We start from the raw sequence: 288,358 nt of genomic DNA on the forward strand, positions 1-288,358 counted from the left end.
TTGCAGCGTCAATGCCGCATACAAAATTAAACCTCCCTTGACTCGACCCATAGGCGATTTGCGAGCTGGGGTAAAAAACAGTTTATAACCCTCCAGGAACAGGCCACTGCAATCCGTTTCCCAAGTTTCCTGTAGGGAAATATTTTTATATTCTTTAATAAAACTTTGCCATTCCTGGTTTGCGACTTTAGATGCAAGACCCGCAATATTCCAGGACAACAGCCTAAACTCAAAGGTTGTACGAGCCCTGCCACCAATACCATCTCTGGGCATCCTACATTAATACTTTTCACCAATGGCTGCTGAAATGGATAAATGAGGGCATGCTGACACAAGAGGAATACCTTTTTCTTTTCTGTGAACATCCGGTCCTCCCCACCTTTTACCACCTCCCTAAAGTACACAAAGACATGCTAAATCCTCCAGGAAGACTGATTGTGGCCTCCACCAAAAGTCTTCTGGAGAACACCTCTACATACATTGACTCATTTTTATCACCACTTGTCAGAGATGTAGCCTCCTATATGCGTGACACGCTGGACTTTCTGAGGTTGATTGAGGGTATAGCATGGGAGGAGGATATGATACCAATCACTCTCGACATCACACGCCTATATACTTGTATGAATCATACACAGGGTTTAAATGCAGTGAAATGGTTTCTAGACAAAAGGCCATTTAAATATCAGACACACAACCAAATACTTTTGGATATGCCTAAGGAGAGCAGCTATAGGCCCTTCCACTTGATCACTTCAGGGGCTTTGCAACTGGCTCTCTGTTCCCATCCTATTCCCCTTAGTGGGAGTTTGGAAGAGGATGTACTGGCGTTGGAGAATTGGCTCCAACTTCATGCCCTAGAACTAGCCCCTGTTACTAGGTGGAAGTCAAAAATAAATAGAGCCTCAGCCCCCTGGTTCACGGAGGCACTTAGGATAAGTAAGAGTGCCTGTAAACGCCTAGAAAGGGTATGGCGTACTAACTACAAGCTGTCAGACAAAACTGTCTACAAACATGCCCTTAAGGAGCACTACAAGAATGTGCTTGAGGAGAAAAAACATTTTCTAGCTGCTAAAATTGAGCATGCAGGTAATAGATGCAAAGAACTTTTCAATACTGTTAAAGATTTCCCCTCCCCTAAAGCTATTAGCAGCCCGTTTGTCCCCAGTGAGGGCTGGGCTAATCAGATGACCCATTTCTTCCATGACAAGATTAAGATCATCCAAGACTCTTTTGCGGCTCAACTACCAGTGGTTGGAGGTGTCAGAGCTTTGCCCTGTCCCAGCCGTTGTGATACAGGCCCCGCACTTACTCAGTTCCCCCCCATATCACTGGAGAAGTCCCTGGCACTGATGAAAACCCGCAAATCCGGGTCACGCTCCGATCCATGTCCGGCCAAAATTTTGGCAGCCATTAAGGAGGTACTTAATCCTGCAGTCAATGCAGTTTTGAGCACCGCCCTCCAGGCGGGAGAAATGCCTGAGATCTGGAAAAATGCCAAAATCCTTCCCCTTTTAAAAAACCTACGGCTGATCCCTTGGTGGCCAGTAATTATAGGCCGATATCTTTACTACCTTATTTCTCTAAAGTCCTGGAGAGCTATGTCAATTCGGTGACCACGGACTATGTTGAGGCCAACCTCCTCCTCCACCCAAGCCAATCGGGCTTCAGAGCCAACTTTAGCATGGAGACTGTCCTCCTGGAATTTGTGGATACTATTAAAATCACTCTAGACAAGGGGGCAGGGCTGCTCTGGTGCTGCTGGATCTCTCCGCGGCCTTCGATACCGTGCCCCATCGAGGACTTTTATGAAGACTCCAAGAGGGCGGGATCGGAGGCACAGTGTTGAGATGGTTAGAACCATTCTGAATAATCACCAGCAATCCATCTGGTGCCCGCCTTTTTTATCACCCATTCCCCCTGGGAAGCCACAGTTTCTTCAGGGTTACTTATATGGCCTGATATGTCTGAAAAATAACTGTAATCCTCGATGTAGAGTCTATATTCAGATTTTGTCCAAATATTATCAGTTGCGTACTTGGTCCCAAGATACCCGATGATCACGATTTCAGAGATAGAAATTACTGATAAGGATGTCTGATAATCTCTACATGTTCGGCTCCCCGATGTCTGTGCAGCAAGGATTCATGAAACCATAGACACACCAATACTAGTTACTACATACCCACTCACTGATTCCTAGGTCTACATACACATCCACTCACTCAGATATACAGTCACTCATAAATGCAGTCACTAATCAATACAGTCACTTTCATATGTAGTCATATACCCATACTGACACTCACACACCACCACTCAACCATAGAGTTATTCACACAGCTAGTCAGTAATGCAAATAATCAATCACACTCCCATTTACTCACCTACACAGTGATACACACACCACCTCACTTATTTATACAGATACTAACACATACTTACTCTCATATACAATCACTGACACAAGCACACACCTATCCATACAGCTACTCTCACAATCACTCACTCTCACATATAATCATTTATATACTCCAACACTCACATATTCTGCTTTTCACATATGTAGTTACTCGCACATGTCCAACTGTGACATCCATTCACTTAACAACACAGCTATACACACACTCACCCACCCATATAGTCCCTTCCAGTCATACTCTTGAACGCATTCACCCAGTGAATCACCCACTCACACATCTATGCACAGAGTCACCCCCCACCCACCCACACAGACACTCAGGTACCCATACAGATACTCAGACAACCAATCAATAACCCATATAGACACTCATGTACATACTCACCAACCCATGCAGCCGCTTAAACACCAACTAACAAACTGACATTCACACAGTTTAGTCACTAACCCATGCATTCAGTAAGACACGTTTAATCACTGACTTATACAGTCACGCACCTACTAAATCATCCATTCAGACACTCATACACCCACTCATTCTTCAATACACCTTGCCATTTATATATATAAAACATATTTAAACTTTACAGAAACACACAGTCACTGGATGATGTCATCAGTGATGTCATCAGTGATGTCAATTGAGATGCCATCAGTGATGTCATCAGTGATGTCACTGACCATGTCATGAATGATGTAATATGTGATGTCATCAGCAGTGCATTGCGGGGGCACGAGTTATAGTTAGCTCAACTAACTATAACGGGGGAATTTCTATGGTTTTGTACGAGTGAAATGTCTACCTAACTATAACGTCCCTGAAGCCTGTGGTTTTTTCAGGGAATTTCTAAGGTTTTAAATGCTAATTTCTAACTATAACATCCCTGAAACCTACTTTTTTTCAGTGAATATATATATATTCACTGAAAAAAACATAGGTTTTACAGACGTTATAGTTAGGAATTAGCATTTAAAAAACCTTAGAAATTCACTGAAAAAACCATAGGTTTCAGGGACGTTATAGTTAGTTGGACATTTGACTCATATAAAACCAGAGAAATTCGCCTGTTATAGTTAGCTGAGCTAAGTATAACTCACACGCCTGTAATTCACTGCTGATGATGTCACATATTACATCACTCATGACATGGTCAGCCAACGATAATGCGTACTGTAGACAGGCAGTACTAGGAGCAATATCTGTTACCATCAACACTGCATCATCTGCAATTCCGACTCAATCTGAATTATGAACACTGCTGGCTGCAGTGTAGGCCATAGAGAGCGGTCACAAAGGACCCACAGATACATAAAGTGACTTCACCTACCCAGTTTGTCATTAGCAAAGCAACAAAAAAGAGCGTGCAAAGCCTGCAATGATACATATGCATGGTGCAGACAGTACACACTGGAGCAATGTCTTTTCCTACAGGACTACTTCATCTACAATAGCGACTCAATCTCAATTGTGAACACTGCTGTCTGCAGTGTAGGCCAGAGTGAGGGGTCACAAGGGCCCACAGCCACATGGCATTCACTTGAGCTCTACAGTTTGCAATAAACAAACTAAAAAAAAATGTGTGCAGAGCCTCCAATGATGCATATGAGTAGTGCAGACAGAGCACACTGGAGCAATGTCTTTCCCTACAGAACTACCTAATCTATAATAGCGACTCAATTTCAAATGTGAACACTGCAGTATAGGCCAGAGAGAGCATTCGGCAAGGGCCCATAGCCCCGTGGCATTGACTTGACCTCTGCAGTTTGCAATACACGAAGAAAAAAACCAAAGTGCAGATCCTGCAATGATGCGTATGAGTGGTGCAGAAAGAGTACACTACAGCAATCTCTTCTCTTACATCACTGCATCATCTACAATAGCAACTCGATCTGAATTGTGAACACTACTGTCTGCATTGTTAAATAAACGCAGTACTCACACACACAACCATCAATAATTTTTCTCACTCCCTCTTTACAAAATAAAACAACATAAATTACAGAGAACTCTACAATGAATAAATCAAAACAATTCAAATTGGGATTTCATCTCTCCACAGTCTACACTATTCACTGTTCCTTTGGACTTCCAAGATAAATTTGGTCATTTCACTAAACCTATAACTGATATAAAAAAGTTCTTGAAGCAAGTATACTAAAACAATATTGTGTATGTTTCAATAGACATTCTAATTACTTAACTACTGGATTCTGTTATTAAACAATCACCACGCAATCTAAATTGTGAACCCTGCGAACTGCAGTCTACACCAAATCCAGTGGTCATTCACAACTCACAGCCACATACGGTTGGATTCGGAAGCACGGAGTTGGTTGCACCTGATCAGAGGGGGTACACAAAAATCATCACAGACTTTAACTTATGACATCCTCAATCACAGAATCAAGACCCCATTTCACTGTTAGCACCTACTGTACCACAGTATACTCCACCGACTACTGTCAACCAAGCCCAATAATCATGTGCAGCAGTTAGCTATGGAATCCCAGACTGTGATGCACCTCAACAAACAAACTTCTGAAAAAAGCAAGCAGCAGGTAATATCGGACATCATCGATTGTGGGATCAAGACACCGTTCCACAGTTGGGACCTAAAGTTGGATGAACCTGATCGAAGAGAGTACCTTCATCTCCACTCTTAAATGCAGTTCTAATATCGTCCATTGTGGAGTCAACACACCGTTCTACTTTTGGAACCTAGAGTTGGTTGCAGCTGGTAGAAGGGAATACCTACATCTCCACTCTCTGATACAGTTCTAACATAATCCATTGTGGGATCAACACACCATTCCACTGTTGGGACCTAGAGTTGCTTGCACCTCATCGGAGGGGGTACACAGAAATTATCACAAACTGTAACTTCTAACATCCTCAATCATATAATTAAGACCCCATTTCACTGTTTGGACCTGCTCTACTGCGGTGTATTCCAGCAATACCAGTCAACTAAGCCCAATAACCATGTGCAACATTTAACTACAGAAGCACAGAATCTAGTGCACCTCATCAGATGGAGTTCTGTGAAAAACCAGCAACAGGTAATATCGGACATCGTCGATTGTGTAATCAAGACACCATTCCACTGTTGGTACCTAGGGATAGTTGTGCCTCATCAGAAGCTATACACAAAAATCATCACACACTTTAACTTCTGACATCCTCAATCATAGAATTAAGACCTTGTTTCACTGTTCGAACATGCTGTACCGCTGTGTACTCCAGCAACTGCAATCAACCATGCCTAATAATCATGTGGAGCAGTTAACTACAGAACCACAGAGTCTAATCCACCTCAACGGAAGGAGTTCTGTAAAAATTAAGCAGAATGAAATATCGGACATCTTCCATTGTGGAATCAAGACAACGTTCCACTGTTGCAACTTAGAGTTGGTTCCACCTGGTCAAAGGGAGTACCTTCATCTCCACTCTCAGATGCAGTTCAAACATCATCCATTATGGCATCAAGACACCGTTCCACTGTTGGGACCCAGAGTTGGTTTCAGCTGGTCAAAGGGTGTACCTCCATCTCCACGCGCAGATGCAGTTCTAACATCGTCCATTGTGGGATCAAGACACAGTTCCACTGTTCGGACCTAGAGTTGGTTGTACCTGATCAGAGGGGGTACACCAAAATCATCACAGACTTTAACTTCTGACATCCTCAATCATAGAATCAAGACCCCGTTTCATTGTTCGGACCTGCTGTACTGCGCTATAGTCCAGCAACTACAGTCAAAAAGCCCAATAATCCTCTTCAGCAGTTAGCTACGGAAGCACAGAGTGTGATGCACCTCAACGAAGGGAGTTCTGTGAAAATCAAGCAGCAGGTCTCATCGGACATCATCCATTATGGGATCAAGACACCGTTCCACTGTTGGGACCCAGAGTTGGTTGCAGCTGGTCGAAGGGAGTACCATCATCTCCACTCCCAGATACAGTTCTAACATCGTCCACTATGGTATCAAAACACCGTTCCATTGTCGGTACTTGTCGCGTGCCTTGTGGCGGTGTAAGCTGCTCAGACCTGGCAGACACGTTCGCCAATCCAGAAGAGAACCACTCCCAAAGAAACGTGCCTTTTATTCATACCCCTATGCTAGCCTTGCGTACGGCGAGCCAGCCCACTTCCCTAAACATTTGGGAGGGAGGCACGTATGCGCTACCATTCCGTAATCTTCCCTACTGACTGTACTATCATGGTTGCATCCACTGTCCACTTCACTCAATAGACCATCAGTGTATGTTGACATGTACATGTCTGTGCTCTGCATACTCAAGTCTGTCCGGCACATCCCCTCAAGACTTTGCATTGTATACTTTTATAATCGAGAATTACTTGCCACCTTCGCACATACTTTGCTCTCATCTCTCCCTGCATTCTGCATAGTGAGGCAGAGGTGCCATGCCATGCTTAGTTTGTATACATGGCTAGCCACGGTTCCCACAGTATGTAGTGTCATTGAGTCTGCTACATGCACATGTTGTTTGTCATGTTGAATGTCATTATATAAGGTCGCGCGTTTATTTACAAGCAGTGGCTTATTCCATTTACACATTGCTGTCTCAAAGAGCATGCAAAAGTTTTTCTCATAGGTGAATAGTGCGACCACAATGGCAGTCATTCATTATTATCCAAGAATGTCCAACTACACAGCGCTTCTAAGCTTACAGCCACCAATCTTGCGTCCTTTCTTAAAAGGACGCCAACTCCCACAATCACACCAACATTCACACGGCTTTCTAACGACAGATATCTGCTTCTCAATAACATACACTCCTATGGAATATGAGCTGGCATACCGCATGTCCTTACTGTTAAAACACAGTAACTTCCTGTGGCAATATCAATTTCAAAAAACTTTATTCGACAATTAAGTCATAAAAGTGTCAAACATCAGCCATTTACATCAGCATGAATTAAAATGAAACACGAATATCAACATGATTTTTAAACTTAAGCATCATAAACTACACTATTCACCAGTTTTTGATAAACAATGTTAATGCCTATACATCCAAATAGATAAAAACATTTCATGTTTGAGCAGCGATTTTCAGTCCTCCACTATAATAGTCAATCAAGGCAACAAAATAACCTAGGCTAAAAAGTTTGTGTGTATGAATAAATGCATAAAAAGGGAAACAAATATGTAAATACAAACATACTGGCGCCTACTCGTTGGGCAGTTTTGTATTGAACTGTCTAGACCGTATTATCCAAGCCCACTTAATATATTTAGCCATTGCTGTTGCAATTGTCGGGCTCGGATCTGTAGACAGAATTCTTAAGGCCTCCTCATGCCTTCGAGTGCCTATTAGCCGACAGACGGGTAGTACCCATTTTTTACGTGGGAGCACATATAAGGGACAAAAAAACACAAAGTGACTCATGGATTCAATCGTATCCCAACATTTAGGACATTTGTCCTGAGACCCTATCACCCATTTAGATGTAAAGGTGCAGATCGGGAGAGTACCTATCCTAAACTGGAAATAGAGTTTACGATCAGTTGGTGCTTCGATCAAGCCCCAGAATAATTCCTGTCTAGGATAGGTCTTAATTTCTAAGAATCTGGCTGTTAAATGGGATGTGCTCCCCCTGTGAGCTGATTCCATACCGATCAATTCCCAATACTTAGCTTTCACAGCTTCTTTTGAAGGGAAGATCGCGTTCTGGGGATCGTCCCATAGTTTACTCCATCCCAATCTATAGAGTAGTGTCTTGATAGACCTCAGCCAGTCTATCTTATGAAAGAGGTCTTTCTCCACGATTTCTTTTATACCCAGGGCGTAGTGTTTAAGCTCCTCAGTTGACCAGACCCTGCGCCAATACAACAAGGGCCGCAAATTAGCAGTGTCTTGTAGGGTTTTCAAGCCAAGGTTCCAAAAAAGAGGTAACAAGGGGGTACTTTGCGGCACGCCTACAACTTTCCGGATGAACTCGCTCTCCATGGCGTTCAGGCGTTTATGATTATTGCCATACCCCCATAGCTCGGATCCATATAGGCATGAGCTACGGATCTTCATCGAATAAATCTCGAGAAGTGGACCAATTGGTTGGGTCTGCGAAGTTTTAAATCTTTTTAGAAGGAAGCCTGTCTGTTGTTGGAACTTCAGTATAGACAGATCCAACTGACTTTTCCAACGCATATTCTTCTGCAACGTGACTCCCAAATAAGTGAATGCATCGACCTGCTCCAAGGGAGATCCGTTCATGAGAATTACCCCATTAAAGGGTTTGTGAGATCTACACGGGTTAGGACCGTTAAGGACCATGAACTTGGTCTTGGAGATATTTATTTCCAGACCACGTAGCGAGCAAAACTCTTCAAAGCGCCGGAGGGTAAGCTGCAGGCCACTCGGAGTTTTTTAAATCAGCAGCATGTCGTCCGCGAACATGAGGACTGGAATATGAGTACCTACCATAGCCAGTGCATCCGAGGGGACCCGGGAGAGGAATTCGGCCACCCCATTCACGAAGAGAGAGAACAGGGTCGGTGCCAAGACACAACCCTGCCGAACTCCTCGTTCCACGGGGAAGGACTCCGTAACCTCGCCCTGCCGTCCCCACCGGACCCGGGCAAAGTTATCCTCATGCAAGCGCACGACCAATGCCAACAGCTCCGGTTCCATTCCCATACCCTCCAGTACTTGCCACAGCTTGCCACGCGGAACTAGATCAAACGCAGCCCGCAAGTCGACAAACACAGCATACAAAACCCCTTTTTCTAAGACCACTGTCCTCCAGTAGAAGACAATAAACCTAAAGACCTGATCTATAGTGCTGGTTTTTGGGCGGAACCCTGCCTGGAGAGGACTTAAGACGTTATTAGCCTCCATCCAGGTCTGGATTTTGCCCAAAACCAGCCGGCCCAAAATTTTTTGCATGGCATCTATCAGGCTAATGGGCCTGTAATTACTAGCCAGCGATTTGTCCCCTTTTTTATATATCGGGACAATTTCGGCACCTTTCCAGGATTGAGGAATAGCCATTCCCTGAGCTATAGCGTTAGCTAGATGGGTAATATATAGGCGCCATTTTTGTCTATCGTGCAGAAATACATCGGCCGGGATACAATCCATGCCGGGAGCACGTCCTTGAATTACCGTATCGAGCGCCATGTTCACCTCCTTGATACTAAACACAGGGTTATTGTAAAACATCCTCACTTGATGGAACGTACTAACTTCCTCAGCACATTTTGAATATTGTGGCTTAAAAAATTCAACCCAAGAGCTCTGGGGAACATGGTTATGAGGGCTATCGGTGATTACGCCCCTCTTCCACTTAAAAATATCCCAAATTTGTTTCTGTTTTTTGTCGATGCATGCTGTCTTTAGGTCTTGCCACTCACTCTCATCCCATTCCTTTTTTGCTTTCCATTGGACCTTTCTATAGATCTTACGAGCTATTTTGATCTCGCTTAGGTCTTTTGATTTAAGAGCAAGTCCCAGATTTCTACGAGCATTTTTACAAGGGGCATTATACCAGTCCTCCTGTTTACATCTAGGGACTTGTTTTGCTGAGAAGGGTCTGCAGAAGCAGGATTTGAGTTTAGCGAATAATTTTCCATGTATTTTCTCTGTTACAGCTAGAGGATTACATTTGGAATCAGCTGCCATCATTGATGTCAACGCCTCTTCGACGTAAGACTCAATTTTATCAATAAGGTCAGGGTGCTCTACTACTTTGTGCCACTTAAGGTGGTGTTCGTCATTTGATATGGCGGTAGCTGGGCCTGACATTTCGGGAGTTTGGTTCATTCTGTCTCCCAGTCCCAAATTAACAATAGCAACTAGTGGGTTGTGATCGCTTTCAATCCGTGGCTTGACTGCCATGTCTACTAGGGTATGCCACATCCTCAGGTGGACCAAGAGGTAATCTATGTTGCTTGCCCTAGTACCATTATCGTACGTTTTGCTACATTTCCTATCTGATGTAGTTCTTCCATTGGCCGCCCTAAGTTAGTTGCCCAGGCAAAACCCTTTCAGATACAGGGCCGCCTCTGTCCATTTGCTAACTGACTTTATCTCGAGCTGCGGGACGCCCCACCTAAGGTCCTCCTCGTCTGTTAAGAACATGTCTTGAGGCCCAAGTGGCTCGAAGGTTGTGTTAAAATCTCCCACAATCAGTGGGAGCACATCATTGGGCCTGGATTCGACAAGGGCGTTCAGTGCTGATACCACCTCAGATTTTTTCCCGCCTGGAATGCCCCTTGCATACAGGTTAAAAATATCAATTTTGAGATTAGGCGAACAAATCAGCCTAACTCCCAAGATATCATCATTCTGGGTTGGGATAGGCTGAATATTACACTCCAAGCTTTGTTTAATCCAGATAACCAGGCCTCCTACTGGCCGGCCCTTGGGCCTTTTACCCGCTGGGATAAAGAAATTCTAATAACCCAACATAAGCACAGGCTCTAGTGACCATGTCTCCTGAAAAAGGCAGATGTCATGCTTACTAATAAAGTCTGCCCATAGGGGAGAAGATAGTTTAGACACCATGCCCGCCACGTTCCAAGATAAGAACGATATGTGACCTACAGCATTAATTCGCCCTTCTGCACTCCCAATGTTTGATATAGGAGGAATGGATACACCTAATGGGAGAAGTGAGGTACCCTCATTGCTTAGCGTTTCCTTATGTACACAACTTGAAGACCTCCTTCCCTAGTCGCAACAATATTAATAGGGGCAGGAAACGCATTATCATCACTTTTACTATCTGTTCTAAGCTGCTTTCCTTGTTTTATGCCCTCCACTATCCCTAGGGCTGCATATGACTTTTTGTGATTGGGATATCCTCTTCCACCAATCAGTCAGTCACAATCCGCTAGCCCAGATAGCACATCAAATCCGTTGATGGATCTAATGTCCTCAAAGGTGCATCCGTTAGTCAGAGGGCGCCCTCGTGTAGTCCCACCTAGGGGCAAGGATATGGGTACGTAGAAGTAGGACAGTGGCATTGTACATATTAAGGATGAAGGGTCATTCTGAGGCCAAGAACAAATGTAATCCACGCAGCGTCTATCCCTAAAATTGATGATAATACAGTCCCCCTTTACCGACTTGGGTCCATTACCCACCCAGTTTACTCTTCTAGCGTACAAAATTTCAGCACACATGTGGGCCGGCAATGGACGCTTGACATTGAGCCAAAATGTGCATTTGTTCTTTAAGTCCCTATAAGATTCCCTTGCTCCATCTGCCAAGGGTGGAACCCCTGTTAGAATCACCACATAAGGAGCAGCTTCAGGGGGTAGATGTATGTCAATTAGACCTGATGAGCCCGGAGCTAAAGGCTGTAGGGGTGTAGACTGCTCATCAGATCTATCTCTACCTGCCCCTAGATTATTTAATACTGCACGTGGTGGAAGATGTTCAGCTCTTATCCGGTTATCAACAACAGGGATAGGTTGGGGCTCCTGGGGAATAGGAGGGATATCTTTCACAGTACCATTTGTTAAATTATTGGGGGTAGAGTTAGACTCAGTGCATTGACCTGTCCCACTAGGGCATACCTTGTTTAAGCCCGATCCCTGTCTACCACCCCGAAGCTGGGCCGAGGCAAGTGAGAGTTCCATACATACAAGCCTACTTTCAATAGAGCCCAGCCTTTCATAAATCGGGTCACATAAGTTCTTTACAATACTTTCCATTTTTTTCCAAAACAATTTATCGTTATCTTCCGGAAATTTAGACCCCTGTAGGAGTGGTGGGTTTGCCCTCGCTTCAGTAATTTTAGGGCGCGGAGCTATATCCTTCCCTAGAACAGGAACAGGGGCAAGGTCTGGCTTAACATTTTTCCCAACAGCGGGTTTTTGGTTTCCCTTACGTTTTTTTTTCAAAGTAGGGGCTAGTTGTTGAAGGACAGGAACCGCTTTTGGAATACTGGCTGAGCGGGTTTTTATACTTGACAAAGGCTTGGTAGTTGGGGCCACATTATCAGTATTCGTGATATCGACAGTTCCACCCTGTGTTTCAATCAAAGATGGGAAACATATCATTATTTCATCATTTTGCTCCTCCACCAGAGAAGATATTGAGCCCATGGAGTCCGACATGACAGGCTGTCGGCACGGTGGTGAACTTATATTGGCCATATTTCCCAAAGAGGACCTCTTATCACAAAGGATATCTAGAGATAATCTTTTTTCAGTTAGTTCTATGTCCTTGGCGAGCACTGATTGTACTCGCACCAGAAAATTATCTAATGTTCCCATTAGTGCGCCCCCGGTCGATTGCATGATGGGTCCATCCCTTTTAGCAGATTTATCCATTGCTTAGTATATACTAGCAGCCTTTAAATTCTAGTGTCCCTCTGGCTTGCTTGCTGGAGGCAGATGCTTACCCACAGTAGTCAGACGATTGCCCTTGATCAGTGATTGTTAGAGGGGGGTCCTGTTCTGTTCTCTGACGATCTCGGACGGGCTCAGACGGGCCCTCCCTTGGCCCGGGCTTCGCCCGGCGCGCGCCCGCGCGCGTCCCGCGAAGCGGGGGCCGTGAGGAGTCTTGTAGCGTCTGGGCGGGACTACGGGAAGAGGACACAGCTGGTTCGAATTATGGGGCTGCTGGTCCTCGCAGTCCCGTGTTTGCTTCTTTTCCTCACGAAGCAGTCACCAGTTGCAGGTTTGACCAACACCTCCGTTAGCAGCACTCACAGGATCCTTTTTAAAAAGATGGGCAGGTTAAAAGGCACACATCCAGCTCCAGCTCCAGCCACGAACAGCACCCGCGAAGCGGGGACCGTGAGGAGTCTTGTAGCGTCTGGGCGGGACTACGGGAAGAGGACATAGCTGGTTCGAATTACGGGGCTGTTGGACCTCGCAGTCCCGTGTTTGCTTCTTTTCCTCACGAAGCAGTCACCAGTTGCAGGTTTGACCAACACCTCCGTTAGCAGCACTCACAGGATCCTTTTTAAAAAGATGGGCAGGTTAAAAGGCACACTGACAGCTCCAGCTCCAGCCACGAACGGCTCCCGCGAAGCGGGGGCCGTGAGGAGTCTTGTAGCATCTGGGCGGGACTACGGGAAGAGGACACAGCTGGTTCGAATTACGGGGCTGCTGGTCCTCGCAGTCCCGTGTTTGCTTCTTTTCTTCACGAAGCAGTCACCAGTTGCAGGTTTGACCAACACCTCCGTTAGCAGCACTCACAGGATCCTTTTTAAAAAGATGGGCAGGTTAAAAGACACACTGACAGCTCCAGCTCCAGCCACGAACGGCTCCTGCGAAGCGGGGGCCGTGAGGAGTCTTGTAGCGTCTGGGCGGGACTACGGGAAGAGGACACAGCTGGTTCGAATTACGTGGCTGTTGGTCCTCGCAGTCCCGTGTTTGCTTCTTTTCCTCACGAAGCAGTCACCAGTTGCAGGTTTGACCAACACCTCCGTTAGCAGCACTCACAGGATCCTTTTTAAAAAGATGGGCAGGTTAAAAGGCACACTGACAGCTCCAGCTCCAGCCACAAACGGATCCCGCGAAGCGGGGGCCGTGAGGAGTCTTGAAGTGTCTGGGCGGGACTACGGGAAGAGGACACAGCTGGTTCGAATTACGGGGCTGCTGGTCCTCGCAGTCCCGTGTTTGCTTCTTTTCCTCACGAAGCAGTCACCAGTTGCAGGTTTGACCAACACCTCTGTTAGCAGCACTCACAGGATCCTTTTTAAAAAGATGGGCAGGTTAAAAGGCACACTGACAGCTCCAGCTCCAGCCACGAACGGCAATATCTATTCCCAACCACACAAACTAACTCCCAAACTTCAACTTGGCCTTCAATTCCTAGTTTGAAAACACATTTCAAGAAACAAACCAATCTAAAAGCACCTTTGTTCAGAACTCTCCCTCACTTCTGCAAAAGAAATGTATCGACTGCAGATACCACGAACTTCAAATAAAATACACTACCTTTTAAATACAAACCGCCAATTACACTTTGTGAATTGTTTCACAATTTTCAACACATGTCACAATCAAGGTCTGGCACACTTTTTTAACACGGTCTCCTACAGCCTTCTAACACGCTTTCAAACTGTTCTTCTTTTAATACCAGACTACATTCAGACATTCTTTCGATCATCTCTGGAATAACAGTAACAGTGCCCATAATTCTCACCCTCTTTGCGGCCATCCTACTACTAATTCTACTTCTAGAAATGGCTACGCTCTCTATGGTAACAACTATGTCCGACAGAATATGCCTCTACGTCAAGCTACATCAATGCTGCAAAAAAAACTGAAAAACTTTTCGGCTGCCTGCCTCTATCTATTATCGGAGCTAGCTACAACATAGCATTTATCTACACTTATGCAATATGTGTACAACCATCGTTTGATTGCAAAATGTGCCCACTCGACTGGCGAATGGGTGTATGCCTTGCCAACATCTCAACAATCGCTCCAGATATCCAGCAGGTAATGGAGTATCTTGAAAACCATGAACGTGATTGTTCTGGCAGTGGAGCAATAGCGAATGCAATGCAAAAACGAATCGTAGCGCAATGGGATTTCTGCACAGCCGCGAAAGATCTCCTGCAACGTGCGACCTTTCACAACATCGCAGATTGCCTGACCATTCAAATTACCGCTCCAACATTCGAGGAACATTACTGTCCCTTCGAGGATATGAATTGGATCGCTTCGCTTTTCTCACACAATGGCAACAATAGCCTCTTGGAACATTACGCATCTCGAGCAGCTGAAGAACTTCTGGACTGGAATCTCCAAGACTTGTAAGAAACTCACATTATTCTTGAATTGATTTTTTTCCATCTTTTTTTACTTTTTCCTTTACATTTTTTATAATACACTTCAATCCTACTACTTTGATATAATACCTTTCTAAGTATACTCAGACATTTGAACTCTATCCTCATTATTCCCCGTTACGTCTCCAGTCTAACCAGGAATCGGTGATGTATGGCCTATGCAAATACGCTATTTACTTCCAAAATTAACCTAAACCCAACACCCATTTAGAAACCACGTCTATTCTTTGTGCACACATCTCTCTGCCTGCCTGTTATTCACAAAGCCCTTTCACACAATTTTACTCAAAGTCAGCCTCTGCTCAGAACCTCATGATAAAAATACGACTTTGTTTAGGAACTGGTTGGCACAGTGTGGTAATCGCAAACTACCTTTATTTTCATTATACAATGTATTTATTCATGTCTAATAGCTATTCTGTAGGTCACATAGAACTGTAACATACAATGTGCAATTCACTGATGCAGGAGCTTCCATTTGACTACAGCAGAAGCAATTGGAGTTTGTCTAAGCTCGATGCCTTAGCTCTCTTCACAAGAATGTTTTTTTGAAACAGCTGAAGACAATAATGTACGGTTTGACTACAAAGGTACCGAATGTGCTTCTCAGAAGCTAAATGTTTGTATTCATCCTCAAAGTTCCAATGTGGGTAGAACCAGTACCAATTCTGACAAGCACCACATTGAATCTACTGTACAACAGATTGCTAACTATTCTAGTGTTGTTAATTTTCTGTTACAAAAAAGCACTGCCAAGGTACATAAAAAGTTTGATGACTACATTTTGCAATTTCTTTTTTATTTCTTTCTTTTCTTAAACGATACATGTGGTAATCGTATGCTACCTTTATTTTCTTTATAGAATGTAGAGTGATTCAAGTGTAATAGCTATTGTTTATTTCACATGCAACTGTAACAAGTAATATACAATTCACCGATGCCGGAGCTTACGTTTGAATACAGCAGAAGTGGTTCAACTTTGCATCAGCTGAATACCCTAGCTCTTGCACCAGTGGGTCCAATTATGGCACTTAAATAAAGACACTTTCTATATAAATGTCAAACTCTATCCCTTTATTACACACAACCACTTTCTTAGACACAACTCATTTTACCATTTTCCTTTTCTGGCATTGCAACATTCTACATTATATTCTTCACGATTATTCCTTTATTCCTGCTTCCTAAAACAATCCATTCGACTCTTCAGACCAATAGGTATGAGTAGTTTGTTTCACACTCCCTGTATAGAATAAACGCACACTAACACTACTTACACAGGTATGCTACAGCGGCCAGTATCCTACAGCGCCCACAGCACATCACTTCACAGCAATAAACTCACGACTTACACTCACAGTTTCATCCCCGAGTCTTCATACCGATACCAGTAAGTACTTTGCTTCCCACTCCCGCTATACTCTAAACGCATACTAACACCACCTGCACAGTAATGCTACAGCGCTCACTATGCTACAGCGCCCAGAGCATATCACTTTACAGCACTCAGCTCACAGTTTAGATGCACGGTTTCATACCAGAGTGTACCAGCACCTCACCTCAGCACCATCTCAAAGTGGGCAAAACAGCACTTTCACACCTGTTGGGATTAATAATTCACTTCACACTCCCTCTATAGCACACCCTACCCACCATACAAACCTCACAGTGCTCCTACCCTCCTCTTTCTCACTTTTTTCTCCCTTTTTACCCCTTACTTGCTTCACCGGAATCACAAAATGGCGGCCAACACTTCCTAGTTGCAACTGCTCGCACCGCTCACAGCCAATCACCAGCAAGCTCGTGCTTCTAACGCCTCAGCCAATCAGATGGCAGAATTCCCAAATATCGATATCCGTAAATTTCGATATTTCTCAAAAACTACTGAACGGATTTACACCAAATAAACAAAAGTGTGCTTTCTAGACCAAGACACTTGTCCCTTCCAAATCTGGGGTAATTCCTTTCACCCATTCGACCTGTAGCCTTGTCTAAAGTTTCCTAGGAAATTAACATTGAAAAAATACGTTTTGGGACTCCCATTCTTTCTCGGCCCCCCCTTCACGAATCACCCCCAAACTTTCAGCTTATCTCAACAAAGAATTTGTTTTGAAAGTTTCGCGAAGATTCGTCAATCGGCGCCAAAGTTATTTGCCATTTTCCTATGGTAACTAGGTCCTAACTATAACTACCTACAGTAGGTAATATATATATATATATATATATATATATATATATATATATATATATATATATATATATATATATATATATATATACACATTCCTGGTTCCAGAGCTCGCCCTGCAGGACCGGAGGCCCTGGCAAAATGGAGGTGCTTTGTTGGATATATATATATATATATATATATATATATATATATATATATATATTCACTTAAAAAACCATAGGTTTCACACATGTTATAGTTAGCTGGACATTTCCCTCGTAAAAAACCAATGAAATTCCCCCGTTATAGTTAGTAAAGGGAACTATAACTCACGCGACCGCAATCCACTGCTGATGACGTCAGATATTACATCACTGATGACATATGTGTCTTTCTGTAAAATAAATATTTATTAAATATGTATAGCTAAAGGTTAAAGGAAAAAAAAATGGGTAAACAAGTGAATAAATACAGTGATGTAATATCTGACGTCATCAGCAGTGGATTGCGGTCGCGTGAGTTATAGTTCCCTTTACTAACTATAACGGGGGAATTTCATTGGTTTTTTACGAGGGAAATGTCCAGCTAACTATAACATGTGTGAAACCTATGGTTTTTTTAAGTGAATTTGCAAGGTTTTTTAAATGCTAATTCCTAACTATAACATGTGTGAAACCTATGGTTTTTTCAGTGAATATATATATACACTTAAAAAACCATAGGTTTCACACATGTTATAGTTAGCTGTACATTTCACTCGTAAAAAACCAATGAAATTCCACGTTATAGTTAGATCAGGTAACTATAACTTGCGCGCCCACAATAAACTGCTGAAGACGTCACATAGTACATCACTCATGACATGGTCAGTGACATCACTCATGACATCAATGATGACATCTGAAATTACACATTGTGGATTGCGGTCGCGCAAGTTATAGTTACCTGATCTTACTATAACGTGGAATTTCATTGGTTTTTTACGAGTGAAATGTACAGCTAACTATAACATGTGTGAAACCTATGGTTTTTTAAGTGAATTTGCAAGGTTTTGTAAATGATAATTCCTAACTATAACGTGTGTGAAACCTATGGTTTTTTCAGTGAATTTGTACGGTTTTTTAAATGCTAAGTTATGTATTTATTTTTTATTTTTTTTTCTGGTTTTTCCCTATGCGCACATGGGCGCACGGCGCGCACCGAGTACCCACATTGTGCAGTCCATGCCGAGCGCGCCTCGCCTTTTTTTACGCAGTAACATTTGTTTTTTTCTCCCTTGTGGGTCCTTTAATTTATTTAATAAATGTGATTGTAACTTCTTTATTTTATTTTTTTATTTTTTTTGCCGTGCGCGTACGGTAAGCTTACCGTACGCGTACCCCGTGATTTTTTAAAAAAATATTAAAAAATGTTTTCGTACTTTTGGGTCCTTCTTGGACCCCCTGACAAACACTAGGGGGTCTGCAACTCTCTTCGTTGCCCCCGTTTCACGTTCCCCACCTTTGTTTCTCAGTGCGAGAGACAGAAAATGGCGGCCGACACTTCCTGATTTCGACCGATTCGAATGTTTACAGTCATGTAACCACCAATCAGAATTGAGCTCGCGCACGGCACCGTACGCGTACGGTAAGCTTACGGTAAGCGCACGGAGCGCGCTTACAGATATATATATTGATTTAAATGCTATTTTCTCAGGACCTACTGAACAGATTTACACCAGACCTACAAAAGGCACATCCTTGACCTGAGGACTACCTCTCTGCCAAATTTCAAGTAATTCTGTTCAGCCGTTCGGGCTGTAGCTGTGTCTAAAGGTCCTATGGAAAAATGCATGGGGAAAACGCGTTTTGAGACCCCCCTTTTTTCTCAGCCCCCGCTTGACGAATCCCCCCGAGACTTTCAGGGTAGGAGCGGAGCGTAGCGCCCCATTAGTTTTGAAAATTTCGCGAGGATTCGTCGACCAGCGCCAAAGTTATTCCAAATAGAATGTTGCGGATTTCCTATGGAAACACGGTCCTAACTATAACTATCTACTGGCAACCGCCAGTAGATAATATATATATATATATGCATATATATATAAACATATACATATATTCACTGAAAAAACCATAGGTTTCACACATGTTATAGTTAGCTGGACATTTCACTCGTACAAAACCATTGAAATTCCCCCGTTATAGTTAGTTCAGCTAACTATAACTCGCGCGACCGCAATCCACTGCTGAAACGTTATGGCGACCAGCACGCAAAAAAGCTAAATAAACTTTTGCACTGGAATTACGGTCCGTGTCTGTACTGTTTGGGGCAGGTGCCACGAGGAGGCAGCCTTGACGGGGAAACAGAAGCTGAGGATACATATATATATATTCACTGAAAAAAACCATAGGTTTCACACATGTTATAGTTAGTTGGACATTTCACTCGCACAAAACCATTGAAATGGCCCCGTTATAGTTAGTTCAGCTAACTATAACTCGCGCGACCGCAATCCACTGCTGATGACATCACATAAATCATCCATTCAGACACTCATACACCCACTCATTCTTCAATACACCTTGCCATTTATATATATAAAACATATTTAAACTTTACAGAAACACAGAGTCACTGGATGATGTCATCAGTGATGTCAATTGAGATGCCATCAGTGATGTCACTGACCATGTCATGAATGAAGTAATATGTGATGTCATCAGCAGTGCATTGCAGGGGCACGAGTTATAGTTAGCTCAACTAACTATAACGGCCTAATTTATCTGGTTTTGTACGAGTGAAATGTCTACCTAACTATAACGTCCCTGAAACCTGTGTTTTTTTCAGGGAATTTCTAAGGTTTATTAAATGCTAATTTCTAACTATAACATCCCTGAAACCTACTTTTTCAGTGAATATATATATATTCACCGAAAAAAACATAGGTTTTACAGATGTTATAGTTAGGAATTAGCGTTTAAAAAACCTTAGAAATTCACTGAAAAAACCATAGGTTTCAGGGACGTTATAGTTAGTTGGACATTTGACTCATATAAAACCAGAGAAATTCACCTGTTATAGTTAGCTGAGCTAACTATAACTCGCACGCCTGCAATTCACTGCTGATGACATCACATATTACATCACTCATGACATGGTCAGTGACATCAATCATGACATCACTGATGACATCTCAAATGACATCACTGATGACATCACTGATGACATCATCCAGTGAATATGTGTCTTTCTGAAAAATAAATATTTTTTATATATGTAAATCTAAAGGTTAATGGAAAAATAAATGGGTAAATAAGTGTCTAAATGGATGTTTTTTTGTAAAATTAATTGCATAACTGACTTATTAACAGTATCTTAGTGAATACAGTGATGTAATATGTGACGTCATCAGCAGTGGATTGTGGTCGCGCGAGTTATAGTTAGCTGAACTAACTATAACGGGGACTTTGAATGGTTTTGTACGAGTGAAATGTCCAGCTAACTATAACATGTGTGAAACCTATGGTTTTTTCAGTGAATTTGCAAGGTTTTTTAAATGCTAATTCCTAACTATAACGTGTGTGAAACCTATGGTTTTTTTAGTGAATTTGTAAGGTTTTTTAAATGCTAATTTATGTATGTATTATTATATTTTTTATATATTTATTTTACAATAAACTACCTATGTATATAGTTATAGATTGACTGTATCCTGTAATATGGAATGGCTCAGCTTTTTTTTTTTTAATTTGGATAAAGTTGAACAGCATAGTTAATATCTTCTATAAACTTCTAAACAGTTTAAAATGTGTTTTTTTTTTTAAGGGCTTTTCACGGTGCGCGCACCGTGCGCGCACCCCGCGATTTTTTGAAAAAAAATTAAATGTTTTTTTCACCCTTCGGGGTACTTCAGGGACCCCCTGACAAAGGCTAGAGGGTCAGGAACTCTCTACCCTGCCCCCTTTTCACGTTCTCCACCTTTCTTTTTCACTGTCACACACAAAATGGCGTCCAACACTTCCTGATTTCGACCGATTGGAATGTTGACTGATATCTAACCACCAATCAGAATTACGCTCGCGGACATTTGGTGCACGCGCCGTGCGCGCACCATGCGCGCACGGTGCACGCATATAGATATTTATGTACGTTAAACTGCAATTTTCTCAGGAACCACTGAACAGATTGACACCATATATGTAAAAGGCACATGCCTGACCTGAGGACTACCTCTTTGCCAAATTTCAAGTAATTCTGTTCAGCCGTTCGGGCTGTACCTTCGACTAAAGGTCCTATGGGAAAATGCATGGGGAAAACGCGTTTTGGGACCCCCCCTTTTTCTCAGCCCCCGCTTGACGAATCACCCGAGACTTTCAGGGTAGGAGCTGAGCAGAGCGCCCCATTAGTTTTGAAAATTTCACGAAGATAAGTCAACCGGCGCCAAAGTTATTCAAAATAGAATTTTCAGATTTCCTATGAGAACTCCGTCCTAACTATAACTATCTACTGGCGACCGCCAGTAGATAATATATATATATATATATATATATTCCAAATGAAAAGAGGCTCACGCTTGAGGTGCCACACACAGCGCGTTTATTCACCTTCTCCGTCAGGAAGAATGCAGGACATAGAGTGCATCATAGACAGCAATAGCATTCGCCAAACGCGTTTCGGGCTTCCATCGCCCTTGCTCACTGGCATCTCTTGGAGGACACAGCTACTGAAATTTTCACCGCACTCGCAGTGATGTTTTTAAGTCCTGCCTTAGGTGGGCGTGGCTCTGGGCATTCTGGTCTCAGTAGTCTTTCACTGCTGTTGTCCCCCAACTTGTTTCCCACTGGGTCGCTGAACACACTAGCACAGAAGTCCCGCATTAGTTTCACCTCCACAACACTGGTGCACGCTGTTCCTTTGTTTTCACCGTCATTGGCGAAAGGAGCTGCAAAGTTCACAGCGGGGCGCCTCGCGACCAAGCCGGCCGCTAATATTCCAAATGAAAAGAGGCTCACGCTTGAGGTGCCACACACAGCGCGTTTATTCACCTTCTCCGTCAGGAAGAATGCAGGACATAGAGTGCATCATAGACAGCAATAGCATTCGCCAAACGCGTTTCGGGCTTCCATCGCCCTTGCTCACTGGCATCTCTCGGAGGACACAGCTACTGAAATTTTCACCGCGCTCGCAGTGATGTTTTTAAGTCCTGCCTTAGGTGGGCGTGGCTCTGGGCATTCTGGTCTCAGTAGTCTTTCACTGCTGTTGTCCCCCAACTTGTTTCCCACTGGGTCGCTGAACACACTAGCACAGAAGTCCCGCATTAGTTTCACCTCCACAACACTGGTGCACGCTGTTCCTTTGTTTTCACCGTCATTGGCGAAAGGAGCTGCAAAGTTCACAGCGGGGCGCCTCGCGACCAAGCCGGCCGCTAATATTCCAAATGAAAAGAGGCTCACGCTTGAGGTGCCACACACAGCGCGTTTATTCACCTTCTCCGTCAGGAAGAATGCAGGACATAGAGTGCATCATAGACAGCAATAGCATTCGCCAAACGCGTTTCGGGCTTCCATCGCCCTTGCTCACTGGCATCTCTCGGAGGACACAGCTACTGAAATTTTCACCGCACTCGCAGTGATGTTTTTAAGTCCTGCCTTAGGTGGGCGTGGCTCTGGGCATTCTGGTCTCAGTAGTCTTTCACTGCTGTTGTCCCCCAACTTGTTTCCCACTGGGTCGCTGAACACACTAGCACAGAAGTCCCGCATTAGTTTCACCTCCACAACACTGGTGCACGCTGTTCCTTTGTTTTCACCGTCATTGGCGAAAGGAGCTGCATATGTATATATATATATATATATATATATATATTACCTACTGGCGGTCGCCAGTAGGTAGTTATAGTTAGGACCACGTTTCCATAGGAAATCCGCAACATTCTATTTTGAATAACTTTGGCGCCGGTCGACGAATCCTCGCGAATTTTTCAAAATAGGTGGGGCGCTACGCTCCGCTCCTACCCTGAAAGTCTCGGGGGGATTCGTCAAGCGGGGGCTGAGATAAAAGGGGGGTCCCAAAACGCGTTTTTCCCATGCATTTTTCCATAGGACCTTTAGACAGGGCTACAGCCCGAACGGCTGAACAGAATTTAATGAAATTTGGCAGAGAGGTAGTCCCCAGGTCAAGGAAGTGCCTTTTGTAGGTTTGGTGTAAATCTGTTCAGTAGATTCTGAGAAAATAGCCTTTAAATCAATATATATATCTGAGCCAGCTTACGGTGCGCTTACGGTACGCTTACCGTACGCGTACGGTGGCGTGCGCGAGCGCGATTCTGATTGGCTCTTAGATCTTAGTAAACATTCGAATCGGCCGAAACCAGGAAGCGGCGGCCGCCATTTTCTCTCTCGCACTGAGAGTGTGGATTAAAACACAAAGCACAAAAACATGTAAAGGGGCTGTTTGGACAGCTCCAAAACACCTAGCCATGTTGAGGGAGTCCCCAAAGAACCCCCAAGGCCAAAAACGGAATTTTTATTTTTTCGCTAATTTCGCCGATTACGCTTACCGTACGCGTACGGTAAATAATTATTTTTTAAAAAAATGTATCCACACTCTCCCCACCCCGTGTGCAAATTGCGCCCGTAGTGCGCCATTTGAGCATGGCTTATAACACATTCGTGAAAAAGTTAAATATTACCTTTCAAAACGAAGTGCATCATATGTCCTCCATGTGCGCACGGTGCGCGAAGCGCATCGTGCGTACATGGCCCATCTAGCGTAACGTGGGCACGGCACTAACTGCGTAAAGTGGGCGCGCGATGCGCGAAGCGCACCGCGTGCTCACTGTGCGCGCATGGTGCGCGAAGCGCACCGTGCGCGCACGGAACGAACTGCGTTAAGTGGGCGCGCACGCCACGAATGGCGTAAAGTAACTTAGCATTTAAAAAACCGTACAAATTCACTGAAAAAACCATAGGTTTCACACACGTTATAGTTAGGAATTAGCATTTAAAAAACCTTGCAAATTCACTGAAAAAACCATAGGTTTCACACATGTTATAGTTAGCGGAAATTTTACTGATAAAAAACCAATGAAATTCCCCCGTTATAGTTAGTGCAGGCAACTATAACTCACGCGACCGCAATCTTCTGCTGATGACATATGTGTCTTTATGAAAAAAAAAATATTTGTAATATATGTATAGCTAAAAATTTATGGAAGAAGACATGGGCAAATAAGTGTCTAAATACAGTGATGTAATATCTGATGTCATTAGCAGAGGATTGCGGTCGCGTGAGTTATAGTTGCCTGCACTAACTATAACGGGGGAATTTCATTGGTTTTTTATCAGTAAAATTTCCGCTAACTATAACATGTGTGAAACCTATGGTTTTTTCAGTGAATATATATATATATATATATATGTATGTATATGTATATAAATATATATATATATATGTATCAAAATCAAATTGGGTGTTTGTTAAGCGCGACTACTCACCCGTAAGGGTCTCAAGGCGCTGGGGGTGTGGGAGTGGTTCGCAGGTTCCAGTCCATCATGGAGGGGGTCTGTCCAAGAGTCAGGTTTTGAGGTTTCTTGAGAAGATGGGGAGCGATGTTGACTATCTGAGGTAGAGCAGAAGGTCGTTCCAGGCTCTGGCCGCACGGAAGGAGAAGGAGAGGCCTCCCGATCTGGTCTTTCTGGTGCGAGGGACCACGGTGTAGGAGAGCTGGGCTGATTGTAGGGTCCTTTGGGGTGCGTGGAATTTGAGTCGGCTATTCAGGTATGCTGGTCCGGTGTCGTGGAGGGCCTTGTGAGCATGGGTTAGCATCTTGAAGGTGACTCTAGCATCGATGGGGAGCCAGTGGAGTGTGCGCATATACATATATATATGTATGCATGTATGTATGTATGTATATATATATGTATGGATATAAATAAATATATATATATATGTATGTATATAGATTACCTACTGGCGGTCGCCAGTAGGTAGTTATAGTTAGGACCACGTTTCCATAGGAAATCTGCAACATTCTATTTTGAATAACTTTGGCGCCGGTCGATGAATCCTCGCGAATTTTTCAAAATAGGTGGGGCGCTACGCTCCGCTCCTACCCTGAAAGTCTCGGGGGAATTCGTCAAGCGGGGGCTGAGATAAAAGGAGGGTCCCAAAACGCGTTTTTCCCATGCATTTTTCCATAGGACCTTTAGACAGGGCTACAGCCCGAACGGCTGAACAGAATTACTAGAAATTTGGCAGAGAGGTAGTCCTCAGGTCAAGGAAGTGCCTTTTGTAGGTTTGGTGTAAATCTGTTCAGTAGATTCTGAGAAAATAGCCTTTAAATCAATATATATATCTGAGCCAGCTTACGGTGCGCTTACGGTACGCTTACCGTACGCGTACGGTGGCGTGCGCGAGCGCGATTCTGATTGGCTCTTAGATCTTAGTAAACATTCGAATCGGCCAAAACCAGGAAGCGGCGGCCGCCATTTTCTCTCTCGCACTGAGAGTGATGTTTAAAATATAAAGCACAAAAACATGTAAAGGGGCTGTTTAGACAGCTCCCACACACATAGCCATGTTGAGGGAGTCCCCAAAGATCCCCCAAGGCCAAAAACGGAATTTTTATTTTTTCGGTAATTTCGCCGATTACGCTTACCGTACGCGTACGGTAAAAAATTATTAAAAAAAAAAATTATCCACACTCTCCCCACCCCGTGAGCAATTGGCGCCCGGAGGGCACCAAATGTCTATGGCTTACGATTCTTGACATAAACTAAAATAAAAAAAAAAAAAATAATAAAAAAAAAAATTATCCACACTCTCTCCACCCCGTGTGCAAATGGTGGCCGAAGGGCACCATTTGGGCATGGCTTATAACATATACTAAAAAATAAAATATTACCTTTCAAAACAAAGTGCATCATATGTCCTCCATGTGCGCACGGTGCGCGAAGCGCATCGTGCGTACATGGCCCATCTAGGGTAACGTGGGCACGCGGTGCGCGTAGCGCACCGCGTGCCCACCGTGCGTGCACGGCACTAACTGCGTAAAGTGGGCGCGCGGTGCGCGAAGCGCACCGTGCGCGCATGGAACGAACTGCGTTAAGTGGGCGCGCACGCCACGAATGGCGTAAAGTAACTTAGCATTTAAAAAAACGTACAAATTCACTGAAAAAACCATAGGTTTCACACATGTTATAGTTAGGAATTAGCATTTAAAAAACCTTGCAAATTCACTGAAAAAACCATAGGTTTCACACATGTTATTGTTAGCGGAAATTTTACTGATAAAAAACCAATGAAATTCCCCCGTTATAGTTAGTGCAGGCAACTATAACTCACGCGACCGCAATCTTCTGCTGATGACATATGTGTCTTTATGAAAAAAAAATATTTGTAATATATGTATAGCTAAAAATGTATGGAAGAAGACATGGGCAAATAAGTGTCTAAATACAGTATTAGCATCAGCAGAGGATTGCGGTCGCGTGAGTTATAGTTGCCTGCACTAACTATAAAGGGGGAATTTCATTGGTTTTTTATCAGTAAAATTTCCGCTAACTATAACATGTGTGAAACCTATGGTTTTTTCAGTGAATATATATATATATGTTTGTCTTCACTAAAAAACAAAGGTTAAAGTAATGTTATAGTTAGGTGAATTTGTCAATGACAACATTGAAATTCATCAGTTATAGTTAGAAGGACTAACTATAAATTCACCCCTGCAATGCAATGCTTATGACTTCTCATATGACATCACTTATGACATGTTTTATGACATCATTTATGACATCACGGATGACATCTCAAATGGCCCATACCCCAGGCCTGCCAACATTTTGCAGGGGGAGGGGCCACACTTGACAGATCTCCCCAGAACTTTCCAGAAGCAGCTGTGTAGGATGAACGTGGCCAAAGTTATTTGCCAACCATAAAAAGCTGTTTTTATGGAAAAGCTAAACTAACATTAACTACCCAGAGACAACCCTCACAGACTACATTTTCCTAATTCATTTTTCAATAGGAGAATTGAACAGCAATACCGCAAACGGATTTATACCAAATTGGAAGAAATCTAGATCTTGCTCTAAAAAGCATTGTTTTTGTGCTTTGGTGTATATCTGTTTCAACAGTTTTTGAATAATTAATGCTCAAAACTTTGTATATTTAATGCCGCATAGGATCTGTGGACCCAACAGACCTTTTGTTGAGATCTGATTGTCTGCCACCATATCAACAACTCTGGTGCAGCAACCCTCTCAGTTCTCAGGACTCAGTTATTCCACTGGGGTGTATAATCCTCAGGTGCTTCAACATCCCACTAGTTCCCATACATTATTGTCCAGGCTTTCTTCTATGCATCACATACCTGCTCAAAGTGCACATAATTAGGGATGCACGAAACTTGAAACATGAATTACCTCTAAATTATGCATAATTAGGCAAAATGCAATTCACATTCAAAAAAATAACCAAAAGATCCTTTCAGGCAAAACAATTATTTGTAATTAGCAATTTTGAGTTGATTTATGGTCACTTAAATTCTGATTTGTAGCTTTGTGCTAACAGATTATCTCAACTCTTCACGTGAGTAAAACAATCTACCAGAAAATATTTGTTAACCACCCATGTGAAAGGAACTGCCACTAAGATTCAAAAGACTGAATCTCATATTTAGATTTGTAGTTTTGAGCTAAGAAATTACCCGAAACGTCACCTCAGGTAAAAAGTCTACCTGAAATGCCACTCCTATTTAAAAATTACCTGAACGGTACATCTCGCATTAAAATTTCTCTCCTAAATTATGCGATTTGTCATAATGGTGTAATTTCCTAAATTTCTCTGGAATTTTATTGCACAGTTTTTACAAAAATTCTGAGAATTATGCCAGCATAATAAAAATTTCAAGCAGGCCTACACATAAGCTCCTGCACACATAGTGCCTGATTCACAAAGTTTAACCTACACTTTTGTGTAAGTTTACAATAGTTATCTATTCACAAAGGTATTTTACTAGTAGTATCTATACATCTGGGGTAGTCTCCACACATAGAAAAGTTAGGACTGTCCTATCTCTGCAGTGACAAAAAAAAGTATATGTTCACCTTTGTGAATCAGGCCCTTAATTGTTTTACCAGGTGGAAGTGTGAAAAATTGCCACACCAGGGCTTGTTTGTTGTAGTGCTGCCGTAATGTTGTTACCTTCAGATGATGCATTTAAATTTGGATGGATGATGCATTTAATGTTTTGCACTGTCCACATTTGTCTGAGGCCTTTTGTCTGATGCCAGGATGACTTTGGATTGCATTTACAGCAAACTGTCTTTCTTAAAGAGAAATCCTGTACTTCTGTCATTTGAGAGTCTTTCTAAAGCATGTGGGCTTGATTTTTCATCAGTGTGTCCAAAATGGCCAATCAAATGGCTGTTTCATTTCTTTTTTTGACCTCCCAAAAGGTACAATGGTACTTCGATGGGAACCACAGAACAAATGATGAGGGCCTGAGGAATCTTGTGTGGGTGTTACATTCAGAACTTATAAAAACCAGTTTAATTTACTAAGACAAGTCAATGTTTTTAACTTCGAGCCTAGGGGTTACCACACAGGCACAAATATGCAAGATGTCTAGCAGTTTTTTGCAACATTTATGCTGCTCTAAGTGTCGCAGTATTGCGGTACCTGGAAATTATATTGTAGTACCTGCAAATACAGTAAACATTTTCTGTTTTATTGGTATCACTGCCTTTATTTGTCTGGAATTAGTTCCTGCCTCATGACCCTCATTACAGATTTGGATTTGACAGAGTTGCAATCTAGTGAACTCTGCTCTGTGTTTCACATTTTTGGTGTGATCAACTATAGTGGAAAATAATCAAGCCATCAGAAGGAGGCCAAGGTGAACATCAGAAAGAAGAAGAAGAAGAAAGAAAGAAACAATCCTCAGTCTATAGTGTAGGAATTCTCCTCTATCTTGTTTGGTTGTGCAAAAGTTTGTTGAGCTGGCCTTTTACAGCAGTTAGTTGAAGAAGGTCACCGTAGAGTATGACATGTTTTCCTCTAAACAGTATGTCTTGTTTGTTCTAAGAACTTTCTGCATTCTCAGGTGATGAAAGGCTTGCATTAAATTAGCAAACATGCTAACCTCATGAGGACCTTCAAATTCTTAAGAACCTGATGAACTTCATGACAAACATCACCAAATAACATGAGGTAGTCCAGTTTGTTGTCATGTTCCACCGGCAACATTAAAAGACAATGTAAAGTTATACCTATTGATGTTGTGTACGGCCAGACCAGTAGGTTCTTTTATAACACATGAAAGGTTGTGATCTGTCTCTTTTTGAAAATATACTGTGAACACTTGTATAAGGAAGTATTTACAGTGCCTCTCAGACCACTAACATAGAGAACTGTCAGCCTGCATTTGTTGCAGGTACATTCAGATTTCTCATGCAGACCTCCATAGTCAACTCTTGCTGTTATGTCTGTGAAAATATTTAACTTCTCTTCATAAAGTTTAGCTACAAGACTAGCTATATCAATACACTCACTTCTCACCTGATCCATTTATTTTTCAACTACATTCATAGCTGTATCTGCCTCACTTTCTACAGTAGGTTGACCGAGCAGATCTTGACTACCTGTCCATTAACTCTTGCTCCTTTGAAAACTGTCTTCCTTAGCTGCCACCTTGTTGAAGGTCATCTTTTGAGAGTTTAAGGTAATTCAGAAACAATGGACACGGAATCTATTCTTTCACTGCATTGGAAGCATATTCATAACAATCAAAGTGCCCTAAAAGTCCTTCCTCACTATGCCAAGGTTTAAACAATTGCAAAAGGTCCATGTAAAGGAATTGTTCATTTCTGCACTCTTACAACTTAGCTTATAATGATGAATGGATCTCGCTTTGTTGTGTCTCACTAAGCAACCGTTGCAGCCTGAAACTGCAAAGCGACCTGCTTCTATATTTTCCTCAACACTGTTTCTGTACTTGTAGTCCTGCACTATTTCATATAGACATTACTTATCTAAATGAATACTTCAATTGGCATAATAAGTGTCAAATATGTTGGTTTTCACTATCTCAATCCTATCTGGTTCTGAATAAGCGAGTGACTGTATCTCAGCAAAGGACTTTGACCCTCTTTTTCATGTTGATGTAGCACATAAAGTGACCCATAGGATGCTTTCTCTATAAGCTAGAAGAACTCATTCAATCGCACGTTTCATATGAGCCTATCTCAATGCGTGAAAGCATCTATAGACAGAAGCTATGTAACTTCTTGCATAAAGATTTCTCTGCTCTTCCCATATGCTTTTCTTTTTGGCTTTTCGGGTTTGTTATATAGTAAGTGGCATATTATGCAAAAGCAATGAAACTGTCTGCAACAATTGATTGTCAATCATATATGCCACATAGAGAACATTACAGGGTTTTAATCATTAATAAGTTTAAAAGCCTCACTTCTCTCAGGGCCTGTTTCACAAAGGTAAATTCCAGTTCACGCAATTGTACTCTTTTTCAGTTATCACAAAACTTCATGTTAACAGACAGTTTACAAGTATGGAGTCTACGCAGTCGGTACAGAGAACTATGCTCATAAAAAGATTGGACAGGCCTACGTGTTTTTTAGAGATTTGCTAGTGAGAGTCTAACTGCAGACATGAATGTTTACTCTTTTGTTAGAAATAACAGGCCTAGAGAAACCAAAAACTGATTTCTCACTGTCCTCTCTGAATTTCAGACCATCTTTTGCCCACATTAATATGTGAATATGGTGGATGCCTCTCACTTATTACTCCTTTCTCCCGAAAGAATTCCCCTCACCAATTGGAGGATGTTTTTGCTTCAGATGAAGCAAAATATGAATTGAACCTTTGACTGAAGTAGCTACAGACATTTCATGGATCTATGGAATGCAACTCTCCAAGTTTCGCAAAATTGATACTATCAATAATTGAGTTAGCTTGCTTGAAAAAACTCCTGGAGCTCAACCAAAGTATACTGTGCACAGCTGAGAGTTGCAAAACAGGTAGATGCACTGAAATTATGCAACATACACTTTAACTCAGAAGGCCGCCGGAACATGTATTCATTCGTACCATGTTGACACACCATGAGATTTTTGATTGCAGTCAAGAATTCCATCTTTGCTGAAAGCTTTCTGAAGAAATTCTCTGTCGCTCATTTTAATTAATCATGCTCCTGTTTTGAAAATACAACAGGTAGTTTACTTTTAAATAGAAGATGAAAAAGATGCTCAACGTTCTCTCTGGGCTGTAGTTCTTCAGAATATACTCTATTTTACCTGTACACAGAAGCAGGGATCTGTACTCGAGGATCATCGCAACTACATCCTACACCAGTAGGAAAGAGAAGTCAAAAACAACAGGCTTTTACATTCCTTTGCCACACACTAATTAGCTCACTTTTTCCTCTATCATTTGATACAACTCTAAAGCATTACCCATGACTTCTCTAAAGTGTAGAGCATGAGTACTGAAGTGCTTATACATGTCTTGTGCTTCATCAGAATCTACCTTCTTGAACTAGCCACTCTCTTTAGACTTTTAATGCTGTGTGCCAAGTAAAGACAGATGTTTATTTATATCTACATCTTTGTAATACTTGTTTTCTGCTTTCAAGTATTGTAGATCTTTCCTCACCTTATCTAATCTAATAGGCTCCTTCCAAATGTTTCCATCTTTTACTGGCATACTATTCAGTAAAACCACTAGTGATTCTTCAACTTCTCTAAACCAAGTGTTTCAATTTTCTCCTTTAAGTCTAGTGAAAGGTAGACCTTCTTTCACTTTCAGGCCAATATAATAATTATGTTTGAGTTAACTTTGCATTTCTTGGCTGCAGATGAACAATAGCTTGAAAAGGGTGTACAGTTTGGATGACAATAATCTTGTAAACTTTCACCTGCTAAAGCTAAGCAGGAATTGGAAAGAATTCTAAGTTATTATGAATGCTTCTCACACACATCTTATTATCATCTAGTTTACTAATGCAGTATTTGCAGACAACTTGGTTGATACATAGATCAAACCACTCCTTAGCTATTAAGTGCAAAGCAAGAATAAATCAATGCACCAGATATCGGTCTTCAGTTTTTGCATTAATGTCTACCATTTTTGTTTGTGTCTTGTATTTTGCATGACAGCTAACGCACACTTTATTTGGATATTTCAATATCCTCACTCTCTCTTTATCTCATTTGAAATTCCTGTGAAATTCTTTATACATCAGAGTGAGTCCTTGTAACAGTGGACTATTTATTGCGTCTAGATGAAAGGCTGGGTTTTTGACAAAGTACAACTTTTTTACTAGATGGCACCTCTTCATATGTTGTACTAACAGCATCTGGATATAACATGAAGTACTGTTATATTCTCTTTGATAAGTCAGCCAAATAATGCATGGATCAAGACTAGAGGAGGTTGTAACTTGCATAATTCCACGTAGAGTAATCATGGGGAATTACCTAAGGATTCTGCAAGATTACAATTGAATTACGCAAGAAGAGTAATTCTGTGTTTATGTGGTCTTGGGGTAAGATTTTTGCCCAATTTACTAAAGGAATTTACTACTATTTTTTTAGTGTAGAATGCACTCTTGTGTCTCAAAAGGAAAACATCTCTGAATTCAGGAGAGCATGTATAGTGAGAATGAGCAGCTGCTTATTAAATGTGCTCTTGCTGTAGGGTCTTTTTTTCAGCAATTGACAAAGATCTAGGTTTTCCAAAAGTAGACATTACTTGGATAGGCCACAGAGGGATGAAATGGCATTACCTACTGTGTATGGTGGAAAGCATTTTGAATTGTGAGCACCTTGATGTTATGATTGTGTAAAGGATACAATTTAGGCACAATATCTGGTACAGGAGAGTTGATGAATCTCTTCCCCCGCACTGACCTTGTCTATTCCAAAATATGTTAAAGGCAAAAGTGGAAGTAGTCTAACCAATTTTGACAAAAGATATAGAATTCCTGAAAGCATGAAAATAAAGTAATTTTGGCATTTCTCCAAGACTATGGCATGGTCTCCATAATGATGACAATATGATCTGCTTTGATATGCCTGTTACCTTCAGAAGGGATAGAGTGCATTTTACAGCCGAAAAGAAACGGGATCTTCCTAAAAAAACATAAATGATTGTATCCAGTTCTACCTGTAAGTGTGAACAACACACTATTCACACAATGGCTCTTATCAGAGACACCCTTTCTCACTAATATATAAGTTATTTCCATTTAAATCTCTTTTTATAAAATCTTTGAGTAGCGCAGCACTTCCACAGGAACCAAGTAAACACACATTTCATTCCTTTTTGTAGGGTAGCTCTCTTTTTGGTACTGCAGGGGTACCACAGTGCAAATATTAAACCAAAAACATAACCTACTCCAAAGAGTTGGAGGGAGGGGCAAAGGCAAGTGCAGCAGCTGACCAGAGAGTGGAGACTGCTAGGATAGTGACATCACAAGTAACCATGGAGGGCAGGAGGGAGTGGGCAGGGGCACACACATAGAGAATTGTTCAGTGGAGTTTGGAGTCAAAGACAGGAGCAGCAAGACGGCTGAGGATGTTTGGCTGTTGGGGCAGAGGCAGCACAACAGATCTTGAAATGCAGGAGGGAGGGGGCAGGGGCTCACACCTGGAAAAAAGAGACACAGGGAAAAGGGAGAGTGCAGGAAAGCTGACCTAGAAGGGCATGCCAGCATGGGTATGGGCACAACGTGACCAGGTAGGGCAGTTGGCAGTGGCCATACATGGAAAAAAGAGTGTGGGGGAAGAGCAGAGTGGCAGAATGTTTCCACCACATAAAGCAGCACAGAAAGGGAAGAGGCAGCTGTGCACATCACTGTAATGGCCGGAATTACTGGCCTCTGGTCAGTCTCTCTACCCATTCCCCTACAGTTAGGCAACATACTCCTTTGCACAGCTTTGCCTATGTGTAATGGCAGATTGGTCACAAGACCAAGCTGGGTCTGATAGAAGCACTGCCCGTTGGAGCTGTCATGAATTAAATAAACATTTTTTGTTCCATGGGGTTCTCTTAGGATCCCTATCCCCTCACTATTGCTAGGTTGTCAGGATATCCCTACCATGCCTCCTAATACCTTATTTTTTGCTTTGTACACAAGGACCATGTCGTCAAGCCCTGCATTGGTGGGCACAACATTTCTCCAATGCAGCCAGCAAATAAGATCTTTCATGTAGTTCCTATAAACCTATATAGGATCTGTGCATTTAGGAAACATAGACTGTGGGATTGGTGTCCAGACTGATTCCAGACACCTCCACCGGGTATGTTCGCCTGTATACCAGCTAGCTCACAGTGCCACTGTAAACTCCTCTTACGAAGGAGAGAATAGTTCTTGGCAACTATCGAACATGACAACTCTGTCCCATCAGGGATTGTACAAACAGTACAGTACTTTTTGCTCAGTCACTCATGCTCGCTTTGTCTCAGAGAGATACACAGAATAAATGGTGGGGACATTTTCAATAAGCATTTATTGAACCAGTGTCATTCTAGTGTAAAATAGGCGTGCTGAAACAACCATCAAACAAAAACAGATATAAATGATTATAAGCACCAGCAGAGTAAAAGAATGGTAGATTCCTATCATAGTACTAAAACAATGAATACAGGCAGGTATCGACTCCTTTCCTCTGGCCGACTACACAAGGGTCAGTGAGGGTGATGCTTTTACCGCCAGAGAAGCGGAGGTCGTAATCAAGTCCCTGGTACCCCTAAAAGCTGCTGGGCCTGATGGGATACCCGGTGATTTGCTACGTGCCAAGCCTAAGGAATGGGGGAAGCTGGTTTCCACCCTACTTAACGCTATTTTGGGGGGGGCCCTGTACCTGAATCATGGAAGGGGGCGGAGGTTGTCCCCATATTTAAGAAGGGATGTTGAGACAACCCCGCCAACTATCGGCCCATAAGCCTTATTGACTCATCCCAAAAGGTGGTAGGGAAGTTGATTCTGGGGAGGGTGCTCCAATGGCTGGATGACAACAACATTCTGTCAGATCTCCAGGCTAGATTCCGCTCTGGAACTGGGACCACTGAGCAGGCCTTCAGATTGGCCCTCCTGGTGGTCGTGCTGGGCAAGGGCAGTCTTTATTTGGCCTTTATTGACCTTAAGACTGCCTTTGACCTGGTACCTAGGGAGGAACTGTGGAGGGTCTTGCAGGGCCTGGAGTTGCCCCCTTATATCCTATCGCTCCTGATGAAATTACACGCAGGCAACTATGCGCAGGTGCGATGGGGTATGAATGGGGAGAAAACTGACAGGATTCCAGTGAGGATAGGTGTCCCCCAGGGATGTGTGCTAGCTCCCACCCTATTCTCCCTTTATGTGAATGGGGTGGTCGAGTATCTGCTAAAAGCACCCGCAGACGCACCTTCCCTGGCAGGCAAACGCATTCCAACACTGCTCTTTGCAGATGATACTATCCTCATTTCAAAGACCCCCCAGGGCCTTCAAAAACTTTTAAACCGCTTCCAGGAGTTTTGTTCCCTTAGGGGGTTGGTGATCAATGTCGACAAGACCAAATTCTTGATCATGAATCCTCCTAAGAAACTTGGGCGTCCCCCGGCCTTGAACTCTGTTCCTTTAGAAAGGGTGTCAGAGTTTGACTACCTGGGAATCCGCCTTAGCGATTCACTGAACTGGACCCCGCACATCCATAAGATGCTCCTTACCCACAAAAGGGTGGGTGGTGTTTTGCTTAGGAAACAACGTTCTTCCACAATTAAACCTATCGCCCCAGTTGTGGAGATTTATAAAGTCAGAGGGGCTAGCGCTGCTTTATACGGGGCGGAGTTGTGGGGTACATGTAACCTGGAAGTACTAGAAAAATCTGAGAGCAAATTTCTGAAAGACCTGATGGCTCTCCCTTTGAGCACGCCCACAGTTCCTGTGCTGCTGGATCTAGGCTGCAGATCGATTGCAGACCAAGCACGACTTCGTCCCTTGCTCCTGTGGGCCCGGTTGTGGAGGGTGCCCGAATTATCCTCTTACTCTGAGGCACTGTCCGAGGTTATGGCAATGGGGGGCTGGCATAGGATCAAATGGTTAAGGGATGTTAAATGCCTCTTAGGGGAGCTGGGTCTTGGTGAAGCTTGGGCCACTAGATCTGCCCCACCTAAAGCCACGATAAAGAAATTGTATTGGGAATGGGTCTCCTATAAGCTCACTGTCGATCCACGTCATTGCAATTCCACCGCAGCCTTTTTGAGGATTAAAGACGTGGTGGCCTATGAACCATATCTCGACATGATTCACATTCCCTTTGACCGGGCCTTGTACTTCAAGTTTAGAGTGGGGACTTTACCTGTAGGCGACCTAACAGCCCGGTGGAAATCATCCCTCCAGTCCTCCCCCTTCTGTGCCCTTTGTCCCACGCGGGTCGAGACGGTGGCACATATTCTTTTTGAATGCCCAGATTATTGTACACCTAGGAGGCGCTGGCTCAAACCACTGTGTAGACTTTTAGGTACTCGCCAGCATATTGTGGCCCTACGCATCTTATTGTCCGACACATCCACCTTGGTGGTTTGTGGGGTGTCAAAATTTCTAAAGTGGTCTTGGTTGATTCGTGTAAAAAGGCTGTTAGTCTCAATTTAATTCTATTTTTAACTGTATTTTATTGGATCATGTCACTGTTTTTATTTTCTCTTTTGTATATATTGTAATAACTGTGACTATTTTTACTTGTTGTAAAGCTTTTATGATATTCATATATTGAAATAAAGCCTATCAATCAATCAATCAATCAATCAATAAATACATAACAGTAATAATGTGTACTCTGACGATGCAACCCTAACTAGACGTACCTAAGTGTACCTAGCATGTATGTAGGTATAGAGCAAAGAATCCCCTTAGGATAAAGCCAACCCCATTACCTAAAGTGAGATACTGTGGGACCCTGTCTTGGTCTCGAGATGGACACCCCGCGAGGGATGTCAGACCACTGCGAGCTGGAGTGTCTGCTTGCAGTAACCTCAGCTTCTGGCGTCAGTGTTCCAGCATGAAAATCTTTCTTCTTCTCTCCTCCCACAGCAGTACATGGGCCGTTAACAGATCCAGTAAAACATCCACGTCCGGTGGCGCAACCGATGGAAGTGTTAGACAGAGATCCAACATGAATTCTTGTCCGCAGAACAGGCATTGGAGGACAGGCAGAACACAGTCAATCCAAACTGTTCGAAACAATAGGAACCAAGACTTGCTTAGTCCCCGAAGTGAGGTGTGCCCAGATGGAGTACCATTCGATCACGGAATTAACACTTCAAAAGGCGTTTTTCCATCTCCTTGGTGACTGGGATGTCCATTGCATAGCAGAAAAATTACAATCAGGATGCCTGTTATTAGTAACAGGATTAGGCCTGGGCGGCAAATTCCGTTCCGTTCGCGGAATTTGCGGAATTTGGGTAATTTCGCGTTCCGCGGAGAACGCGAAATTGCCCAAAAATCTACGTTCCGCGACTTCGCGAAATTTTTTGCTTGTTCGCGTTCTCAATATGCGTGTTCGCGAGATATTTCACCCCGAGCACGCAAACAGCGATCGCGAACAGGAAAAAAGTATCGCGAACAAGCAATTCCGCGTGTTCGCGGAATTTCTGCGTGTTCGCGGAGATTTTTTACCGTTTCGCGGAGATTTGCGTAACGCGATTACGCAAATTCCGCCCACCCCTAAACAGGATTAGCGGAAGTCCTCCAAAATTGCTTCAGAATACGGAGTGTATAAAGGCTGAAATCACTTCGAAGATTGTCTGAAAGGTGCTTAACAGTCCGGAACCAATGGTCTTAAATAGGTCTACTACACCCTTCATATCAGACATATTAAAGATACGTTGTACCATTTCTGTGAAATGGAAAAGGCAGTTCGTTCATAAAAGTTCCTGTATCTCAGCTGAGGACCTTGCATTCTGAAGATCAAAAGTCAAGAGGTTAAGGGCACAGTTGTCTGTAAAAGCATGGCTTTCATTCGGCTCAGAGTATCAAACCGTATAAAGGAAACATTCAACGAAGGCCTTAACGGCACCTCCCTGACTTTGTGGGTCAGTGGAAACAATACTTGCATACAACAAGTAACACTGGAGCCTACAGTGACAAGATATGCGATGCCCGGAAGCATCCCACAACAACCTTGATCATTTAGCATCAAGTAACTCCCATTCGAGAGCAATCTGAACATTGGATTATTCACGGCAGCCGGGGACCCTTTCAAATGGCAGGATAAGTTTGCAACTGAACCGTTGCAGGCCCCATGAAGCATGATATCCAGGCAGATGAGAGATCCACCTAAAGAGTTCCTGCAGTCTGTACCACTGATAAACACTTCCATGTCCCCACTCCTGGATCAAAATCTGTACGGCAATTCCCAAGATTCCTTAAAGAATTCTTTACCCATTTCCTCATATCTGCCTGCCTGTTGTTCTAGGCAATACTGAAGCTGGAAATTCGTGACCGGCATCGTTATATGACCATGAATTAACCATTCGGTGGATGGTGATTCTGCCACAGTAAAAGGTAATTGGTCCAGTTTTTCAATAGTCAGCATTGTATATTTTTTTCCTCTCTGTGTCATCATTATCTGCTTCTTAGTTAGATTGTATGCAGAGAACAGGGACGTACTGTTGATAAAACGCCAAGGCACATAACAAGAACGCAATGATTGTAGCGTCCAGATCAACAACATTATAGAACGTAACTGAGACTGACCATGCTGTAAAATGAACAAATTCTGTCCTAGTGTATCTATAGCAGAAGAGACAATGTTTCCCATTGACTACATCCTGAATGTTAATGTGGTCATACCATTATCAACCACCACTAAGGCCTTTTCTATGTTGATTCTGTCAATTTCACTAAGTCTTTCCACAGCTTCCTGTTGAGTGATTTTGAATATTTCATTATAAACAGCATAAAAGAAAAGTTTCTAACGTGGCTTTTGGGGACCCAAAAAAAAGTCCCTTAAACCCATGTCTTCTGATAGTAAGAATAACTGTTGTTTCAAATGGGACAGTGTTGAAGGTTTTCAGCCAATCGAGACATAACTTCCCAACATTGTATGATGTTCTCTTTGTGCATAGCGTTGGTCCGGCCTATGGATACTAAACCCTTCTGTGGTACTTCTGAATCTTGTTTGACATCTTTTTGTGTCTGTAAGCCAAACTAACCATCTCTTCCAATCAGGGTCTGATGAATTTTATGAAACTGCATGTATGATGTCATCTACTGTATCCCCACCAGATGTTGAAAAGTTTTGCCACCCCTCAAAGTGTAAAGGTGAGGGAATCCGAGGTGTGTTCAAATCTTTGTTCTTGGCTAGTCCAAGACAGGAGGTCAGTTGCACAGTGTCGTTCAGAAATATTATCTGCTGTGGAATGAGGCACGCTCGAAATAGTGCTCCTGTTCCCTGAACTTGCCATTCCTTTGAACCCTAGACTGATTTTATGTCTATGGTGTCCAATAGGGTCAAAACCCTGTTCAGACAGTTAGGAAATAAAGGATGCAGAGTAAATCTGTTTGGTGTTTGTTAGCATACTTTTCTGTGCAGTTGTAGGTGCAACTTTATAGTAATATGATGTCGGGTCTGAAGTGTTCTACCCTGAAAATTAAAGGAATTTCTGTGAAAACCTTTGTGAACTATCTTTCGGTGGTGTTGGGCAATTTCACATTGGTGGTATGTAAAAACATTACGTGGGATACTGAATTTATGTAAAAAGAGATGACCATAATGTTGGTAACAGTACATTGTGTTGTAATCAGTTGTCTCCTCTATTTACAGTTTCAAAATCCCAATCGTCAGAAAATGTGCTAGAGGTAATGATATCATTTAAAAAGATTTTAAAGGCATGAGGTATTTTTAAAAGTTCAGTGGAACCAAATACATCATATGCAACTCTGTCCCATACTGTACCATCAGGAATTGGAACAGCCGTAATGTTCACGAAGGACAGGAGTCTTTGTTAATGATGAGATGTTGTATGAGGTTTCAGTCCCTAGTTCACATTTGATACAGCAGATCGTTCTGGGAGATAGTTTCCATTCATTAGTAAGCAAAAGACAGTCACTAGGGCAATGCAGAACAGAAAAAACAGTATTCCAGTTATTATCCAGAGCTGTAGCCATGGTGAGACTAGGTAAGTCTTTTTCAGAAAAATCTTGAAATCATGAAGTTGTTGTTTACGGGAAACTGTACCTGGCGGTGATTCAGGTTCACTGGGTTCAAAAGAAAAGGCCTCAAAATCGATGAAGTAGCCAGATGCAGTTTGATCTATCTTTGGTAACCCAGCAGGTCTTGTTGAACTGGCAGACGTCTCTTGTAGAGGCATATTGATTTATATATCTGTGGTAGGCCAAATTGATATTTGTCCTTCATTTGTGTTTAGATGTTCCATTTTGTTGTTGGTAAGTCCATTATTTTGTTTTGGTGACTCTTCAAATGTTATGAGTCTTTCTGTATGAAATTCTTCTATGGAAGTGAGAGGTGTGCAGTGGTTACCCAGGAGCCCATGAGGCCTACTATTCAGTTTCGGCCACATAGTGTGGTTTGATCTGATCACTGGAGGCAAATCTCTTTTCTTTTTTGCTGTCAAGAGGCAGAAAATGTACTGTTCTTGTTCCTTCAACAGCCAGGACAGGTACAGGCTTTCTGTATGATGGCCCAAAATTATTTTTTGTCCACAATCTTTTTTCTGACCAATTCCCGACTTTTGGGATCCAGGCATGTCTTCCCGAGACTGATTTGTCTTCCTCAGTGGCGGTGTGTTTTACTTGCACATTGCTTTGTAGTGCCCGGAATTCATTGAGATCCTGTAAAACAGCCAAACGTTTTTTGATGTCTAAAGGTTTTTCATCCGCCACTTTGCTTTCATAACCAAGATCAGGTACCCACATTCTTGTCCCAAATAGCACTTTGTAAGGTGTGACACCTCCTAGGGAACTTCTTGGCAAACTGTTGAGCGCCCTATGACCCCCCAAATAAGTGATTGACCAAACTACCACCCAAACCTAATATCTTTGCTGTTAAAGATTGCTTTAAGTCCCGGTTTCTCCTCTCCACGACCAAACTTCCCTCGGGATTGTACAGAGAGGAGTACCGAAGTGCAACATCAAAACTTCCCATGGCTTCCTTGTAAGCCCTAGAGCTAAACGCGGGGCCGCAGTCAGAATGTAATGTGACAACTGCGTATGTCCCTATAAAGACTCGCAAATGTTTTATAACAGGTTGAGCATCAGCCGAGCGCTGAGGCCAAACCCACAGGAATCTAGAGCATGAACTCACTGCTACCAAGATATACTTATAAGCTCCATTTGCCTGTAGGGGGCCGCAGTGGTCCAAATAGACACAAGCGAGTGGTCTGTCTGATATTAGTAATGGTGTCTGCACTGGACATGCCACGGAGGAACCCTTCATCGCACCTTAAGACAACATTCTTTATCTGTTTAGTTAAACCTGGCCACCGATAGTGTTGCTTCAGTAATTAAACCGTTGCTGTAATCCCTGCTTGTGCAGAACCTAGACCCTTGTGTGCAGCTAGAATTAAACCTAATCTGCGATCCATGTTTGGTATTACTCTATCCCCCACTCCTGGAATTTGAGCATACGGAATGTTATTTGAATCTAATTTGTAGGAGTACTTGATTGGAAATTTCTTTGGTACGACTGAGCTATTTTTGCGTGAAGCAATGACAGCTACCATTATGTCTCAGTCTATTTTCGTGCTAGAATGAGTGATTGCAGCTATTGCAGCAGTTCGCACTGCCCATTTTGCGGCTTCATCAGCCAATGAATTCCCTTCAACGTGAACGCCATCACGTTGATGACTCAGCGTGTGTATCACAAGAGCTCTTGGTAGTTCATTTTTCAACTCAGCTACCTGTTCCCAAAGTAATTTATGCTTAATTGTGCAAACTTTCAAGTCTTTAAACCCGTTTTGACCCCAGTAGTTATGTTATGTTAATTTTGATTTGTAGAGCTCTTAATACCGGCAGGTCTCTAAGCGCTGCGAGAAGGTTAGCTATAGTCCCATAAGTGAATGTTAGCCTCAGGGTGGACTTATGTTATGCCCAGTCTTCAGTGAAGAGTAGAGTCATCAGTTTCTTCCTAAATGGAAGGAGGGCTTATTCGGACCGGAGGTGGCCTTGCAGCCTATCCCATGGTTGCGGGATGAGGACAGAAAAGGCTCGTCCACCTTTAGTTGTGTAATTAAACCATGGACAGGTTAGTAGGCCATCTATGGAAGACCTTAGGGTGCGGCCGGAGACATGATTCCCCAGGCGTTCTTTGATGTATCCTGGTGCCTGACCATACAGGGCCTAGTGGGCGATGCAAAGGCCCTTGAATCTAGCCCTCTGTTTGATGGGGAGCCGGTGCAGTATTTGCAGCAGGGTGGAGGCCCGATTGCATCTGGGGACCTTAAAGATAAGCCTAGCATCACCACCTGGAGTTTGCCAAGCAACTTGTCCGGTAATCCAATAGAAAGCGAGTTACCGTAATCAAGTCATGACATAATCAAGGCGGCCACCACTGTCCGCATGGTAGAGAAAGAGAGGATGGGTGATAATTTCCTCAACTGCCTAAGCAGGCCCACATATGTCCCAAACATAGTGGATACTTGGTTGGACAGTGAGAGTTTGTCATCTATTTTGATACCCAAGCTTTTTACCACCGGGGCTTGAGAAGGAGTGTCTCCCAGCTCCTGTGGCCAAAATAGGGAGGTCCATGGGTTAATGTCCGTAGTAATGGCCAATACCTCCCTTTTGTCGGGGTTAACTGTTATATCCTGAGTTTTACTTAATTGTAATTAGCCTAGGTCTTCCTAGCTGCTCAGCCCATCTCCAACTGTCATCACTCACCCACACAGGCACCCAGGCATTCCATTCATCACAGTCACACCAACATTCCGTTACCATCTCTCACTCTGGCTGAGCAGCTAGGAAGACCTAGGCTAATTACAATTAAGTAAAACTCAGGATATAACATTATCCCTTTCTTTTTAAAATGAAAACAAAGTTTACATTACTACAGCAAAGAACTATACACAAAATAAACCATAATGTCCATAACTCAAGGATGCAACCAAAAGTAAAACATCACTAAAGCAAGAACAAAGCAAATTAAAGAGAAGATAGGAAAAAAACGACATATCATAATATAACATGCATCAACATTACCCATCCTCCCTCATGAAGAGTATTATACCAATTTACAACGCACTAACATTGCGTACTTTGGGGAAGACCTAACACTGTCTAACTAGCAGTGACCCCCTCCTTCTTTCCCCTGAACATACTAAATACACGTAGTGAAAGATGAACACACACTAAATACACGTAGTGAAAGATGAACACACCACGACAAACACCCGAGGCCATAAACAAACATCAAGGGTGAACCGACACTACAAATACACGTGTACCACAATATGGACCACATAGAGGGTACACACAGTGAGGCGCTGGGCGACTTACACACGACCACAACTGAAGCGCAAGGCGACTTACACAGGACAACACGTGATGCACAAGGCGACTTACACACACAACAACATCTGAAGCGCAGGGCGACTTACACAGGACAACATGTGACGCGCAGGGCGACTTACACACATACAACATCTGAAGCGCAGGGCGACTTACACAGAACAACACGTGAAGCGCAGGACGACTTACACACAACACAAAGAAGTGGGAAACCACCCACCAAGACCATAACCACCCTCACATAAGAGAAACTGTGGCATACAAATACAATGTACCCTTGTACATACATTAGGAATTACACCCACTGGTATAAGAAAGATAATCCAAAAACCTACCCCCATGCAAGGATCACTAACTAGGGTTAAAACCCAACCTCACCCCTTCTTCTAAGGGAGAAACTGTGATGACCACCCACCATGAGACTTAGACGTCCCATCTAACAACAGCATAAAACCTCTGTGGCACCACGACAGAAAATGAACACTGTAACACATCAAAATACTATGCCCAACGCCGGTGAGCGACCTCTCACCCGAGTGCTAAACAAGACATAATGTTCTTGTTACACAGCTATAAAATTTTCACAAAACTGACTGCACTAAAACTAAATATGCACAACTCATCATTGATCCCTAGACAAACCAGCCAGTGAAACACCTTAGCTGCTGGGCTCCTTCTGATGTCACATTTCCACTCCATCAGAGTTATATGGTTTCGAAAAGTATCTTCTACTTGAACTTGACCATCCTTCCACCAACATCGATGAATAAGCTTGCAATGCGAGATCATAACTTCGTGGAAGACACTACAACATGTGCTCCCGAACCTCAAACACAACCTTCCACACTTGTGACGCATCACCGTACCGCACATTGTCCTCCCGTACTCCACGATGAGCAAAAAAAACTTTATTAGTTAGGACGGAAACAACGTAGCTGGTATCACGTCAGAAGAGCTCATCCGAATGTGCCAGCCACAAGATGGCGGCACGCTCTTTACGTTGTGCGGAGTGGCTCACGGTGCGTACATGCACCACAGGATCCTTTAAGTCAAGAAGCAGCGCCTGATCCAAAGCAGCTCTGCACGTCAGAATGCAGATGACGCAGGACACATCGCAGCAGGAGAGACCACACGCAACCCAAGGTAGGCACGCGAGTTGCTTGGCTCGTGCCGGGTTTTCAAAGATACAAGTCAGTTAAACAGCTAACGATGTGAGGAGGCCTCAAAGGAGGAAAAAACAAAAGCGGGAAATGCCTCACCGTCAATGTCTTGCTCTTGACACTGCAGACTACACTTGGCAAAAAAAAAATCTCCAGTGCAAACTGTAAAACTGTTCTTGAACACGCCAGGACCATATATAAGTGTCCATGTATCCCACCACAGAGGAAACCAGATCCGTTACGCTCCTACACAGAGATGTAACATAACACCTCACTTCTTGTGCGTAATATAACTCCTCTCTTCTTGTGCCCACGTGTAGAAGTTGGGAAACACTGCGTAGACTGCTAGATGATCACATCTGTCCCAACGCTGAGATTTCACAGGGCCGTTTGTGTAACAGACCTGTAGTGAAGTTCATAACTTCCCAGGCAGACGACTTTCAAAGCACAAATAACATAGGCCCACTCTGTCACTGCGCTTTCTGATTTCATAAGTGCAAGTAGTATTACTCAGATGTCAGATGTAGAGCTTTCCATGCGTAATGAAGACACCAAACTTGGCATAACCACATCGCTCCTGTGTGGTACATGTGAATTTACTTCACTGAGTTGGACCACAACTCACACCTTGAACAGCCACTATTCCTTTACTTCACTGAGTTGGACCACAACTCATATCTTGAACAGCCACCGGATACATCCATACGGCAGATTTAAAAGGAAGTGGTAGGGTGACAAGCAGTCATTTCACACCCTAACATACAGACCATACCTTTGGTCAAGTCCATGGAGTAAGATCAGGCAGGACACAGGTTGGGGCCGTCCGATGACTGGACACTGGTGGGGCCGGCTTGCCTTTTACTCCATACTGTTACATGTACATTTCTTTTTTTTTCCTTTGTAGTTGCGCTGGTTCTCACAGTTTCTTTGTAGTTGCGCTGGTTCTCACAGTTTCTTTGTGGTTCCTTGGTTTCTGTTCAGTCCTTAAGTACGCTTGGGTCCATCCCATCCTCGTCGCCAAAATTAATATGTTGTAATCTGTCTTACATGAAGTATACACTGGTAACCATGATGTAGGTTTCAAAGCCTTCTTTATTAGTTCCAGTTCTAGATAACTTCAGACTAGGTTCAGCCATGTACCAGCTCCTGCATTGTCCCTACTTAGGCCCTTGTAACAGCCTTATTTAAGCTCCATGTACAGCCCATATCACGGCCCCACCAGGAGCAGCCTGCCTAGCTGCTCAGCCCATCTCCAACTGTCATCACTCACCCACACAGGCACCCAGGCATTCCATTCATCACAGTCACACCAACATTCCGTTACCATCTCTCACTCTGGCTGAGCAGCTAGGAAGACCTAGGCTAATTACAATTAAGTAAAACTCAGGATATAACATTAACCTTAAGTGAATTGGCTGTCATCCAGTTTACCACATATCTCAGTATGTCTTGCACTTGTGTGTGGGCTTGTGGGGTGTTGTCAATTTGTAGGATAATTTGTGTATCATGCGTATAGTTAAACACCTGGCAGTCCATCTGGGCAAGATCCCTCACTAGTGGTCTGAGATATATGTTGAACAGAAGTGGGGACAGTGCAGACCCTTGCGGGACTCCACAAGTTATAAACCCCCTATCAGACACACAATCACCCATCTGAAATTTTAGGGTGTGATCTGTCGGGAAGGATGTGATCCACTGGAGTATTGTCCCCCCAATGCCAATGTCCTGGATTTTTTCCAAGAGTCGGCAGTGGTTGACCATGTTGAACGCCGCCGACAGGTCAAGGAGGACCAGCGTACACAACTTTTTGCTGTCAGCTGTGATCCTGATTTCGTCCAGTACATACAGCATCACCAGCTCGGTACTGTGGTAGGCTCTAAAGCCTGCCTGTCTGTCCTTGAGTAGTTGATGTTCTTCCATAAACATCGAAAAAGTTATGAGGACTTGTTGTTCCATGATTTTGGCCAGAAAAGGAAGTTGGGAGATGGGGCTGTATTTTTTCATGTTGGTGGTGTCTGCTCCTATCTTTTTGAGAAGGGGGATTACTCTAGCTTCTTTGAATTTCCTAGGGACCTTCCCTGTTTCTAGCGAGAGGTTAATCAGCAAAAGGACTTCTTTCTCAATCACTGGGAGGGCTAATTTGAAAATCCTTAGAGGGCATGGATCTACGGGTGAGCCTGATTTAATTCTGGTCGCGGTGTGGAGCAGAGTCTCCTGGTCTAGCTTTGGGAAGGAGGTGATCAATTCTACCCTGTCTTTCTGTGGTTCTGCCCTTTCCAATACATGCTGGTTAATGGGGGAATTGTCTATGTCTGCCAGGATGTCTTATACTTTGTCTAAGAAGAAGGACAAGAACTTGTTTCAGTGTTCCTGGCAGGTGGGAGCCTCTTGCATCTGCTTTTGGCTAAGCTCCTTCAGGATTTTAAACATTTCTTTTGGTTTATTGTCTGTCTCCAAAATCCTATGTTCATAGAATTCAGCCTTTCTGCTAAGGACAGCTTTTTTGTAGATGGTAAGTCTGGCCCTTTACTCTGTGAGCACATGCGGCTCATAAGCTTTGATCCACTGTCTTTCGTAGTGACGGAGGGTCCATTTCATTCCCCTTAGCTCTTCCGTGAACCAGGAGGCACCCTTCCCCTTGTTTTCCACTCTTATTGTTCTGGCTGGCGCCAGCCTGTTGATGGCTGTTATCAGCTGGTTGGCGATGGATTCACTCCTCTCTCCAAGATCCTCTGTCCAAGTCCTACTTGGAGTGTTCTCTTACAGAGTGTCCCCTAAGCTCTTTCCCTCAATTTTGTTCCAGCTACGCACCATTTTCCATTTGGGAGACAGGCGCATATAGCGGCTAGCTTGGGGGATCTGGAGGCTGATTAAGTAGTGGTCTGACCACCCACAGGGAGTCGCATCCACCAAATCAATCTGTGGCTGAGCCGACCAGATGAGGTCTTAGGTGTGACCTCTCTCATGGGTGGGGGTCACCACAAGCTGCTGCAGCCCCAGTGTGGTCATAGTTTCTCTAATTTGTAGTGAAGATATTCATTGTATGACTGGACACAGTAAAAAGAATCGCACACAAACAGTGTGGGGAATTCTCGATCCGTATTTATTAGTGCCAGTACCAGGGCTTTTAATTCTGCCAACTGCGCTCTGCCGTCTCCTAGAGACTGTGTCTTCGTACTGCTAGGATGGAACTTTCAATCCTGCAAACAACCCTTCACAAGCGCACACGCAGCACTGTATTTTTGTTACTTCCTATGGCTGGCTGAGCAGGTCTGTCAGTGTAAATTATATATTCTTACTGATCTAGAGGCATTATTTCATTCAGGAGAGGATATTCTTGTTCGTATTGCAGGAATACTTGCGTTTTAAGTGTAAAGTCAAATTTGTAATCTACATCTGTTGCAGTGATAGAATTAACCCATTGTATCTATCTTGCATGTAAAGTTTTAGCATTCAGAATGCTTGCCTTTGTGACAGCCTCTAAGGCCGATACTGGAGATACGGCAATTATTTGTTTCCCCTGAGCCAGTGCTCTTTCTCTCGCAACAGCAGTCTGTACTGCTGTCAGAATTTTTTCTGTGGCAGCAAAATGTGTTTCTGTGTTTGTGTACAAGTGTGATTTATATGCTATAAGTACCATTTTTCCTTCATTGAAGGTTAGTAAGTGGACCCAGATTGACCCGCTATAACACGGATCACCAAATATGTGGTGTTTACACTAGGGGTGGGCGGAATTTGCGTAATCGCGTTACGCAAATCTCCGCGAAACGGTAAAAAATCTCCGCGAACATGCAGAAATTCCGCGAACACGCGGAATTGCTTGTTCGCGATGCTTTTTTCCTGTTCACAGTTGCTGTTTGCGTGCTCGGGGAGAAATATCTCGCGAACACGCATTTTGAGAACGCGAACAAGAAAAAATTTCGCGAAGTCGCGGAAAGCAGAATTTTGGGCAATTTCGCGCTCTCCGCGGAACGCGAAATTACCGAAATTCCGCAAATTCCGTGAGCGGAACGGAATTTGCCGCCCAGGCCTAGTTTACACATGTGTGTAGGTGTTTGGAAGCAATCATGTCAACTTGTAAGGAACAAAGGATATCTGTGTGTTCCTGTGCCCAATGCCTAACTGAAAAATCAGGTCTTATTAGGTTGTAGAAAGGTTTCACTTTTTCTGCGTAATCTAAAATGTAAGTTCTGCCAGAATTCAAAAATCCCAATATGGATTATACATTTTTCAATGATTAAGGAGGTTGGAGCATTGCACACTTTTCTAAAAGGTCAGCTGCCAGACTTTTCCCTTTACTTGAAAGCTCATATCCCAAAAATAAGACATTGAGGTGGGCTATTTTTGATTTTTTAAAGTTGAATTTGTAGCCTTCAGAGGGGAACCCAAAAATGATGTTGCTTACCCTGGTGAAATGATCCATTAAATCATCATCCATCAGATGAATATCATTTACATATGACAATGCCTCTTCATCCAAATTCTGAAGTAACTCAGTTACCCTAGCTGAGAACAACCCATGGCTGTTCTTATACCTTTGGGGAAGTCAACAGAATTAACGCAGGGAACCGAGTGCTGAGAATGCTGTCACATACCCGCTTTTAGGTGCTATATTTTGGCAGAAAAATCCATTTGAGATATCTAATGTTGTTTTGTATTTTTCCCGCACTATGTTATTTATGAATGCAGCACTGTGTGCATTCTGTACTGCAAATGTCTTAGTGCATGTGTTCAGATGTCTGTAGTATAAAACTAGACGGTATGAATTATCAGGTTTCAATACAGGAAACAAAGGATTATTCATTGAAGATGTGCAAGTTTCTATTATACCCTGGTATTTAAGTTGATATAAGATCTCCCTGACCTGTTTTTTTGCTTCTTGTTTTATTGGGTACTGTCTCTGTGGATTTGGAGTAGTTTTTACTGGGATTACATGGTGAGGAGACTCAGCGTCCCACCCAACATGATTGCGATATAATGCTGGAGCAAGTGCTACCGCCCACTCCTGCGTGTGTGAATGTTTTAAATATACTGGAATGAGGTTAGAAAAATTACCGTTTCTCCCCTTGGGCACTCCTTAACAATTACAGGTGGCCAATATTTTTCAGCCAAAAAGATGTCATATCCATAAGTCTTAAAAGAGACCTTTAATTGTACTTGGTTTGTCCCCCTTCATTTGGAGTGTCATTTATTGTAACCTATGTGGGACACTTACCCTCGTGTCAGGTGTCACCAACAAGATATGTTCATTCAAGTCCATTCCCCGATCAGAAGTTGAGTCCTAAGAATTCTGGGCATGTCTAACTTTAAGACCTGCTACCTTCTTCTTTTTAAATTGAGGTTTTTATTTTAGTTTCTCTTCTTTTTTGGAAGTATAGTCTGAAGTGCGTTGTGTTTCTCTGGACTTTGTACACTCTTCTTGTCTGTGTTCTAACCGTCCTTTCCTCTCTGAAAGTTTTGATGAACTCTGAAATGAACAAGAGGAACGTGTATCAGTATCCTGATACCTATCAGGTTTTTTAATGTTATCTCTATTCATAAGGTTGTACCTCCTTTCGGAGGGCTCCGGTTTAAGAGACCCACCCCTGGATTGTGACCTATTTTCTCTATTCTTTTGTTTTTTATTATTATTATCCTTTTTCTTCTTGGAAGAATCAGGTGCTTGCTTCATGTTATCTTTATCAGGACCACTTATAAGTTGAGGTTTTGTTGCTCTAGCTCCCAAACTGAAATCCTTCAGGCGTTGGCATATTGCTGCTAGTGCTGCCTCCCCCTTTATGTTTGCTAATATATAGTTGATGACACACAATTGATGGACAGAATGCAGAACAAATCAAAACATTCACAACCAGTCAAGAGATCTGGGTTAAATCCATCATTCTTTTGCTCACCATGCCACCCCAGTTTAGACCTAGCCATATGCAAATCAGTCTTGACCCTGTGCCTCATGGGAACAGTCCAGCCCGAACTGCCAAGCCAGGTTCTCCCTGGACCGGAAACAAGCGTCCTAGGACCGGTTTCGGGGTTTCACCCCTTTTCAGCCAGGATAGCTTGATTCCAGTGGCACAGTGAGCCCGGGACCCACATCTGGGCATACCCGGCGCACTTAGAGCGAGAAAGCAAAAGACACACAATTGATTGACAGAATGCAGAACAAATCAAAACATTCATCCCCAGTCAAGAGATCTGGGTTAAACCCATCATTCTTTTGCTCACCATGCCACCCCAGTTTAGACCTGGCCATATGCAAATCAGTCTTGACCCTGTGCCTCATAGGAACAGTCCAGCCTGAACTGCCAAGCCAGGTCCTCCCTGGACTGGAAACAAGCATCCAAGGACCGGTTTAGGAGTTTCACCCCTCTTCAGCCAGGATAGATTGATTCCAGTGACACAGTGAGCCCGGGACCCACGTCTGAGCATACCCGGCGCACTTAGGGCAAGAAAGCAAAAGACACACAATTGATGGACGGAATGCAGAACAAATCAAAACATTCAGCCCCAGTCAAGAGATTTGGGTTAAATCCATCATTCTTTTGCTCACCTTACCACCCCAGTTTAGACCTGGCCATATGCAAATCAGTCTTCACCCTGTGCCTCATGGGAACAGTCCAGCCCAAACTGCCAAGCCAGGTCCTCCCTGGACCGGAAACAAGCATCCTAGGACCGGTTTCAGGGTTTTACCCCTCTTCAGCCAGGATAGCTTGATTCCAGTGGCACAGTGAGCCCGGGACCCACATCTGGGCATACCCAGCGCACCTAGGGTGAGAAAGCAAAAGACACACAATTGATGGACAGAATGCAGAACAAATCAAAACATTCACCCCAGTCAAGGGATCTCGGTTAAATCCATCATTCTTTTGCATACCATGCCACCCCAGTTTAGACCTGGCCATATGCAAATCAGTCTTGACCCTGTACCTCATGGGAACAGTCCAGCCCGAACTGCCAAGCCAGGTCCTCCCTGGACCGGAAACAAGCATCCTAGGACCGGTTTCGGGGTTTCACCCCTCTTCAGCCAGGATAGCTTGATTCTGATGGTGAGCAAAAAAGCGATGGATTTAGGCCCAGATCTCTGTACTGGGGTGAATGTATGACATTGTTCTGCATTCTGTCCATCAACTGTTGTTTTTGCATTTGCCACCCCGAGTGGGATGGGTATGCCCAGACGTGGGTCCCGTGCTCTCCATGCCACTGGAATCAAGCTATCCTGGCTGAAGAGGGGTGAAACCCCGAAACCGGTCCTAGGATGCTTGTTTCCAGTCCAGGGAGGACCTGGCTTGGCAGTTTGGGCTGGACTGTTCCCATGAGGCAAGGGTCAAGACTGATTTGCATATTGCTGGGTTCAAACTGGAATGGCATGGTGAGCCAAAAAATGATGGATTTAGGCCTAGATCTCTGTAATGGGGTGAATGTATGACATTGTTCTGCATTCTGTCCATCAACTGTTGTTTTTGCATTTGTCACCCCAAGTGGGACAGGTATGCCCAGTTGTGGGTCCCGTGCTCTCCATGCCACTGGAATCAAGCTATTCTGGCTGAAGAGGGGTGAAACCCCGAAACCAGTAATAGGATGCTTGTTTCCAGTCCGGGGAGGACCTGGCTTGGCAGTTTGGGTGGACTGTTCCCATGAGGCACAGGGTCAAGACTGATTTCCATATGGCTTGGTTCAAACTGGAATGGCATGGTCAGCAAAAAAACGATGGATTTAGACCCAGATCTCTGTACTGCGGTGAATGTATGACATTGTTCTGCATTCTGTCCATCAACTGTTGTTTTTGCATTTGCCACCCCGAGTGGGACGGGTATGCCCAGAAGTGGGTCCCGTGCTCTCCATGCCACTGGAATCAAGCTAACCTGGCTGAAGAGGGGTGAAACCCCGAAACCGGTCCTAGGATGCTTGTTTCCAGTCCAGGGAGGACCTGGCTTTGCAGTTCTGCCTGGACTGTTCCCATGAGGCACAGGGTCAAGACTGATTTGCATATGGCTGGGTTCAAACTGGAATGGCATGGTGAGCAAAAAAACGATGGATTTAGGCCCAGATCTCTGTACTGGGGTGAATGTATGACATTGTTCTGCATTCTGTCCATCAACTGTTATTTTTGCGATATAATAGTTGAAACCTGGCCAAAATTTCCAAACTGTTTCATCCATACGTTCAGAGCACGTTCTGCTCCATACGCATTCTGTATTTGTATTAATACATCTGGTATTACTGCTATTGAAGGGATACCATGAGTTCTGGTATATTTGGCAGCAAAATCTGTAACGCACAAAGTACATTCCTCTATCTGGGGAGCTATCCCCATTGGCAATCAGATTGTTAGCATCCTGTGTTTTTCTTGACGGCTTGTGTGTGGAAACACTGCCTCTAGCTGAGTTTTATTTTTGAGCTATCCAGAATGGCATTTGCTCACATCTAGTGGGCATTTTACCCATAACTGAAGGTAGAGTTTGTGGAGGTATTTTAGTTGTAGATCCCTGAATTTGTCCTGTAGGTGTAGCCCTTGTTGGCTGAAGTATGAGTGTTCTCATCACGAAAAGCAGGGTTCTGTGTGGTGTGTAAGCCGCTAGGACCGGCCAAGTTGCTCCTTCTCTTCCGAACAGACCAAGTCTCACTTTCTCTTTTGTGTGTGGGAGGGAACCTGTAAACCAGTTTATGTGCTTCTGTTAGGTGAGTTGAGCTTCAATGTCTTCGTACAAACAGTATTCATTTGGTGATTCATCTTCAGTATAAGAATGAAATGTATTTGTGCGTGCATCTGCTGGTGGGATTTAACCCATGAATAGAATACCTCTGTTCTATTTGATTCATGTGCCTCAATCGCGAATGATACTGTCCCATCTCTAGCTGTGACTAAGGGTGGATGTAATTGGCGGAGTACTTCTACACGGAATTCTACAAAGTTGAACAAAATCCGCAACTTCTTCCTATTGGACTCCCGCTGAAACAGAAACCTCATGTACTTTTGGTAAAATAACAAGTATCTCTGTCTTTACATGCTAAAATGCATATAGTCATTTCACAAAAGTGAAAATAAAAATTTAGCAAGCAGTGAGAGAGGTGATGATTTTGGGATCCTCCCTAACCTAGGGGAGAATCAAGCAGATGCCTTGAAAACAAAGAGCACATCTTGCTGAACGATTCGGTGGTGGTCCTATCCTCTTAGGACCACCCCAAGCACAGTTATGGGCAAAAATACATTCCCAACCAAATGCTCTGAAAAGCATTATGGGTTGAGATTAGCAGTGGGCAGTAAATATTATAGTATCCAATATCAAAATAATTCTACAAAGAGCTGCAGTTCAACTAGTCGTTAATAGGTGTCCCTCACGAGTCAAATGCAAAAGCATTGAAACCCTTTCATGAAGCTGCAGTTCCACTAGTCGTTACTAGGTGTTCCTCATGAATCAAATGGGACACCTAGCAACGACTAGTTGAACTGCGGCTTGATGTAATAATTTCAATGCTTTTGCATTTGACTTGTGAGGGACATCTAGTAACGACTAGTTAAACTGCAGCTATTTGTAGAATTATTTTGATATTGGATACTATAATATTCACTGCCCACTGCTAATCTCGTCCCATAATGCTTTGCAGGGCCTTTGGTTGGGATTGTATTTTTGCCCATAACTGTCCTTGGGGTGGTCCTAAGAGGATGGGACCACCACTGAATCGTTCAGCATGATATGCTCTTTGTGTTCAAGGCATCTGCTTGGTCCTCCCCCTAGGTTATGGGGGACCTCAAAATCATCACCTCTCTCATTGCCTGATATTTTTCATTTTCAAAGTTCACTTTTGTGAATTGGTTATATGCTGTTTAGCATGTAAAGTTACTGTATCAAAGCATTTGTGTGTGCAGTTTAGTAGCTGACTCCCCTACGTGGAGAAACGGAATTCTGTGTTTTTCATGGAATGCGTGGTTAACAAATCTACGGCGTTCTGCAGCGGTGTCTTCAGCTATTATTGACTGTTTGTCCTTAAGCTTGATAAACCTTCAGCCAATAGGCAGATTGTTCCCTTCCCACTCCAGACGTCTCTGGAAAAATGTGAGTAGGGGTCTCTGAGAACAGCATGACTGGACTACTCAGATTTGACCCTTAAATAAGTACCAAACCAACGTTAGTGGTGCCATGTCATGTAGTTCCTAAAAACCTATAAAGGATCTGAGCGTTTAGACAACACAGATTGTGGGATTGGTGTCCAGACTGATTCCAGACAACGCCACCGGGTATGTTAGCCTGTATACCAACTAGCTCACAGTGCCACTGTAAACTCCTCTTACGAAGGAGAGAATAGTTCTTGGCAACTATCGAACATGACAACTCTGGAAGGTAAAATGTAGGTGAAAGGTTTAGTTACTACCTGAGCCTATATCGGTTGTACCTCTATGAAACATAACAGATCTTTCAGTATAATGAGAGCTATACCGGTTACACTGCACCTAAACGAACAATGGGAAAAATTGATCCCTCGAATAATCCCAGGCCCTTTTTTTCATTAATTTACGATACCGCAGGACTCTTGTGGGACCTTCCATCCAGATATACTTCTCTTTTTAACTTCTTCATGACCACAGTGGGCACCTCATTAAACACAAATTTCTCAAAAACAATGCACCAAATTTAGACCTAAGAAAAAAAATTACACTTTCTGCGTATAGTTCATACTTTTTTGACAGATTTGGTGTTATTCCATACAACAGTTTTTTTTCTGTAGCTACTGTAAAACTTTCCTATGGGAATTAAGATGGGAAATCAACATTTGTGACCACCTCCCCATTTTCTTGGTAACTGCTTGACAGATCTGAGGTAGATGATTCTTTTTTGAGGGGGGAATGGGGCATTTTTGTTAAAATTTGTCAAATGTATCCAAGTTAAAACAAATAATGCTTTTCATAGTGAAAATCTGACCTATCCTTACCTACACAGTGGCGACTGCCATCATTTCATTTATAATATATACCTATAGAAAGGCCGGGATGGGGCAGAGGGCAAGGAAACGCAGAAATAGACGGAAAAGAATCCAGCAACGATATCAGAAGAGGCAGAGGATGGAGCGGCATGGGAAACAACAAGACGCGCTCCAGAAAGGTCTTTTTAATGGATCTTACAATGGTTAATAAAACTGTGATTAATCTTTCTAAAAGACCAATGAGTGACACATAAAAAAAACACTCTACCTTGGACTGTCTTTCTGCCCTTCCTATCCTTTTAATTACACCAATGTTAGGACAGATTTGTTCAAGTATGTCAGAAAACTTAAATTGAAGAAGTGGCATAAACTCAAATGATTAGGAGACAACAGAAAAAAACAGTAATAACACCACTACCAGACAGGACAATCTCAACATAGGAGACATAGACAATCTCATCACCATGATTGAATTAGAACAGGACAGTGATGCTACTTGCAATGAGATTAGCACAAAACAAGCCCTTGGGGAGTTAGATATAAACACTGATGTGTCAGCTTCCACTGATTTTAGGCCCAGGTCAACGTTTTTATCTATTTTACCTCATGACAAACTTGACACGTTTCATGACAGTGTCAGCAAGGCTTTTTGCAATTTTTGACAAAAAAACAACAGGCCCAAGAGAGGTTTAAACAATCTCACCCACGACCAAAGACAGGCACTTAAATCCCTTACTGAAGATGCCAACATTGTTATCCATCCTGCAGACAAAGGTGGCAATGCCGTCATCTTAGACAGAGCACAATATATCGCTGAAGCATTGAGGCAGCTAGATGACACCAGGTTCTATCTGCCCGTCTCAATGGATGTATAAAACAACAGCATTGTGACCATTTGGGACAAGCTCACCATGTGGAGGGACAGAGGGATTTTAGACTGGGAAGAGTTCTGCTACTTTAAGAAAGATCACCCTATACCTCCAGTATTATATTTACTGCCGAAGTTACATAAAGACCACATAAGACCTCCTGGGCGTCCAATTGTTTCATCGAGGGGCAGCGTAGCAGAACATATTTCCAAGTATGTAGACCACTTTTTGAGACATTTTGCCATCAAAGTACCCAGTTGCATCGGCGACACCAAAGATTTTCTAAGCAGAATACAGGACATGCAGTGGGACGATGACTCTTTGCTTATCACCCTTGATGTACACTCTCTATACACCATTAAAGATCACCAACAAGGCTCGGATGCGTGTTCCTACTATGTCAACACCAGACCAGTCAGATTCCGTGATCAGAGACAGATGCTACTGGACATGACAGAGTATTGCCTGACCAATAACATATTCAATTTTAAAAAAAATATCTTTATTACATTTTTCACTTTTCCTGATACAGCCAAGCTAAATATTGATACACATTCCACTCTTTTCCCTGGTTTTTTTTTCCCCCTCTTTTCTTTTTTGTATCAGAATCATTGTCGCTATGCCATTATGAATACTGTTCCAGGCATTACCATCTATTAACCATGGCACAGCGGCATCTGTGTCGCAAGAGTTAATGTAAATGTACCGATTGGTATGAGTGTCTGCAGCTCACTCGTATTGTCACCTCCTAACAAGGGGGCAGGATTCATCTACCTCTTATGTGTCCCCATAACAATAATGAACCATGTACAGCTACGTTAGTTATGTTAGGGGTGCGTGACTCATACTTAATTCAGCTTTAAAATCACAATAAACATTGGTGCATGGGCGATAAACAGTTACAATCTCAATGTACTACAAGATATCTTCGTTTATAACATTTTAACCACAACTAACAATAACAAAATAAAAGCATTAAAAAAAAAGGGTTAGAGACTTCAATTATTTAATGGAGCGTGTATATGGCGGGTTTTGCACCTTCCGAGTGGAGTTGTGCCAAGGGCCGTGTGTGTATAGCGGATACGAGGTACTCTTCCTGTTTTGTGTGTGGGCATACAGGCAGTGAGGTGCCGTGTATCTGGAGTTATGTTTATGGAATGCCATGATGGAATGTGGGGTCATTGCTTAACTCGAGAGCTGTGGCTGAGGTGTCTTGCATGCACAGCCCACCTATTCTACCCAGGCTACAAGCTAGGCATCAACCTCCGTCTGCTGCATTGGAGGAGTATGTGGCGCAGTATTAGTTTGTGTAAGGGGTTTCAATATATCATCCCAGGCCTGCACGATGGGGAACTTACGCAGTCCGGCCATTTCCTCCCTATGCAAAATAGTGCTCTCCGCCTGAGCCCAGATCCCTAGGGATTTCAACCAGTGGGGGGCCTCCTGAGGGTCTTTATGTTTCCATCTCTTGGTTATCAATCGTTTAGCGGTTATTAGGCATAAGTCTCGAAATCTAGAACTTACTTTGTTTGCTTTTGATCGTTTGTAAAGTCCTAATATACAGACCTCCCACGTGTTCGGTACCTCGGTGCCAGTGCTGCTCATGAGTTTTTCCGTTACCTTGTGCCAGTAGGACAGGAGTAAGGGGCAGGACCACAGCATATGTAGCAGGTCAGCGCCTATGCGATGGCATCTCGGGCAATCAGAGGTGGTAACTTTAAAATAGTTATTTATCTTGTCTGGCGAAAGATACGCTCTATGCAGTATGAATGTTTGTATAAGTTTAAATCGTGAATTGCGTGGTATGTGTGTGGCACTAGCTAAGATACATTCCCATTCTTTGTCGGCCCAGGGCCTACCCCTGCCCTCAGTCCAACGCGTACAAAGTCGTTGTGGTGGTTTTAATACGTGAGTAAGTAGGGCCTGCACCAGCCAGTGGACCACATGCGACCCCTCCCCCATCACATACAGATATTGTATGAACTGATGCGTCGGCGGCTCAGAAGTCAAATTTCCCCACGTTAGTGTCAGCGTTCCTATGATTGCTGCATGCAGGAGGAACTGGCCCAACGGCAATCCAGTATCCGCCGACAAGGTTGCAAAAGGTAGCAGGGCACCATCTGCGAGTAGGTCTCCTAGTGTCTCCACTCCTGCTGTGGTCCAGGGCGCTAGTACTATGTCTGTTATAATATCCCTGCCTCTGGGCGTCCCGTTAAGTGGTAGTATTGGGGCGTAAGGAATGACGTCACACAGAGGAAGGCAGAGCCTGCTGAACCGGATACAGCGGGAACGATGGAGATGCAATTTTGCCCCTTCCCCTAAGGAGAGATGTCCGGGAGTAATTTAGAAGTACACTACAGGGACATATCTCTAATCGGGGAAAGGGAAAAGAAAGGGATAAAGAAACTGGAGTGCAGCTGTGAAGCCTCCGGACTAGGGGATCTTCGGAGGGAATGGTTCTCTCACGTCTTATCTGTCACCCTGAGTGCCCTGGAAGAGAGACCACACATTCGTTAACACTTATAAATCATATGCCTTATACTTCTGCTCCCTCCCACCTTATGTGTATGTACTTACTCAGACATCGGCTGCACATCTACCCATAGGATAACAGTAGCAATATTGCTTGAAGAGGAAGACCATATAACAACGTTGTCGCTCACCCACATAGAGGCCCTTGATCTGAAAGAACGCCTCCCTTAGACTTCAGGGAGAACGTGGCAGTACCAGCCTCTGCGCAAAAACTGGAAGGAGTACTCCAATTTCTTCCTAGCGAAACACTCCTTCTCGCCCCGACATTTCAGTCAGATTTGGGTGAAGGGTAAACGGGCCAAATTAAGCAGTCGGGTAGCTCGGTGTCTTCCCCATCCCTTCTCTTCAGGGAGGCGAGGAGCAAAAGCGCTGGTTTGTTCGTGCAAAAATTCCAGGTGTAGGGAAATCCTTTCCACAGCGGAATTCCGTGCAAACGAGGCGTTTGCACTCTCAAGGAACTTCTTTGGAAGCTCCGGGGATCTCTTCTTCGTAGGAGTGTAGGCATGCTCTTCCGTGTTGGGCGCGGGCTTAGGAAAGCCGAATCCTGCCGCGTCGCGCAGCCTGCAGGCAGCGATGTGGCCACCTAAGTCAGCGGAGTCTTCTCCGCGTAAGACGAAGCTCCTGCAATCCCTAGCCGGGACTGGAGACAGGCACTAAATCAATATTTCGGCTTCTCAGGTTAAGCTCCAAGAGCGGAGCTCGGGAAAGTATCTAGCGTATTTCTTCAGGGTACTTCAGGGCGAAGTGGCGGCAGAAAGAGTACTCCGATTACCAAGGTAGGCTACACGTACTCAGGTGACAAGCCTCGTTGGGAGCGTGGGCGGAGCTTATGTACCAGAGGAGAATGTCCTGTTTCCACCTCTAGGGCGCCTGGGATTCGTAGTTTTCTCCTACTCACACATACCGGCTGGGGTCTACCTCCACCGAGTAGTGACAGAACCCCCTCGCAATGCCCGCCGTCTCGGCGGTCCTCCAGGCTGAGTGGGGAATTGGGAGTGAAACCTCTGTAAGAGATCGGGGCAGTGCAAATTGGCCTTGGGTTCCCAGGATCTCTCTTCGGGCCATATCCCTTCCATTCAATCAGATAATGTACCCTCCCCCTAACGTATTTGGAATCTAGTATTCCTTGAACCTCATATTCCTCTTCTCCGGTGATATCTAGAGCTAGGGGTCTAACCGGTAGACGTGTCCCTGGGAGACATGGTTTAAGGAGAGAGACGTGGAATACGGGATGGATTTTCCAAGAAGAAGGAAGGGTGAGTTTTATGGCTACGGGATTTATGCCCTTGTCTACAGTATAGGGACCAATGAACTTGGGTTGTAACCTGGTATTTCCTTTAAGTTTCAGATATCGGGTGCTGAGCCATACTTTATCACCTATGGTATATACTGGCTCAGATGTTCTTTTTGTGTCTGCTTGTTTCTTGTTCCTGTCTTGTGCCTCTAATAATTGGGCCTTGGCGGTGTCTAGAACGGTTTTGAGATGTGTATGGTGTTCTTGTATGGACGGGAGAGTGGACGGTGCAGGATGGTCGAAGGGCAATATATTGGGATGCCACCCTAGAAGACAGAAGAAGGGAGAACATCCCAAGGAGGCATGAGTCGCATTATTATAGGCGAATTCAGCAGTCCATAACAGTTGACTCCATTCTCCCGCCTGGGCCAATGTAAAACATCTCAAGTACTGTTCGAGGGTCTGGTTGAGTCTTTCTGTTTTACCATCCGTTTGTGGATGATAACTAGAAGATAACCGGGCGTCGATTTTCATACTCTCACAGAGCGCTGTCCAAAACTTGGAGGTGAACTGGGTTCCTCGGTCTGTGATGATCACAGAGGGTATTCAATGTAACTTAACAATATGTTGCAAAAAGATGGAGGCCAATTCTGCTGACGTAGGGAGTTTGGGGAGGGCGATGAAATGACCCATTTTGGTCAAATGATCCACAACCACCAGAATGGTATTGGAACCTAGACTAGGAGGCATCTCCACAATAAAATCCATTGAGACTGTGTGCCAAGGTGCTGGGGGTATAGGTATGGGTCTGAGCAGGCTACTGGGTCGCTGATGTTTTGCCTTTGATTGAATACATACAGAGCACTCAGAAACGTATTGGCCTACATCTTTGCTGAGCGTCTCCCACCAGAAATAGCTTTGTAGAGCCTGAACAGTTTTCTGGATTCCCATATGCCCCCCCAAAGGGGAATCATGAATCCAACAGATCGCTTGGCGTTGCAACGGGCCATCGGGAATTTATAGCTTGTTATCCTTAAACAACAAGCCGTCCGTAGAGGACCTTCGCCCAACTTCTTCTCTCATCCATGCTTGCGTGTCAAAGGGGGTAGTTTGATTCCGTACTTCCTGTAGGAATTCATGGGAGGCACTCGCTATCAAAGTATCCACTGGAAAGGCGGCGGTAGGTAAGATGAGGGGAGGTTCTTCCGTTCTACCACTTTCTTCCACCGGGAATGTCAGGGGTCTGGAGAGAGCATCCGCCTTTCCATTTCTTGGACCAGGTCTGTAGCGGATTACGAAGTCAAAGTCAGCAAAGAACAAAGACCATCGTAGTTGTCTCGGTGTTAAGGCTCTGGCACTTTTTAGGAATATGAGGTTCCTATGACCCGTATAGACTTCTACGGTATGTCGGGCCCCCAGTAGATGATGCCTCCACTTCTCGCAAGCTCGCTTTATAGCCAAGAGTTCTTTATCCATTATACTATAGTTTACTTCAGAACTGGACATTTTCTTTGATAAATAAGCGACCGGGTGTACTTGGCCTGTTTCCGGGTGTCTTTGAGAAAGAATGCCTCCAAGCGCGTAGTAGGATGCGTCGGTCTCCAAAATATAAGGTTGAGTTGCGTCTGGATGTCTCAAAACTGGAGCTTGGGTAAATAAGCGTTTTAAGGCCTGAAAGGCTTCTTCCGTCATAGCCGTCCATTTAAAAGGCGTTCCTTTCCGAAGCAGCAGAGTTAACGGATGAATGATCCACGAGAAATCCTTTATAAATCTTCGATAGAAGTTTGCAAATCCAAGGAACTTCTGAAGTGACTTTACACAAGTAGGTGATTCCCATTCCCTGATGGCATGCGTCTTCTTCTGGTCCATACATAAGCCGCTAGGTCCTATCACGTATCCCAGAAACTCTACCTCTGGAATATGAAAAAAGCATTTTAACAATTTTGCGTACAACGCGTACTGCTGCAGCCTGTCTAGTACGGCGGTGACATGTGGGATGTGTTCTTCCATCGTTCTGGAATATACTAAAATGTCATCGATGTAAACGATGCATGACACATCTAGTAATCCTCGCAAAACTTCATTCATGAAGTATTGGAATGCGGCGGGGTCATTGCAGAGTCCAAACGGCATTACCTGATATTCATATAATCCGAATTTGGTCCGGAATGCCGTTTTCCACTCGTCCCCTCGCCGCACTCGTACCAGATGGTACGCTCCCCTGAGGTCTAGTTTAGTGAACACGTTGCTCCTTTTAGTTGATCCAATAGAACAGGTATTAACGGTAGGGGATACCTGTTCTTCTTAGTTATACGATTAAGGGCTCTGTAGTCTATACATGCCCTGAGACCTCCCTCACATTTTGGTATGAAGAAAAGGGGAGAGGATGCTGGTGACGATGAAGGACGAATGAAGCCGTTGGTTGTCATTTTCTCTAGGTATTCCTGAAGGTAAGTAGTTTCGGCTTCCGTTAGGGCATAAATGCGGCTGCAAGGGATGCTGGCTCCAGGTTCGAGGTCGATCACACAATCATAAGGCCTATGTGGCGGTTGTTTGTTCGCCTCTCTTTCGTTAAACACAGCATGGTATGCTTGATATTCCCTTGGCAGCTTGTTGACACAACACACGCTTGGTTCTGGGCAAGCCATTGCCAGGAACTCCATCGGCCTTGTTCTTTGGGGTGCCTTTTGTACACTGCCGGGAATACAATGTTCCTTACAGTAGGAGGAGTTTAGAGTGACCGACCGGGCGGACCACTGCACGTAGGGGTCGTGCAACGTGAGCCACAGCATGCCCAGTATTAGGGTAAAATGTGGAGCATCTATTAGGTCGAAGTGGATGAACTCACTATGGTTCAAGCCCACCCACATCTGTAACTGCTGTGTATGGTATCGTACCGGTCCTGATGTCAGTTCCGTTCCATCCACGGCCTTTACCATTTCTGGAGTGGTCTTCTTTTCACAAGGCATGCCTATTTCGTGAGCATACTTCTGATCAATAAAGTTGCCTGTAGCTCCTGAGTCCAACAGGGCGTGGACTACCACTTGCCCAGCTCCAGGTATGTCTAGTGTCACACACACATTCATGTGAGCTACGGTGTTTTGGACGGTATTGGCCACTGCTGGACAGACCTCTGGCGGTTGCGGCCTCAAACAATGGGTCTGGGACTTGTTTGGGTGAATTAGTTTTCCGACTCTTCTTGCCGACTTTCCCCCATTGATGCTCTCTGTGGTTCCTTTTAGGGAGTCTTGGTTTTTGCCTTGCATTCTTTAATGAAATGTCCTGACTTTCCGCAGTACATGCACAGGCGCTGTTTTCGTCTGTGCTCTCTCTCCTCTTGGTTAAGGGGTCCTCTGATGCCACTGACCTGCATGGGTTCGGTTCCGTTTGTCATAGGAGGGGGTACATCTGTCACTGTTCTTGGACAGGGTGCAAAAGAACGAGTCTCGATACGTTGTTTGTCCCCTTTTCGTTCTTGAAGCCTGTGATCTAACTGAACTGTAAGATCTATCAGTTCATCACAAGAGGTGGGCATATGCACCACCTGAGCTAAAACATCCTTCAACTCGCTTCTCAGTCCTTGATAATAGAGTGAGGTCCTTTTATCCATAGGCCAATCAGTTTCGGATATAAGTTGATTGAAAGTGGTAATGTAGGACAATAGATCTTGATTGCCCAGTTTTAGAGTGAGTAGCTCTCTATCAAGGGAGAGTAGGTGGGCCTTCCTGTCAAATAACTTGAGCATCTCATCACAAAATGTGTCGAAATCACGCAAGGCGGGGTCATTTCGTTCTATAAGAGGGAAGGTCCAGCTAGCTGCATTCCAACCCAAGGAGGACATAACGAAGGCTGTCTTTGCCTGATCTGTGGAAAAGACTGTTGGCTTACACATAAAGTGTAGTTTACATTGCCCTAAAAAGATGCCGAACTTCTTGGGATCCCCAAAGAATCTCTCAGGAGGAGCTAAGGGTAGATGCGCGGGTTGAATGACCTGAATAGTGGAGGGAGCAACGCCCCCACCCCCTGAGTGGGAAGCCTGTCCCTCCGCGGGAGTTTGGGACGCCGGTGGAGGTAAGGTCCAATTCCTAATGTACTGTCCCCCCCTTAAACCCTGAGGACTTGGACGGGACAACCCTGCTACTTCCCTACGCATGGTATTCATTTTGTTGCGTAGTTCTAAATTCTCCCCCCTAAAGGCATCTACCTCCATTCTAAGAGCGGTTAACGTTTCCAGCACGGACGTGAGGACAGTGGTAGTATCCAACGTTCAGGCCGTATGTTTTCCGTGGGCTTGTCACTCTATCACACAGAGGAAGGCAGAGCCTGCCGACAACAGCCGGATACAGCGGGAACGATGGAGACGCAATTTTGCCCCTTCCCCTAAGGAGAGATGTCCGGGAGTAATTTAGAAGTACACTACAGGGACATATATCTAATCGGGGAAAGGGAAAAGAAAGGGATAAAGAAACTGGAGTGCAGCTGTGAAGCCTCCTGACTAGGGGATCTTCGGAGGGAATGGTTCTCTCACGTCTTATCTGTCACCTGAGTGCCCTGGAAGAGAGACCACACATTCGTTAACACTTATAAATCATATGCCTTACACTTCTTCTCCCTCCCAACTTATGTGTATGTACTTACCCAGACATCGGCTGCACATCTACCCATAGGATAACAGCGGCAATATTGCCTGAAGAGGAAGACCATATAACAACGTTGTCGCTCACCTACGTAGAGGCACTTGATCTGAAAGAACGCCTCCCTTAGACTTCAGGGAGAACGTGGCAGTACCAGCCTCTGCGCAAAAACTGGAACGTGTACTCCAATTTCTTCCAAGCGAAACACTCCTTCTCGCCCCGACCTTTCAGTCAGATGGAGGCGAGTAAACGGGCCAAATTAAGCAGTCGGGTAGCGCGGTGTCTCCCCCATCCCTTCTCTTCAGGGAGGCGAGGAGCAAAAGCGCTGGTTTGTTCGTGCAAAAATTCCAGGTGTAGGGAAATCCTTTCCACAGCCGAATCCTGTGCACATGAGGCGTTTGCACTCTCAAGGAACTTCTTTGGAAGTTCCGGGGATCTCTCCTTTGTAGGAGTGTAGGCGCGCTCTTCCGTGTTGGGCGCGGGCTTAGGAAAGCCGAATCCTGCCGCGTCGCGCAGCCTGCAGGCAGCGATGTGGCCACCTAAGTCAGCGGGGTCTTTTCCGAGTAAGACGAAGCTCCAGCAATCCCTAGACGGGACTGGAGACAGGCACTAAATCCATATTTCGGCTTCTCTGGTTAAGCTCCAAGAGTGGAGCTCGGGGAAAGTATCCAGCATATTTCTTCAGGGTACTTCAGGGCGAAGTGGCGGCAGAAAGAGTACTCCGATTACCAAGGTAGGCTACACGTACTCAGGTGACAAGCCTCGTTTGGAGCGTGGGCGGAGCTTATGTACCAGAGGGGAATGGCCGGTTTCCGCCTCTAGGGCGCCTGGGATTCGTAGTTTTCTCCTACTCACACATACCGGCTGGGGTCTACCTCCGCCGAGTTGTGACACCTTCGATAGCATCTGTGGGCTAATTCTATATGTATCTGTGTCGGGCGGGGAAGTTTCGCCAATGTGTGAAATAAACTATAGATCTGAGTCTGTGTCCATGACGATGATGCGGTCGCAGTGTCCATTAGGTTCTTGTCACTCAGCCACTTAGCTACCCATTGTAGCTGTGCAGCTAAGTAATATAATTCTAAATGGGGAACTGCTAAGCCCCCATTCTCCGGTGGTGCATATAGCTTCTGTAATGCTATCCTGGGCCGTCTCGTAATCCAGATCAGACCCCTGATTAATCCCTCTAGCTCCCGAAACAGTCGCACCGGAACATACACGGGAGGTTTGCAAAGTAATACAACAGCCTTGGCAGTACTATCATCTTGGTTAGAGTGATGCGGCCCATGACATTTAGCGGCAGAGTCTTCCAGAATTGTATCTGCGCCCTTATGGAGGAAACACCACATACCAGGTTACCTTCCAGTGTATCCACCGGTGACCTGTAAATATATATGCCTAGGTATCTGAAAGTGGTCGGGTACCAAGCAAGCATAGTTCCGTTAATAACTATGTCCGTCGCGGCTACATTCTCGTGAAAAGAATAGGCTCCCGATTTAGCTCAATTTACCCTAAGGCCTAACACTGCCTCGAAGATACGGAATATCTCAGATATGACCGGCGGTATAGCATGCAAGTCTCGTGTATATATCAGCAAGTCTTCAGCATATAGAGACACCATATGCAGACCATCATCCAGGGGGACACCCCAGTCTGCGTCGCTCTCCCGGAGCAAGGCTGCCAACGGTTCCATGGCAAGAGAGAAAAGTAGCGATGATAAAGGGCATCCCTGCCTAGTGCCACGTCTGACCCTGATCGCGTCAGATATAAGTTTACCTGTGTGGACCCGCACTATGGGTCGCTGGTATAGCAATTGCACCAGCTGGAGGTACCCGTCCCCTAGTTCATATTTACGCAGCACTGCTGCAAGATAGGGCCATTCTAATGAATCGAAGGCTTTTTCTAAATCCAGCACTAAGCATCCAGACCGTGGCCAGTCCGTCGCTGCATATTTCTGAACTCTGAATAATCTGCTAATTAAGAGAGGTACTTCTGGTTGGGGCAAAACCGTTTTGATCATTATGGACTATAGCTGGTATGAACGGGGTTATTCGTTTGGCTAGGGCAGAGGCAAGTATTTTATAGTCTGTGTTCAATAGGGCCAGTGGACGATAAGAACCAAAGATTTCGGGGTCCCTGCCGGGCTTCAAGATGGAGATCAGCATCGCCTCATTTTGCGTGAGTGTGAGGGACGAGTCATCTAGGGCCGCTGAATATACTCGTAACAGTTCCGGTATTAATATGTCCGAGTAGGCTTTATAAAATTCAGCCGGCAGTCCATCCGGACTCGGAGATTTGCCATTTGAGAGGGAGAAAATACTATCACGCAGTTCGTCCGATAGCAAAGGAGCACCCAAATCCTCCTGCTGATGGTCTGTCAGTTGCGGCAGCGTCAGGGCAGAAAGAAACTCCCTTATGTCCCCGTCTGTAGCTAGTAGGCAAGACCTGTATACCGCGGAGTAATGTTCTACAAAGGCGTTATGAATATCCCTTTGGGAATGTACTATGTCACCGTGTATGGTTCGTATAGATGTCACGGGTGAGGCAATTGCCTCCTATCTTATCAGCCACAACATCAGCTTGCCCGGTTTGTCTCCCGTTTGTGGGAGTGCGCCAAGTGCGCTGCATAGTTCAGATTGCGAAGCCGGCCCAGCTATCTGGAATGTTCCCCTCTAATTTGCGCCAAGGACCCATCGTCGCCTCCCAGTGCCTCCCCTTCTCTTTGGAGCAGGTCATTTTCAAGGTGTGTGAGTTCCATCTCTAATTGTCTCCGCTACCCGCTTGCATGCCAATGCATTCGTCCCTGACCACTACGTTAAATGCATCCCATTCACTTGAGGCGTTGTAGCTGTGCCTGTGTTCTCTTCAAAATATTGTGCAATATTCGCGGCTAGGAGGCTCCGGAAAGGTGTGTCCAATAATACATCCGGCTGCAATCGCCAGGTAGGAACTGGCTGCCGGGTGCGCTCCCAGGATATTTCCAATACATGCGGGTTGTGATCTGAATGCGTCCTGCCTAAATAGTATCCTGTAGATATATGTGGGAGCAACCCTTCAGAGAGCATGTAGTGGTCTAACCGGACATGCAATGCATGAGCACCGGAATAATAGGAATACACCCTGTCATGGGGGTTCCGGTGTCTCCAGACATCCGTAAGATGCCATTGCCTTGCCCAGTTTATTAATGCCTTCATGGCTATATGTGTACTTGTGCCTGGAAGGGGTGGAAAGGAGCGGTCCAATGAGACGTCCAGTACACAATTGTAGTCCCCCCCCCCAAGAGCATAGGAATATCATGCCATGGCGCTAGGACGCAAGACATATCATCAAAGAAAACAGCCTGGTCCATGTTGGGAGCATATATTGATGCAATTACCACCTGTCGGCCATCTAATGAGCCCCTGATCACCACATATCTGCCTTCAGTGTCTACCAATGTTTGTGTGACCTTAAGTGGGACCCCTAGTCATACCCAGATTAGCGCACCTCGCGCATAGGTTGAATATCCCGTGGCATACAGTTGACCACACCAGCGGCAGTGCAAGCGTTGGATTTCTGATTTGGCCATATGCGTCTCTTGCAAAAGAGCTATTTGTATGTGATGCCGTTTGAGGTATGAGTATATCTGGTATCTACGTGACGGTGTGTGCATGCCCGCACATTCCATGGACCGATTTTAAGTGCAGCCATAATTCTTACAGTGTGTTAAGTAGCCCCTCATTCGTGGCAGGGCGACGAACATATGCAGTGTGAAGGGCCCAGCAACGTGCCACTCCCCAAGCTCAATAACCCAGGGCATTATGCGGTGTGTGTGAATAGCATACAATAAAGGATATCTCATAATAAAACCAAAACTGAATTGTAAACCTAAGAGAATACCAAAAGGGCGATGATGTAACCAGCAATCGCCCAAACTCCTAGTAGAGGTAACAGTAACAACCAATCTAGAGGGGATGCGCTACGTCTCTCATACCCCTAACTTACAGAATATGTGTCCAGTATTTCAGAGGCTCTCCGCCTGCAGGCATAATACAGTCTAATAAAAGCAAACTCTGTATACCAGCTCAGAATCACCCACCAGGCTAACGATGTGTGTTGGTGTCCGCCCAACCGCAATCAAACCTAGATCAGTTCCCATTCTCCTCCCCCCAGCATGATACCACTAACCATTGCATGCAGTATTCGAAGTCACATCAGAACTATTACACATGACTATACCGTGAGCGACTGCATACCCCATGTATAGATTACAATACCTCAGTTCGCAGTCCAAATTATAATTAAATCGTGCAATGTTTATATGATTGTGTCAGCTGTCTGCGGAGTGACGTCCGGCTGCTCGGTCGATTCCTGTGAGTCCTGTAGGCCATATATTCTCTCATCATCACTGGACAGGTCACGCTGGCCGGAGCTGGATGCGTCCTCGGCCACCAAAGAGCCGCTGATCTCCGCCACCGCCTACAGGGCATCTCGCTGTGGGGCCTGTGTACCTCTCGTTCCGGCCCACGCCCGGGTGCACCCCGACATGGGTCGCCGCGGTCACACTCCTGTACCGCTCCGCTTAGAACAGGATCTCAAGGTGATGGCGTCAGGGCCTAAAGGTCATGGCGGGGCTCACAGACAGGTCACGCTGGCCGGAGCTGGATGCGTCCTCGGCCACCAAAGAGCCGCTGATCTCCGCCACCGCCTACAGGGCATCTCGCTGTCCACTAAGAATCAAATCTGTATGTGGTCCCACTGGAGGCGAGGGCGGCATCTGGATCCTCATTGGCCTACGCTCTCTCCGGCGGCGGCGGAAGTGGCCCCTCAATCTCAATGGGGCCGTCGTCGCAGGGGCATCACGAGGCCCCGCAGCAGTGAAGGTGTCCAGCCAGTCCTCCGCTTTTTCTGATGTGGCAAAGAAATGTGTCTTGTCACTTGCCATGACCTGCAAGCGTGCCGGGAAAAGCAGGGAGTATTTCAGGTTGGGTTGCCGAAGATGCTTTTTCACTGCCATGAATGAGAACCTTTGAGCACCTGGATGGTATAGTCCGGGAAAAACATTATTTTATGATTATCTATTTGAATTTCTTGTAGCTTTCTGGTTTTTTGTAGGACTGAGTCGCGGTCTCGATAGTTGAGAAGTCGGAGATGCATAGGCCGAGGATTCGATCCGGTGGGGGGAGGTCTTGCCGGAACTCTATGTGCACGTTCTATGACAAAGTGAGGTGAGAGGGTTCCCTCCGGCACTTTTCCATGTGTATGGTGGGCTCCTTTCCTTCCCAGCATTCCGGCACACCCACTATGTGCATGTTGTTGCGACGCGCCCGTCCTTCCACGTCCTCGGCTCTATCCTCCAGAAACTCCACTTGGGTGAGCAAATCCTGTACATGTTTATCTGCCTGGGCCACTTGCAGCTTAATGTCTGCAAACGCCGACTCCAGGGCAGTCGTGCGGTCCGTTAGTTTCCGATGGTCAGCATGCAGATGAGTGAGATCAATGGCTACCTTGTCAATCTTAGATTCCAAGGATGTACGGGTCTGATTGAGGGATTTCTTCCATACGCTCCATTGCAGCCAGCACCGCATCCAATTTGTTTGCAGTTTGATCAGCGTGTCCATGCTTTGCCATTTTGTTTGATGAGGACTTAGTCGGCAGCTGTGGGGCCTGTGTACCTCTCGTTCCGGCCCACGCCCGGGTGCACCCCGACATGGGTCGCCGCGGTCACACTCCTGTACCGCTCCGCTTAGAACAGGATCTCAAGGTGATGGCGTCAGGGCCTGAAGGTCATGGCGGGGCTCGCGGTGATATTCGTAAGTTGCCATCAGCAACTGCGTCTGCTCCGCTGCCCGGGACTTTGGCAATAGGGCACTCCCACCGCGCACTGGTGTCTCCTCTGCAATACAATCACCATCCACTTCCTGCAGGCATCTGGTTCGTTCCAGGTCGCGGTATTAACTGCTGCCTCCGAAAGGAGCGGGTACCACCTGTGTCTGCAACGCAACAGTTTGTGGGCATCAGCAAGTCACCCAAACGCCCCGCATAGAGTCCTCCAGGCGCGGCCCAGCAATGCAGGAACCTCCCCGTGCTAATGGTTCAATAACCTGCAGGTTAGCAATATGTGCCCCTCCGTCAACACAAAGGCTAGGGTGTAACATTCCAGTATACCAGCCAAATTGCGGGGGTTCAGGAGATCTCAAGCGCCGACACTTCCGGGCATCAGGCGGGGCAGGCCCCGCTCCCCACCATGTATCACCATATCTCTTTCACAGGGGCATCAGCAGTGTACTCCTCTTCATACCTCAGTTAGTGTATGACATCCACGCCATAGACGCCAGTACCAGAGTTAGCAGCGTGGGAGGTAGTGATGAGGCAGATATTGGTCCATAGGTCTCAGAAAGCAGCCCAGAAGCAGTGGCTCACTCCGATTGAGCTTGCCAGGAGGGCAGTCCTAATGACAGCAGGGCTGGCAGTCTTTTCTGCTGACACTTTTCTCTTGCCCCAGCACAAGCCAGTCACTCTTCCCTGAAGTCCACGCAGCACGTAGCAGTTTCCCACAAGCAGGTCTGCAAAAGCTCCTCAGCCCCACAGTAGGCAGCAAAGTGGGGAACCCCAACTCTCATGGGGCTACGGTTTGCCATGATGCAATGCAGAGGCAACCAGACGATCCATACATCTGCCTCGCCCACAGCCAGTGCAGAGCAAGCCCTACGGCATAGGTGGTGGGCGGCCCAGCAGGGGCTGCGGTGCGCCGCCCACCGCCCGCCCGATCCCTCTAGGTTGCGGTGCAAATGGCATCCAGTGTCTTCCCCCGGCGGGGGATCACTCATCGCAACCGCACCTCGGAGGCAGCAGCGCCGCGAGCCTTCCATGCGGCGCTACTGCTCACCGTCCACACCTCCGCAATCCAGCAGGTAGCGGCCGCATTTAGGGAGCCTAGGAGGCTAGAGCAGGCAGGAAATGCGGCGGGGGGGGCTACGATCTTACCTCACCCCCGTCAGCAAGCGTGGAATCAGGCGGCGGCAGTGCGAGTGTTTTTTGTGTTGATGCCACTACGCCATCTTTTCGTGGCCTAGTGGGCGGAGCCAGTACCCGGGCTCACCTAGTGCACACCGGCCATGTTAATCAAGTGCCTGGCAGTCCGTCGCAGCCGAGGCAGGTCTCGATGCTGACAAGATCAGCAGCAGGGGTCCAGGCCGGGTTCCTGTCAGGCTTACACTTAGGTTTGTGTACCCGGGGTCTCCATCGTCGGGGTTTAGAGCCTGTTTGGGGGAGCCTCTGTTGGAGCTTCACCCGAACACATTGTCTTCCATCGCAGCCTTAGCCACGCCCCCCACCAATAACATATTAATGTTCAATGGTGCCCTGTACAGACAAATCGCTGGCACAGCAATGGGCTCATGTTTTGCTCCCAGCTTTGCCAATTTGTTAATGGGACTCTGGGAGGAAGACATATTTGCAAATCCCGAGTGTACCGGGTACCTTGAACATGTGTCGTTGTGGCCGAGGTACATCGACAACTTGTTTATTGTCTAGAGAGGTTTGGAACATGATGCCAAGGAGTTTATAGAAAGACTCAATGACAATGAGTGTAACATCATCCTTTCTGGCAACATTAGCAGGACCAAAGCAGAGTATCTTGATGTTAGTCTGGAAATCAAACATAATCAAGTACATTCTGCCCTGTTTAGAAAGTCTACCATGGGCAACAGTATTCTTTATGCCCTCAGAAGCCATCCAGAGGCTCTCAAATGGAGCATCCCGTATGGTGAGCTGCTGAGGGCAAAAAGAAACTGCAATACAGAGGAAGCGTATCAACAGGAAGGCAAGGCCATGATTGACTGCTACAGGATAAGAGGTTATTCCAACTGGGTGCTGAGGAGAGCCAAAGAGAGGGCAGATGGCGTGGACAGAGTCCAGAATATTTCTGAAACCATTACAGTGCCTAGAGATACAACAGAGAACAGTACGAGAATGATCATGACATACAATTCAGACTCCAGAGACATTAAATGCATTTTTGTCCAAAAACTTGGATATTTTAAAATGTGATAACATCCTTGGTGACATTATCCCTGAGAGACCCAGTATAACTTACAGGAGAGGTAGACACGTCAGGAATTTGTTGGTACATAGTGATATCACCATCTATCCCAACAGATTTGAACATGGTCTGAGTGTTCCTTTCCTTGCGGCCACTGTAAGGCTTGCAGGAACAGTAAATTCCGTAACTAGGTAACATTTAACGGTGTTAGCAAAGATATACTTCAGTTTCTTACTTGCAGCTCTACGTTCATCATATATGACATTGAATGCCCGTGCAAACTTTGGTTTATTGGCAGTACTACGCTGATGGCGAAGAAACACATATTAGAGCACAGCAGAGCCATTACGAACAATGATGAAAAATATCCAGTAGCACGCCACTTTCATGAAAAGCACTTCTCCAATTCATCCCTTTTGTTTTTTTTTATTTTGGAACAAATTGATAAGAACCCGAGAGGGGAGAATTGAGTCTTGAAATTAAGACAGAGGGAGCCCAAATACATCGTGGACTTCCAAACTAAGACTCCGGAGCGGCTAAATAAAGACGAGGAGCTTGCTATACATTTGAAAGAGGAATAGTTGTTCAGAGTAGATCTCATAACCATCTTTTCCCTATCTCATTATGCACTGTATCTGTTTCCTTATGCACGCTGCATGTTTGTATTCTTTTCAACATACTCTTTCTTCCTTCTTGTGCATGAGAAGAAAAATTTGGTAGTTAGTTTTAAGTATTGTTTTAATATGGTAATCTCACTGTGTTATTTTGGTAGCGTTCATTTCTTTTGCTTTTTTTACAGGAGGAAAGGAAGGGACCCAGTCACCTGTACTCACTCTCACGGTCCACCTACCCTTTTTCCCTTTGTTTCACCGTTACAATTCACCGATGGGTAACCTTTTGCACAATTTGTGGCAAGTGATTATGGTAGTGCAGGGCTCTGCATTACCAGTTGAACTGTTATTCACATCACTTAAATTGACTACTTTTTAGTCTTAGATTCCATTTCTGTATCAGGACACCAGTTGAGATTACGAAGGCACTTGCCAAGTATGGTAGGCTCATAGCACGGCAATTAGCATGAAGCTGATCACTACAGCCAGTAGTTACATCATGTCAAGACCACACAGTGCATGTGTTTCACTTTATTATTACTGCCTGGAAATACATCTGCCCATAAGTTGTAGATTCCATTAAAAAACAATTACATTTGTAAAGGCAGATTCTCTTTACTGTTAATATAGAGTGAAGAGAATTATACAGTGTCTGTGAGTGCGACACCAGCTATAATTATTAAGGCACTTGCCAATCATTAGAGCGTGCAAATGTACGTATAAGCTAGCGCGCACTAGTTAGAGAATGTGGTCATTTGGCATATTAGAACAGGGTAGGCCGTTCTTATGACACTGTTTTTTTTAGATCACTGGTGTTCTTCTATTTATGAGACCGATAAAGTTTGACACACTGTGAATTTAGTCTCACGGAACTAGGCTGGCAGACACTCGACTGCATGCATGTGTTCGATACCGCACCATGGCGTTTATTTGTAGTAGAATTTTCATATTTTTAACATATATTGAAGTTGTTGACTATCTGTATAACAATGCTTTTACTATTATGCTTTTGCCAATATAGTATATAACATTGATTTAACCAACAGTATAATGAACAATATGAGTAAGACCATTACAACATGTCCGCCATTTCCAATATGTTGCTCTGATGTGTGGGATTGTCCCTTGTTGATGTTGATGCCACCTATTATGCTTTATTAGTTACCTGCTTCAATGTGCACATTACACGTGAACAAGGCTTCTGAGGAAGTTGAAACGCATCATGTTAATAAACAATTTTGCGGTAAATTCCACTGGTGTGGAGTTTGTTTATTCTGAGAACGCACGGCATTGATGAGTTTTTGATATTTGAGAGCCGGTGCGCCCCACCGGCGTGTGCACCACTTCTCTTGGGTCCCTGGCGGTTCGGGAGGAGCAAGAAACAGTGAATATATATATATATATATATATCCAAGACTCCGACTCATTGCTGCAGCACCGAAACCGCCATTCCCCTGCCTCTCACGATGACGATCCGTGGCGAGGAGGCGAGCCTCTAACCATGCACAAAAGCTGATTTTATCAATTCCATAAACAGCAGCCACGGACTCTTCAAGCTTTCAACGCAGTGATTTATTTCGCAGACAATTCAACCAACTCGACGCGGTTCGGGACTAACTCCCTTGTTCATGAGTGCCGTGGTAACGCCTGATTTGCAATTAAATAAACATGTGATCATTTTCTTAACAAACAGTGAAAACAGACTTAAAAAGCCAGAGTTACTTCACTCTATCTATGTGTGACTCGTAATGGCATATACAACCAGTTTTAGATTCGATTCTCGGTCTCATACATCTTCGGTTGTACAATTAATTAAACAACTCGCCATAAATGTATTCGGTGATGCGACAAACCTTCCGTTCATAAATGCAGTATGTAATTTGTATGTCGATGGATTTAGCATTACTCAGCTCAAAGAGTACACAAATGAATTAATCGTCATGATTACACAATTGTTCTTTTTTATAAATAAAGCTTTCAATCAATATTCTGGAATATTTAAATTACCGCTGTACTCTCTCAGACTGTATAACGATGTTTCCCCAGTGGGCAAATAGCTTGTCATGACCAAGAGATTCCTCGAGAGAGGATACTCACGTTCAGTTATAAACAAAAGCGAAAATAGAAGTTAATGAAAGAACTAGAGCTTTATTACTGGTGCAAAAAATGAATACTGATGGAGAGTCAGATGGAAAAATCAGGTTCATTACAACGTTCAGCAGACAGGCTCATTATGTACGTAAAAGTTTAAACAAATGTTGGCCTGTGCTACACACTGATAGAGATCTAGCCAACAGTTTTGGAACTCTCCCTCAGATCACGTTTAGAAAGGCAAAATCTCTTAAAGATACGCTGTGTAGAGCAGTAGAACCAGTGGAGATAAGGAGTTTGGGAATACAGGGATTCTACCCATGTCGGAATTGCAAAGCATGCAAGAATAGTACACACAGAAAAGAATGTAAATTGTCACCTGACTGTAAACCATTCCAAATCACAAAACACACATCCTGTGTATCTTTATGATACGCAATGTTGTGAAACACTGATTCAAGGCATTTTCATTATTTTAAGTGACATTTCAGATGATGAAACTTTATTTATAATGTAAATAATATCCTGTTGCTGTTGAAGAACAGCTTGTGGTTTTTAAACCTTATGCACTGTGGTACGGTGGTAGAAGGAGTGCATATGTGATACTAATAATGTTTTTATAATTTTGTTTTTGTTTCAGAAAATGTATTGGCTGCTACACAGAAGAATGCCAAAGAGCGAAAGTATCTTTCGATTTGGTTTGCCCACTAGAGCATGATTGTATATAGTAATGAGATTGGTGAGGTCGATCTTTGAATGAATTGTATGCCCACTTCGGCACAATGTTTTTGACAAGATATTTGCCCACTGGGGCAACATTGTTATACATCTGAGAGAGTACAGCGGTAATTTAAATATGAAGATTAATTCATTTGTGTACTCTTTGAGCTGAGTAATGCTAAATCCATCGGCATACAAATTACATACTGCATTTATGAACGGAAGGTTTGTCGCATCAACGAATACAATTATGGCGAGGTGTTTAATAAATTGTACAACCGAAGACGTATGAGACCGAGAATCAAATCTAAAACTGGTTGTATATGCCAATACGAGTCACACATAGATAGAGTGAAGTAACTCTGGCTTTTTAAGTTTGTTTTCACTGTTTGTTAAGAAAATGATCACATGTTTATTTAAATGCAAATCAGGTTTTACCACGGCACTCGTGAACAAGGGAGTTGGTCCCAAAACGCGTCGAGTTGGTTGAATTGTCTGCGAAATAAATCACTGCGTTGAATGCTTGAAGAGTCCGTGGCTGCTGTTTATGGAATTTATAAAATCAGCTTTTGTGCATATATATATAAATATATATATATATATATATATATATATATATATATATATATATATATATATTTGCAACGATCACTCCCCGCACCTCCACGCTAACAATCAGATGAGCAGAGAGAGACGGACCCAGATTAAGTAGCACGTTAGGTATTTATTCCTCTCACTCCTGTGACGCGTTTCAAGCACAAAGTGCCCTTGTTCACACACAAAGAAACTCGTCCGCCCCACTATTTTTAAATGCTGAGTGCACGCCCTCCTCCGTATCACATGACCAAAGAACATGGATGAAATATTTCATTTGCATATGCACTTCGCAAACTACATGATAGTTGTTTCTTTCGTCACATAGAAAAATCACATCCCTCTGAGAATTTGATTCCATGCACTGGGCAATGCGCCATTAATAGAATTGTCGACACTCAATGTACCCCACATTGTTTAACTTAAAATATAATTTAACAATGAACATTTTTAGAACTGTTTAAATCCTGTTACATTTCATAATCTTTTGGGAAGATTTGTCAAACGACGCCAAAGTCATTGGCAAATGAAAAAACACTCTTGTGGAAACTAGGTCTTTACTATAACTACCTCCTGTAGGTTATATATATAGTCATGTCCACACCTATAATTGTACCCAGAAAAGAGAATATAATACTGGATGATCAAGGCAGTGAATGTGATTCGGTGATATCATTAATGTATTTACCGATAAGAGGACAGATAAATGAAACCCCAAGAGGAGTTACACCTAGTTGTTCAAAGGAAGTACAAATAGAGACATCTGCAGGAGTTAAGAGTGCCACAATAGTATCACCAGAAGAAATAGAAAGATGGGCAAAGGGAATAGACAAGCCAAAACAGCCACTGAAAATTTTAGATATTTACAAATTGAAAGTGGAATTGGAAGAGATGATAGCTGGAAATGTGGGAATAGACAGGCTAAATACTTACAGTGAAGAAGAGTTACTGTTCATTTGTAGAAGTATCACCAGAAATACAAAGATATTCCATGAGAAATTGACAGACTTAGCTTCTGAAATGGGAGTTGAAATAGGGAAATCCAAGGTATTACAGAAACCATAAAGAGCAGAATTCAGTGATAAGGACTTGGAAAATATGAATGTGTCCGGAAGAAAATTACAGGTTAAAGAATTAATGAACATTTTATAAAAATGTGGCGATCTAGACAAATGGAAAGCTAGATGGATGAGAAAAAGGAAGAAGCACATGCCAATCGAACAACTTCAGAAATTTTGTTGAAAGAAACAGGAAAGGTAGAAAGATTATGTCCAATGAGAGAGGTACTGGGAGGAGGATATGTGCATGTTCCATGGAACAGACAGAATATTTTATCATTTACAAATGATTCTCCGAAATTAAGAGAAAAGCAAGTTGAATGGTATCGGCAAGTTGAAAGATTTGTGAAGGTTTCTAAAGTATTGTTAAAAGATTTGGATGGCTTATTTGACATAGTGGTACCTGCTGATTTATGGACAGAATGTAAAATTACTGTTGACTGGCCTAGTGATGATTACCCGAGAGATGCGAAAACAGGAGCCCCTTCAGAAGAGGTAATAAAGAAATATCACCAGGTGATCACTTTCTTGAAAGGGAAAATTCCTTCAAAAGAAACAGATTGGGTGAAGATAGAACGACCCAGGATAGAAATGAGTTTGTACATACTTATTTTGAACACCTACTGCAGGTATTTAAACTAGGCCTGGGCGGTAAATTCCGTTCCGCTTGCGGAATTTGCAGAATTTGGGTAATTTCGCATTCCGCGGGGAAAGCGGAATTTCCCAAAATTCCGTGTTCCGCGGCTTCGTGGAATATTTTGCTTGCTCGCGTTCTCAAAATGCGTGTCACTAGATATTTCCCCCGAGCATGCAAACAGCAATCGCGAACAGGAAAAAGGTATCGCGAGCAAGCAATTCTGCGTGTTCGAGGAATTTCTGCGTGTTCGCGGAGATTTTTTACCATTTCGCAGAGCTTTGCGTAGCGCGACTATGCAAATTCCACCCACCCCTAAACAGTATAGTGGTTTTGAGAACATTGGAGATAAAGATATGGGACATTTTGTGTATCGATTTGTGACAGGATACCAGAAATTGATGACATGTTGTGTTGGCAAGCGAGACCAATAGATGACATTCCTAAATACGCAAAGTATTGCAGAGCTGAAATTGACAATAGATGAAAGAAGTTAGAAGAAAAGGTGACGTGGGCTCAAGTAAAATTAGCAGAACAGCAGGAACTCTAACTAAACAGTCAGACCGGAAATCAAGGAAAGGGGCAAGGCCAAATTGAAAAAATTGGGGGAAAACAATAAGGACGAATGAGTAGAGAGGAGGCAAAGAAAAAGTTTCCCTGTCATGGGTGCGGAAAATTGGGGCACTGGAAAAACGAGTGTAAAAATATTCAAAATAATAATGGCCCAAATCAAAATTTAAATCCACAGATGCAGAATGAGGTGATAATGAGTCAACCGCAGCAGGTTGTAAATCTACAGAGTCAGTTGCCACCTGCCCCTATGCCAAATTTTGTGAACCAGGCCAGGTACAGTGCGGACACCAGATTTCAAGGAGGAAGTGGTATGAAAAATTATGTAATATCACAATTTCTTTTACAGGATACTTATTTCGATGACAGTGACCAATGACGGTGCCTGAGGGGGAGGAAAGGAGTGCATACTTGGCGCATCCTTACCGGCAGATCAGTCAGGTCCATATATTGAATGGTAAAGTAGAAGGAAAAGATATTACCTTTTTGTTGGACACTGGTGCTACCTGTTCTACTGTGAGAACAGCATTCATCCCAAACCTACCCCTCTCGGGAGAAGCAATCCAAGTAGTGGGCATTTCAAATAAACAGATTAGAACCCCTATTACAGAACCAATGGAGGTGCGCATTGGCAACTTCAGGGAAATGCACAAATGTATGGTATGTGACTCCAGTCCCATAAATTCATTAGGAAGAGATCTACTGTGCAAAATGAGCTGCGTAATATTTTGCACGCCAGACAGTGTTGCAATTCAAACCCCTGACGAAGACGGAGTCTGCAAAATAATGTTAGCTACACAAGGCAAAGAGGTAGACGAGATGTATTCCATGATGACAAAAGACGATTTACCAGATGAGGTCAAAATGACAGTAAATCCAGATGTGTGGGATTTACAGGAAAAGAAGTAGGCTTAATGGCAAATGTAGACCGAGTAAAAGTACTTGTGAAGGAAGGTGCAGTTTACCCAAACACTCGACAATACAAAATGATCCTCGAAGATAAAGCTGGTGTGGCAGCAGACATTGATCGAATGATTGAACAAGGCATTCTAAAGGCAATAATGAGCAGTCCCTGTAATTCACCTATAATTGGCATTAAGAAACCCAGCGGGAAATATAGAATAGTTCAAGATTTAAGAAAGATTAACAAGATTGTTGTACCTTGTAGCCCTGTAGTGCCCAACCCAGCAGTGATTCTGTACCAGATACCATGGAAGGCAGGATGGTTTACTGTAATCGATCTATGCCATGCCTTTTTCTCCATTCCAACACCCAGATAGTCAGTATCTTTTCTCATTTAAGTTTGAGGACCGTATTTTAGTCTGGAATTGCATTCCTCAAGGGTATACTGAAAGTCCTTTGATTTTTAATCAAATATTGAAAAAGTGCTTTGAAACCTTAGTGCTACCCAGGAGATCAGTACTGGTGCAGTATATTGACGACTTGTTAGTCGCGTCCAAGACAAGAGATGACTGTGTTACTGATTCAATTGCCTTGTTAAATCTTTTGGCTGATGGTAGACATAAAGTGTCCCCAGAAAAATTGCAGTTTTGCAGACCCTGAGTCAAATATCTAGGAAACCAAATAGAACGTGGTGAAAGGAAAGTGACCACTGAAAGAATAGAAATAATAAGACAAATAAAATTGCCGCAAACCCAGAGAGAAATAGGAACGTTCCTTGGAGTTGTGGGATACTGTAGGCAGTGGATTGCAGGGTTTTCTCTGCTAGCCAAACCCCTAATACAATTGACCAAGATACAAGCAAAAGATCCAATAGAATGGGATAATAAAAGTATGGAAGCATTTGTAAAATTACGAAAGTGTCTGTGTGAAACCCCTGCTTTAGGTATGCCAGATTACTCGAAAGAATTTGCACTGTTTTGTTGTGAAAGAAATAGTTGTGCACTCTCAGTCTTGACCCAGAAACATGGTTTGATGCGACGTCTAGTGGCATACTTCTCTGCTACTTTGGACCCTGTAGCCGCAGCTTTACATGGTTGTTTAAAAGCAGTAGCTGTAACCTGCATGAGTCTGGAACAAAGCGAATCAATTGTGATGGGACATCCGGTAAAGGTGCATGTTCCACATTCAGTTGAGATTCTTTTAACAAGAAATTGAACTCAGTATCTTACTAGGGGTGGGCGGAATTTGCGTTATCGCGTTACGCAAATCTCCGCGAAACGGTAAAAAATCTCCGCGAACACGCAGAAATTCCGCGAACTAGCGGATTTGCTTGTTCGCGATGCTTTTTTCCTGTTCACAGTTGCTGTTTGCGTGCTCGGGAAGAAATATCTCGCGAACACGCATTTTGAGAACGCGAACAAGAAAAAATTTCGCGAAGTTGCGGAAAGCAGAATTTTGGGTAATTTTGCGTTCTCCGCGGAAAGCGAAATTACCGAAATTCCGCAAATTCCGCGAGCGGAACGGAATTTACCGCCCAGGCCTATATCTTACCCCTAGCCGGATGACTAAGTATGAAAGAATCATATTGGGTGCTGAAAACGTGACAATAGTCAGGTGTACTGAGCTTAACACTGCCACCTTATTACTAACCCTGGGTTGACAACTACGCTTCGCCCACGTAGTGTATGTAGCGCTGCCTGCTTTGTAGTTTTCGAAGTAGGCGAAGCAGGCAGCGCCTACGCACACGAGGGCGAAGCGTAGCTGCCTGCCGCCCACCACCCGCCTCCCGCCCGCCCTCCTTTTAAAAGATAACATTAATTTATAATAAAGAAAATTAAACACCACTTACCTGAAGCTCGGCGTCTCCGGGGCTCCCTCTTCCTGGTTTCCAACTTTTCTGACAAATGCGCATGCGCGGACGCCCGCGCATGCGCATATCTCGCAAGAAATGCGCATGCGTGGGCGTCCGCGCATGCGCATTTGTCAGAAAAGTTGGAAACCAGAAAGAGGGAGCCCCGGAGACGCCGCGCTTCAGGTAAGTGGTGTTTAATTTTCTTTATTATAAATTAATGTTATCTTTTATAAAGGAGGGCGGGAGGGAGGCGGGTGGCGCGTAGTGGGGCTACACGAAGCGCGTAGTGTGCGTAGATTTGGGCACACTACGTGCTGCTTCACGTAGCCCCACTACGCCCACTACGCCCACCCTTACTTATTACCAGATGTATATGGAGAGGGGTGAGAGATGAAGTCAAGCATGACTGTTTGGATGTGACTGAACTTTGCACCAAACCCCGTCCAGACATACAGGGAGAACCTTTGAAGAATGCTGAACATGAGCTATTTGTGGATGGCTCATTTATGCGCCATGAGGAGGGAGGACTAAGTGCTGCTTAAGCTGTATGTACATTGGCTGGAATAGTCGAAGCATCCTATTTACCAGGAGTCAAATCTTCACAAGTAGCCAAATTGATAGCTGTGAGTAAAGCTTGCAAAATTGGGAAAAATTGGAAAGTAACCATTTTTACTGATAGCCAGTATGGTTAAGGGGTTGTGCATGATTTTGGCCAGCTTTGGATGCAGAGGGATTTTTTGACTTCTTCAGGATCCCCAATTAAAAATGGAAATTTCGTAAAGGAACTGCTTTGAGCAATACAATTGCCAAAAGAAGTGGCAGTGGTCAAGTGTGCCGCACATCAGTTAGGAGATGACTATGTGACAGCTCGTAATAGGTGTGCTGACCAGGTTGCCCAATACTGTGCCAGAAATAAACTGGCGGTAAACAAGAAAATTGAAACAAGTGGAATTAGCTGCCAACTTATGCTACTCTCAGGATTGGAAACATGGGAGGAAGTAAGACAACTACAAGATGAGGCAGATATGAGAGAAAGATAAGAATGGGTGAAAGTAGGGTGCCAAAAGAGGTCAGAAGATGATGTGTGGATTTACCTAGATGGCAGGCCAGTAATGCCAGACTGTATGCTTTCACTGTTGGCTAGGATGCATCATGGAGACACCCATATAGGCAGGGATGCCATGATCAGACTCTTTAGGCAGGATTGGTTTAATCCAAGGTTCAGGAATGTAGCAGAGAGTCTATGCCAGAGAAGCTTAACCTGTCAACAAATGAATCCAGGCAGGAAAACAGTGGTCAGTATGGGAAGAATTGGAAAAGCAGGAGGTCCGTTCATAAGGCTACAAATAGATTTCATACAATTTCCACCTTGCAGAGGGTTGAAGTACATACTAAACCTGGGCGGTGAACTACGCTCCGCTCGCGGAGCTTGCGAAGTTTAGGTAACTTCGCGATTTGCATAGTGTACGAAGTTGCAGATTGCTACGCAATCTACCGCGTAGCGTAGTTGTTTTGCTTACTCGCACGCTCAATATTCATTCTCGCACGTGCGGCAACGTCTTACCGTGATTCTGCGTTCGCCAACTCGCTTTTCTGCCCGTATGCGTGCGCCATGAGATTTGTAATATGGTCGCCTGATCCCGCGAGAGTGTGCGAATGCGAACATGTCATTCGGACGCGCGAGCTGACTTCCGGCGGCTGTCTTGGTAAGATCACGATCCCGAACATGCAAAACCTACAATCTGGTGGAGAATATCTCTCTAGCATCATAAAACCTTCTCGAAAATGATCATTTTGCTCAGAAAAACTCCTCAGATTGTGATTTGGCTGTAGTCTTTTGTGCAAGGAGTCCTTTTTTTTAAAACTGTTTTTCAAGAGGAAGGAAGTGCCCCTGAGTCTCCAACTTCCTGCTCCTGTCCAGCAGGCTCCTCACAGTGCTTTGTCCATGTGCTGTTCACTTTCATTTGGATTTGGAGCTGGAAGGATCACTTTTTGTGTCTGTCTGCTGCATCATATCATTGGATTGGATTTATTTGAGGACTTTTTGATTTGAGATTTAATTTTACAAGTAAGTTGGAGAATTGGTGTACATGTTTGTTTCATTGGGGCTTGTTTGTACCTACATTCTTCTGGGATTTTCATTGTTTTAAAAAATTATTGTTGTGGGTGGCCTGTACTTTCAATAGGGGCCTAGTGGTTTTTCTTTGCAATTTCAGCCAGTAGGGTACCCATGGGTCCATGTTTCTGTGGTGTCTGTTGAATTTAAACATCATGTAGGGCATGGATGGCATAGGATTGAAATGCTAAATGTGGCTTTGATGTATTTCACTGTTTGTGTGTGTGTGTGTGTTAAATACCTTTGTTGGATGTGTGTGTCTGCTTGATGTGTAACTTCTTTCCAATCCTTTCGTAGCCCTGTTGATTTTCATTTTTGTATTAAAGCTGTGTTGTTTAGCAGGCCTCCTTTGTCCGGTCATATATAGGCCTGCTTCAGTTCATTGTTTTCCATGGCCTGTTGTGACTGTGAGTGCCCATGTGGCTTGTGGCAATTTTGTGGTGGTAGTTTAGTAGTGTGTGCTTCTTTTTCCATAAAGGCCTGCATGTCTTTTCTTTGTTCCCCTTGGCTTATGCTTCTTGTTGTTGTGTCCTGGCCATGTGTGTGGTGGCCATTTTGTGAAGACAGGCAGTGTGCTTTTGGCATAGGCTTACATTGTCTGTCTTCCATTTCTTGTTGTTGTGGGTGGGTAGCTGCCATTTTGTGGAGCCATCCAAGCAGTGTGCTTGCTTTTGCCATTCTGTTCCAAGCTTGTGGCCTAGTCTGCCAGTAGGCCCAGAGGTAGTCATCATCAAATCATGGGTGCATAAAAACAGTTTGTGTTGTCTGTTGAATTTTAAAACCATGGATGGCTTTGGATTGAATTGCAAAAGGTGGTTTTTGTGGTGAAATTGCAGTTTTTGGTTGTGTTTTAAATAAATAGGGTTTTTCAGCCAGTAGGTAACCCTAGGAATTCAGCTCGCGTACTTTTGGCAACTCTGCACAGCGCGACAACGCGGACTTACAGTTTTTGTCATTTTTGGGCACTCAATATGCGTGTTCGCGCACACGATAAAGACTCTTTGTACAGTTTGCGATGCCGAACACGCAGAATTTGCAATCTGGCAAATAATATCTCGCGAGCAATATAAAACCTTCTCGAAAACGCTGATTTTTTGAATTTTGCTAAAAAAACTCCTCAGGTTGTCATTTTGCTGTAGTTTTGGAGCATGGAGTCACTTTTATTTTTTCCCCAAAAAATTTAGAAGAGGAAGTAAGTTCCACAGAGACTCCAACTTCCTGTTCCTGTCCTTTGTATTCACTTTTTTGTTATTATTGTGGTGGGTGGCCTGAGCATGTGGGTGGCAGCTGTTTTGTGAAGGCAGGCATTGTGCGTTTGCCATAGGCCTGCATTGTCTGTCTTGTATTCCTGACCTTTTCTTGTTTTTGTGAGTGGCCTGGCCATGTGGTGGTGGCCATTTTGTGGGACCAGCCACTGTGCTTTTTCCATAGGCATCCAAGCTTGTGGCCTAGTCTGCCAGTAGGCCCAGGGGTACTACTCATCAATCATCACGGATGCATGGAAGTTAAACAACTGTTTTTGTGTTGTGCGTTGAATTTCAACATCATGTATGGCTTTGGATTGAATTGCAAAATGTGGGCTTTACTTTTTTTCTGGGGTATATTTCACTTTTTGGGTGTTGTAAATAAATGCCTTTTTATGTGTATATGTTCGTTGTTGTTGCTCCCTGATGCTGCATCCATCCCATGTGATGCACACATTTTTATTTAGGTCAAACAGGCTACACTACATTTATGTTTTTGTTCTTTGCTATTCTTATTCTTCCTGAGTGTACACAGTACAGCAGTACACCAGGAGCCCTGACCTTGTTGTCAGTCTCATAAATGTCTACACTCTTGTTGTTCACTGACTTAATAAAATTTAATAATTGTGACCACCCACCACACACTAAGAAGGTATATATTATATTAGTTTGATTGTACTATCTTTTGACTGATGTTCTTCCGGCTTCTTTGCTTTTAGGTGTACAAAACATGGAGGAGGTGTGTCATCATCGCCCGTTGTGGTGCCAGACCGACGTCCTGCTGCTGTACACAACGTGACATGTGAGTGACCTGACCAGCCATCTCTGCAACTTGTGCAACTGAGTGCTGTTGACATCTGAAGAAGATGCCCCCAAAGAAGGCGGGTAGCAGTTCCTCCGGTACCAAGAAAGTTGCCATGGAGAAGAAGGAACAGAAGAAGAAGGAAGTGTCACTTAAGTCTGGTGTGCCACCCAAAACCTTTTTTGGGACACCCAAAATTACGCCTGCAGCAGTGGTGTCTGGGGCCAAGCTGGGGACAGCACCTCCGCATCAGTGGGCCCAACCCACCAACCCAGGCCAAAGCAGGTGAGTGTGGAAGAGGTAGCCAGCCTAATGGTGGAAAGCAGTGATGGTGAGCCTGAACTAAACTTATCGCTATCTCAAAGTAGTACACAATCAACGCAGGAGGGAACACAGCAGATAAGTGGTCAGCAACAACAGCCACAACCACCACCCGCAATAGTAGCTGTTGTTCCTCCCGAAGTAGGGGCAGTTCAGGAAATTGAGCCTCATGCAGAGGAAGAAGAGGAAGCCACTCCTTCAGAAGTTCCATTGTCTTCCAAATCCCCAGCAAGGAAAAGGAGGGTTAGTACATCAAGTTCTTCGCCAAGCCTCCCTTCTGATGATCTAGATGCCACTTGGAAGCCACAAACTGAGTCTGAGAGGGAGACACGTTACAAGAGCAGGCATGGGAAAAGGAAGGTTCCAGAAAGCCTTACACTTATGGAGGTTGATGTAGAAGAGCTGGATGATGATGATGATGATGAGCCAGTCATCACGAATATCACTCCCGGCCCAGAGGAGATGGAGACCAACATTTTTACCATATCCAAAATGGCTGCGAGGGATGTAGCCCGCATACCTCCAACACAGGTAACACCAACACGACCTCCAGCTTCCAAATTTACATTAGCAAAGGGCCAGCAGCGTCCTACATCCAGCACAAGCACCACCTCAGCAGAAGTAGGTAGTGGTACTGCACAGAGTCAAATTCAACGCACACCCTCCAGTTCATCCGGCATTGGAAGTGGCACCTCCAGCAGGAGACAAAAGTTAAGCTCCCCAGTGTGGCACTTCTTTATGGTTAACGAAAAGGAGGAGAATATTGCTATATGCTCCATTTGTCATACCTCTGTTAGTCGTGGTAAGCTTGGTACAAACTATGGTACCGGAGGCCAAATGACCCATCTGAAAAAACACCATGCAATCCAGTGGGAGGAGCACCTTTGTCGCATAAAAACTGGATCCATTGCTGTTGGTGGGGATAAACGAGTAGAAGGTCCACTCACGGTGGAACAGGAAGAAGAAGAAGAGGGAGACATTCTCTGTGGTAGTGGTACACAAAGTAGCCCTGTCCCCAGCACTGCAGTGGTAACGCCCACATCCTCAGAAACATCTCAGTGGCACAAGAGTAAGAGTCAGCCTGAGACACCAAGGAGTACTGCTTTTAAAAAAAGTGCGACGTTAAGCACAGGAAGGAATACCACGCAGCCTACCATTCTTAGCATTTTTACTAGGCCGGAGGGGCAGTACGAATGCAACCACCCAATAGCACGTTTGTACAATGCGAAGCTGGATAGAATGTTAGCACTGGACCTTCTCCCTTTTTCTTTTGTTGAAGGGGTGGGTTTTCTGGAATTTGTGACAACCATCTGCCCAAAATGGAAGGTTCCCAGCTGCTACTATTTCGCCAGAGTTCCTGTTCCAGCACTACATCACGACGTGCTGGAATTGCTTGGAAAAGCCTTAAAACAGAGTGCTGTTCAGAGTATCCACCTGACAACAGACATATGGACCAGTTGCCAAGCCACTGATTACATGTGCATCACTGCACACTGGGTCTCTTTTTTGGGTGTTAAAGATAAGATATCTGGAGGTGTTATTGACACTGCTGATATTTTTAAAGACACTCGCAAACATGCAACTGTAGCCATGTTTGCTATGGAGAAATTTTATACTGCTGCAAACATTTTGGATGAGTTTAATAGCAAGGTGATGGAGTGGCTGTGACCAAGAGGGCTTAACATTGGTTTTGTTGACACGGACAATGGCAGTAATGTAGTTAGGGCCATGAAAGATGGTGGCTATTTCAGGGTCCCGTGTTTGGCACACTGCATTAACATTGTTGTTCAAGACTTTCTGAAAAATGAAAGCAAAGTCAGCAACTTACTGACCACCTGCAGAAGAATATGCACACATTTCAAACATTCTTTTAAAGCCCGGAAGCAGCTGAGGGTCATTCAACGTGAGCATAAAATGCCAGTCAAAGCACTCATCCAGGAGGTGCCAACACGCTGGAACTCAACTTATTACATGCTTGAGCGTCTGTTTGAGCAGTACATACCACTCAATGCTTATGTCATGAAAAGTTCAGGAGATCCTACCGTGAAAGGCATGACCGTTCAGATGGCCCAATGGGACATCGTTAAATGCCTGACAGAGATGCTACTTCCTTTTGATGTCTTCACACGTGAAGTCAGCAGGGAGGACTGTACTATGGGCCAAGCTATCCCATTGTTGTACATGCTAGAGCAAGAGCTGAAGGAGGTTTCAGAAATGTACGCAGGTGTGGATGACAAAGTAGACGCATATTATTTGGCGGACACCTTAGCCGTTCGCTTTTCTGACAATACAAGGATTCAAAATAACATTGTGTCACATCGACATTACATTACTGCCTCAATTTTGGATCCACGTTACAAATTATTGCTGAGCAGTAATGAAGTAATTCCTTTTTCAGAAGTGGATGTTGCCAAGTACAAAACTTGGATAGCTGAGGAAGCCACTGACTTTGAAAACGAATGGATCTTAATTAGAGGTCCGCCACCCCAGGCCAGAAAAAGTACTACAGGGCACCCAGAGTCAAGTTCTACTTCAAAGGAGCCCGAGAGTAGTGCGTTTGCCTCCCAGCAGTCACCAACACTACCAGCAATAACATCAACAATAGTGCCAACAGGATCATCAGCCACATTTAAAAAAAACGCAGGTGATTGGTTTCTACGGAAAGGGTTTTGTACGTCCATTACTGATACAAAGGCAAAAGAGGCCAAGCAAATCGGAGCACCCCTGAACATTGAGCGGATGGTTCAGGCCTATCTGGATGACACAACAGAGGTCTTCATGGAGCAAACCCCATTGGTGTATTGGTATGGGAAAATAAGCCAACGGCCAGTGCTCAGCAGGCTGGCGATAAAGTATGTGGCTTGCCCTGTTGCAAGTGTCTCTTCAGAGTGTGTTTTCAGTGCTGCTGGTGACATTGTTACTGTGAAAAGGACCAGTCTCTCGCCCAAAAACGTGGAGAGGTAAACCATGATCAAAATGAATCAGCACTTTATACCACCGGAGTACAAAATACGTGAATCACAGCAGGAAGAGGAGAGCGACTTCGATGACATAAGTAGTGGGTTACATGACGTACTTCTGTCCGAACCACCAGAGTTTGAGGACAAGCTCCTCTTCCCTGACAACTAGGCTTTCAAATTGTTCTTCCTTCCTTTATTTGTGTGTATCTGTTTTTCTGGTTCAAATCTAATCACAACAAATCCATCAACACCGTCTCCTCTTTTTATTTCCCTATTGGAGTTGCACGTCTGTGCATGACTGTCCACTCCACTCCTCAGAGTCCTGCTCCATCTTCCTTACTCTCCCTAAATACATTTCAAGCAAGCCAGACATTGGATGGAGATGGAGAATAGTACAATACATGTTGCCCCTAACAGTCCCTCCATAAGAAGTGAAACGTGACTACAGCTATCTTCCGTTTTGTTTCCAAGCCGAAACTCATCACTGTCAGAAGGCTAGGCATCTGATCTGACAGCCAAAGAGAAGAGCAAGACAGGTAATGATTATTATGAATGATGGCATGCATTGCATTGGATGTTTGCTGACTACGAGTGAATGTGCATGAAGTCTAACTATACTAGTTTATCTACAAAGTAAAAGTGACTCAGGTGACAGTCAATGTTTCCTTGTTGGTTAATAACCACATTGAACTCCTACTACTGCAGGTGCCGGCCAATATCCGTTGCAATTTTGTAATATGGAATATATTATAAACTTAATCAATCACTACAGACTGAGTTGGTGTTGGAGAACACGTACCACACGGTCATGATGCTGACCATACTATCTGTGCACAGAGTCAGTCAGTTGGATCGGAGATAATTCATGGAATAACTGCGTTTCATGGACTGCCTTAAAAGGTAAACAGTTTCAACAAGAACCACAGCAGACCTAGGCTACATGTCCGTGTAGTGGTGTGGACTGGAGTAAAGTGTAGTGGTATGAGGGACAGTGGCGTATTGATTTAGTCACTTCATTTGGAAAATGCTAGGTTGCTGCAGTGCATATGCCTTTTGTCTGGCTCTGTCAAAATTTAAGGTAAATGGGGGTAGGGTGCCTGGCCTGTGCCGTGGTTGGCCTGTTCTGTACTGGCTCTTGTCCCGTTGTTGTTGTAGCTTAATGCTGTAGAGTACACACTATGTATCCAAGCCGCCTCAGTCTGAAAGTGTTCTCTCAAGAGTCTTTTCTTCTCTTCTTGCACTCCACTGTAATTGAGTTTTTCTTTTTTAATTCAGTTATTTTTCAATACCCCTTTTGTTTTTCCATCTACACTTACAGGCCGGCCTTAACCATGTGCTATAGTGGGAGAAACAACTCACACTTACCTTACCAATCCGCATCAGGCAGGCAGTGGTACCCAAGATTGATGTGCAGAGTGTCCATGGAAGGGAGGACCAAGATGAATGACGAGAATGATGCAACTCCACATTTGGAGCAGGATAATACAGTAACTTTAGTATAATTCATCATTCGTCTTTAAATTTATTTGGTTCCTTTTTTCTCTTCAATCATTACGACTGTGTGTTGTGGTTTGTTTGTTAATTGATCCCTACAACTATTTTTTCATTTCCTTTGCTAGCTTGAAAAATAAAAGTAAGCCCGGTTCAGCATGTAATTTGGTTCGCTCTGAGGGCAGACAGGCAAGGCAAATTTCATATTAATAATTTCTGCCCTGTACAGTCTAATTGTGTAGTAGTAGTTAGTAAGTACAACTCATTAACCATCAAGTTCTCTTCATCATCATGCATTCATTTCCTTTTTCTCTCATTTGATAGATTTCTTTGATAATGGATCATGGTCGTCTTCCAAGATTGTGTTTTAGTTTTGTTGTGTCCATGCATGCTGTCTGTTTTTCTTTGTCAAACCTTTCCCCAAACCCCTCTTCCCATCCATTCATCAATCCCTAACCCTCTTCCCCCGGGCTGTGTGATTTATATTGAGGTGTGATGTGACTATATTAACTGTACACCAACAATTGATCACACGCCTGCTGGGGCAGATGTGGTGAAAGCAACACTAATTGAATTTCAACTAAGGCAGGGCAAGGATCTTCTTCTGCTTGCCCACCCATACTGTACTTTACTTTGTTCTACTACTCCTCCCACAGTCTCTCTCAGTCAAGTCACTTTCTCTTTCTTTTTTCAAATGCTATTGCCAGTGTCTACTACTACCACCACAATAATGGCATCTTCTCCATTAATTTGGGAAACCAACCATGCAGCCATCACTGTGCCGAACTTCATCATCATCAATCACAGGTAAGATACGTTTGGTGGGAGGTATAATGGACTAGGAGGAGAGACTGACAGTACTAGTATGACAAATAAAATAACTCAGTGAGGGGTACCGCATCTATCTGTTTGTGTGTTACAAAATCGGCAGATGTTTTAAATTAAACACTGGTTGCGGGCATGCAGCAGCAAGGAAACAAAGTAACAAACCATGTGACGTAATTTGAATTCGTAAAACAGTAACCCACCACAAAACATTAACATCGTATGTTTAAGTAAATAATATATCATTTAATATACCCTAACAAAAATAAACTATCTCACTCTGACCTGACCTACCCCCCTCCGTTACTCCAACTAATGTCCAAAAGTCAAAGTCCAAAATGTCCGTAAAAAAGTTAAAACCCAACGCCCAAAACCCACCCACCAACAAAAGGAATTAAAAAAGAGGCAAATTGACAAGGACCTAAAGTCAGCGGGCTTTCAGGTGTTTGTCCACAAGGATTTTGACACGCTCCTCTAGGTGCTCCTCCAAGCGGGCCATCCGGCGGAGCATCTGGCGCGAAATGCCCTGCAGTTACATACAGGGTCGGGGGCAGCAGTGCTAGACATAGAGGCACGGCGGCGGGCGGCTGCCGGACCATGGCACCGTAAAACTGGGGGCAAGGCCTGACTGGTGTCCGGGGCATTGGAGGAGGCTGCAGCTGCAGCCGCCTCCTCCTCCGCCTGAGCCACCAGCCATGATATTCCTCACAAATGGCCTCCAGTTTACGGCGCCGGGCCCTGGCTGCCAACTCATTCCTTGAAGGTTTTGGTTGGGAAGCAGTATCTATATCAAGAAAGAAAAAGAACATGTTGTAACCAATACTCTTAGCAAAACAGAATCACAAAATTCATTCAACACATAGTGGCACAGTATCACTAGCAAGCACAGTACATAACATTTGTGATTTTGCGGTAAGTATCTATACTCCTACTTCCTCGGGCTCTAACATTTGTGGGAGTTTCCGACATTATACTAGCACTATGTACTCCAGTACACACCAGTCGTCTTGCTCTTATCTCTAGTTTAGCGAAATTACATAACCTTGTTGTAGCCGGCATGCCAGCTCAGTCAGCTCAGCTTGCACCCAAGAGAAACAGATATGAGTCACATGATGCAGACTCATGTTAGTTTTATTTACTACTACTGTCTGCAGGTGGGGAAGCTCATATTTTTGTATTACGGGTGGCACTGACCATACTCTGTCTGTTACATGAGGGCAATTGCTCAATTTCACTTTCACCCTGCCCTGGGTACTACAAAAAGGCTGATTATTTATCGGATCCAATGATCATTGCTTATATTATAGATGGTAATACGACATCAGGTCAGTAGCGGTCGGTGGTGGGAGTGCTGCCGGGTGGTGACGTGGGAAGGTGCAGAGTGGGGGTAGTAAACTATGGATTACGGACAATCACAGGTAATTAAACAATACATATAAATAAATAAAACAAATTTCATTGCACGCACTGCATCGCATTTGGCGGTGCAATGCACACAATGAAAATCATTTTATTTATTTTTATGTTTACTTACCTGTATTTGGCCTTAATACATAGTTTACTTCCCACCCACCCTGCCCCTCCCCATGTCACCGCCCGCCAGCACTCCCACCACCGACCGCTACTGCATAGGGTAATTTACTTTCATTGTTTGTGTAACCAACAGATAGGCCACCCTTTGCAGACTGGCTGACACAATCGAAAATACATTAACATAGGTAGGGAGTGGTCCTCGGAGTCGGAGGAAGGCGCTTCGGCTTGATAATATATATATATAAGATGTGCTTACAAACTACTGCGAGTCAACTGTATTCTGAAAATACTACTTATATTCCCCTCCACTTTGCTACTCTGGCGCAGTTTCTTTTACATTTTCTTCAAAGTAAGACTCTCCAGTGACAGTCTCCACCTATGCTATCTATTGATGATAGTACATCCAGGCATACATCCATTAAAGTCAAGGTCTATCCTTCTTTTTTATATATCTCTTAACAAACCTTAGTTGGTTTCACCAACAACCACCCATGCGTCCGCTCCTTCCTTGCTTGCCTTGGATTTGAGTTTGAACCAAACACCGCTGATTCTTGCTATCTAGTACTATCCACCCATACTGTGTCCCCCACCCAGGCAGGCATCCTCTTTCACCTTCCACCCATCCTTCAACAACCCATGCATCTGATCTGATTACTATCAGCCACCTATGCATGCTTCCAACATATCCTTCTCTGCCAGTCAGTCATATTATCTCGCCTGTCCTTCCACCTTTCTTTCCCTCTTTGTTCAACACATCCATCAAGGTCATCTGATCTGAGTTTGTCTTCTCCATAAAACCTACACAGCTGAGTTGGAGTCAGATAGAAGAGGCCATTGGTTACTCAACTCACGCTGCTAATGCTAAGTAAAGGGTATCTTCTTCAAACGTTGTATAATGTTCACTACAACTTAATAAGTCGTATAGTACAGTGAGTGAAGTAGTGAACACACTTCCATCTAGTAGTAATGTCAAGAAGTAATTAATATAACTTACCACCGCCTGCCACTGCTGCTGGCTCCCCCCCTGTAGCTCCTGCAGGTGCCGCCTGTTCTCCCACCACTTCTGGAATGGCCGCATCGCCATCGCCGCTGGCCCCGCCGACACTGTTGGTTGGTAGCATGCCAAAACAAACATTGCACATTTTTAGATGCCTGGAAACCTCCCTCTATTTTATTAGTGTTCACTTGGAAGATTGAAAAAAAAGTTAATACAACATACATCAGCACTAGAGTAGTACAGTCAGTAGACAGACACTAGTAGTTTTATATGGTTCCTAGGGTCATCTAGTCCTACTCTACTCTTTTGAAAGTTAGCCTGAGCCATGTGTAACCCTTTTAGATTCATCATGTCTACTACTCTTTTTGCGCATATTTAATTATACCTCGCAGCTTATTGACAAGTGCAGTAGACGCCTTTGAGGCCACATGACGGTTGCGTACAAGTGAAGAGGTCAAAAAACAAGCCACTTTGTTATGGAGTTTGGTTAGTCCGTATTGCTTAGCCATCACATGTACATGTTACACTTTTTGCCATGACTGCGAAATGCTTGCATTATTGCAGTATACTATCTAAAGCGCAGCATTTTTCTCATATAATAGGCGGAAGATTCCCTTCTACAAACCAGAGATTTGCAGAGCTTATGATACATGATGTAACCAGTATTTCTACGTTCTACGGTGAGGGGTCTTCCAGAATTCACACAGATCTTTTGTCTTTTTCTTGTTGTCCTGCACTTGTAAATGTTTACTGTTTTAATCTTATGCTTTTTGCTGTTGACGATGGCTGTAGTAAAATTTCATATAATGACGTACAGAGCTTGTTACTTATTTCAAATAAACCTTGTGAACTTACACATAGACTCTGTGGTATTTGGTGTGGTGGGGTGGACTCACACAAGTGAGAGAGCAAAAGGGTGTTATTATGTTCTGGGTTGTCTGTCTCAGTCATCATCATTGTGTATCTTCTTCGTGTGGGGGGTCGGGAGTGGGACCTAATGTGAGACACTATAGCTAGTCGGTCAGGGGATTGAGGGTTCTTCTGACTGAGGTGTGATGAGTAAGGTCCAACCTCCCATCACCAACATCCTATTTTCTTGTGCATAGTTCTGTATGTGGCTCTGCAGAATGACTACAACAGTAGTAGTACGTACTGTCCGATCCAAAATACTAGTCAAATATCTGGTTGGGCATTTTGTTTGTGGGAATTGTCAAAGCCTCAACATTAAGAAGACTAGAAGAGGACAACCCAAAAGACAGGACACAGTGGCTAGAGCTATTGGTCAATCTGAGTTTTATTATTCCAAAGAAAACCATCACTAAAGAATGGCCAACTGTGCAAGCTTAGCTACAGACAGAATAATAGTAGTAGTAGTACAGAGAGTCATAGCAGAGGCAGTTAGAAGGAACTTAGAAGCAGGGATAACCAGAATTTGGAAACAGATAGTCAAGGTCAAAGAAGCTTTTGTAAAAAATAGAATTAGAAAGTGGAACCATAATTTATAGTTCGGAAAAAAAAGATGCAGTAAAAGTTAGGGAAATATAATTCTTAATATTAACCACTGGAGGACTTACTGGGGCCAGCAGCAGGAGCCTCGGTAGAGGAGCGGTCCTCTCCTGGTTGATGTTGTCCCGCCGACTTGGACCCTGTCTTCTTGCCCCTGGGTGGTGCTGATGTTCATGTAAGATATAATAAAGAAAGAGACAAACATTAAGGCGTGCTGTGAAACAAATAAATCATTTGGAAAAATAAGTCAAAAAACATTTTAGGCAACAACAATTGCAATAAAATTGACCTATCTAATCAGATGGATCGACTACTGGGCTGCTTGCTGGATTCACGGATTGTCTACTTATTTATGAACACTCCAATGTTCCATAATCATTCTGATTACAAATACTAATGAAGCCTAGTAAGTACCCCCTGACCTAGACCACCTATTCCAGACTAATTGTTCACTAAGTCTGCATTTCCATTTTTTTTAGACATCAAATGCATAGATGAGATGGAGGACACATGCATAAATTTGTGCATACACCAAATTGTGGGTTGGTTGCATCTGATCTTGTTCTGCTACTGACTGACCCTACTAAGCCTACCACTCACTAAACAAACTACAAAAGGTTCTACGGAGGACTGGGGTAAGCAGCACTCAGTGACAGAGGAGGCGTCACGCAGACCGTAAAACAATGATTAACTAATACTAACTAAACCTAGTATCCAATATCCATCCACCACTATTTCACAGGAGGACAATGGAAGGACTAGAGTCTCTCTAGCAATAGCATTACCTAACTTCAGTTCTCTAAAATAAACTCTTACATTAATCAGCCCAAGCTAGCGCAAAGTTGCAAACAAGTAAGAGTAGCACCGAGCACCTGGGTCCTACAATCACAGAAGATTTTGAAACGTAATTTACCAGCAACGCATTAGCAGCAGTAATCTTGTTATTCGTCAAAAATGTAATTTATACACAATAAGTTACTCACCAAGCCCAACGACCTCGACACTGAGTAGGTCCAACAGGTCCTGCTCCCGGTCCAGGATGTCATACCACCGGTGGGCCAGCTGATTATGGGTGCGCCGGACCCCTGAGCACTGGAACACTGCCCGGCGCACCTTCGCCCACTGACGGTGACGCTCCTGGGTAGCGTACCCAGAGCCGGGCCTGCCGCCTGGTGCCAAGGTCAAGGGGAGGTGGCGCTGGATGAAAAAAACAAGGGCTACCACCTCCGCCTCACCAAAAAGTTGCCGGGCCTGCACCCCTGCAGGACGCATTCTGCCGCAAGGCAGGCGGCACTTGGGTGCAGGCCCCTTGCCCTTTGATGCGCTAGAGCTAGACGTGCCCTTGGTCATGGTTCTGGGGTGGGTGGGAGGCGGAAAAGAAAAGTTAGAAGGGAAAAAAAAGTTAGGGGGAAGAAAGAAGTAATAAAAGTAAAAAAAACACAGTAAAAGTAGAAATAAAATGCAAAACATAAACTTAGGGAAAGAGAGCGATAGATGATAACTAAAAAAAGTCAGAAAAAATGTTTTAAATGTTAAGGATTACAAAGGTTGAGGGAGGATAGAAAAGTAGGCCCAGAACCATAGCATAGAGTGAAAAACAAGATGGCCGCACCCATTCGCAACCGCGTGGGTAAGTTTGCGTGATATTTCTCGCGAACATGCAATAATCGTCGCGAACAAGTAAAATGCGTTCCCGAACACGACATGCGCATCGCGAACACGCTATACGCGACCCGGAACAGGAAATAAGGCATCACGAGCGGGCGGGACAATTAAAAAACAAGATGGCCGCGCCCATTAGCGACCGCATGGGTAAGATCGCGAGATATTATCCCCCGAGCATGCAAACAGCTCCCCGAACACTCACAACGCGCTCCCGAAGAAGAAAAAGGCATCGCAAACGGGTGCCCCAAGCAACTACGAACGCTCGCGAAGCTACACATAGCTCGCGTAGTGCAAGAACATCTTGGCATAGCTTTGCGTAGTGCGACTACATGAACTACACCCAGGGTTAAAAAACAGGCATTCCAATGCCCCCACCCTAATTAAAATTTGCCCAAAAAGTCTCTGGCATCTACTGGGCTTTTTGCCCCCCGGGGGGCAGATTGGGGCTAATGCAGGAAGGATGTAATTTTTGCGGGGGTGGGGGCATGGGCATGCCTGTTTTGGGCAGCCCCCACCCTAATTCAAATTTGCCTAAACAAATCCCTGGCGACTAGTGGGCTTTTTGCCCCCCCCTGAGGTGTACATTGGGGGCTAATTCCCCCATCTGCCCCCCAGGGGGGCAGAAAGCCAACAAATTTTAATTAGGGTGGGGGTTGCCAAAAACGGGCATGCCAATGCCCCCACCCTCATAAAAATTTGCCCAAAAAAAATCCCTGGCGTCTAGTGGGCTTTTTGCCCCCCGGGGGGCAGATTGGGGGCTACTGCCCCATCTGCCCCCCAGGGGGGCAGGAAGGCAGTAATTTTTGCGGGGGAGGGGGTGGGGACCTGGGGAATGCCCATTTTGGGCAGCCCCCACCCTAATTCAGATATGCCCCAAAATATCCCTGGCGTCTAGTGGGCTTTTTGCCCCCCCGGGGGGCAGATTGGGGCCACTGCCCCATGTAATAGTGACGGGGTGGGTACATTGGAGCACCCATTTTGGACAACCCCACCCTATAAACAAATGCGCGAAAAAAAATCCCTGGCGTCAAGTGGGGTTTCTGCCCCCCAGTGGGGGCAGAATGGCTGTAATGGTGGTGGGGGGTGGGGGCATTGGCGTGCCCATTTCGGGCAGAGCCCACCCTAAAAAAATGGTGCAAAAAAAAATCCCTGGTGTTTAGTGGGCTTTCTTTGCACCCCAGGGGGGGCAGAAAGACTGGAATTTTGTGGCCAGGTGGTGGGGGCATCGGCATGCCCGTTTTGGGCAGCCCCCACCCCTAATAAATATCCCATAAAAAATCCCTGGTGTCTAGTGGGCTTTCTACCACTCCAGGGGCAGATTGGGGGCTACTGCCCCCATCTGCTTCAGGGGGGGCAAAAAGGCTGTAATGGTGGCAGGGGGTGGGGGCATTGGCGTGTCCATTTCGGGCAGCCCCCGCCCAAAAAAAAATGGTGCAAAAAAAATCCCTGGCGTTTAGTGGGCTTGCTGCCCACCGGGGGGGCAGATTGGGGGCTACTGCCTTTCCCAGCTCCCGAGGCTTCAAGGGAGAAAAGGGAATCCCTCTGGTGCCCGCCCCAGAGGGATTTCCGGTGCTGGGTGTCATGACGAGCTGGACTCGTCATGAGCACACGCCCACTGTGTGCCATGATGAGTCCAGCTCGTCATGAGCACCCAAGGGGTTAAAAAAATAAGATATCAATTGGAAAATAATCTCCTATCCATATGAAACTCATGTGGTCACAATGTTGTTGTCTCATAATGCCACATACACAAAATGGTATATTAGATAAAGTGACAAAATTAAAAAGTAAAAACGGATGAGGAAGGCATTTTGTTAAGTTGCCCTGAAATTGAAGACGGACTCTGTGAAGGTGGGATAACAATCCTTTTATTGCAACAACTCGGCATGTCACACCAGGTACAATCTGCCAACTCATTTCGGGACAGCATGTCCCTTCTTCATAGGCTGTGTTCTGTGCAGTCTCAGTTAGCTAATCCCCATGATATGCCTTTAATAATTAATTAATCCTCTCAGGTGAGTATTTTCAAACTTGAGGCATTATGGGACTAGTAGTGCAACTTTGCGTTCATATCCTCCAGTGGATGCTGAGGCCGTAGCAGTCTGTTTCACAATAATTTGATCCCTCCAGTGGGCCCCAGTGTGGCATCCGAGTTACAATCAGCTCCCTTCACGCCGTTATTACCACCCAGTATGCTTCCGGGCTCAGCGGAATCCCATTGATTTCAGGAGCGGTGCAGTCTTTCGCAGCCGGACCGCCGCGTGTTACATCTTTCGATCGTTGCCCTGAAATTGAAGACGCACTCCGTGAAGGTGGGATAACAATCCTTTTATTACAACAACTCGGCATGTCACACCAGGTACAATCTGCCAACGCGTTTCGGGACAGCATGTCCCTTCTTCATAGGCTGTGTTCTGCGCAGTCTCAGTTAGCTAATCCCCATGATATGCCTTTAATAATTAATTATTCCTCTCAGGTGAGTATTTTCAAACCTGAGGCATTATGGGACTAGTGTGCAACTTTGAGTTCATATCCTCCTGTGGATACTGAGGCCGTAGCAGTCTGTTTCACAATAATTTGATCCCTCCAGTGGGCCCCAGTGTAGCATCCGAGTTACAATCAGCTCCGGGATTGTTATCCCACCTTCACGGAGTGCGTCTTCATTTTCAGGGCAACGATCGAAAGATGTAACACACGGCGGTCCAGCTGCGGAAGACTGCACCGCTCCTAAAATGAATGGGATTCCGCTGAGCCCGGAAGCATACTGGGTGGTAATAACGGCGTGAAGGGAGCTGATTGTAACTCGGATGCCACACTGGGGCCCACTGGAGGGATCAAATTATTGTGAAACAGACTGCTACGGCCTCAGTATCCACTGGAGGATATGAACGCAAAGTTGCACTACTAGTCCCATAATGCCTCAAGTTTGTAAATACTCACCTGAGAGGAATAATTAATTATTAAAGGCATATCATGGGGATTAGCTAACTGAGACTGCGCAGAACACAGCCTATGAAGAAGGGACATGCTGTCCCGAAACGCGTTGGCAGATTGTACCTGGTGTGACATGCCGAGTTGTTGCAATAAAAGGATTGTTATCCCACCTTCACGGAGTGCGTCTTCAATTTCAGGGCAACGATCAAAAGATATATATATATATATATATATATATATATATATATATATATATATATATATATATATATATATATATATATATTCACTGAAAAAACCATAGGTTTCAGACATGTTATAGTTAGGAATTAGCATTCAAAAAACCTTAGAAATTCACTAAAAAATACATAGGTTTCAGATATGTTACAGTTAAGAATTAGCATTTAACCCCTTGAGTGCCCATGACGAGATGGTCTCGTCATGGGCCGCGGTTGCGCTGTGCCCATGACGAGACTATCTCGTCATGAGCCCCGCCCGCTAATGAAACGCCCGGCACAGGGCGTGGAAAGGGCGGGGCACTCAAGGGGTTAAAAAACCTTAGAAATTCACTGAAAAAAACATAGGTTTCAGGGGTGTTATAGTTAGCTGGACATTTCACTAGTACAAAACCACTGAATTTTCTCCGTTATCGTTAGTTCTACTAACTATAACTTGCGCACCCCCAATCCACTGATGATGAGGTCACATATTACATCTAATAGAGGATGTCATCAGTGATGTCATCAGTGATGTCATTTGAGATGTCATCAGTGATGTCATCAGTGATGTCACTGACCATGTCATGAATGATTTAATATGTGACATCATCATCAGTGGATTGCGGGCGCGCGAGTTATAGTTAGTAGAACTAACTAAAACAGAGAAATTTCAATGGTTTTGTACGAGTGAAATGTCCAGCTAACTATAACACCCCTGAAACCTATGGTTTTTTCAGTGAATTTCTAAGGTTTTTTAAATGCTAATTCCTAACTATAACATGTCTGAAACCTGTTTTTTCAGTGAATTTCTAAGGTTTTTTGAATGCTAATTCCTAACTATAATATGGCTGAAACCTATGGTTTTTTCAGTGAATTTCAAAGATTTCTTAGATGACAATTTTTAAATGTAATAATACTTATATTTATTTTTTTGATAATGATTTTCTACATTTTTTTTAACTATTTATTTTTACATATTTTATTTTTTAAATTACATTATATATTTTTTATATAAATGGAAAAATATTATTTTTCAAATATTGAAACTCTAATGTTATTTTTGTTTTATATATTTTTTTAAATATATTTATATTATTTTCTTTATTGTTTTTCTTTTTTTTTTTGAGAGTCACTCACCCAAAGCGTACCTTTCTCGATCGCTGCACGGAACCTAGCTGCCATTTTAGGATTGCTGTGTAGGATCCGCGTAGGATGTGCGATGGGTGCGTATTTTCCTGCGCGATTGCTCTGCGACCGGTACGCGACTCCAGGTGCATACGCGACACATACGCATTACTTTACGCAATGCCCGCGCGCTTGCGTGTGACGTCATATACGTGTTCGACGCGTTAGGAGTGGCGCGTGCACACCAGGGGGCCGCGCTGAGCGCCGTGCTGGGTGCGCGACTCCTAATTTGCCTGTAAAAAAATAATTAGCACCTACCACTAATTTGTATTCTCCCAGGGGACCCCATCCCCCGGGGCCTATATACAATGTTGGGGACCGGTTTGCACACTTCTGTCATTGAGCTACATGTGGGCTACATCTGGGTGATATTTGTGCTGCATTTGGACCCTATTGTCTCTGGTGGCCATCTTGGGAGATTTATTTGTTATGAAGTTTCCTAATTTCCTCATTTACTGCAGTCTCCTCAGTAGGAAATGCTTTCAGTTTTTTACTTTGATTCCATCAAGAAGGTATTCAGATATGTCACACATTTGCCATAAATTCTGAATGTTAGCACTCTAGTTGCTCATTAGATCACTGTAGTAAAGCTACTGCTCACCACTGAAGTCTGCTGCTGGTATTAAAAGTGCATGTTTCAGTCTGCATGTCAGAATTTTTTAATGAAATAGAAGAGGATTTGAGAAGTCAAAATGTGTCCTAATTTTTCTTTCTGCAGCACTAATCATAATTTCTATGGCAAAATGAACCCCCTCATTGTGTTCCTTTGCAAATTAAATGTTTTAAGTGTTACCACTTTATTCCAATCAAGATAGCTTCAGGTGTGCCATACTTTTGTCATAAGTAAGACTGTTAGCGCTCTAGTTGTTCTTTAGAACACTCTGGGGCATTCTGTAATTCGGCTATACTTGGGCTACATCTGGGTGATATTTGTGCTACATTTGGGCTCCTTTGTCTCTGGTGGCCATCTTGGGAGACTTATTTGATATGAAGTTTCCTAATTTCCTCATTTACTACAGTCTCCTCAGTGGGAAATACTTTCAGTTTTTTACTTTGATTCCATCAAGAAGGCATTCAGATAAGTCACACATTTGCCATAAAATCAGAATGTTAGCACTCTAGTTGCTCATTAGATCATTGTAGTAAAGCTATAGGCCTGGGCGGTAAATTCCGTCCCGTTCGCGGAATTTGGGTAATTTCGCGTTCCGCGGAGAACGCGAAATTGACCAAAAATCTGCGTTCCGCGACTTCGCGAAATTTTTTGCTTGTTCGCGTTCTCAATATGCGTGTTCGCGAGATATTTCACCCCGAGCACGCAAACAGCGATCGCGAACAGGAAAAAAGTATCGCGAACAAGCAATTCCGCGTGTTCGCGGAATTTCTGCGTGTTCGCGGAATTTCTGCGTGTTCGCGGAGATTTTTTGCCGTTTCGCGGAGATTTGCGTAACGCGATTACGCAAATTCCGCCCACCCCTATAAAGCTACTGCTCACCAGGGAAGTCTGCTACTGGTATTGAAAGTACATGTTTCAGTCTGCATGTCAGACTTTTTTAATGAAATAGAAGAGGATTTGAGAAGTCACTCAAAATGTGCCCTAATTTTTCTTTCTGCAGCACTAATCATACTTTCTATGGCAAAATAAACCCCCTCATTTTGTTCCTTTTTAAATTAAATGTTTTAAGAGTTACCACTTTATTCCAATCAAGATGGCTTCAGGTGTGTACTAAGTTTGTCGTACGTAGGACTGTTAGCATTCTAGTTGTTCTTAAGACCACTCTGGGACATTCTGTCATTGGGCTATACTTGGGCTACATCTGGGTGATATTTGTGCTACATTTGGGCTCTTTTGTGTCTGGTGGCCATCTTGGGAGACTTATTTGTTATGAAGTTTCCTAATTTCCTCATTTACTACAGTCTCCTCAGTAGGAAATACGTTTAGTTTTTCACTTTGATTCCATCAAGAAGGCATTCAGATGTGTCATACATTTGCCATAAATTCAAAATGTTAGCACTCTAGTTCCTCGTTAGATCACTGTAGTAAAGCTACTGCTCACCAGGGAAGTCTGCTGCTGGTATTGAAAGTGCATGTTTCAGTCTGCATGTCAGAATTTTTTAATGAAATAGAAGAGGATTTGAGAAGTCGAAATGTGCCCTACTTTTTCTTTCTGCAGCACTAATCATAATTTCAATGGCAAAATGAACCCCCTCATTTTGTTCCTTTGCAAATTAAATGTTTTAAGTGTTACCACTTTATTCCAATCAAGGTGGCTCCAGGTGTGCCATACTTTTGTCATAAGTAAGACTGTTAGCGCTCTAGTTGTTCTTTAGAACATTCTGGGACATTCTGTCATTGGGCTATACTTGGGCTACATCTGGGTGATTTTTGTGCTACATTTGGGCTCTTTTGTCTCTGGTGGCCATCTTGGGAGACTTATTTGTTATGAAGTTTCCTAATTTCCTCATTTACTACAGTCTCCTCAGTAGGCAATACTTTCAGTTTTTTACTTTGATTCCATCAAGAAGGCATTCAGATGTGCCACACATTAGCCATAAATTCAGAATGTTAGCACTCTAGTTGCTCATTAGATCACTGTAGTAAAGCTACTGCTCACCAGGTAAGTCTGCTGCTGGTATTGAAAGTGCATGTTTCAGTCTGCATGTCAGAATGTTTTAATGAAATAGAAGAGGATTTGAGAAGTCACTCAAAATGTGCCCTAATTTTTCTTTCTGCAGCACTAATCATACTTTCTATGGCAAAATGAACCCCCTCATTTTGTTCCTTTTTAAATAAATGTTTTAAGAGTTACCACTTTATTCCAATCAAGATGGCTTCGGGTGTGCAATACGTTTGTCATAAGTAAGACTGTTAGCGCTCTAGTTGTTCTTTAGAACACTCTGGGACATTCTGTCATTGGGCTATACTTGGGCTACATCTGGGTGATATTTGTGCTACATTTGGGCTCTTTTGCCTCTGGTGGCCATCCTGGGAGACTTATTTGTTATAAAGTTTCCTAATTTCCTCATTTACTGCAGCCTCCTCAGTAGGAAATACTTTCAGTTTTTTACTTTGATTCCATCAAGAAGGCATTCAGATGTGTCATACATTTGCCATAAATTAGGAATGTTAGCACTCTGGTTGCTCATTAGATCACTGTACTAAAGCTACTGCTCACCAGGGAAGTCTTCTGCTGGTATTGAAAGTGCATATTTCAGTCTGCATGTCAGAATTTTTTAATGAAATAGAAGAGGATTTGAGAAGTCACTCAAAATGTGCCCTAATGTTTCTTTCTGCAGCACTAATCATACTTTCTATAGCAAAATGAACCCCCTCATTTTGTTCCTTTTTAAATTAAATGTTTTAAGAGTTACCACTTTATTCCAATCAAGATGGCTTCAGGTGTGCAATACGTTTGTCATAAGTAAGACTGTTAGCGCTCTAGTTGTTCCTTAGAACATTATGGGACATTCTGTCATTGGGCTATACTTGGGCTACATCTGGGTGATATTTGTGCTACATTTGGGCTCTTTTGAGTCTGGTGGCCATCCTGGGAGACTTATTTGTTATGAAGTTTCCTAATTTCCTCATTTACTGCAGCCTCCTCAGTAGGAAATACTTTCAGTTTTTTACTTTGATTCCATCAAGAAGGCATTCAGATGTGTCACACATTTGCCATAAATTCAGAATGTTAGCACTCTGGTTGCTCATTAGATCACTGTAGTAAAGCTACTGCTCACCAGGGAAGTCTGCTGCTGGTATTGAAAGTGCATATTTCAGTCTGCATGTCAGAATTTTTTAATGAAATAGAAGAGGATTTGAGAAGTCACTCAAAATGTGCCCTAATTTTTCTTTCTGCAGCACTAATCATACTTTCTATGGCAAAATGAACCCCCTCATTTTGTTCCTTTTTAAATAAATGTTTTAAGAGTTACCACTTTATTCCAATCAAGATGGCTTCGGGTGTGCAATACGTTTGTCATAAGTAAGACTGTTAGCGCTCTAGTTGTTCTTTAGAACACTCTGGGACATTCTGTCATTGGGCTATACTTGGGCTACATCTGGGTGATATTTGTGCTACATTTGGGCTCTTTTGCCTCTGGTGGCCATCCTGGGAGACTTATTTGTTATAAAGTTTCCTAATTTCCTCATTTACTGCAGCCTCCTCAGTAGGAAATACTTTCAGTTTTTTACTTTGATTCCATCAAGAAGGCATTCAGATGTGTCACACATTTGCCATAAATTAGGAATGTTAGCACTCTGGTTGCTCATTAGATCACTGTAGTAAAGCTACTGCTCACCAGGGAAGTCTTCTGCTGGTATTGAAAGTGCATATTTCAGTCTGCATGTCAGAATTTTTTAATGAAATAGAAGAGGATTTGAGAAGTCACTCAAAATGTGCCCTAATGTTTCTTTCTGCAGCACTAATCATACTTTCTATAGCAAAATGAACCCCCTCATTTTGTTCCTTTTTAAATTAAATGTTTTAAGAGTTACCACTTTATTCCAATCAAGATGGCTTCAGGTGTGCAATACGTTTGTCATAAGTAAGACTGTTAGCGCTCTAGTTGTTCCTTAGAACATTATGGGACATTCTGTCATTGGGCTATACTTGGGCTACATCTGGGTGATATTTGTGCTACATTTGGGCTCTTTTGCCTCTGGTGGCCATCCTGGGAGACTTATTTGTTATGAAGTTTCCTAATTTCCTCATTTACTGCAGCCTCCTCAGTAGGAAATACTTTCAGTTTTTTACTTTGATTCCATCAAGAAGGCATTCAGATGTGTCACACATTTGCCATAAATTCAGAATGTTAGCACTCTGGTTGCTCATTAGATCACTGTAGTAAAGCTACTGCTCACCAGGGAAGTCTGCTGCTGGTATTGAAAGTGCATATTTCAGTCTGCATGTCAGAATTTTTTAATGAAATAGAAGAGGATTTGAGAAGTCACTCAAAATGTGCCCTAATTTTTCTTTCTGCAGCACTAATCATACTTTCTATGGCAAAATGAACCCCCTCATTTTGTTCCTTTTTAAATTAAATGTTTTAAGAGTTACCACTTTATTCCAATCAAGATGGCTTCAGGTGTGTACTAAGTTTGTCGTACGTAGGACTGTTAGCACTCTAGTTGTTCTTAAGACCACTCTGGGACATTCTGTCATTGGGCTATACTTGGGCTACATCTGGGTGATTTTTGTGCTACATTTGGGCTCTTTTGTCTCTGGTGGCCATCTTTGGAGACTTATTTGTTATGAAGTTTCCTAATTTCCTCATTTACTACAGTCTCCTCAGTAGGCAATACTTTCAGTTTTTTACTTTGATTCCATCAAGAAGGCATTCAGATGTGCCACACATTAGCCATAAATTCAGAATGTTAGCACTCTAGTTGCTCATTAGATCACTGTAGTAAAGCTACTGCTCACCAGGTAAGTCTGCTGCTGGTATTGAAAGTGCATGTTTCAGTCTGCATGTCAGAATGTTTTAATGAAATAGAAGAGGATTTGAGAAGTCACTCAAAATGTGCCCTAATGTTTCTTTCTGCAGCACTAATCATACTTTCTATAGCAAAATGAACCCCCTCATTTTGTTCCTTTTTAAATTAAATGTTTTAAGAGTTACCACTTTATTCCAATCAAGATGGCTTCAGGTGTGCAATACGTTTGTCATAAGTAAGACTGTTAGCGCTCTAGTTGTTCCTTAGAACATTATGGGACATTCTGTCATTGGGCTATACTTGGGCTACATCTGGGTGATATTTGTGCTACATTTGGGCTCTTTTGCCTCTGGTGGCCATCCTGGGAGACTTATTTGTTATAAAGTTTCCTAATTTCCTCATTTACTGCAGCCTCCTCAGTAGGAAATACTTTCAGTTTTTTACTTTGATTCCATCAAGAAGGCATTCAGATGTGTCACACATTTGCCATAAATTAGGAATGTTAGCACTCTGGTTGCTCATTAGATCACTGTACTAAAGCTACTGCTCACCAGGGAAGTCTTCTGCTGGTATTGAAAGTGCATATTTCAGTCTGCATGTCAGAATTTTTTAATGAAATAGAAGAGGATTTGAGAAGTCACTCAAAATGTGCCCTAATGTTTCTTTCTGCAGCACTAATCATACTTTCTATAGCAAAATGAACCCCCTCATTTTGTTCCTTTTTAAATTAAATGTTTTAAGAGTTACCACTTTATTCCAATCAAGATGGCTTCAGGTGTGCAATACGTTTGTCATAAGTAAGACTGTTAGCGCTCTAGTTGTTCCTTAGAACATTATGGGACATTCTGTCATTGGGCTATACTTGGGCTACATCTGGGTGATATTTGTGCTACATTTGGGCTCTTTTGCCTCTGGTGGCCATCCTGGGAGACTTATTTGTTATGAAGTTTCCTAATTTCCTCATTTACTGCAGCCTCCTCAGTAGGAAATACTTTCAGTTTTTTACTTTGATTCCATCAAGAAGGCATTCAGATGTGTCACACATTTGCCATAAATTCAGAATGTTAGCACTCTGGTTGCTCATTAGATCACTGTAGTAAAGCTACTGCTCACCAGGGAAGTCTGCTGCTGGTATTGAAAGTGCATATTTCAGTCTGCATGTCAGAATTTTTTAATGAAATAGAAGAGGATTTGAGAAGTCACTCAAAATGTGCCCTAATTTTTCTTTCTGCAGCACTAATCATACTTTCTATGGCAAAATGAACCCCCTCATTTTGTTCCTTTTTAAATTAAATGTTTTAAGAGTTACCACTTTATTCCAATCAAGATGGCTTCAGGTGTGTACTAAGTTTGTCGTACGTAGGACTGTTAGCACTCTAGTTGTTCTTAAGACCACTCTGGGACATTCTGTCATTGGGCTATACTTGGGCTACATCTGGGTGATTTTTGTGCTACATTTGGGCTCTTTTGTCTCTGGTGGCCATCTTTGGAGACTTATTTGTTATGAAGTTTCCTAATTTCCTCATTTACTACAGTCTCCTCAGTAGGCAATACTTTCAGTTTTTTACTTTGATTCCATCAAGAAGGCATTCAGATGTGCCACACATTAGCCATAAATTCAGAATGTTAGCACTCTAGTTGCTCATTAGATCACTGTAGTAAAGCTACTGCTCACCAGGTAAGTCTGCTGCTGGTATTGAAAGTGCATGTTTCAGTCTGCATGTCAGAATGTTTTAATGAAATAGAAGAGGATTTGAGAAGTCACTCAAAATGTGCCCTAATGTTTCTTTCTGCAGCACTAATCATACTTTCTATAGCAAAATGAACCCCCTCATTTTGTTCCTTTTTAAATTAAATGTTTTAAGAGTTACCACTTTATTCCAATCAAGATGGCTTCAGGTGTGCAATACGTTTGTCATAAGTAAGACTGTTAGCGCTCTAGTTGTTCCTTAGAACATTATGGGACATTCTGTCATTGGGCTATACTTGGGCTACATCTGGGTGATATTTGTGCTACATTTGGGCTCTTTTGCCTCTGGTGGCCATCCTGGGAGACTTATTTGTTATGAAGTTTCCTAATTTCCTCATTTACTGCAGCCTCCTCAGTAGGAAATACTTTCAGTTTTTTACTTTGATTCCATCAAGAAGGCATTCAGATGTGTCACACATTTGCCATAAATTCAGAATGTTAGCACTCTGGTTGCTCATTAGATCACTGTAGTAAAGCTACTGCTCACCAGGGAAGTCTGCTGCTGGTATTGAAAGTGCATATTTCAGTCTGCATGTCAGAATTTTTTAATGAAATAGAAGAGGATTTGAGAAGTCACTCAAAATGTGCCCTAATTTTTCTTTCTGCAGCACTAATCATACTTTCTATGGCAAAATGAACCCCCTCATTTTGTTCCTTTTTAAATTAAATGTTTTAAGAGTTACCACTTTATTCCAATCAAGATGGCTTCAGGTGTGTACTAAGTTTGTCGTACGTAGGACTGTTAGCACTCTAGTTGTTCTTAAGACCACTCTGGGACATTCTGTCATTGGGCTATACTTGGGCTACATCTGGGTGATTTTTGTGCTACATTTGGGCTCTTTTGTCTCTGGTGGCCATCTTTGGAGACTTATTTGTTATGAAGTTTCCTAATTTCCTCATTTACTACAGTCTCCTCAGTAGGCAATACTTTCAGTTTTTTACTTTGATTCCATCAAGAAGGCATTCAGATGTGCCACACATTAGCCATAAATTCAGAATGTTAGCACTCTAGTTGCTCATTAGATCACTGTAGTAAAGCTACTGCTCACCAGGTAAGTCTGCTGCTGGTATTGAAAGTGCATGTTTCAGTCTGCATGTCAGAATGTTTTAATGAAATAGAAGAGGATTTGAGAAGTTTCTCAAAATGTGCCCTAATTTTTCTTTCTGCAGCACTAATCATACTTTCTATGGCACAATGAACCCCCTCATTTTGTTCCTTTTTAAATAAATGTTTTAAGAGTTACCACTTTATTCCAATCAAGATGGCTTCGGGTGTGCAATACGTTTGTCATAAGTAAGACTGTTAGCGCTCTAGTTGTTCTTTAGAACACTCTGGGACATTCTGTCATTGGGCTATACTTGGGCTACATCTGGGTGATATTTGTGCTACATTTGGGCTCTTTTGCCTCTGGTGGCCATCCTGGGAGACTTATTTGTTATGAAGTTTCCTAATTTCCTCATTTACTGCAGCCTCCTCAGTAGGAAATACTTTCAGTTTTTTACTTTGATTCCATCAAGAAGGCATTCAGATGTGTCACACATTTGCCATAAATTCAGAATGTTAGCACTCTGGTTGCTCATTAGATCACTGTAGTAAAGCTACTGCTCACCAGGGAAGTCTGCTGCTGGTATTGAAAGTGCATATTTCAGTCTGCATGTCAGAATTTTTTAATGAAATAGAAGAGGATTTGAGAAGTCACTCAAAATGTGCCCTAATTTTTCTTTCTGCAGCACTAATCATACTTTCTATGGCAAAATGAACCCCCTCATTTTGTTCCTTTTTAAATTAAATGTTTTAAGAGTTACCACTTTATTCCAATCAAGATGGCTTCAGGTGTGTACTAAGTTTGTCGTACGTAGGACTGTTAGCACTCTAGTTGTTCTTAAGACCACTCTGGGACATTCTGTCATTGGGCTATACTTGGGCTACATCTGGGTGATTTTTGTGCTACATTTGGGCTCTTTTGTCTCTGGTGGCCATCTTTGGAGACTTATTTGTTATGAAGTTTCCTAATTTCCTCATTTACTACAGTCTCCTCAGTAGGCAATACTTTCAGTTTTTTACTTTGATTCCATCAAGAAGGCATTCAGATGTGCCACACATTAGCCATAAATTCAGAATGTTAGCACTCTAGTTGCTCATTAGATCACTGTAGTAAAGCTACTGCTCACCAGGTAAGTCTGCTGCTGGTATTGAAAGTGCATGTTTCAGTCTGCATGTCAGAATGTTTTAATGAAATAGAAGAGGATTTGAGAAGTTTCTCAAAATGTGCCCTAATTTTTCTTTCTGCAGCACTAATCATACTTTCTATGGCAAAATGAACCCCCTCATTTTGTTCCTTTTTAAATAAATGTTTTAAGAGTTACCACTTTATTCCAATCAAGATGGCTTCGGGTGTGCAATACGTTTGTCATAAGTAAGACTGTTAGCGCTCTAGTTGTTCTTTAGAACACTCTGGGACATTCTGTCATTGGGCTATAATTGGGCTACATCTGGGTGATATTTGTGCTACATTTGGGCTCTTTTGCCTCTGGTGGCCATCCTGGGAGACTTATTTGTTATGAAGTTTCCTAATTTCCTCATTTACTGCAGCCTCCTCAGTAGGAAATACTTTCAGTTTTTTACTTTGATTCCATCAAGAAGGCATTCAGATGTGTCACACATTTGCCATAAATTCAGAATGTTAGCACTCTGGTTGCTCATTAGATCACTGTAGCAAAGCTACTGCTCACCAGGGAAGTCTGCTGCTGGTATTGAAAGTGCATATTTCAGTCTGCATGTCAGAATTTTTTAATGAAATAGAAGAGGATTTGAGAAGTCACTCAAAATGTGCCCAAATGTTTCTTTCTGCAGCACTAATCATACTTTCTATGGCAAAATGAACCCCCTCATTTTGTTCCTTTTTAAATTAAATGTTTTAAGAGTTACCACTTTATTCCAATCAAGATGGCTTCAGGTGTGCAATACGTTTGTCATAAGTAAGACTGTTAGCGCTCTAGTTGTTCTTTAGAACATTCTGGGACATTCTGTCATTGGGCTATACTTGGGCTACATCTGGGTGATTTTTGTGCTACATTTGGGCTCTTTTGTCTCTGGTGGCCATCTTGGGAGACTTATTTGTTATGAAGTTTCCTAATTTCCTCATTTACTACAGTCTCCTCAGTAGGCAATACTTTCAGTTTTTTACTTTGATTCCATCAAGAAGGAATTCAGATGTGCCACACATTAGCCATAAATTCAGAATGTTAGCACTCTGGTTGCTCATTAGATCATTGTAGTAAAGATACTGCTCACCAGGGAAGTCTGCTGCTGGTATTGAAAGTGCATATTTCAGTCTGCATGTCAGAATTTTTTAATGAAATAGAAGAGGATTTGAGAAGTCACTCAAAATGTGCCCTAATTTTTCTTTCTGCAGCACTAATCATACTTTCTATGGCAAAATGAACCCCCTCATTTTGTTCCTTTTTAAATTAAATGTTTTAAGAGTTACCACTTTATTCCAATCAAGATGGCTTCAGGTGTGCAATACGTTTGTCATAAGTAAGACTGTTAGCGCTCTAGTTGTTCCTTAGAACATTATGGGACATTCTGTCATTGGGCTATACTTGGGCTACATCTGGGTGATATTTGTGCTACATTTGGGCTCTTTTGCCTCTGGTGGCCATCCTGGGAGACTTATTTGTTATGAAGTTTCCTAATTTCCTCATTTACTGCAGCCTCCTCAGTAGGAAATACTTTCAGTTTTTTACTTTGATTCCATAACTAAGGCATTCAGATGTGTCACACATTTGCCATAAATTCAGAATGTTAGCACTCTGGTTGCTCATTAGATCACTGTAGTAAAGCTACTGCTCACCAGGGAAGTCTGCTGCTGGTATTGAAAGTGCATATTTCAGTCTGCATGTCAGAATTTTTTAATGAAATAGAAGAGGATTTGAGAAGTCACTCAAAATGTGCCCTAATTTTTCTTTCTGCAGCACTAATCATACTTTCTATGGCAAAATGAACCCCCTCATTTTGTTCCTTTTTAAATTAAATGTTTTAAGAGTTACCACTTTATTCCAATCAAGATGGCTTCAGGTGTGCAATACGTTTGTCATAAGTAAGACTGTTAGCGCTCTAGTTGTTCCTTAGAACATTATGGGACATTCTGTCATTGGGCTATACTTGGGCTACATCTGGGTGATATTTGTGCTACATTTGGGCTCTTTTGCCTCTGGTGGCCATCCTGGGAGACTTATTTGTTGTGAAGTTTCCTAATTTCCTCATTTACTGCAGCCTCCTCAGTAGGAAATACTTTCAGTTTTTTACTTTGATTCCATCAAGAAGGCATTCAGATGTGTCACACATTTGCCATAAATTCAGAATGTTAGCACTCTGGTTGCTCATTAGATCACTGTAGTAAAGCTACTGCTGCTCACCAGGGAAGTCTGCTGCTGGTATTGAAAGTGCATATTTCAGTCTGCATGTCAGAATGTTTTAATGAAATAGAAGAGGATTTGAGAAGTTTCTCAAAATGTGCCCTAATTTTTCTTTCTGCAGCACTAATCATACTTTCTATGGCAAAATGAACCCCCTCATTTTGTTCCTTTTTAAATAAATGTTTTAAGAGTTACCACTTTATTCCAATCAAGATGGCTTCGGGTGTGCAATACGTTTGTCATAAGTAAGACTGTTAGCGCTCTAGTTGTTCTTTAGAACACTCTGGGACATTCTGTCATTGGGCTATACTTGGGCTACATCTGGGTGATATTTGTGCTACTTTTGGGCTCTTTTGCCTCTGGTGGCCATCCTGGGAGACTTATTTGTTATGAAGTTTCCTAATTTCCTCATTTACTGCAGCCTCCTCAGTAGGAAATACTTTCAGTTTTTTACTTTGATTCCATCAAGAAGGCATTCAGATGTGTCACACATTTGCCATAAATTCAGAATGTTAGCACTCTGGTTGCTCATTAGATCACTGTAGTAAAGCTACTGCTCACCAGGGAAGTCTGCTGCTGGTATTGAAAGTGCATATTTCAGTCTGCATGTCAGAATTTTTTAATGAAATAGAAGAGGATTTGAGAAGTCACTCAAAATGTGCCCTAATTTTTCTTTCTGCAGCACTAATCATACTTTCTATGGCAAAATGAACCCCCTCATTTTGTTCCTTTTTAAATTAAATGTTTTAAGAGTTACCACTTTATTCCAATCAAGATGGCTTCAGGTGTGCAATACGTTTGTCATAAGTAAGACTGTTAGCGCTCTAGTTGTTCCTTAGAACATTATGGGACATTCTGTCATTGGGCTATACTTGGGCTACATCTGGGTGATATTTGTGCTACATTTGGGCTCTTTTGCCTCTGGTGGCCATCCTGGGAGACTTATTTGTTGTGAAGTTTCCTAATTTCCTCATTTACTGCAGCCTCCTCAGCAGGAAATACTTTCAGTTTTTTACTTTGATTCCATCAAGAAGGCATTCAGATGTGTCACACATTTGCCATAAATTCAGAATGTTAGCACTCTGGTTGCTCATTAGATCACTGTAGTAAAGCTACTGCTGCTCACCAGGGAAGTCTGCTGCTGGTATTGAAAGTGCATATTTCAGTCTGCATGTCAGAATGTTTTAATGAAATAGAAGAGGATTTGAGAAGTTTCTCAAAATGTGCCCTAATTTTTCTTTCTGCAGCACTAATCATACTTTCTATGGCAAAATGAACCCCCTCATTTTGTTCCTTTTTAAATAAATGTTTTAAGAGTTACCACTTTATTCCAATCAAGATGGCTTCGGGTATGCAATACGTTTGTCATAAGTAAGACTGTTAGCGCTCTAGTTGTTCTTTAGAACACTCTGGGACATTCTGTCATTGGGCTATACTTGGGCTACATCTGGGTGATATTTGTGCTACTTTTGGGCTCTTTTGCCTCTGGTGGCCATCCTGGGAGACTTATTTGTTATGAAGTTTCCTAATTTCCTCATTTACTGCAGCCTCCTCAGTAGGAAATACTTTCAGGTTTTTACTTTGATTCCATCAAGAAGGCATTCAGATGTGTCACACATTTGCCATAAATTCAGAATGTTAGCACTCTGGTTGCTCATTAGATCACTGTAGCAAAGCTACTGCTCACCAGGGAAGTCTGCTGCTGGTATTGAAAGTTCATATTTCAGTCTGCATGTCAGAATTTTTTAATGAAATAGAAGAGGATTTGAGAAGTCACTCAAAATGTGCCCAAATGTTTCTTTCTGCAGCACTAATCATACTTTCTATGGCGAAATGAACCCCCTCATTTTGTTCCTTTTTAAATTAAATGTTTTAAGAGTTACCACTTTATTCCAATCAAGATGGCTTCAGGTGTGCAATACGTTTGTCATAAGTAAGACTGTTAGCGCTCTAGTTGTTCTTTAGAACATTCTGGGACATTCTGTCATTGGGCTATACTTGGGCTACATCTGGGTGATTTTTGTGCTACATTTGGGCTCTTTTGTCTCTGGTGGCCATCTTGGGAGACTTATTTGTTATGAAGTTTCCTAATTTCCTCATTTACTACAGTCTCCTCAGTAGGCAATACTTTCAGTTTTTTACTTTGATTCCATCAAGAAGGAATTCAGATGTGCCACACATTAGCCATAAATTCAGAATGTTAGCACTCTGGTTGCTCATTAGATCACTGTAGTAAAGATACTGCTCACCAGGGAAGTCTGCTGCTGGTATTGAAAGTGCATATTTCAGTCTGCATGTCAGCATTTTTTAATGAAATAGAAGAGGATTTGAGAAGTCACTCAAAATGTGCCCTAATTTTTCTTTCTGCAGCACTAATCATACTTTCTATGGCAAAATGAACCCCCTCATTTTGTTCCTTTTTAAATTAAATGTTTTAAGAGTTACCACTTTATTCCAATCAAGATGGCTTCAGGTGTGCAATACGTTTGTCATAAGTAAGACTGTTAGCGCTCTAGTTGTTCCTTAGAACATTATGGGACATTCTGTCATTGGGCTATACTTGGGCTACATCTGGGTGATATTTGTGCTACATTTGGGCTCTTTTGCCTCTGGTGTCCATCCTGGGAGACTTATTTGTTATGAAGTTTCCTAATTTCCTCATTTACTGCAGCCTCCTCAGTAGGAAATACTTTCAGTTTTTTACTTTGATTCCATAACTAAGGCATTCAGATGTGTCACACATTTGCCATAAATTCAGAATGTTAGCACTCTGGTTGCTCATTAGATCACTGTAGTAAAGCTACTGCTCACCAGGGAAGTCTGCTGCTGGTATTGAAAGTGCATATTTCAGTCTGCATGTCAGAATTTTTTAATGAAATAGAAGAGGATTTGAGAAGTCACTCAAAATGTGCCCTAATTTTTCTTTCTGCAGCACTAATCATACTTTCTATGGCAAAATGAACCCCCTCATTTTGTTCCTTTTTAAATTAAATGTTTTAAGAGTTACCACTTTATTCCAATCAAGATGGCTTCAGGTGTGCAATCCGTTTGTCATAAGTAAGACTGTTAGCGCTCTAGTTGTTCCTTAGAACATTATGGGACATTCTGTCATTGGGCTATACTTGGGCTACATCTGCGTGATATTTGTGCTACATTTGGGCTCTTTTGCCTCTGGTGGCCATCCTGGGAGACTTATTTGTTGTGAAGTTTCCTAATTTCCTCATTTACTGCAGCCTCCTCAGTAGGAAATACTTTCAGTTTTTTACTTTGATTCCATCAAGAAGGCATTCAGATGTGTCACACATTTGCCATAAATTCAGAATGTTAGCACTCTGGTTGCTCATTAGATCACTGTAGTAAAGCTACTGCTGCTCACCAGGGAAGTCTGCTGCTGGTATTGAAAGTGCATATTTCAGTCTACATGTCAGAATTTTTTAATGACATAGAAGAGGATTTGAGAAGTCACTCAAAATGTGCCCTCATTTTTCTTTCAGCAGCACTAATCATACTTTCTATGGCAAAATGAACCCCCTCATTGTGTTCCTTTTTAAATTAAATGTTTTAAGAGTTACCACTTTATTCCAATCAAGATGGCTTCAGGTGTGCAATACGTTTGTCATAAGTAGGACTGTTAGCGCTCTAGTTGTTCTTTAGAACACTCTGGGAAGCTGCAGTAGAACACAGAGGAATCAACTGACAGTCTCTGCCCTTGTTGGATGTTCATGTTTTACTGAGAATGTCAGACTTCATTCTCAAATGACTGAGAAAGATAATGTGAATTTACAGAAAATATGCTCTCAGTTTAGCTTATAGATCACCTTCCAAACCTCTGTGGGAAAAGCATGAGAAAATAGTTTTCTCTCAAACATGATTCATGATATCCCAGCAGAAGGCTTTTTCACATGGTAAAATCACCTTAGAACACACCAGAATTCGTAAAATGAGTATGGTACCATCAACAAATGATTTATAATGTAACTAAATTCTTAAAACCTTCTATTAACTGCGATGCTTTTTAATGAGGTGCTATCATGTATATTGGTCCCAAGATGGCTGCCAACACTTCACTTCACGAGTGTGAACCAAGGGCTACATCTTTGCCAAATTTTGTGTAATTCTGTTCAGCAGTTCGGGCTGTAGCTGCATTTAAAGGTTCCTGTGGAAAATTGCATGGGGAAAACACGTTTTGGGCCCCCCTTTTTTTCTCGGCCCACGCTTGACGAATCACCCCGAGACTTTCAGGATAGGATTGGACCAGAGCGCCCCACCAGTTTTAAAACTTTTGCAAAGATTCGTCAACCGGCGCCAAAGTTATTCTAAATAGAATGTTGCAGATTTCCTATGGATAATGGGTCCTAACTATAACTACCTACTGGCGACCGCCAGTAAGTTTTATATATATATATATATATATATATATATATATATATATATATATATATATATATATATATATATATATATAAAACTATATATGTATATATGTATATATTTATATATATATATATATTCAAATCTCTCATACGGACAAAGAGAAGGACGGAGTCATCAATATACAGGCTAATCTATGTGGTGAAACGCACGTTATGCCAAATACCGGTATGATTATGCTTGTTCTAGGATAGTAGACAATTACGCCCAAGAGGGCAAAAGCAGCGAAACAAAAATAAAATAAATCCGGTCCTCCCAGAGCCTTGTATCTGATGGAAATCCTGCCCGTCTCTAAGTTGTGAGTCAACCCATAACGTCAATACATGAATATGCACTGCTCCGATCTCTATAAATCATACTATAACTATAAATAATACTGCCACGTGCCCATGGGGTAGGAAAGAGTCTCGGCCTATAGATAGCGTCTACACTTCATATATGTACAGCTCTTTACATGTTATCACTCAGTAGGTCCTATGTGAAAATTAGAAAAACAACAGAACAACTTGATAAAAACGAGTAACGTAGGTCCTGATTAAGATGGTGGACGGATTGTTTCCTATTTGGGACCGCCTTCCTACAAAGTGGCAGTCCCACAGTAGGAATTACGATATGACCACCACCGATGCGGTGACATTGCCTATTTTTTGTATTAGACAAAAGGGGGTCACAACACATATCTATGCACTACGTGGAAGGCACCATGCTGTGCCTGCCACATGGTACAGAGACATGTAGGGGGCACCATAGATGCCCCCCAGTGCCCACAGCCTAGGGCAGAGGGGAAGGGAGGCCCACTACGGGCCAGGGGGAAGGGAGCCTGCTACGGGCCTTCAATTTCCCTCTCTGCCAGCTGATGGGGAGGGACATTGTAATTCCAGCAGCTGTGCCTGGTAGGCACAGCCACCATTGCATGGATTGCGAGCCCCTCTGCTGCACCGGTGGGCTCAAGGACCCCATTGGATGCGTGGCGATCGTTGTTTCTGACTGCCATCACACCACCCACCATCCTAATGTGTCCGGCGGTAAAGGTGGTCCAGATAGCGGTGAGACCGCCACCGACAGGCGGTCTTACTGCCATCATAATGACCCCCATAGTTATAATTAAAAACATTTTATTGAAGGCAGAGTCAAGTACATTTAGTGCTACAGTCAGAAAACTGGATGTTGTATGTCGTTGCGTGATGTTTAAATTGTGCCGGGAACATTGCTTTCCTACCAGCTATGTTAATTATTAAATGCATCAAAGTAAATCACTGGCTACTATCATCTGTGGAGGCGAATTCACATATTTGAGCAGTTGGTACGTTCGGCTTGTGGAACCTTATATATCTATATATATCTATATCTAATTATCTATCTATCTATCTATCTATCTATCTATCTATCTATCTATCTATCTATCTATCTATCTATCTATCTATCTATCTATCTATCTATCTATCTATCTATCTATCTATCAAGATAGATAGATAGATAGATAGATAGATAGATAGATAGATAGATAGATAGATAGATAGATAGATAGATAGATAGATAGATAGATAGATAGATAGATAGATAGATAGATAGATAGATAGATAGATAGATAGATAGATAGATAGATAGATAGATAGATCTGTGCGTGTATGTATATATATATATATATATATATATATATATATATATATATATATATACATATATAAATATATAAATATCCAAGATTCCTTTGCTCCTTTGAACGGCGAGAGAGTTCACAGCACCGTGACAGAGGTAGTTTGCCTTAAAAAGTGTTTATTTTCCACACCATAGTGCAATTCAAACAACTGAGGACGGTCTACGTGTTTCGGCTCCCACCCTTCTACTGGATATATATATATATATATATATATATATATTATCGCACTGTGAAAAAACTGAAAAAAAAAATAATAAATGCATAACTTAGCATTTAAAAAACCGTACAAATTCACTGAAAGAACCATAGGTTTCACACACGTTATAGTTACGAATTAGCATTTAAAAAACCTTGCAAATTCACTTCAAAAACCATAGGTTTCACACATGTTATAGTTAGCTGGACATTTCACTCGTCAAAAAAACAATGAAATTCCCCCGGTATAGTTAGTGCAGGCAACTATAACTCACGCGACCGCAATCCTCTGCTGATGACGTCATATATTACATCACTGATGACATATGTGTCTTTATGAAAAATAAATATTTGTAATATATGTATAGCTAAAGATTAATGGAAGAAGACATGGGTTAATATGTGTCTAAATACAGTGATGTAATATCTGACGTCATCAGCAGAGGATTGCGGTCGCGTGAGTTATAGTTGCCTGCACTAACTATAACGCGGGAATTTCATTGGTTTTTTACGAGTGAAATGTCCAGCTAACTATAACATGTGTGAAACCTATGGTTTTTTAAGTGAATGTATATATATATATATATATATATATATATATATATATATATATATATATATATACAGCAGCATCCACTTTGGTTTTAAGAACTTACCTGCCTACAACGACCAGAATTCCTTGCTGGGATACGCCCATCAGGGCGGGTCTGACTACAAGTAATCGCGAGTGCGATTCGAATCTGCACAGCTGTTTTTGTCTTCAACATGAACCAGTGAACAAGGGAGATTGCTCCTGAAACGCGTCTGGTAATGAAAGAATGAAGCTGCAAGAGCCTCGCTGAGCATGCTGTTATCCATCAGAATAAAAGGTTACATGACGCTGGTGTGGTGCCTTCTCATTTCGGGTGACTACGATTGGCATATATATATATATATATATATATATATATATATATCCACCAAACCTCTGCCCGCAGCCAAAGGATGACGACGCCGTGTCTGGGCTCGATAAAGTTTTTATTCAATCAGCCGATTTGTACGCGTTTCACCTGACAAGCAGGCTTGATCACCAACAATTCAACTGAGCTCGAGTGCCTTATTTACATAGTTCCTTGCGCTCGTGACACGTCACATGACATGACTACAACCCCAGTGTATTAGAGAACAGACTCGTAGTCCAACGGTACAAGGACTCTCCGCTTACTAGAGCCTGGGCACATATCCACAATATAATCTTGATTGCTTAATGCAAAATCATGCAGCACCATGACAATTTCATAACATGCTTCCTCAGGGGCATTTGAGACACGCAGGTGCCCTAATCATTCCATATTATTTCAAGGATAGTGACTGTCATCCGTAAAACGACAATCACACAAATGTCACATAAATCCCTGTGATGGTTCTGCGTGACCCCAGTCTGCCAAATTTCAAAAGTTGATACATTTAAAAACCGCAAAACTTGCATGTTTGCCACATATACCACCTTTAGCACATTTAGCACATTTAGCACATTTAGCACATTTAGCAATTATGCCCAAGTGGGCATTCGTTAATTACCTATAGGACGTATCTTGCTGTAAACTATAACCAAGATTTACATAAAAAGAAAAGAGAATTTGTGTGTGTGCACACCATAAAAATCAAAACCAAAAAGCAACAAGAAAACAATTTTAACAAATTTTAAAAACACAGTCGAGGGGGATTGCTGCTACCATTTTCTGTGACTTCTAAACAGATCCCATTACAGGTGTGTAATAAGATCTTCCTCAATGTTGAGACCTGTGGGGGAACGGGTATTGAGAGCCAAGTGCCTTATTAACATAGTTCCTTGCGCTCGTGACACGTCACATGACATGACTACAACCCCAGTGTATTAGAGAACAGACTCGTAGTCCAACGGTACAAGGACTCTCCGCTTACTAGAGCCTGGGCACATATCCACAATATAATCTTGATTGCTTAATGCAAAATCATGCAGCACCATGACAATTTCATAACATGCTTCCTCAGGGGCATTTGAGACACGCAGGTGCCCTAATCATTCCATATTATTTCAAGGATAGTGACTGTCATCCGTAAAACGACAATCACACAAATGTCACATAAATCCCTGTGATGGTTCTGCGTGACCCCAGTCTGCCAAATTTCAAAAGTTGATACATTTAAAAACCGCAAAACTTGCATGTTTGCCACATATACCACCTTTAGCACATTTAGCACATTTATATGTATATATATACCAAACGAAACAGCAACACATCAGGGCGCTCAGCCAGTCAGATCAGGGCTTGCTGGGTCGCATCCCACCCCAAAATATTGTATTAGAAATTTACACTCCACCTCCAGGATCATGCAAAACAAGCCCAGCCACTGTCATTAGTGAGAAACCTTTATTCAGGCAGCAGTAGGTAGCATAACACCTTCGACTCACAACAGTCTTAATCATATGCATCCAACAAAGTGGCCACTCATTGGTCTTATTTCCTCGGAATAATTGATAAACAGTGATGAGGGAAACATGACACCGCTTAGGCATTAAAGCGAAACATCTGTTGGAAAAGTTCACCTTTCAAAAACTTTCTTTTAGCATGGTTGGAAACAGTGCATAGTTCATTCAAACTTGGATAAATCCAGAACATTCTTACTTATTGCATCTCCTATTTGGTATACGGCTCGTAGTTCCTCCTCATTTAGGGACCACGTTAACCACAATGCTCCATTGATGTAAAATGTATACGTGTCCCATCACCAAGTTAGTTCACAGTCCTTATTGTCTTGGATTTAAGAACATAATCACAGACCCTCATCTTGCCTTTAAAGAATTCATTTCGGTGTACTGGTGAATTGTATGTAATTACGTAGATAGCCACAGTTGTGCCACTCACGCTGTGAAATCTGATATTTGATTTCAACACCCCTTTGCCTTCATTTACTTTTCGCAGGCACAGTGTGGAAGGGTTAATACCCCTGCAAATCCTGGCTGTCACTTCACAGGTTTCCAAATTTCAATCGTGTGGCCCAGCTTTTACAGCAGTAGCCCAGCCTCTTGATTTTGTTCACTTTGCTCTCACACAGCTGGCGGGCATCCCGTTTAATTATATTCCAAATGAAATGGCAACGCATTTGGGATGACAGACTGTCGGATCGGAGCTTGGTGAAATACCTTCCACCCCAAAACATTGCATTAGAAAATTGCACTCCACCTGCAAAACAAGCTCAGCCAATATCCTTAGTGATCATCCTTTATTCAGAAAGCAGCAGGTAGCATAACGCATTTTGACTCAGAAGAGTCATATGCATACAACAAGGCGGCCACTCATTGGTTTCTTCCGTAGCAACAATTGATAAACAGCGATGAGGGACACATGAAACTGCTTAGGCATTAAAGAGAAACTTCTGTCGGAAAAGGTCACCTTTTAACAACGTTCTTTCAGTGTGGTTGGAAACAGTGCATAGTTCACACAAAATTTGATGCTTGGATAAATCCAGAACGTTCTTACTTATTGCATCTCCAATTTGGTACAGTGCTCGTAGTTCCTACTCATTTCGGGAGCACATTTACCACAATGCTCCATTGATGTAAAATATATCCATGTCCCATCCCCCAGTTAGTTCTCAGTCCTTATAGTCTTGGCTTTAAGAACATAATCACAGACCCTCATCTTACCTTTTAAGGATTCACTTCAATATATGGCTGAGCTGTATGAAATTACATAGATAGCCACCATGAAAACTTCTCAATGCCCCACTTTCAGGGATACATTTTCACCTCTGCAGGAAAGAAGCGGCATAGCTCCTTAAGTCACAAGAAATTATTTATTGGGAGGGAGGGGTGGAGGGGGGAAGCAGGCCACTGACAAGATTACTGTGTGTAAAAGGCCGCTTTATTGGAAACAGGTGCACATTACAAATTAAAATCCTTGGCCGAAACGCCTTCCAAAACTAGGCCTCACTAAATATAACATGCCTAGCCCCGCCCCCCGCCCCCTCCCCTAAATACCTTCGAGCCCGCCCCCGCCCGTACATTACAACATTACAACAATATAAAACATTATAAAACATTATAAAACATTACACTCCTGTATAACCCCCCAACAATCTCTTAATCCAAACCTTCTGTTAACCAAAACTCCCCTGCCTGCCCCTTTTCAGCTATCGGCCCCCAAACTGTGTAACCGAACTAAACTTACCAAACTAACCTTTCCCTGTCGATAACCCCAACTCAACCACAATAACTCCACCAACCTCCGGTAAAACTGACCAGAATTCACCATAACCCCCGCACAGCACCTGCTCCAAGCGACAAAATACAAACATAGCAAAAACCCCCTGCACACCTGTCCCCAAAAAACGCCTGAAAAATACGCAAAAAGGGGAAAAACTGAAAAACTTACACTAAAAACCCAGCCCCGAAACGAAAAAAGAGTGGGGGGCAAAAAACCAAACGTGTTTTTTGAGGGGGGGCAAGGGTGGGAACAAAAAACACGCCACTAGCCTAGCTCCCGGCCACCAGGTCACCAAACCTAAAATGGTGGCCGGGAGCGGGCGCCCAAGGTATTTATACCTTTGCAACATTTGGTTACTTTTTGGGCTATAATTGGGCTGCATTTCGGCTACATTTTCCCTACTGGCAAGCCCAAATTCAAAACGGCCGCGCAGGGCCAGCAAACCCCTCCCTCCACACACCCCCTCCCAAACTGCCCGGGGGTGGGGACTCCCTGCAGTCGCCTTCCCCCCCCAAGCCCCCCTTGGGAGGGAGGGGTGGAGGGGGGAAGCAGGCCACTGACAAGATTACTGTGTGTAAAAGGCCGCTTTATTGGAAACAGGTGCACATTACAAATTAAAATCCTTGGCCGAAACGCCTTCCATAACTAGGCCTCACTAAATATAACATGCCTAGCCCCGCCCCCCCCGCCCCCTCCCCTAAATACCTTCGAGCCCGCCCCCGCCCGTACATTACAACATTACAACAATATAAAACATTATAAAACATTATAAAACATTACACTCCTGTATAACCCCCCAACAATCTCTAAATCCAAACCTTCTGTTAACCAAAACTCCCCTGCCTGCCCCTTTTCAGCTATCGGCCCCCAAACTGTGTAACCGAACTAAACTTACCAAACTAACCTTTCCCTGTCGATAACCCCAACTCAACCACAATAACTCCACCAACCTCCGGTAAAACTGACCAGAATTCACCATAACCCCCGCCACCCAGAAAGAGGGGGGCGGTGCAACTACCCTCCCCTCTTTCTGCCCCCCAACAAAAGGGGCTTTAAACACAACGAGCCTGATTCTGCCCCCTCAAGCACCGAGACAAGACCTCCCTGAGCTCCAACAAGTAAAGATCCATGCCCAACCTCGACAAATGGACCCCATCTCCCCGAAAAAACTCTACCGCCTCAAAGCGGATATCTTTGTGGGTAACTCTCCCAAAGCCCAAATCTCGACAAAACCTGGAGACCTCCAAATTCACTTTCCTCCGTGACCTATCAATCGCCCTGGGCTTCAAAGCCCCTCTCCACACCCTCCGCGGGACCAATTCTGTCCAGAGGACATGACAACCAGACCAATGTTCCCTCAACAACGCCAAGTCCCTTTTCATGGCTCGCAACAATACCACCCCTTTCACACTACAAAGATCATTCTCCCCCAAGTGAATTAAAAGAATATCCGGGCATTGTCCCTGCTCCATGGCTTTATTCAGACAGGGGATCAGCTCCCTCCAAAGCATACCCCCCTTCCCCTTCCATACCAATCGAAAAAGGCTGCTATTGAACCCCAAACTCCCCCCAAAATAACTTTTGCACGCCTGCACGTGCGCCCACTTGACGAAGGAATGCCCCACAATCCACACCGTCAATTCCCTCGTGTGTGGTCCGGCCACCGAACCTGAAATGAAAAACACATATGAGACTCAATCCAAAGCAGTGGACGCAGGCGCCGAAGGAGGATTTTCCCTTACATATTTGTGAAAGCAGGAAGATGACCAACGCCCCAAGCGCATTATATCGCCTTGTGACCAACCCCGGTTATGCGCCTCAGTCGCTGCCCCAATCCTGAAAGAATGTGTCCCAAACTGAGCTCCATCCAATCCCAACTGCTGTAACCCTTTACGCAGGACCATACGCAGCTGATAGTCAGAAACGCGCGCCCCATCTATGTGTTGAAAAACTAACTCGCCCCCATCCCCCCCTGAGAGCGTCTTCCATTGCCTCGCCAAGCGCAGCGGACATGTGCAACTCGGGGATCCTGCTTCCAACCAAACCCCTCTACCAACCCCCTTTTGATCTGTTTTGGAGCTGGACAACCAAACGTGTACACCTGTGTCCGATAGGAAAACATCCTGCCAACAAATACCCCGCTTCACCTTGGTCCCCAGAAGCTCCGAAACCCGAAAAGCTCCAAAAAACATGAAAACCATAAGGGTAGAAAACAATGAAACTTCAAAATCATCTGTGCAAACTGCGGGCAACACAGCCAGCAAACGAGCCAGCGTCTGCCAAGAAATCGGCAAACGGGACACCCCAGTACCACCCCGTTCTCTCGCCCAACCCTCAAGCATCCTGCGTCCTATTTCCCCGGCAGACGGGGCATAACCCCAAAAAAGCTTACCCATGAAGGCAACCCCTGCCAGTTTCCCCGCAATAGTGACTCGTGACAGACCCTTCTCAATGAGGTCAAGGATAAAATGAACCACATCCTCTGAACTGCGCCCCGGCTCTTCCCTCCTACAAGCTCCTGAGGCCAAAAATTCCTTCCATGCCAATGTATACGCCGTACGCGTGGAAACCGACAAGGAACCTACCACCAGTTGAAACACCCTGCGTTGCCGACCGACCAGAGGTGCTCCGGCATCGGGGTCGGTGTCCTGTCCGCCTCTTTGGCCAGCCCATGGAATCTCCCCCACTGTGAACGAGACAAAGCATCCGCAATGTCATTGTCCACGCCCGGCACGTGCAAAGCCCTGAATGAAATGTCATAGCGCAAACAGCCCAGCACAAACACCCTCAGTAATTTCAAAATCTGCTCATCCCTGGCCGATTGTCTATTGACTATTTGCACCACCGCCATGTTGTCCACACGGAAAAGCACCCTCTTGTGTTCCAGCTCTTTGCCCCAAATGGTCAAAGCCACCAAAAGTGGGAAAAGTTCCAAAAAGGCAATGCTCCGCCCACCATTCTTCCACTCCTGAGGCCACTGCTCTGCACACCAATGCCCCTGCCAGTAAATGCCAAAACCCTCACTGCCCGCTGCATCTGAAAACAGCTGCACATCCCACTGTACATCCTCGTCCCTGGCCAAAGGCACCCCGTTAAATGAGTGCAAGAAAAAGGACCACATCCGCAGATCCTCCTTCACCCCTGCCGACAAGCGCACATGATGATGAGGCAGGTGCCGGCCTGCTAAAGCCCGGCCCAGGCGCCGACAGAAAGTCCGCCCCGCCCGAACCACCCTACAAGCAAAATTCAGATGGCCTAGCAACACCTGTATCTCCTTCACCGTCACCTTCGGTCGTGCCAACATCTCGTCCAGCAAAACCAACATTTTGGATTTCTTATCCGCGGGCAACCGAGCCTGCATCGCAACTGAGTCAAGTTCGATGCCCAGGAATGAAATGACAGTATCCGGCCCCATTGTTTTCTCCGGAGCCAAAGGCACCCCCAACTCTTCCATAAGCTCCTGAAACGACTCCAGCGCACGCCGGCACTCCGAAGACCCCGGAGAGCCCACAAAAAAGAAATCATCCAAATAATGTGTGACCCAGCTGTGACCAGTGCGATGCGTGAAAAACCACTGCAAAAAAGTGCTGAAAAGCTCAAAAAGAGCACATGACACCGAGCAACCCATAGGTAGCGCCTTATCCACATACCATTCACCCTCAAACTGTATGCCCAACAAAGGCCAGTCGTCCGGATGAACCGGGAGCAGCCGGAAAGCCGACTTAATATCGCACTTTGCCATCCCTGCAGCTGCGCCCGCGGCCACAACCAGTGACATGGCGACGTCAACTGAGGAGTATGACACCGAAGCAGCGTCTTCATCGATAAAATCATTGACTGACGACCCTTCAGGCCATGACAAATGCTGAATCAGCCGAAACTGTCCCTCCTCTTTCTTGGGCACCACACCAATAGGGGAAATGATCAAATTAAGAACTGGCCACTCTCCAAACGGGCCTGCCATCCTCCCCTCATGCACTTCTTTACGCAATTTTTCCCTCACCACCAGCTTGTGTTCTGATGCGGATTTCAAATTATCCGCCCACCGTCTCTGCCGGGGCCCGTGGTACCCCAAATGAAAACCCCACCTGAAACCATCCAAAAGAGTCTGCTTTGCCACCAAGTCCTCGTAGCCGTCGACGGCGTCCTGTAGCCTAGCCAATTTAATTGGTGTAGGAGCCCTTTGGCCCAGAACCCTGTGCGCCCCTACCCCCTCGCCCACCCTGTGACTGCTGCGCGCTGCCAGACATCCCTGCACCTGCTTGCTGCCCTCCTGATGGCCTAACTCCCCAGCAGTTGACGAGGGGGTGCCGCTTGCCGCACTTAGAGCACTCGTGTTTGTATTTACAATACTCCCGAGTGCACAGGCCCTTGTTGAAATCCCAACAAGCCCCGACCCCAGTCTGTGATGCGGCTGAGCCTCCCACCCCACCCCGGGTGGGCTTTCCCTGAAAGGGCCGGTAAACTAGCGGCAGACCACTAGCCGTAAAAATCGTCTTACCCCCTGGCGCGGCCCCCATGGTATGTTGCCACAGGTCATTATCCAGCTCACCCCATTTAGCTTCAGAATCCCAAGCCATACGGGCCCGAAATTCCTCGTCATACTGAGCCCAAGCATAACCAGTACCAGTGAGTTGAGCCTTTCGTATAACGTCCATATACTTAAATATGGCTACGCAGCGCTCGGGAAACTTTTCACAGTAAACACTAGCATAAATTAAGAACGCCGCCGTCCAATTCTCTATCGTCAGCGGCACCTTAGGGCGCTTGGCCAACTCATATTCCTCCTCTTTAGAACCCTCCTTGGACCTCACCTCCCTGTGCAACAGCTTCAGAATCTCTACATATTCACCCTTCCAAATACGCTCTTTTGTAGCCAGCATCAAATGCGCTCCCAGAGGCTTAGTCACCCCCATATACGGGAGCTTCTTGATCTTTAATTCCTTGCTCTGCGGCTTCTCCTTCCCATCGCCTGCCTCTACCTGAGACCCACTCTCCACCTTGGTCCCCGACAATGTCCCCTCCGTCCCCATGCCAACCCCTGTGTCCTTCACATACTTGCCTCTATATAATCTCATCTCCGACACGCCCCCACCCCCATCCTCCCCAGACCCCACAGACACCATAATAGGTTTGGCCTGTGTTTTCGCGCTCTCACCTGGCTCTAAAGAGGGTGTGCGGACCGACTCCGAACGCTTCACCGCTCGTGCCGAAGAATCCCTTGGAGGATGCGCCCTCGCTGACGGGCCGTGCTCTCCTGCCGGTTTCACCACCACGGACTGTGCAATGGGTGCCACACCCGGAACCTGAAACAGACTACGAGAAGCATGAGAGTGTCCCCCCACCTCATCACCCCGTATCTCCCCTTCCTCGGGGCTATCCTCGTCATAGTCGAGCAGTAATGGCTCCTCCACCATCAGCGCCTCCTCAGCAAAATCCACCACTCGGGCCTTACCGGACCCTACATTAGCACCAGCGGCCTCCATGGCCTTATAACCACCTTGCGGGGGAGCCGACTGTACTCGCCGGTCCTCCCCTCTACCACGCTTAACGCAAACATCCATTTTATCAGAAAAGTCCATCCACCTTGATCGCCGAGACGTTGGGGCCAGCGAGGTCGCGCCTGACCTTCGTGAGCTGGCCGCGACGGGATCTCCCGCCGGTACGGAATGTGCCGCGCCAGGCCTCATCCTCCCTTCTCCTCGGCGATATTGGGCTGCACCTCGCCCTACCGAGTCTGCTGCTCTGCTACCTGACCTATCCTGAAAAGAAAAAATTTGGACTGGTGTGCCGGGAGCCATAAAACTACCAGCCTCCCGCGACCCAATACCGCTCAACAAACCCGCGCCTGATATAGCACCGCCATACACACCCGCTCGCCCTACCCCCCCGATCTGCGACGGCACCATCTCCTCCTCGTCCCCGCTCCACTCCAACCTAGCGTGCCCCAAAACGGACGCCGAGGCCTCGCCATACTCCTCCCCCAAAGATAGCGACCTGCCCGACCTCCTCCTGGCACTACCGCTCGCCCCATAAACCACCCTCTCCTTGGCACCCCCCACCCTGTCCTGCCCCCGCACGCCTGACCAACCCACTGCACCTTCCTCACTACAACCCCGGACACCTTCGGCCCAGGAGGGAAAAATGTCCAAGCCTTCGCCCTCAAACCCCCCCCCAGACGCTTCACTATCCCCCCCAAACCACCCATCCCCTCCCACTCCCCCTTTGCCCTCCTCCCACAAACTCTTCGCCCGCTGAACGCCAAACCGCCCCTCCCTGGTCAATTGACTGTGCAGAACTCCCCCACTCTGACACCTCCTGCATCCTCACATCCTGCGCCGGACACCACCCCTCCACCTGCGCCCATTCCCCTTCTCCCATAGAGCTCCCCCCCACACCCGCCAACGAAGAACCCGGCGAAAACAATAACGGGCTGCTAGGTGCTGCCTCACCACACCCCCTGAGCCTCTCCGCAGAGACACCCGCCTCAGCATACCTCAAACCACCCCTCCTATCCGACACCTGCGTCCTAGACCGCACCAAATCTGCCTCCAACCCTCCCGCACTCCCCGCAACAATAGAAGAATCCCCGCAACCAAAACCCGCTGGCCCGACCCACAGATCTGTCCCCTGCTCGCGCCCCGCCACCTGCGCCACAACCGCCGGCCCGCCCACACTCGCAACAGCGCTCCCCACCCTCGCGCTACATAACGCCACCTCAGGCACAGACGCCGAGCGCCTCTTAATGCCGCGCCCGCCTCCGCGCTTAACCCCCACCACGGGGGGAGACAGGGAACGCTCCGCAGCACCACTGACACCGACCCCGATCCCCGCCGCATTACCAACACCCGCCGCCCCCAGCACCGTTGCCCGACCGGCCTGGCCATAACGAGCGGGGACCGCTCTCCGCACGCGCGGGCGTCCCCGCTCACTCACCGGTAATTGCCGCGACCGCTTCGGAGACGTACACGCTGCCACCGCAGCCGCCACTCCAGCCGAGGCCTGCCGCGGGGGACGCGACGGCCCCGCCACCTCTCCGATGACCAAATCCATTCGACCGGCCTCTGACAAAAGCCTAAGAGCCTCCAACACTCTATAATCCTGGGACGCCATCGCAACCAGACACCAATAAACCTCACACTGCTGACAGGAACAAAAAACACGCCACTAGCCTAGCTCCCGGCCACCAGGTCACCAAACCTAAAATGGTGGCCGGGAGCGGGCGCCCAAGGTATTTATACCTTTGCAACATTTGGTTACTTTTTGGGCTATAATTGGGCTGCATTTGGGCTACATTTTCCCTACTGGCAAGCCCAAATTCAAAACGGCCGCGCAGGGCCAGCAAACCCCTCCCTCCACACACCCCCTCCCAAACTGCCCGGGGGTGGGGACTCCCTGCGGTCGCCTTCCCCCCCCAAGCCCCCCTTATTATATACTGTTAGGTGCAGGAAAACCTGACCTACGAGTTTCGCTTATTTATGTATATGGGCTCAACTCCAGTGAGGATCTTTACACCTGCCTATGATACAATCAGCTCCATGCTCGAAGTTTGATGCACAGTGTATAACATTTTTTTCATACTCGACCTCCCAAAATGAAATTTCAGCTATTTTAACACTTTCTATGGAAGCACTTTTATATGCACGAGCACTTAATTCAATGCTGAGTAGACATAGGGCCCACATGCACATTATTCCATATTTTGATTGTTGCAAATGTTTTATTGTACGTAACCATTTCGCATTGTTATCATATTAACCGATAAATTAGTATGCCACTTTTTTTAGCTTTCTCTTGAACCAGTATTTGATAGTGGTACCTACGTGATTAGCTAATTTGCACATATGTATAATTTTAGATATTTATGAAGTACTAAATATTTATGAAGTTTTTTTATCATTTTATAGAAAAACAGCAGCTGTTAAGTTATTTATTATAGAGCTGCACCGATTTGGGTTAGACACACATGTGAATATGTGGTTGGTACAGCACTGGTTATACGGAGTTATTAAATCTTTTCAACTGGTCAGTTTGTACATTTGCACCTTCAATTTTTGTTTGCTAGTTTTTTAAAGTATTGATTACATGTATCATTGCACAGCAGTAAGCCCAGCAGGGGTTGCCGTTTTAGGTGGCATTTGGAATGAAGTATTTATATACCCACTTGGGTATTATTTTTAGCATTTGCGCATTAATGTTCGCCTACCCAGAAAAAATTTGATTTTATCATTGTCCGGCTACATTTTTCCCTGCTTATTTCGATTTAATGAAAGTTTATTAATATTGGCATATTTACACATTATCTGCTCATTTGCACAATCCATTTATTTGCTGCTTAAACACAATGCAATGTTGACATGATATAGAAAGCTGATTAATACCTTTAATATGTCTATTGCACTATATCACATGGCGTTGCACTGTCACTTTAAATTGTGGGTCACTCCTCATGGCATCATGTGATCAAGGCCTCCCGAGGGCCGAAACGTGTCATGGTAGTAGTGCTGGGTGTATTCATTAAATAAAATACCTTGCACGAAGATTCCTGCGTCCGTGTTCGTCTTTCCAGTTCATTTGGATCAATGGGGCGAAGTTCCTTTGTATATATATATATATATATATATATATATTCCTTCAAATACACTTTTAACAAAAAATCGTGGTGCTCACTGCTCCAATTTTTAAAGTTGCTTTATTCCGCTCCCTTGGCAGACAAACGCGTTTCGGCACACTGGCCTTTGTCAATGGCAAAGCAAACAATGTTTTTTTGATTTTTATACACATCATTTCCTCCTCATGGTTTCTCCATTGTGACAGAAAGAGGACTATGTTAAGGATTTCCCCCTTTGGTTCACTAGGTCTTTCTAGCGGCCATCTTGGGCTAGTCTAGATAACCAAAAGCGTTGTTATTGAGTAAAGGGCTTCCCTTATTTCACCCTCTTGAATCCAGCCCTCAAATGGGCAATTTATATATACGTCTAGAGGCTTATCATAGCCCCCAATGTTGATTAATCTTATTAATCATTGAATCACTTTGAGCCCGGAATGGCCAAATTCTGTCAGAACATCCCCACTTTCAATTCTTCTACTTACCATACCGAGGATTTTTCCGATGTTATTTAAAAGAAACCCATCCATGGACTTCTCAAACATTTCTCATTAAAAACTAACAATTCATGAGGAGTAAATAACACTTATCCAGTTCTGAGCCCAGATACATGGATAATTCTCATACTAATCAATGATAATAATCTCATTGTAACCTAATTCATAATATACAAAAATGCAAATATACAAAAATACAGAGATACCCACTGACCTATAAATTTTGCATTTACGAATATTTTGCCTTCTGTCTCAATTCATCATTTTCAAAAGTCCAAGTTTATGATTTAAATTTAAACTTTGCCATTAAAAAGCACACCTTTTCATGAGTTCCCATTACAATATACTACCAGCTCTCCACTTTATCAATACTTCATTCCTTCTTTTCATTCCTTATTTGTAATGATTCTAGCCGACATGTACCCACATTTCTTCCTCACAGTTCAGGCCATTAGGAGTCAAAGTGTGGAGTTCTATTATATGCTTAGATTCTAATTGTCTGAGAGTTCTTATCCGATCACCCCCTCTTCTCAGAGGTGGAATTCGATACAGGCAAAAGAATCTAAGTAGATTGCTGTTACTTTTATGCATTTCCGCAACGTGCCTGGCTACGGGATAACTACTGTCTTTTTGTGTTATTGCACGCATGTGCTCTAAAATCCTCTTCTTTGTCTGGTGTATCGTGCTTCCAACATATCGTAGATTGCACGGACACACCAGACAATAGACTGTGAAGTCTGAATTAAAATTAAGTAGCTTAGTGACAGATCTAACACGTTCACTACCTGGAATTGCATAGGTCTTTACTGTTGCACTATTTTTACATGCCTTGCATTTTAAACAAGGATAGGAGCCTTTAATATCATGTTGATTGGCATCCCGCTTGATGAAATGGCTGTGCACTAGCAGATCTTTTAGTGAAACGTTTTTCCTATAGGTAATATTCGGTTGATTAGTTATTTTCTTACCTATAGTTACATCTGTCTGAAGTATTTTCCAATGGTTATTTAAAATCTCTCGAATATATCCTGAATCCGAGGAAAAAGTTAGCACCAATCTGGTTGTACCTTCAGTTTCCTCTTTAAGAGGTTTGTTCAAAAGATCTTCCCTTTTACGTTGTTCTGTCCTTGTTACTGCTGTTTTTAGAATTTGCTCTGGGTACCCTCTTTGTTTGAAACGGGTCATGGTTTTGTAGCTTTTTCATAGTCCTTATTGGTGGTACTGTCCCTCTTTAGGCGAAGACACTCGCCATAGGGGATACTGTTCACTAAACAGCGAGGATGTTGACTCTAGAAATGCAAAGTTGCATTCCCCGCTGTTGGTTTACGGAACAGTTTTGTCTTTAAAGTACCTCCATCAGCATATACTAGCAAATCTAGATATGGTACTTCTCGATCACTGATAGTACTGGTAAAGTGGAGATTCATATCTTACCGTTTAGATTGATGATATATTCTTCTAGCTCTTGTCTGCTCCCTGTCCAGGTGAAGAATATTTCACCAATGAAATGGGTCCAGATACCTATTTTCTGAGACCACGCCTCATTGGTACCCGCCCAGGCCACGTGCTTCTCCCACCAGCCCACGAATAAATTTGCGTAGCTGGGGGCGAAGCACGTGCCCATCGCGGTACCTTGCCTCTGGATATACAGTTGTTCACCAAAGGAAAAAATATTGTTATTCAAACAGAATGATAGAAATTGTAAAATCATTTGATTATGCTCTGTATATCTAAGTGGTCTAGTTTTGAAAAAGGATTTGACAGCCGCCTCACCCTGACCATGATTATTGCTTGTTTATAGGCTGGTGATGTCAAGAGTGACAAGTAAATGTGTTGGTTCCCAGCCTATATTTGCAATCTGTTTGATAAAATCAGTGCTGTCTTTGATTTTTGATACTAGATCAAAGACAAAAGGACAAAGTACATTGTTTACCAAGATCGAGGTGTTCTCTAATAGACTACCCATCGAGGAGAATATTGGTCTCCCAGGCGGTCTTTTGTTGTTCTTATGTAATTTTTTGGTATATGATAGAAGGATTGGGGTTACTGGGTGATCTGTTTTAATAAAACTGTATTCATTCTGACTCAGAATTCCTTTACATTTCCAAAAGTCAATCATCCCATAAAATTCAAGTATGCTTTGATTATATTCTTTACTGGAGATTTTTACATGGCAAACATGATCATTAAGCTGTTGCAAAGCTTCCATTCTATACGAAACACTGTCGTGAAAAACAATGTTCCCGCCTTTGTCTGAAGGCTTTATGACAATTGATAAGTCTTCCTGTAAAGTTTTAATTGCTTTACGTTCTTCCAGAGAAATATTTTGATGATGTCCCTTCGTTTCTTTTGGATTAGATCTCAGTTTATCCAGATCCTTTAGCACCATTTCATGGAAGCTATCGATCATATCAAATGCAGTTCTTGGTACAAATCTCGATTTCTGCTTAAGATGGCTGACAATACCAGTTTGTGCTATGTTGCTTTGTTCTAGGAATTCAATGTCACTCCTTGTTTGCACCGTGGTTTCCCCTTCCAATTCTTCCCTTAGGCCATGAAGTGCTCTCAGTGCTGGTAACTCATTTCCAGTTAATAGATCCGTCGGGTCAACTGTCCGGTCTGGGTCTATAAAGGATTTAGATGGTTTTCCTTCAAACATCTTTTTAAGTTTCAATTTACGTATAAAAAGATAAAGATCTATACTTGTTTGAAGACAGTCCCACTTGTTTGACGGACAGAATGAAAGTCCCATACGTAGTAACTGCTCTTCAACCGTTGATAATTCTCGTTTTGACAGGTTAACTACAGTTAAATACTCTTGTTTCACTTCTTGTTGGCACTAGGGGTGGGCGGAATTTGCAAAATTTACTTTCGCAAACTATCGCGAAAATGTTAAAAATCTCCGCAAACACGCGGAAATATCGCGAAGATGCGGAAGTTTTTTTCCCGCCCATTCGCGGTATTTTCTGCGTGATCGCGGCTCGCCAACGTACCCATGCGGTTGCTCACGGGCGCGGCCATCTTGTTTTCACTTATCACGCGGTGCATGATCACGAGAAGAAAGACGTGATCGCGCGACGAATGACGTGATCACGCGACGAATGACGTTAATGCGGGTGCGAACTGTCGCGAGACAGCGCAAATGGCTACCAACAATCCAACATCTCGTGGAGAACGCGACCGGATCGGGAAAACTTGTCGGCGAACGCAGGGATTCAGGTAAGGCGATCGCGCGCATGCGAGAATGTATTTTTTTACAGCGTGAGAAAGAAAACATTTCCGGTAAGATGCGGATTGCGGAAATTGTAACATTTTCGCGCTCTCCGCGGAACGCGAAAATGTCAAATTATCGGAATTTCCGCGAGCGGAACGGAATTTTTGCCCAGGCCTAGTTGGCACCCCTTTTGCTCCGTGTCACTCTCAGGGTGTATTGCACATTTACCTTTTTTGCCCCTTCTTGTTTTCCTTTTTCTGATTCCGGGGGTCTCGTTCTTTGTGGTAGTTGGCACCATGACTGTTGGATGATCTCGTATTCCTGCGGAAAATTTACTCCTCTACCTCCTATTTCTGTTACATTTGGCGCCCTTTCTGGTCCAGATTGCTCATTTTCAAGGTCTGATTCTGATGTGTCTCTTGTTATTACTACTTTGGTCTTTTTTGCCTCCTGAATTGATTTTCTGGGGTGGTCAAATTACTTTGCAAATATCAGGACCCTACCTGATTCATAATCATGCTGATCTCTAGCAAACTTTTCATGTTTGCGCCTCCTGATAATCTCTTCATATTTCATCAGCCGTTGATTCATTTGCTGTCTTAGATTTTCCGCTGTTTCTTTTGCAGAGTCCTTGCCGATCAGCTCCTCTAATTTTCTTATTTCCTCCAGCAATTTAGTTCTATCACTGATGGCTTACTTTATCAAAATTTCCACCATCCCCTTTGCTGATCTTGTGGTATGGTCTGACCACTCTAGCAACAAATTCGGGTCCGGATTTTAATATGATGGTACTGTGTATATCCTTAGACCCCGAGGAATACGATCAGCCTCAAGATACCGTTTCAGGGATGCCGACTCCCACCATTTACGTACTTCTTTCTCATATGTTTTTTCAAGTAGCTGAAAGAGTCCCTTTAAGGAATTAGGGGGCGTGCTGTCTCCTTGTTTATGCTTTTCTTTGATTCCTTCATTGATTCCTACTGTGAAGACCGAGTCCGCTGCCTCAAGTCTTTCCTCCTCACTAAACATTGTTAGCGTATGCCTGGATCCGTAATAGCGGTATTATACAAAGTCCGCTTTCCGGTTTTTTACCCGGCGTTGCGTGATTTATATTGTTTTTATTCAAAGGGAGAAAAACACCCAACCAGATGAGCTTACGAGTGTATCAATTGAGATGACATGCTGGGCTTACCGGAGCTGGTCCTAGTTAGGCTGCGCGTCCTCCGACCTGATCGCCTCCGATCCTGATCCAGTGACGGTTTCCGTCCTGTCCGATACAATCTCTGCGTCTCTTCCTTGATTCGCTATTTTGCCCTTTTGGTGGTGCCGGCTTTTTTCTTATAGAGATTCCTCCAAGGTTTCACCAAAAACTCCACCGCACTCTTTTTTGGGTGGGTGCCGCCACAGGCGTTGGTGAGTTTGCCGATAAATTCCTTCAAATACACTTTTAACAAAAAAGCGTGGCGCACACGGCTCCAATTTTTAAAGTTGCATTATTCCGCTCCCTTGGCAGACAAACGCGTTTCGGCACACTGGCCTTTGTCAATGTTAAAGCAAACAATGTTTTTTTGATTTTTATACACATCATTTCCTCCGCATGGTTTCTGCATTGTGACAGAAAGAGGACTACGTTAAGGATTTCCCCCTTTGGTTCGCAAGGTCTTTCTAGTGGCCATCTTGGGCTAGTCTAGATAACCAAAAGTGTTGTTATTGAGTAAAGGGCTTCCCTTATTTCACCCTCTTGAATCCAGCCCCCAAATGGGCAATTTATATATATGTCTAGAGGCTTATCATACCCCCCAATGTTGATTAATCTTATTGCAAAAAAAAATAAATATATATATATATATATATTCACTTAAAAAACAAAGGATACAGGAATGTTATAGTCAGGTAATAGAATTCTTTTAAATGTAGAACTTCACCGAAAAAAATAAAGCTTACAGGGACGTTATAGTTAGGAAATAGAATTAAAAAACCTTTATAAATTCACTGAAAAACCAAAGTTTACATGGACGTTATAATTAGGCTCAGATTTCACTCCTACAAAACCAGTGAAATTCAGAAGTTATAGTTACCTGAGCTTACTATAACTTAAGCCCCTGCAATGTACTGCTTATGAACTCAACTATTACATCACTCATAATATGATCAGTGACATCTCTGATGACATATCAAATAAGATCACTTTTATGACATCATCCAAAAAACCACTCACACCCTTATACAACCTCTCGTATACCCACTCACACACCCACGCAATCACTCACATGCCCTTTAACAAACCCATACCAGTGCTCACACACCCATGCACTCCTCCATTGAGGCACTCACACACCTTCTCACTCATACAGTCACTCACACAACCATTCACTCACTCTTACAGCTACTCATACAACCAGTCACACGCTCATGCAGCAAGTCACATAGCCACACACTCATCCATATAGCTACTCACACACCCACTTATTTACAACCGCGGTCTATGCAGGCAACAGCGGTGGGGCAGTGGGGCCACTTGGGGGCTTATTTCGAGGGACAATGTCGAGGGAAAATTAATTATTTATTTAATTTACCTTCAGCATCATCCCTCGAAATACCCCCCTATGTGGCCCCACCACCTGACCGTTGTTGCCTGCATGGAAATTGGCTCAGACATCCACTCACTCACCTATACAGTCTCTCAACACAACCACTCTCTTACCCATACAAGCACTCACGCACTCACTCACACACCCACAGACCCACTTAGATACCCATTCAGACATCCATTCAAGCCCTCACACATCCGTTCACTTACCTATACAGCCATTTACACAGACACACTCTCCAATACAGTCTCTTACACACCCAGTTACTCACTCATACAGCCATTCAAACACCCAATGCCCCATCCATATAGTCACTACACACTGCTTACCCACCAGTAGAGCCACTCACACTGTCACACACTCACCCATACCACTGACACTCCCACTCACTCACAAATAAAGCCACTCACATGGCAACTCACTCCCCCACACAGCTACTCGCATACCCACTTATACACCCGTACAGACACCTGCACATCCATATACACAAGGATAGATTCTGTCACACAGCTACTCACATAATATATGTTAGAAGCAGTATCACTCAGTATTGGTGTACCTAGTATATTAATGTAACTTTTATAGTATTCAAGTATATATGTTTAACAATCATAAACTCTTAGAAAATACTTACACTCACTGGATGATGTCATCCGTGATGTCATGAGTGAAGTTGTTTGAGATGTCATCAGTGAAGTCATTGGTGATGTCACTGACCATGTCATGAGTGATGTAATATGTGAGGCCATAAGCAGTGCGTTGCGGGTGTGTACGTTATAGATAGCTCAGCTAACTATAACTGCTGAATTTCACTGGTTTTTGTACGAGTGAAATCTAAGCCTAACTATAACATCCCTGTAACCTTTGGGAATTTTCAAGGTGGTCCAACAAGACTCTACCCAGCATATTGGCTGTAGAGCCAATTAGGGATATATGCCGGTACCATTGGGGTTCACTCTTGTCTCCCTTTCTAAATATTGGGACCAAATTTGCCCTAGACCAAGATTAAGAAGGAACAGCATAGACCACACTGTGAAACACATTCACCAGTACAGTGGCCCGTGGTTCCAAGTTGTCCTTAAAAAGATTAACTTGGACCCCATCCAGTCACAGAGCTGTATTACTAGGGTATCTTTTCAAAGCAGAGATTACACCGCACAATTTATTAAATGCTTGACCCAGAGATCTGCAGGGATAGTAACATTTATAGTAGTTGTAGACATATCTGAAGAGAGGGGTGCATTAATTACCTTCCAAACTTGTGACCCATCATTCCTTGCGCAGGCAGCAACAAACTGCTCCTAAGCCTCACTCCTAACCTATGATTTCCTTCATTTAGCGACTTCTTTACTGAGCCTCCTGAACTTCCTAATTTCTGTCAGAACCCTCAGTAGACGTGCAAGAGCTTGTTTGAGGGAAATGCGTGCCCGGGTACATGTATTGTCAAACCGTTTACTATAGCTTGATACAATGTTGTTGCTTGAATGATAATAGTTGAGCCGATGCCCTTTGGCAAATTTCATCAAAAACCTCCAAAACCAATCCTGGATCTGGTTTGATACTAAGGCAGTACTCTAGGTGCTCCACCTGATTCTCCACAAGTATAGTTAAAAAGGCCTGGGGTTCAACCTTCCTCCACTTGTGACATATGCTCGTATTTGTTGTGTGTTTAATCGGACAAATCTTCTTACTTGAAACTGAGGGGAACCTCAGGGTGAAATATAAAACAAGTGGATTATGATCACTTAGATGGCTCTCTAGGATCTGAAACTTATGCGTCTTCCCTGCCCAAGTTTTAGATAATACAATAAAATCAATCAGGGACCCCTTTCCCCAGCCAGTAAATGATACCTGATTCAGGGTTTCCTCGGCGGCTAGGTCACAGCTAAATATGAGGTTATTTGTCTTTAGCAGCCTATTCAGACTATCAACCCATAAGTTGTGGTCAACGTGTGAAAGGCTGTAAGTACCAAAGGATGCTAATCCACAAACCTTATCATCTGCGATAGGACACAACCGTCAATTGAAGTCCCCTTCCCATAATATAACATAGCCCCCCTTTATATCTGATAAACAAGAACAGTATCAAGGGAACCAATAATTTGAGTATTCCTGGACAAAAAATTGTAATGATAAAAATTGATGAGTGTCACTAATAGTGCCCCAGTCAAACACAGTCAAATTATTTGAAAGAAGGGGTAGTCCACATGGGTCTTCATTATCTTAGCAGGTAGGGTGACGCTTATGAGAGTTAAAAGACCCCGCTGTAATGGCCAGACAGTGCCACGGTTGCAGGTGTAAAAATAGAATAAAATCCATTTATGTGCAAGGTAGATAGCAGCTACCTTTTCTGGAGACATACAATCTGCTGTTTAGAAATGTAAGATATTCCATTTCTATGGGTCAATTAATTGCTTAGGCCCACGATATTCCATCAAAGCAAGGACATATCACATGCAAGACAGTCCATTCCAGTTAGATGAGCCGGGTCTCGTGGCTCAGTAGACTAATGCATCCACTACAGGGGTCTGTTTTTCACCTCATGGTCACAGGTTCAAATCCTGGCGGGTCCACTCAGCCTTTCATCCATCTGAGGTCAATAAAATGAGTACCATTGAGTTGGGTAACAATAAACATCTGTTATTCAGCGCCAAGTGACCTATGGGTGAATGTGCGCTTTACAAATACACGTTATGTTAGATAATTGGAAACCATACCTTGTTGCAAAAATTGCACAACATTATCAGGCTCGCTCAGTCTTGAGACTATGGTACAGGTAGGAACAGTATCAACTGATGAAACCATTGGGGGATCAGTAGAAATTAACTTGGTAGGAATATCTACTGCCTGTAGTCTAATATCTGTAGATGTGTGATGGGAAGTGCTTTCATGCATCTTGTTGCTTGAGTTAGCCCACAAAATATGAGTGGCTTGGGTAACTGTGGTGGTTGAGGTATCCTTAATACCAGCATTAATCAAAGATAATCCACCAATGGCTAAAATATCAGGCCCACCAACTAGTCAGTCGACTTCTTCAAGTGCATCAATATGATTAAAAGTGGTCACAGAGTAAATCCTATTGTTTTTTTGAGTTGGGAAATTAATACGTAGCAAAATCATGACATCCTGGTCTATAAAAAAAAACTAACGGGACCGGATATATCCTTGCATGTAGACACTGCATGCCACCTAGTTTGTGTAAAATAAACCCAACCAGTCTCATATCCGTAAAATTAATTACAATGCAATCTCCTGTTTCCCCACCCAGTACACTCTACGTACACCAATAATTTTGCTTGCAAATGTATTATTTCTAATGCATCTCAGGGCAGGCGCTAAGCCAATGGACCATCTTATCCTTTAGCTGGTCATTCATTTCAAATTGGGCTAGGCACAAGAGGTGTACTTTATTAAAGACTTTTACATATGCAGTGCACTCTGGAATTAGCTGTAAAATAGGAAGTTCACAGTTGCTAGCAGCGTATGCTGGAATGGTGATTGGTACAGAAAATAGTGGGGTATTGATTTTGTGGCGTTGGATGGGATCTTCATTGGTAACCTGTGATGTGACGCCCATGTCAGCAATGTTCACCTGTTTTGAGCCCCCCGATCATTACCGACCCCCTTGGTAATTAGGGTCGTGGCGGTGGACTCTAGGCAGCAAGATTGAGATCCTGTCTCCATGGGCAGGCCACCTGGCTTGGTTAGTGAATGACCCAAAAGATCTTTTAATGTTTTATCAATACTATGTATTGCCTCTATTATCAGAGCCATCAGTCTTGTGAGGGCACTGTCTATATGTCTCAGGACCTCCCCATTATGAGGCATGTTTGCATCACACCCTACCCCCTCTTGCTCATGTATTCGTCCTTTGTCAACAGAAAACCCCTCCTTGCACCTAGATTGACCGGGCACCGGGCATTTTCTCCCATTGAGCTTGAGTGCCCTCGTCGCATGCAAGTTACCCTTCTTTCTTTTATTTGATGAGGAAGTTGTGGTGTCTTAGGCAGTTGATCAAGGGGTGGATGCATTTACCTCATTAAGGGGCTGTTGTTCCTGTGACATCAAGAGAGTATCTGAGTCCCCCAGGTGCACACAGCTGTTGGATAAATTGGATGGCATTAATGGGTTAGATCAACCTTCTGTTGGAACACCAGTTGGACAAGCCGCTCTCTCCATTAACCTCTTTGTTTTTTTCTATTTCTTCTTTTGATTGAGTAATAATTTGTTCATTGCTAGCAGTGTCAGAGATCTCCTTGGGGCCCCCAGCCTCTCCTTCACCAAGTTCATCTCAGAGTTTATCTCAGAGCTGATAGCTGACATAGCAGTAGTAAAATAGTTAGTAATTGAGCCAGTCCCTTGATTAACACTTGCTGAAATGGCATTGGCCTTTCCCTTACCCATAGTACTCTGATGTTGCTGGCTGCTGGCGAGATGTTAAGAACTTCAGGCCATGAGGGGAGGCCCAGCCCAGCCTCTACCAGGCTCTGGCAGACGCAGATGGGCCCGCTCTTGGCCTGGTCTTTACCTGGGCGATTCCCGTGCGAGTCCTGTGCTGCGTGGTGCCTCTGTCAACTTTATGGCGCTCCAGCACCTAACAGCCCACATGACAGCTGATGAAGCTGGTGGATGTAGTTCCCTCCCCAGCAATGCGGCTAGAGTCCAAACGGCAACAGGGTAGCAGGGCAAAGAAACAGCCAGCAGTGAGTGAGGCACCCGCGCTATGGGATGCCTCTGGCTAATTTCTGGCGCTCCAGTTCCAAGCAACCAATGCAGCTGTGGGATATAGTTCCCTCCCCAGCAATGCGGTCAGAGTCCAAATGGCAACAGGGCAGAAGGGCAAACAAGCAGGCAACAGTGAGCAAGGCTAAGGACCAATATGCCATTTAAAGAGACATATTTTTTAAAGGTAACATCTGGTCTATTTCCTATTAGGCTTTTTATAATATCATCATTATTAATATTCTCAAAGCGTTGCCAACATTTGTAGGGTATTCAAAGTGTATTCCATTATAAGACAAATCTTATCCTCTTCCAAGCTCCTTTTTGTTTGGTCAGCAAGTCACTTCTAGCCAGTTGGTCCATTCTATTTTCAGCTTAGTGCAAAATTGCTTTTGTATAGCCTCGTTGTTTGAAGGGTTCACAACAGGCACTTCTCTCCTTCACAAAATCATGTGTGAAACTACAGTTCCTCTTAATGCGAAGGAGCTCACCATAGGATATGTTTGTCTCAAAATGCATAGATGCAACATACTGTTGCCTTCAGTGGGCTTGCAGTAAAGATTTGTGTGCAATTCAGTTATTTACAAATACTTTAGTGTCCTTCAATGTGATTTCCTTTTGACTTATTTCAAACATGAACCAGATATTCATGTCCTTGGTTTGAATGACATGTAAGAAATCGATTGCTTGACTCTTGGTGCTGGCCCATGTCAAGAAAAGACCATCAATAAACCTATGCCATGCTACTATGGTATTACTATGCTTTTCCATTCCTTTTGACCAGATAATACGTTGCTCCAACCATCCCAATGCATGGGGCATATTAACAAGCCAGGCGATAACATTATTGCCGCTTTAGCGGCAGAAAATTGCCGCTAAAACGGCGATAATGGGCTTGATAATATGCTCTATGGATTTCCAATTGAAACCCATGTTAAATGTGAAGGACGTCTAACATGGGCTTCAATTGGAATTCCATAGAGCATATTATCAAGCCCATTATCGCCGTTTTAGCGGCAATTTTCTGCCGCTAAAGCGGCGATAATTTTTTCGCCTGGCTTGTTAATATGCCCCAAAGTTTGCAAATTTTGTGTCCATGGCCGTGCCCTTTCTTTGTTTGAACACTTGCTCCTGGAACACAAAGTTGTTATTGAGACACCACTGTATCATTTTCAAAATCATATTGCTATTATTTGCGTATTGGCTTGCTGTCTGATTTAAAAAGTGTTGACATACTCTCATTCCATCTTAGTGACATATGGATGTATAGAGGTATGTCATGTCCACCGCTAATAATCAGTAGTCTCCAATCCAGGGAATGTTCTGGATCTTCAAGGTAAAATCATTTGTGTCCCTGATATAAAAGGCTAGGGCATGCACATGTGGGTGGATGAAATAATCTATGAATTGAGTCGTATCCACCAAAAAATCCCTCAATAGGCGCTAATATCTTTCTTGCTGGTGGTATCGTGGAGTGTTTGTGCACTTTTGGAAGAAGGTATATCGTTGGTAGCATTAGCTCATAGTTTCTAAGAAAATGTAGTTCTATATTCAACTGCCTTCTTCCCACCATTCAAGCAAATCCAACTTGTATTCCTTGACTACCTGTTTGTACTTGCTCATTTCCCATATCTCATAGAAAGCAGGGTTGTTAAGTTTTCTTATGGCCTCTTGTACATAAAGCGATCTGCTAAATAAGACAACATTTCTGCCCTTTTATGAGGCCTTGATTATCCATTCTAGGTCTAATTGTAAGCTAATGATAGCTTGATTTACATCCACTTGATAGTTAGTTGCCTTTACATTCAGCCAACTATTCCGGTCATTTAGGACTATCTCATGAAATTCTTCAATGCCATCCATTCGAAATTTTGGCATGCAGCTTGATTCATGTTTAAGGCCATTGGGTTTCCTGGCATTCAACTGATTTTTCATAAAAGAAGAGACCTAGGTGTTCTTGTCCAGTGTAACTGGCAACTAATCCAGCATCATTATTTTCTCAAGAATTTCTGCATCATCGGCTATTAGGAGTGTGTCACAAGTTATGCTTGTCTCAATTGGTGAGGACATATTCAACTGTCCAGTAAATTGTTTTTGCTAATTTCAATTTGCAAATGTATTTGAAGAGGTCATCCTTGTATCTACATAGCTGAACCTCTTTCCCCCCGGAAAGAAGGTTAGGCCAAGTTTCAAAGCCTTTTTTTAATTTTCCATCAAAATGTGATCAGATAGGTTTTCAATGGTTTTATCCTCATGGTCAGTTGCAAATACATTTTTAACTTCTGGATTTTCTGCTCCTAACATATGTTTATGGTTCATAGATTAATGCTTTCTCCTCTGTTGCGCACCCGATTACTTTTTTACGTCAATTTCATTAGCTGAAAACAAAAGAAGTTCAGAAGAGAATACAACACAAGAGAAAATTGAAGCAGAGGAAGAGAAGGAAAAGTAACAGGTCGGGGCCTAAGATATAGAGAATTGAAGAAAAAAAGTACTGCCTCACCGATTGCATGTAAGATTTACTATCCATGTAAAACAACCCTCCTAATAGTCGTGATGTTATATTGCTGCACAAATGTAACCCCTTGCATCCTAGTTTGGGGTGAATAAAGTTATTATAAGAAGTACATATGAACAACTGCCATGGCATAAACCATATATTTACATGCGCAAAGTATAATTTGCTCTTTTGTACCAAAGCTGAGGGAGAGGAGGGGCATTATGAGGCACTTGGGGCTTCGCCTCTACTAAGTTATGACTAGGCCTGGGCGGCAAATTCCGTTCCGCTCGCGGAATTTGCGGAATTCCGGTAATTTCGCGTTCCGCGGAGAACGCGAAATTGCCCAAAAGTCTGCTTTCCGCGACTTCGCGAAATTTTTTCTTATTCGCGTTCTCAAAATGCGTGTTCGCGAGATTTTTCTCCCCGAGCACGCAAACAGCAACTTTAAACAGGAAAAAAGCATCGCGAACAAGCAATTCCGCGTGTTCGTGAAATTTCTGCATGTTCGCGGAGATTTCTTACCGTTTCGCGGAGATTTGCGTAACGCGATTACGCAAATTCCGCCCACCCCTAGTTATGACCCCTTTCTATGTTCAACACCTAACACTAGTAATAAATAGCATATTACACTCTGAAAGTCTGCATACAAACTTTATGAACATATCTATTTGTGTGTATAAAGTGCCTATACAATGTTATTGTTGTTGAGTGTGGGGAGGGGCCGTGATTCACATGAGGTGAAGCCTTGAGTATATCTCGATACCCCTCTCCTCCCTAAAAATTGGCAATAAATAGCATATTATGATTAATGGATCTGCATGCTGTGCCATATTTTAACTAGTCAGCTTCAAGAATGTCTGAGCTAAGTTTATATATGTGGGAACTGATGTGGCTTTTAAAAAAGATAGTAGATAAGGAATGAGCAGTTCCTAGGGGTACTGTCTAAGACAGGGGGAAAGGGGGGAAGGGGAAGCACAGGTCTTTCTTCGAAATGCCCTCACACACCCCAAGGGATGTCATGCTTCATCATTTGGGCATTTGCCCCTCGTCTGGCCGGCGCTGCAATGCCTGACGGGCTCCCGAAACCGGGGCTCTTTATCGGGGATCTTTTGAAGAAGCCGTATGGGTGCGTGTGGGTGTGAGGTGCCAGGTGGTGCACTAGGAGTGGATAAAAAAGGTTTTTGAGCAGTCCTACTAAATTCAAGTTTTAATTATTGAGGTAGCTCCAACCTTATTAAAATTGTGAAGAAGCCCTGTGTAGGAAATAATGTTCCGTAAGGGCTAAGTCTTAAGTGAGTGTGGTCAACATGTTTCGTGCCCCATCTGCCCCAGAAGGGGTCAATGGCACTTCGTCAGGACCAAATAAGTGTGAATTAAGTGCACCGCCGTATCGCACTAGTTGCTGATTACGGCTGGAGGAAGTTAAGGGAGAACTGGTACTGGGATGTACCAAGACCCCCAATGACCTAATTCCGGCTGACGGGGAGAACAGAGCACAATAGTTGCTCCGGAGTGGCAGTAGACGTGCAACTTTGCCGATGTCCTACACTCGCTCTGGGCCCCGTCAAAAAAGATAAACACTGGTGGCCAATTTGAATGCTACAGCACCCTCATCATTTTTTCAGAGCAGAGAGAGAGTTAAAACTAGGCCTGGGCGTGTAATGTGAAGTTCCACTAAATTCCGCTATACGGCACATAACAGAATTTGTTTTCTGTTAGCACACACAAGACTTCTTCTGGTGAGTGCTGGTGAGCACTAGGAGACTTGCTGAATGCTAGCAAATGCGTACAACATGTTGGCAACTGCTAGCACTGCTTCCGGCCGTGATGGTGCCTTTTTTGTGACTTGGCAAATGCAAACAACGACGGCAGCTGTACCTCGAGCAGATTTGAGAAGCAGCTATATTCACAATTATGTTTTTGAGTAAATTTTCTACTCCAACAGACCGTTCAATTTGTTTTTTTAATTTACCTTTTTTTTTGCAACAAGAAGGAAGTGCCCCAGAGACTACAACTTCCTGTTCCTGTCAAACAGGCTCCTCCCAGTGCTTTGTCCAGCTCCTGGTCTCTTTTCATTTGGATGCGGATCTGGAAGGATCACTCTCTTTGTCTGCTGCATATATACCATTGGGTTTAAGGACTTTGATTTTAAGATATCACAAGTAAGTTCAAAAACTCTTGTATAAGGGTGTTGTTTATTTGATGAAGGGCATGCACCAGTGTTTATTTGTACTTTTATTGGATTTGTTAAATTTATTGTGGTTGGTCATCTGCAGTTTTAGTAGGTGCCTAGTTATTTTTTTGCATTAAATTTTTTGTCCTTTATAAAGGAAAAATGTTTCACAGTTCAGTACATTTACTCCATGCTTGCAACTATATGGCCTAGTCCGCCAACGGGCCATCCAGCCAGTAGGCCCAGGCCAGGTCAGTACTAGTCATGGGTGCAATAAACAATTGCTTTTGTGGTTTATATTCTTTTAAATCATCATGTAGAACTGGAATGGCATTGGATTAAATTAAAAATATGTTTTTTTTGTATTTCACTTTTTTCTGTAAAAGTGTATAGGTGGGGTAATATTTGATGCCTTGGTAGGATGTGTGCTGCAAAATTTGTATAGCTCAGTTAATTGTGGTTTCTGACATTGCTGAATTAATAGTAGTGTAGTGTTTTCTTCTCTGCTAAAAATGGCACCTTTGTCTGGCCAGTGTGTGTGTGCATTTGCCATAGGCCACCATTTTTCTTTTCTCAATGCCATGTGGCCATAGCTCATTTTGTGTAGTCAGTGTCCATTGGTCTGCATATGTTTATGTTGTGGTCATACCTCCTTGCTTGATGTTTGACCATGTGGGCGATGGCAATTTTATGTAGCCTAGCCAGCCAGTGTGCTTTTTATTGCCAAAGGCCTGCATGTGTTCTTTGCTGTGGCTGGTGGCTATTTTGTATAGCCTAGCCAGCCAGGGTGCTTTTCCCATAGGCCTTCATGTGTTCCTTGTTATGTCCATGCCTCCTTCCTTGCTTGCTGTTGTTGTTTGACCATGTGGTAGGTGGCCATTTTGTGTAGCCAACCAGTGTGCTTTTACCATAGGCCTGCATGTGTTCTTTGTTGTGGCCATGCCTCCTTGCTTGCTGTTGCTGTTTGGCCATGTGGCCGGTGGCCATTTTGTGTAGCTCAGCCAGCCAGTGTGCTTTTGCCATAGGCCTGCATGTGTTCTTAGTAGTAGCCATGCCTCCTTGCTTGCTGTTGTTGTTTGACCATGTGCTCAGTGGCCGTTTTGTTCAGCCTAGTCAGCCAGTGTGGTTTTTCCATAGGCCTGAATGTGTTCTTTGTTGTGGCCATGTCTCCTTGCTTGCTGTTGCTTGTTTGATTATGTGGTTGGTGGCCATTTTGTGTAGCCAGCCAGCGTGCTTTTACCATAGGCCTGCATGTGTGTTTTGCTGTGGCTGTGCCTCGCTGCTTGCTGTTGCTGGTTGATCATGTGGCCGTTGGTAAGTTTGTGCAGCCACAATTTCTTTTAGTTTTCAAAGACATTTTCTAGGGAGATTGAGGAGGAGAGGGTTATGCCTTACTATATTTGTTCTTTTTTTTTTTACATTTCCCCCATAGAAGGTTAATATTATGCTTAAGGATCATTGTTGTATCTATATATTAATGTTTTATATCATATGCATTTTTCACCTGCAACTCCTTGCCTCCCAATGTGCTTCTCATAGTCCCCTAGTACACCCAGTACATCAGCAATTCATTTTTTTGTGCTTTATTTTTTTTCTTTTAATTCTTTTCTTTTGATTACTTTTTTCCTTTATTTTTGTAAAAAAAAAATCCAATTTTATCAAATGAATTTTTATTTTTTTTCATTTTCCCACAATCCATCCACCACCTGCTGCCATAGGCATTCAGCCGCACAACAGTTTTAATTTTTTATATATTATTATTCTCTTTTCCCCAAGATCCCCTACATGCCATAGGTGCACACTGATTAACATTAATTTTTTAAGGATTATTCAATTTCCCTCGATTCCCCTTGCTTGCCATAGGCGCACACCGTCGTTCATTTTTTAAGGATTATTCATTTTTCCCATGCATCTCCCTGACTGCCACAGGTGGGTGTCTCCCTTAGATGCATACAAAGCAAACAGTTACAGAAGTATGTTGTTATTCTGATTGCAAATGAAATATTATGTTCTGGTGGTGTGGTTTGACTTTGGAATGGATACAGTATTGTTATTGATTATTTAGGATTCTAATGATAACTTAAGTAACCACACTAAATTATATTGACTTTGTCTGTACCCATTCAAACTGAAATAATGCAATGTGTCACAAAAATAAGTTCTTGCTTGTTTTCTTTTAGGTGCACAAGAGACATTACCAAAGTACTGCCAGTCACGTAAGTCCTCCACTTTCCTCCTCTTTTGTAGCTATGTGCCACTGCCAACTGCCAACTTCCAGATGACCCCAAAGAAAGGTGCTGCCAAGAAAGTGGCCAGTGGGGAGGAGAAGAAGCGGATTTTCCCCACTGGTGTATCATCCAACACCTTTTTGGGGTTCATGTGCCTGCCACTTCTGCCTCGAGCAAGCTTGGAGCAGCACTTCTGCATCAACGGCATAACCCCAACCTAAGCCCAAGGCCATGTTTCTCTGTGAGGCAGGCACTGTAATCATGCCTATGCCGATGAGCAGTGATACTGAATTTTATTTGTCTCTTTTGCAAAGTAGTAACCAATCGTTGCAGGAAAGTCAGGAAAGTGGACAACAGCTGCAGTAGGAGCAGAACAGGTGGTGGAACTTCCTGCTCATGAAGAACCTCCTATTTTACAACCATTGGCTTCCAGATCTCCAGAAAAAAAAGTAAGGGTACTCCACCATCTTCTCCAAGCCCCCTTTCTAATGGTCTGGACATTGATTGGACCCCAGCTGAGTCTGACACATGGCAGGACAGGCTCAGGAAAAGGAAAGTTCCTGAAAGCCTTATGTAGCCTTATGTGAAGGGATGAGGAAGATCAGCCAGTCATTGTCATAGAAGCTGCCCCAGAGGAGATCCACATTACCCGTCGTATTGAACCTTTTCCGAGGGATGTGGCACTACCACCAGCTTCCATGTTTGTAGGGGGCCCCGCTGAGACCTGCATTCACCAATACCTCAGTAGTGCACATTGCAGAGAAGCACTTATCGACACACCTGTCCACCTCCAGTTCTTAGGGCATTGGCACTGACACCAGTGGCCCACTCAAAAAGTACACCTCCACAGTTTGGGATTTTTTTACGATACGCAAGCAGGAGGAGAACATTGCATAATGCTCCATTTGCCACGCTGTTGTTCATTGAGGTAAGCCTGGTTCACATTATGGTACTGGAGGCCAAACAACCCATATGAAAAAACATCACACAATCCATTGGGAGGCACACCCTTAAAGAATTGGTGGTAGTGGTGAAGGTAGTGAGAGGGGAATCAGCTACAATCATGGTGGGAAGAAAAGGTGACGAGAAAGAAGAGGGTGACATATTTACAGAAAGCACTCCTGTCCCCAGCAGTGCACCAGTATCACCCGCCTCAGCAACCCCACAATGGCACAAGAGTCAGATGAAGACACCACAGCAGCATACAGTGACTGTCCCTAAAAGATGCGCTTTTAGTCTACCACACGCTGGTTCATCTTCTCAAACAAAGTCGCCTGCATCAGTGGCAGTGGCACTAGAAAAGAAAATAATTCAGGCTACTATTATAGACATGTTTGAGCAGGAGGGACCTACAAAAGCAACCACCCAACGGCACGTTTGTACAACAGGACTCTGGCTAAAATGTTAGTGTTGGACCTCCTCCCTTTTCTTGTGTGAAAGGAGTGGGTTTTTTAGGATTTGCATGAAATGGAAGGGTCCAAGCAGGACCTATTTTGCCAGAGTTGTGTTACCAGCGCTCTATCACGATGTGCTGCAATTGGTTGGACAAGCTTTGCAGCAGAGTGATGGTCACACTATCCATCTGACAACAGACATGTGAACCAGCTGTAAAGCCACTGATTACATGTGTATCACTGCACACGGGATCCATATTGTGGGGGTTAGGCAACAGCTACGTACAGGTCTCGGCACTGAAGAAGCTTTTAAGGGCGCTCGGCGGCATGCAACAGTTGCCATGTTCACCATGGAGAAATGCCATACAGTGGCAAACATCTTGGAAAACATTAACAGCAAGGTGTTTGAATTGCTTCTACCCAGAGGTCTCAGAATTGGATTTGTTGCCACGGACAATGGCAGTAATATAGTTAATGCCATGGCAGATAGTAAATATATAAAGAGACCTGTGTTTGACAAATTACATCAACATTGTTGTGCAGGACTTTCCCAAAAAGAAGACCTAGTCAGCAACTTACTGACCACCTGCAGAAGAATTTGCACTCATTTCAGTCATTCTTTTAAAGTCTGGAAGTTGTTGAGGATCATTTTGAGTTCTAACGGGAGTGCAAGGTAAAGCCCTATACAGGAGGTGCCAACACGTTGGAACTAAAACTATTACATATTGCAACGTCTGTTTGGGCAGTCCAAACTCATCAATGACTATGTCAGGCAAAGAGAGGATCCAACTGGGAAAATCATGATCATTGAGATGAACAAATGGGCTTAGTCAAATGACTGACAGAGATGATACTTCCTTTTGTGGTTTTCACATGGGAAGTCAGGAAATTGGACAGTATGATGGGCCTAGCTTTCCCATTGTTGCATCTGCTACAGGACCATTTAAGAAAGGTGCCTGAAAAGTTTGCACTCACAGGTGAGAATGAAAATGAAGATGCACATGAGTTGGTTGAGGACTTAATCCTTAGCTCGGCTGATGATACAAGGCTGCAAAAAAAATTGTGTCATCCAAAGTGTACATCTGTTCCACAATACTTGAGCCACGGTACAACAAAAAACTAGCCACTTTCATAACTTTTTCAGAAGGGGATGTTTCGCAATACAAGACGTGGATTGTTGAGCTAGAAAGAGTCCTGGAAGAAGAACGTCTGGAAATGAGAGTCCCACTCCTGGAAAGAAGTTCCGGGGATGCCCCCGTCAGTGGCATAGCAAGGGGGGGGGGGGGTCAGTCTGACCCATACGGCGCTAGTTTTGGGGGAAGCAGCCTACTCCGCTCTTACTTGCCATTCTAGGGGCAGCATTAACCCTCCTCAGCTCCTCAATTGGCTGCCGAGGGGCAGCAAATAGAAACAATTCCACCAGCACCCCCAACCCCCGCACTTTTATGCAGCCGCAGCGGGGCAGAAAACAAGGGGACCGCCATGGGTGGCCAAAGTGCTTGCTATGCCACTGGCCCCCTTCAAATACCAGAGATGGCAGTCCTGTTGTCTCACAGCAGCCAACACCAGCACCAAGAACCTTAGCCGCAACAACAACAAAACAGGAACACAAGAATTAGCCCCAACCTCTGCATTGGCTTGATATTAAGTGGCAGGGCTTAAGTCCTGTGCAGAGGCAAAGGCAAAAGAAATCGAGGAAGTGGCAGCACCAATGGCCATTGAGAGTATGTTCCAGGAGTTTCTGGATGACCCAAAAGAGGTCTATGTGGATCAAAACACATTGATGTATAGGTATGGGAAGCAGTGCCAATGGTCAGTGCTCGGCAGACTGGCACTAAGGTATCTGGCTTGTCTAGTAGCTAGTAAGGGTGGGTGGCAAACTCCACTCCGCCAGCGGAGTTTGCCGAGTTTACCCAACTCCATGCTCCACTGGGAGCACGGAGTTTGCAAAAACTCCAATTCCGCTGCATGGCAGAGTGGAGTTTGCCCCCTCCACCCAAACACTGGGTTTTAACTGTCATCCTTCATGCATCCAATCATAATAGTTTGCCTTTTAGAACCAATTAACTGCATTATGAGTTGTGTCTTCTTTTGGTATGAAAATGTGCTTGTGATTTGAAAGAACCATCTCACAAAGATATTTCATCTCCAACTTGGACAGGAATTAATTGACCATTATATTTATTTCCCTCTTCAATGTAAAACGTTTCACTTGCGCCCTTAAAAACAGCCGCACATCTACAGAAAAACCAACTGTCTGTGAAATAAGGTTTGTAGTGCCCTATAAATGAGCACCAGCATCTTGTCTGGGCATGAGCTGTATTCACCCACAATGGCACGAAGTGACGTCACAGCACTGGCGCATCAATGGCCCCTGTGACATGCTGACAGCAATCTTCAAGCCTTTCACTGCCGCAAACCACCCTGCATGCATGTAAGTTGCGTGACACCCTTTGATTGGCATCGCAACAAAGCAGCAGAAATGAGGAGGGAAAAGAAAGAAGAAAGGGAGACTCTCGGCATATCCTCTGCTGCAGGAGTCAGACACAGAGGAGCAAGGTGGGGTAAGAGGAGCACAGATGCTCTGTGACCTTCATTACGTTAAAAGAGCTTTTATTGTTACTGCAGTCAACAATGTCTGTGACTCTGCCCTGAAAAGAAATTGTGCAGAATTAGGGCAGAGAGGGGCTCCGTGGAATTCCACTGAGTTTTTATGCAACTCCACGGAATTCTGCGTAGTCCAACTCCGCTAACTCCGCCCACCCTTAGTAGCTAGTGTGTCAGCTGAGTCTGTGTCCAGTGTGCAGCTGATGCAGTTGTCACAGTGAGAAGGACCATTCTCTTTCCTCAAAACATGGAGAGATTCTGGATCCGACTCTCCGATATTCCCGCAATTTGGGCCCACCCTTGCAACGTCTTAAAAACGACATTATACACTGGAAAACACTCCCTATCTCCTTATTGGGTAAGGCAGCATTGTTCAAAATGATGTCCCTACCACGCTTTCTATATGCACTCCAGAACGCCGCGGATCCTGTGCCCAATTCATACTTTGGGGAGATAGAGGGCCTACAGAGGGACCTACTCTGGGGTGGACGGCCTCGTATAGCCTTAACAAAGCTCACGCTTGGGTGGTACGACGGTGGAATTGGGCTGCCTGACATTAAAAAATACTATTGGGCGGCTCATCTAGCTGCCATTAACCATGGCACTTATGGCCCCCCTGATGCCCCTGGCTTCCGTATGGACCGCTGGCTACTCCCCGGCGGGACATACAACCGAGCACTATACTCCGTACCTGGTAAGATCCCGCTGACGGGGCCCACCAACCACACGGTTAAGATATGGCACACTGCTACAAAATCACTGGGCTGGGCAAACAAACTAACGCTAGCTACCCCGCTCTGGGACTCACAAAAGTTAGGATACCTGGGCGCCTCAAAAGGTTTTGATAAGTGGGACCTCATCGGTATTTTCACTATCGGAGATCTTTGGACGGCGGAGGGAGTGAAGTCGTTTAGCACGCTCCAGACGCAACACTCAATGGCTGACTCAGAGTTGTTCAGATACCTTCCGGTCCGCCACGCTCTTCAGGCCGCATTGCCAAGGGGCGCCTCCCTACCAGCCAACTCCCCGCTGGAGGACAGACTCCTTGATGGCTACCTCCCGAAGCGTGCCATATCCCTGACGTATAGGAAGATAATAAATAACATGCATGACCCCCTGACCCTGCTGCGGGAAAAATGGACAGAGGACGGAATTGAACTAGATGACGAAGGGTGGCAGGCGGCGATTTCCTCCCCCAAAACAGTAGCAATCTCGGCCCGGCTCCGCCTGGTGCAACTAAAAATCCTACACAGAACATATTTAACGGGGCCCCAATTGGTACACATGGGGAGGCACACGGATGGGTCTTGTAGACGTGGGTGCTCCCAACCAGGCATTTTCATACACATCCTCTGGCACTGCAGGTTCATTCAGGAGTACTGGCACAAGATCCATGCCATCATGAGTGAAACCCTTGAACTTGACATCCGTCCGGAAGCCCCTAGATACCTCCTAAATATCTGGGAGCCCACGGACCTCAATGCCTATGCTATACACTGGGTGACACTTGCCTGCATGATTGCTAAGAGGAACATTGCCCAGCACTGGGGGGCATCACAGGCACCTGCAGTGAAAGACTGGAAAAAGGACCTTGATTGGTGCATGCAACGAGAAAAATCTGTCTACATTGCAAGGGGCTGCCCCCGCAAATGGTCCAAGATTTGGACTCCCTGGAACTTATACCGAGGCGAAATATGTACCCCCCCCAGACTTTACGACGCAGATGTCTCCCCGTCCCCGTAACCCCAACTGTACAAATATGTTATGCATTGCTGAATCCTTGTGCTTGCAACTACCTATGCGGTGTTCTTACGAAACTATGCCTTGTAGTCGATGTTTCTTTAATAAAAAGAGTTATAAAAAAAAAACATGGAGAGATTGACCATGATCAAAATGAACCATCACGTTATACCACCGATTTACACTGTTCCTGAAATACCACAGCAAGAGGATGAGGGTGACTGGTCAGACTTAGTTCAGAGTGTGTTAGTTGACCAACTTCTGGGCTCTGAGTTTGAGGACGAACTCTTTTTCCCTGATTGAGTAGGCCACCATAGAACGTTTTATGGTTGAACTGGTTTCACCTCAAAAAGAAAATAGATATAGCTAGGGGAACATTATATATTTTGGTTGTTTGTGTCTAACTGACTTAGGCACATGTTTAGATTGGATTTGAAACAGTGTGCAGTGAAGAACCACTCTCCACATTCCCTTCAAGAACATTGCCTGCCTCCGTCCCATGCCTATCCTTTTTTGTATCCCCTAGCAGGACTGCCCCACAACATTGGATTTACAAGATTGCCCAATGTATGTTGCTTGCATTAAAGAGGATATACAATTGTGTACCACAGTGCTTGGACTGAAACAGGTATCACTATTGCACCACTGAGTGATATATCATTGAGCAATTGGGAGTAAAGTTTGATGATTCATGCTGTGGCAGACAGTGAGGGAGGGTGCTGAATTAATTTATGAGCTTGAGTGAGATGATTTACAAAGTTTGGGGCCAGGTGGGGGTTCATTTTTCCTGAAGGTGATTGGCCCTCCCCCTATGACACTTAGTGAGATTTGCTTGCTGGGTCCACTCCTTTTTTCTGGTCCTCAATCTTCAAAGACCAGATTAGTCAGTTTAGTTAACAAACACAAATCTACACAAAAAAATTACTCAATGCTTTTCTTCTTGTTTTTCAATAGCAGTGCACTAAAAGTCATTCTCTCCCATTTGGCGTCAGGACGGGTATGGACTGATTTGTTACTCAGAGTCAGGAGGATGATGGAAGGACTCAGGGTGGGACTACCTCAACAACAGCCAGAAGAAAGAAGTTATCAACTTGATACTCTAAAAGGCCTACTCAGCTCTGTGCACTAGTGAGAGATGTGTTAATTTGGAAAATTCAATGCTGCTCAGTGTGGGTGCTGGCTCAAACGTGAAACTCCTCTATTATGTGGCTGTAGTCAGGTGGGGAGCCTGTTGATATAAGTTACTGGAGACAGACATGTGATCTCACATCATCACATTATGCACGCATTTGGCTAAATACTATGATGGGTTATGAGATTGATCAGCCCAGTAAATGTAGCCACTTGTCTGTGATTGGTTGTAAATTGCTCTCACTTCTCAGTTAATCGATAGCACAAGAGTCATAAAATGAATGATTGCAGTAGACTATGCTCTTGCTCTGCCTCCAAGTCTTCTTGTTAAACTCCTCATGAAGCTTACCTTTTGTCCTTCTCCTTGACTCTACAATATAATTTCTGGGTTACTAGCCGCAGGCCTTCGTTTCTCCTGCACAAAAGGCTAAAGTTCCATAACACTTCTTCTTACATTATAGGACCGCTTCAGCCAGGCACGGAAGATTGACTGGCAATCCGAGAACAATGCAGACGCACCACCCAATTTGGCAATACAATATAATTTTTCTTTTAACAATCCTTTTTTAGAACTGTGTGGGTTCACTTCACTCCTCCATAATTTGTATTTTTCAAGCATGACAGAACATATATATCTATATATATATATTTATATATATATATAGATATATATATAGATATATATATATATATATATATATATATATATATTATCTACTGGCGGTCGCCAGTAGATAGTTATAGTTAGGACCTAGTTTCCATAGGAAAAGCGTTTTTTGTTTTCCCAATAACTTTGGCGCCGGTTGACGAATCTTCGCGAAATTTTTTAAACTTATGGCCCGCTCCGGTCAGCTCCTATCCTGAAAGTTTCGGGGTGATTTGCTAAGCAGGGGCTGAGAAAAAAAGGGGGGTCCCACATCGTCTTTTTTCCATGTTATTTTCCATAGGAAACTTTAGACACGGCTACAGCTCGAACTGCTGAATGGAATTACACCAAGTTTGCCAAAATGTAGCCCTTGGTTCAAAAACAGACCTTTTTGTTAAATGGTGTAAATCTGTTCAGTAGTTTCTGAGAAATTTTAAAAAAAGATGTCCAAAATTCATTTCCCATAGGACACTTTAGACACGGCTACAGCTCGAACTGCTGAACAGAATTACACCAAATTTGGCAGAAAGGTTGTGCTTGGTTCAGAAAGCGTCCTTTTTAGGTCTCGCCTTTGCAGCGCATGTGCTGCATGCGCTGTCTCAGCGAGACTTAAAGTAATCTGTATATTGGCTTCAACTCTGCGTAATTTCTCCTGCCCCTTCCGATTGATTTAAATCTGACATTGCTGTTGTTTTCTTGCTTTCTGTTGGCTGTTGATCCTATGGTAACTTCCTTGTAGTCCAGAGGCAGCGGTGCTTGACTACAGTTTTCCTCCACTTCCTGGCACTTAATTGCCTGCAGTGTGCCATCTGTTTTTTACCCCTCCCTGACTGATGTGTCAGACCCTGCCGACAAATGTAAGCACCGGTCATGGTTGGGGGCGTGGCCCCCCTCCTCTCCCTCCTCGCCTTGTTTTCACTGCTGCAGGACTGTGCTCGGCAGAGCGAAAAACGTTTCTACTGGCAGTTTCCATCTGCTGAACTGCTTGCCAAGTAAGTGGAAAGGAGAATCATTAAGTCCGGTCACATTGCCTGCTCCTGTAATGTCTTAGGATAGTCTAGTACAGAAGTGCTGCTATATCCGAAATCCCTCGTTCACACTCTATAAAGAAGAGACTAACGGAAAGAAATGCATTTCTTATTGCATTTTAATCAAAAACAGACAAATTAAAAGAGACACAGTCAACTAGTTATGCAACCTTTTTAGAATCCATTTTAAATCTAATACTTTTTTTTACTTTAATGCAACATTTCTCTTCATTACAAAACAGCTCTTTCTTTACTGTTAACCTTAATACGGGGGCGGTTTCCCAATCCAAGGCACCTCTAACGTTCTTGCGCGAAGGTAGACCTATTTTAAGATGGTGCTGACTTATCCCTATCTGAATCAATTGTTAAACTTTTTCTTTTACCCAAAACCTGACAGTAACGCGACTTAACTACCTGTTCAAGATAGCCCCCACCTTGAAACTGCGCCAGGAAGTATCAATGTAATCGTTGTAACCCAAACGTCTTCAGTTTAATGAGAACGAACAAAACTACAGTAAATAACATTTGAGGACATAATGCCGAGGATTTATTCCTGTTCTGCATATTTTTACTTCGGAAGAGGAGTCATTTTCAGCTGGGGCATCACCTTCACGTGTGTGAGCGGAGGGCAGCGCAGAAATGTCGAGAGTGGTGAGGATCTTTAGAACCCTTAGAAATAACTTGTAAGAAAAGCACAGTGGGCTTTTCCCTGCTTATATACGGAGGACCCTGGCTTTATGGGAAGTACTGGTGAGTGTTCCCTGCCTAAGAGCCCCTGTGAAGTGTTTACATACCATTATAGAGTAGCCACCTTTTCCTGGAAAAATATTACTGCCCATTTGTTTACTTTTTTTGCTTATCTGGAAGGGCCAAGTTCTGGTAAGCGAAAAATCAATTCTGTATAATTCTCCGTATATGCCAATTATCCCTTGGTTTGCTTTAGTGCTCGGATGGAATAATGCATACGGCTGTGAAATTATTTTTAAGTGAGTTCTTCTTGTATTTGCTCCTTTAGGTTTACATTTCAAAAGCGGAAAACTTACTGGAGTTAACTGCTCTTCACGTTTTTTTTATTGCCATGGGTATAGCACTACCAGGTGGGCATCCGATATTGCCTTTCTGTGCGGCTTGCATTGCCAGTGTCTTGCCCATTCCATACATGGCCTTACTGGTGTACTGCGAGTTTCACACAATGTTCTTTTAGAGCACTTTTCACAAGCGCTCCTATTTTGACTCTCACCGTTCAGTAGCAACAGTCAGGCGAACCTGTATGGTTTGTTTTCCCTTTCTAAAGTATTGCCTCAGTGTAAGCTGTGCCCGACCTGGCCATTCTGGTTGGTAAACTGCGGGCGAACACATGGCTGAGGTAATTGTTCACCCCATTAGAGCACAGAAGAGCAGCTTGCAGCATAAACTTCCAGGCGCTGTGGATGTTACATTTGTGATTCCAGGTAGCGAGCGCTATAGGAAAGTATGTTCCATCTACAGCTTGTTAATCCTCGTGCATGCACGTGAGACTGGCAGAACATGGCACCCTTGAAAGGCGAGGCTCAATTTTGAGTGTGCCCTGCTCGCACTATCCAACAGCCACTGGTGGTGTGTTTATGGAACGTGTATAAAGATGGGTATGCAGTTCCTAAGGGTGAGGCGACATATAAGGTCAGCGAGTACTAGGTTCGATATGTATGTTCAATAAGTGAATCCTATTATTCAAAGTGAGAGGGGGAGACCCCTCTTCGGAACTGGAGCCCTTACACACCCAGCAAGCTAGGTGTCATGCTTCATCATCTGGGCTTGCTCCTCGTCGGGCCGGCGCTGCAATGCCTGACGGGCTCCATAAATGGGGCTCTTTGTCGGAGATCTTTTGTCCCTGCCGTTTGGTGCAGTGGGGGTGGAGGGCCAAGTAATGTAGATGTAGTGTAAGTGAGTTAAAACAGGTCAATTATTCCTTGATTTGTATTTATTCTGGTAGGTAAATTGCCTGATTAAAAGTCAATAGAGTGGCATAAAGCTAGGGGTTAAGTGCCTAGATGCCTACGTCCTACTCTCATTGGGTCGACATGTTTCTTGCCTCTGTTGTCAGTAAGATCATGAGCAATTCATCAGGACCAGGGTATCAAATTCTATCTACACAAAATGAGAGGGGAAACCTACCTCCCACATCGTAATACAGTGGGCAATGACGGAACCTAGATCAGAAAAAGGACAGATATTATAATAGCTGTACGTTTATTCGACATTCATAATGTGCCTTATACGCCTTAGTGACAATAGCACACAACATATCAAAAGGTGTGCATATACAAGTGATGTCTCACGCAGTTATAGTGTCTAGGTGTTGTATATAGTGGAAGGACCAAGCAATAAGTGTTTTAAAACCAATTACAACATAAAAACATGAGCAAAGCAGCAGTGGAGCATATTGTTGTGGAAATGCTCACCTAAGGGCCTAAATAGTAGGGCCTCATCAATTTCCGGCGGAATAAAAGGGACACCAACAGTTAGTGTCCTGTTGAAAGAAAATAAAAATATAAAGAAAGATAAATGGGGATCGGTAAGTGAATGAATCAGTATCCATCCGTAGGTGCTCACATGGGAACAGTGTTATAACATGGAGGAGGAGAGGAGATAACGAGGTGGATCGCCAATACCCCCTCAGTGTGTTCCGCACATAGGCAAGCTCACAAGGGATACAAAAAAGGCGCTCGGTGAGTAGTCAAACCTCGGGTGCTGCCTAAAGTGCCAGCGCACCAACGGTCATGGAGAGCACCTAGAAATCTCAGCCTCCCGAGGCCAATGTAAAATAGCACCAAACACTGTGGGCTGGCGGACGAGTCCCATTGACACTTACCGGAAGTCCAGGGATTGTGTGCAGGCTCACCTACCCTCGCCGCCGGAATCAGGTGGAATGGGCTGTCAAAACTAGCCCCAAGTTATACCACGCCGGGTCCAATGGGGATGGGGTGGGCGGGGCTATGCGTCACATGTTATACATGGCAGTAATTCAAAGAAGGACAACCTTTGTGAATAACAGGGACCATCTTGGCCTAGTCTTCGTTATGGTGCGGAATGGATTGATAGTAGCCATCTAAAACTGTTGATCGAGTCAAGAGTAAACTCATACATTCTCAATTTGATTGGCCTAGTCTATGTTCTAGTGCGAAATGGATGGAAAGTGGCCATCTAAGACTGTTTATCGAGTCAAGTGTAAACTCATATATTCCCAATGTAATTAGTAATACAGTCCTGTGAAAATATGGCGTTCATATTTGTCACTGAGTGTCCTTGTCTGATATCATGTAGTCAGTGTGGGCGGAGGTAGGTATCACGTGTGATTTGTGATGGTAATACAAAGATGGACCACTGAGTCCAAAAACGGGTGGCAATCTTAGCTCAGTCTCAGTCATTGTGAGTACTATAGGTAAATGGTCGCCATCTTGGACTAAAGTTGAGTTAACTAACACACTATCCAAAACCACTCAGAGTGAGATGGTGATCCAAAATGCCCACTTGAGTACAAAAAGGTATGTGTGCGAGATAACAGCGGGAATCCTGGACCATTCTCGGGTCATTAGAAAGTCACTTTCCCTGTAATAAGTATCGCTCACTCATGCAGACAATCCTTTTCTGCAATGGAAATCACGAGTTGGCTAAACTAGCCAAGGGAATGTCATCATTGAGTCCACTGCTGTCAGTGGATAGTCTGTGGAGCCATCTCTGTTCAATATTGAATAGAGCTTTTTGCGTGATCTGTGGATGTGCTTCCAATATCAGCCATTTGATGGAATCAGGGGAATTGTTATGGTCCTTGAAATGTGTGTACATCTTGGTCGCAACAATCTGGCGTCGGATGTTACTCCTGTGCTCTGTGATGCAAATTTTTGCCATCCGTAATGTCATGCCTACATATTGCAGGCCACAAGGGCAGGTGATCATGTATATACAGTGCGTAGTATTGCAATTGGTGTGTCTATTCTTTTTCCATTGAAAGGTTTCCGATAAGGACACTTCTTTTGTGGTAATGGTAAAGCGACACACTGTACATGAACCACACGGGTAGTGGCCGGTGACTGGAGGCAAATCCCAAAGTTGTCTTTGGTCTGTGTGGTGTGTGTGCTTTGGGCAGGTGTTGATCAAGATGTCCTTTAGATTTTTAGTGCGTCTAAATGCAAATCTAGGGGCAGGGATCTGCCGGTCACCCGTGTTAAGTATGTTCCAATGTTTTTTAACAATGCGTTTTATTCTGTTTGATTCAGGGGTGAATGATGTCACACAGGTCAGGGTGTCGGCAAGGGGCTTGGTGTTGAGCTCTAGGAGGTCTTCACGTGGGTTATTCCTTGCTCTTTTCATGGAAGTACTAATCTGACGTTCTGGGTAGCCACGCTCTCTCAGGTTAGTGGCAAAAGTCTGTGCTTCTGATTTATAGTCTGTAATGGAGCTACAGTTCCGCCTAATACGGAGGAACTGGCCCACAGGTAAATTGTCCCTGAGTGATTTAGGATGATAGCTACTGTGCAGTAATAAGACAGTGTGGGTAAACCTCAGGTATTCATTTTGATTATTCACCCATAGTACGAAGTTCTCACAAGTAGACGGGTCCCCTTTCCAAAAGATGAGGATATCATCAATGAATCGTTTCCATAGTAACAGATTATTCATATATGGATTGTCGGGGTTCCTGATGACCTCATCCTCAAAGTATGACATGTACAAATAGGCCACACTAAGGGCGAAGGTACTCCCCATTGAAGTACCTTGTGATTGGTGATACAATTGATCTTTAAACTCAAAAAAGTTTTCTGTTAATGCTACCGTAGCGCATTCCACTATGAAAGTCCATTCTATTTTACCCAAAGCGGTTTCAATGACTGCTAGGGTAGCTTGTTGGGGAATGTTCGTATGTAGAGCCTCCACATCAAGTGTCATGAGGTAATCTATATCATTGCTGTTGGGTACTTCCTCTATGATGTGGAGGATGTCGGTGGTGTCTATCACAAAGGATGGCGTCTGTTTCACTAGAGGTTGAAGAAAGTGATCACAGAATTTAGACAACGGCTCAAGTAGTGAGCCAATGCCTGACACAATAGGGCGTCCTGGGGTGGGCGTGATGCCTTTGTGTATTTTCGGGAGTGTGTAAAAGTATGGTATTCTAGGTTCTTTTGCAATCAGGAAATCAGCCTCTTTTTTATTGATCCATTCATTAGTGACTGCTTCATGGACCATGCTGGTAATCTTAGATGTCAATCTACTGGTGGGGTTGTCTGTTATTGCAGTGTAGTACTTTGTGTTGTGTAGTTGTTTTAGAAATTCTGTGTCATAGTCAGTAGTTGACTGGATGACAGTGGCACCGCCTTTGTCGGCCTGCTTTATGGTGATAGTAACGTCCTCAGCGAGAGATGTGGCAGCCGCCAGTTCTGTTTTAGACAGATTGTGAAATGGTTTGTTGTTATAGGGGTTAGCCAATTCATTGAGTACGGCTTTTTCAAACGCTAACACTTCTACAGGAATCATACTGTTACCAGGTGTAAATGTAGAAGCGTTACTTAACCCTGTGTCAACCTGATCGTCAGTAAGTCTGTCTTGTTTATGGAACGCACAGGTTTGTTTAGTTTGTGATCTTCATGTTGATGGAGTGAGCCTGTGTGATGGTGAACCACGGCTTGTGTTTAACAAATTCCCTAAAGGTTGCGATTGTTGTGTAGGGCAGTCGCACCTCATTATTCTCAATTCTGTCTTACATTGTCCGAACAAAGAGGCATAACTGTGTCTGCTCTTAAGCCGGCTGCTTTTAATGGGCGATACTTAAACAGATACACTAAATTGGTATTCAGGATGATTGACATAATCTGTCAATTTTCAAGGTTTTCCCCATTTTGTGTACTTTATCAAAATTAAGACTTTTGTTTATGCTAATAGGCCGACTGGGGAATTTACATAAGGCACTGGGTTTTTAGGTGTGCAGTGCTATTTTACTTGCTTAGCAGATGCAGTATGTCAGTGTATTGAGTACGGCAATTGTTCTCACAAACATGCACACACAACACACAGACACCCCCTCAAATGTAATAATATAACACACATTTGAACACCGGCACACATGACACATACACATGCGCAACCTCATCAACATACAGCTAAAAAAAAATCACATTGACCATGCCAATAGCTTGGCCATTGCCAAGACATAATGGTTTTGCCAATGCTTCTTAATATTACACCAGAAAGCACGTTGTCGGCCGAAACTTCCCAGCACCTACAGCCAGGGATTTCTCTGCGCTTGTGACAGGGAACCATCTTTGTAACCCAGATTGTTCTATTTGAAACGTCCAGGTTTTGGGGTGCAACAGAAAGGGTGTTTGGGGAGGCAGTGCTTGGACACTCTTTAATAGTGATGGTCAGTGCTTAGCCTGCCACACTGACATACACTTGTCATATGCACGCTTTCACTTAACAAGCAACCCAGGACAATGGTGGCCTAGGTCTCAGTTTGTGAGGGTTTGAGCTATTGGTATTGTAAATGACAATGCCTTTTATTTATGTGTTAAGAATAAAAACAGATAAATAAACAGCATTGTCATTTACAATGCCAATAGCTTAAACTCTTGCAAATGCGAGACCTATTGCATTGCAAATGATTGTTTTAAATGGTGTAAATCCCTTCAGTAGTTTTTGAGATATTAAAGGATTTTTTTTATATATATATCTGGGCAGGAGCTAACTACACAAGCACAAGCTTGGCTCTAATTGGCTGCCAATACTTCAATCCAGGAAGTGTTGGCAGCCATCTTGCTGCAATGCTTTTTAGGTCTCGCCTAGCGACGCAGCACATGTGCTGTCACTACACAAACACAGTCAGTCAGTCAGTCAAAATTCCTTTATTCGATAAATTAATATCATAAAAGACACATACAATCCTAACAAACACAATTAAAAACATTGAATTTAACACACAGTTCATGCCAGGAAACCTGATCATAATATGACCTATTTCATATTCAAATATAAATAATGTAAAAACTACACAAACACAACTGTACTATCCTAAACACTAAAACAATACCCCAGCGTGACCCCCTACACTACCCAAACACTACTGTACTACCCTAAAACACTACCCCAGCATGACCCCCTACACTACCCAAACATCACTGCAGTACCCTAAACCCTAAAACACTGCCCCCAGCATGACGATCCCCTACACGACCCAAACACCACTGCACTACCCTAAACCCTAAACCCTGAAACACTACCCTAAACCTTAAAACATGACCCCCTATACTACACAAACACCACTCCACTACCCTAAACCCTAAGACACTACCCCCAGCAAGAAGATCCCCTACACTACCCAAACACCACTACACTACCCTAAACCCTAAAACACTACCCCCAGCATGACTCCCTACACTAACCAAACACCACTGCACTACCCTAAACCCTAACACCCTACGCCCAACATGACCCCCTACACTACCCAAACACAACTGCACTACCCTAAACCATAAATCTACCCCCAGCATGACCCCATACACTACACAAACACCACTGCACTAGACTAAACCCTAAAACACTATCACCAGCACGACCCCTACACTACCCAAACACCACTGCACTACCCTAAACCCTAAAACATTACCCACAGCATGACCCCATATACTACACAAACACCACTGCACTATACCAAACCCTTAAAACACTTCCCCCAGCATGACCCTCTACACTACACAAATACCACTGCACTACCCACAAGCCTAAAACACTACCCCCTACACTACACAAACAACACTGCACTACCCTAAACCCTAAAACACTACCACCGGCACGACCCCCTACACTACAAAAACAGCACTGCACTACCCTAACCCCAAAACATGACCCCCTACTCTGCCCAAACACAACTGCACTACCCTAAACCCTAATACACAACCCTCTACACTACAAAAATACCACTGCACTACCCTAAAACCTAAAACACTACCCCCAGCATGACCCCCTACACTACAAAAACACCACTGCACTACCCTGAAATCTAAAACACTAACCCAGCATGACCCCCTACACTACACAAACACCATTGCACTACCCTAAACCCTAAATCTACCCACAGCAAGACCCCCTACACTACCCAAACACCACTGCACTACACTAAACCCTAAAACACTACCCCTAGTATGACCTTCTACACTACACAAACACCACAGTGCTACATTAAACCCTAAAACACTACCCCAAGCACTACCCCCTACACTATACAAACACCACTGCGCTACCCTAAACCCTAAAACACTACCCCCAGCACTACCCACTACACTACCCAAACACCCCTGCGCTACCCTAAACCCTAAAACACTACCCCCAGAACGACCCCCTACACTACCCAAACACCACTGCACTACCCTAAACACTAAATCTATCCCCCACACGACCCCCTACACTACCCAAACACCACTGTGCTAACCTAAACACTAAAACACTACCCCAGCACGAACCCCTACGCTACCCAAACACCACTGCACTACCCTAAACACTACCCCAGCACGACTCCCTACACTACCCAAACACCACTGCGCTACCCTAAACCCTAAAACACGACCCCGGCACGAAGATCCCCTACACTACCCAAACACCACTGCACTACCCTAAAACACTACCCTAAACCCTAAAACACTACCCTAAGTATGACCCCCTATACTACACAAACACCACTGTGCTACCCTAACCCCTAAAACACTACCCCAGCAGTACCCCCTACAGTACACAAACACCACTGCACTACCCTAAACACTAAAACACTATCCCCAGAATGACCCCCTATACTACCTAAACACTACTGTGCTACCCTAAACCCTAAAACACTACCCCCAGCATGACCCCCTACACTACCCAAACACCACTGCACTACCATAAACCCTAAACCCTAAAACACTACCCTAAACCCTCAAACACAACACCCTATACTACACAAACACCACTGCACTACCCTAAACCCTAAAACACTACGACCAGCACGACAATCCCCTACACTACCCAAACACCACTGCACTACCTTAAACCCTAAAACACTACCCCCAGCACGACCCCCTACACTACCCAAACACAACTGCAGTACCCTAAACCCTAAATCTACCCCCAGCATGACCCCCTACACTACACAAACACCTCTTCACTACCCTAAACCCTAAAACACTACCCCCATCATGACCCCCTATACTACACAAACACCACTACACTACACCAAATCCTAAATCTACCCCAGCACGACCCCCTACACTACCCAAACACCACTGCACGACACTAAACCCTAAAACACTACCCCCAGCACGAACCCTTACGCTACCCAAACACCACTGCACTACCCTAAACCTTAAAACACTATACCCAGCACGACCCCCTACGCTACCCAAACACCGCTGCGCTAGCCTAAAGCCTAAAACACTACCCCCAGCACAAGCACCCTACACAACCCAAACACCACTGCACTACCCTAAACCCTAAAACACTACCCCCAGCACGACCCCCTACACTACCCAAACACCACTGGGCTACCCTAAACCCTAAAATACAACCCCGGGATGAAGATCCCCTACACTACCCAAACATAACTGCACTACCCTAAAACACTACCCTAAACCCTAAAACCCTTCCCCCAGCATGACTCCCTACACTAACCAAACACCACTGCACTACCCTAAACCCTAAAACACTACCCCCAGCACGACCCCCTACACTACACAAACACCAATGCACTACCCTAACCCCTAAATCTACCCCAGCACGACCCCCTACACTACCCAAACACCCCTGCATGACACTAAACCCTAAAACACTACCCCCAGAATGACCCCCTATACTACACAAACACCACTGTGCTACCCTAAAACACTACCTCAGCACTACCCCCTACACTACACAAACACCACTGCGCTACCCTAAACCCTAAAACACTACCCCCAGCACTACCCCCTACACTACCAAACACCACTGCGCTACCCTAAAACCTAAAACACTACCCCAAGAACGACCCCCTACACAACCAAAACACCACTGCTCTACCCTAAACACTAAATCGATCCCCCACACGACCCCCTACACTACCCAAACACCACTGTGCTAACCTAAACTCTAAAACACTACCCCCAGCACGAACCCCTACATTACCCAAACACCACTGCACTACCCTAAACCCTAAAACACTACCCCCAGCACGACCCCCTACACTACCCAAACACCACTGCGCTACCCTAAACCCTAAAACACTACCCCAGCAAAAAGATCCCCTACACTACACAAACACCACTGCACTACCCTAAAACATTACCCTAAACCCTAAGACACTACCCCCAGCATGACTCCCTTCACTAACTAAACACCACTGCACTACCCTAAACACTAAAACACTACCCCCAACATGACCCCCTACACTACCCAAACACCAATGCACTACCCTAAACCCTAAATCTACCGCAGCACGACCCCCTACACTACCCAAACACCACTGCACGACACTAAACCCTAAAAAACTACCCCCAGTATGACCCCCTACACTACACAAACACCACAGTGCTACCCTAAACCCTAAAACACTACCCCAGCACTACCCCCTACACTACACAAACACCACTGCGCTACCCTAAACACTAAAACACTATCCCCAGAATGACCCCCTACACTACCTAAACACTACTGTGCTACCCTAAACCCTAAAACACTACCCTCAGCATGACCCCCTACACTACCCAAACACCACTGCACTACCCTAAACCCTAAACCCTAAAACACTACCCTAAACCCTAAAACACGACCCCCTATACTACACAAACACCACTGCACTACTAAGGGTGGGCGTAGTGGGCGTAGTGGGGCTACGTGAAGCAGCACGTAGTGTGCCCAAATCTACGCACACTACGCGCTTCGCGTAGCCCCACTACGTGCCACCCACCTCCCACCCGCCATTCTTTTAAATAATATGAGCAATGAAAATTAAGTAAAGTAAGTCGACTTACCCGTAAGCGCGGCGTCTCCGGGGCTCCCTCTTTCAGTTTCTAATTTCTTCTGGCAAATGCGCATGCGCGGACGCCCGCGCATGCGCATTTCTCGCGAGAAAAGCGCATGCGCGGGTGTCCGCGCATGCGCATTTGCCAGAAGAAATTAGAAACTGAAAGAGGGAGCCCCGGAGACGCCGCACTTACGGGTAAGTCGACTTACTTTACTTAATTTTCATTGCTCATGTTATTTAAAAGAAGGGCGGGCGGGAGGTGGGTGGCGGGTGGCAAGCAGCTACGCTTCGCCCTCGGCGTGTGCGTAGCGCTGCCCTGCTTCGCCTACTTCGGAAAGTGCGAAGCAGGCAGCGCTACGTACACTACGTGGGCGAAGCGTAGTGCTACGCCCGGGGTTATGCACTACCCTAAACCCTAAAACACTACGACCAGCACAATGATCCCCTACACTACCCAAACACCACTGCACTACCCTAAATCCTAAAACACTACCCCCAGCATGACTCCCTACACTAACCAAACACCACTGCACTACCCTAAACCCTAACACACTACCCCCAGCATGACCCCCTACACTACCCAAACACAACTGCACTACTCTAAACCCTGAATCTACCCCCAGCATGACCCCCTACACTACACAAACACCACTGCACTACCCTAAACCCTAAAACACTACCCCCACCATGACCCTCTATACTACACAAACACCACTGCACTGCACCAAACCCTTAAAACACTACCCCCAGCATGACCCTCTACACTACACAAACACCACTGCACTACCCTCAAGCCTAAAACACTACCCCCTATACTACACAAACACCACTGCACTACCCTAAACCCTAAAACAATACCACCAGCACGACCCCCTATACTACACAAACACCACTGCACTACCCTCACCCCAAAACACGACCCCCTACACTACCAAAACACATCTGCACGACCCTAATCCCTAATACACAACCCCTACAGTACAAAAACACCACTGCACTACCCTAATATCTAAAACACTACCCCCAGCACGACCCCCTACACTTCACAAACACCCCTGCACTACCCTAAACCCTAAAACACTACCCCATAAACTACACAAACACCAGTGCACTACACTAAACCCTAAAACACTACCCCCAGCACGAACCCCTACACTACACAAACACCACTGTAGTAACCTAAACCCTAAATCTACACCCAGCAAGACCCCCTACACTACCCAAACACCACTGCACTACACTAAACCCTAAAACACTACCCCAGTATGACCCCCTATACTACACAAACAGCACAGTGCTACCCTAAACCCTAAAACACTACCCCCAGCACTACCCCCTATACTACACAAACACCACTGCTCTACCCTAAACCCTAAAACACTACCCCCAGCACTACCCCCTACATTACCCAAACACCACTGCGCTACCCTAAACCCTAAACACTACCCCCAGAACGACCCCCTACACTACCCAAACACTACTGCACTACCCAAACACTAAATCTACCCCCGCACGACCCCCTACACTACCCAAACACCACTGCGCTAACCTAATCCCTAAAACACTACCCTAGCACGAACCCCTATGCTACCCAAACACCACTGCACTACCCTAAACCCTAAAAAACTTCCCCCAGCACGACCCCCTACGCTACCCAAACATGACTGTGCTAGCCTAAACCCTAAAACACTACCCCCAGGACGACCCCCTACACTACCCGAACACCACTGCACTACCCTAAACCCTAAAACACTACCCCCAGCACGACCCCTTTTACTACCCAAACACCACTGCGCTACCCTAAACCCTAAAACACTACCCAGCACGAAGATCCCCTACACTACCCAAACACCACTGCACTACCCTAAACCCTAAAACACTACCTTAAACCGTAAAACACTACCCCAGCATGACTCCCTACACTAACCAAACACCACTGCACTACCCTAAACCCTAAAACACTACCCCCAGCACAACCCCCTGCACTACACAAACACCAATGCACTACCCTAAACCCTAAATCTACCCCCAGCACGACCCCCTACACTACCGAAACACCACTGCACAACACTGAAACCTAAAACACTACCCCCAGTATGACAACCTATACTACACAAACACCACTGTGCTACCCTAGACCCTAAAATGCTACCAACAGCGCTAGCCCCTACGCTACACCAACACAACTGCGCAACCCTAAACACTAAAACATTATCCCCAGAATGACCCCCTACACTACCCAAACACTACTGTGCTACCCTAAACCCTAAAACACTACCCCCAGCACGAAACCCTACACTACCCAAACACCACTGCGCTACCCTAAACCCTAAAACACTACCCCCAGAATGCCGATCCCCTACACTACCCAAACACCACTGCACTACGCTAAACCCTAAGACACTACCCTAAAACCTAAAACACGACCCCCTATACTACAGAAACACCACTGCACTGCACCAAACCCTTAAAACACTACACCCAGCATGACCCTCTACACTACACAAACACCACTGCACTACCCTCAAGCCTAAAACACTACCCCCTTTACTACACAAACACAACTGCACTACTCTAAACCCTAAAACACTACCACCAGCACGACCCCCTACACTACACAAACACTCTTGCACTACCCTAACCCCAAAACACGACCCCCTACACTACCAAAACACAACTGCACGACCCTAATCCCTAATACACAACCCCCTAAGTACAAAAACACCACTGCACTACCCTAAAATCTAAAACACTACCCCCAGCATGACCCCCTACACTACACAAACACCACTGCACTACCCTAACCCCAAAACACGACCCCCTACCCTACCAAAACACAACTGCACGACCCTAATCCCTAATACACAACCCCCTAAGTACAAAAACACCACCGCACTACCCTAAAATCTAAAACACTACCCCCAGCATGACCCCCTACACTACACAAACACCCCTGCACTACCCTAAACCCTAAAACACTACCCCATAAACTACACAAACACCAGTGCACTACACTAAACCCTAAAACACTACCCCAGCACGAACCCCTACACTACACAAACACCACTGTACTAACCTAAACCCTAAATCTACACCCAGCAAGACCCCCTACACTACCCAAACACCACTGCACTGCACTAAACCCTAAAACACTACCCCAGTATGACCCCCTATACTACACAAACACCACAGTGCTACCCTAAACCGTAAAACACTACCCCCAGCACTACCCCCTATACTACACAAACACCACTGCGCTACCCTAAACCCTAAAACACTACCCCCAGCACTACCCCTACACTACCCAAACACCACTGCGCTACCCTAAACCCTAAACACTACCCCCAGAACGACCCCCTACACTACCCAAACACCACTGCACTACCCAAACACTAAATCTACCCCCGCACGACCCCCTACACTACCCAAACATTACTGCGCTAACCTAATCCCTAAAACACTACCCTTGCACAAACCCCTATGCTACCCAAACACCACTGCACTACCCTAAACCCTAAAACACTACTGTTAGAATGGGGAACCTCTGGTTGGCACAGGTAGGTACTTGTGACAAGCAGCGGTCCCTTCTTCTATTCAGGGCGAGAGAATTACCCCTTCAGAACAACCCCTGCTCACCCTATAGGTAGTGTGGCGCGAGCAGTCAGGGCTAAACTTCAGGGCGCTAGTCAGTTAAGCATTTATGATCACACACAGTAAACCACAATGATCCCCCACAAATGGACACCAGGCATAAGTTGTATCAAAAATACGGATGCTTTATATAAAAGATTCTTTGTTACGCAGGCATGTACAAGACCATAAATAACGGTTGCGAAATGGAGGCCACAAGATGACGATCAGGCACTGTTCTTGTCTTTGGGAAAGTAGTCTCTTATGAGCGCACCGTAGTGCGTGGTCGTGTTGGTCCAGTCAAGGTGATGCGCAGGGCGCCCTGGGTACAGTGATACGGGGAAATCAGAACGTTGCGGACCCCGAGTCCGGTAGGGAATTCACTGTACCTGGGGGCGTGCGGGGACTGGACGGGTCTTCTGGGAGAGGTGCAGGTCCTGCACCTCGCGGGTCTCCGGATCAAGAATTCAGCGGGCGGCTCTCGGTAGACAGGCGCGGCCCCGGGCCTCCGACACGGACTGTGCGGGAGGTCTCTTCGGAGGGCGGCACGGTCAGACTCAGGCTGGGAGGTGAAGCGGGGCGGCCGGATACGTTACGACGTACGGGCGGCCGTCCGAGGCTTGATTTCACTTCCCAATTAGAAATCCAGCGGGAGGGCGAGAGGGCACCAGGCACGTTCCAGTGGCAGGCAGGTGACAGGGAAGCGGGGCGGCCAGACTCGATGGGTCCAGAGCGACTCAGGTAGAGCGGGGCTCTGGGCGAGGGAAGGCGGCCAGGCTTCTGGGTGTCACGGCCCTAGGAGGGGTGGCAAGGTGCGCAGAGCACTCCGGCGGGAGAAAGCACACGGCTCGATTTCTCAGACGAGCGGAGACACGGTGAACCCACTGGTCCTGGGGTTCAGTTCAGGGGGCAAGCTCTTCTTCCAGGCCCTTGGAGATAGTTGAAGAACAAAGTGCAAAAGTCTCTTTCAGTCTTTTTCCTCTCCTTCCTCAGCAAGGCACCTACTGCAGGCCGATCCCCCAGGTCAGGGAAAGTTACTCCTCCTTCAGCTTCTTCCAGGTCCTTCTAGTCGGGCAGAGTTCCTTCGTGGTTCAATCTGGATCTGATTTCTTAGGAGCCAGGCTCCTACTTTTATACAGTGATTCTTTTGTTCTTTAGCGCCAGGGGGCCTGGGCCTGGCTCAGTCCAGTTTTGGAGCACTCTGTTGTGGTGACTCGGCTCTTTCCTTTCAGCAGCAGGGCAGAGACATCAGCTGCTCCACAGGGGGCGGAGCCGGCTTTGTGGTGGCAGAGCACAGGTCTATTCAAGAGTCAAGGTGTACTCCTCCCACCCATCCTGGTGTAATCTCTCTACCCACCACCTGGCAGCCAACCTGTCTCCTGGAATCCCCCAGCCCTGCTCCTGTACTGTTGCTAGGCAGAACACACACCCACCGCAGAGGCGGACTGAGATGGTCAGGCACGCAAAGGCTAACTTTCTGAAAGTAGCATTTGCAAACCCAGGATATTAAAATAACCTTTACTAAAAGATGTATTTTATTATCCCGAGTTCAGGCATACTAAACATGACTTTCTACCATGCTCTCTGAGTCCACTGGGGTCACAGCGTGTAGTGATCCCAGCAGCCCATTCTGGCCTATGGAGAGCAGGTAGCCTTCAACAGTGAAAAACGCAAATGGCTGTAATTCACTATTAAGACATGCCACACACATCAGGGCATATCCTACCTTATGCCTACAATGCACCCCGCGCTTGGGCCTACCAGAGGGGTGACTAACATGTAGTTAAGGGAAGGTTTAGGGACTGGCAAGTGGGGACACTTGCTCAGTCAGCGCGACGGTACCAGACCGCGCGCAGGTTCTGCAGTGGCAGATCCTAGACACATTTTACCCCGCTGCTTCTGTGGGTGGCACAATCAGTGCTGCAAGCCCACTAGCAGCATTTGGATATACAAGACCTTGGCACCCCTGGTGCACTCTACTAGGGACTGACAGTAAACCAAATATGCCAAACGTGGAAGTCAATTCACATAATACATTTTACTATAGGAAGCACTTACACTGTGTCACTGGATGGCAGTGGCACAGTCCCTGAGCAGCTAACACCAACACAAAAACACATTGAGGCACAGACAAAAATGGAAGGGTGACCCACGCCAATGGTGCCAGGTCTAACAACTACCCCCAGCACGACCCCCTATGCTACCCAAACATGACTGTGCTAGCCTAAACCCTAAAACACTACCCCAGCACGACCCCCTACACTACCCAAACACCACTGCACTACCCTAAACCCTAAAACACTACCCCCAGCACGACCCTTTTCACTACCCAAACACCACTCCGCTACCCTAAACCCTAAAACACTACCCCGGCACGAAGATCCCCTACACTACCCAAACACCACTGCACTACCCTAAACCCTAAAACACTACCTTAAACCCTAAAACACTACCCCCAGCATGACTCCCTACACTAACCAAACACCACTGCACTACCCTAAACCCTAAAACACTACCCCCAGCATGGCCCCCTGCACTACACAAACACCAATGCACTACCCTAAACCCTAAATCTACCCCCAGCACGACCCCCTACACTACCTATACACCACTGCACGACACTGAAACCTAAAACACTACCCCCAGTATGACAACCTATACTACGCAAACACCACTGTGCTACCCTAGACCCTAAAACGCTACCAACAGCACTACCCCCTATGCTACACCAACACAACTGTGCTACCCTAAACACTAAAACATTATCCCCAGAATGACCCCCTACACTACCCAAACACTACTGTGCTACCCTAAACCCTAAAACACTACCCCAGCACGAACCCCTACGCTACCCAAACACCACTGCGCTACCCTAAACCCTAAAACACTACCTGCAGCACGACCCCCTACGCTACCCAAACACCACTGCGCTACCCTAAAACCTAAAACTCTACCCCCAGAACGACGATCCCCTACACTACCCAAACACCACTGCACTACGCTAAACCCTAAGACACTACCCTAAAACCTAAAACACGACCCCCTATACTACACAAACACCACTGCACTACCCTAAACCCTAAGGGCCCGATTCACAGAACTAACTTAAGACAAAATCCTAAACTTACTACCATTTTGGTATTCACAGACGACACTAACTCATTTTGGTATTCACAGAAGGCACTTACTCTTTTCGGTATTCACAGAAGTTAGGAGTCCTAACTTAGGGACTCCTAAATGCCTTCTGTGAATACCGAAAGTCTTAAAATTAGGATTTTTCTCAGTTTAGTAGTAACGTTAGGACTCCTAACTTTCGGACTTCTAAATGCCTTCTTTGAATACCGAAAGTCTTAAAATCAGGATTTTTCTCAGTTTAGGAGTAGTAAAGTTAGGAATCCTAACTTTACCACTCTTAGACTGAGAAAAATCCTAATTTTAAGACTTTCGGCATTCACAGCAGACATTAAGGAGTACTAAAGTTAGGACTCCTAACTTCTGTGAATACCGAAATGAGTAAGTGCCTTCTGTGAATTCCAAAATGAGCAAGTGCCTTCTGTGTATACCAAAATGGTAGTAAGTATAGGATTTGTTCTTAAGTCAGTTCTGTGAATCGGGCCCTAAATCGCTACCCCCAGCATGACGATCCCCTACACTACCCAAACACCACTGCAATACCCTAAACCCTAAAACACTACACCCAGCATGACCCCCTACACTACCCAAACACCACTGTGATACCCTAAACACTAAATCTACCCCCTGCATGACCCCCTACACTATCTAAACACCACTGCGCTACCCTAAAACCTAAAACACTACCCCAAGAACGACCCCTACACAACCCAAACACCACTGCTCTACCCTAAACACTAAATCGATCCCCCACACGACCCCCTACACTACCCAAACACCACTGTGCTAACCTAAACCCTAAAACACTACCCCCAGCACGAACCCCTACGTTACCAAAACACCACTGCACTACCCTAAACCCTAAAACACTACACCCAGCACGACCCCCTACGCTACCCAAACACCACTGCGCTAGCCTAAACCCTAAAACACTACCCCCAGCACGACCCCCTACACAAACCAAACGCCACTGCACTACCCTAAACCCTAAAACACTACCCCCAGCACGACCCCCTACACTACCCAAACACCACTGCGCTACCCTAAACCCTAAAACACTACCCCGGCACAAAGATCCCCTACACTATCCAAACACCACTGCACTACCCTAAAACATTACCCTAAGACACTACCCCCAGCATGACTCCCTACACTAACTAAACACCACTGCACTACCCTAACCCTAAAACACTACCCTGAGCATGACCCCCTACACTACCCAAACACCAATGCACTACCCTAAACCCTTAATTTACCCCAGCACGACCCCCTACACTACCCAAACACCACTGCACGACACTAAACCCTAAAACACTACCCCCAGTATGACCCCTACACTACACAAACACCACAGTGCTACCCTAAACCCTAAAACACTACCCCAGCACTACTCCCTACACTACACAAAAACCACTGCGCTACCCTAAACACTAAAACACTATCCCCAGAATGACCCCTACACTACCTAAACACTACTGTGCTACCCTAAACCCTAAAACACTACACCCCAGCATGACCCCTACAGTACCCAAACACCACTGCACTACCCTAAACCCTAAACCCTAAAACACTACCCTAAACCCTAAAACACGACCCCTATACTACACAAACACCACTGCACTACCCTAAACCCTAAAACACTACGACCAGCACAACGATCCCCTACACTACCCAAACACCACTGCACTACCCTAAATCCTAAAACACTACCCCCAGCATGACTCCCTACACTAACCAAACACCACTGCACTACCCTAAACCCTAACACACTACCCCCAGCATGACCCCCTACACTACCCAAACACAACTGCACTACTCTAAACCCTAAATCTACCCCTAGCATGACCCCCTACTCTACACAAACACCACTGCACTACGCTAAACTCTAAAACACTACCCCCATCATGACCCTCTATACTACACAAACACCACTGCACTGCACCAAACCCTTAAAACACTACCCCCAGCATGACCCTCTACACTACACAAACACCACTGCACTACCCTCAAGCCTAAAACACTACCCCCTATACTACACAAACACCACTGCACTACCCTAAACCCTAAAACACTACCACCAGCACGACCCCCTACACTACACAAACACCACTGCACTACCCTAACCCCAAAACACGAACCCCTACACTACCAAAACACAACTGCACGACCCTAATCCCTAATACACAACCCCCTACAGTACAAAAACACCACTGCACTACCCTAATATTTAAAACACTACCCCCAGCATGACCCCCTACACTACACAAACACCCCTGCACTACCCTAAACCCTAAAACACTACCCCATAAACTACAAAAACACCAGTGCACTACACTAAACCCTAAAACACTACCCCCAGCACGAACCCCTACACTACACAAACACCACTGTACTAACCTAAACCCTAAATCTACACCCAGCAAGACCCCCTACACTACCCAAACACCACTGCACTACACTAAACCCTAAAACACTACCCCAGTATGACCCCCTATACTACACAAACAGCACAGTGCTACCCTAAACCCTAAAACACTACCCCCAGCACTACCCCCTATACTACACAAACACCACTGCGCTACCCTAAACCCTAAAACACTACCCCCAGCACTACCCCCTACACTACCCAAACACCACTGCGCTACCCTAAACCCTAAACACTACCCCCAGAAGGACCCCCTACACTACCCAAACACTACTGCGCTACCCTAAACCCTAAAAGACTACCTTAAACCCTAAAACACTACCCCCAGCACGACCCCCTACACTACCCAAACACCACTGCACTACCCTAAACCCTAAAACACTACCCCCAGCACGACCCCTTTCACTACAAAAACACCACTGCGCTACCCTAAACCCTAAAACACTACCTTAAACCCTAAAACACTACCCCCAGCATGACTCCCTACACTAACCAAACACCACTGCACTACCCTAAACCCTAAAACACTACCCCCAGCACAACCCCCTGCACTACACAAACACCAATGCACTACCCTAAACCCTAAATCTACCCCCAGCACGACCCCCTACACTACCCAAACACCACTGCACAACACTGAAACCTAAAACACTACCCCCAGTATGACAACCTATACTACACAAACACCACTGTGCTACCCTGGACCCTAAAATGCTACCAACAGCGCTACCCCCTACGCTACACCAACACAACTGCGCTACCCTAAACACTAAAACATTATCCCCAGAATGACCCCCTACACTACCCAAACACTACTGTGCTACCCTAAACCCTAAAACACTACCCCCAGCACGAACCCCTACGCTACCCAAACACCACTGTGCTACCCTAAACCCTAAAACACTACCCGCAGCACGACCCCCTACGCTACCCAAACACCACTGCGCTACCCTAAAACCTAAAACTCTACCCCCAGAACGCCGATCCTGTACACTACCCAAACACCACTGCACTATGCTAAACCCTAAGACACTACTCTAAAACCTAAAACACGACCCCCTATACTACACAAACACCACTGCACTGCACCAAACCCTTAAAACACTACACCCAGCATGACCCTCTACACTACACAAACACCACTGCACTACCCTCAAGCCTAAAACACTTCCCCCTATAGTACACAAACACAACTGCACTACCCTAAACCCTAAAACACTACCACCAGCACGACCCCCTACACTACACAAACACCACTGCACTACCCTAACCCCAAAACACGGCCCCCTACACTACCAAAACACAACTGCACGACCCTAATCCCTAATACACAACCCCCTACAGTACAAAAACACCACTGCACTACCCTAAAATCTAAAACACTACCCCCAGCATGACCCCCTACACTACACAAACACCCCTGCACTACCCTAAACCCTAAAACACTACCCCATAAACTACACAAACACCAGTGCACTACACTAAACCCTAAAACACTACCCCAGCACGAACCCCTACACTACACAAACACCACTGTACTAACCTAAACCCTAAATCTACACCCAGCAAGACCCCCTACACTACCCAAACACCAATGCACTGCACTAAACCCTAAAACACTACCCCAGTATGACCCCCTATACTACACAAACACCACAGTGCTACCCTAAACCGTAAAACACTACCCCCAGCACTACCCCCTATACTACACAAACACCACTGCGCTACCCTAAACCCTAAAACACTACCCCCAGCACTACCCCCTACACTACCCAAACACCACTGCGCTACCCTAAACCCTAAACACTACCCCCAGAACGACCCCCTACACTACCCAAACAACACTGCACTACCGAAACACTAAATGTACCCCCGCACGACCCCCTACGCTACCCAAACATGACTGTGCTAGCCTAAACCCTAAAACACTACCCCCAGCACGACCCCCTACACTACCCAAACACCACTGCAATACCCTAAACCCTAAAACACTACACCCAGCATGACCCCCTACACTACCCAAACACCACTGTGATACCCTAAACAATAAATCTACCCCCTGCATTACCCCCTACACTATCCAAACACCACTGCGCTACCCTAAACCCTAAAACATTACCCCCAGCACGAACCCCTACGCAACCCAAACATCACTGCGCTACCCTAATCCCTAAAACACTACCCCCAGCACGACCCCGTACGCAACCCAAACACCACTGCGCTACCCTAAACCCTAATACACAACCCCCAGCATGACCCCCTACACTACCCAAACACCACTGCGCTAACCTAAACCCTAAAACACTACCCCCAGCATGACCTCCTACACTACCCAAACACCACTCCACTACCCTAAACCCTAAAACACTACCCTAAACCCTAAAACACACCCCCTATACTACACAAACACCACTGCACTACCCTAATAATTAAAACACTACCCCCTTACTACTTACTAAACCCTAAAACACTACCTCCAGCATGACTCCCTACACTAACCAAACACCACAGCACTACCCTAAACCCTAAAACACTACCCCCAGTATGACCCCCTAAACTACACAAACACCACAGTGCTACCCTAAACCCTAAAACACTACCCCAAGCACCTCCCCCTACACTACAAACACCACTGCACTACCCTAAACCCTAAAACACTACCCCCAGAACGACCCCCTACACTACCCAAACACCACTGCGCTACCCTAAACACTAAATCTACCCCCCACACGACCCCCTACACTACCCAAACACCACTGTGCTAACCTAAACCCTAAAACACTACCCCAGCACGAACCCCTACGCTACCCAAACATCACTGCGCTACCCTAAACCCTAAAACACTACCTGCAGCACGACCCCCTACGCTACCCAAACACCACTGCGCTACCCTAAAACCTAAAACTCTACCCCCAGAACGAAGATCCCCTACACTACCCAAACACCACTGCACTACGCTAAACCCTAAGACACTACCCTAAAACCTAAAACACGACCCCCTATACTACACAAACACCACTGCACTACCCTAAACCCTAAGGGCCCAATTCACAGAACTAACTTAAGACAAAATCCTAAACTTACTACCATTTTGGTCTTCACAGACGACACTAACTCATTTTGGTATTCACAGAAGGCATTTACTCTTTTCGGTATTCACAGAAGTTAGGAGTCCTAACTTTAGGACTCCTAAATGCCTTCTGTGAATACCGAAAGTCTTAAAATTAGGATTTTTCTCAGTTTAGTAGTAGTAAAGTTAGGAATCCTAACTTTACCACTCTTAGACTGAGAAAAATCCTAATTTTAAGACTTTCGGCATTCACAGGAGACATTAAGGAGTACTAAAGTTAGGACTCCTAACTTCTGTGAATACCGAAATGAGTAAGTGCCTTCTGTGAATACCAAAATGAGCAAGTGCCTTCTGTGAATTAAGGGTGGGCGTAGTACGCGAAGTAGCACTTCGCGAAGCTACGCAAAGTGAAGTTCGCACTACGCGAGCTACGCGTAGCACTTCGCGAACTGCGTAGTAACATGTTCGCACTGTGCAAGATGTTGTTTTCAATGATTGCACAGTGCGGACAAGCAACCGGCACTGTGCAATCATTGAAAATGGCATATTGCACAGTGCGAGCTGTAGTTTTCTGCTGCTCGAGTAGATTTTTACTCGAGCGGCAGCTTTCTCAACGCGAACTGGTAGTTTCTCATCGCGAGCGGTCGCGAGCATACGCGACCCCTCGCAATGAGAAACCTGACCTCCTCGCGTTGGGAATCTCGCCGGGAGTTTTTTTTTCCATGCTCGCGATCGCGAACAAGGAAAAAGTCTCGCCGGGATGTCATTTTGCTTGCTCGCGGTCGCCAACTTGACGTTGAGGACCGCGAGCAAGCAAAAAATGACCGCAGCACTACGCAACACTACGCTACGCGTGTTCGCACTGTGCTACGTGCAGTTCGCGTAGTGCGAAGTAGCGCGAACTTCGCAAACTACGCGAGCGTAGCGTAGTGCTTCGCCCAGGCCTACAGTGAATACCAAAATGATAGTAAGTATAGGATTTGGTCTTAAGTCAGTTCTGTGAATCGGGCCCTAAATCGCTACCCCCAGCATGACGATCCCCTACACTACCCAAACACCACTGCAATACCCTAAACCCTAAAACACTACACCCAGCATGACCCCCTACACTACCCAAACACCACTGCGATACCCTAAACACTAAATCTAACCCCTGCATGACCCCCTACACTATCCAAACACCACTGCGCTACCCTAAACCCTAAAACACTACCCCCAGCACGACCCCGTACGCAACCCAAACACCACTGCGCTACCCTAAACCCTAAAACACAACCCCCAGCATGACCCCCTACACTACCCAAACACCACTGCTCTAACCTAAACCCTAAAACACTACCCCCAGCATGACCTCCTACACTACCCAAACACCACTCCACTACCATAAACCCTAAAACACTACCCTAAACCCTAAAACACGACCCCAAGCACTACCCCCTACACTACACAAACACCACTGCACTACCATAATAATTAAAACACTACCCCCAGCACGACGATCCCCTACACTACCCAAACACCACTGCACTACCCTAAACCCTAAAACACTACATCCAGCATGACTCCCTACACTAACCATACACCACAGCACTACCCTAAACCCTAAAACACTACCCCCAGTATGAGCCCCTACACTACACAAACACCACAGTGCTACCCTAAACCCTAAAACACTACCCCAAGCAGTACCTCCTACACTACAAAAACACCACTGCGCTACCCTAAACCCTAAAACACTAGCCCCAGCATTAACCCCTACACTACCCAAACACCACTGCGCTACCCTAAACCCTAAAACACTACCCCAGAACGACCCCCTACACTACCGAAACACCACTGCACTACCCTAAAACACTACCCTAAAACACTACCCCCAGCATGACTCCCTACACTAACCAAACACCACTGCATTACCCTAAACCCTAAAACACTACACCCAGCACGACCCCCTACGCTACACAAACACCACGGCGCTAGCCTAAACCCTAAAACACTACCCCCAGCACGACCCCCTACACAACCCAAACACCACTGCGCTACCCTAAACCCTAAAACACTACCCCGGCACGAAGATCCCTTACACTACAAAAACACCACTGCACTACCCTAAAACACTACCCTAAAACACTACCCCCAGCATGACTCCCTACACTAACCAAACACCACAGCACTACCCTAAACCCTAAAACACTACCCCCAGCACGACCCCCTACACTACACAAACACCAATGCTCTACCCTAAACCCTAAATCTACCCCAGCACGGCCCCCTACACAACCCAAACACCACTGCACGACACTAAACCCTAAAACACTACCCCCAGTATGACCCCCTAGACTACACAAACACCACTGTGCTACCCTAAACCCTAAATCACTACCCCAGCACTACCCCTACACTACACAAACACCACTGCGCTACCCTAAACACTAAAACACTATCCCCAGAATGAACCCCTACAATACCTAAACACTACTGTGCTACCCTAAACCCTAAAACACTACCCCCAGCATGACCCCCTACACTACCCAAACACCACTGCACTACCCTAAACCCTACATCTACCCCCAGCATGACCCCCTACACTACGCAAACACCACTGTGCTAACCTAAACCCTAAAACACTACCCCCAGCACAAACCCCTACTCTACCCAAACACCACTGCACTACCCTAAACCCTAAACCCTAAAACACTACCCTAAACCCTAAAACACGACCCCCTATACTACACAAACACCACTGCACTACCCTAAAGCCTAAAACACTACGACCAGCACGGCGATCCCCTACACTACCAAACACCACTGCATTACCCTAAACCCTCAAACACTATCCCCAGCATGACTCCCTACACTAACCAAACACCACTGCACTACCCTAAACCCTAACACACTACCCCCAGCATGACCCCCTACACTACCCAAAAAAAACGGCACTACCCTAAACCCTAAATCTACCCCCAGCATGACCCCCTACACTACCCAAACACCACTGTGCTAACCTAAACCCTAAAACACTACCCCCAGCACAAACCCCCACTCTACCCAAACACCACTGCACTGCCCTAAACCTTAAACACTACCCCCAAAACGACCTCCTCTACCCAAACACCATTGCACTACCCTAAACACTAAATTTACCCCCGCACGACTCCCTACACTACCCAAACACCACTGCGCTACCCTAAACCCTAAAACACTACCCCAGCACGAACCCCTACGCTACCCAAACACCACAGTGCTACCCTAAACCCTAAAATACTACCCCCAGCACTACCCCCTATACTACACAAACACCACTGCGCTACCCTAAACCCTAAAACACTACCCACAGCACTACCCCTACACTACCCAAACACAACTGCGCTACCCTAAACCCTAAACAATACCCCCAGACCGACCCCCTACACTACCCAAACACCACTGCACTACCCTAAACACTAAATCTACCCCGGCACGACCCCCTACACTACCCAAACACCACTGCGCTACCCTAAACTCTAAAATTACACCCTGCAAGACCCCCTACACTACCCAAACACCACTGCACTATTCTAAACACTAAAACACTACCCCAGTATGACCCCCTACACTACACACACACCATAGTGCTACCCTAAACCCTAAAACACTACCCCCAGCACTAACCCCATACTACACAAACACCACAGCGCTACCCTAAACCCTAAAACACTACCCCAGCACTACCCCCTACACTACCCAAACACCACTGCGCTACCCTAAACCCTAAACACTACCACCAGCACGACCCCTACACTACCCAAACACCACTGCACTACCCTAAAACACTACCACCAGCATGACCCCCTACACTACCCAAATACAACTGCACTACCCCAAACCCTAAACCACAACCCCCTATACTACACAAACACCACTGCACTACCCTAAACCCTAAAACACTACCCCACTTCACTACACAAAATCCACTGCACTACCCTAAAATCTAAAACATTACCCCCAGCAGCATGACCCCCCACACTACAAAAACACCACTGCACTACCCTAAACCCTAAAACACTACCCCCTAAACTACAAAAACACCACTGCACTACACTAAACCCTAAAACACTACCCCCAGCACGAACCACTACACTACACAAACACAACTGCACTACCCTAAACCCTAAAACACTACCCCCAGCACGACCCCCTACACTACATAAACAGCACTGCACTACCCTAAACCCTAAATCTACCCCCAGCACGAACACCTACACTACCCAAAAACCACAGCACAACGCAAAACCCTAAAACACTACCCCCAGTATGACCCCCTACACTACACAAACACCAGTGCCCTACCCTAAACTCTAAAACACTATCCCCAGCACGACCCCCTACATTACCCAAACACCACTGCGCTACCCTAAACCCTAAAACACTACCCCAAGCACGACTCCCTACACTACCCAACCATCAAAGCGGTACCCTAAACCCTAAAACAGTACCCCTAGCACAACCCCCTACACTACCCAAACACCATTGCGCTACCCAAAACCCTAAAACACCACCCCCAGCACGCCCCCTACACTACCCAAACACCACTGTGCTACCCTAAACCCTAAAACACTACCCCCAGCACGACCCCCTACATAATCTAAACACCACTGCGCTACCCTGGCCTAAACCCAAAAACACTACTCCAGCACGACCCGCTACATTACCCAAATACCACTGCACCACCCTTAACCCTAAAACTCTACCCCAGCACGACCCCTACACTACCCAAACACCACTGCACTACCCTAAACAATAAATCTACCCCCAGCACATCCCCCTACACTACTCAAACATCACTGCACTATCCTAAACCCTAAAACACGACCCCCTATACTACACAAACACCATTGCACTACCCTTAACCCTAAAACACTACCCTCAGCAGGACCCCCTACACTACACAAACACCACTGCACTATCCGAAACTTTAAAACACTACCCCCAGCATGAACCCCCAAACACTACCCAAACACCACTGCACTACCCCAAACCCGAAATCTACCCCCCAGCATGACCCCCTTCAGTACCCACACACCACTGACCTTCCCTAAACCTTAAATCCGCCCCCAGCACGACCCCCTACACTACCCAAACACCACTGCACTACCCTAAGCCCTAAAACACTACCTCCACCATGACCCCCTACACTACCCAAACACCACTGCACTACCCTAAACCCTAGAAATGTAAACCCCACCCCATGCCCAATCCCCCTTATCTGTTGCTCCTCATGGTTCCTGCTTCACATCGTCTCTGAGGGGCGGTGCATGTCGTTTTTAGGAAACGGAACAGTCTATGTTTCCTTACAACGACGTCAATCATCTACCTTTACAACGAAATTAGTTGTAAAGGTAAATGACCATGCATTCTAAAAAAAGGCGTAGTAATGACTTCGCGATGTACAACGCATGCATGATATTGCATGCATTGTAATGGTATTGCGAAGTAAAAAAGTCGTTGTAACAGCTGCTTACCGTTTGAAGCTGGACCCTGTTCTTCAGTGAGTCTTTTCTTTGATTAGGAGGAAGGAATGTGTTTTTTTACCGAAAAGCGCATTCCCGGCTGTTGTATAGTGAAAGTGTCCACGTGGCCTGGTTTCACTTCCGGTGAGAGAGTGGAAGCGTCGGTTTCGATCTAAAGGAGTTCTGTTGTTGGATGGGGCCGGCGCGACACGTCATTAGAAAACACAGCTAATTGAAAGCGTCCTCCCTGAGGTGTGGAGCAGTGCCATGAGAGGTCAACGAGTGTGCGTCCCACCGCAGTTTGACGTACTCTGCCGTTCTAGGTTACGGGAGGCAGAAGCGGCATCCATTGCAGGTCCACTTGTACACTATGAAAGGACCAAACTATGCTTTCCTTTCTTTTCTTCTTCTGCTGCACCATCTGTTCGTCCTCCTCTACTGCAAGTTGATCAACTTTGGCAAAAGTAGAAGCCATAGTTGTATTGAAAATAAACAAACACACAAAAAAAGTTTATCAATATAAAGAGAAGCAAGAAACAGGTCTTCTCTCTATCAATGACAAAAAGTAAGAGAAATATCAGAAGGATGGATCCTCCCTCTTTCACAATGAAATTGATTTCAACCAATCAGACTCCTTTTTTCTTTTGCTTACATGAAATCGCGTAGGGTGCACGCACTCGTCACACACCCTTCGCGCACCCGCGAAAATCATATATATTATTATACATAATAAATAAAAATGTCTATAAACATTTAATAAGTATATTAGCAAAACTGTTCAGTCTAATATCATATTCAAACTTTCTATAGTCATTTTTTCAACTTTAAAAGTACGCCAAAGTCCCGACTTCAGCTCGATCTCAGCGTGATCGCGGCACGACCCCGGAAATACGCCTGGGGAGATGTTGTGCACATTAAGCGGCTACACTGCACATTTCGTAAATACTTTCGTCAAAATTATATTGAAAATAATACTTTCAAAATACTTTTATTAATAAATTTAGACAAACACTTAAAGGAAAACTTTTATTAATAATTAATTTAAAGATATTTCATACTTTACAAATTACCCCAAAGTAGCGACTCCAGAGTGACTTTTCAAAATGGCTACCGGAATGTGCGCAGCCATCGTGTAGGTTGCGCGAAGGGTGCGCGACTTCTGTATAATATTACAAAAAAAAAGAATGAATATAGTTTTCCTAATTAAAAATTATTCACAATTTTTTAAAATATATATATATGTATAGAAAATTTAAAAAACATAGGATTGAGGTACATTAGACTTACAATTTTTTATTTAAAAAACCTTTGATATTCACTGAAAAAAACATAGGTTTCAGGCACGTTATAGTTAGAAATTAGCATTTAAAAAACCATAGAAATTCACTAAAAAATCCAAAGGTTTCAGGCACGTTATAGTTAGAAATTAGCATTGAAAAAACCATAGAAATTCACTGAAAAAACCATAGGTTTCAGGAACATTATAGTAAATTGGACATTTCACTCGTACAAAACCATAGAAATTCCGGTGTTATAGTTAGTTCAGCTAACTATAACTCGCGCCCCCGCAATGCACTGCTGATGATGTCACATATTAAATCATTCATGACATGGTCAGTGACATCACTGATGACATCACTGATGACATCTCAAATGACATCACTGATGACATCACTGATGACATCATCCACGTGAAAATCTGATGCACCTCCTCACACCTGAATATAACCTTTGATACACCCACTCTAAAATACAGACTACCATTTTCGAAAAAATAGACACATCAATACCAGTTACTAAATATGCGCTGACTGATTCCTAGGTCTACACACGTATCAACTCATTCACCCATACAGTCATTCATACATGCAGTCACTCATCAATACAACACTATCATATGCACTCATACACCTATACAGACACTCACACACTGCCACATATCCAGAGTTACTCACACACCTAGTCAGTCATGCAAAGAATCAATCATACATCCATTTACTCACCTACACAGTTATAGAGACACCACCTCACTTATTCATACAGATACTAACACATAATTACTCTCTTATAGAATCACTGATACAAATACACACTCATCCATGCAGCCACTCTCACAGTTACTGACTCTCAGATATAGTTATTTATATTCATCATCACTCACATATATTGCCTTTTACATATGTACTTACTTGCACATGTACCACTGAGTAGGGGTGGGCGGAATTTGCGAAATCCACTTACGCAAATTATCGCAAAAATGTTAAAAATTATCGCAAACACGCGGAAATATCGCGAAGATGCGGAAGTTTTTTCCCTCATGTTCGCGAGATTTTCTGCATGGTTGCTGCTCGCCAACTTACCCATGTGGTTGCTCACTTGCGCGGCCATCTTGTTTTCAGTTGTCTCGCGGTGCATGATCGCGAGAAGAAAGACGTGATCGCGTGACGCATGACGTCACTGTGGGCGCGAACTGTCGCGAACTGTCGCGAGACAGCGCAAATGGCTAAAAACAATACAACATCTCATGGAGAACGCGACCGGATCGAGAAAACATGTCGGCGAATGCAGGGATTCAAGTAAGGCAATCGCGCCCGCGAGAGAATGTATTATTTTACAGCGCGAGCAAGAACCAAATTATCGCTAAGCTGCGGACTGCGGAAATTTTGACATTTTCGCGCTTTCCGCGGAACGCGAAAATGTCAAATTATCGCAATTTCCGTGAACGGAACGAAATTTTAGCCCAGGCCTACCACTGAGACATCTATTCACTCACCAACACACCCATACACACACTCACCCACCCATACAGCTGTTTCCACATGCACTCTTGAACCCATACACCCAGTGAATCAACCACTCACACATCTATGCACAGAGTCACACACCTCCCACCCACCCACACACACACTCAGGCAGCCATACAAATACTCAGGCAAGCAATCAATAACCCATATAGACACTCCTGCAGCTACTCACCAACCCATGCAGCAGCCTACACAACAGACTCACTGATACAGACTTTCACACAGTTTAGTCACTAACCCATGCATTCGGAAAGACACATTTAATCACTCACTTATACAGTCAGTCATGTACCTACTAAATCCTCCATACATACACTTATACACCCACTCATTCTTCAATACAGCTTGGCATATATATAACACAAATTTGAACTTTACGGAAACACACAGTCACTGGATGATGTCATCAATGATGTCATCAGTGATGTTATTTAAGATGTCATCAGTGATGTCATCAGTGATGTCACTGACTATGTCATGAATGATGTGATATGTGACGTCATCAGCAGTGCATTGCGGGAGCACGACTTATAGTTGGCTGAACTAACTATAACACCGGAATTTCTATGGTTTTGTACGAGTGAAATGCCCAACTAACTATAACGTTCCTGAAACCTATGGTTTTTTCAGTGAAAATATATAAATATATCTCCAAACGAAGAGTGCTCACACACTTGAGGGCCCCACATGTTATTCCTTTTAATTGCAGGACTGCTGAGCAAACAAACATCGCTGTTCCAGCATCAATGCGCCAATACTGTCATACGCGTTTCGGGGGTTCCTTCGCCCTTGCTCTCAGACATGGCTTGTGGAAGAATGGGCAGCACAGATCACATCGCACTTGCAATGAATAGTTTAAATCCCTCCTTCTGTAGGCGTATGCACCAAGTGCATTCTGGTTTGTATAGTTCATTGTGGGACATCACTTGTGATTGCTTCCTTGTTAGCGCGCTATCCTGCTACTACTATCACCACCATAACATGGCACCGTGGGAAACCCTGCAGTAAGAAGACTGAGAAAGGTAGCAGCCTCACTGAATCTATTTAGGTAAGAGAACTATGGAGTGAAGTGAACTACTTTAGTTAGTAACTAACATCTACTGAAGATATTTTTTATCTAGGTTGTTGTAGGTAATATAGGCAATAGTGGTTAATATAGTTACAAAGGGAAGTAGAACAAGGGTAAAACCAGCTGGTATATACTTTTTGAAGCAGGTTTAAAAAACATGCTATGCTAAAAGGCAGCAGTGCAAAGTAAAACACCAAATTTAAGATTAGGGGCATAAATAAAGTAAAATGATGATTTCCCTTTTAATTTTTTAAACTATAAAACCCACCCTTTCCACCCACAACAGGCCCACCCCTCTTTCCAAACAAATCACCCCAATGCAGGTCATGTGGCGGTCAAGTTTCTGCTCCAGCTGGGACACCCTTTCTTCAAGCTGCACCAGATGCTGCAGGGCACAGCACTAAAATTGGTGGTTTGAGTGGGAAGGGGAGCAGCAGTGGTGGTCAACCGGGCACCTGACAGCTGCCGGCAAAACTGGAGGCGTTGTTGTTGCCTGGAGGCTGCCACCGACTGGTAGAACTTGGGCCAGGGGCAGCAGCAGCTGCTTCAGCCTCCTCCTCCTACAGCACCATCACCGACAGTACTCCTGCAGGATTGTCACCAACCTCTGCTGCCTTAGCTAGGCAGCTATGTCCTGCCATGTTGGTCCAGGTGATGGACCGGCAGGAGTAGCAATATCAAGCAAAAAAGAAAAAAGAAAAAAAGATAAATTGTAACCCATGCTCTGGGCAAACACTTGTTTAAAATTAAATAGTGCACAGAAGCAGTACATTGCTGGTCCCCTTAGGCCATTGAAATTTGATGTCATTGGGAGAGTCACAGGGCCCTTTTTTATCTACACATACCTCACATAAAAAGTACTGCCTGGCTGAAAAGAATTAAGGCAGAATAACACCAGATTGATGTTTTTGTTTTGAAGACGTTTCTAGTAAAAATCTAAAACAGACACCTTGGTGCCGATTAGGATCCTGGAGAAACCGGGTACGAACCGTCGGACGGAGGCTTTTCTCCGTCCGACTCGTACCCGGTTGTAAAACTTCACAAACATGCAAGTACGATTCACACGGAAACACCATTTCCGTACGAGTCGTACAAAACACCGACTGACGAAAATATACATACGAATGTGATCCGGGAATGCTCCGACGTGACGTCGGGACGCTTTCAGGCAGCGTTTCACGACCCAGGAAGTACGAATCGAACCGACAGCAGTCCGGACAGCAATATTTTTACGGCACCCAAAAAGTGCCGGAAAAGCGAAGTACGCCGCGAAACGAGCAGATTAGGAGGCCCGGTAGGTGCCATACCCCCCCCCAGCCCCCGTGAGTACGCGCCGTACTCCCCCCCAGACCCCGTGAGTACGCACCGTACCCCCCCAGCCCCCGTGAGTACGCGCCGAACCCCCGTGTATGTACACCCGTGTACTTACGAGTCGTACCCCCACCCGTGTATGTACACCCGTGTACGTACGAGTCGTACCCCCCGTGTATGTACACCCATGTACATACGAGTCGAACCCCCACCCGTGTATGTACACTCGTTTACGTACGAGTCGTACCCCCACCCGTGTATGTACGGTGCGTATCCCCAGCGCGTAAACCCCCACCCGTGTACGTACGAGTCGTACCCCCACTGGTGTATGTACGGAGCGTACCCCCAGCGCGTAGCGCTGGGGGTACGCACCGTACATACACGGGTGGGGGTACGACTCGTACGTACACGGGTGTACATACATGGGTGGGGGTTCGACTCGTACGTATATGGGTGTACATACACGGGTGGGGGTACGACTCGTACGTACATGGGTGTACATACACGGGGGTTCGGCGCGTACTCACGGGGTCTGGGGGGGGTACGGCGCGTACTCACGGGGGCTGGGGGGGTACGGCGCGTACTCACGGGGGCTGGGGGGGTGTTTGGCGCGTATGTGGGCACATGTCTCCATGGTTGCTATGGGAGTTCGGTGCGGACGCTGTTTTTTCCATACGGTTGTAACATCGGACGCACGGGATGGATCGTACTTGCGCAGTCGGACTTCACTTTTCACATTTGTATGGTAAATCGTCCGGGGACGTGTCGGACACATTTTCCGACCCGAGGACGTGTGGGGAATTATTCCCAATGCGATTCGTATGGACTTTTTCCAATGCGAATCGTACTTGGCAGTTTGTACGGCACTTGTACGATTCGTACGGTAAAAAGACCGGATACGAGTCGTACGGGGAAATTTTTTACAGGATCGTAATCGGCACCCTTGTGTTGAAAAATAAAAATAAATTACCTCTCATTAATGAGCAAGGAACTATGCACTATGGAGTACACATTTCTGTGCTAAATTAATGGAGGCATACAAGCCAGCACTTCCGATACTTTTCTACTCTTTGCAGTCTGCAGCTGTGACAGCTGTAATGGAAAATTATCTTACATTAATTCCAATGGCCCGGCTCTTTTCCAAATGCCTTTCCATTCTACCCTGATTCCAAAGAGGCAGTTGAATAACAAATATTATACTATGTCACGTATAAAATGTGAATATTCTGTTTGTTATAAGTAGATAGTCAGAAAAAAGATGCACTGAAATACAGGGAAAGGAACAGATATTTCTATTCTTTTGTATGTTGGGACAGAAGTTAGGAAAGAATAAAGGAGTGAAGTACTAGGAGGAGATCAAGTGGGCACTGGGAGGGAAGGCAAACACACCATGTTTTCAGTTTTGAGTGCATTTAAATCTTTGTAAATGCACATTAACTGAAGCAGATGCACATTGTAGAGACAACACTGCATTGGCGAAGTGAATGCTGCACTTAGGTCATGGATAGTGAAATGCCATGGGCAGGAAGGAAGGTGATGAATGATGGTGGGTGGGATACATGTCTGCCTCACTTAACAAATACTGTGAGCAAAGGGAGCAGACACAAAATTAAAATGCCCCCCACTTTGAGCCATAGCTTTGAAAACCAAACAAGTGAAGTAGGCGAGCATGCACCTCTCCAGAAGAACTTCCATGTTTCTTCAACCAGGCAACTATCCATTCATACATACATTGTTGTAATCACCGTTTGATACCCACCATTTAAGCTTTACTTTCTCTCCTTCGGTCTTTCGTCCAAATTTCCAATCCATCCTTCTTTATATTCATCCATTCAGTATCTACCCTTTTAATCATTCTTTCACCTATCTGTCCACATTTACCCACCCACATATCCTTTAACCCACCCATGCATCCTTTCACTTATATACCATTTCATCCATCTTTTCATAACCTTCCATCCTTCTTTCACTTTTCCATCAACCCATCATATTTAGCATTCCTTATGAGTTATTGTCTGCTGAGTTCCAGATAGAAGAGGGCATAAGAACTCAACCACCGCTATAGCTGCTGAAGTTGGTGGTTCATGAATCATGACACCCTTGCAGTGAGTATAATAGTAATGGTCAATAAGCAAGCAATGTGACTAACCACGGCCTGTCCCTGCCGCCGCTGTGTCTCCCACCCAATACACCTCTGCACCTCCACTGGTGGGCTGTGCAGCTAGAAAAAACCTTACATGTTTTTAGATGCCAGATACGACTCCCCTTATTTTATTTATCAAAAAATTACCACTGCAATACATCACAACAGTTCAGTTAGCAGTATCTTTTATCAAAAAGTTTACTTTTGGCATTTTGTTGGGTGACAGTGTTAGAAAATCCAGGTAGTCAAGCCAAACATAAATGTAATGTAGGAGCAGGGCTATGAGGATTCTTAACCCATTGAAGCACAATGAAGGAGTGGAATGATGGTCAATGAAGGACATATGGTGTTGGTTGGCAAACTCAATGGGACCTCATACTTTCCTGCCATTTTGCACTGTCATGAGACTGCTGGTATACTGTATACATTTATAATTTACAGCATGACATTGGTGGAGTCCACCATTACTATTGTTTTACCTGTTTGAACATGAGCAAGAAAAAGAAAGCCTTCTCAACAAAAGCTTACTTTGGATGTCAGCTTCAAAAACATGAAATATAGAAAAAAACGTATAATGCAGTAATAACAAGAATTTAACAAAAATTCAATAGAGGAGTTAAAAAAAAGAGACAGTATAAAAAAACAAGGCAAAATTAAAATAAATCTAATAGCTGGCAGAGGTAAAATTTTGCCTGCACCCATGCTAACCGCATTGGGCTGTTCGTCCACAGTTTCCAGCGCTGGAACATGCATTGTGCTACTAGAAGGTCAAAAAAGTTGCGTGAACGGAGCAAGTCATGTAGGTCCATCTGCCTGTGGAATTTCGTGGAATCTCGTTGAGTTTTTGAACCGCTCCGCAGAATTCCGCGTAGCAGAACTTCAAAAGCTCTGCCCAGTCCTAGGTAAAATCATGATTGCTAGGGCGATGATAAGTCCTATAACGGATTATTGTAACTCTCTGCTGATAAGCACTGCCAAAAACAACAGAAGAACTGTTCATACCCATTGGTTGCCTCTTCGACCATAGTAAAATGTAGGACTCTTACAATTGTACACAGAATCTCGACGAGGCAGCGCCAGGCATATGTACAAAGAAGGCTACACATTTCTGCTAGCCCAGGCACAGTCCCCATGGACCAAGCTGTTAAAACAACGTAGCAACTGTACCTTTTTACGATGGTGCTAATAAACAACTTTTAAATTCAAGTAGAAGTCCAATTGTGAGCCTCTTGGCACAAAATGTTTTTATACACTACAATGAGAAATCAAATCCTGTCTATGGTAGGCAAACACAGCATGTGTATAGATGATGTATGGTATCTGTGTGGAACCTCTGCCTAGGATGGGGAGAGAAAGAATGAGTTGGAGAGATAGATTGAGAAAGAGAGAGAAATAGCGAGATGTACCTTTTTCTAGTAGCAGCTGCTACCAGACGGGGGTGGTGAGGCGGGATGGAACAAAAGGAAAAAAAGAAAAAAATGCTAACCTGTGACAGCTGGCCGTTGCCTTCCCTCTGCCCTCTTCTTTCTTTCTGTCTCCTCCGACAGCAGGAAGCAGCAGGAAGCACCCAGGCTCCCCTTAGCCAATCACAATGCCGTGTTGTGATTGGTTTGGGCGCCGTGGATCAGTGCCAAGAAGGAGAATGGGGAGCTGGGCATGTTCCTCACCAGGCTGTGCATTCCAGCCTGGTGGGAAAGATGCAAAGTGAGCATGACTGGTTGGCCGGCCCAAGAGGGCCAGCAAAGCAGTCATGCACTCCTAGGGAGTGCAAACCACTCCTCCCCCTGCTCTGTCCAGCCCTGTCCCACCCGAGAGACACTGACTGCAATAGGAAAAATGGGTGGCGGTCCCCAGGGCCATTTACGGCTCATGGAAGGGGCTGCGCGCCCCCCTCCCATTTTGAAAATAGCCCTGGGGAGGTGGTGGTGGTCCCTGGGGCAGTAGGGGGGGCGTACTCCCCTGCATTTAAGTGCAGTAGCCCCGGGTAGGTGGCGGTCCCCGGGGCTGTGCCACCCATACTATTTGAATATAGCCCCAGGAAGGTGGCAGTCCATGGCGCTGTGGGGGGCCGGACCTCACCACGCATCTTATTTGAACATAACCCAGAGGAGGTAGTGGCCCCCGGGGCTGCGGGTGGTCGCGTGGCACCCTGCATTACAGATAATTGGCCCCGGGGTGGTGACGGTCCCCAGGGCAGCATGGGGGGCTAGAGCCCCCCCCCACCCATTATAATTAAAAATAGCCCTGGGGAGGTGGGAATTCCCGGGAGCGCAGGGGGCTCGGGCCCCCCACACTTCAACCAATTAGTCCTGGGAAGGTGGCGATCCTAGGGGCTGTAGGGGCCCACGCTGGCCCCCGCATTTTTATTGGCCCCTGGACCTGGCCCATCCAGAGGCCTAAAGTAAATGAAGCGCAGGAGCCCGAGCTTTATTTTTTTTTTTTGCCTGATTCGCGGATCTATCTACAGCGAATCCCGTTGAAAATGTTAAAAAAATAAATGCTCATATAGATACTCAAATTCATATTAATTAAACATTTAATGAATGTCACCCAATCAAGTGTCTTGTGGCCTCAACATTATTGAAACAGGGAAATTCTATTGATTTAGGAACTACAGCGAAATTCTGTGTTCACTCGCTCTCCGTTACTATAGCAATATCCATCTCCCTGGACTTCCAAAGACTATAAGGTTTGTTCTCCATAAACGCCCCCAATTATGACCATTTCACACGGATCCCCTGCTTGAAGTGGCTCCCAGTCGAAGCATGGTGTATTTCCAAAACGACTTCTTTAACCCACAAGGTGTCACACCAACATTCTCTGCAATACCTTTTGTAAAAAACTGACCATCTCACAAAGACTCGCATGATTATAGGCAAAGGAAAATATCACCCACGGATTCAGGGACTTCAGAAAAGAATCCCCCATCCCGCGCTCTGAAATGAAGCTATTGAACTCCATACAAGGTTGGTTCAGAGAGGTTAAGCGCTCCCTGACGTCTCACCTGCTGCAGAAATACTTTGATACATGATGTCTCTCTGTCACCATTAAAGTACCCCTACGTTTAACTTGCTTACATAAAAGGACTGAAAGTCTGTCAGAGGTTATTTTGATTTGTAGCTCTATGGTTGGACTCTGTTTCTGCGCAAGGATCCTGCAAGCTGATTTTGCATGGCACCAGTTGTTCTGGTAACAATTTCTGTAACTCTTCATGATCTATAAGAAAAACACAATGAAGTTCTATGGAGCCCTCTAGGGCCATGTGTCTACCTTTCAAAAATAATTAAATAAAGGAGAGGTGAGACAGTGGGAGAGCAAGACTAAGAGAGAGAGAGAGAGAGGGGGAGAGACAGTGAGAGAGAGAGAGAGTGAGAGAGAGAGAGAGGTGTGTCTCTGTCCTTGGTGCTGATGGACAGATTTGTCAATCCTCCTCTCCGTGTTGCTGGACTCCAGCACTTGTAGCCCCCTTCCCCGCCCCTACCCGACACACCAAACCTCCTGCGGTCTACAGTACTGTTACCAGCCTGAGAGTTGACGTCCGAGCGGAAGCCAGATGGAATCAGGCGCCCGCTCCTAGAACGCCACAGACACTTTTATGAGGGAATAGCCCTTTCACCCTCTCCAACAAACATCTTACCACAGACATGTTCAGGGCAGCCTTTCTCCCGCTGCCCTCCCCCCACCACCCACCCTTAAAAACCCAGGCTATGCCCCCATCCCCTGCCCAAGACCTAACAACTTGTCCCTCATATGGCCAAGCTTTCTACACACATGTGCGCCTTGATTTGCAGATCTAAATTCTGTATGTCTTTGTCTTGGTTATATATACTGTAGGTACCTTGAATAGCAGAAAGGTCAGAATGGCCAACTTGTGAAGCAATGTTCTTGTCTTCTATTGTAAAAATATCTTCAATGCGTGAAGGGAGAGATAAAATGGAAGCCTGCACTCCTAACCATGGTGGTTCACTCATATATATGATGATGCATCCGCTCTCTGCTCTGGCTCCTGCGGCACCAGTAGCCAGGGTCGGATTGGTAACGCGGGCACACAGGAAGTGGCCGAAGTTCGAGCTGTGGGCTGCATTTTTGGGCAGCTTGGGGGCTGTCTGTTCTGTTAGGATGCAGCCAGTGGGCCAGTGGGTGTCTGAGTGGCCTTACAAGAGGCAGACGGGCAGAGGTATCACTCCCTTTCTTTCGCTGGGCCAACCCATTAATGTATGCTGATTGAGCGGGGACAGAGGGCCTGCGCAGAAGTGGTCTCACTTGCATTCATGTTTGGCTCAGCAGTGTGAACTAATCTGTACATTTAAAAAAAATCTAAGTGAAGTTAATAAAGCATGCCTCCAACCCCCTTTCTTTTCGTAAAACTTTCCTGAAGCAGTGTTTTGCGGAAAGGCAATACGCAAATGTGGCTACTTTTTTTTGGTGTGCCCGGGCCAATCTTTCATCCCATTCCAACCCTGCCAGTACCTTGTACAGAAATTTACCTGGTGACGAGATGCCACCGGTGAGGAGCTGCCCTCCTTCGGAAGGGACCGCAGCTCCACCCCTGCCACGATCCCTCTACCCCATGCTGTCTATGTGCCCAGCTCTGGGTTCAAGGCTGCTGCTCTGGTCGCTGCAGTGGTGACGTGGGGCACAATTATCAACATTAGACAGCCTTGGTATTTGGCAGCCTCGACTTTCAGAGCACCAGCATCTGGCTTCTGAGAAAAACAGTGGACCTAGCATTTACTCTTTTATAAATTAAGCACTGCACCCGTATGTCTGTGATATGTGTCTAGCGTAAATGTATACCCTAAGCCAGTCGAACGCTGGAAAGGATAAACAATACATTCATTCTGTTATTGATGGTGGGTAGCTGGGTTCTGAAATGGGAAGTGAACCGTTACTGTGCTGTGGTGTAGTGCTCTTTAAAGTGGGGTGTTGTCAGCTCTTCCCTACATTGTAGTTGGGTAGGGTGGTCCTGACGGATACTGGGCTGTTGTTTGAGGTCTTGGGTACATTGATGGAGAAGGCGTGCTGCCTTGTTTTTCCTTTTTTGTACTTATTTATTTCTTTTCTGATGATATCCCTGACTGTGGGTGCCGTGAGAGCCACAGAATGTGGTGAGCTTGTCAATCAGCGGTGGCAGAGGTGAAGGCTGCATTGCCATTGTACATGATGCAGCTGGTTTGAAAATAAATTATTTTGCTGAATGGCAAGGGGAGTCATTCACCATCAGGATGTTGGCGATGTGGCCATGTTTATGCAAACCCTTGAGGCTTGCTGTGCCAAGTAGAGTACCCGTAAGTGGGGACAGTTTAAAGTCTAGAAGGTGGTGGAGCCAGGGCACAAGTCCTAAAAAAAGAAGTGGGGGGACTCTCTCTGAGAAGTTGGCATGGTATATGCTGACCACTAATTAAAGTGGGCACCTTGTACCAGTCCAAACAACCCTTATTGATGATTAGGTTAAAGACAACCTTTATTGAAAGCTGTCCTAGTGGTAGCTATGGAGAGCAGCCTTCAGGCTAAGTCTCGAAGGAATGTAAAGCAGCTTGGTTTACCAGATTATCATCTCCTGAATGACCAAATGAAAGGAGAACCACACAAGGAATATATAAAATATATGTATTTATTACTAAACACTCTCTACTAACCTCTTTATGAGATTAGAGAACAAAGCACACAATATTAAATCACTAGAACAACAGTAAATAGCACAATACACAGTGGGCTCCCAGGGGAGACCAAACCATATACTAAGAAAGTGGTATAACAACCACGACTTGACTAGACACAGTGCCTAGAGCACGTAGAATTGATGGGACCCCACAGAACCACCCAAGGTAGTGACACATGGGACCCACGGAGGACGGGTGCAGTGTCTGAACACAGGCACGAGCCTAGTACAACTCTATGGAAAAGTTGTGGTTGGAATTTTAAAGATTAAGGACACTTCAGAGAGGACTTTAAGAAAACCCAGTTAAACATAGAAGGTTCTAAGGCCAGCACCCTTGAGAGTACCGAGATACCCATGTTACCTATCCCAGAGGAGTTGGGTGCACAGGGGTCAATTGATGTCGGAAACCTTCGTAGTTTTCAATGGCGTGATGCAGAAAACTGCTGCTGCCATGGAGATGAAAAGTGTCTGGTGTGATCCAAGCCTGGAAGCAGAGGGGACAGAGTCTTGGTCAGTTCACAGTGACCTGGGGCACGATAGACGAATGCCCACCGATGTTGGGTGTTTCAGGTTAGAAGAGGTGAAGCTTGACTCTGCAGCCACGGGGACCAGGAGACGTTAACGACAACCAAAGTCTGGAGGTGAGCTGTCCCATGGAGGATGTTGAGTGCTGGGGGTGTCAGTGTCTGGATTGAACACCAACAAGCCGTGGCCACTGCAACCCATGCGGGCAGAGGGAAGAGGATTCGGTGAGGTCCAAGCTATGGAGAGTCAGGGCACGTCTGGAGCAACAAGGAAAGCCCACGGAAAGTCAAAGTTGCCTTCACAGGGACCCACAGGTCGACGGACCAGGGATCGCGAAGGGACCTCGAACTGAATCACAAAATACCAGCCCACGGAACACTCATGGAGTATAGGCCGGAAATCTTCGGTGGAATTACTGCTTGGAGTCAGGACTACAAGTAGCCTAAAGCACAGCCTCAGGGGTTGCCAAAAAGCATATGTTGCTGCAAATGTAAGTGGTGCACAGGGGCTCAGGTTGCACGGTCCCCACGAGGGATACGGGCCTCAGAATTGATGAGAGCACAGATCAACCTCAAAGACCTCTGGAAGCCACCGTCTGTGTAGCAGAAATCTTCGGAGTCCTCATGAGCTCGGGAGATGCAAACCAGTCAGATGCGTTTCAGGTGCCTGCCTTGCAGGGGAGTAACTCCTTTACTCCAAGGGAGATTCTTCAGTCATCCAGCGTTGTGCCGATTGTCGAAGTACTTAGTTTCTGTAGCAGAGTTTAGTCCAGGGAAAATCTAAAGTCCTGTAGTCAGGGGTTCCTACTTTATACCCAAGGAAGGGGTGGGACAAATGTCTGGGGACCAACCTATGGGAGGGTCAGGACAGAGGGGTGGCTATACCCATGTCCTTTGTCCAGTTTCACTCCAGAGCAGGAGCAAATGGCTCCTGCAACCGGTTTGAGCTGGACTATCCACAGGAACACAAAATGTGCCCCCAGTGCAGACATCAAAGCACTCTCAGAGTGCACTCACCCAGCCCCAATACACTAAAGCCTGTCTGGGAGGTGGTCACACCTCCCTGTGACAGGAAACATATTGTCAGGCCTTCCTCTGCTCGAGTTTCGTCCAGCAGCAGGAGGGCAGACCCGTGTCTGTGGCTAGCAGCATCCATTTTGTGATGCCAGGGTTGAGAAAGCTGGTACCGGGTGTACCGGTGTGTCGCATATGTTCCTTTAGGAGGGTGGAATCATACCTCCCACACCAGTTACTGGTGTGGAGGTATGATTCCAAGGTGTTTGACACCAAACACGACATGTTTCCATGCAGCCGTTTTAAAGTTAGCATTTACCACAAGGTTATAATGCACTTAAGTATATATGGTTGGCTGCATCACAAACAACCTCGGAATATAGGTTTCGAAGGCTGCAGAGGGGCTCTGCTCATGCAGGTGCACCCTCTCACATAAAACCCAGCACCCTGCCTTCAGGATTGATAAGGCCTGCCATAGGGGTGACTGATAGGTTTATATGTGCAGTGATATGGAGTAGATATAGTGAACCTATATCTAAGTAAAGGGTGCATGCACCACCTTACACAGGCTGCTGTAGCAGACCTGTGGTGTCATTTTGAATGGCCTCCTAGGGGTGGCATAATACATGCAGCAGCCCCTGAGAGGCCTCTGGGGTACCTATGCCCTGGTTACATAGTATACCATATACTAGGGACTGATAAGGGACCCGAGTATCCAATCTCGAGTGTACCTAAAGTACATGCAATCAATTTAAAGGAGAAAGTAGCTACGCTAGTGTCCTGGATCGCAGGATCCCAGCCAGTCTAAGTCAAAAACAGTGAAACATCGGCAAAAAGCGGGTGAAACTATAAGAAGCAGATCCTACTCTCCTACACTCTCCAAGTTAGGTGGAGCTACAAAGTGCAAAGTAATAGATATCAGCCATTGCACCCTATTCAGCAATGACAAGCTCCACAACATTTTGAAATTGCTGCAAAACACCTGAAATAAAAAGGTGCATTTCATACCATCTTCACACATTCAAATGCAATCAATAATTGTGAGAAGTTGGAGAGCAAATACTGATTAACCTACACATGCTTCAAGCAACGAAATTGTAACTTTCCAAAAGCCAGCCAATTAAAAGCGATGGTAAAGTACCTATGCTTCAAAAAGATTGGCAAGTCGAGACACAAGTACTGACCACACATCTTACTCTTCAGATTTGTGTTGCTTTCTCCATCATGTGCTTTCTTCACCTTCTGAACACCCCTGCACTCTGTGTTGCTATCTCTCCTGTGTGCTTTCCCTTTCAAATCCCTGTCTTGCTCATTTCTCCCCTGCCCTTTTACTGTATTTCTCTCCCTCTCGTGTGCTTCTTTCCCCTTGAAACCTCCTTTGCTCCATGATCTCTGTTCCTCCCTGTAGGAGAGTAGGGTCTGCTATCCTATGGTCACCCCAAATTTTTGCTTTTTGCTTCACTGGTTTTTGACATATTGAGGCTGTGGGCCTGCCAATCAGACCCCCAGCCTGCTGTTCTCTCTACTAAATTAAAACTATGCACCCTAGGTGCATAACCAATTGGAAGTGGATCACCCTGTCAGCCCCTGTACCAGTGTACACTAGGTACCCAGGGCATTGGTGTACCCAAGGCCTGCCAGGGGCTGCAGCATGCATTATGCCACCCCAGGCTTGGCCTAACAATCTGACACAACTGGCTGATCACTCAGCTGGGGTAAGTTGGTGTAATCACCTCTTACTTAGGTGTAGTATACCTATACCTAACCTTAAATGGGACACCTGGTAACCTATAAGTCACTCCTAGGGCAGGCCTTAACAATCCTGAAGGCAGAGTGCTTGGTTCCATGTGAGATGGTGCTCTGGCATGAGCTGAGCCTGTCTGCAGTGGTCGGAACAACTTCCTTCTACTGTTTCCAGATATCGTCATACCATATACTCTTAAGTGCATTATGAACCTCGCGGTTAAATGCTATCTTTGGTTTGGCTTTATCAAAACATGTCGAGTAAGGTGTCATACGAATTGGAATACTAACCCCTCGCCAATTCTGGCGACGGGGTTAGCATTCCACCCTTCTAGAGGGACACGACATGTACAGTACCTGAAACCCGGGTAAAATCAGACATAGCCTCAGCTCCACAAAATGGATGCTGCCACCACAGACACAAGTCTGCCCTCCTGCTGCTGGGAGTCCTTCCAGCTTGGGAGGTGTGGACAAGGGGTTTCCTGCCAGGGGGAGGTGCGAGCACCACCCCAGACAGGATTTTGTGTATTGGTCAGGTAGGGCTTGAAAGAAACCAGACATGCCTGTGGCTCACAAGGAGCCTCGGGGCATATGCCAGTTCAAACCGGTCCTGGGGCACACCTGTCCCGGGCCTGGGGCGAGCTGGACAAAGGATTGGGGGTGTAACCACCCCCCTTCCTGGTCCCACCCATAGGGAGGGACCTAGCAGGTAGTCCGGCCCCTAGAATCCGAATAAAGGTAGGAGCTGTGTCCTAAGACTTCAGACATCCTGGAATCAACTTGAAACTAAGAAGAAGACGGGAACTTCGACATTCTGCTGCACAGAAGACTGAAGAAAATCTCCCCTGTGGTCAGGGAGTGACCACCTTGCTAACGCAAGCACCATCCAGCGAATCACCGTCTGCTTTGCCGCCGCCTCCCGCCGGAGCCCGAGCCCAGAGACTGACAAGACCTGGACCTCCAGACCTCTCACCGCCCGATCCACAGTCCCTGCAAAGAGGAGACCCGTGGAGGCACCGAGACACGTGGAGCCAGCCATCTTGGAACGACTACGACAAGCTGACCAGTGCAACAACCGAGGCTCCCTCCAAGTTGTGCTTTGGGTCCTGAGAAGCCCAACCCTCGAGCAGCATCTGCACCAAAGGTGAGCCCTCCAGCATCTCCACGATCTGCGTGGGGCCCTTCTGCATTTTGCCACTCGATGCGCCTAACCGGTTGCTGGCCCGCTGGCTAGTGGCCATCTTGGCGACGAAATCTACGACAAACACCGCTGGTCTGGTTGCTCCAGACTGGCCCTTGCTCCCCTCCAAAGGAGCAATCCCTCTGACCTTGCTGGTCAGAACCAACAGCTGATTTCCGAATCCTCCTACAATTGCTTTTGCCAAGGCTTGTTTGCTTCGATCAAGTCGCCGACACCGCCGACAGCGAGAGCCTGCGTGGGACAGCTCGTGAGCCGACTCCTGGACGTCGTCGACCTTCAGGGACCACATGGCTGCGGAGACAAGCTACCCCTCATCACCTGTTTGCACCCGACATCGCCTGGTACCCATCTGGTGCCACGCTGGTCACTGGCTAGTGACTGTGAACACTGTCCCCTCTGCTTACAGGTCTTCAACATCTCCGATCCACTCTTGGATCCACTGCATCTCTTCCCGACCGACCGCCTGCAGCATCTTTGTCCCAGGCTCAACGGAACAGATAGAAGAAACCCGACGCACTTTGAGGCCTATGCACCCGCTTCCTGTGGGTGAGGTAAAGCTGGTACTCCGGTGCCCATGTGTAGTGATACATCTCTAGTGCCTGTGTTCCAAATCTTAAGTTCCTAGGTCATCCGGAAGATTCCTTTTGCAGTAACTTTGTACTTTTTACGCACCCATTGAAACCTATGGGAGCACGCGTGTGACTATTTGCTCTGCACACGCCACCCGTGGACCTCCTGGTCACTAACTGACGTTAGCTCCTTGTAGGCCCAGCGATTCTAGAGGCCCTAGGCCTTTTCCCTTTTCTGTTCGTGGTACTTATACCACTATTTTAGTATATGGTTCGAGTGGCCACCAGGGCCTATCCATATAAAGTGCAACTTCTGTGTATTCTGTGATAATCTTGTTTGACGATTTGTGCTCCTGTGCTCATAAAGAGACTAGGGGTTACTTTGAGAAATAAATACATATATATTTTGAATATATATCTGTGTGGTGTCCTTTCATTGGTATAAAAGGGGGTTACATTTGGTAAAACAGCTGGCTTAACACGCATCACGAGTTTAGCCTCAAAGACTGCTTAGCCTACGCTACCACTAGGGCAGCTGGTCCGAAAAGGTCGACTTACAACCACACCATAAGGGTTGCTTGGCATGGTACAAGGTGGTCACTAGAACTAGTGAACAGCATATACCAGGCCAACTTCTCACATTGGTGAGCAGCGGTGGGATTTGAGCTTGCTGTGTTTTACCATTGTAATCTCTTGGTTACCAATTGAAAGATCACATAGGTACCGGTAGGTACATATAAAACAAGATTAGATATACATAAGTTCTACTGAACTTAGTTGTTGTAGAGCAAAGGGAGTAGCACACCCTGACTACAACTACTAGATAGGTTTAGTAGGTAAACCCAAGTGTAGGTAGATTGCAACACATCCACCCACACTTAAGAGCAATGGCCGGGGCAGAGGGGTCCACTGTACCCATCTCTGTTGAGAGTGACCCCCAGAGGGCACCATCCAGCTTTGCTACCCTTAATCAGAATGAGCTCAGGCATTTGGCAACTCTTAGAGGCCTTAAACAGCCCAAGAACCCAAACTCTGCTGAGCTCAGAGAGCTCTTACAGAATGATGAGAATCAGAGAGCACTCAAGAAAGCTTCCCAGATAGCCCCCTTAGGGACAGGAACAGGAGGCCCCCCTTCTAAAGATGCCACTGAAGTACCCCTTCCCAATAGTCACCCCTTAGATGGGATGCCTACCACAGAGGATGAGAGTGAAAAGGATACTGACAGTAGTGAGGATGAAGGGAGAACTAGCCCAGTGCCAAGTGTTATACTTGGCCCAGCTAAACCAAGGCTATTGGGGACTGACAGTGGGTTCAACCCACTGGATCTCCCCAGTGGACTTAACACAGGGCTGGGAAGGCAAAGGAATTGCTCAGGTGACTCCAATGCTTCCCATGGCTCTAGAGGCTCTCAAGGTCACTCCAGGAGAAGGATGACCACCCCTCAGAGGAGGGAACATGAGGCCAAGATGCAAGAGGCCCAGCTGAGGATCAGGAAGCAGGAGCTAGAAGTAGCCCTGATGGAAGAGAAACTTAGCAAGGCTAGACAGCATAAAGAGAGTGGGTCTATACCCACTGGTGGCAGCATTGTCCCTAAGGACAAAGATAGGGTCTTTGATAATAGGAACCTGTCTAAGGTTGTGCCCCCCTACAAAAGTGGGGATGACATCCACAAATGGATAACTGCTCTTGAGAGAGCCTGCAAAGTACAGCAGGTTCCTGAAGACCAGTGGGCAGCAATCCTCTGGCTCTCCTTTGAAGGAAGAGGCAGAGACAGACTCCTCACTGTTAGAGAAGAGGATGTCAGAAACTACAGAGTCCTGAAGAGTGTTCTGGTAGATGGGTTAGGCTTAACCACTGAACAGTACAGGTTAATGTTCAGAGACACCCAAAAGACACAGACTCAGGACTGGTCTGAATACATTGAATGTGCCACTAAGGCTTTGGAGGGTTGGTTGCTGGGAAGTAAGGTATCTGATTTTACAGGATTGTATAATTTGATGATGAGAGAACAGATTTTAAATAACTGTCAAAACCAGCAACTGCATCAACACTTGGTTGACTCTGATCTGACCTCTCCCCAAGAATTGGGAAAGAAGGCAGACAAATGGGTCAGAACCAGGGTTAAGCAAAAGAACCAGAACCAGGGCCAAGGGGGTGATCAGAAGAAAACAGACCAAAAGGGTGGAGATCAGAAACCTAAAGACCAGAAGTCTTCAACAGGGCCCCAAACTACTGCTAAGGAGGGTGGGTCCCAACAGTCCAAGAAGAAGAAAGAAGGTCAGAAGAAACCCTGGTGCAATCATTGTAAAAATACAACTCACTGGACTAGTGATTGCAAAAAGGGTGGAGCCCCCAACACTGTTGCCCCTAAGGCACCTGCTCCCAGTACTACTGTTAGCAGTGTTGGTCCCCAGACAAAGGGTGTAGTGGGAATCACTATGGGAACTGAAGGAGATTCTGACTTAGACAGAACCCTTACACAGGCAGTCTTGATCTGTGATGGGGACATTGATTTGTCCCTGACTGTGAGCCCCAGTAACCTGGGCAAGTACAGACAGACTCCTTTAATTAATGACAAAGTGGCTCAAGCCTACAGGGACACATGTGCCAGTGTCACTATGGTGACACCAGGCTTTGTGGATCCTGGACAGTACATACCAGGTGAGAACTACCTGGTGACCAATGCCAGCAATGCCACTACTTCACATAGTGTGGCAGTTGTTAACTTCTCATGGGGAGGGGTAACTGGCCTCAAAAGGGTTGTGGTTAGTGCAGACCTCCCAGTAGAATGTTTGTTGGGCAATGACCTAGAGAGTTCTCTATGGTCAGAAGTGGAGTACAGGACTCATGGTATATCATCACATGTCCTTGCTGTGACCAGGTCACAGGCCAAAAAGTGCCTCACTGAACCTCAGGTCTTGGATCCTGGAACAATGGACCAAGTACCTACCAAGAAGAAGAACAGGAGGGTCAAGGCTGTGCCTTCCCCCCTGCCTCAGAGTGATGATCAGCCTTCCCAGGAAGCTGATCTAGAGGACCCTGAAGGAACTGTCCCTGAAGAGCTTGAACCTGATCAGGTTGAGTTTCTGGGGACAGGGGGACCTTCAAGGGCTGACTTGAGGCAGGCTCAGTTATCCTGTCCCTCTCTTGAACCCCTCAGACAGCTGGCTGCTGCTGAGGCTGCTGGGAATGCTCAAGGTACCCATAAAGTGTATTGGGATGAAGGGCTCCTTTATTCAGAGGCTAGAGACCCCAAGCCTGGTGCAACCAGGAGGTTGGTTATACCTCTGCAATTTAGGGGCTTCCTTCTTACCTTGGCCCATGATATTCCTTTAGCAGGACACCTAGGCCAGAACAAGACCTGGGACAGACTTGTCCCTCACTTTCACTGGCCTCATATGAATGAAGATACAAAGGAGTTTTGTCGCTCCTGTGTTACCTGCCAAGCCAGTGGCAAATCAGGTGGCACAACAAAGGCCCCCCTGATACCACTACCTGTGGTGGGGGTTCCCTTTGAAAGAGTGGGAATAGACATAGTGGGTCCCATGGATCCTCCCACTGCATCTGGGCACAGATTTATACTGGTGGTAGTGGATCATGCCACCAGGTATCCAGAGGCAATTCCCCTTAGGACCACTACAGCTCCTGTTGTGGCCAGGGCCCTGCTGGGAGTATTCTCCAGAGTGGGGTTTCCTAAGGAGGTAGTATCTGACAGAGGTACCAACTTTATGTCAGGATACTTGACAGCTATGTGGAAGGAATGTGGTGTCAACTACAAGTTCACCACCCCTTATCACCCACAATGCAATGGGCTTGTTGAGAGATTCAACAAGACCCTAAAGGGTATGATCAAAGGATTACCTGAAAAGCTCAGGCGAAGATGGGATATCCTTCTACCCTGCCTTCTGTTTGCTTACAGAGAGGTCCCACAAAAAGGAGTTGGCTACAGCCCCTTTGAATTGTTGTTTGGGCACCCTGTGAGAGGCCCACTGTGTTTGGTGAAGGAAGGATGGGAGTTACCTCTCAAAAAGCCTAAGCTAGACATAGTGGACTATGTACTTGGTCTCCGCTCCAGGATGGCTGAGTATATGGAGAAGGCATCTAAAAACCTTGAGGCAAGCCAGGCCTTACAGAAAGCTTGGCATGACCAAAAGGCTGTCTTGGTTGAGTATCAGCCAGGACAGAAGGTATGGGTGTTGGAGCCAGTGGCCCCAGCAGCACTCCAAGACAAATGGTCTGGACCCCATACAATCCTGGAAAAGAAGGGAGAGGTCACCTACTTGGTGGACCTAGGAACTCCCAGGAGTCCCCACAGGGTACTCCATGTTAACAGGCTTAAAGCATATGTTGACAGGGCAGACATGGGCTTGCTCATGGCTACAGATGAGGGACAGGAGGAAGAGAGTGACCCTCTCCCAGACCTGTTGTCTCAGAACCCTGAAGATGGCTCAGTTGAAGGAGTGACCCTTGGAGGCAACCTCACTGCCCATCAGCAGACTGAATGTAGACAGGTTCTACAATCATTTTCACATATGTTTTCCTTGATACCTAGTCAAACTGACTGGTGTACCCATGTTGTGGACACTGGTGACAGTCTGCCTGTAAAGAACAAACTTTACAGACAACCTGACCACGTCAGGGACTGTGTAAAGGCTGAGGTACATAAAATGCTGGAATTAGGTGTCATTGAACCCTCAGAGAGCCCCTGGGCTAGCCCAGTGGTTCTGGTCCCCAAACCTCACACCAAAGATGGCAAGAGAGAGATGAGGTTCTGTGTGGACTACAGAGGACTCAATGCTGTCACCAGGACAGATGCACACCCTATTCCAAGGGCAGATGAGCTCATAGACAGACTAGCTTCTGCAAAGTTTTTGAGCACATTTGACTTGACAGCTGGCTATTGGCAAATCAGGTTAGCTGAGGAGTCTAAGGCCAAAACAGCATTCTCAACCCCAGGTGGGCATTATCAGTTTGTGGTGATGCCCTTTGGTCTGAAGAATGCACCTGCCACCTTCCAAAGGCTGGTGAACCAAGTCCTTACTGGGTTGGATGACTTTTGCGCAGCATATCTTGATGACATTGCTGTCTTTAGTTCCACCTGGGAGGATCACCTGATCCACCTGAAGAAGGCTCTTGAGGCTCTGCAAAGGGCAGGCCTCACTATCAAGGCTACTAAGTGCCAGATAGGGCAGAGTAAGGTTGTGTATTTGGGCCACCTTGTAGGTGGGGGCCAAGTTCAACCACTGGAGAGTAAGATACAGTCCATCAAGGATTGGTCCCCTCCAACCACCCAGACTCAAGTTCGAGCTTTCTTGGGCTTGACTGGGTATTACAGGAAGTTTGTTAAGAACTATGGGTCCATTGTGACTCCTCTTAATGATCTGACATCCAAGAAGATGCCCAAAAAGGTTCAGTGGACAGTAAGCTGTCAAAAGGCATTTGATGACCTGAAGGAGGCCATGTGCTCTGCACCTATCCTGAAAAGTCCTGACTACTCCAAAGAGTTTATTGTCCAAACAGATGCTTCTGAGTTGGGTGTGGGAGCTGTGCTGTCACAACTTAATGTAGATGGTCAAGACCAACCCATTGCTTTTATTAGCAGAAGGTTGACCCCCAGAGAGAAGAATTGGTCAGCTATTGAGAGGGAGGCCTTTGCTGTGGTGTGGGCCCTGAAGAAGCTGAGGCCATACTTATTTGGCACTCACTTCAAGATTCAGACCGACCATAAGCCCCTCTTGTGGCTAAATCAGATGAAGGGTGAAAACCCCAAACTGCTTAGGTGGTCCATTTCCCTACAGGGGATGGACTTTACAGTGGAGCACCGGCCAGGTACTGACCATGGGAATGCAGATGGTCTCTCCAGGTACTTCCACTTAGGACATGAAGACGAGACTGGTCAAGGCTAGTTTAATGTCCCAGCGTTTGGGGGGGGGTTGTGTAGGAGAGTAGGGTCTGCTATCCTATGGTCACCCCAAATTTTTGCTTTTTGCTTCACTGGTTTTTGACATATTGAGGCTGTGGGCCTGCCAATCAGACCCCCAGCCTGCTGTTCTCTCTACTAAATTAAAACTATGCACCCTAGGTGCATAACCAATTGGAAGTGGATCACCCTGTCAGCCCCTGTACCAGTGTACACTAGGTACCCAGGGCATTGGTGTACCCAAGGCCTGCCAGGGGCTGCAGCATGCATTATGCCACCCCAGGCTTGGCCTAACAATCTGACACAACTGGCTGATCACTCAGCTGGGGTAAGTTGGTGTAATCACCTCTTACTTAGGTGTAGTATACCTATACCTAACCTTAAATGGGACACCTGGTAACCTATAAGTCACTCCTAGGGCAGGCCTTAACAATCCTGAAGGCAGAGTGCTTGGTTCCATGTGAGATGGTGCTCTGGCATGAGCTGAGCCTGTCTGCAGTGGTCGGAACAACTTCCTTCTACTGTTTCCAGATATCGTCATACCATATACTCTTAAGTGCATTATGAACCTCGCGGTTAAATGCTATCTTTGGTTTGGCTTTATCAAAACATGTCGAGTAAGGTGTCATACGAATTGGAATACTAACCCCTCGCCAATTCTGGCGACGGGGTTAGCATTCCACCCTTCTAGAGGGACACGACATGTACAGTACCTGAAACCCGGGTAAAATCAGACATAGCCTCAGCTCCACAAAATGGATGCTGCCACCACAGACACAAGTCTGCCCTCCTGCTGCTGGGAGTCCTTCCAGCTTGGGAGGTGTGGACAAAGGGTTTCCTGCCAGGGGGAGGTGCGAGCACCACCCCAGACAGGATTTTGTGTATTGGTCAGGTAGGGCTTGAAAGAAACCAGACATGCCTGTGGCTCACAAGGAGCCTCGGGGCATATGCCAGTTCAAACCGGTCCTGGGGCACACCAGTCCCGGGCCTGGGGCGAGCTGGACAAAGGATTGGGGGTGTAACCACCCCCCTTCCTGGTCCCACCCATAGGGAGGGACCTAGCAGGTAGTCCGGCCCCTAGAATCCGAATAAAGGTAGGAGCTGTGTCCTAAGACTTCAGACATCCTGGAATCAACTTGAAACTAAGAAGAAGACGGGAACTTCGACATTCTGCTGCACAGAAGACTGAAGAAAATCTCCCCTGTGGTCAGGGAGTGACCACCTTGCTAACGCAAGCACCATCCAGCGAATCACCGTCTGCTTTGCCGCCGCCTCCCGCCGGAGCCCGAGCCCAGAGACTGACAAGACCTGGACCTCCAGACCTCTCACCGCCCGATCCACAGTCCCTGCAAAGAGGAGACCCGTGGAGGCACCGAGACACGTGGAGCCAGCCATCTTGGAACGACTACGACAAGCTGACCAGTGCAACAACCGAGGCTCCCTCCAAGTTGTGCTTTGGGTCCTGAGAAGCCCAACCCTCGAGCAGCATCTGCACCAAAGGTGAGCCCTCCAGCATCTCCACGATCTGCGTGGGGCCCTTCTGCATTTTGCCACTCGACGCGCCTAACCGGTTGCTGGCCCGCTGGCTAGTGGCCATCTTGGCGACGAAATCTACGACAAACACCGCTGGTCTGGTTGCTCCAGACTGGCCCTTGCTCCCCTCCAAAGGAGCAATCCCTCTGACCTTGCTGGTCAGAACCAACATCTGATTTCCGAATCCTCCTACAATTGCTTTTGCCAAGGCTTGTTTGCTTCGATCAAGTCGCCGACACCGCCGACAGCGAGAGCCTGCGTGGGACAGCTCGTGAGCCGACTCCTGGACGTCGTCGACCTTCAGGGACCACGTGGCTGCGGAGACAAGCTACCCCTCATCACCTGTTTGCACCCGACATCGCCTGGTACCCATCTGGTGCCACGCTGGTCACTGGCTAGTGACTGTGAACACTGTCCCCTCTGCTTACAGGTCTTCAACATCTCCGATCCACTCTTGGATCCACTGCATCTCTTCCCGACCGACCGCCTGCAGCATCTTTGTCCCAGGCTCAACGGAACAGATAGAAGAAACCCGACGCACTTTGAGGCCTATGCACCCGCTTCCTGTGGGTGAGGTAAAGCTGGTACTCCGGTGCCCATGTGTAGTGATACATCTCTAGTGCCTGTGTTCCAAATCTTAAGTTCCTAGGTCATCCGGAAGATTCCTTTTGCAGTAACTTTGTACTTTTTACGCACCCATTGAAACCTATGGGAGCACGCGTGTGACTATTTGCTCTGCACACGCCACCCGTGGACCTCCTGGTCACTAACTGACGTTAGCTCCTTGTAGGCCCAGCGATTCTAGAGGCCCTAGGCCTTTTCCCTTTTCTGTTCGTGGTACTTATACCACTATTTTAGTATATGGTTCGAGTGGCCACCAGGGCCTATCCATATAAAGTGCAACTTCTGTGTATTCTGTGATAATCTTGTTTGACGATTTGTGCTCCTGTGCTCATAAAGAGACTAGGGGTTACTTTGAGAAATAAATACATATATATTTTGAATATATATCTGTGTGGTGTCCTTTCATTGGTATAAAAGGGGGTTACATTTGGTAAAACAGCTGGCTTAACACGCATCACGAGTTTAGCCTCAAAGACTGCTTAGCCTACGCTACCACTAGGGCAGCTGGTCCGAAAAGGTCGACTTACAACCACACCATAAGGGTTGCTTGGCATGGTACAAGGTGGTCACTAGAACTAGTGAACAGCTTATACCAGGCCAACTTCTCACACTCCCCATCCGTTCTGTGCTTCTCCCTCAGGAAGATGCTCCGTCTGCTCTGTATTGCTCTCTTCCTCGTGTACTTCCCCTTGCAAACTCCCTCCATGCTTTGTGTTACTCTCTCCCCTCTCTGTGTGCTTCTCCACCCTGAAAACACCCACTGCCCCGCACTCCTTGTAACTCTCTTCCTTTTGTGGTCCCCCAAAACCTGGAAAACACCTCCCCTGCTCCGTGTTGGTCTCTCCCTCATGTGCCTCCCTCCTCTAACCACCTAAACCCTCAAAACAGCATTGGCAAAAACAGTAGTCCATCTTGTTGGGGGTTTGACACAAGGAAGCGTTGCGTGACCTACAAATACTGAAACTTACACATGAGGAAGACGTGAGAAAGTTTAGAGAAGCTTGGCACATGTATAACAATTAATCCGAAGTACAGCAACTACACACCATGGGCAAACACAAGAGAAGATTCCAGGAGAGTGACAGAGATAACACAAACAAGCAAATCAGCAGAACCTAAGACAACATTAACAGAGGATCAAGCTGGCCAAAAGAGGTACACCCAATGCTTCCCAAATGTAAACAAAATGATAATGATAGAGACATGTCACAAGGTACCCAAAACAAGGACTGAATACATGGTTATTGCACACACACATTGGCGCCACTGGAAACAGCTGCTCAGAGTGCAGTGTGCTTTTGAACAACTGGAGTGGCACAGGGATAATAGTGTGAGGGAAAACTGAGGAACACACAATCTGCGGAAAAAGGGGACCTAGCACAAGAACTGCTGCAGCTGGACACAACCGCGGACCATGTCTTAATATTCTGTTTCCTTTTCTGAGCCCTCTGATGTGTGCTGAATTTTTTCATGGTTTTCTTCCCTGACACATCTGTATTTCCCCTATATCTCACTTTTATTGTCACTAATAATTTTAAGACAACTATAAAGGATCATGGGGTTTAGGGTTAACTACTTGGTATGCATAAACCAAGCATGGCCTCTTTATGAATGTCATGCCACTTACTCAGTGTGCTATGCTTTCATAATCTCACCTTCATGCATGCTGGTGCTCCAAATTTAATGCGCCAAGAGTGCACACAATGAATATCATCATACCATTCCAGTTCCGCTTTTCCTGTCATAAATGGCTTTTTTCAGAAATGTATGTTTTGCAGACTAACACTCTCGGGACTCCAGATATTTTCACACACACGTGGCTTGCCACTTTCAGTCACCAACCTTCACATCCTCCACCCCGAGTTGAGTTTGCTTCTCTTTACTTTGCATGTTTTGCCATGTGTTGTGTTATGCTAGCTGTTGTTACACTGTGTTTTGCTAAGGGGTGTAACATTTGCCGCCAGGTAGCTCTCTCTGTTGACATTCCAATGGCCACCGTGCATCTGTCCATGCACCCTCATCGCCAGTAGGCCTGCCACAGAGGTGCAGCTAGAGCCAAATTTCGGGGGGGGGGGGGGCTGCTAAAAATTTCAATTTCAGGGGGGCTGACTCTTCAAGCAATATGCAGAGTGGAGATGCAGGGGCTCTTTGAAGGGGTGAAAAACAACAAAGCCTCATTCACAAGCAAATGGTCTTTTAAAGATCTGTGAAGTTCTCGGGTACGGCTGTGTGTGCCCGGAAAGCTGTAACCCGGGCTGACACACATGATGGGGGTCAGAAGGGGCTGGGGGCCTGAAGCCCTTTGAGCACAATGGACGTTGCACGCCTGGCCTACCAATAGCAAATGATCCCTGCTCCGTCCCGGCCTCCCTGTCATGGACACTGCAAGGGGCAAAGCAGAACTTTGATAGGTAGCGCATTCGCGCACTACACAAGATTGACAGCCAGCTCTGTAGTTGGGAGGTAGACAGGTAAGTATCTTAGAAAGTTAGGGGCGGCCATGCGAGCAAGTAACTCGCCATCTTAGATAGTCCAGCTTTTGAGCAGGGGGGACGGCGTCCATCCAGTAGAATAAGTGGGGGGACGCTGTCCACCCACGTGGTCCCCTGACTCGTGCCCTGAGTGGAGCATTACATTGCTACTAACCAGATGTGAGAATGCTAGGGCTCGAGCAGGAGTTCTTAAGCTGTTTTATGGGAGGAGTGTTTTCACTTTCTTGAGCAAAGAGATTACCAAGCTGTCTCAACCTTTGTTGAATGAGTTTCTTGAGAGTCGATATCCAGGGTGAACCTGAGTGACTTGACATTGGGAGAAAGTTGGGGTTCAAATCCAATTCTTAGAAGCATGCTGCCCCCCAGCCTAAGCTATATAATAAATTAAAAAATAATAAACATCGGAAGACCACCCTACCTTGCCACTCAAGCCGTGAATTCCCTCAACAGAGACAACACATTCATGCATCATTGGCATGGCTAACGATTGTGCACCCCCTCTGTGTAAGCAGTGGCATAAATGCCATTTGCTGATCAGACGACCCATGCAGTGATGCTCACAGTGAACTGGTTAGAAGGGCATGAGACGTGAGTTTAGATGCTGGGCTGCAGATACTTCCAATGGTGGTTGGGTCAATGAGAATGGGGGGAGGAGGAGGGAGTGGCTAAAAACAGCAAAATGATCTGTAACTATTTTGTTGACCTTTAACCTTCAGGTAAATACATACATGTACCACATGCACTTTAAAAGAAAAATAAATACAAATCAAAATAATGTGTAGGAATTGCACTCTCCAACCTTATGCAGGGTAAATTGGTTAACGTGATCACTGAAGATGACTGAGTGTCTAACTGGGCGGTCGCAGAACTAAATCCTTGTAGGCTCAGTGGTGAAGAGTGCCGTATTTATAGTGCTATGAGATCCCAGGTTGCAACTCAACGAGCTGTGAATGTGCAAGCTGTTATTTTAAAACTGTATTACGCACAATATAAGATAGGATGTTAAAAAAATGTGCAAAGATATTTAGCATTTAAGAAACAAGTGCCTTCCAAGAAGATATATTTTTAATGACATGCAATCAGACTGTACCCAGTGCACTCTTTTTTTTTAAGTTTCCTTTGGCAGTACATTCTGCAGAATCCACATAGGTTACCCCTCATAAAATACATGTTTGTCACCACAAACTTCAAACAACTCAGATCAATTAAAGCAACGTACTTGCTCCTAATTAGCCATTAGATTTGCTGATTAACTAACTGCACGCATTTACATTTCTTTGAGGTACAGGCACCCTGTGGAGAAGGCTTGTTTCTTCTTTCTTGCTTCTCATTTCCTTTGTACAGGAGACGCCTTCCCTTCTCTTTCAGCCCAAGACACCCAAAGGTCGACATTAACTATCCAAGGACGGTTGTTTTCGTGTGTTTTTTTAGCACTGAACTGTTTCTGTTAAAATAAAAAAAAATAAAAAATGGGATCATCTTTCGCATTAGATCCCGCCCATTTCAACCGCTGTTGCCAGGCAATTGGAGCCCTGAAGCTCAGCTATGAAGATGTGATGTAACCTAATGGAGAGATGTTATCCTCTCCCCAAGGCCTCGGAGTACGTTGGAAGCGCCTGAGACAATATCACCTCCAATAACCGTTCTCCAGGGTCCAGGCTGGCCTGCGACTGTGAGAATTGACAAATTGCGTTGTTCCGGCTGACTGACCCGAGCAGTTCGAGGTCGCCGCAGAGCGCGAGGCAGATGGGTCACTAGAAACAGACCTCTCAGATCACCGCGCCATTGCTAGGCCCAGTGCCCCGCGAGGGAGCCCAGGGTGACAGACACGTTTCAATTCACTTCCAATTTCCATAAAAGCCATTATTGCTGACAAAAAGACTCGCCCGCGGCTTTTGAAAAGAAAGGGGCTGAGACGAAGTGTGGGGGCGGGTAGAGAAACCAAAGCCATTTGAGACAGGAACCAGTGTTGGAAGCGGCAAACCTTCCCAAATCAGCGTGCGACGAATGCATTGCATGTATTACCATATATTTGCATAATGTTGCATATCGTTGGGTGGATTTCCAAACGAGGTATGTTGTAGCAAAGATTAGTATTCAATGTAATCGGTATTCAGTTTTCGACACCGTTAGGAAGAAGGGCCGAGACGATCCTGCCAGAAGTCATTAGTGTGTGTGTGGGAGGGGGTGGAGGGAAGAGGGTTGTAACAAGGAATGATTAACCTTAGGCACGCACATGTTTGAGACAGTTTAATTAACGTATGCACCTCATGCAGTGCGCCCTTCCGAACAAGGCAATTTTTACATGCATGCAGGAATATTTTTTCAGTGAGGTTTCGTCTTTTTGCTTGGATTTAAAGTCCTCGTGTATAAAAAGTAAACATTTTCCGATTCCTAAATAGCAAATAATTATTAAAGAATCGCAATTAAGGAATCGCAAAAGCCTATGCATGTAAGGATCGCTAAAAAAATAGTGATTCCCAAACATTCCTTAATTGCGACTCGCAAAAATTAAGGAATGGCTTCCCAGTCATTGCGGATGCAATTTCAAGGGTGCAAGGGTGCCAAAAGGACACCGTGTTGCACCACTGAAATTGATATGTGCACACATGTTGCGCACACACATGTGTGTGTGTAACCTGCAACTTCGAAAAATGCACTGAAGCATTTTTCAAAGTTTTTGCTATTTGCTGTCTGGTATACATTTTCGGTAAATAGCTGACCCCAGACACGCAACACCCATTGGACTCAAAGGGCTTCAGCCCCCCCCGTCGTGTGTGGTAGGTCGGGATGAGACAGCTTCCCGGGCGCACACACAGCCGCACCCGAGCACTTCACAGATCTTTAAAAGACCATTTGCATGTTAATGAGGCCTCGCTGTTGTTTCACCCGTTTCTAAGAGCCCCTGCAGCTCCACTCTACCTATTGCTTAAAGATTCAGCCCCCTCCCCGAAATCAGCTCCACTCTGCCTATTGCTGAAAGATTTAGCCCCCCCACCCTGAAATTTTGTCTTAGCCCCCACCGAAATTTGGCTCTAGTTGCGCCTCTGGCTGACCCTAATAGCAAAATCGCTATTTTAAATGAGATCTTGCATTGCATTCAAGGCATCGCAATTTGCGATTCCTTAAATGCAATCGCAATTTGCGATTTTTGCATTTGGGTTGATGTATCCCAAATGCAAAACTTCCGATCGCAAAGGCGCAGATTCTGAGAATCTGCCCATTTGCAACAGCTTTTTTCCTTGATGCATGTGCCCGTATGAGTCTAGTGGTTTAAATAGTGATGTCTTAAGATTTGCTATTTAAAAATACCAGGGACCACATCTATGAAGGTATTTTGTGTTCACAAACAAGGCGATTCGTAGAATCGGACCCTTTGTGAACGCAAAAACAGCTTTTCCTGTGTACCAATCTATATTTTGTATTTCATTTACCTCTTATCAAATCGCAAAATGGGTTTGTGATTCGGTATTAGGAAGGGGTGTGCTTAGCGCATCCCTTCCTAATTAACCCTGTGTGTAGTGGCCGTAACGGCAATGACGACTGGTGAAGTTCGAAATTGGTGGGGCTTAAAATGTAAGCATGGCTTTGCCATGAGCTAGCGCAACTGTCCTGAGTGGTTTGGGGGGGGGGGGGGCATTATGGGGGGGGGTACAAGGAAGGGTGCTAACTGAGGCAAGCAAAACAGGTCCCAATCAGCTGAATGAATAGAAAAATGCAGAGATAACCCCAGTGCCACTACACTATTGTATCTATGCCTCTGAAGGATAAAGAGTGTGCACTCAACACAGTCTGTGCATGGAAGACATCTGTACTTGAAGCAGGTGCCTAGATAAGGCCGTAAGGAGGATGTGCTGAAAGAGAAATCTGGTAGGACACTGACTTGAGAGCTTGAAAGAAATCTGTTAAACGAGATCCGAAGTACTGCAGGAATTAAAGAGGTGAAAGCATTGTAGGAACTTAGTGATAATGGACGGTTTAGCAGGCTGGATGTAGTAGCACCTTGCAAGAACCTGGAGCGATGGAAGTACCATAGGAGCCTGGAAGGAGAGAATAGATGCAGGAACCTAGAAGTGGGGGATGACTGCAGGAAGAGCAGCACCACAGGATTCTGGAAGAAGGGAAGGGTTGCAATAACCAGGCAAGAGGCAAGTGCTGCAAGAACCTGAAGTAACGAAGTGCTGCAGGAAGTTTGTTAGAGCCAAGTGCGAGAGTAGTGCAGCATGAGCCTTTACGGTGGGAAGAGTTTCAGGAGCCTGGGGTAAGGAAAACGATGCAGCAACCTGGAGCAGGAGTACTGCAGCAACCTGGAGAAAAGGAGACCTAGAGGAAGGTAAGTGCTACAGGAGCCTGGGGAGACGTGCCGCAAGAGACTCGAAGACTGTTTGAACCCAGAAAAAAAGTGAAATGGAAGCCTGAAGGGAGGGACAACTGCAGGTAAATGGAAGGACTGGAGCAATGCAGGAGTATAGAATACAGAAAAGCAGCAGAAGTCTGAAACGAAGGAGGTACTACAAAATATTACATACACTACAGAACAAAGTGCTTTAATTGGCAGGTGAAATGAGGCGCTACATCACCCAGGACGGAGGCTTGAAGGAGTTAGAATGACAGAAGGGTGTGCTGCAGAGAGAAGTGATGAGAGAGGATGTGTCCAAATCTGGCAAGAAAGCAACACATTGTGCCGGATCCTAGAGGCCAAAAGGAGGGAATGCTTAAGGCATTTATTGGGATGGAGGTCAAGAATGGGCTTACAGTGCAGGCAAGAACCTTCGATGATGATGAAGGGAGTTCTGGCACAGATGCCGCACAATGACAGATTCCTGAATGAACCATTTCAAATTGGGCCAGTGTACTGCTGCTGATATTCCTGCTTTGACATAAGGTGACAAAAAAAGGCAGTGCTGCTAATTTGATTATTCACTCACCTCAAGCAGCCTGCAATCCAGAGCCACGAGACGGAGTGTGTAAACAAACATGTTCAAGTCAAGTCAAGAAAGCTTTATTCGACGATTGTCATAAAAGCATACAAAATTTATATATATATACACAGTTACAAATAACATATTAAAAAATAGTTTAAGACAATAAATAAAGGCATTTGCAGAAAGATTAACATTACAGAATATCGGGATGGTTATCCCGCCAACATTTTATTCCTGATCACCCATGCCCTACCTAGAAACTTGGCAACAGATATGTAGACAAATGGGATTTCAGCAGAACGCATAATACGCACTGCCACCTTAGCATTTCTGGTACCCAGCTGTCGGCACATTGATTTTAACCAAAACTTGCGGGGAATTACATAGGATGGACATTGGAACAGAAAATGATTAACCGATTCAATAGGTGCAGTACAGCCAGGACAGTTAAGCGCGTTGGACACGGCCCATCTAGAAGTAAACTCTCTTACTGGGAGACTGCCAACCCTGAATTGAAAATATAGCTTCCTGTCCAAAGGATTTGTAATGTCATCCCAAAAAGGTGCCAGAGAAATAGTATCCTTAAAATCAAGAAAGATACCAGACAATGAAAGCGGGGCTGTGGAACTAAAAACTCGAGTTGCTACCTTTTCCCAATATAAAGCCTTCAATACTTGTTTAGACGGGAAGCTAGCATTTAGTGGATCCTCCCACAAGATTTTTAAGCCCAGGTCTTGGAACGAATCACGCATTCTACGGAGCCACTTGACCTTGTGAAAAGTATCCAATTTAATAATATCCATCAGGCCAAGAGCAAAGAGCCTAAGTTCAGGAGTCACCCATAGGCGTCTCCAATATAAAACTGGGCGAAACAGGGCAATTAGTGCTATTGGCCTTATACCTAGATCATAGGACAAGGGACAAAGGGGAGTACTCTGAGGTAGTTTAATGAGATTCCTTAAGAATCTATTTTCAGAGATAGATAGTTTATATACATTATCAATTCCCCACAACTCTACCCCGTAGAGCGCAGCACCAACCACTTTGCCATCATACACCCGAAGAGCAGGGTTAATGGGTTTAGTCAGGGATTTGGCGTGTTCTTTACTTAACGCGCCAGAGAGCTGGGAATGTTTAAGGGATGCCAAATCTACTTGTTTTTTCCATCCCAAATCATGTTGAATGCAAATACCTAAATAAGTAAAATCTTGGACCTGGTCCAATGGCATGTTATTCATATATATTTTACTTTTAAAAGATTTCGACTGGTTAAAAGACATAAATTTAGATTTTAAAACAATAATTTCGAGGCCGCGGGCTAAACAAAAGTCCTCAAAAATACCTAGAGACTTCTGCAGGCCACTCGGCGTTTTAGAAATTATAAGACAATCGTCAGCGAACATTAAAATAGGAATTTTTCTACCTGCCAAAGAGGGGGCATCTACGTTTGCATCTATCAATAATGCAGCCACATCGTTAATATACAGGGAGAATAAAGTTGGTGCAAGTACGCATCCCTGTTTGACCCCCTTCTGGATAGGAAACTGTTTAGTCACTTGGCCGACACCACCCCATCGGATCTGTGCAAAATTATCTACATGAAGTCTGGCAATTAGGGAGATTAAGACTGCAGGCATCCCCATCTTATCTAGAGTAGTCCATAGGGATGCCCGGGGGACAAGATCAAAGGCTGCCCTAAGATCTATAAAGGCAGCATATAAGCTGCCCCCCCCTAAGTAGACTACTTTCCAATAGAGCATAGCAAAATGCAGCACCTGGTCAATGGTGCTTATTCTAGCTCTAAAACCAGCCTGTAAATGGGAAAGGATTGTATTCTCTAAAGCCCAGTCCAGCACTTTATTCAGGATCAACCTGCCTAAGATCTTTTGTGTAGTATCAATCAAGCTGATTGGACGATAGTTGGCAGGGAGGGACTTATCTCCTTTCTTGAACACCGGGATAATTTCAGCACCTTTCCAAGAAGTGGGAATCGGGGCACCTCTGGCAATCAAGTTGGCTAAAATTAAGATATAATTTCCCCAAGATTTGCAATTATTCAAAAAAATATCAGCAGGTACTCCATCCATCCCAGGGGCTTTTCCAGGAACCAGTGTCTTAAGGGCAACAGCAACATCACCTATGGAAAATGCATCTTCCTTATAAAAGATAATTTGATAGTTAGAAAAGGGGCACGTATCTTCTTCAGCAGCATACAAAGCCTCAAAATGCTTGACCCAAGCATCTTGCGAGACCCAATTTTGTGGTTTATCAGGATTACCCCCAGTACCCCATTTAAAAACAGACCAGAAACGTCTCATATCCTTTTGGGCACCAGCTTCCCTAAGTTCCTGCCATCTTTGGACGTCCCACGCTCTCTTTGATTTAAAGATAGCTTGCTTGTAGTCATATCTGGCGATACGAACTTTCAGACTGTCGCCAGATTTCAATGCAATTCCCAGATTCACACGGGCATCTCTGCATTCAGTAGAATACCATCGTGTTGAAAGATCTTGTTTGGGCTTAGGTAATTTGCAGGGCCTTACAAAAATATTTTTAAGTTCAAGGAAGAAAGAATCGTGGATCGACATTTCGGGTGTGCAATGTGAATCCAAGAGACACTGGTTATATACAACACCTAAATCTTGGGTAGCAAGCTCTAAACTATTTAAAATACGTGTTAAGCATTCTTGACTTTGGACAATCTTAGTCCACTTAACATGGCGCAAATCGTTAGTGATAACTACATCTTGTTGATACTGTGGAGGAAAACCACTATGGGCGGTGGGGGTCACCCAATACGAGATAGACAGGGAGAGAGGATTGTGGTCACTCTCCAATCTGTCTATAACCGTCATGTCCCTCAGGGTCTCCCAAAGCTCTAGTGATAGTAAAATATAATCAATCCTGCTAGTACGGCAACCACTCTTAAAGGTAGCAGTCCCTAGCTTATCTTGTACAGCCCTGCCATTTGTTGCACGAAGCCCCATATTCAAACAAAGGGCATTAATCTGGATTGCTATTTCAGTCCAGCGAATAGCAGGTTCAAGATCTAGACTTGGGACACCCCATAAGTCATCCTCTACCACTGAAATACTCCGATCAACACCAAGAAGCGGTTCAAAGGTTGTGTTAAAATCACCAGCTAAAATAACATAGGAGTGTTGGGAATAAGAAAGCATAAGTTCATCCAATCGGCCTATGGTATCAGATTTCTTTCCACCTGTGCTTCTAATGTAAACATTATAGATATCCAGGAGTTTTCCATCTTTAAACTTGAGGTTAAGCAACTGGATATCTGGGTGTGAGGTAGGAAGCTCCTTAACAATGACACCAAGATCCTGCCTGATCCAAATAGTGAGACCACCAGAAGGACGACCCTTTTTACCCTTGACCGCCAAAACATTGAAATTCAGGAAACCCAACAAAAACTGGGCCTCAAGTATCCAGGTCTCCTGGAATAAGCAGATATCATAAAGATTAATAAATGTTACCCAATTTGGATCTTCCAATTTAGATTTTAGCCCTGCAATATTCCAGGACAAGAGCATCCCAAGCTCTGCATGGGATGCACTGCCCGCCACTTGGGTCACCGGAATAGTGCTCGATTGGTTTGCCCTTGTCGGATCTATGGAAAGGCCTTCTATTTCCCCACAAGCCAAAATACCTGGCTCAACATTTGGGATTTTATCAATCAGCAGTGAGCAAACAGGATGAACTATTAGGCTGCACTCTTTATGCAGTCAGTCATTTTGCTCTAGGCACGACTCTCCCATGGGCAAACTAGAGGCTCCATCTAGGCGAAAAGAACCAGTAGGAGTAGACCTCATTTGGATAGCAGAGTTATCCGGGGAACAGCTTCTAAACTCGAGGTTAATTAAGTTGTCTGCTATAATAGGGTCGGTAAAAGTAACCTCAATAGAATCCATCCCTCTACCACCCTGGGAGATCCTACTTACTCTTACTATATCGGCTCTAATTACAGAGCAACAGCCCCTTACGTGCCTAATCCAATGGATAACCTTATTGGTCAGGGATTCATTGGTTTCATAATCAGAGCCAGAGGACAGACTAGGGACATTCACCATATAGATTTTCCGAGGATGCGGAACACGAGTATGTGGCCCAGAATTTTGTATTTGAAGATGGGAGATACCCCTAGGGTTGGTACCAGATCTTTCATCAACACGTGAGAGTCCTCCAGCATACGAAGTGTTCTGACACATACCAGGGGGACCAGGGGGGACTCTAGTAGGATATCTAGCAAGAGATGGAATAACAGCTTGATGAGTATCAGCCCTAGATTGAGCTAAAGAACGGGACTGATTGCTCGAGGGGCGAGAGACATGAGACAGAGTCCAACCACGTATGTTAGATGACTTGTATAAACCATCTACCACTTCAGGAGGGGCTCTAGGCAGAACCCCTTCAGCTGAGGTGGAATCAAAATCATGATGGGTGCCTGAGCCCAAGTTAGATTCTTCTAGTTTTTTAACAGCAACCGTTAACAACTCAATCTTGTTTTGCATGGTTTCAATCAGGGAGCAAAGTTTTTTCACTGTCACCACTAGAGATTTCACATCCTGGTTGCTAGCCTCAGATCCCAAAAGAACCTCTGTTAAATTCATGGTAAAACTTTCTCCAGATGCAGAGGCACCCGGATTAGTGACCAAGGGTTCAATGGGAGGCGAAGCAAGGGTACTAGTATCGATGTCAATTTCACTCAATACAGAAAACCTATTGCTGCAAACAATAACAGATGGTTCATTAGAGGCAAGAGGAGGCTTGGGGGAATGAGCTTGCCCCTCAGTCAATGATGCTGTAGGAGTAATAGGAGCCACTACTTTATCCATTTCCAGATTAGATATATCCTCCCCGCCCTTTTTCGGGAGGAACATGTCCGGAACCGTAACAACACCTCTGGCAATCTCCCTCCTCCCACCTGCGGCAGTTTGAAGGGTAGGATTAAGTAGGTCCTCGCATTCATCAATAATGACATCTATGCGGTCCATCACACAGTTACTCCCCGCATGGTGATGAGTTTTCTTCGTTTTAGTCCTCCTCAACTTAGGTTTAGTGGCCAGAGATCTTGATGGCTCGGACCCACCCTCCGGAGTTTTCCTCTTACCCATGACTTAGACTTAAAACATGGGCACATAGACCGGATAGCAATACCTTGAGATGCCGGATACGTGATGTCAGAGACTTGGCCGACCCGACCCTCGTCGACCCCGGACGGCCACAGACGGCCCGCCCTCTGCCCGGGCTCAGCCCGGCGCCGCCCGCGCGTGTCCCGCGACGCGGAGGGAGCCTCGCTCTTTATTGCGCCTCCGGGCGCGTTGTCCGGCGGAAGTGGGCGGGGCGGGAGAGAATGCTGGGACCTGTGGTTTTCACCCGACTTCAGCCTCGGATGACAAGAGGCGGCGGGGAAAACGGAACGGCCAAGGAGATGAATAGGCTGCCACCAGAGCCCAGGTAAGTGCTACGCAAGTCCGCAGAGTCCGCTGGCCTCAGGTGTCACTGCAATGTCCCCCCGCTCCACCGAGGGAGCCTCGCTCTTTATTGCGCCTCCGGGCGCGTTGTCCGGCGGAGGTGGGCGGGGCGGGAGAGAATGCTGGGACCTGTGGTTTTCACCCGACTTCAGCCTCGGATGACAAGAGGCGGCGGGGAAAACGGAACGGCCAAGGAGATGAATAGGCTGCCACCAGAGCCCAGGTAAGTGCTACGCAAGTCCGCAGAGTCCGCTGGCCTCAGGTGTCACTCCTTCGCACCCCTCCATGTCCGCGCCATGCTCTGAAGCCACCACCTATCATTTGCACCACACCTTTCAAGTGCATAAGACTCAGGCGCAACGCAATTTCGAGACGCATTAAATCCTTCCAAGTATGAATAGTGAATGATTTCTAAGCTAGAGTCGGGAGCTGGGCTAAGCAAGTTAGTTAGACGAGAGAAGCCCTCTTCAGGGTCCGGCTGCCCAACAAACATGTTTCTTAGGCCCTGCAGCGTGAACTCTCTAGCAGAGTTTGACCAGCTGGATTCCTTGGCTGCGCACTTTGAACAGCAGCGTGAAAAGTTGTGAGCTGGATTCTGCGCAGTTTTTCATCAAAACTTGAGCTGTTACACTGCGCAGAATCCAGTGCTCTGCCTCCGTCCTGCATCCTCTAACCCCTCCTTTCCCCTACTCGTCACAGAGTGGGGTGTGTCCGTGAGGTTCCCTGAACACACCCCACCCTAGTGACGAGTTAAGGAAAGGTGGAGTGGCATGTTTCCAAACTTTGACTGTCAGGAGGCCTCTGGCGCTGCAGGGCTTTTAACTGAAGTGCCCAAGGCTAACTTAATGAAAACAGCCCCAAGGGGTGGATCCCCGCCCAGGGGCCTATTGCCATGCCGGCCTGCTGACCTCACAGATCTTAGGGAGTTGAGATTGTCAGCCCAGCAGTTTGTCGATGGCAGCCTGAGAAGAAAGGCTGCGCAAAGTGCGCATGCATGGCGTGCCATCCCTAGAGTTAGTGAGTGTGACATATATTAAGTGCTGCGTGTGTGGAAGAGTTAGTTAAGTTGTGTGTGCGTGCATGTGTGTATGTGTTAAGAGTGACTGTGGCCCCAAGTGCAAATGCAAGTGTGTGTCTTTTATCACCATTACGTTTCCCAGTATTCAATTTAAGGCAGCGAGACAGCAAAATAAAGACAGGGTGGCGCTCTTACGCCCTCTAGGGGGAGCCACCCCTGCGTAGCGGGGCTCCGCAGAGGTCCATGGAGTTGCGAACAAACTCTGTGGAACTCCTCACAGTTCAATTCAATTCAATATTTTTATTAAACATTTAGATCTCTAATGAGGACCACTTAGAAGATACATAGTTAATCATAGCAAAAACCCAAAAGCCTTTAAAACAATACTTCATGAAAGATTCATCATAAAAAAAATAAAAGTTTCCAAAATCACCTCTAGAATATTATTTAAACATCAAATATATTAACATTAAAAGGCAGTTTCATCTAATGGCATGTTGTAGAATAAAATGCTTCATGTATCAACAATAATAACAAATCATTAAGTAAAGTGCAACTTACAGCAGCAATAGGGTAGCAGCAATCAAACAATTATCTCTTATTCTAGAACAATAAAGAATCAGATCCTGTTAAGTATGAATACAATTTATCTAAGGTGCATCAAGAGTAGCAGGGATAATTCCCTTTAAAACTTTTTTGATGAGAAAATGAACCTAATTAGTGCAAAAAACAGAGAATTAGCAACAGGGATAGTCGGAGTCTAATAAAACCATTTAAATATATTCATAAACTCCATAAAAAAGATACAAAGTTTAATGCATACTATTTCATTTTTTGGACAGAGCAAAAATTCTCTAGCTGATGTAACATTTTTAAGGCCATTCTGGATAAACATTGGACATAGCCACCTAAATAGAAATGTAATCAGAGCAGAACAAACAAACAAAACATGATCGAGATTCTGAGCAGCCTGATTACAAAAATAAAAAAATTATCAACCTTCCCTATTGGGTGACCAATTTCCAATTAAATCATTTAATGGTAAGAGGTTCATCCGGTAGAGAATAATCCATCTACGAATACCGTGGCTTAAGTTCCACTATAGATATTTTTGAGAAACTCTCAGGGAAGCATACTTGACTATTGTTTCTAGTCTAGCTCTCATTCTGCAAATCCGAATATCTCTCTGATAGCTAATTAAGCCACTAGAAATCTTTAAAAAAGCTTTTAATTCTATAGGAGATAGAGATAACACAAAATCCTCTTGCACATTAAAAAGTTGAAGTGCCAGAATGAAATCGTTTCAAAAGGAGTATTTATACATTTGTCCAACAAACATTTCCTGTTGGATAAAACTCCTCAAAGAAAGAGGTTCACTATTCTTTAGTTGATATCCCCAACAAATTACCCTAGCTAGTCCTTGTGAAAATTACCTTACCAAGCCAAAATTCTAGCCTAATAGCGGCTTTTGGCACCAGTGTATTAAAATTGCATATTTTACGAAAAATGTGGCCTTCGATTTTATCCAAAAACCTCCATTCACTTACTGGTATAGATCCATATACCAGGGTAGGGGAAATTTTAGTTTTAAAAACTAAAAGCAAATGTGAAAAATGTCTTCTACCCTTCGTAGTATAGAATAGGCGTAAGCCATTTGCATGCGACGTTGCTTTAGAAGAGCAATGATTAATATGGGCATTAGTCCTTTTACTACTTGAAATACCTTTCCCCAGATAAAGGTAGGAATCTACAATCTCCAGTTTTTCAGAACTAATTCTCCAATTGAAATTACACCTTTTTCTGTTTTTTCAATGTCTTAAAACCAAGACCTTGCTTTTAGAAACATTTATTTTCAAAAATTGCTCAGATGTATAATTCTGTAGACGTGACGATTTTTTATTCAAACCTATAGGGGTCAGGTCCATAATTACAATATCATCTGCATACATAAGACAAGAAAAGGAGCAGCCCCCTATCTTTGGCGCATCTCCTTCCGTTAAGGAAAAACAATCTGATAAATCTTTTACATGTAAAGAGAACAATAGAGGTGCTAATAGGCACTATGCTTCAGTCCGTTTTCCGTAGTAATAACTGAAGATAGGCCATGAGTTCCTCCCATTAAAACCCGACACCATGTTTGGGAATGTAAAGCAATAACTTAGAATAACAAAATTGGAGGCATCCCCATTTTACATAACTTTTCTCAAAGAAGTGGCCCATCTACTTTATCAAATGCAGTGGAAAAGTCTATAAATGCTATATAGACATTAGTTTTGCGAAAGACCGTGTATATCTCTTCTATTACTTTCAACATGCAGATATTATCTAAGGTGGAATGATTTTTCCTTAAACCTGCTTGCTCAATGGGGAGGATTTTCTCCTCTACTACCCAGTCAGTAAGATTCTCGAGAATACTGCGGGCGAAGATTTGCCCTACTGCGTCTAATAAGGCTATTTGGCTGGAAGGTGTCTTTCACCCTTTTTGTGCAGCGGAATTAGGATACTAACAAACCATAACGTGGGGTTCTGCCCGTATCGATAGCAGTGTTCAAATAAGGGGGTAAGGTGTGTTGCCCATAATAGATACTCTTTTTTTATAATGGACATGGGGATTTCATCTGGGCTTATTGCCCCTGAGGTTGTCATTTTTTGTTATTCAATCTAACAGTTTCTTCCTTAGTGGGGGGATAGATTGAAGTTTCTGAGGAAGTCATTCAAGAGAAGTCGGGCGGAAGGGAGTTTACATTTGTGGAATAAAGTCCTTTTAAGGGGCCTATTCCGATCCGGGTCGGAAGGGCACCGAATGCGATCTAGCCGGAAAAACTACGAGCCGTACGCGTGTTTTCTGCCCGACTCTTACAGCTGTACGAGCGGGCAAGTACGATGAGAGCTACATGAAATTCACCGACCGAGTCGTTTCCGGGTCTGAACCGCTCCGTACGTCTCGGTCGTAAGCTAACCGTGGCGTGCAATGGATGCAATTTATTACCGAGCCAGTACGATGCACGCGTCGGACAGCCGGTGCGAGCCGGAGAGTCAGGCTCGCAAAACGTCCGGAAAGTTGCCCTTGGGGGCCGCGTAGGACCCCCTGTCACCCGCAGCCCTACGACTCGGACACATGGGGAGCACAGGCATGTACGTTGCGGATGGAACTGACGCGTACCCACTGTAGGGGGCGCCCTTGTGTGAGACGTATCCATTCAGTCAATGGGAGCCAGTATACACGTCGTACGACCAGCTCCCATTGGGAGTCTGACCAAACCGAGTCCGGCAGCATACGGACACATCGTACTTGCTCGGTCGGACTGCTGGACTCTGGGTCATCGGAAAACACTACGGATCTGGCTCGGTCGGAGAGCTTTCTGAGCTGGATCGGAATCGGCCCCTTAGTTGGATTTCCATTCTTCTTCATTTATTGGAATAGGAAGAGATTTAATTCTAGTGCCACAACTTTCCGCAATTATTTCCCAGTATCGTTTTGAATTATTTTTGGCTGCAGCTTCTTTTAATTGGACCAATTCATAGTCCTCCTTTTTTCGTTTTAAAGAACGTTTTTTCCGTTGTCTTTTACTCTTTAGTAGACCTATTAGTCTATTTCAACCAGGAGAGTAATTTCCAAATTGGGCCCTTACTAGTTTATTTAAAACCCTATTTATTTGAAGTAATGGATTAAAACTTACTCATTGCTTAATTTTTGGGTGAAAAGATTTACAGGACTCGACCATAGTATTTATACTACAACTATAAAATTCTAGCAAATTATTTCGGGGGTGATCTTGGACCTCTGCTACTCTAAGCTGCTTATCACCTATTAAAACAGTTAAAGACTCTTTTAATTTTGAGACAGCCAAAGAATTCCAATACATTCTGCCGTTTGTTTTGTTAAAAGCTACTGTCCACCTGTACACCAAAGTCTTGATAGTTAAATTTTTTGGTAAAACTCGTTTGAGTAGCTTTCATTGGGTTTAAATTCGGTACCTGTGAAAAGATAAAGAATGGCTCTCTGTACACTGTACAAAAATTATGTTTATCAGTTAAAGGACATGAATCTTTACTAAGTAACTGTGTGTGGTCTGAACTATTAATTTAGTCAATGACAGCAAGGAGTCCAGAATATAATCAGAATTAGTAACAGATATTTCCATAAGAGCTAAAATAGAGGATACAACTCTTTCCAGACAAACCAAGGATTCAGACATTAATATTTTATCTCCAGACTCCCTAATCGGGGGGTCAAGATCCCTAAGTAAATCAGGAGTGATAGAGGCTCTTAAAAAGATGCATTTTAATGAGTGAACCGGGAAGATGTATTTGGGTATTTGAAAAACATGAAATAACATAGGCATTTGGCTTAGGTGATTTCGAAGCCCTTGAGGAATGGTTTAAATCAATATTTATATCAGGAAATGTAAAGTCCTCCAATATAAGCTCATCCACTTTAGACTCAGAGCATAAGTCAATAATAGATGGAGACACATTACTTTCAGTAGAGTGAATAGAATAGATTTCACGTGAAGGACCTTCCACTCTGCTTTCAGGGCTTACCACAACTCTCATCCCAGCCATTCTATTTCCAGGAGAAGAGACAGTAGATAAAGATATAATTTCCACTGTTCCTTCTACCTTTTGGGGTAGAGATTCCGGCTTATTTGCCTCCTTGTTTTGATTGATCTCCTTTTTTGAAAAATAGGTGGAGATGGCATTAAAACCTTTTAGGGTAATTATCTGCACTGATTTATTTCTCAGAGGGTTGGCTGTAGTTTTTTTTACAGGCTCTTATATACACCAATTTACCTGAGCGTAGTTTTTTGCAGTCATTGTTCTCAATAAAGGTCAGATGGAATCCTAAGAAAAACAAGAAAGAAGGCTCTAAAAAACTTCAGCTTCAGTTGCACACTGCCACTCGCAACCACTGTCGGCAGAAGTGCCGTAAGGTAAGAAAAATCCTATGACTATGCGCTGCAGGGCTGCTAGGCTGTGTGACGATTAGACAACTACCCTGCAGGTTCAACCAGGGTTATATCTCCAAGAAAGTGAGAGCAGGGCACACTAGCGAGCTGCGAGCCACGGCCAACTTTGTTGCCTCAGCAGCCCCTACTATTGGGGTCGTGCTCTCATCCCCCACGCCTTCCAGAAGATTCCCCACAACCTGGCAGGCAGGGGTCAGATTCTCACACCTAAGAGTAGCTTCTTTTATACTTGTAATTCTCCATTCTCTGCTGCACGCTGCACGCTGTCACTTAAGCTCACAGCCCTCAGTTCCTCCGACACCAGATAGTGCACCCGTAGCGGCAGTGGCAGCATGGTGAAATACAACTGACTGGAGCTCTGTAGAGGGGTGTACTGGGGTCAAATCTCGATCGTGCTGAACCAGCACAGCTGCAGAAAGCTAGCAAAACCACAGACAGGCAGAAGACAACAAACGTGGAGCTGGGCTTGGTCATTCTCTCCAGCTACTCACACTGCATGCCATTTGAAAAAAAGAATTGTCTATTTAATGTCTATAATCCTTCAATAAAAAGATAAAAAATTCCGCAGAATTCAGTGAGCTGGGTAAAGAGGTCAATCAGGGCACCATGCAAAAAGCAGCTGGTAGGCAAGAAACCCGGAAAACCCCTGGGACTCAGCCTCAGCTTGCGGTCAAATAGCCCCAAACTTCTTTAAAGAAGAGTATGAGGAGTTAGCCTCACCGCTCTTGAAGCTGCAGGAAAAGGAGTTTTGTGCAAAATCGTGGCAGTATCAAAACAATAACCAGGCCGCCTCCACATCCCCCAACGGCTCACTCTCTGTCGTCTCAGTGCTCCCGAATCCACCTCCAGCTCTCTCAGGTCCTGTGGTCCCCCAGCTCACCTCTCTGTCCCACAGGTACTGTGAGCTGCTGGGCTCCTGGTTACCCAGCAACTCTTCCGACCCTTGATCTCCACAGCTCCTTGATCTGCGCAGCAGCGGTGGTGTGTGTAGATTTAGATTCCGTATATAGGTTTCCCGATTTATGCCCTTATATAGGTACAATTCATATTGCCCTTATTTAGGCATAGAAAATCCAGCCCTTATTTAGGCATTGTCCGTGCTAACCAAATACAGGCATGGTCTCCTACATCCGTCCATCCACATCACAACGAGTTCTTGGAAAACCAGACTCTTAAGCCTTTAGGAATTTCCCTTGCTCGGATATTGATTTCTCCTAGAACTCATTTATTATGCATAAACATCTATTCCTTAGGGGTTCATTCATGACGTTCCGATGCCTGACTTTTACATCAATACAGGCATTTCTAAACACCTTCAAGGTATAAATATACCTGCACTTGCCCTAGCAAACCACGGTTCCAGTACGGCCCAGTTCGACTGCCTTCTTGCGGTTCGCCACAGCAAGTTCGGAAGGAGATCGAGTTCCAGTCTGATTCACTCACCAGACGCTGTCATCCATCTTGCAGAGAATCCAGCTCCAGTGTTTCTGACTCCCCTTGCGGAGTGTTAGATTTCGAGTCCCGGAAAGAGAGTCCAACCTCGCACATTCTAAGGTATGGAGTAGACTAGAACTTAGAGAAACTTTTGACAACTCTTGGCAAAGCTAAAACTATAGCTAGCTATACTTTAAAAAACAGAACCTACTTCTTACCTCGTACTACACTTAGGTTAGGTACACTGGTGTAGAACTATTTAAAAGCATCAGATTTCATATTTTAGCCTGTGTTATTTATGTATGTATTTTAATGAATATATGTGTTAGAATCCGGGTTCTCTGGTTGGCACAGGTAGGTACTTGTGACAAGCAGGGAACCTTTCCTCTAGTCAGGGTAAGGGGTTACACTCCTAAAATAACCCCTGCTCACCCTCTAGGTAGCTTGGCGCAAGCAGACAAGGCTTATCTCAGAGCGTTATAGGTTAAGCATTTGTGAACCCATACAGTAACCAAGTGACAACACTACAAATGGACACCACACAGGTTTTTATATTAAAAATAAGGATTCTTTATATAGAGTTACTACAAGACCATTAAACGACAAAAATACACAATACTGTTACTTTAAATGGTAGAAGTTTGCTTAGTTCTCTTAAGTTCTTAAATGCGACACTTTAAGTCAATGTACCTTAGATGCGACACGCAGGGCAACAAAAGTGTTGCAACGATGCTGATGCGATGAAGTTTTTGGTGCAAAGAAATAAAGACGTGAAGATCTTCCAGATATGTTACGCTTCTCCGATGTTGCGAGAAGACTCGTCTCGATGCGTCGGCTGCAGCGGCGTCACCCCTTTACGCGATGCGACGACAGCGGCACTCTTCTCCGACGTTTGCGAGACGCTTCCGCTCAATGCGATGCTGCAGCGGCATCACCCCTTTACGCGATGCGACGACAGAAGCTCCGACGGCGGCACGCTTCTCCGTGGATGCGAGGCGCTTTTCCTGATGCGGTGCAATGCGACAGCTACGATGGCTGCGATGGCGACACGCTTCTTCCTCGATGCAAGACTCTTCTCTTGATGCGGTGCAATGCGTCAGCTACGATGGCTGCGATGGCAACACGCTTCTTCGGCGTTGCAAGACACTTCCGGAATGATGCGAGACGCTTCCGCTCGATGCGATGCTGCAGCGGCAAAACCCTTTGTGAGATGCGACGACAACAGCTCCGATGGCGGCACGCTTCTCCTTCTTGAGTTGCGCTTCCAGCTCCTTGCGACACGCAGTCCCTCAGAAGGCCCATCAACAGCAGCAGGCACTTCCAAAAGACTCTGGGAAGCTGGGGGGTGAAGTCCACTGGTCCTGGGACTTCGTTCAGGGGGCAAGCTCAGCACAAGCCGTTGGAGATCTTTTAAGCACAAGTTGAAATAAAGTCTTTGTAGTCTTTCTCCTCTCCTTTCAGCAGCAAGGCAACCACTGCAGGCCAACCCCCCAGGTCAGGGACAGTACTCCTCCTTACAGCTTTCCCAGTTCCTTCTCCTCAGGCAGAGGTTCTTCTTGTCAAGCAGGATCTAATTTCTTGGGAGCAGGGTCCCAATACTTATACTCCTAATTCCTTTGTTCCTCTGGGGTAGAGGGGCCTTTGCCCAGTCCAAACCAGTTCTTGAGCACTTTGTTGACATGACTCTGCCTTTCTATTCAGGGTGCAGGGCAGAGACATCAGCCGCTCCACAGGAGGTGGAGCCAGCATTGTGGTGGCAGAGCACAGCCCTATTCAGAGTCCAGGTGCACTCCTCCCACCCATCTGGATGTCAATCTCTCTATTCACCACCAGGCTACCTAGCCCTGCCCCTCTGGGTTTCCCCAGCCCTGTCACTCACACAAACCAGACAGGCAGATACACATCATAGCAGAGGCAGGCTGAAATGGTTAGGCAAGCAAATACCAACTTTCTAAAAGTGGTATTTGCAAACACAGAATATTAAAATAAACTTTACTAAAAGATGTATTTTATTATTCTGAGTTCAGGCATACTAAACTCGATTTTCTACCATTTTCCCTGGGTCTGTTAGGATCATAGGATGTAACAATTCTAACAGCCCATTCTGGCCTATGGAGAACAGGTAGCCTTACAATAGTGAAAAACTAAAATGGCTGTAATTCACTATTAGGACATGCCACATACATCAGGGCTTGTCCTACCTTATGCTTACAACGCACCCTGCCCTTGGGCCTACCATAGGGGTGACTAATATGAAGTTAAGGGAAGGTTTAGGGACTGGGAAGTGGGTGCACTTGCCCAGTCAGCATGACAGTACCAGACTGCACGCAGGTTCTGCAATGGCAGACCTTAGACACATTTTACTAGGCCGCTTCTGTGGGTGGCACAACCAGTGCTGCAAGCCCACCAGCAGCATTTGTATTTACAAGCCCTGGGCACTCCTGGTGCACTTTACTGGGGTCTGACAGTAAACCAAATAAGCCAATCATGGAATCCAACCAACATATACATTTTACAGTAGGGAGAGCATATGCACTTTAGCACTGATCAGCAGTGGTCAAGTGCCCAGAGTCATAAAGCAGCCAACAACAGGTCAGAAAAAATACAGGAGGAAGGTAAACATTTCAGGGATGACCCTGCAAAAAGGGCCAAGTCCAACAATATGCCATAGCTACAAACCATGCTGTTGCAGTATTATTTTATCTTACTGCTAACTCTGTACAAATTGTACTTCTCAGCCTGTCTTACGATTGTAGCAGTTCATATCTCTTGCATGAGAAATAAGACTGTTCAATAAACCCTTTTTATTGAAACGCCCGAGTTTAATGTACTTGATAGAGACATACTGACCTTAGTCCTCAGTCCTATGTCAAATCTATAGTGTATAATATTCCAATGCGCAGACCCTATCAGAGATATAGGAACTACACTACATGGCGCACAACAGTTTGGTAAGGCACTAATTTAACGCAAGATACTGGAGTATCTCAGTCGTGCTTTTCTCAGAAACCCCTACTCAGAATACTCCATAAGACATCTGGAGTGGGTAGGGATAATAATATCCGCCATAGCTGAGTAGGACAAAAATCCTATGTATTAGCTGTTTGGTTTGTTCAACGTTGAAGGATACAGAGTTCCAAAAATATTGTGCACCTTATCTATGTTCCCTTGAAACTTTCTCTGAAACTTTCATTAAACAATGACCGAAAACGGCACAAACACCGATACTGGTGGAGCTGCGGCTGACCAAGTCGCAGCAGCTTTTAATCATACAGGTTTTCAAGAAACCGACGAGGATGCTATAATCATCCATCCAAATTTAAGGAGAGCCATCACTCTAAAACTTATAAAACATGGCCTAACACCAAGAGGTGGTAGAGCAGTTTTTGTGATAGAGGCACATGAATCTTACCTGACAGAGGTATTCTATTCATGGATAGTATTCCCAGAATCAAATCCAGTAACTAAAACGTTTCACTTCCACAAAGAAGATGAACCAGCTGAGGAATATATTCCCTTCGAGGATATTGAAATTCCACTCACATACCAGGAGCATGAGCTCTGGTTTAAAGGCACCCTAAAACTAGGCCTGGGCGGTACATTCCATTCCGTTCGCGGAATTTGCGGAATTTGGGTAATTTTGCGTTCTGCGGAGAGTCCGAAAATGGCCAAAATTCCGCTTTCCGCGTCTTCGCGAAATTTTTTGCTTGTTCGTGTTCTCAAAATGCGTGTTCGCGAGATATTTCTCCCCGAGCACGCAAACAGCGAATGTGAACAGGAAAAAAGCATCGCGAACAAGCAATTCCGCGTGTTCGCGGAATTTCTGCGTGTTCGCGGAGATTTTTTACCGTTTCGCAGAGATTTGCGTAACGCGATTACGCAAATTCCGCCCACCCCTACCTAAAACATTACAATCACATTACCAGGCTCGGTCCACTCTGTAGACCAGGAGCAACATGGCCGATTTTAGCCGGCTACACACCTCATCCAGACATTGAAGAAATGTCAGATGTAGAATTACTAGCTCAACTCAAGGAGCTAATCAAAATTTATAGACAATTGGTTCAATATGTCATGCGGACTTTCACAGTCCAACCACCATTAACCATTCAAAAATCACTCCACAGACTTTACATGCAGTCATGGGTAAAATTCCCACAAAACGTGAACAAATTCCATTCTGGATAGCTCAAAAAATTACTCAAATCGAAGCAGTATTTCCTAATTCTATCCCTTATGAGAAACACAGAATTCTAACAATCTGTTTACCGATGGGCATCACACCACATCTGGAAGACTGCACCACTTGGGGCACAGTCTTTGTTGCAATCTACACAAAAACACATGGTATTCCGTCTATGGCGGTAATACCTGATGTCCTGAAACAGATTCAAAATGAATACGGGGCAGAGCCTGCTCTGAATTTAGGTACGAAGTTACTTAAAAATTTCGATCAGGTCTCAACAATAATATTATCTAATATTAAAGGAGAAGCAGCATCAGGGGCAATCCGCCAGAAATTAAGGGAATTTGATGTAACAGAACAGCCACAAGAACTAGCCAGAATACTTTAAAAATCCCGTGAAGAATTAGGCAGAGACAGTTTGGGGGGGGGGGGGGAAGTGAAACCACAACTGTCTGAAAGTCCAGACAAGGTCTTTCCTAAAAACAATCCTACCTCTTCTAAAAAGAAGTGGGAAAATAACAAACAGCATTCCAAAGAGTAGCGTTCGAGGTAGGACTCTTCAAAAGGAGCCCTCTGAAAGGAGGTACAACCTCAGGAATAGGGATAATTTGAGAAAACCTGACAGATATCAAGATACTAATACACGTTCCTCTCGTACATTTCAGATATCATTCCAGACATCCGAAAGAAGAGGACGGTCAGAGAACAAAGAAGAACGCATGAAGTCCAAAGACAATCAACACGTTCAGAAAAACAAACAAAAACCTCAATTCTCCAAGAAGAAGGTAGCAGGTATGGAGATCACACATGCCGAGGATTCTGAGAACACAACTTAAGAATGGAGAATGGGCTCAGACAATGTTGGACAGCGCAGAAGAAGTTACAGTAGCTCGCCAGAACCTGAAGGGGCTTCTGGAGACAGTGGACGTGAATGAGGACATTCAAGTTGAAACTGCAGACAACAGGGTTAGTTCTCCACATAGGTTATATGAAATAATACTCCGGATGGAAGGAGACATACCAGGAAAAGTGAAAGCACGCTTTTGGGAGCATCTTTCAAGGGGTTATGATATACTTCTAGCAGAACGGGACTGGCTACCAGAATTTGACAGAGAGTGCCCACATGGCGAATACATCATTATGCCACCCTTCTCCAAGATGTTCCAATACATTTAAAATATACTTATGCCAGGAAATTGGAAGTGGCCCAAGCCCCAGCATTATACAAGAATCATGTAGGATGGGATGAGGACTCACCTCACCACAAAATCCAGTAAAAAAATTAACCAACTTGACAAAGACAGTACCCAGTTAAGCAAGAAGGTAAACAACATGTCAGGGAGATCTTAGATCAACTTGAATACCAGGGGCTGATTGAAACATGCACCTCATCAATGAACAATCCTTTGTTTCCTGTTTCCAAACCAGACAATACATATCGTCTAGTTTAGGATTACAGACACCTAAACTCATGTTGTAAAACATTTGCAGTGCAAAATGCACACAGTACAGCATTAATGAATAACATTGTAAGTAAAAAGTACAAAACCACATTAGACATTTCAAATGGTTTCTTTTGTCAAAATATTGCACCTGAAAGTAGATATTTGACCGCTTTCTCAATAATGGGGACTCAGAGTCAATTTTGTCGACTCCCACAGGGGTTCAAAAACAGCCCGGGGTTATTCTCAGCAAGGGTAACAGAGTTACTACAAATTTATGATGACGAGGCATTGTCATATGTCAATGATATCTATCTGACAGACGATGACCTGGACAAACACTTGAACAGGGTGAACACCATTGTATTGGGCTTCGCCTCTGAGGGTTACAAATACAACTTTAAAAAGTCCAGAGTTACCCATCTCAACGTCCTTCTTCTAGGATATGAACTTTCAAGTGAAGGCAAAAGCCTGTAAGCCAACTTTTTAGAAAAGTGTGCGCTGCTCCAACCTCCAAAAATGCTGAAAAACTTACAGTCGATTCTAGGTTTCCTGAATTTTGGAAGAACATACATTCTAAACTATGCAGAGAGGGTTAAACCTCTCTACGAATTAATCAAACCTGATTTCAAAGCCACAACTTGGACACAAGAACACACAGAAATTCTGCGTTCACTTGAAACAGACATGTTAACAACTAAACACTTGCAAACACCCGTAAACGTACGCAACTTAGTGATCCGAATCATTCCGGATCAATGCGGATTCACCTACTTAACTTTTAACGAAGGTGAAAAGGTACCAATTGCATACAAATCACACTTGTATACACAAGCAGGAATGAAATTCACTTCTACACAAAAGATTCTGACAGCAGTTCAAACCGCTGTAGCAAAAGAAAGAGCCCTAGCACAGGGGAAACGCATTTTGGTCGTGACTCCTGTACCAGCCTAAGAGGCAGTTACTAAAGCCAGCATTCCGAATGCAAAAGTTTACATCCGAGATGGATACAATGGGTTAATTCTCTTGCTGCAACTGATGTTGAATATGTTTTTGACCCTTAATTAAAAACACAAGCATTCCTTCAATACAAACACGAATGTCCTCTGCCTACTGAAATTCTCCCTCTTGATCAGTACGAATTTATAATTTATAGCGACGGATCTGCACAACCCGCTACTAGGAGTAAGCAAGCTTACAGTGCAGCATGCGCGATCGTTAAAGGTCGTATGCGCGATGGCAAATTTAGACCAATGGTCACAAAAATGCAATCTCTAGGAGATTGTACAGCTCAGTGAGATGAACTACAAGCATTCAAGATGGCACTTGAAAACACGGATCGCAAATTCCCCACTAAGGGTGGGCGTAGTTCGCGAAGTAGCACTTCGCGAAGCTACTCAAAGTGCAGTTCGCACTACGCGAGCTTCGCGTAGCACTTCGCGAACTGTGTAGTAACATGTTCGCACTGTGCAAGATGTTGTTTTCAATGATTGCACAGTGCGGACAAGCAACCGGCACTGTGCAATCATTGAAAATGGCATCTTGCACAGTGCGAGCTGTAGTTTTCTGCTGCTCGAGGAGATTTTTACTCGAACGGCAGCTTTCTCAACGCGAACTGGTAGTTTCTCATCGCGAGCGGTCGCGAGCATACGCGACCCCTCGCAATGAGAAACCTGACCTCCTCGCGTTGGGAATCTCGCCGGGAGGTTTATTTTCCTTGTTCGCGATCGCCAACTTGATGTTGCTGATCGCGAACAAGGAAAAAGTCTCGCCGGGATGTCATTTTGCTTGCTCGCGGTCGCCAACTTGACGTTGAGGACCGCGAGCAAGCAAAAAATGACTGCAGCACTACGCAAGACTACGCTACGCGTGTTCGCACTGTGCTACGTGCAATTCGCGTAGTGCGAAGTAGCGCGAACTTCGCAAACTTCGCGAGCGTAGCGTAGTGCTTTGCCCAGGCCTATTCCCCACACTCATAGTGTGCGATTCTTTTTACTGTGTTCAATCTTACAATGAATATTTACAGAATTGGCTTCAAAATGGTTTCAAAGATGCAAAAGGTGGCACAATCAAGCATAAAATGCTTTGGGAACAAGTAGTTCAGTTACGAAAAGGACTACAAAACACTCCCGTTATACACACGCTGAGTCATCAACATGATGGCGTTCACGTTGAAGGGAATTCATTGGCTGATGAAGCCGCGAAAGGGGCTGTGCAAATGGCTTCCGTAGCTGCAATCACTCGTTCAAAAACGAAAATAGACAGTGAAATAATGCTGGCTGTCAATGCTTCAAGCAAAGGCAGCGGTGCAGCGTTACCTAAAAAATGTCCACTCATATAATTGATGCTGACAATGTTCCGTTTGCTCGAATCCCTGGAGTGGGGGATAGGGTAATACCAAACATGGAACATAGATTAGGACTAATCCTAGCAGCACATGAAGGGATCGCCTCTGCCCATGCTGGTGTTTCCGCCACAGTATCGTTATTAAAACAGAGATACTGGTGTCCAGGCATTAGGAAACAGACCAGGAATTATGTTTTGGAAATGTGAAATATGCCAGAAGATGAAAGTCTCTACTGTGAAACGTCCTGCGCAGATGCCTCAGTTCATTTCAGATAAACCATTAGCATGTGTTTACCTGGACCACTGCGGTCCCTTTCAAAGGGATGGTAACTATAAATATATCATGGTCGCAGTGGATTCCTGTTCTAGGTTCCTATGGCTGTGGCCTCAGCGCTCGGCTGATGCTTGAACTGTTATAAAAGATTTACGACTCTTTATCAGCACATAAGCAATTGGCACACTACATTCTGACCAGGGTCCTGCGTTTAGCTCTCGAGCTTACAAAGAAACTATGGCCAGTTTGGGCGTAGCATTGCAGCATTCTTCTCCATTCCATCCTGAGGGAAATTCTGTTGTGGAAAGAAGAAACCGGGACATAAAGCAGTCTATAACAGCTTGGGTATTAGGTTGGGGCGATGGGTGGGTCAAACACCTTTATGGGGTCCAGCGCGCACTTAATAACTTGCCAAGACGTTCTCTAGGGGGTGTCACTCAATATGAAGCTCTATTTGGAACTAGAATGTTGGTACCGGACCTTGATATGAAAGGCACAGCAATGGAAAATAAGAAATTTGATATCAAAGATCGTTTGGCTGTTTTACAGGACTTAAATGAACTAAGAATGAAACAAAGCATCATGCTCCTGAAGCCAACCATCACTGGGGAAAAACCGGCCGTCCCAGCAAGGCCTGTCTGGATCCCAAAGCTTGGTGATCTAGTCAGAGAAAAGATCGCGGACAAGAAGGAATTTGGGCCTTCTTACAGACAAGCAGTACCTGTCCTAGCAATCCACGGATCAAGAACAGTACTACTGCCGCCCCTTGCTGGTAAAAAGGAGAAAATATTTGTGTCCATCGACCTGATCAAACCACAATATGTGGCCGATACTAAGCAGTAGGCCAAGTGGACTCCACCAATGTAGCAGACGCACTCCTCTAGCTACAATCCAAGAGGTTCAAACTGAGAGACTCATCACCTTTGAAGATTCTGCAGTGAGAAATAAAGGACTAAGCAACAAAGCTATGGAACTTGTCCCTCTTGAAACCCAAATACACAGTTTGTCCTGATACACATGTCTACAACGAAGTAACAAGTGATCAACTGGTTCCAGCGAATTCAACAAATGCTGATGCAATTCCAACCATTGACAGAACTGCCTCTGGCTATTTCATGAACTTTTCTGAGGATCCCAGCGAACCTGAAACAATGCCAGCACAAAGAACTTTCAAAGAACAAGCAACAGACTTTTTTCATCTCCTGAAAAAGACTTATCTGGTTTCACCATGAATTGAACTATGGATTGTTTTGGGAATATTCTTCTTTCTACTTTGGTTAGCTCTGGTATTAACTCTGGGTATGCTGATAAATGAAAGATATATTCAAATGGACACAGCAAGTAAAAGAGTGAACTTACTTCTCCAGCCACACAAATCATCCTATCGTGAAGCAAGAGACTTGTCAGCAGTGAACATCACAGCCGTTCCTATACATGATGGTATAGTTTGGGACCAAACTGCATATGACATTTTTGGTCCGTCGGAGCATTTTTAGATTCCACATTTATTTAAGATTTCATTAAGTGATTTTATTACCTCTAGTACCTTTTCTGATGATTGGGACTTCGAGACTGTTAATAACATGATGTCTGATCTAGAGATGTCTACTGTATTCACAAATCATGAATATTTAGAGGGTTCATCAGACTATGAACAAATGTATTGTTATAACCACTATGGTCATCATTTCTTGCATAAATCTGCAACTCCTAGAAAAGTATTTATGTATAACCAATGGGAACATTGTCCTACACCTCCAAAGGGTAGTTCGAAAACTTTTGCAATGAAATTTCCATATTTTTCAGGCTACAATTTGTCTAATACAGAATCATTTCACTTTAAAAATGTGAACAAGACAGGAACGAAAAATATGTTAATCAATACGAAACAGATTTATTCTGCAGCCTTTATTGCCCAACTGTCTAGACAAGGTTTCGACTTTTGGAAAGACAACATTGAGACAAAAAGTGTCTCGGGTACAAAAGATTGGCAAGTACAGGGGGTAGAAGCTTTGTTTAGAGCCTGTATCATCCCTGAGCAAATTATGTTTTTGAATGACACTGTCCAGCAAATGTCTTGCCTTGGGTTAGCCAAGATCAAAGACATGAATACACTGACCATACCGATACCTGCAAGTAATAGCACTACACGGGGAGGTCGACGTACATAATATTTTGCATCACAACAGATCAGATCCAGAAGGGAAAAAATGGTTACTCTTGCCCACAGACACAAACAACTGTCAACATCAATTCCTAAACAAAACACAGGGTTTCACTATCAATAGGTCAGACCCACGCTATGTTCAAAGACAGCATCCAGGGGTAGTAACAACATACAGTGTAGGGAAACTCTGCCTTGATTGGCTACAGAAAGCTACACTGAAGGATGTAAAACAACACTTAACTTTACTTCAAGAAGGCGCAGACCTTAGGGAATTCTTAATGGGACCAAGAAAATCGCATTAAAACGTTTCATATATGCCGGTACCTATGCTGCTTATAATGAAGCATGGATGATTACCCAAGCAGAGACTGCAGAACGAATACAAGAAATTGATTGTATTAATTTAGAGAAAACTCTCTCTGTAGTAGATAATGGGTTAACAACTCTGTCATCCAGAATATATTCATTGGACAGCATTGTGTCTTCTGTCATAGACATCATGGAACAAGACTTGGTCATGTTGCTACATGGTCAGTCTCAGCTACGTTCTATCATGCTATTGGGGTGGACGCTCCATACCTGTGTGCAGGCTATGTGCCTTGGCGTTTAATCAACACTACGTCACTGTTTTCAGAATTCAATCTCACTGATAAACAGATCAGACTGGCACAAAGGGGAGCAGACTACACTATGCTGAGCATTGAAAAACTGGAAAAATTACCATTCACGGTGGCAGAAAAACCAGCTACTGAGTGGATCATACATGGTAAAATTACTCTGCCTGTTACAACTTTCCATTTTCAGTATTGCTTGAAACATATACCAGTTGGCAAATATGAAAGGTTGGATAAAGGATACATCAAGACATCCTGGGAATTACCTTACACACATAGATGTTGGAGTGGGGAACGTGAAGTGTTTCTTAGCTGTGAAAACTGTGAACACACACTAAGCGGTTCTCTCCTTTGTCAGGGTATTAACTTACACGGGGCCTGTGATGGTTCCACTACAAACTTATCCTGTCACCTGCAAGGTTCACCGGCTGCAGTGATTAATCCAATTTTTGGCCAACTTTCTAATGGGAGTTACATTATGTTGAATGATCACAGCTGCTGTGGCATGTTGCCAGGTATTCCATATCTAGTAACAGTTACATCCAGGGTCACTTGCTGTATGCAAGTCTTGTTTCCACAAATAGACACAGTCAGGGAGTCGCCTTTGTGACCTTTACTGAACATCTCTTCTATACAAATTGATACTCTAAGCAGAATGAAAGCCATTCTTTTACAAAAAACAGTGCCACTGACCTCGTCCAGAGAAACCTATGATCTTTAAATCGCAAGGACGTCTACGCAGATACATACCCTTTTGTATACAAACTGCCCTGTACATTTCTCAGAAATGTTAGGTCGTATTTTAAACATGTTTGATACGAGCGGTATTATACATGTATTTAAGAACGTGTGTGCAGGACTGTTAGCACCTTTTCAAGCAGTCCTCGGAATTTTTCCAAACTTTGTGCGCTCTGTGTTTGGCGGAATGCCGCTCCTTTTAGCACTCATTGCAGGGATCCTATTATTGCTCCTACTGCTACGATATGGCAAGCCAACTCCTCATCGACACCCAATTCACCATGGAGTGAGCTCTTTTTGAGATGAAGTGTCGTGAGCGCATCATCCAAATTTTGGGTTAACCTTGTCTACGAGAATTAAACACCACATGGTTTCTGTCATTCAGACCAATCTGGCAAGATTGCATCTTACCTGTTCTACGGTGCCTGCTCTGCAGTGAAGAATGTGTGCTAGACATCTGTCTAACGCTCCCATCAGTCATGCCTACGGATATCGATACTCTGCTGGACCCGATAACGGCCCATGCTCTGTGTTGTCCACAGGGGCTACCAATCCTGATGACGGCATTCATTGAGATCTCACAGACGCAAATTGCTACTGCTGAGGTACGAGAGGAAACAACAAGCACACAGGTAACATCCGATTCGAACATCGCTGATGCAACCAATGCTGAAGGCGATAGTTCACATCTATGTGCAGTTAATCTTCTAAACGAGGTATCCCAACTTTCACCTACAACGGTAGACGACTTTTTGTCTACAGGATTAGAAGATCTCATGTTTTCTCCAGATCCACACACTGACGTTTGATTCAGGCACACAGTGTTCCAATGACACTCTGAATTTGGCCTTCATTCTTTTCAGACAAGGGACTAACTTTGGAACTTTTTTCCTAGGATTGATTTTTTTGGCAAAATTTTTATTTTTTCATTTTTTGGCACAAGAAATCTGCTTATAGTAGAACTATTCATAGAGAACAGAATTCTTTGAAAAACTTCCAGGGACATTATGCCAGCTTGTCACATCAACAATTGATTTGTGTTAACCTGATATGAAATGATTTTGGCCCTTTTTCTTCTGTATTAATGAGCCATTTCATCATATGTATATATTTCTGGTTCATTCTTGTTGGCATTTTCAATGCACGCATATACTTAGAATGAAACATTGCTTTTAATGTGTACAGCACCTAATGCATAGCAATGGGTTTGTAATGCATTTTTTAGGACATATGTTTTTAGATATGTTTTAGCATGTTTTCGTTTATCATGCGATATTCTCTTTTAGACATGTTTAGTATATTTAAGATTTAGTAATGTTGTTCATACGAAACTGGAGTGGGTGTTGTGTGTAGATTTAGATTCTGTATATAGGTTTCCCGATTTATGCCCTTATATAGGTACAATTCATATTGCCCTTATTTAGGCATAGAAAATCCAGCCCTTATTTAGGCATTGTCCATGCTAACCAAATACAGGCATGGTCTCCTACATCCATCCATCCACGTCACAACGAGTTCTTGGAAAACCAGACTCTTAAGCCTTTAGGAATTTTCCTTGCTTGGATATTGATTTCTCCAAAAACTCATTTATTATGCATGAACATCTATTCCTTAGGGGTTCATTCATGACGTTCTGATGCCCGACTTTTACGTCAATGCAGGCACTCCTAAACACCTTCAAGGTATAAATATACCTGCACTTGCCCTATCAAACCACGGTTCTGGTACGGTCCAGTTCGACTGCCTATTTGTGGTTCGCCACAGCAAGTTCGGAAGGAGATCAAGTTCCAGTCTGATGCACTGACCAGACGCTGTCATCCTCCTCGCAGAGAATCCAGCTCCAGTGTTTTTGACTCCCCTTGCGGAGTTTTAGATATCGAGTCCCGGAAAGAGATTCCAACCTCGCACATTCTAAGGTATGGAGCAGACTAGAACTTAGAGAAACTTTTGGCAACTCTTGGCAAAACTAAAACTATAGCTAGCTATACTTTAGAAAACAGCACCTACTTCTTACCTCGTACTACACTTAGGTTAGGTACACTGGGGTAGAACTATTTAGAAGCATCAGATGTGTATTCACATTTTAGCCTGTGTTATTTATGTATGTATTTTATTGAATATATGTCATAGCTACAAACCATGCTATTGCAGTATTATTTTATCTTACTGCTAACTCTGTACATATTGTACTTCGCAGCCTGTCTTACGATTGTAGCAGTTCATATGTCTTGCATGAGAAATAAGACTGTTCAATAAACCCTTTTTATTGAAACACCCGTCTCTCTATTTCTGTGCAACTGTGTAGAAACGAAGCATGCACGATTGCCAGAGTGAAACTGTTATCTATTGTTTCCACGGTTCTGAGATTGTTCTGACTCTAAGGGAAACAAAGTTGTCATGTTTATGCGGTTGTCAGAAACGAATCCCTTCTTGTATATTCAAGAAGTTTCTAGTGACCACTGAGATAGCTGGCACAGACAAGTACTTAAGTTTAATGTACTCGATAGAGACATACTGACCTCAGTCCTATGTCAAATCTATAGTGTATATTATTCCAATGCGCAGAGGGATATAGGAACTACACTACAGCGGCTCACCCGCCACTGCACTCAGGAACTCGGGAACGCCACGGGGAGCCGAGTCTCAGCCGCAGCTGCACCAGCCCGCTAGAGCAGAGCAGCCCACCACCATCCACCCCCGATCGCCGCTCACCGCTAGCAAAGGCGAGGGACCAGCGGGTCCGCTAGCGGGACTGGAACCAGCGGAAAACCAGCGGGAAGCCAACAAGAGACCAAAGGGAGCAGCAAGCCGGGAGACGTGAGGCATAGATTCAGCAAAGATTCGGCGGCTTGCTCGTGTCTTCCTCGCTCGATCACTCCAGGCATAAATGATCTGCACATGCGCACCATCAGCTGAAACGTTTACTCAATGATCATCACACAAACACTCCTCTCTGCTCCGCTACGCCACCCTCCTCCACCCCCCTATTAAGAAGTAAGTTAACATTAATTAAAAATAAACTTAAAACCACTGCGGCGTCCCCGGGCTGCCCTCCTCCTCTTCCTCGCCGTACCGGTAATCCTGGATAAGACTGCGCATGCGCACTTGTCACAAGAAATGCATGGGCGTGTGCATTTTTCTCAAGCATTACCGGTACAGCGAGGAAGAGGAGGAGGGCAGCCCGGGGACGCCGCAGTACAGAGGTAAGTGTTTTAAGTTTATTTTTAATTAATGTTAACTTACTTCTTAATAGGGGGTGGAGGCGGGGGCTGGCCAACTCCGCTCCGCTGCAGAGTGTGCTGAGATTTGCCTTCTCCTCTGAACGCGGAGATGGCAAATCTCCGTACACTCTGTGGGTGGAGCGGAGGTCTCCGCCCGCGGTTATTCCTAATACCGAATCTCAGCGGTGTGTATGAATGTTTTCTGACCAAATTCCGGTCGCACAAGCGGCGCCACCGCTGTTACCTGCACGGACCGCGGTGACCCCTTCTTCTTTGTGACAGGTGGCGAAAAAGTTTTTTAAGAGCAGGTAGTGGTCCCACGGACCACTGCCTGCTTTTAAAAATGTAAAGAAAACTTAATTTGTTCTTTTAAACGCACCCCGTTTTCTTTTAAGTAAAACGGGCTGCATTAAAAAAATTATTGCTTTTTTTAAAAGCAATCACAGACATGGTGGTTTGCTGACCCCAGTAGGACACCATTCGTGTGATGTTTGCGTTTCGTAATGGGTTGTAAATTGCGACCTACCTCATTAATGTTAATGAGGTAGGTCGATTTGCGACTCCTTGGGAATCTCTAAATGAAACTCATGGAGTTTCATACAATAGGAATAGCAATTACCTAACTCTGATTCGCAGAAAATCGCAATTAGGTAATCGCTATTCCTAATACTGATACATGTGGCCTCAGATTGTAGTAAGGCTTCTAGGTCCATTGTCGACATTTGCTAAGTTAGCATGAGCTTTGCTGCCACGAGGCTGCTTTTGCGCACAACACTGCAAGCATATATTTCGCAAGACTCTGTTTGTGCCCCTCTGTCTAACGCTCCCATCAGTCATGCCTACGGATATCGATACTCTGCTGGACCCGGTAACGGCCCATGCTCTGTGTTGTCCACAGGGGCTACCAATCCTGATGACGGCATTCATTGAGATCTCACAGACGCAAATTGCTACTGCTGAGGTACGAGAGGAAACAACAGGCACACAGGTAACATCCGATTCGAACATCGCTGATGCAACCAATGCTGAAGGCGATAGTTCACATCTATGTGCAGTTAATCTTCTAAACGAGGTATCCCAACTTTCACCTACAACGGTAGACGACTTTTTGTCTACAGGATTAGAAGATCTCATGTTTTCTCCAGATCCATACACTGACGTTTGATTCAGGCACACAGTGTTCCAATGACACTCTGAATTTGGCCTTCATTCTTTTCAGACAAGGGACTAACTTTGGAACTTTTTTCCTAGGATTGATTTTTTTTGCAAAATTTTTATTTTTTCATTTTTTGGCACAAGAAATCTGCTTATAGTAGAACTATTCATAGAGAACAGAATTCTTTGAAAAACTTCCAGGGACATTATGCCACCTTGTCACATCAACAATTGATTTGTGTTAACCTGATATGAAATGATTTTGGCCCTTTTTCTTCTGTATTAATGAGCCATTTCATCATATGTATATATTTCTGGTTCATTCTTGTTGGCATTTTCAATGCACGCATATACTTAGAATGAAACATTGCTTTTAATGTGTACAGCACCTAATGCATAGCAATGGGTTTGTAATGCATTTTTTAGGACATATGTTTTTAGATATGTTTTAGCATGTTTTCGTTTATCATGCGATATTCTCTTTTAGACATGTTTAGTATATTTAAGATTTAGTAATGTTGTTCATACGAAACTGGAGTGGGTGTTGTGTGTAGATTTAGATTCTGTATATAGGTTTCCCGATTTATGCCCTTATATAGGTACAATTCATATTGCCCTTATTTAGGCATAGAAAATCCAGCCCTTATTTAGGCATTGTACATGCTAACCAAATACAGGCATGGTCTCCTACATCCGTCCATCCACGTCACAACGAGTTCTTGGAAAACCAGACTCTTAAGCCTTTAGGAATTTTCCTTGCTTGGATATTGATTTCTCCAAAAACTCATTTATTATGCATGAACATCTATTCCTTAGGGGTTCATTCATGATGTTCTGATGCCCGACTTTTACGTCAATGCAGGCACTCCTAAACACCTTCAAGGTATAAATATACCTGCACTTGCCCTATCAAACCACGGTTCTGGTACGGTCCAGTTCGACTGCCTATTTGTGGTTCGCCACAGCAAGTTCGGAAGGAGATCAAGTTCCAGTCTGATGCACTGACCAGACGCTGTCATCCTCCTCGCAGAGAATCCAGCTCCAGTGTTTTTGACTCCCCTTGCGGAGTTTTAGATATCGAGTCCCGGAAAGAGATTCCAACCTCGCACATTCTAAGGTATGGAGCAGACTAGAACTTAGAGAAACTTTTGGCAACTCTTGGCAAAACTAAAACTATAGCTAGCTATACTTTAGAAAACAGCACCTACTTCTTACCTCGTACTACACTTAGGTTAGGTACACTGGGGTAGAACTATTTAGAAGCATCAGATGTGTATTCACATTTTAGCCTGTGTTATTTATGTATGTATTTTACTGAATATATGTCATAGCTACAAACCATGCTATTGCAGTATTATTTTATCTTACTGCTAACTCTGTACATATTGTACTTCGCAGCCTGTCTTACGATTGTAGCAGTTCATATGTCTTGCATGAGAAATAAGACTGTTCAATAAACCCTTTTTATTGAAACACCCGTCTCTCTATTTCTGTGCAACTGTGTAGAAACGAAGCATGCACGATTGCCAGAGTGAAACTGTTATCTATTGTTTCCACGGTTCTGAGATTGTTCTGACTCTAAGGGAAACAAAGTTGTCATGTTTATGCGGTTGTCAGAAACGAATCCCTTCTTGTATATTCAAGAAGTTTCTAGTGACCACTGAGATAGCTGGCACAGACAAGTACTTAAGTTTAATGTACTCGATAGAGACATACTGACCTCAGTCCTATGTCAAATCTATAGTGTATATTATTCCAATGCGCAGAGGGATATAGGAACTACACTACAGCGGCTCACCCGCCACTGCACTCAGGAACTCGGGAACGCCACGGGGAGCCGAGTCTCAGCCGCAGCTGAACCAGCCCGCTAGAGCAGAGCAGCCCACCACCATCCACCCCCGATCGCCGCTCACCGCTAGCAAAGGCGAGGGACCAGCGGGTCCGCTAGCGGGACTGGAACCAGCGGAAAACCAGCGGGAAGCCAACAAGAGACCAGAGGGAGCAGCAAGCCGGGAGACGTGAGGCGTAGATTCAGCAAAGATTCGGCGGCTTGCTCGTGTCTTCCTCGCTCGATCACTCCAGGCATAAATGATCTGCACATGCGCACCATCAGCTGAAACGTTTACTCAATGATCATCACACAAACACTCCTCTCTGCTCCGCTACGCCACCCTCCTCCACCCCCCTATTAAGAAGTAAGTTAACATTAATTAAAAATAAACTTAAAACCACTGCGGCGTCCCCGGGCTGCCCTCCTCCTCTTCCTCGCCGTACCGGTAATCCTGGATAAGACTGCGCATGCGCACTTGTCACAAGAAATGCATGGGCGTGTGCATTTTTCTCAAGCATTACCGGTACAGCGAGGAGGAGGAGGAGGGCAGCCCGGGGACGCCGCAGTACAGAGTTAAGTGTTTTAAGTTTATTTTTAATTAATGTTAACTTACTTCTTAATAGGGGGTGGAGGCGGGGGCTGGCCAACTCCGCTCCGCTGCAGAGTGTGCTGAGATTTGCCTTCTCCTCTGAACGCGGAGATGGCAAATCTCCGTACACTCTGTGGGTGGAGCGGAGGTCTCCGCCCGCGGTTATTCCTAATACCGAATCTCAGCGGTGTGTATGAATGTTTTCTGACCAAATTCCGGTCGCACAAGCGGCGCCACCGCTGTTACCTGCACGGACCGCGGTGACCCCTTCTTCTTTGTGACAGGTGGCGAAAAAGTTTTTTAAGAGCAGGTAGTGGTCCCACGGACCACTGCCTGCTTTTAAAAATGTAAAGAAAACTTAATTTGTTCTTTTAAACGCACCCCGTTTTCTTTTAAGTAAAACGGGCTGCATTAAAAAAATTATTGCTTTTTTTAAAAGCAATCACAGACATGGTGGTTTGCTGACCCCAGTAGGACACCATTCGTGTGATGTTTGCGTTTCGTAATGGGTTGTAAATTGCGACCTACCTCATTAATGTTAATGAGGTAGGTCGATTTGCGACTCCTTGGGAATCTCTAAATGAAACTCATGGAGTTTCATACAATAGGAATAGCAATTACCTAACTCTGATTCGCAGAAAATCGCAATTAGGTAATCGCTATTCCTAATATTGATACATGTGGCCTCAGATTGTAGTAAGGCTTCTAGGTCCATTGTCGACATTTGCTAAGTTAGCATGAGCTTTGCTGCCACGAGGCTGCTTTTGCGCACAACACTGCAAGCATATATTTCGCAAGACTCTGTTTGTGCCCCTTTCACAGAAGAACTGTTTACCTTGCACGTTCTTTGCTGTGCTCTGAGGGGTAGTCTGCACACAATGTTCAAGGTTAAATAACAATGCCCCTTGTTATTCTGTTCTGGTCAGTCCCTCGCACCTAGACATAACATGCTACACACAGCTGCTCTCTTGGAAATCGTGTACATTAACATTGCACCCGCAACCTGTTTTTAACGCCTTCGGTGCCCGCCCCTTTCCCCGCCCTGTGCCGGCCGTTACATTAGCGGGCGGGGTTTGTGACGAGCTGGACTCGTCATGGGCACAGCGCCACCGCGGCCCATGACGAGTCCAGCTCGTCACGGGCACCGAAGAGGTTAAGACACTTGGAGAGACACCTTTCCGGAGAGAAGAGCTGTGCTTGTCCTGCGATGTGAACATTGCATCGAGGCCCTGAGGTATGGGGTCTGCTGCTGACAAAGCCTTCTTTTTTAGAATAAACTATCTCTGGACAAGTGGAGGGTGGTTAGGTCGTTCAGCCCTTGTATTCTATGGTATTGTAACAATGCTGACTATATTGTGTTTATGCATTTTGCTGCTAGTATTGGCTCGTGTACTGCACCATAGCTTTAGTTGAAATAAACATTTGAAACTATACCGTGTCTCCGATTACTCGCGTTGTGGACAAGTACGAGTGAGTGAGCGAAAGAGTGTCTAGTTCCCGCGATTCCCAAGATAGAGTGACGTGTTCTGGGTTGTCTAATCATTGGTAGCTTCGCTGTAGACCAAGAATGAATGAGACACTATAGCTATTCGCTTTGGGATTTTGGGTACAAATGTGGTAGGTTGGTACACCACCTATACTCTGAGGTCCTGTTTTCCTGTGCATAGTTCTGTATATGTGCAGAATCCCCGCAACATAGCGCCACCAACGTTTGGTCTGGTTCTTATCGGCGAGACACTTGAGTAGTGCTTGTGCTTGTCCACAATACCCTCACTTCTGCCTCCGGAGGTGGCAGTGACGGAACGACCTCCTATATTGACATTTTTATAGGTTCTTTCAAGCTTGACGTTAAATAAAAAAGGTTACTCTCTCTTATTAGCCCTTATTGTGCTGCCGTGCATTAACTTGTTCTAAATTCTTTTTGTGATGGCGGAGAATATTGCTGTTCACAATTGTGCTCCACTCAGGGAATACATGTAAGGTTATGGTGTCCCTGATGCTGGAGTGGATCTGATTTTTATAGTAGAAGCAGATCCGGCTTACCTGTTCGAAGTCTTTTACTCTTAGGTCACCCTTCCCGCGGTAGACGGGGGGACCAATCTATTTCATGAATACACCGCCACAGATGTTCTGGTTGCGTATCAACCCTATAGGATGCTTGAAGTTCCGCTAACCGCTTGGCATCTCCAAATTTGGTTTAATGGCGCCCTTCCTCACTTATACACACCACTCCACTTAGGTCCCTTGTCAATTGAAGGGGCCACATGGCCGGTGTTAGCTGGGTATGCACCTCATCTGCGTGAGTTAACTACAGCAACACTGCAGGAGCTACGCGTGTTGCATACGTCTCTGATTCGTATTCATAGAGCTGTTGTTCAGTTCAGTGACTTTCCAGGTGGCTCCACTCGGAGTTGTTGCATAACCTGCGGGGACTGGTGGTGTAATTATCAGTCCCATTATGGTAAATTCGGTAATGGGCAAGCGTCCCACAAATAAGGAGGAATTGACTTATTGGCTTGCCGAGAAATTTGGACAGCTTGAATCTGTTTTTCCTAATACCTCTCCTGTAGAAAAACACAGAATTTTGACAATTAGTTTGCCTAAAGATTTGATTCCCGAGTTAGCTGATTGTAACACCTGGGGAAAGGTGTTTGCAGCTGTATATTCGAAGTGTTTCGGCACACCATCTATGACTGTCCTCCCCTTCGTGATAAAGCGTGTTCAAGATGACCATGGCGCTGAAGCGGCTGTGGAACTGGGGATGAGTCTGGTGGGGGAAACATCGTTTACAACGCGGGGATTACATCGCGATGCCATTACATCGCGGTTTTTACAACGCAAGTCATTACGACGACTTGCGCTAGATGGCGCTCTAGGACAAGGAATAGTATAATTTACTATCCAACACCTTCCCTACTGTACATAGACTGGAGTTGGAATAGTAAATTATACTACTCCTAAGTCCAGCGCCCTCCAACGCAAGTCGTTGTAACGACTTGCGTTGTCAAAACCGCGATGTAATGTACCGCGATGTAAATGTATGCGTTGTAACGTCATACATCCATCTGGTGGGAGTGTTCGACGTAGTGGCTTATATGATTTTGGCAAATGTTGAGAGCGATGCTGTGAGCTTTCAAGTCGCTAACGACTTGGCAGCAGTCCCTGAAGTGGACAAACCACGTTGACTGACCAAATATTATTGCAAAGGCTTATAAAACCATTGGCCGCAATAGTTTGGGGAACAACCCTTTTACACAATCGCAAACTCAGGCTCAAAGACAGCCGAAGGTGCCATCTGACACAGATGGATTCCCAGTCTTTTCTTAAAAGAACTGGAAGAATAATAAAAGGGGACAGCAACAACAACTGAAGCAAGTGCCGCGTGCAGGTTCACCGACACATGAGACTTCTGAGAGTACTTATGACTTGCGCGACCGCGCGCAAATTAAGACTCCTGATCGATTTCAGGTCCCTGATCAGCGTTCTCCTCGTAGTTCACAGGATTCATCTGGCTCACAAGTCGGTGATGGAGAATGCCAGGATCGTGGAATGAGTCAATCAGTTCCAAGGGGACGTGATCAGCCTCGTCAGGGGAAGCAGGAGGAACAACCACGCTTCTGTGCCCCTTTTCAAAAGAAAAAAGCTTCTGCTTTGAAAGTGAGATATGCCTCAGACAGTGAGAACCCGACTGCAGGACTGGACTTGGGCAGTAACCCTGCTAGCCAGCGCAGCGGAAGTTACAATAGTGCGTGCGGCACTGCATCATTGTCTGGAGCAACTGACTCTTTCATTACTGTGCTGACCCGGGTTGCCCCCCTCCCGATGGACTGTACAACATAGTTTTTCGAATTGAGGGTGACATTGAGCGTGTAATCACTGGGATTTTTTGGGAGAATCTGACTGCTTCCTATTACACTTTGCTAGCGGAGGCAGACTGGCCCCCACCTTTTGTTCTGACCGCGGCTCGCGAGGAGGACGCGATTCTTCCTAGTTTTTCATGTTACGTTTCCAAGGAGCATGCAGAGTCTTTTGCAGCTGAGTGGGCTTTGGCCCTGGTGCCGGCTCTGTACCGTAATCAAGTTGACTGGGGTAAAGATTCACCACCACGTAAAAATCCATTGCGGCCCATGCCTCAACCACAACGCCAATATCACATTCGACGGGAAGCAAACGGTCCTCTCGCCGATATTCTCACTCAGTTGGAATATCAAGGAATGATCAAAACATGTGTATCGCCAATGAATAATCATCTCTTTACTGTGTCCAAACCTGATGGGTCATACCGCATAGTTTTTGATAACCGGCATTTGAACTCTCATTGTCGGTACAGAATACCCATAGTTCTGCTTTAGTAGACTGCATAGTTTGTAAAAAATATAAAATGACACTTGATATTTCCAATGGTTTTTACAGCCACAACCTGTCCCCTGAATGCAGTCAATGGACCGCATTCACTACCGGTGGAAACCAGAAAAAATACCGGTGTTTGCCAATGGGGTACAAAAACAGCTCTGGGGTTTTCGCAGCACGTGTTGTCTCTCTGATGGACAGCATAGAACCAGATGCATATTCGTATATGGATGACATCTATCTCACAGATGACGAATTATGTCCGCATCTGTGTCGTGTTGACCGCATAATTCTGCAATTTGCGGACTACGGCTACAAATTCAATTTTGCGAAGTCTCACATCGCTTGTTATGCGGTGCTCTTCTTGGACTATGATCTCAATAATGAAAGTAGGGCCTTGGCACCCCATTTTCTGGTTAAATGCTCTCGCTTGCAATCTCCAACCACACTGAAAAAATGTCAATCTTTGCTGGGATTTTTGAATTTCGGGCGTTCTTATATTCCCAAATATACCCAGTGTATCAAGCTGCTTTATGTTTTGATACAACCTACATTTTCAAAAGCCAGTTGGTTACCGGAACATTCTGCCATTTTACTTTCTTTGCAATCTGACTTGCTTGAATCTAACTACTTGTTGACGCGTGATAACCACACTAACCTTGTGATACGAATCATACCAGGTGCAGTGGGTTTCACTTACTTGACATACAATGAAGGAGACACAGTATCAATCGCATACAATTCACAATTGTACACTTCGGACGAGATGGGGTTTCCATCTGTTGAAAAGGTTTTGAAAGCTGTGCAAATGGTTGTCCTAAAGGAACGCGCCCTGGCACAGGGAAAACGCATTTTGGTGGTTACAGCTTACCCTGTCTTAGAAGCAGTGACAAAGGCAAGTGTGCCGAACTCAAAAGCTTTGCATCCCCTTTGGATTCAATGGGCTACTTCTTTGACGTCCCCGGATGTCACCTTTATCTTTGACCTCGCTCTTCAGACACAGCAGTTCTTGCAGTATGAACACATTCATCCACCTCCTCTATCTTTACTTCCTTTGGAAGAATACGCATGTATTATTTACACCAATGGTTCGGCGCAACCGGCCACGGATTCTAAACATGCTTACTCAGTGTCAGGGCGCACTTCCTTCCTCAGGATCTGGACGTGAAGATACAATGAACCCACCTCTTGATACCTTCAACTTTGATTGCAACAGAGTATTGAAGTGATCGAACGGGGGGAAGGGAAATTAGGATGGAAACAGCTGGGAAGGAGATCTGAAAAGGAAACGTTATTCACTAAGCCTTTCTTTTTTCTTTTACATAAATAAAATATCAATAATGTGCCTCTAGAGAGAGTTCTGTCAATGAGAGCCTACACAATATTTCTGTAATTATGTATCTGAGTTAACAATACTCAAAATGACTCTATAAATATGCTCATGAGTTTTCAGCACTCATAATGGTTCTGTAGATAGTTTTATATTTTCGTCCTAGCTCAGTATATATTCATACAAGCTATAAGTATTTTCACAGTTAAAATTTAGGATTGTCTTTCCTTAAATAACATAAAGTCTTTGGTGAACAGTTCTCTCAGAGATATCTTTTCTTTGAACTTCAGCTCGCGATTTAGTGAATTATGCAAATGCGTTAGTAATCAAAATTACGGAGTTGTTTTGTCTCAGAACAACTTCGTAAGAATTATAAAACACTCTTACCAGACAGAGCACGACCTACTCTGTAAGTTCGAATTCGTGGCAGTTTCAAGTCGAGGGAAGATGTTGCTTCTATGCCGGGGAAATCACTGTGGGAGCCGGCATGAACCCGAGATTTAGAGCGGGGACCTGCCATGATCAAAGAATCGCCGAGGAAAGCCAAAGCCCCAATTTTAAAAGAGCTCCTTACCGGAAAGCCTCTAAAGACCAATAGGCTCACCTGAAGAACCGGCAAGGCTCCGTTTTTGAAAACGAAGCCGAAGAAGGAGGCAAGAGAGCCGCACACAAGAACATCAAGGGAATAGTGAGCACGGATGAAAGGGCATGTCAGCTGACGTAAATGTTGCCACACTCACCGTGAAGTCCCTCAGGCATGCTGGGAAATGTTGTTCTCCACAAGAAAACCTCCCCTGAAAGGCAATAAGGGTCATGATAGCCTCGGGGACATACCAAAATAAAAGGCAAAAAATAAAAGGCAACCAGAACATGTTATTAATGAGGAGAACACCAACCCCATCTTCGTGTTACCATGGCAGCCTCATGTAATTTCCCACAATGCACTTTAGCACATAATGGCATAAGCGCACAACCCTGACGTGCTGTAGAGATACACTTGAATGGGGTGGGCCCTAGACCGCGTGCCGCCCTAGACCTGGCACTCAGCAGCTTGTGCTATTGTGGCCGGTACAATGGTGAATGGAGAGTTCTAATCTTCCATAGTGCACACTCAGGCACTGGGAGACTGTACTGCACAATTGGCTGAACTGTGTGCCATGGTACTAGCTCTTGAGTTTGCTGATCCTAAGGTTTCGACTCTTATTGTCTGCAACTCTTATTTAGGGGTGGGCGGAATTTGCGAAATTCACTTTCGCAAATTATCGCGAAAATGTTAAAAATCTCGTGAAGATGCAGAAGTTTTTTTCCTGCCCGTTCGTGGTATTTTCTGCGTGGTCGCGGCTCGCCAACTTACCCATGCGGTTGCTCGCGGGCGCGGCCATCTTGTTTTCACTTGTCTCGCGGTGCATGATCGCGAGAAGAAAGACGTGATCGCGTGACGCATGGCGTTACTGCGGGCGCGAACTGTCGCGAGACAGCAGAAATGGCTACCAACAACCCAACATCTCGTGGAGAACGCGACCGGATCGGGAAAACTTGTCGGCGAACACGGGGATTCAGTTAAGGCGTTCGCGCGCACGCGAGAATGTATTATTTTACAGCGCGAGCAATTATCACTAAGCTGCGGAATGCGGAAATGTTGACATTTTTGCGCTTTCCGCGGAACGCGAAAATGCCAAATTATCGCAATTTCCGTGAACGGAACGGACTTTTGGCCCAGGCCTACTCTTATTACTGTGTTCAGTCTTTCAATGACAACTTATTCTTTTGGTCTCAAAATGATTATCGAGATTCTAAAGGCAGCACAATTAAGCATAAAACGCTTTGGGCTCGAGTGGCAGATCTTAAACAACGTTTGCCACTCACATATGTTATACATACTCTTGGCCAACAGCGTGTGGGAGCACATGCTGTTGGGAATTGTTTGGCTGATGAAGCCGCCAAATCTGCAGTAGCCACGTGTTCCGTAGCAGCCATTACTAGATCCATGACGAAGATTGATAATGACATTTTGGCAGCAATAGCTGCTACAAAGGAGGGCCTCAATTACCCGCAGGGTTTCCCTTTGAAATATTCTTATCAGTTAACTCCCGAACTGCTTAACTCCTTTTGCTAGAATACCAGATGTTGGAGATCGGCTGATTCCCAACACGAACCGTAGGCACACTTTAATCAAAACCGCACATGAAGGCATGGCTTCGGCCCATGCCGTAGTATCTGCAACTGTTTCTATCTTGCAGCAACGTTATTGGTGGCGTGGTTTATATAAACAGACCCGCAATTATGTACTTTCTTGTGACATCTGTCAGCAAGTCAAGCCTTCTGCGGTAACACATCCACCACAAACACCGCTTAGCATTGCTAATCAGTCTTTTGCTTGTGTGTATTTTGATCACTGCGGTCCTTTTTTTTTGGGATACGGCATATAAATATATTTTAGTTTAACCCTGGGCAGACAACTATGCTACGCTTGTGAAGTTTGAGTAGTTTGTGCTACTTCGCTCTACGCAAATTGCACGTAGCACAGTGCATAATCGCGTAGCGTAGAGTAGTTGGCATTTTTTGCTCGCTCGCGGTCCTCAACGTCAAGTTGGCGACCGCGAGCGAGCAAAATGACATCCCAGCGAGACTTTTTCCTCGTTTGCTATCAGCAACATCAAGTTGCCAATCGCGAGCGTGGAAAATAAACCTCCCGTGAGATTCTCAATGCGGGGAGGTCAGGTTTCTTATTGCGAGTGGTCACGTATGCCTGCGACCGCTCGCGATAAGAAACTATCAGTCCGCGTTGAAAAAGCTGCAGCTCGAGTAAAAATCTACTCGAGCGGCAGAAAACGACAGCTCGCACTGTGCAAGATGCCATTTTCAATGATTGCACAGTGCGGACAAGCATCCGGCACTGTGCAATCATCGCGAACAGCGCACTACGCAGTTCGCGTAGTGCAACGCGTATCTCGCATAGTGCAAAGTGCTACTACCGGAACTACGCCCAGGTTTATTTTAGTTGCAGTGGATTCATGCACTAGATTCCTTTGGGTATGGCCACAGCGCAGTGCTGATGCTCTTAATGTCATCAGGGTTTGCGTGTCTTTGTAGGGATTTTTGCCTGTGGCACCTTTCATTCTGACCAAGGTCCAGCATTTGCCTCTAAGGCGTACAAGGATGCGATGAAGTCTTTGGGGGTGCTGGTGCAATTTTCGTCTCCATACAGGCCTGAGGGCAACTCAATTGTGGAGCGAATGAACCATGACATAAAGCAATCCTTGACAGCTAGAGTCTTAGGTACTGACAGGAACTGGATACCCTATTTGTATGGAGTCCAACGTGCATTAAATAATCTCCCTAGAAGACCTCAGGGTGGGTGGACCCCATACAAAATGCTCTTTGTTTGAGCCAGACATTCATGGTCTAGACTTTGCGGTGGCTGCCACAACCTTTGACCTATATAATCATTCTGCTATGTTACAGAACCTACAAGAGACCCGTGCCAGCCTTGCTACTGAACATTTGTCCTCAGCAACTGATGCAGCACTCCTGAGTCCGGTGGTCAGCTGGCTTCTTAAAGTTGGAGATCTGGTCCGAGAAAAGGTGGAGAACAAAAAAGAATTTAGTCCCTCTTATCATGCACCGGATTCAGTGCTTGGCCTGAAGTGTACTCGAACAGTCATTATACCTCCTCTTTCAGGTCGCAAAGACAACAGATACATCTCAGTGGACAATGTCAAGCTGCAACATCTGGCCGATTCCGAATAGTGTGACGCCTGCTGTTTTGTGCCCTACATTTTCGAGGACTCGAGAGAATATAACATCTTCCAATTTGCCACACAACACTGTCATCGAGATGGACACTGTTGTTGACCAATCTTCTGTCCCCCCTGTTTCCTCCTGCAATGCAGAGGCTGAATATACATATCCCACAAGTGAATCTTTGCATGATTTGCCGGACAGTCCTTTGCACCATGGCAGTTTTTCTTATGGCGCATCCTCCACCTCCTCAAGGGACCCAACAAAATTGTCAATTTTTTCGACCTGGTTTAAACAAACTTATTTGGTTCCTCTCTGGACATACATTTGGTTGCTACAAATTTTGATTTTTCTTTTCATGTCAATTGGATTCGTAACTGTTTTTTTCCTACTCATCAATGGTCACTACTTGCCTGAACGCTCTGCTGTGAACTCTGTTGATGGTATTTTGGCCCCCCATTCATCGTCTCACATCATGAAGCGTGACCAGACTCTTGTTAAAATTTCAGCGTTCCCAGTTTAGGATGGTATCGTTTGATATAAAGTAGATTTTCAAGTTCATGGTCTGACAGTGCTGATTAACGTACCGTATATTTTTAGAGTCTCTATGGAGGATGTCGTCACACAAGACATTCGCTCTGATGATTGGGATGTGCATGCAATGCAAGCCTTGTTTTCAGATTTAAAATATTATGCTGCCTTTGATGCTGAACACATATATATGAATTCTGCTAATTATGCCGGCCTATTCTGTTATCAACATTATGGGCATCATTTGGTACACAAGACCAGTACATTACGTCTTGTCGTAAATTACCCTTAGTGGGAACATTGCCCTACATAATTAAAAGGCAGCTCGAAAACTCTTAAGAAAAAGTTTACATATTTTACAGATTTTGATAAATCAAATCTTGAATTGTTCTATTTCAAATAAAATATCCCCTCCTCACAGAAACTCATGTTAACCCATAGTAAATTAATATATTATTTTTCCTTCCACCATGATTTGGCCTTAAAGGGTTATGACCATTGGAAGGACACAATTGATCTAAAGCCAATTTGGGGTTCTAAGGACTGGCAAGTGCGGGGCTCTGAGGCTCTACATCGTGCATGCCTCATCCCAACATAAATTTTGTTTTTAAATAATACAGTTTACCAAGCCACATGCTCTGGCTTGGCGACTGCTAAGAAAATGAATGCCTCAGGCATTCCAACATTAGCTGAATATAATTGGCGCCCACACACAAATTATACCCTTGAAGCTTTCCAAAGTTTATTTCAAATCAATTCATTTAATGAATCTTCCATTGACCCACTAGGTTGGTTAGTTTGGCCAACTAGCTCAAATGCCTGCCAACTTTGTTTCCACAACTCTAGTTTAGGTTTCACACAAGACAGACCCGACCCTAGATTTTCTGATTCGCAAACTGTCATGACATATTCTGTTGGTAAATTGTGTCAGCAATGGATACAGCACTCTACACTCTTGTCCGTTAAACAACATTTGTCTTTGTTGTCCAACAATATTAATTTGGCTGATTTCGTTTTAAGACCTAGAGCTCCTAGAACAAAATAATGGATATATGCTTCTTATAATGAAATTAGGAAACTTTCTCAAATTGAAGCAGCATTCTGTTTGTGGGAAATAGACCAGGCAAACTTAGAAAAAGTTTTGGCTGTTGTCCACAGCAGTATTAGTACACTGTCTTCCCGCATTTATACATTAGATAATATTGCTTCCTCTGTTATTGACATTGTACAAGAGGATGTGTCTCTGTTATATCATGGTTAGAATTGTGTTCTGTAATGCAATTTGCATGGACTTTGCAACCTTGAAAATGGGAAAAGTACCATGGGATTATTTGATTACAACTGCTTTGCTTTCTCCATTTAATTCAACAGACAAACAGCAATTCATGTCCATGAAAGATGCAACATACACTGTTTTACACATTGAGAAAATAGACCCTTTGCCCTTTTCTGTAGCAGAATGTAACTCAGCAGTTTGGGTAATCCATGGGGTTATATCATTGCCTTTCTCTCTGTTTCAGTTTAGTTCTTGTATGATACATTTGCCGATAGGCCGCTTTGAACGTCTGGGAAGGTTTTTTTTACATGAACTGTGGTCCTTACCTTTCACTTATCGATGTTTAAGGGAAGACACCGAGGTTTATCTTACAGGGGAGGATTGTGATTCCACAGTAGGACATTCCCTGGCATGCAAAAACAGACAGTTGCACGGAGCGTGCAATCTTTCAGCTCCGAACCTCACGGGTTTTAAAATGTAAACTGGTGCCCGCCGTCATTCCCACGTTCACACTGGTTACTGACGGTAGCTTTCCTATTTTAAATAACCAGGAATGCTGCGGCTTGCTTGCTGGCATACCTTACAATGTAACGGTTTCCCAGCGCGTAATTTGTTGCAATAATGTGCTTTTTCCACCCCCGCGTGGGCTGCTGTATAGTTCAGTCTGGCTTTCAATACCAACTTTGAAAGTAGGTTTCAGCAAGCTGAGCAGATTAAAGGCGCTTTTAATGCAACAAGAAGTTGCACTCACTTCCGCACAAGAAACCTTCACCCTCCAGGTGGCTAGTGCAGCTACTGAAATTCAAACACTTTTAAATGCTAACCTCCCCCTACATTTTGGGGAGTTGATTTATCGCATATTCAATTCGTCGAATACTCAAGGTCTGGCTCGTTTTTTTTAAAACTGTGTGTTCTGGCCTTGTGTCTTCATTTCAGACTGTCTTTGGTGTAATACCTGCAGTCATTCATTCGATCTTTTCCAGCATCTTTGGCGGTTTTCCGTTACTATTGGCATTGGCAGCAGGAATCCTGCTTCTTCTGTGTCTGCTTCACAATGGCTTCTCCTCTGTGGTACTGCGCAGGCTAGGTCGGCTGCAACTGCTCCGTGACCGATGCATGAATGCTTCGGTACCCTGCCTCTTCCAACACTAAGTGTGTCCTATGGATTATCTCTCCGTTTTACGTATTTCACTTGTGTGCGACCCGTGTGTTCATGGGCATTGGAATTATGCCTCACCAACACGTCATGTCCAGTGCCGGATTTCGATCGGCTAGTGGGTCCCTTAGTTACTCATGAGCAGGAGTGTTCTGGGATTGGCTTAATATCGCGTTCTGCTGCACTTGCAATTTTGGCACAATGGGATATCTGTGAGGCTTCACAAAATCTCCTACTTCAAAGCTACATTGAATAGCACGCAAGTTATCCAGCAATGCTAATGGAGGCAGCCGACTATGAAGAACACTCTTGTTCCTTCACCTTGCTGAATTGGATGGCATCTCAATTTTCCTTCTTGAGGGTATTGCATTCTTTTGCACTTACACCTTGATGGATTAATCAGGTACATTGCCAGTGGGCATCATTTGAGTTTCGGATGCCTTGTTTCAAACAATTTTCTTCTCTCTGTCTTTCCTTTCTTTCGACTTTCTCCAGGATTTGGTTATTTTACGCAGACTTTCGTCTTTACTTTTTCCAAGTTTATGGACACGCCTATTGATATCTGCTCACGCTTTTTGAACTTTGTTTTGTTCTTCAGTCTACATACGATGGACTTACCAGGGGGAGGGTGTAGTAAGGCTTATAGGTCCATTGTCGACATTTGCTAAGTTAGCATGAGATTTGCTGCCATGAGGCTGCTTTTGCGCACAACACTGCAAGCATATATTTCACAAGACTCTGTTTGTGCCCCTTTCAAATAAGAACTGTCTATCTTGCACGTTCTTGGTGTGCCCAGAGGTTTAGTCTGCACACGATGTTCAGGGTTAAACAACAATGCCCCTTGTTATTCTTTTCTGGTCAGTCCCTTACACCTAGACATAACATGCTACACACAGCTGTCTCCTGGAAATCGTGTACTTCAATATTGCACCTGCAACCTGTTTTTAAGACACTTGGAGAGACACCTTTCCGGAGAGAAGAGCTGTGCTTGTGCTGCAATGTGAACATTGCATCTAGGCCTTGAAGTATGGGGTCTGCTGCTGACAAAGCCCAGAGGTCTTTTTTTTATAATAAACTATCTCTAGACACGGGGAGGTGGTTAGGTCATTCAGTACTTTCCCACTGTCTTTTATAACATGTTATCCCCGTTTGTATTCTCTGGTATTGTAACAATGCTGACTATATTGTGTTTATGCATTTTGCTGCTAGTACTCGCTTGTGTACTACACCAGAGAGTGCGTACGAGTACGAGTGAGTGAGCGAAAGAGTGTCTGGCTTCCGCGATTCCCAAGATAGAGTGACGTGTTCTGAGTTGTCTAATCATTGGTAGCTTCGCTGTAGATGGAGAATTAATGAGACACTATAGCTAGTCGGTTTGGGATTTTAGGTACTAATGTGGTAGGTTGGTACACCACCTATACACTGAGGTCCTGTTTTCCTGTGCATAGTTCTGTATATGTTCAGAATCCCCGCAACAAGATCTCTTGATCAAAGAATGCATTTGGTAAAGAGGCCCGCTACTTGCTTACCAAATTTTACTGAATGCATCACCAAAGGACTTTATGAAATGTCAGAAATGGGTAAATGCTAAAACAGTTTCAGTCCATGTTTTGCATTTCAAGTTTGCACCATGAATCAAATATTTTTGGAAACAGGAATATATTTTTTGATACCAAGCTACACACAAACCTTTAAAAGGATATATATACTCTATTTTTCCCTTAGCTCATTTTCAATAGTTTCACAAACTCAGTTTACCATAATGCTATGGGATCAGGTCACTCTTTAACTTCCTTTGACCCGGAAGCGTGCTCAAGTGAGAAGCTGGGAATGAGACACCATTAGATGACTTTCACAGCCGATTGCAAGTAAGACTATGCAAACTTTCACTACACAGGCGCACTAAATTCTTTTTTGTAGAATAAGACACACACTGACAAGTCCTTTTCTGTTTACACAGAGAGATGCGATACGGTCTGCTTCTATGCGAACTTTAAAGGGAGTAACTCTTTTTACCGATTTGTGAAATTGGCAGTGGTGCGGCGCTGTTCAAACTATATGTTGAACTGACTGAGTGCTGAAAGGAATCATTAAAGAAAACGTCGCTGGCATGGTGAAAGTAAGTGTTGCATTTAGCCCACAAAGCTACAATATATCTATTTAGATACTCTATTGATGCAGCACTCCTTTCTTTTCATAGATCGTCAAACCAAAGTACAATTGGTTTCCATTTAAGCGACAGCAAGCATTCTTTTACACTTTATAAAAGCACCACCTGTCTGGTGCAAGTAAGTGCATTTTCTTGTTCTTCTAGTTACAGAATATTTACATTTACCAAACCATGTTTATGACTGATGGTGGATCCGTTCTCATTTTAGATCGTACCATCCACATTTTAACCTGCCTCTTCTCGCCTGCAACATGCTAATTTATTTCTCTATTCAATGAGGTACTTTTGAGAAATCACCACATAACTTGAGTGATTAGGAAGTTTAGAGTCCCTCCTCGTGTATAATTCATACCCCCTTCTTGTTCCTTAGATAAACCAGTCCACGCCCTGAAGAGAATACCACAAAGCACCTTGGGAATCGAAATGCGTCGGCATTACACAACGCGGGGACTTTCGCTTTTAATTAAGTTTTCCCAAGTAGAAATGTTATTTGAATTGTCTTACTACTGGGCCTAATGTTTTTCTTTTTCCCGTGGGTAGCAGCTCCTTGAATTTGTTACACAATGTGGATGCTAAAGGTTGTCTTAGTAGCTGCTCCGTTTGTGAACTAAGACTGGTGTTGTAATGTGTAGATAAATGCATCACTCTTCATGTATTGTTTGTTACATCATATTGTTTCATCACAAAGTTTGGATGTCTTTGTTTTATTTGTTGCCTTAATATCTATAATTTGTTCTTAATTGAAACGTATCCGCACTTACCTGACCCATGATTAAATGTGGATTAAAGTGCACAGAACGAAGTAGCAAATAAATGCTTATAGTCCATATCAATTGAATTGATGGCCTTTAGTCTGTTAAATTGGTTTAGCAGCATTTGAATGTGACGGCCAGGACAAACTCCCCCTTTCTCTGACTTTCTAAAAGTGGCATTTCTAAAATAGTAGTAAAAAATCCACCAACACCAGTAAGCGTGATTTTTCACTACTAATCCCAACATACCAAACATGGCAGCACAAGTCCTTTCAGATCAGAAATTACCACTGAAAAACATATCCGGGAATTCCCAATGCAAACCTATAAGAGGGGCAAGCCTCACAGCAGTGAGAAACCACATAGGCTGTTTGTCACTACCAGGACATGCTACACAGCTAAGGCACATGTCCTACATTTTACCTACACAGCACCCTGCCCATAGGGCTAGCTAGGACCTAACTTAAGAGTGACTTATAGATAGTAAAAGGGGAGTTTCGACATGGCAATCAATTTTAATACCACACTCCTGTGGCAAGAAACTGTGCAGGTAGGTCTTGCAGTGGCGGCTGCCTGAGCCAGGTTTGAAAAGTTACTTCTGTGGGTGGCGCAAGCAGCACTGCAGGTCCACTAGTAGCATTTAATTTACAGGCCCTGTGTATATGGGATGCCACTGTACAAGGGACTTACAGGTAAATTAAATATGCCTAATAAGTGTAAGCCAAGTATACCAAGTTTAAAGGAAATAGAATATGCACTTAAGCACTGATTAGCAGTGTTAAAGTGCCCTGAGTCAGAAAACCAACAAAAACAGGTCCGAAAAAAATACAGGAGGAATGCAAAAAGTTCTGGGATAACCCTGCAAACAGGGCCAGGTCTAGCGCAACCCCCTTCCATCCTAAAGCAAAGGGTAGGCTAATTAATACATTGGTAGGCTTCCCTGTTTGGGGCAATAGAACATGGACCCTGGCCTGCAACTGCAGGGGCAGGTTCCAGTTCTACGCCAATTTCAACCCATGTGGAACCCCCAGTCTATGCACGCAGGACCAACTAAGCTAACCCCTTGGGACTCCTTAGCTTTTCGCGGTTAGGACTAGACCCCAGGCCATCCAGGGGTTTCTGGTCCCTGCCATGTCACAGAGTGGGAGGCGACAGCCCCAGGTACATAGTGTCCTTGCATTACTCTTCCTCTCATCAGTATAGTAGTTCTACCCTGCCACTGGTCTCCCACCCGAGGGTCTGCACCCTCCGGCTGGCCAGGGCTCATGGGCAAGGTTTTCCTCCCCCTACCCCTCTTTCTGGGGTTCCTCATCCTCCTTCTAGGAGAGATAACCCCCAAACCTAGAACTGTCAGGGCAATGGTATCAGCCACCCAACACAATCCCCCCACCAGTTCAGGGGTTCTACCCCGCAACTGGTCTCCCAACCCAGGGTCTGCACCCTCGGGTTGAACCAGGGCCAGTGGGGGACTCCTCCCACTCACTGCACCCACTTCCAGAGTTCTGCACCCTCCCATTTGGAGCGGTACCCCCAGAAGTCGACATGGTAAGGACACTGCTAGCAGTTGCCCGTCCGTCCAGGTCAGGGGTGATACCCTGAACCTGGTTCTCCCACCCAGGGTCTGTACCTTTAGGTGGAACAAGAATTAGTGGAGAGTGCTCCCTCCTCCTCAAACTCCTCTGTCTGGAATACTGAATCCTCCACTGTGGAGTGGCGCTGCCAGACACCAGAACAGGTTAGATGCTGGTATCAGTTGCCCCTTCAAGTTCTCCTGACACTATGGGTTCCCCCTCAGTGAATGGCCTCCTAGTACAAACTAGATTCCCATCCTGGGGCCCTGTTAGGGTGCTCTCCAGTACCTAGGGATGGGCATATGGTACCCTGGGACATAGCCCACCCCCACCTCTACTCCTATGCTTAGAAGAGACATGGAACCCTGTACCCACCCCACTACACTGGGACTTGTCTGGCCTACTATGAACCTCCCCCGCCCTTGGTTGGGGGAACCTGAGCTACTCTCTTTAGGATCACTCCCAAATGCCTTTCCAGACCCTCTGGAACTTACCCAGAGGTTTGCCTCCAGTGCACGTTCCCTGGGGTCAGAGAAGGTGCCCATCCCTGCACAAAAACAATCATCGTCACAACACAGGCACCCTTGCAACATGATGCAAGGGTGCCTGCATTGGCGAACGGCTGCTGTTTGTGAGCGGCACAGGGGAGAAGGTCAGGAATATGCTGTATCTTGCAGATACGGTGCATTCCTCCCCTTGTAATTTTATGCAGGGCAGCATAGCAGGAAGGCTTGCTGCGATGCTGTGTGTCAAATATAGTAAATGAGGCCCAGAGAGCTAATAAGTGTTTGTGAATGGGAGATAGAAGATGGCTCTATACCAAAGTTAATGTCACCTCGGGCTTTCAAGGGCAGAAAGAAAGATACCATGAAGCAGTGGTTGGACAGTAATTCACAAAAGGCTTTCGTCAATTACAACACTATTTAGCGATCCTGACTATAAAATGATAACTGCATTGGCCTTAAAACAACTCAGCATTCAACAAGTATCACAGGTAGCAGACATGGGGATCCACATCTGATTTTCATCATGAACAGGATACAGGGCATATTATTAATTAATCGGAAGAAGAAATAAAACCAGGAAATCACCACAGAAGGACCACAAGAAATCTACAAATACTCAGCACACCAGTCATCTCCTGAGTATGGCCTTTAGTAGCCTATTTCTTAGTCTTGGGATCATAGCAAAATACTTTGTTGCCATTATCCCAAAAATGATCCAACAAGTACATTGCAAGATTTATCAAAAAATGATAATGGTATCTACGAAGGACTGGGTAAAAAAGGAGAAAATGCTATGTCTTGTTCTTAGTGGCTTTCTGCCTCAGCCTGGTAATGACACGAGACAAGGTCTTTGTGTGTTTAAACATCAGTCATATGATCACTGATGCCAAACAGATGTCTCTGTTTGTATCTTCCTGGTATTATGTACACATTCAACCTGGTATCCAGAATGGTCTTTTTTACAGAAGTATGAAACATGAAGAAGGATGAGGAACTCTTTTCAATATGGACGTTAATTCAGGGAGGCCAGGGTTTGCAGCAGTTGCAACTGGTTTATTGTTTGCTAGCCCTGGCATTGTCCTTGCAACCTTAATTTCAAGATCCATGAAAGTAGGGGGAATGTAAACAGGGCTGGAGTACCACTAACTATTTTCTAAAATGCCCACCGCATGCCAACACATTAGACACATGGCATGCACATAGGAGGCTGTAAGGGGCTAGAAGCGGGATAAGGTATAAGACTTGTAAATTTAAAACAACAAAGTGTCAAAGGTGATATGCTTGCAGAAGAATAAGCCACTGGTAGTTGCTCAGGCAGAATTTCAGTCAATTGTGTTTACTTTGCCCACTGCTTGGGGGATTGCCAATGGCTGAGACGTTTGCAAGCATTCCACTGATAACCCTTCATTGATTTAAATTAGCAGTGACGGCAGAGCTCGTAGAGTGCATGATGTCACTTTCACCACCCCAAGCATTTTCATTAAATCAGCATTCAATCAACTGAGGGCTTATACTTGAATCACCTCACAGGTGACATTTTGTTGGAGAAAAAGCTGAATACACTTTTTTAATGAGCTTATTAGCACCACTGTTTTCTCTCTGTATTTCAGTGAAAAGCTCAACATTATCTTGTATGCTTCAGAGGAAGTCCCAAATCATAAACGTATTTCATTAAACACAGATTATTCTGTCCTGGTGGCAAAGATAGAACTAACCCTCCAAGATCAATTGCTGGTCATATGCAAAGTAATGTTATTTGTATTGGTAATGCGCAGTATCACCCACAGATTTATCCTAATACTGAGCTACTGTGTTTGCCGGTGTGTGTGCCTAGCCCTGCTTATAGTAGGTTGGTAAATTGAAAAGCCTGGTCTGCAGCTTCTTGTGGAATTCAAGAAGACAGGAATAGGCGCTGATGTGTAGTTGGAGGCAATTCCACTCTTTAGGAGCAATATAATAGAGCAACTGTCACCCTGGTTCTGTGTATGTGTGGGGTGTGAGTGAGTAGGAGTCCTGCAAAGTGTCTGAGTTATTGTTGTAAGCAAATGTAACTGTTAAGGTAGGGCCTAAGTTGTATAATACTTTGAATGTGAAGGTGAGGTGTTTGAAATGAGCATGTTTGTGAAGCTCCCTGGAGTGTGGTGTGATGTGAGGTCTGTGTGGGAAGCTTAAAATGAGACTGGCTGCCAAGTTCTAGATGGTTTGTAGTCTTCTGGTGAGCTGCTTAGTGAGCCTTGTGTAGAGGTTGTTGCCATAGTCTGACTTCTAGGTGACTAGGGTGTGAGTGACAATTTTACTAGTGTTGCTTGGGAGCCATTTGAAGACCTTCCACAACATTTTCATAGTGTGGAAACTGGATGCAGTGATTGCATTGACTTGTGGGGTCATGTCCAATTTGCCGTTTATTCCAATGATTCTGCCATGGGTGCTGGTTGAGGGTCAGAGTTCAGCCAGCCACCAGTTGGAGTCCCATGATGAGGTGTTCTTGCTGAAGATCACTACTTTTGCCTTGTCGGCATTGAGCTTGTGTCAGTTGGATTTCATCCAGTTAGTGACTTTGGTCGTGCAGGCGGTAAACTCGTTTCTTGTGTTGGGGGTCTGAGAGGCAGAGTATGAGTTGCGTATTGAGTGAGTAGGAAAGGATGTTGATGTGTGGATGAATGACGCTGGTCAGCCAGATCATATGTACTGTTAAGAGGATAGAGCTGATCGATGAACCTTGAGGCACTCCACAGATGAGTTTACGGGATTCAGAGGAGAAAAGTGCCAGGCTGACAGCACTTTGTTCTATCTGTTTAGAAGGAGCAGATCCAGTGAAGAGTGGGTCCTTACATTGCAGTCTTGTGCAGGTGCCTGATTAGGGTGGAGGGTGAGACCATGTTAATGCTGCATAGAGGTCCAGGAGAATTAGATCTGCCATGTCTCCTCTGTCAAGAATCATACGGATGTCGCCTGTGGTGTTTCTGTAGTGTGGTTGGGCCTTAATCTGGACTGTATGGTGTTGAGAAGTCTGTGGTTGTTGACGTGGTCAGTGAGGCATCAGTTGATTATTTTCTCTGAGACTTTTGCTGGGTATAGGAGTGGGAGATGGGTCTGTAGTTGGAAAGTGTGGCTTGGTCAAGGCATGGTTTCTTCAGCATGGGTGTAATTGTGGTATGTTTCCAGAGAATGTGGCTGAGTTGAAGAAGGCATTGAGGATGGGTGTTAGAGCTTCATTGATCAGTAAGAGTCCTTTAGTGAAGGCGTGGTAGGGCAAGGGTCAGATGGGGCCCAAGTGGATAGTCTTCATGGTAGCAGCAATTTCGACTGTGGTGAAGGTGGGCCACAAAGTCAGAGTTTGGTCTTCAGCAATGAGGGAAAGTGGAGTTGTGGTAGTCATGGGTTCTGGTTGAGGGTCAACGTTGCTATATATATGTCGGAGATTCTGAAAGATTGCTGCAAAGTTCTTGTGAGGATACAGGACATCTTAAAAAATCTGGCAGAAGGAATAGAAACCAAGTCATAGTATGGAAACACAAGAAATCTTCAAAAACTCATTAAGCCAGTCATCTCCTGACCATAGCTTTTAATAGCCGGCATCTTATTCTTGGGATCATAACAAAACGTTCATGATGTTGCTGGAGGTGGCAGGTGGTGCACTTAAATCTTTGATGATAGCAAAGATTTCCTTGCTGCTGATAATGCCGGCGTCGATGTGCTGTGCAAGAGCTATGCACTTAGTCTTCTGTATCTGCTGCTAGTAGCGTCTTAGGGCTGATTTCAAGATGTCTTTATCCGTGGTGTCTTGATTTGTTTTTCGTTTGCACCCCAGTTACTTGCAGTGGCATTTTGTTAGCCTGAGTTCCACTATTTACCAAATAGTCTGTGATGTAGGGCCAGGGTGTCAGCACATGCGGTGAGCCAGCTGTTGAGGTTCTAGATGCCTTCACTTTCTTCTGTGATGCTTTTCTAGCTAAAGTGGGCAGTTCCAGTAATGGAACGTCTGTGGTTTTGGGGTATGGGTATGCAGACACTGACAAGGGAATGCTTTGTCCAGGTCATAGAAGTTGGCTTATCAACTGTGATGTTGCTGATAGAGGAGAAAATTGGGTCTAAATAGTGTCCAGCAGTGTAGGTGGGTACGGCAACCTGCTGGGTGAGGCCATGGTTTCTCAGATTTTCTAGAAAGGCTGCAGAATTTGAGTTGGTGTGGTCTACTAGGTGAAAGTTAAGGTCTCTGAGGAGGATGAAGGTGTTGATGATGATGATGAGGGGTGAGATTAAGCCTTTTACCTCGCTGACGAAATTGGTTGTGGGTCCTGATGCTTTGTATATTAGGGTTCCACTGAGGGGGAAGTTGGCTGTGATGAATACCATGAACATAAGGTGCTCCATGTTGCTGGCAGGGTGTCTATGTAGGTGGTGCAGCTGATGCTATCTATGAATATGATGGCAACTCCACCTCCAGGCTTGTACTGATGGTCTTGCCTGACGATCTTGTTGCTGGTGGGGACTACTGTGCAGAGATGGGGTTTAGACGTGCTTCATAAGGAAAAGCAGGTCGGGAGTGTGGTCTTACAATAGGTCCCTTACCTCTGTGGCATGTTTGGTGAGTGAGTGGATGTTGAGGAGCATGCATGCTTGTACTGATGATCTTGCCTGATGATCTTGTAGCTGGTGGAGACTACTGTGCAGAGATGGGATTTAGACGTGCTTCATAAGGAAAAGCAGGTCGGGAACGTGGTTTTACAATAGGTCCCTTACCTCTGTGGCATGTTTGGTGAGTGAGTGAATGTTGAGGAGCATGCATGTGATTGAGGCATGTTGTGTGGGTGGTGTTTGATCAGTGTGAGCATGAGAGCGTGACTAGTTGTGTGTTAGTGTGAGCGAGCTGGGTGCTGGATGCTGTTCATGCATGAGTGGTGGGTGTAGGGTGTGGGAGAGTGCATGAGAACTTGCAGGAGGTATGGTGCAGTATGGCAGCAGTGTGATGAGCAGCAGCCATGGTTGAGAGCACAGAGTAGCGTGTCAGGTTAGTGGTGGGTAGGGGAAAACCAGGGATCCTGGTGTGGACACGGTCCAGGCGCAGACGGGCACAGACAGAATTGGCTCTTGTGCACGTTTGGTACACCAGCAGCTTGTCTGCTATACATCCGAGCTGCGACTGCCATTAATTCGGTACTAGAAGGGGGAGGCGTGCAGGGTGCAGTGGGTGGAAAACTATTGATGTCACTTCCTGTGCATATCGATCATGGGCAATCCAGTGATGTCACTTTCTGTGCAGATGAGTGATGGACCACATACTCTATAAAAAAAGGGCAAACAATTTGAAAATAAAAATGAATGCCTGAAAAGCTAAAGTTCTGATCTTCAGGGATATACTTGAGGAGGCTAGCTAAGGAATTTACTCCATATCAGAGCCACAAAATGTAAAACTGAAGCCAGTCTAATTGCGATTTTGTGCTTCTTGTCAAGAAATTGCAACATTTGCTTCAAAATTGCAGACATAATATATGCAAAAGTCGGTAATCTAAAGGCGCATAAGCGTCGAAGCTTTCAAAATTCCAAAATCAAAAATCCCAAAAGAATCTTCTGGAAAAAATTAATACTCCTGAAGTGTTTCACTTTCAGCAGCTTTGAAGTGAACTGCATATACTTCCGCTAGAAAAAAACTGTGCTGCTCCAATTTAATATGCTATCATGAAAATCTAAATGTAGCCATCGTGTGGATCACACCCTCTGAAAACAGGAAAGCTACTTCATAGTGAACACAGAACATTATCTCATCCCCATCCTAAAATGTCTGCAGGCTAATGCAGACAAACAAAAGCAAGAGACTTCTCCATCATGGCTGAAGAAGCATCGTCCGAAGGGAAAAAATAATGAGGATATGCAACTAGAGAACTTCAACTCTGGCGTTAGGAAGAGCCACCATCGACTTGCATAATGTCTACAGCATGGCGTAACTCACAGAGTTTCTTGTGGATGCTTGAGCTAACTGCCTGCTATTGGTATTTTCTTTGAAGAACGAACATTTCAGACCAATTGGAAAAGAAAGGCGTCTTTCTCCTATATTCTAGTCATAGTCTGAATGTTTCTGGGGTGGATGGAAGCTTATGCTTGTGCCAGGGTGGATGTCCTCACAGTTGCAAAGTGTCTACCTAAGGATTTTGTTCCATGGTTCAGAATTCCAAACTGGGTGGCAAGTGACAGTGGGACACAATAAATGTCAACAGTGGATAGGAACATTTGAAAAGCTTTAGAGATAGAACAGCATCTTCATTGTTTGTACCACCCACAGACCACAGGATAAGTGGAACAAAATAATGCCACTCTCAATACTTAGATAGCTCAGATTTGTTCTGAAGCACAAATGAAATGGTCTGACATTCTATCACTAGCATATTGTCTCTTAGAGCAATACCCGCAAGATAGTGATCCTATGGTGTTATTAAACCTTGCAGTCACTGCTGCACAATTAGACTTACAACTGAATGATCATGCAGTGTTGCAATATTGCAGAAAGCTTATATGTTGTCTCTACAGTTTCTGTTTTTAGGTTCAAGCTGCCATACGTGAGTGCTAGACTAAAGTCAAAGGGGCCCAAATCAAGTTCCTTCTCTTCACCAACACTACTGTTAAATGCTGCTGTTAAATGCTGAGGTTTGGCAAATTGGATCCAGTCTTGTAAGTGCAAGCAAACTGCACAGCCTAGAGATGACAGACCTTCCTCATCTGGTTCTAGATCTTCATCCAGCACTAAGAAGGACTTGAAGCAAGGGTATCCTTGTGGCTGCTCTGTCTTCTGTCTGTGGCAAAAGTCACCCGGACCCACTCTTTCTGACTGCCTCCCCAGAGCTGCATAATGTTGGATCTGTCAGATTTCATCGTTAGAACCTACAACCCAGTGGTCTGTTCCTGGAAAGCAAATTCTTTTGTGGGGCTGGCGAGCTATATTTGCTCCTGCCTTGCACACCTGGCTACTGCCTGGATATATTCTTGCTGTGGAATGGAGAGTGCTTGAACGTCCAAACTGCACTAAGCCTGTCCTTGAATGGAATATTTATCAACAGCTCCATCGCAATGCTACTTGAGAAATAAAAACTATTAGGAGGATAGCCACAAGTACGTGCGATAATCATCGCCAAAATCGGTTATCGCAATGTGTCATATCGCTGTCTATCGCGGGAAAATAACTCTGTGTTAACGTCCTCTTCACAACACGGCAGTAACATGCGATAGTCTCCTGATAACGCGGCAAATGTTCTCGATAAAGTCACCGGGATGGCGATAAAAATCTAAACCCCAACGTGAAAAAAGTTGTGATGTGCCCAACCACGATAACAAAATCAGCGCTAAGCTGCGCCAGGCCTGCAATTTACACACCTCAAGCGGGAAAAATCACTATAAAAGTAGAAAAAAAACCAAAAGCAAAACAACTGCAAAGGACAATGGAGGTAGCTGAAGCATGTACAGTGGACAACCAGAACCCCACAAGCCCCTTGGAGGACCAGGCTGGGACCTCGGGGTCAGGGAAGGGCAAGGACATGAAGAAGAGGAAGACGTGGTTCAGTCCGCAAGAAAACAGGATCCTGATAACGGAGGTGATAGAACACCATCAATTACTGTTCGTCACCTCCACTGTGTCATTGGCAACAAAAAATGGAATATGGCAGTCCACCGTGGACAAGGTGAATGCAGTCGGAGTGCTGAAGAGAACAATGGAAGAGGTCAAGAGGCGCTGGAATGATGTGAAGCACAAAACCAAGCAGAAACCAGAAGGCAGCAATGCAGACTGGAGGTGGGAGTCCAGTGCCACAGAAGGAGCTGGATGAGATGGAGAAAATGGTGTCCACAGTCATCAGTGTGGAGACAGTGGCAGGAGTTTGGGGACCCGATACTGCTCAACATGACCTGACACAACAGCACCAGGGTGAGTAAAGACCAGGGACTGGGGGGACGGGGGAAGATGGGCACTATGGCAAACATGCACAATTAAGTATAGCACATCTGCGGACAACCATGCCCCAGACCCCTGTAGAAGAGTAGGATCTGTTTCTTATGGTTACCCCCACCTTTTGCTGATGTTTCACTGTTTTCTTTTACTTTAGTCTGGCTGGGGCCCTGCTATTCAGGACCCCAGCCTAGCTGCTTCCTCTCTAAATTGATTTCCTGTACCTTAGGTACACCACAGATTGGATTCTGGGGTGCCCTTTTAAGTCCCTAGTATATGGTATACTATATACCCAGGGCATAGGTACCCCAGAGGCCTACCAGGGGCTGAAGCATGTTTTATGCCACCCCTGGGAAGCCTTCCAAAATTACACCACAGGACTGCTACAGCAGCCTGAGTGAGGTGGTGCATGCACCCCTTACTGAGATATAGGTTCACTATTTCTCACACTATCACTGTACATATAAATCAGTAAGGGTGGGCGACATATTCCGTTCCGCTCGCGGAACTTGCGAAATTTCAGCATTTTCACGTTCCGTGCGGAACGCGAAAATGTCGAAACTTCCGCGATGGAACGGAATTCCCGGGGGGCATGAGGGTAGAGGTATTGTACAAAACAGTGGCATCTTCCTGGGTAAATATGCAGGGCAGGATTCATTCTGGCACGATGCTCCTGTCACAAACATTAAACCTCAACAAGCACTTACAGATATAAATAAAGCAGGTGCCCGAGCTGAAGCTCAATTTCAGTAACGCATTAATCAGCCCAAAAAATTTGTGAGCTAGGTCTAGGCTGGGCAGGTATGTCAAAAATTAGCTGTGATCCTTGATGGAGCTCTGTGCATCCATGACTTTCTCGAGCGCAATCCCCGTTTAGTTCCTGTGACCAGGAGCTTCTTTCTCCCCATCTGCTGCTCTCGGTCTCTGACCCTTTATAAACAAGAGGCATGTGAACTCGCATAGAAGCCCTGCCCGTTTGGCTCCGCCCCACACACCCTAGCGGTCTTCAACGTCTTCCCCACTATGGTGGACAGCTCACTCAAGGGACCCCGGCGCCTTTCGGCGCGGTGGCAAAGTTACAGACACACATCTTCACGGGAGACAACTCTTCTGGCCCTTTACGCAGCTGTAGTGTAGGAAAAGCAGTATACATTTACCCAACGAGGTAGCACACACATGGTCACGGGAGACAACTCTTCTGGCCCTTTACGCAGCTGTAGTGTAGGAAAAGCACTATACATTTACCCAACAAGGTAGCACTTACTGATTAGCCAGTAGAAAGTACTCCAGTTGAGTATAGGTATTGCACAAAATGGTGGCATCTTCATGGATCAATATGCAGGGCAGGATTCATTCTGGCACGATGCTCCTGTCACAAAAGCTGAACCTCAACAAGAAGCACTTACAGATATAAATAAAGCAGGTGCCCGAGTTGAAGCTCAAATTCAGTAACGCATTAATCAGCCCAAAATCTCCGCGAGCACGTGAAATTCCGCATGTTCGCGGAAATTTTTTGCCGTTTCGCGAAATTACTTACTATTAGACTTGGCTTTTTCAACGGGTTCACTCCCAGATTTTTTGCATTTTGGCCTCCTGGTTTTGGCCTTATTTTTGTTAGTTTTAAGACTCTGGGCACTATATCACTGCTATTCCATGCTAAAGTGCTTATGCTCTCCATGTAAATTGTGTTTATGGATTGATGTTTCAATAATTGGCTTATTTGATTTACTACTAAGTCCCTAGCACAGTGCAGAGTTTGTGCCCGAGGCCTGTAAATCAAATGCTACCAGTGGGGCAGCAGCGCTGGTTGTGCCACCCACACAAGTAGCCTTTCAAAGGTGTCTGAGACCTGCCACTGCTGTGTCTGTGTGCAGTTTTTAAGTGCACCCACTTGCCAGGCCCTTCCCTTTCCTTTTCCTACATCTAAGTCACCCCTAAGGTAGGCCCAAGGTAGCCCCATAGGCATGGTGCAGTGTATTTAAAAGGTATGGCATGTAGTGGTGTATTTGTGCATGTCCTAATTGTGAAATATTTTGTATTTCGTTTTCACTGTTGAAAGGCTATCTCCCCCATGTGTTAACATAGGGGATGCTTGGTAACACTTTACCAAGGTAGCTTGCCAGTGGGAGCTGATAGAAAAATGGAGTTAAGTATGCCTGAACTCAGGATTATAAAATACATCTTTTAGCTTTTAGTAATGATGATTTTTATATTATGTGTTCGAAAAATACCACGTTTAGAAAGTGGATATTTTATTTTCTAACCATCCTGTGTGCATTTTGTGTATGCCCTCTCTGGGTTTAGAGTGACAGGAGCAGGAGTGTTGCATTCACACTAGACAGGCACAAGGGAGGGTGGGTGAGGGTTGAGGGTGTTCTGCCTTTCCTGGGTGACTCATAGCAAGGTTGAACAGACTTGTCTGCATTTAGAGTAGTGGGAGGAGTTGTCACTTGCACCTGAATGGACTGTGGCTGCCTCACACAAAGCTGGCTCCACCTCCTGTGGTGAACCTGAGTCAGGCTGAACTAGTTTATGTGTGCCAGAAGAACTTTGTTTTGTACCAACTTCAAAGCAAATGTAGTATACATATTTGGGCCCTGACCCCAGAACTTTAGATTACTGCTGAACTCAGAAACATGCCAGGAAGAAGGGCTGGAAGAGCTGTGAGACAAGACTACCACTTTGCTGTGTGCTTTGCTGGGTTGGCCTGCAGTTGCTGCTTCTGTCTTGGGCAGGGAAACACTGGACTGTTCTTTCCACATTCTAAGTATCTCCAAGGGCTTGATATAGAGCTTGCCTCTTGTTGGAAGTCTCAGGAAAATCAAAGACTATGACTACTTCTGGGTACCGGCTTCTGGAACTGGATGTTTCAGCTGTCACAGAGGAAAAAGGTAACCCAACGCTGTCAAAGACGCCTCTGCTGGCACCGTGACCTGAAGGCACCACAGAGGGCATCACCACACTTCGCACCACAACATTTGTCTCACCACCACTGCCGTTCGATGCTGCCACAGAGCTGCCGCTTGCACCGTGACATGTGGGCACCGCACTTCTTACCACCTCTCTTCACATTGCTGTCTTGGTATCCCCAATGACGCCGCAACGCTGTCACCGATGCCGCTGCCTGGACCTTGACCTGTGGACACCGCTAGTGAAGAACACAGAGCACCGTCCTGCTTCACACCGCAGCCCTGGTCTCACCGAGGACGACTCTCCAAGCTGACATCGATGCCTCTGCCTGCACTGTGGTTAGGGTGCACCACTCGTAGGTTACACTTTGCACTGCGCCATCCCATCCCACACCGCAGCTTTGGGTCACCAATGCCAAAACCATTGACATCAACTCCAGACGCTGCTGTAGGCCCTGCACAATGCATTGCCCCGCCTCATACCGCAGCCTTGGGTCTACGGACGATAGCGCTTCAGCAACGATGACGCCGCTGCTTGCACCACGACCTGTCAGCACTGCAACGAGCACCGCCCCACTTTGCACCACAGCCCTGGTCTCACTGATGCCCCAGGATGACCGTCAGCAAGCTGCTGCCTGCACCACGACCTGAGGGCACCGCATGTCGCACCACTCCACTTCACACAGCAGCCCCGATAAGTGCCAATGCTAGCGCTCCTGACGTCAAACTCACTGAGTTTGACCTGCAACGCGGGTGACTTCAAGGGCCTGACAACTTCAGCACTAACTCCTGGAACCAATGCCTGGTGATGCTCACTGCAAGGCCCGATGCCCTGCATCTCCAAAGGTACTGTTTTACGGGTCTCCCCGACACTGGAGCTGGCCCGTGATGGCACGGTCGGCCAGAACTGTTGGATTTGTTTGCTCAAGGCTCTCTGATAGCCCCAGACAGAGCTATCGACTTCAAGCTAACTGTATATAAAGTCTATTTTTGCTTTATTTGTATTTGGATCACTGTATGTTGGATTTTTATTGTTTTGAGTCTTGTTTTACACAGATAAATATTGGATTTTTTTCTAAAGCTGGTGTTGTGTCCTTTTGTAGTGTTTTCACTGCTGGCTGCTTAATTAACATTGAAGGCTGACGTTTGAGTAGCTGGACATCAATTGATGAATGATTGCTCAGAGAGAGCAAGCATAATGGTCATGTAAAACTTAACCTTTCAAAATAAGGGGCGTGGCCTAGCCGCCGACCATGATGGCTGCGTAGGCTGGTAGCTCAGTTGTAGCCCTTCTTTCCAGGTACATCTGTGGCGGCGCTGATGCTGATATCACCGCAAAAATGACCCCTGGAGAGTGAGGTCAGTGGAAAGCGGCGGCTGCAGCTCCGGATCGCTCGTTGCTTGTGGAGCGGAACGGCGCCGTGAGTGGAGAGATGCTGCGTGGTTGGGCCTAGGACTGGACCTGAAGCCGGGGCCTTGCGTGCTGCAGTGGGCCGGGCCTCTACCGGTGGCGGTGCCGCATCAGAGGAATTGCCATGATGTCAGTGGATGAGGCGGTAAGCGGCTGGAGGGCGGGGGCAGCTGCCCCTTAAATACCAAGGCTGTGTGTGGGCTTTAATGGAGGCACCGCGGTGTCAGGGTCGTGTGTGTGTTGGCAGACCGGCGTCCGGCTGGAGCCCTGCCCCGTGGCCCCCCACCCCTGAGTTTCATCCATGGCCCATGACTGCGGATGCCACATGAACCTATCCTGCGGGGCCCCCGTCGAGGCCCCCATTGAGGCCCTCCTCCACTGCTGCCTACAGTGAAGATTACTGGTGTCTCGCCCTGTGTTTGGCCTGTGTGGATGCCCTGCACCTTTTCTTCTGGCACTGTGTCATTGCTCGCCTGTGGAGCCTGTGTTTGTTTGGGTGTGCTGCTTATTGGTGCCACACGACTCGGGCCTCTGTCCTCCCCTGCAGTTGGTCGCTCAGGGTGCTGCAGGGGTGACTAACAGCGTGATAGCTGCCCAGGGGACTGCGACCCTGCCTCGCCCTTGTCTTCTACGTATCTGAGACCACTGTGGCCGGTGGATACCTGTGGTGGCTGACTCGTTGTACTGCTTCTAGCCACCCCTCCTCACGCTGTGCAGCCAGTACAGGGGGTATAGGGTGTAAGAACCGCCGACAGAGCACACTCCCTTTCAATGCTTCGGGGACTAGCACATCGGCGCAACAGTCTATCATGGCGGAGGGCGGCGAGGTTCCAGCGATGGCTGCGGCGGGGACAGAGGGTCTCCTGGTTGAGCTGCAGGCAGGATTCAAAGCCCTGGACACCAGATTTGATGCCCTCGACCGGCGTCTGGATGCGATGGGGACCCGGTTGGACAAACATGAGGGGCGTCTGACGGTGGCAGAAAGTAGAATTTCAGACCTTTAGGATGGTGCGGCCCAAACTGCCAAAAAGTATGAGAGGATGGAGAGGCTCCTTAAAATGGTAGCGATGAAGAATGAGGATTTGGAGGCCCGGGGGCGCAGGAATAATATCCGCATTACGGGATTGGCTAAGTCGACAAACATGGGCAGGTTGGATCTGTTTGTTGAAAAACTTCTCATAGAAATCTTTGGCAGGGACTCATTCACCAATACTTTTGTTGTAGAACGTGCGCACCGCATCCAGGGGCCTCGACCGATTCCGGGGTGTCCTCCATGCCTGATTATAGCACGCCTTTTGAATTTCAGGGACAGGGATGCTGCTCTGTGGTTGGCCAGAGAAAAGGGGCAACTGAACTGGCCGGGTTCTACCATCTCCCTCTTCCCTGATTTCACAATCAATCAATCAATCAATCAGGGCATTTATAGAGCGCGCTACTCACCCGTGAGGGTCTCAAGGTGCTGAAGGGAGTGGGGGAGCCGCTACTGCTCGAATATGCAGGTCTTGAGGTGTTTCCTGAAGGTGAGATGGTCCTCGGTCAGTCGTAGGTGTGCGGGGAGGGAGTTCCAGGTTTTGGCTGCCAGGTAGGAGAATGATCTTCCTCCGGTGGTAGTTCTGCGGATCCGAGGGACAGTGGCGAAAGCGAGGCTGGCAGAGCGGAGCTGGCGTGTGGGGGTTTAGAACGAGAGGCGGCTGTTGAGGTATTTGGGGCCCATGTCGTGCAGTGCTTTGTGTGCGTGGGTGAGGAGCCTGAATGTGATCCTCTTGCTGACGGGGAGCCAGTGCAGGTTTCTCAGGTGGGCGGATATGTGGCTGTGGCGAGGGATGCCGAGGATGAGTCGTGCAGAGGCGTTCTGTATGTGTTGGAGTAGTTTTTGAAGTTTGGCAGTGGTTCCTGCGTAAAGGGCGTTTCCGTAGTCCAGTCGGCTGGTGACGAGGGCCTGGGTGACGGTCTTCCTGGTTTTGGTGGGGATCCACCTGAAGATTTTTCTGAGCATGCGCAGGGTGTTGACGCAAGAGGACGAGACGGCGTTGACTTGCTTGGTCATCGTGAGCGAGAAGTCCAGGATGAATCCCAGGTTGCGTGCGTGGTCCGATGGTGTTGGTGCGGAGCCCAACGCTGTGGTCCACCAGGAGTCGTCTCAGGCGGATGGGGATTGTCTGAGGATGAGGACCTCCGTCTTGTCTGAATTCTGCTTCAGGCGGCTGAGTTTCATCTGTTCTGCGACATCCTTCATTCCTTCCTGGAGGTTGGTTTTGGCGGTGGCTGGGTCTTTGGTGCAGGAGGCGCGCCGGAAATATGCGGGGGTTAAGGCTGCACTGCGGAAGCTTGGCCTGCACTACGGAATGCTGTACCCTGCGTGTCTAATGGTGGATATGGATGGACGGTCTCGGGTTTTTGACACCCCTCATGATGCTCAGGAGTTTTGCCACCAATATTCCAACGCTGCGAAGAAGAACTTTGGTGCATCTCCGTCGCACTCTCAGGGCAATCTGAATTCAGGAGCAAGTGCGGACTTGTTTGGTACCGGTTAGCTCCGTCTGTTGTGCTCCTCTATTGTAGCTGTAGATATTGCTCACCACGTTACAATTTTTGTTGAAGCTCCTCATAGTAACGCTTGATGGCACCACAGGTTGTGCCGCCACAGATGTGTGACTATGTTGTTCTGTTATGATATGGTAAGGGGTTATGGCGGGGTGTTGCTACCTCCCACGTGCGGATGCGCATTTATCTGTTGTCTTGGGGGTTCATTGCTGGAGTTTTTGGTTTGCAGTTATATTTTGGAGTTAATGTGGGATGGGGTCCGTCCCCCACATATGGTGGGGCGGATGGGTGGGGGCTGGTGGGGTTTGGGACTGTCGGTCAAATTTGTGTGATATATGTGGTATTATGTACACCTTGCGGCTTAGCACACCTAATGTGCGAATAGGAATGTTATTTACTCTCTTTGCAGTGGACTATGGCTAGTAATGTTTTGGCAGAGGCTGATGTGGCTCTGCTATCATGGCATGTCCAAGGTCTTAATAACGCCTGCAAATGTAAGCTAGGGACAAATTATTTATAGAACGGAGCCCCCATCTATATATTTAGGTCCTGATGAATGCCCTGGACCCTCCTGGGCCAAGATGGCAGAGACATGTCGACCTCTCACATAACGGTTAGGAAACACTAATTCCCCCACATACCATCACCTGATTTTAATATCATATAGTTACCTTTCACATTAAAAAAACACAACGAGGATAACTATAATGATTTTTAATCACACTCACTTATACACGGGCCCCCACTTAGTTTAGAAGTGCATCCCTGTCGTCAGGTGTATGCCCGCCCTCTATCAAACCAAGGTTTTAGAGGGCGAGGACTGGTCAATCATGAAGCATTACACCAGGTCCGTTACTTTTTGTGAGATGTCTTCACTCACAATATAACCCAAACCTCATAGTGGTCACCACTTTAGGAGCAGCTCTTCTGTGGTTAACAAAAATTATTTACAGCGCCACCAGGTGGGTGTCGCCTTCCTGCAGGAGACCCATCTGACTAAGAATGTCACCCCATTAGTTGCTGCTGCCTGAGAGTCCCATAGATATTTTGCTGGTTATAGTGCCTATGCCCGAGGAGTGGCTGTGCTCATCCACAAGAGACTGCCCTTTCATGAGGAGGAGGTATACAGGGATGAGGGCGGGAGATATGTGTTGGTTAAGGGCTGCATGCTGGAGCACTCTGTACTTTTTGTCAACGTTTATGCCCCGAACGTAGAGGACCCGGAGTTTTTTAACAATGTTTATTCACATATTCTTCACATAGGGCCGATTATATATATTTGGGAGGTGATTTTAATTTGACCCTTAACCCGGAGATGGATAGTACTTCACGCACCACAGCCACTAAACCACGTGCGCAGCGCGCCCTGTGGGGTGTCCTCGAACAATTGGCTCTGGTAGATGCCTGGCCCCACCACTCTGGCAGCGACTTAGGATACTCGCACTACCCTGCACCCCATAACACTTGGAAGCGCCTTGACTATTGGTGCCTTTCGGCGGCCGCGTTACTTTGGCTCAAGGATGTTAAGCATTTGCCACGTGCATTGTCCGACCATTCCCCGGTACTGGTACACTTACGGATTCCAACGGCTGGGGAGTGGAGCGCACTTGGCGATTTCCGGACATGGCCCTACGAGGCTCTGTTTTTGCAACTGAACTGGGAGAAGCTATCATGGAATACTTTCAATTGAACATGGGTACCGTTGACTCCAAGGCCACCCTATGGGAGGCATTTAAGGCATACGCTAGGGGTATCTGCATTTCCAAACATGTTGGTGTGCTTCAGTCGCTTTGCCTCACACTTGCTCAGGTAGAGACCAAACTTCGGGACCTCGACAGTAGCTCATATGCACAGGACTCCCCTGATACGCTTAGGCACGCTACTCTGCTAGCTGAGTTCAATGAAGCCGCGGACAGAGAAGCCAACTTTCTGGGTAAATACGCCATAGCTCGTAGGTACGGGGAGGGAGAACGGCCCGGCAGGACACTGGCACAACTGATGCAATGCACTCGAAACCCACATACATAGCTGCATTGACTGGGGACTCCGGGGAGCGGATAACAGGGAATGTGGGGGTGTTGTGTGAGGTGCTGAAATATTATATGGAACTATACACCTCTAGGACTGACTCAACCCTGGAGGACTGTCAGGAGTACCTTGACGGGGTTTCCCTCTCCTGGTTGGGCAAGGCACATCAGGAGTTCCTGGCTGAACCCTTCATGGAGGTGGAGATTTCGGATGCCATTGACACGCTTGGTGGCACTAAAGCACCTGGGTTGGACGGTTTTACGGGCTGTTTCTATAAAAAGTATAAAGATCTGTTAGTCCCCCATCTTATTGACGTTTTCCAGGAGGCAGTGGATAAGGGGATACTTCCGCCCACTCTAAGGGAAGCGGTCATAATTTTAATATCTAAACCCGGTAAAGACCATTTGAAATGCTCCTCATACAGCCCCTTGTCTCACTATTGAACTTTGACAATAAAATCCTTGCTAAAGTAATTGCCATCAGGCTTGCATTGATTATTGAGCAACACATCTTCCCGGCGCAATCGGGTTTTATTGCGCACAAATCCACAGCCCTGAACACACGCACACTGTTCACCACTCTTAATAGGCTTGAACCGACTTTACCAGCTGTAGCGGTGCTGTTGGACGCCAAAAAGGCGTTAGATTCACTGGAATGGCCATTCCTTTATGCCACCATTCACCCTGGGGAACCCTGAACGGTTTTTGACGGTGATCAGACTGTTGTACACCCAGCCGATGGCCTGCATCCGCCTCAATGGCACACGGACTAGGGCATTCCCTCTTACCCGTGGGACGCGGCAGCGATGCCCCCTCTCCCCCCTCCTTTGTATACTGGCGCTAGACCCGTTGGTGCGCCATTTACAGAGTAAGCACAGCCACCGTGGTTTACAATTCAAGACGGGACCGTTGTTGCTCACACTCTACGCCGATGACATAATATTATATGTGCGGCGCCCTGATGAAAACTTACCACCGCTGCTTGGCGAGGTTACTAGATATGGCACCTTGTCAGGGTGTGAGTGTTTGATTGTTTGTGATGCTCCGTCCATCACTACCCCCTTTTGTACCTTGTCAGGTTTACACATCAATTGGGGTAAATCAGAGGTGCTCCTGCTGACCGATGTGGTTTGC

The sequence above is a fragment of the Triturus cristatus genome, chromosome 3_1, assembly GCF_964204655.1.
Source record: "Triturus cristatus chromosome 3_1, aTriCri1.1, whole genome shotgun sequence".
NCBI lineage: Eukaryota > Metazoa > Chordata > Amphibia > Caudata > Salamandridae > Triturus > Triturus cristatus.